The sequence below is a fragment of the Podarcis erhardii genome, assembly GCF_964252035.2.
Source record: "Podarcis erhardii genome assembly, chromosome: 15".
Lineage (NCBI taxonomy): Eukaryota > Metazoa > Chordata > Lepidosauria > Squamata > Lacertidae > Podarcis > Podarcis erhardii.
Window position 1 is genome coordinate 28,254,626 of NC_138505.1, and position 252,624 is coordinate 28,507,249.

General features: G+C 45.3%; 2 protein-coding genes, 1 long non-coding RNA gene and 2 gene segments (V, D, J or C); all 5 read left to right on the forward strand.

The window, feature by feature from the left end:
• The first annotated feature begins 36,568 nt into the window (after positions 1-36,568).
• On the forward strand, positions 36,569-146,629 carry LOC309330922 (immunoglobulin lambda-1 light chain-like). 3 transcript variants are annotated; one of them, XM_081842874.1, is made up of 4 exons: positions 36,569-36,707; positions 36,855-37,161; positions 141,115-141,149; positions 146,070-146,629. In XM_081842874.1, exons 1-4 carry the CDS (start codon positions 36,662-36,664, stop codon positions 146,387-146,389), a joined length of 708 nt encoding a protein of 235 aa, XP_081699000.1. In that variant the 5' UTR covers positions 36,569-36,661; the 3' UTR covers positions 146,390-146,629. The 3 variants fall into 3 exon arrangements, with proteins under 3 accessions (XP_081699000.1, XP_081699002.1, XP_081699001.1); XM_081842876.1 differs by lacking the exons at positions 36,569-36,707; positions 36,855-37,161; positions 141,115-141,149 and adding exons at positions 88,735-88,823; positions 89,029-89,337; positions 141,599-141,622; XM_081842875.1 differs by lacking the exons at positions 36,569-36,707; positions 36,855-37,161 and adding exons at positions 88,735-88,823; positions 89,029-89,326 and having other exon boundaries at positions 141,112-141,149.
• Positions 40,276-42,745, forward strand: LOC309330938. The gene is made up of 3 exons (XR_014151650.1): positions 40,276-40,408; positions 40,577-41,540; positions 42,447-42,745. It is a non-coding gene; the product is annotated as an uncharacterized lncRNA (long non-coding RNA).
• On the forward strand, positions 48,760-166,034 carry LOC309330920 (immunoglobulin lambda-1 light chain-like). 3 transcript variants are annotated; one of them, XM_081842871.1, is made up of 4 exons: positions 48,760-48,890; positions 49,022-49,328; positions 162,104-162,141; positions 165,475-166,034. In XM_081842871.1, the coding sequence occupies exons 1-4, from the start codon at positions 48,845-48,847 to the stop codon at positions 165,792-165,794; spliced, it is 711 nt and encodes a 236-aa protein (XP_081698997.1). In that variant the 5' UTR covers positions 48,760-48,844; the 3' UTR covers positions 165,795-166,034. The 3 variants fall into 3 exon arrangements, with proteins under 3 accessions (XP_081698997.1, XP_081698999.1, XP_081698998.1); XM_081842873.1 differs by lacking the exons at positions 48,760-48,890; positions 49,022-49,328 and adding exons at positions 69,202-69,317; positions 69,844-70,144; XM_081842872.1 differs by lacking the exons at positions 48,760-48,890; positions 49,022-49,328 and adding exons at positions 104,701-104,774; positions 105,020-105,317.
• LOC309330912 (immunoglobulin lambda-1 light chain-like) lies at positions 102,233-137,060 on the forward strand. The segment is given in 4 exons: positions 102,233-102,309; positions 102,409-102,700; positions 131,889-131,926; positions 136,501-137,060.
• Positions 152,873-158,038, forward strand: LOC309329734 (Ig lambda chain C region-like; the record flags this gene model as incomplete). The annotated part of the segment is given in 2 exons: positions 152,873-152,948; positions 157,479-158,038.
• Positions 166,035-252,624: the final 86,590 nt, after the last annotated feature.

The following is a 252,624-nucleotide window of genomic DNA, read 5'->3' on the forward strand; positions in this document are numbered from 1 at the left end:
TGGATATCTAAAGGATGTGAAAAGGAGTACTTTAAATTGTAAAACAAAATTTAATAAATTAGTTAGAAAGAAAGAAAAAGAAAAGAAGCAGCGAGCAGAACGAAACAGAAATGCCTCCCAAAAGGCATGGCTGGCTCACACTCTGAAGAGACGCCCTCTATGCTGCAAAGCATGTTCTCCTTCATGGAGAGCACGTGTTGCGGTGGGGGCCGACAGGACACTCCAAAGTTGTGGGGTGGGCTAATTGATTGTTGGCCACTGATGTGATTGGGATTCCCTTGTTGTTGGGAAGAAGTTCATGTTGCCATTTGTTGATTGACAGCCAGAAATGCTAAAACTCCTTGCACGAGGCTAGAGCTTCCTCTTTTCGCCCATGCATCAGATTGCCCGTCACCCCTCCCTATATTTAGGGTTGTTCGCTTTGACCTTCCTATGCCTGTCATGGGGCCGTCTGCTCTTGGGGCAGGGGCCCAGTAGGAATTTTGTCCATCTGGCTGATTGGCTGGGGCCATTTGGTTTTTGCCTACTGCGTAACAAATCGTCACAATTTGTAAGGTTGCGGTTAGGTGTTTGTTTATGGCTTGGTTGGTTGAGGGCCATGGATTGGCTGTGCCTGCCCCTCTAATGCTGCTGCTGCTGCAAGGGATTCCGTTAAAGGAATCAAGGGCTCACTATTGCTTTTGTCCACCCTAGCAAGGGGCTTGGGCCATGCAAAAGCCCCTGGTTCCATTTGGGGAGGGCTGAGGGCAGGTTCCCTGCTCCGTCGCTACCCCCAATTATATTCCCCTTTTCTCACTTTCACAGTCGTGTGGAATGTCAGTATATCCCCCATGGGGGGGGGGCAGATAGTTGCAACCAATGCCTAAGCAACCACTCACATTTTTGTATTTTAATAAAGTTGTGGCCAAAATTATGTCAAAAACCTTAAACAAAAATTCCTGTGTAATGTGTGAGTTATTGGGGTGGCCCTGGGGACCTCGAGACGCAATGTTTGGTTGCAGGAGACACTTATATGTAGATGCGGAGACCTTCTGCAAGTTCACTCTAGCTTCTAGCCAATGAGGAAGAGCCAGCAGATTTGCATGAGAGACTCATTCTGGGTACTTGAGAGGGAGCGAGTGTTGGAGAATAGACCTCAGGACCCTGGACAGCACAGACAGGATGGCGTGGCCCTTGCTCCTTTTCACCTTCTTTACTTGCTACTCAGGTGCAGAAAATCTTTCCTTCCTGCTCTTGTCCTCTACAGAGGAAGGTGGAACATTGGTCTATTGAGCTTAGGGTTGCCTGCACTGACTGGCAGGGTTTCTGTTCTGTGCCGTGCCTGGCGCTGTCAGTATACAGAAAGCAGATGCTAGACCTCTGAACTGTGCCCCTTCCACATTATTCTGGTCTGATTCATTGGTTTACTAGCATTACAGCAAACAAACACTTATTGCTTTCTTCACAAATGTCCATTTCTCCCCTCTGCAGGGTCCTTCGCCCAGTTCACCCTGACGCAGTCGGCTACTCAGTCTGCATCCCTGGAAGGTACAGTTCAAATCTCTTGCACAATCAGCAGTGGCTACAGCTTTGGAGGTTTCGATTGGTATCAACACAAAGCAGGAAGGAGCCCGAGTTTTATCCTGTCGCGGAGCATAAACAGGAACAAGACAGATTTTGGACTGGAGTTCTCCAGCCGCTTCTCTCCTTCCAATGATGCCCCAAAGAAAGTGGCCTATTTAACCATCACCAATGTGAAGTCAGAGGATGAGGCTGACTATTACTGTCTTTCTGGAGCTGGAGGCAAGTCACACAGTGATAAAACCAGAAGGGGAACCTGACTCAAAAGTGCTTCCCTTTTCTCTGTGTTGATGGTCTCACATCGCCAAAGTCATTTTTCCCAGACTCCCTTTTCCTTTCTCCCCGTTTCCACCCTCCTTTTCATTTAAAAAAAATATATATTTTTGCCAAGCATAAAGCTGAATGTGTGTGAGCTAAATATGTGTGTTTCTTGTGGGATGCTTACTTACAAATTGTTCAATCTGGGTCTTCAATCTGAGCAATCTGTAGGGCGAAATGAAGCAGGAAAATGTTTTTTAGGGAAAATAGGTTATTTCCTCCAGGGCTTCCTAATCACTCATGCTTTGAAAGCATGCTGTTATTTGCATGCAACATAGTGCGTAACAATGTTTTTAAAATATGCTGGTAGTTCTTGATAGCTAAAGCCTTCCTACATTTTTAATTCACTTAATTCTGCTGCTTCATTAATCCCTGAGCACACATCATTTGCCTTCTCACCCCTTGGTGAGTCAATGCTGAGCATGGGAACGAACTCCATTTTAAAAAGGCCTTTGGGAATTAACATGAAAGTTGCCTTTTGTTTGCTGTAGCTAATTGTTTGCCCATAACTAGGGGTGAACAGTTCAGTTCTCCAAATTTTCTGCATCAATTAGATTTTTTCTTAAGTCCCCGTGGACACTCACTGCATTTTTGTGTGTATTTCTCCTAAAACAGGCATTGTTATTTGCAATTTTGTCTTCTATGCACATTTTTGCAGGCAGCTTCTCCCTAAGTATAATTCATTGCTGTGTCCTATTTTCACAACTGCATCAGTCCCCCTACCCCCCAAAACACACACACACACACACACACATCTTGACAGTCTAGTTAATATTGTGCCTGCCAGTTGTTTAGCAATAATAATGTACAGTCGTACCTTGGAAGCCCATTCAACTTCCAAAACGTTCGGAAACCAAGGCGCGGCTTCTGATTGGCTGCAGGAGCTTCCTGCACTCAATCGGATGCTGTGCAAGCCACGGCAGATGTTCGGGTTCCAAAAGAACGTTTGAAAACTAGAACACTCACTTCCGGATTTGCGGCATTCGGGAGCCAAAATGTTCAAGTTCCAAGGCGTTCAGCTTCCAAGGTACGACTGTACTGTGCTAGAAACTCTCAAGCAAGCCTGTGTGCAAGGTGAATATGCTTAACTCTTAGAATCAAAGACTGCGGGAAATAAGTAACTATACAGACTTTAGAAGACCTCTGAAGGCATTCTTGTACAGGGAAGTTTTTAAATGTTTTATTCTGTTTTTATATATGTTTTATTATTATTTAATAATAATAATAATAATAATAATATTGAAGCTGAGTCAGAAAACAAAATATTAGTTAAATAACAATATTAAAGATGAGTATTACAAATTGCAATATAAATAAGAATATAGTAAACATAAAAAAATGATGAACGCCAGTGGAAGGAAGTCACGTAGGAGTAACATTTATGTTTGCATTCTTGTATTGTTGGTATTTGAATGGTTGTAGTTGTAATGTTGTGTGTGCATTGTATATTATTATTATTATTATTATTATTATTAATATCGAATAGGACAACTCATTCCAGTCCTTTATCCAGGTCAAAAATCACTCATCCAACAAGTGAACATAGATCAATGCACATTGCAGGTTTCAAATTTTTACTCCAAGTTCATTCAAGGTATCTGCTGAGCAAACTCCTCCATCAACATCATCCATTGCTGAAAATTTCTGCATTTGGCACAGATGCCAGAAGTGCTGCATGTTTAAGATACCGGGGGGAAAACACTCTGTGAAACTTGTGGCAGTCTAAACTCAGAATTTATGCTTCGTTTTACCACCCTAAAGATATCACTAGCCAGACACAGTAACATAACACTAAAATATCTGCAATTATATATATCTCCACATTCCTCACTGTTCTAAGATGTTCCACACAGAGAAAAAAAACACATTTTCACTAGGTTGAAATGTGTCATTGGAAGGTAAAGGTAAAGGTACCCCTGACCGTTAAGTCCAGTCGTGGACGACTCTGGGGATTCAGCGCTCAGCTCATCTCGCTTTATTGGCTGAGGGAGCCGGAGTACAGCTTCCAGGTCATGTGGACAGCATGACTAAGCCGCTTCTGGCAAACCAGGGCAGTGCACGGAAATGCCGTTTACCTTCCCGCCAGAGCGGTACCTATTTATCTACTTGCACTTTGACGTGCTTTCGAACTGCTAGGTTGGCAGGAGCAGGGACCGAAAACCGGGAGGGGATTTGAACTGCTGACCTTCTGATCGGCAAGCCCTAGGCTCAGTGGTTTACACCACAGTGCCACCGGGGTCCCTCCATTGGAAGGTAAGCTCTTGGTTAATGGAATGAAGGGCCGTTGGGGAGTGTGTTGGAACCATGGAATCTTGCATGGATGGAATGTACCCTACTGTGCAAAGATCAGGGACGAAGGAAGGCGTCGTGACACCCGGGGCAGGCGTCGCTACGTAGGGCCAGGATCCCTCCATCGCCACCGCACCCACGAATGGAGGATCCTCTGTTCACAGCTGCAGCCGCGAGCAGAGGATCCCGGCACCGTCCATACAGTGCTGGAGTGGCGCCGGCAGCAAACCACTGTACAGCGCATGTTTGGCGTCTCTATGTACAGTGCATGCATGTGACGCTGCACATGCGCTGTACTTAGCAGGTTGCCGCTGGCTCCGGGATCCTCCGCTTGTGGCTGCAGCTGCAAACAGAGAATCCTCCACATGCAGCTGTGGTCGAGCGATGGCTGCTTGCGCCACTGCGAGCCCCTGCGGGGTGATTTCTTCTCACCCCCTCAGACAAGGAACCCAGGGCATACTGCCCCCCCTATTGTGACACCACTGGCAAAGATAAGGGTCAGACTACTTTTCTTTCCAGAAACACACCCCTCCCCGCATGCAGCCCCTGGTGGAATGTTGCTGTAGGATTTTCCCCCTGATCCTGAGCTAGATGGCAGACTCAGGTGCTGGGATGGTATCCTGTGTACAGGAGAGGGAAGCTTTCAATGGAGACTTCTATGGTGACTTTAAATAAGTTTGATGGTGATGGAGAAAAGGCCTGAGAAGAGGAGCTGGCTGGAGGGATCCTCAGGGACAGGACTGTTGACATGTTCCCTTCCTCTCCCATCGTTCTCAGGGACAGATTTATCTGTCCTTGAATTACTGTTTTTAGAGAGGAATGGGTTATTTCCAAAGACTGGAAATGTTTATTGAATATATGGGGGGGGGGGTTTGTGTACACTTGAAAACGCTGACAGCATTAAGATAAATTCAACAGTGTAAATAAGTTTTGATGGATCTAATAATGTAATATTGAATGGTTTAGTTTATGTAAAATATGCAAGGTTTTATGTTATGCAAAACAAGCCATGGAAAGAGAAGAAGTCATTGATATTTTAAGGTTGTTTAAATGAATACAGTGGTACCTCGGGTTACATACGCATCAGGTTACATACGCTTCAGGTTACAGACTCCACTAACCCAGAAATAGTACCTCGGGTTAAGAACTTTGCTTCAGGATAAGAACAGAAATCGTGCTCCGGCAGTGCAGCGGGAGGCCCTATTAGCTAAAGTGGTGCTTCAGGTTAAGAACAGTTTCAGGTTAAGAATGGACCTCTGGAACTAATTAAGTACTTAACTCGAGGTACCACTGTATTCTAAAATGTAAAACAGAAAATTTAATAAAAATTATTAAAAGATATTTCCCAAGTTTCCATCTCACACCCACCTTGGCCTGATTTGTTTTCTCGAGATTCTTATTCCAGTGATCAATGCTTCACAAATTTCAGATTTCCTTCATCCCAGTACAAAGCTGAGAACCTTCCCTCTTCTTTATATAAAACTCTTCCTCATGCAAATATCTTCTTTGTTCATTGGCTGAGATAGATTGTCCCACCTCCTCAGAGGAGGAGTAGTGTTTTAGCAAAGCCAATGGGCACCAATAGCTTTATATGACAGGACCTTTGTCTCCATTCCTGGGGAGATTTAGGACAGAAGCAGGAAGGCTCATCCAGGTACCCTTTGTTTTTAGAAAGTCAAGCCATGCTCACCAAAGCCTGGACTCTGTCCTTCCTTGCACTTTTCAGCTACTTCTCAGGTAAGGAAGTGGAGGACTCACGCTCCTCAGGACTCTGGGAGAACAGCAAACAGATGCTATGCATTTATCATAATGCTTCCTTCATATCTGGAAGCAGAAGCAAGATTAAATGTTTTCTTTTCATTTTTCCATCTTCCAAAGGTGTCATTTCACAGGATACGATGACCCAACCTCCCTCTCAGTCTGTGTCACCAGGAGAAACCACTAAACTCTCCTGCACCGCCAGCAGCAATCGTGGCTATATTTACTGGTATCAGCAGAGAGCTGGACAAGCCCCTCGCTATGTGCAGTGTAATGGTTGCAGCAGAGGAACAGGGATCCCTGATCGATTCACTGCTTCCCTCTCTGGGAATATGGGCTATTTAACCATCACCAACACCCAGGCTGACGATGAGGCTGTTTATTACTGTGGGGATTGGTTCAGCAATGTGTTACACGGTGATCAAGTCTGATGAGGAAATGAAACAAAAACATTCATGTTTCCTCCTTCAGAGCAAGGCGTTTAGATTCACCACAGAGCTTTCTTCATTCTGAGACTGAAGCCTTTTCAATAGCAGGATTGGACAGAACTAAAATGACATCTGATTCCAGCCCCTGTTCCATGTCAATATAACCCAGCAAGCAATTGCTTTTAAAATGCTTTGTTTCATCAATTGTTGTTGCCCTGGGGTCCTTAGAGCAGGAAAGGTGGAATAAGTTCAATAAATAAATAAATACCTGAAATACTTAAAAATTAAAGAGTAAGCCATTATCAGGCAAAAACGTTTGGAAATCCAAGTCTTACTCAAAACCCTGAAGGAGTACCACTGGGCCACTGACAAAGAACATCTGATTTCCTATTAGGTACCATTAGTGTTCATGTTGCTGTAATTAGCTGATATGATGCCTGCTATTCCAGCTTTAGACATTAGGGGGGTGTCGGTCAAATCAAAATATTTATTCGGCTTTACGCCCATCATGAAACACAACACAACAAAACAAATCAAATAAAACTGCGGACTCGTACAAACCACAAATAGTATAACACAATTCACAACTCACAAGGACAGATATTAGCCATTCATAAGAAAAGTTTAAGATTAAGATTAAAATTTTTAGGCACTACACTAAAATCAATATCTGATGTCGTTATAGAAAATTCTTATAACTATCAATAATCAGCTAACATTCCATTCCGTCTCTTGAACGAGAGGACGGCTGTTAGGAATTTAGCAACCTGTAGGGTAATATAAGGATCCACATCTTGAAGAACCCAGGCAAGCTGTAGGTCTACTGGTTTGTCAGCCATAGGCTGGATTATGGAGTTTAGTAGACTAGCACAGGCTGAACTGTACAAAGGGCAGATAAACATAACATGATGTAGAGATTCAGATGTTTTCATTTCACAAGCACACATTGAAGGGACTTGGGGGGTGTCGGTCCACTTTCCCCCCACATTCGGCAGATATGGGGATGTCAGAGGATATCTGCACCCCCTACACCTGTGACGTGAAGTGAAGTTCACTACGTGTGGCTACATGTCTGGTGCTTCCAGTTCAGCCATGCTCTGAGTTAGCGTCATATGAAGAAATGTGGTGACTTTTTAACATAAAGTTATAAAAGGTGAAGGACCCCTGGACGGTTAAGTCCAGTCAAAGGCGACTATGGTGTTGTGGTGCTCATCCCACTTTCAGGCCGAGGGAGCTGGCGTTTATCCACAGACAGTTTTCCAGGTCATGTGCCCAGCAGGACTAAAACGCTTCTGGCGCAACAGAGCACCGTGACAGAAGCCAGAGCACATGGAAACGCCGTTTACCTTCCCTCCACAGCAGTACCTATTTATCTACTTGCATTGGTGTGCTTTCGAACTGCTAGTGAAATATACTCGGAGTCGAGTGTGGATTTCATGCTCTTTATTCAGCTCATAGTAGTGAGGAGGAATGGAAGTTCCCCCGAAATGTCTGCTTTATATACATTATTACACAATGGGCCCCACGTGATTGGCTAATTCCGAGATTCTCCTGTAGGCCAATCAGGTTGCGGATTCACTTCCACCTGGAGTTGGATTGAGTGGCTCCTGCGGACCAATCAGACTGCTGCATTCTGGATCCTATTGTTCTAGGACCAATCAGACTGCTGCATTCTGAATCCTATTCAACTCAGTATACCTGAATTGTATGTAACCTGAAGCATATATAACATGAGGTACCACTGTATAGTAGTCAAAGCACATTGGTTGCAATGGTGGGTGGGATTGCCAAAGTCGTTTTTCCCAGATCCCCTTTTCCCTTATCCCTATTTCCACCCTCTTTTTCTGTTTTTTTTTTTAAATCTTTTTGACAAGTATATAAATCTGGTTGTGAGTGAGCTAAATGTGTGTTTGTTGCGGGCTTGCTTACTTACAAATTGTGCAAATGGGGTCTTGCTAATTTTTGGTAAACCTCTCTGTTGCCTGTTAGCCCAGCTTTCGCCTGTAGGGGGAGATGTCAGCCCTTTCTCCCCCAATTTTTGAAGAAATCTATTATATCAGACACCACCTGTACACCCTGCTACTCTGCTGTGAAGTGAAGCAGAAGCACGTTTGGCAGACATGAGCAACTCTCTCAGAGGCTTGCATGGGACTGGGACTTTGTACTGGCCCTGCCTCCTGTACATCCTGCCTCAATGGATGGTCTTGCCTTTCAGCTCTTACGATCCACATGGATTGAGGCCATGTTTTAGAAAAGTACCACAATCCTTGTGGATTCTGAAAACTTCAAGATGAAGAATTAAGGTTCTAGGTCCCAAATAAAGACAAATGACAACTGAAACTGATGGAATATGTGCAGCTTGCAGACTTAGCATATAGAATAAGAGAACAAGAAGAACATACATTTAGAGAAGATTGGAAAACATTTACTGTATATATATATATATGGGACATAACTGTGTACAGCTGAAAACACTGGCAGCATTAAAATAAATTCAACAGTGTAAATACATTTTGATGGTTGGAATACGGGATTACTGAATGGTATGCTTTTCATAAAATATACAGGGATTTATGGCACGTAAAATGAACCATGGAAGGAGAAGATGGGAAGTCGGGGATATCTAAAGGATGTGAAACTGAGTACTTTAAATTGTAAAACAGAAAATTTAATAAATTCATTTAAAAGAAAGAAAAAGAAAAGAAGCAGCGAGCAGAACGAAACAGAAATGCCTCTAAAAAGGCGTGGCTGGCTCGCACTCTGAAGAGAAGCCCTCTATGCTGCAAAGCATGTTCTCCTTCATGGTGGGAGCCGACAGGACACTCCAAAGTTGTGGGGCGGGCTAATTGATCTTTGGCCACTGGTGCGATTGGGCTTCCCTTGTCCTTGGGGAAAAGTTAATGTTGCCATTTGTTGATTGACAGCCAGAAATGCTAAAACTCCTTGCACGAGGCTAGACCTTCCTCTTTTCGCCCGTGCATCAGATTGCCCATCACCCCTCCCTATATTTAGGGTTGTTCGCTTTGACCTTCCTATACCTGTCATGGGGTCGTCTGCTCTTGGGGCAGGGGCCCGGTAGGAATTTTGTCTATCTGGCTGATTGGCTGGGGCCATTTGGTTTTTGCCTACTGCGTAGCAAATCGTCACAACTTGTAAGGTTGCGGTTAGGCATTGGATTATGGTTTGGTTGGTTGGTTGAGGGGCATGGATTGGCTGTGCCTGCCCCTCTAATGCTGCTGCTGCTGAAAGGGATTCCCTTAAAGGAATCAGGGGCTCACTATTGCTTTTGTCCACCCTAGCAAGGGGCTTGGGCCATGCAAAAGCCCCTGGTTCCATTTGGGGAGGGCTGAGGGCAGGTTCCCTGCTCCGTCGCTACCCCCAATTATATTCCCCTTTTCTCACTTTCACAGTCGTGCGGAATGTAAGTATATCCCCCATTGGGGGGTTGCAGATAGTTGCAACCAATGCCTAAGCAACCACTCACATTTTTGTATTTTAATAAAGTTGTGGCCAAAATTATGTCAAAAACCTTAAACAAAAATTCCTGGGTAATGTGTGAGTTATTGGGGTGGCCCTGGGGACCTCGAGACACAATGTTTGGTTGCAGGAGACACTTATATATAGATACGGAGACCTTCTGCAAGTTCACTCTAGCTTCTAGCCAATGAGGAAGAGCCAGCAGATTTGCATGAGAGACCCATTCTGGGTATTTGAGAGGGAGGGAGCGTTGGAGAATAGACCTCAGGACCCTGGACAGCACAGACAGGATGGAGTGGCCCTTCCTCCTTTTCACCTTCTTTACTTGCTACTCAGGTGAAGAAAATCTTTCCTTCCTGCTCTTGTCCTCTATAGAGGAAGGTGGAACATTGGTCTATTGAGCTTAGGGTTGCCTGCGCTGACTGGCAGAGTTTCTGTTCTGTGCCGTGCCTGGCGCTGTCAGGATACAGAAAGCAGATGCTAGACCACTGAACTGTGCCCCTTCCACATTATTCTGGTCTGATTCACTGGTTTACTAGCATTACAGCAAACAAACACTTATTGCTTCCTTCACAAATGTCCATTTCTCACCTCTGCAGGGTCCTTCGCCCAGTTCACCCTGACACAGTCGGCTACTCAGTCTGCATCCCTGGAAGGTACAGTTCAAATATCTTGCACAATCAGCAGTGGCTACAGCTTTGGAGGTTTCGACTGGTATCAACAAAAAGCAGGAAGGAGCCCGAGTTTTATCCTGTCGCGGGACATAGACGAAGACCAGACAGATTTTGGGCCAGAGTTCTCCAGCCGCTTCTCTCCTTCCAATGATGCCCCGAAGGAAGTGGCCTATTTAATCATCACCAATGTGAAGTCAGAGGATGAGGCTGACTATTACTGTCTTGCTGGAACTGGAGACAAGTCACACAGTGATAAAACCAGAAGGGGAACCTGACTCAAAAGTGCTTCCCTGTTCTCTGTGTTGATGGTCTCACATTGCCAAAGTCATTTTTCCCAGACTCCCTTTTCCCTTCTCCCTGTTTCCACCCTCCTTTTCATTTTTAAAAAAATCTTTTTGCCAAGCATAAAGCTGAATGTGTGTGAGCTAAATATGTGTGTTTCTTGCAGGATGCTTACTTACAAATTGTGCAGCTGGGGTCTTGCTAATTTTTGGTCATTTTGTAGTTAATAGGTGAACAAAGAGATAAATGGCAACAGTGTGCTCCTCTTTTTGCCCAGAACGCTCAAAGTCTTAATGTGATTTGAAAAGGGGAGGAAGACAAGGAGTTATCAGTTTATTTACTTGCAGTGTCTTTTATCTGTCTGCACTGCCCAGGAGGTTTGCAGAAGGATTGTAAGCAAGAAGTGATAAGTTGAATGCAGTTATAGGTTCAGGCACCAGAGGGGGCTCCCTTCCTTACTACAGTACTGTATGAAGTATGACAAGGGTGAGGTTCTGCCTCGCATGATTGTCAACTGTCTATGTCTGGCAGACTGTGAAATCGTGACACCTGCATCCTTCTGATGTAAATCACGGGGGTTTGGCTTTTGCTGCCCAACTCCCCACAGGACTCTGTGTCCCCTAAGTCCATGATCGGTCAGAGAAGAATGGGTGGAGGTGGGATCCAGTGGAAGGGAAGACAGGTATTTATTTTCCTGTTTATTTTTCCAAGGAGGGAGAGACCCTGAACAAATGTGTGCAGGAACCTTTAAAGAGTTTGACATTGCCCAACCCCCTTAGCCAAAGACCACCCCAAAATCATCATACATACATCGTAGGAGGCGGGTCTACAGCCGAAATCCTGTCTGCCAGGATATCTGAGAATCATGTGAGAGTTTTTTCTGTGTGCGTGTTTTATAAACAAGAATGTTATACAAATAAGTATACCAAGTTTTCTCATGTATAACACAAAAAAGCATAATAAATGTGGGGGAAATATCTACAACGTATGTTTCACACAATCTCCCCATCGCACGCGGGAGAGCAATCCTGAGACCATTTTGACTCTCCCAATAACCTCAAATATTCTTCTACAGCAAGGAAGGCAATTGGGGAAACGCTTCCTGTTGTATTTTTGCTTGCAAATCCTGTCTTAAAGGGCGTATTTGTGTATGAATAGAGTGAGCCTGTGAGCTGGATTCAGGAACTAAAGCATTAACTATCACACGATTCTATTATTCTGCTTAGCGTGCAAAGATCACCAGTGTTGAAGCAATGATTCTTCAACATCAACTTTGTTGGACTGGTCATGTTGTGTGGATGCCTGATGATCATCTTCCAAAGCAACTACTCTATTCTGAAATTAAAAATGGAAAGTGTAATGCTGGTGGTCAACAAAAGAGGTCTAAAGCCTGTCTCAAGGCAAATCTTTAAAAATGTAGTATAAACCCTGAGAACTGGGAAACACTGGCCTGCGGGCACTCCAGTTGAAGAACAGCCTTTACCAAATGTGTCGTGGGCTTTGAAGACACTCGAACTCAGGATGCAAGGGAGAAACATGCTAAGAGGAAGGCACGCTTGGAAAATCCACACCGTGATCAACCCCCGCCCAGAAACCAATGTCCCCACTGTGGAAGGACGTGTGGATCCAGAATTGGCCTCCACAGTCACTTACGGACTCATTGTTAAAACTGTGTTTATGGAAGACAATCTTAGTCAGCTACGAGTGATTGCCGAAGAAGAATGTATGAACAAGGCTCTCCTGTTGAGTGTTGTGTCTGAAGTGAAGTAAGTTGATTCGGTGTTGGAGCTTGCTGAATTTATCAGGTGATGATCACACACGTTTCAGTTTACCTTTTGATGCAAAAACAGGTGTTGTAAGGGTAGATAAGGAGAGTCTCACTGAACCAGACCAAAGGCCCTTCTTGTCCAGCATTGTGTTCTCACAGTGGCCAAGAGGATGCCCCAAGCAGGACTGTGTACAAGTGAAATAGGCTTCACTCCTGTAGTCAAAGACTGTTGGTCCCTCCCTAGCCAAATTGGGGAGGTGAATTTGCATCCAGGCTCTGGCAAGGGCTTTAAGATCAAAGGAGGGAAATAGGGCCAACTGATACCTGTTTTTCTGGAAGAAAAGCACATTGCTTTGGATTTACTGCCACGATGGTCCCAATTCTGCTCCTACTCCTCATTTGCTGCTCAGGTGAAGACAAAATGCTTCTGTCTGTCCTTCCCCGACCGATGGTCTCTCCACTTGTTCTTTGTCCCTCTGTCTACCTTGCAGTAAATGAAACGCTAAATTTCGATCAATTTTTATTTTCCCTTCCTGTCTCTTGCAGGAGCTCTCTCTCAGTTCACTCTGACTCAACCAGTTTCGGCATCAGCTTCCCTGGCAGGTACAGTCAAACTCTCCTGCACAATTACGAATACCTTCTTTAATTATTTTTACTGGTATCAGCACAAAGGAGGAGAGAGCCCCAAATTCCTTTTGAGGCGGATCATAAATGATGACAAGACGGATTTTGGTCCAGAGTTCTCCAGCCGCTTCTCTCCATCCAATGATGCCCTGAAGAAAGTGGCCTTTGTAACCATCACCAACGTGCAGGCAGGGGACGAGGCAGTTTATTACTGTGCTGCGTACAGCAGCACAATCAACGCGTTTCACAGTGATGCAGCTAGCGGAGGAACTGAAACAAAAACTCTTCAGCCTCAACCCCCCAGGCTCCATTGCAGGCTGTGCCATGCTCGTTTGAGCCTCTGACTTTCACTCACCCCAAACTGCACAGCCGTTTGTGACTGCAAATTTCTCCAGTTGTTCTGAGCCTCCGCATTTCTTGGGCCACAGCTAAGCTGCCTGCGGTTGATGGAAGTGTCATGGAATCCTACTCAGTATTGATCCAGAGTAGATTCCAGTGTGTAGTTAGCAGAGTAACAACGTAAACACATTGCAGGATTCCCAAAAAATAGACCAGAGGCAATTGTATTTCATCCAGCAGAGCTTTACTGCTATGGAAGGCAAATGAGCATAATAGTCACAAATCCAATACATTCAGAACTAGCACTGTCCATAAGATATCCAGTTGCAGCAGACTTAAACTTACAGTAACTTATAATAAGACTAAAACCATAACACTAAGCAGAAAGAGGGGAAAGGAAGTCATAAATGTTAAAATGATTATAAAATTATTGAAATGTATAAAATCAAAAATCAGAAATAAAATTAATAGGTGAATAAAGGAATAAAAGGGCAACAGTGTGCTCCTCTTTTTGCCAAGGATGCTCAAAGTCTTAATGTGATTTGAAAAGGGGAGGGGGACAAGGAGTTATCAGTTTATTTACTTGCAGTGTCTTTTATCTGTCTGCACTGCCCAGGAGGTTTGCAGAAGGATTGCAAGCAAGAAGGGATAAGTTGAATGCAGTTATAGGTTCAGGCACCAGAGGGAGCTCCCTTCCTTACTTCTGCACTGCACCAAGTATGACAAGGGTGACGTTCTGCCTCGCATGATTGTCAACTGTCTATGTCTGGCAGACTGTGAAATCGTGTCACCTGCATCCTTCTGATGTAAATCATGGGGGTTTGGCTTTTGCTCCTCAACTCCCCATGGGACTCTGAGTCCCCCAAGTTCATGATCGGTCAGGGAAGAATGGATGGAGGCTGGATCCAGTGGAAGGGAAGGCAGATATTTATTTTCCTGTTTATTTTTCCAAGGAGGGAGAGACCCTGAACAAAAGTGTGCAGTAACCTTTAAAGACTGTTGACATTGCCCAACCCCCTTAGCCAAAGGCCACCAAATAGTCATCATACATACATCGTAGGAGGCGGGTCAACAGCAGAAATCCTGTCTGCCAGGATGCCTGAGAATTGTGTGATAATTTGTTTTTTTGTTTGTTTTTATTGGGTTTTATAAACAAGAATGTTATACAAATAAGTATACCAAGTTTTCTCATGTATATCACAAAAAGCATAATAAATGTGAGGAAAATATCAACAATGTATGTGTCACAAACTCCCCCCCCCCCCACTAAGTCAAATAATAGAATCATGTGATAGTTAATACTTTAATTCCTGAACCCAGGTCACAGGCTCACTCTATTCATACAAAAATATGCCCTTAAGACAGGGTTTGGAAGCAAAACTACAACAGGAAGCCTTTCCCCATTTGCCTCCCTTGCTGCAGAAGAATATTTGAGGTCATAGGGAGAGTTAAAATGGTTTCAGGATTGCTCTCCCGCATCCTGCTGGATGAGACTAAAGACTTATCTAGTCCATCATCCTGTTCTCACAGGGGCCAAAAGATGCCTCAATGGGAAGCTTTAATTCTTCTAACCAAAGACTGTGGATGAATGTCGGTCCCTCCCTGACCAATGAGGAGGAAGTATATATCACTGGTTTTTTCATCATGTTATCATTCAGAGATTAATCCAGGGGTGGGAAATGTCAGGTCTGGGGTCTGAATATGGCCCCCCAGGAATCTCAATCTGGCCCTCAGAACTCTCCCCAGCTGACACTTCTCACTGTCCCTTCCTTCATACACAGAGTGCCTTTTCCTGAACGAAATGCACCCTTGAGCTCTGACAATGTCCCTTCCTACTCTGAAGATCCAGAGGAGTTTGCGGGTCCTTCAGGCAGAAATGTGGCAACCCAAAATCAGGATTGAAAAAATGAGGAACAGAGAGGAACCGAAACTGACTGAGAGGCTGCAATGAGCAGAATCAGCCCTCGCCAGGCTTTAACTCTGTAGACAGTGTTGGTGTGGGGAGGAGGAGGGGGCGTTTCTTTTGGAAGGAAAGGATTTGAATGTGGGGCTGGGTCACAGGTTCTCTGCGAGGCTTAAGAGAGGAGCAGAGGGTCTGAGCTGGTAAACCCCCTGTGCCTTCCTGCCTTGGGAAGGTTTTCTGATCTAGATTCCCATCATGCTCTGGGCCTCCCTTCTCATCACCCTGCTCACTTACTGCTCAGGTACTCAGGAAGCCTGCATTTGCCTGTGTGTGTATTTGAATAATCAGAGACTCCCTTTCTGATGAGATGCTTCCTTCTCTTCGCAGGTTCCTTAGTAAGGCAGCCTCCATCCGTCTCCGTGTATCGGGGGCAAGATGCTCAAATCACCTGTTCAAGGGATAAATTGGACACTCACCATCAACAGTGGTACCGGCAGAAACCTGGCCAGACCCCTGAGCTGATCATCTACAGTGGGAGCAACAGGCCCAGCGGGATCTCGGACCGATTCTCTGGCTCCGTGTCTGGCAAGACAGCCACGTTAACCATTGCCAGAGCTGAGGTGCAGGATGAGGCAGAGTATCACTGTTTGCTCTGGTGGGACGGCACACAGCACTGGCCACAATGACACAGTCAGAGGGGGAAGTGAGACAAAAACCTTCAGCTGTGAAAGAGGAATTGCTAGCGCATTGTCTGTTGATGCTGGAGGGACCTTTCTCTGGTGGGGAACATGCGTGGAAGGAGGGCTGATTCCTCTTGCCTTGCAAATCTTTTTCCATTCTTTGTAGGGTGAGTTCTCTCTAGTTATATCATATATGGACCCAACGTTTATGGCAGAGATTGGGAATGTCAAGCCCTGGGGCCCCAATACAGCCCTGTGCAGTCCTTGGGACTCATCCCTAAGTCACACCCCTCACCAGCCCTGTTTTTCTCCCTCCTTAAATGTGTTATCCTGGCTGGACTGTGTCCTTCACCTTGGATCATTGATTTTGCCAACCTAGATGGAAAGCTAATAAAGGCTATGTGAATTTGTACAGAGGTAGCCTAGCCTTAAAATGTGAAAATTCATTCCTCCACCCACTTCTTGCTCCTCCCAGCTTTCGAATGTGGCCCCTGAAAGATTGCTCAGAAGGTATGTGGCCCTTGAAATGAAAATATGCCCCCACCCCTGTTTTAAGGGGGAAGGGCCCTTTTCCTTTAAGCAGGCTTTTGGGACTAAAACTCTTGCTTTCTCTGGATAGATGATAAAGTGAGTGTTTAGAAACCAGCCCACAGTGCAAGACTAAAAAAATTACATTGTTTGCAATACCCACTTTTGCCTGTAGCTGCAGCTGCCACTGGCATGTGGCTGACAGAAAGAAGGTTGCCTAGAAAGGAATGTGGTGCCTGGGAATAAAAATGGTTCCCTGACCCAGTACTGATGGATTACCTCCAAACCATCCTAAATATCTTTGCAGAAGCTTACGAAAAGCTTGGCCTGTCACTCAACATTCAAAAAACCAAAGTGCTGCACCAACAAGTTCAAAATAACCCCTCTGCAATGCCACAAATACAACTCAATGGTGTAACATTGGAAAATGGCAATCACTTCTCCTATCTAGGCAATTATCTTTTCACAAGGGCCAACATTCATGCTGAAATCCAGCATCGCCTTAGCTCTGTGAGTGCGGCTTTCTCCCGATTGAAGTGCAGAGTGTTTGAGGACTGGGACATTTGCAGGGAAACCAATATGCTTGTTTACAAAGCTATTGTACTACCAACCTTACTGTATGCTTGTGAAACATGGACCACTTATAAACGCTATCTCCAACTTCTTGAAAGATTCCATCAACGGTGTCTTTGAAAAATCTTACGCATCACTTGGGAAGACAGGCAAACTAATATCAGTGTACTGGAAGAAGCAAAGATCACCAGTGCTGAAGCAATGATTCTTCAACATCAACTTTGTTGGACTGGTCATGTTGTGTGGATGCCTGATGATCATCTTCCAAAGCAACTACTCTATTCTGAAATTAAAAATGGAAAGTGTAATGCTGGTGGTCTAAAGCCTGTCTCAAGGCAAATTCTTAAAAATGTAGTATAAACCCTGACAACTAGGAAACACTGGCCTGCGGGCACTCCAGTTGGAGAACAGCCTTTACCAAAGGTGTCGTGGGCTTTGAAGACACTGAAACTCAGGATGCAAGGGAGAAGCATGCTAGGAAGAAGGCACGCCTGGCAAATCCACACCGTGATCAAGTCCTGCCCAGAAACCAATGTCCCCACTGTGGAAGGATGTGTGGATCCAGAATTGACTTCCACTGTCACTTACAGACTCATCGTTCAAACCGTGTTTCTGGAAGACAATCTTACTCAGCTACAAGTGATCGCCAAAGAAGAAGAAGAAGGTATGAACGAGGCTGTCCTGTCGAGTGTTGTGTCTGAAGTGAAGTAAGTTGATTCGGTGTTGGAACGTGCTGAATTTATCAGGTGATGATCACACATGTTTCAGTTGACTCTTTGATGCATAATGCAAAAACAGGTGTTGTAAGGGTAGATAAGGAGAGTCCCGCTGGACCAGACCAAAGACCCATCGATTCCAGCATCGTGTTCTCACAGTGGCCAAGAAGATGCCCCAAGCAGGACTGTGTACAAGTGAAATAGGCTTATCTCCTGTAGTCAAAGACTGCTGGTCCCTCCCTAGCCAAATTGGGGAGGTGAATTTGCATCCAGGCTCTGGCAAGGGCTTTAAGATCAAAGGAGGAGAATAGGACCAACTGATACCTGTTTTTCCGGAGGAAAAGCGCATTGCTTTGGATTTACTGCCATGATGGTCCCAGTTCTACTCCTACTCCTCATTTGCTGCTCAGGTGAAGACAAAATGCTGCTGTCTATCCTCCTTCCCTGACCGATGGTCTCTCCACTTGTTCTTTGTCCCTCTTTATCTACCTTGCAGTAAATGAAACTCCACATTTCGATCAATTTTTATTTTCCTTTCCTGTCTCTTGCAAGAGCTCTCTCTCAGTTCACTCTGACTCAACCAGCTTCAGTGTCAGCATCTCTGGCCGGTACCGTTCAACTCAACTGCACGGTCAGTTCCCGGTTTGGGTTTTTTTACTGGTATCAGCAAAAAGGAGGAGAGAGCCCCAAATTCCTTTTGAAGCGGAACATAAACGATGACAAGACGGATTTTGGTCCAGAGTTCTCCAGCCGCTTCTCTCCTTCCAATGATGCCCCGAAGAAAGTGGCCTTTGTAACCATCACCAGCATGCAGGCAGGGGACGAGGCAGTTTATTACTGTGCTGAGTATGATGGCACAAAATGAGGGTTTGGCTTTTGCTGCCCAACTCCCCATGGGACTCTGAGACATTGCCCAGCCCCCTTAGCCCAAGACCACTCCAAAATCATCATACATAAATCATAGGAGGCTCGTCTTCAGCAGAAATCCTGTCTGCCTGGATACCTGAGAATCATGTGATAGTTCGTTCGTTTTTTATTGGATTTTAGAAACAAGAATGTTATACAAATAAGTATACCAAGTTTTCTCATGTATAACAATAAAAAGTATAATAGATGTGGGGGAAAATATCTAGAACTTATGTTTCACAAACTCCCCCCCCCCCCATACTGAGTAGAATAATAGCATCATGTGATAGTTAATACTTTATTTCCTGAATCCAGATCACAGCCTCACCCTATTCATACACAAATGTGCCCTTAAGACAGGATTTGCAAGCAAAAATACTACAGGAAGCCTTTCCCCAATTGCCTCCCTTGCTGCAGAAGAATATTTGAGGTTATTGGGAGAGTCAAAATGGCTTCTGGATTGCTCTCCCATACTATTTCAGACACATGATTTATATATTTAGATATATGTGCATTTATGAATATTTATTCTATATTTGAGACCTTTAAATTCTTCTAACACTTCCACTGGATGGAAAGAGGCCTAAGAAAATATAATACTAAGAAATGTGGATCGGAGAAACGACTTGAAATAATCTCTCCTGCACAGAATATTGACCTGGCAACTCCATTTTAACAAAATCCCGTGGAAGTTGGGAAAATGAGCCTGAAACCTCTTTGTACGGGAATATTTTCACCTCAGCTTTTTTGTTGTTGCTTTGAATGAAGTCAACATGCAGGTTGTAATTCCAGCAGAAACTAAGATTGTGTCCCCTCTCTTACAACTATCCTTTGTCTTCAGGTATAAAAACCAGCTGCCTCGCAGCATGACATGAGAGGCCAGGCTCTGCCTCTATGGTCCCTGGTGCTGTGTGATCTGAGCCAGGGTTGGGGGGTCCTGCCCACCAGCCTTGGGATCAGCAGACCCAGGGTCATCAGGGTCAGACTGAGAAACCAGCTCAGTCTGGCCATAGTTCAGTGGTAGAGCATCTGCCTTGCATGCAGACGGCCTCAGGTTGAATCCTCAGCATCTCCAGTCCGTGCTGCTAGCAGTCAGTGCAGACATTATTAGGCTAGATGGAACAATGAGATAGACAGCTAAGTTCCTGTGTATATAGATAGACCTGTCCAAATCAATGAAAGCTTCCACCCCACTGGCTCTCTGGTCCTTTTGTTTGCTGTTTTGTTTTGTTTCTCAGAAAAAAAGGGTTTGTATTTAACTTTTTGGTTGCTGTTTTTTACATAATTTTTCTATTTTACAATTTAGAATATTCATTTAAACAACCTTAAAATATCAGTCACTTCCCTTCTTCTCTTTCCGTGGTTCATTTTGCATAACATAAATCCCTGCATATTTTATATAAACTAGACCATTCAGTATTCCATTATTACATCCATCAAAACTTATTTGCATGGCCAGGCAGAAACCACCACCACCCCTGACCCCAGGTGACACCCAGGTAGAATAATGACTCATGACGTGTTATGGGATTAAAATTGGCCAGAACTTTATTAAACTTTCAGATGTAGGAAGGCCCTGGCTTAGGCATGGGGCGTTTTTCCCTCCCAGTCCCCAGCCAGGGATCTGGGGAACTTCAGGGTTATCCAAACTTTCTGGGGATTGGGCTGGCTCTGGAAGACGTATGTCGAAGCAGAGAGTCCACCCCCCATTTTGCCACAACACCAGCAGAGAGCACTGACAATCTATCAGCGTATGGCCAGTGACTCCCCTCAACACAACCCCTTTAACAGGGAACCCTGGGATCGCCACCGCGGCAGGGGGAAAGACAGACTAAAGGATTCCACCCAAGGCCTGAAACCGCCAAAGTTGTGATGTTTTGCTACCGGGAAGGCAAAACCTGCCAATGCAGGGAAATTCCTTCTCGGTCCTTCAACAGCAACCATCAATGACCGTAGCAGCGCCCGCATACCTGTAAGGAAGAGGTTAACCTGCAAAAGGAAGGCATAAACTGAGGGAGGGCAGGGCGGGAGAAGCTCTGGAGCCGACTGAGGACTCCCAGGTAAGTTCCACCCTCTATTGTGTGTTCAGGGCGGTCCCCACCCTACCTGGTCAACTCCCCTGGCAACGCCTCCCTGGCCAAGATTGGTTAATTGTCTGAGGTTAGGCGGGAACCTCCAGGTATCCAGCTACGGGAGGCAAAGCCAGGCTGTATTTCCAGGAATCGCGTAGGCTCAGGGGGAGGGGGGCTGCGCGCAACCACTCAAAAAGTGCCCCCCATTTGATATGGGGAGCGGCCATTACAATGTTGAATTTATCTTAATGCTGCTTTTTTCTGTTTTGTTTTGTTTCTCATGGGGAAAAAAGGGTTTGTATTTTAACTTTTGGGGGAACCTGAATTATAATAACTTTTTGGAGAGTCAGGGGGTGGATCTACACTCATGGTTTTTAACGTTAAGGAAGTGTTAAGGTTTTGAATTCTGGTGCTGGAGGAGACTCTTGAGAGTCCCATGGAGTGCAAGAAGATCAAACCTCTCCATTCTGAAGGAAATCAGCCCTGAGTGCTCACTGGAAGGACAGATCCTGAAGCTGAGGCTCCAAAACTTTGGCCACCTCATGAGAAGAGAAGACTCCCTGGAAAAGACCCTGATGCTGGGAAAGATGGAGGGCACAAGGAGAAGAGGACAACAGAGGATGAGATGGTTGGACAGTGTTCTCGAAGCTACAAACATGAGTTTGACTAAACTGCGGGAGGCAGTGGAAGAAAGGAGTGCCTGGCATGCTCTGGTCCATGGGGTCACGAAGAGTCGGATACGACTAAACGACTAAACAACAACAAAGTGTTAAGGAGTGGTTTTGATATGGACACATGACATCCTCCTTTTAACATTCATAATGTGTCATTAAAATGTGACACCAGAAGGAGCTGCAGAGCAACCATCAGCAGGGAGACAGTGTTTTGGTGAAAGAAACTAAAAAGCAAGTATGCCCTGTGACGTTTTAGAATAACATTAAGCGTTCTAATAACGTTAACAGGTCAGTGTAGATCCAACCGGGGAGACCTTGAGATGCCTTATGAATGGCATGATCCAACTTGGAGACATGAGAGTCTGGCCAGAATCACCCCATTCCACCCCATTATGGGGGTGCATCCAGAACGATAGACACATCAATTTGAAGCTCCATGTGAGATGGATTGTGTTTGCTCCCTTTTGGGTGAAACTGACGTCCAGCTGGACATGGGGCTTATAGGCTGAGTAACTTTTCAGACTATATATGTGTGTGCAGCAATGGAGGTTCAGCAGATTAGCATAAGGGGCTGGGCATGGAAGTTGCCTACTTAAGGAAGTGGGTTGGAGTAGAAAGCAGGCAGGGCATGTTCTGAGCAACAGAGTCTGCATTTCCCAGACGTCAGAGAGCTTTTTATCATGTTTGGGGCATCTCTCATTGTCCTCTTGGCGACATGGTGCACAGGTGAGCAGAGTAGGAAGGGCTACTTTTCATCCAGTACCTTAAACACAGAATGGTTTCAGAAAAACTAACAGTCTTCTTCTTTCCCCAGTCTCCAGTGCCCAGACTGTCGTGACTCAGGGGCCTTCTAAGTCAGCTGCTCCTGGACAGACGGTTAAACTCTCCTGTTCCATGAGCAGTGCAACTGTGACATACTATTGGCAGTCTTGGTACCAGCAAAAGCCTGGCAGCCGTCCCAGATTCCTGTATTATTACTATAGCAGCGCAGGCGCAGGTTCTGGGGACCTCAGTCGGTTCTCCGCTTCCAAGGAGGCATCCCAAAATACCTGGTATTTAACCATCAGCAACATCCAAGAAGCAGATGAGGCTGATTATTACTGTGCTGTGTGGTATGGCAGCGAGAGCAGGCTCCACAGTGATGCAGTCCTATGAGGAACTGAGACAAAAACCTCTGACTGCCGATCAAAGGCACTTTCTGTCCAAACACCAGGCTTACAATGAGACTCTCTGCAGAATCAGAAGCTGTGTGTGTGTGTGTGTGTGTGTGTGTGTGTGTGTGTGTAGACACAGGTGGCACTGTGGTCTAAACCAGTGTTTCCCAACCTTGGACCTCCAGCTGTTTTTGAACTACAATTCCCATCATCCCTGACCACTGGTCTTGCTAGCTAGGGATGATGGGACTTGTAGTCCAAAAACAGCTGGAGGCCCAAGGTTGGGAAACACTGGTCTAAACCACCAAGCCTCTTGGGCAGGGGTCAGCAAACTTTTTCAGCAGGGGGCCAGTCCACTGTCCCTCCGACCTTGTTCGGGGCTGGACTATATTTTGGAAAAAAAATATGAACGAATTCCCACGCCCACAAAAAACCCAGAGATGCATTTTAAATAAAAGGACACATTCTACTCATGTAAAAACACGCTGACTCCTGGACCATCTGGGGGCTGGATTGAGAAGGCGATTGGGCCGGATCCGGCCCTGGGGCCTTAGTTTGCCTACCCCTGCTCTTGGGCTTACCTATCGGAAGGTCGGCAGTTCAAATCTGTGCAACGGTGGTGAGCTCCCATTGCTCTGTCCCAGCTCCTGCCAACCTAGCAGTTCTAAAGGATAGCAGCTTGAGTAGATAAAGAGGTACTACTGTGGCAGGAAGGTAAACGGTGTTTCCGTGTGCTCTGGCTTTCATCACGGTGTTCCGTTGCGCCAGAAGTGGTTTAGTCATGCTGGCCACATGATCCAGAAAGTAAGATGAGCGCCACAACCCAAAGTCAAATTGGACTGGACTTAACTTTCCAGGGGTCCTTTAGCTATACGTGTGTGTGTGTGTGTGTGTGTGTGTGTGTGTATGCACGCACGCACGCACACACGCGTCACAACATCTCTACCACTCATTTAGTACCAATGACTCTCTGCTCAAGACCAAATGACCTAAAACAGGCAGCCCTGTTCAGGGAAGTTTTTAATCTGTGATATTTTAGTGTATTTCTGGTTTTTATGGAAGCCCCCCAGAGTGGCTGGGGAAACCCAGCCAGATGGGCAGGGTACAAATAATAAATTATTATTATTATTATTATTATTATTATTATTATTATTATTATTATTGGTCTGATTGACATTTGCTTCATAGCCTTCTGCTTCTCTTCATATAACAGTTGGAGGTGGAGGATCCACCAATTAGAAACAGGTAGAATCCACCAATTAGAAACAGGTAGATTTCCATAAGGGGCGGGGCATGGAAGTTGTCTACTTAAGTGGGACAGAATCAAAAGCAGGCAGTGCAGGGCATCTTCTAAGCAACAGTCTGCATTTCCCAGACATCTAGGAGCATTTTATCATGATTGGCGCATCTCTCCTTGTCTTCCTGGCGACATGGTGCACAGGTGAGAAGAGTAGGATGGGCTACTTTTCAGACAGTACCTTAAACACAGAATGGTTTCAGAGAAACTAACGGTCTTCTTCTTTCCCCAGTCTCCAGTGCCCAGACTGTGGTGACTCAGGAGCCTTCTAAGTCAGCCTCTCCTGGACAGACAGTTACACTCTCTTGTTCCATGAGCAGTGCAACAGTGACAAGCTACTACCAGTCTTGGTACCAACAAACACCTGGCAGCCGTCCCAGATTCCTGTATTATTACTATGGCAGTGCAGGCGCAGGTTCTGGGGACCTCAGTCGGTTCTCCGCTTCCAAGGAGGCATCCCAAAATACTTGGTATTTAACCATCAGCAACATCCAAGAAGCAGATGAGGCTGATTATTACTGTGCTGTGTGGTATGGCAGCGAGAGCAGGCTCCACAGTGATGCAGTCCTATGAGGAACTGAGACAAAAACCTCTGACTGCAGATCAAAGACACTTTTGTCCAAACACCAGACTTACAATGAGACTCTGCAGAATCAGAAGCTGTGTCCTTATTTTCTCTGTGTGTGTATTTGTGTGTGTGTGAATGTGTGTATAGACTCAGGTGGCCCCATGGTCTAAACCACCAAGTCTCTTGAGCTTGCCGATTGTAAAGTTGGCCGTTCAAATCCCCATGGTGCAGTGAGCTCCTGTTGCTCTGTCCCAGCTTCTGCCAACCTAGCAGTTCGAAAGCACACCAGTGCAAGTAGATAAATAGGTACCGGTGTGGTAGGAAAGTAAATGATGTTTCTGTGCGCTCTGATTTCTGTCAAGGTGTCCCGTTGCACCAGAAGCTGTTTAGTCCTGCTGGCCACATGACCCAGAAAGTTGGCTGTGGACAAATGCTGGCTCTCTCGACCTGAAAGTGAGATAAGTGCCACACCTCAAAGTCGAATTCGGTTGGATTTAATTGTCCAGGGGTCCTTTACCTTTGTGTGGGGGGGGGGGGGGCACGCGCATGCACGCACACACGTGTGTCACAACATCCCTAACACTCCTTTAGTACCAATGACTCTCTGCCCCAAACCAAGTGCTCTAAAACTATGTCTTCATGCTCTTGGTCTGATTGACATTTGCTTCATAACCTTCTGCTTCTCTTCATATAATAGTCGGAGGTGGGGAATGCTAATCCTGGGGATTGAATGTGCTCCTCTGGACCTTTCAATCTGACCCTCAGGTCTCCCCCATGGCCACATCCTTCAGCTACACTTCAAAGAGTATGGGAGGTTTCTGACTTGCTGTTTCTTCTTCATGCGAAATTGGGGGAATGCACCTTTTCTCCATCCCTACCTGCTTGAAAATTTCTCCTGCTGTGCTGTAGCACCCTAAGGTGCACCAATTCATAGTCAGCCTCACATCTCAACCCTTTTGTTGTGGTATATCAGAGGTGCTGGAATGTTTTTCTGGAGAGTGGGAAAAGGCAAAGGCGTCATTTTCCCTTCCTTTCATCCCGAAACCTCCCTGGGTGACATGAAGAGGGAAAGCTTTGAATTGCAGGAAATATAGTCATCCCTAGTATAAAATCTTAGTGACACTAGCAAGCCATTTCCCTCAGCCATCCTCAAATTCCCCAGCAACACAAACAAAAAACAAACAAACACAAATCATTTGGACTCCAGAGCTCTTTGATTCGATGAGCTTGGGTTATTTTCCAGACTACTTTGTGAGGTTCTTGTTGTCAGTGTTTTGTTTTTAAGTTTAATTTCCAAATTAGTTTGGTAATTCTGGCGTGAGGGGGCACCAGTCAGGAGAAATCATTGTCTTGATTTTGGATGACCACAGTTCACTTCCAAAGTGGCAGACATGTGGGCCATTCAAATACCACGTGAGAACAATTAATATGCCGTTTCACTTTGGACCGTGAATGAGATGGATTGAGTCTGCTCCCGTTTCACTGCAGTTGACACCCAGCTGGATGATAAGCTACCCCAATTTATTACAATGAGTAGCATGAACATGTGGACCAATTAGAAACCGGTAGATTTCCATAAGGGGCGGGGCATGGAAGTTGTCTACTTAAGTGGGACAGAATCAAAATCAGGCAGTGCAGGGCATCTTCTAAGCAACTGTCTGCATTTCCCAGACATCTAGGTGCGTTTTATCATGTTTGGGCCATCATTCGTTGTCCTCCTGGCGACATGGTGCACAGGTGAGAAGAGTAGAAAGGGCTACCTTTCAGACAGTACCTTAAACACAGAATGGTCTCAGAGAAACTAACAGTCTTCTTCTTTCCCTAGTCTCCAGTGCCCAGACTGTGGTGACTCAGGAGCCTTCTAAGTCAGCCGCTCCTGGACAGACGGTTAAACTCTCCTGTTCCATGAGCAGTGCAACAGTGACAAGCTATGACCAATCCTGGTACCAGCAAAAGACTGGCAGCCCTCCCAGGTTCCTCTACTATTACTATAGCAGTGCAGCTGCCGGCTCTGGGGACCTCAGTCGGTTCTCCGCTTCCAAGGAGGCATCCCAAAATACCTGGTATTTAACCATCAGCAACATCCAAGAAGCAGATGAGGCTGATTATTACTGTGCTGTGTGGTATGGCAGCGAGAGCAGGCTCCACAGTGATGCAGTCCTATGAGGAACTGAGACAAAAACCTCTGACTGCCGATCAAAGGCACTTTCTGTCCAAACACCAGGCTTACAATGAGACACTCTGTAGAATGGGAGCCAGGTATGCTGAGCCTTGCCTCCAAACTTCAGTTTGGGTGCCATTATCATCTGCCTCCACCATGCCCTCCAACATTTCTATGATAAAAATAGGGACCTCCTATTCCATAATACCTTGCTCATCTGACTAAGTTGCCCCAGTCACTCTGGGCAGTTTCCAACATATGCAACAGTGCAACAGTGACCAGCTATAGACAAGCCTGGTACCAACAAACACCTGGCAGCCCTTCTGGGTTCCTGTATTATTACTATACCTGTGCTGTTGCAGGCTCTGGGGACCTCAGTTCTCTGCTTCCATCCCCAAATATTTAATATTTAACCATCTGCAACATCCAGGCAGCAGATGAGGCTGATTATTACTGCAATGTGTGGCATCCCCAAGTGGAATGTGACGCAGTCCTAAGAGGAACAGAGACAAAAATCTTCTGGTACGCTCTCTCTCTCTCTAAGTAGTATTAGAGGCCACCACAATCTCCGCTGAGTGGATGCACGAGATTCCAGAGTTTCCAGGCCCTTACCTGGGTATAGTGGATCCCACCTCTAGCCACAAAAAAATATGTAGCAGATCCCAACAGTTATCACCAATGAGTAATGCGGCAGACTGACCCTGCTACCTGCCCCCTATTAAATATAGTGCACACACCTCACTGTACACCGATTGATATGAAGTGGGGAGCTTGTATGAAGGAAAACTTAATGAGTTAAAATCTCAGGCGGAGGTTGAACAAACAAGAGAAGAATTATTAAGCAAAAAAGGACTTTGGGGAACAAAGCAGGTCAGGAAATGTGTTCTTTCATGTAGAAGTTAACTTATTTACCTACTTCAGTTATGGTCAAATAGATTGGCGCCCTCACATTGCAGAATGCGACCGGGCCCCTAGAGGGCTGCCTTGCTCTAAAAATACCGGAACGAATGAAATGTGTGCAGGAAACTGGGGAAGGATGTTGGGGTATAAGATCTTGCATTGCATTTGTCAACCAGATTCATGATGACACATTAATACGTTGCAAGCTACATCTCTTCTTTTTTAAAAAAATAATATTTATTAAAATTTTCAAGGGTTACAAAAAGCAAAAGTAAAAACAATAACACCAAACAAAAACAAAACAACACATCACAACAAGAGAAAGAAAAAAAAGGGACAAAAAACAAAAAACACAACTAATCTTCCCAACTTATTTTTCATTCGCTTATTTCCTTGACCTCCTCACACCTCCCTTTTTTGTATTCTAATTCGATTATCTATTTCAGCAAATCCTTTCCATCTTTTCCAATTTTTGTTCTGTAATTTATCTCAATATAATGTAACTTTACTTTCCCTCCTTTCACCAATTTTTTTCCCTTTTTTTTAAAACCTTATTTTAACATTAAAACTAAAATGCTTATATTATGTTATGCCTTATAACATTTCCGCTAAATCCATAAAATATCAATGCATCATTTTTCTATCACTCATTAATTTTGCGATATTTCTATATATGAACTTTAAGTTTTCCAAGCTTCTTCCATCAACTCCTCTCCCTGGTTTCGGATTCTGCCAGTCCTTTCCGTCAATTCCATATAGTCCATCAACCTGGGCCAGATACATCTCTCCTGCACACCACCCTGGCATTCAGAGTGCCGTTTCCCTTACGTTCTCTTGAACGTACCCCAAGGATAGGATGATGGAGAAGCCACAAAGAGAGCTTGCAAGTACGGCTGGAGAAAGACACTGTGCCACTCCAATGCATAGGGGCAGTCTTGGTGGCCAATCAGCAGGGAGTGAATTTGCATAAAGGGAGCATTCAGTGGCTTTGATGGGCTTTAAGAGGAAGCTGCCTGGGTTCATCCTTAGGAAGGAGAGTTCATCACCCATGTCCACCATGGCCTTGTCTCCTTGTCATCTTCTCATCCTGGTCTTCGCTTATTACTCAGGTACTGAGATGGGTACCTGCCCAATTTTAGATCCCTTTTCCTATTCTACAAAATGGGCATTGTCATTCCATCGGGTACATCTTGATCTTGGTTTGGGGGGCCAGGTCATTTGAGCGGAGGGGCTGATGGACCCATGACTTTGCCTTGAGCAGGGATATGTGTAGAGAAGATGCTCATTTGGGTCTATAGTGTCCCAGACGACCATTTCTGCATGCATCCCCACTCAAGCCAAGGTCATTGCATCCACCAACCCCTTGGTCTTCCAATTATTTATCTCTGCATATATTTTTTCCCATTCCAGGTTCTGTGGCCCAATATGTTCTTAATCAGCCACCGTCAGTCTCTGTATCTCTAGGACAAACTGCAGAATTCTCATGTTCAGGAGAAAGGGTTAATAAGGACTATGTTTGGTGGTACCAGCAAAAACCTGGTGGCATCCCCAAGGCAGTTATATATAAGGACAAGGAAAGACCTGCTGGGATTCCAGAACGATTTTCTGGTCGCAGCAGTGGAAAAACAGTCACCTTAATCATCGCTGGTGTTCAACAGCAAGATGAAGCTGATTATTACTGCGAAGGATGGGATAATGTCACTGCCTCTCGGCACAGTGGTTTGTTCAGAAGGGGAAGTAAGACACAAACCTTTGGTCCTCAAAGGGAGCAGCAGCTGCCACATCTTACCAGGTCTCAGGTGGCTGAAGATGCTTCCTGTTTGCTTCCTGGAGACTTTCTCCACTCGTTGAGGTGCAGCTGGGTATTTCTGCTCCATTGGCTGTGATGTTGTTACCATCACCCTCTGACCTTGAGATGAGACAAGCAAGACACTCACAGGTGGCTGGAGCATATTGAGGCTGGTGAAGCAGAAGGCAGGGAGACCAATGATGTTTAAAATACAGTGGTACCTCTGGTTGCGAATGGGATCCATTCCGGAGGCCTATTCGCAACATGAAAAGAACACAACCCACGTCTGCGCGTCTGCACACGTGCGGGTTGCGATTCGCCGCTTCTGCACATGCGCATGATGTCATTTTGTGTGTCTGCACATGCACGAGCTGCGAAACCCAGAAGTAACCCTTTCCAGTATTTCCAGGTCACCGCAGGACGTATCCTGAAAGAATGTACAATGGTACCTTGGGCTACATACGCTTCAGGTTACAGACGCTTCAGGTTACAGACTCGGCTAACCCAGAAATAGTGCTTCAGGTTAAGAACTTTGCTTCAGGATGAGAACAGAAATCGGGCTCCGGCAGCGCGATAGCAGCAGCAGGAGGCCCCATTAGCTAAAGTGGTGCTTCAGGTTAAGAACAGTTTCAGGTTAAGAACGGACCTCCGAAACGAATTAAGTACTTAACCTGAGGTACCACTGTAACATGAAGCAGACATAGCATGACGTATGACTGTAATGTTTGTGAAAATACCAGAAGCTTTTCTTTTGGGAATTATAGGGACACAACTACCTAAACTTATTCATGTATGCTACTACAGAGGCAGCAACGCTACTCACCCAAAAATGGAAAGAAGCAGAAGTCCCAGCAAAGGAAGAATGGATATAAAAACTTACGGAATATGCAGAAATGGCGAAACTTACTGGAAGAATAAGAAATCAAGATAACAAACTTTTTATAAAAGAATGGAAATAATTTAATAATAATTTATTATTTATACCCCGCCCATCTGGTTGGGTTTCCCCAGGCACTCTGGCCAGCTCCCAATAATTTTTTTTAAGTGACAAAACATCACGCATTAAAAACTTCCTGAAACAGGGCTGCCTTCAGATGTCTTCTGAAATATAGTTGTTTATTTCTCTTGACATCTGAAATACAGAAAGAATGACCGCTCCCCGCTTAAAACGGGGGGCGCCCTTTGCGTGGACGCATGCAGCCCCTAGATCTGGAGCGGCTCCAACAGCATAGGCTTGGCTTTGCCTTCCCCCAGATGGGATACCTGAAGGTCTCCGCCTACCTCAGTCAGTTGTCCAATCCCACCTGGGGGAAGCGTTGCCAAGGAGATCAGGCCAGGTAGGGGAGGGATTACCTGCCACACAATAGAGGGAGGATCTTACCTGGGAATCCTCACTTGACTCCAGAGCTTCTCCCGCCCTACCCACCCTCAGTTAATGCCTTATTTTGCAGGTTAACTTTTCTTCACAGGTTTTGCAGGTTAATTTTTCTTCATAGGTATGCGGGCGCTGCTACGTTAAGGTCGCTGTTAAAGGGCCGGAAAGGAATTTCCCTGCATTGGCAGGTTTCGTCTTTCCCGTAGCAAAACGTTACAACTTTGGCGGTATCAGGCCTTGGGCGGAATCCTTTAGTCCATCTTCCTCTTTGCGGTGGCGATACCAGGGTTCCCCGTTAAAGGGATTTTCTGAAGGGAGGCTTTGACCGTACGCCGAAAGGTCGTCATTGCTCTCTCCTGCGGCGGCGGCGTAACGGGGGCGGCTATCTCTGCTTGAACATATGTTCTCCAGAGCTGGCCCATCCCCCCCCCCCACACACTGGATAACCCTGATGCTCCCTAGGTCCCCGGCTGGGGACTGGGGAGGGAGAATGCCCAATGCCTGAGACAAGGTCTACCCACATTTGAAATTTAATAAAGTTGTGGCCAATTTAATCCCATAGCACGTTGTCTTGAGTCGTTATTCCACATGACGGGGGGGGGGTGCTCGGGATCTGGGGACTCCGCCTGTCCATGCAATAAGAAATCAAGATAACAAGCTTTGAATAAAAGAATGGAAATGGTTTATTGAATATTTATAGATAAATTGTAAACAGGTAAGAACATTGGCAGGATTATTGTAAAACCTGCCGTTTCATAAGAGTATATATTTCAAGAAGATGAATCAATGAGCAAACTAAGTTAATTTGGATACGCAGAAGATATTAAAAATAAATTTAAGGAACCGCAGAAAGGGGGGGGGAAGGAAGTCAAGTTTTGAAATGTCGAAATGATTGTAAAATCAGCGAAATGTATGAACCTGAAAAGTATAAATAAAAAAATTGGAAAAAAAGAATGACATGCCACCTTCCGTTCATGTTTCCCTACTGACCAATCAGAACAGAGCTGATTAACATGGAGGTGGAGCATCTCTACAAACAGGAGTGATTTAAAGACTCGTTTCCATATTCACCCACACTGTCCTGGGTTCCTTTTCTTTCCTCATTGCAGATTCAAATTTCAGCATGGTTTGGGTTTGCCTTGTTAGCCTGCTGGCGATTTGGTGCGCAGGTGAGAGGAAGTTATGTATACATGAACACCGTCGCTGCGATAAGCGTTCCTAATGCTCCCAGCGTGAATATTCTTTCAATATTCTTTTCTTCCAGGGTCAAGTTCTCAGCCTCTGCTATCTCAGCCGGTGTCAGTTTTAGTGCCACCAGGAAACACAACCACACTTTCCTGTTCCTTAAACAATGGATTCAGCATTGATAGTTTTGCTGTGTCCTGGTTTCGGCAGAAGCCTGGGGGTTCGCCAGAGTACCTCTTATTCTATCATACAGATTCTATCAAGCACCAACACTCTGGAATCCCCTCTCGTTTCTCCGGTTCCAAAGACGTCGCCAGGAACAGTGGCTATTTAACTATCTCTGGAGCCCTGGCAGAAGACGAAACTGATTACTATTGTGCCACATTTCAAGGCAGCACATGGCACGGCGACGTAGTTCAAGGGGGAACTGAGACAAAAACCTACACATCTGTTCTCCTTGAGGAAATCAGTTATATACATCAATGCAGAGATTTCACCAGAACTAAGAGAACAATTGCAATTGTCTCAGCTCTTTCCCATTTAGAAGGTGGCTTTGCTTCCGAAATTTTGCCAGACCTGACATTTGCCCCGGCCTTGCTGGGTATGACTTTTGCACCTATTCGGTGTGAATGAGATGGCAATGCTCCTGGACTAAAATTCAAAAACTTCACTCTTGTGGCTTATCACCCTGACAGCTACTCACTTGGGGTTTTAGTAAAGCAAACAGTCTAATTTGGCAGCAAGTAAATCAGGCATAGGCAAACTCCGGCCCTCCAGATGTTGGGGACTACAATTCCCATCATCCTTGACAACTGGACCTGTTAGCTAGGGATGATGGGAATTGTAGTCCCAAACATCTGGAGGGCCGGAGATGGCCTATGCCTGACCTAAATGATAACGAGCTGAAATTTGCAGACCCTAACACTTGTAATTCAATTGTGAATTTGGGATATAATGGAGATATAAAAGATTTGGATCATTATAAAAGATGCAGGAGGAAATGACTAACAATAGGACCCACATGGGAAGGAAAGAAGTCCAGGAGATTCTGTGGAATCGTGTTTCTACGCTGAGGTCCAGCGCCGAGGGCCTTCTGGCGCTTCCCTCATTGCGAGAAGCAAAGCTACAGGGAACCAGGCAGAGGGCCTTCTCGGTAGTGGCGCCCTCCCTGTGGAATGTCCTTCCAGCAGATGTCAAAGTGATAAACAACTACCTGACATTCAGAAGACATCTTAAGGCAGCCCTGTTCAGGGAAGTTTTTAATGTGTGATATTTTACTGTATTTTTGGTTTCTATGGAAGCCGCCCAGAGTGGCTGGGGAGGCCCAGCCAAATGGGCGGGGTATAAATAATAAATTATTATTATTATATTATTATTTCTATATTGTATGTTGGATATGTGAGTGTAAAATGTTGATTTGAAAAACCAAATAAATAAATTTTAAAGAGAGAGAGAGATTTGCAGGCCAGATGCAGTGGCCTTGTGCTCCTGACCGTAAACCATCCAAATGGCCTCGGCCCAGTATACCTGAAGGAGCATCTCCTCCCCCATCGTGCAGCCCAGACACTGAGGTCCAGCGCTGAGGGCCTTGTGGAGGTTCCCTCACTGCGAGAAGCCAAGTTACAGGGAACCAGGCAGAGGGCCTTCTTGGTAGTGGCACCCGCCCTGTGGAACACCTTCCCACCAGATGTCAAAGGAAAAAACAACTACCAGACTTTTAGGAGACATCTGAAGGCAGCCCTGTTTAGGGAAGCTTTTAATATCTGAAGGACTATTGTATTTTAATATTGTGTTGGAAATCCGCCCAGAGTGTCTGGGGAAACCCAGCCAGTTGGGCGGTGTATAAATAAATGAATTATTGCGTGGACAGGCGGAGTCCCCAGGTCCCGAGCACCCCCCCTCCGTCATGTGGAATAACGACTCAAGACAATGTGCTATGGGATTAAATTGGCCACAACTTTATTAAATTTCAAATGTGGGTAGACCTTGGCTCAGGCATTGGGCGTTCTCCCTCCCCAGTCCCCAGCCGGGGACCTAGGGAGCATCAGGGTTATCCAGTGTGTGTGTGGGGGGGGGGAATGGGCCGGCTCTGGAGAACATATGTTCAAGCAGAGATAGCCGTCCCCGTTACGCCGCCGCCGCAGGGGAGGGCAACGAGGACCTTTCAGCGTACGGTCAAAGCCTCCCTTCAGAAACCCCTTTAATGGGGAACCCTGGTATCGCCGCTGCAAAGAGGAAGATGGACAAAAGGATCTGATACCGCCAATGTTGTGACGTTTTGCTACAGGAAAGGCGAAACCTGCCAATGCAGGGAAATTCCTTTCCGGCCCTTTAACAGCGACCTTAACGTAGCAGCGCCCGCATACCTGTGGAGAAAGGTTAACCTGCAAAACCTATGAAGAAAAGTTAACCTGCAAAATAAGGCATTAACTGAGGGTGGGTAGGGTGGGAGAAGCTCTGGGGCCAAGTGAGGATTCCCAGGTAAGATCCTCCCTCTATTGTGTGGCAGGTAATCCCTCCCCCACCTGGCCTGATCTCCTTGGCAACGCTTCCCCCCAGGTGGGATTGGACAACTGACTGGGGTAGGCGGAGACCTCCAGGTATCCCACCTGAGGGAAGGCAAAGCCAAGCCTATGCTGACAGAGCCGCTCCAGATCTAGGGGCTGCACACGTCCACACAAAGGTCACCCCCCGTTTTATGTGGGGAGCGGTCATTCCCAGACATTTTCATGAATACTGGAAATTTCCACTGGATGAAATTTCCTGAGGCAAAATCCTGGACATATGGCAGCCCTGTTCTTGTTTTTGTATTCAGAAAATTCACTACATATTCCAATGCTTCTTCTTTAAAAAAATGTGTTTGGCAATAATGTCAAATAATGTCAAATTTTCCCCATCAAATGTTTCCTCCTTGAGTCAGGCTACCTCTTCTACACAGGGCTGCAGTTAGGCTGCAGGTGTCAAGCTTCAGATCTCTGGTCCTTTTAAAAAAATATTTTTTAAATTAAATTTTTCAATAAAATAACAAAAAACAAACACAAAAAAGCACAATGTCAAATACAATAACCCCCACAAACAAAGAAAAATATACACAAAAACGATATCAAATCCCAAAAAATGGGATTCTCTGAACCCCTTGACTTCCCTCAGCTGCATATCATATCTACTCCGAATTTTTTTTACCTCAGATTTCTGGAACTATTTCTAAAATGACAAGTGTTTTGAACATCCTGCCGATGTATTAACCTGTTTCCAATACTTTTGCAAATACATACCGTATTTTTTGCTCTATAAGACTCACTTTTTCCCTCCTAAAAAGTAAGGGGAAATGTGTGTGCGTCTTATGGAGCTAATGCAGGCTGCGCAGCTATCCCAGAAGCCAGAACAGCAAGAGGGATTGCTGCTTTCACTGCACAGCGATCCCTCTTGCTGTTCTGGCTTCTAAGATTCAGAATATTTTTTTTTCTTGTTTTCCTCCTCCAAAAACTAGGTGCGTCTTGTGGTCTGGTGCGTCTTATAGAGCAAAAAATACGGTAATAAACATTTCCCATTCATTTTTGAATCTCTTGTCGTCTTGATTTCTGAGCTTTCCAGTTAATTTCACCATTTCAGCATAGTCCATTAACTTGGTTTGCCAGTCTTCTTTGGTCGGGACTGCTTCCTCCTTTCATCTTTCGGCTAATAGTATCCGGGCCGCCATCATAGCATATATAAACTCCCCCCCCCCCCCCGATCTTTTGGAATCCTACAATGTTGGGTTCTACAATACCTAGTAAAAAGGCTTCTGGTTTTTTTAAACAAAGGTTACTCTAAACATTTTTTTCATTTCATTATAAATCACTTCCCTTAAATTTTTAACCTTCCTACATTCCCACCACATATGATAGAATGTACCCTCTGCTTCTTTACATTTCCAACACTTATTAGGAGATCTGGGGTCCTAAACTCAGCCCCCCCCCCCTTATCTCTGTAGCGGATGTTTCACACTCTCCCCAGTTCATTCCCTCACTCCACTGCTTTGCAGTCTCCTGGAGTGTTTTTCGTCTACTATAGTCTGTCCTTGAACCCTGATAGCACCTCTTGGTGACGTGAATAGAGGAAAGAGAGAAGTGTGAGAGTGCAGAATCTTGCCTGTGATACAAAGGTAAAATTTACTTGTGTTACTCTGCCCACTTTTGCCTTGCCTAGATAGGAACGCAGCCACCAGTCTGAACAAGCTTCTCCATCCCTAATTAAGGTCGTTTTCGGCTGTGGACTTAATGCCCTATCTTGAGAAGGAGGCTCTCTATATGGAAATACGTGTTGCTTCAATTCAATGTGTGTTGAGCCAGTACTGCTACATTTTAAAGACCCTTGTTCTGTGGAGTTGGCCCACGACATCTGCTTGCCTCCCCAAGTCCTGCCCTGATTGCACCATTGCCACTTCCCTTTTATCCCGGCCAAAGTGAGGACCGCCTACAAGAGTTTCATGCAAAATTATCTAATTAGCATTGGCTGTGCACTCCCCCAAGCAAGCCAATAAAGACATTCTTGTGGATCTAAGGACCAGAGAATAAATTTTCACGAAGGACCTGCTTGGCATTTCTTGGGCAATTTGGAGAAGAGGAAGAGCCCAACTAGGTCTCCTTCGGTAGTGAAGTCACACTCTTTTAGAGCACTCACCATGGCCTGGCCCCTGGTTTTCCTAGCCCTTCTCAGCTACTGTGCAGGTAAGACTATGAAGGACTTGCTCCACACAGGAGAACATCTCACCCACTTTCATTATGTATTTAGCACAGGAACATCATGCTTCTGTGAGATTTGAAACATGGAAACTGAACCGACGTCCTGTTTCTCTTTCCCCCCTTTTCGTAAAGGTGTGACTTCACAACCAAGTTTGACTCAGCCTGCTTCTGAGTCTATGTCTCCAGGTGAAACTGTGAAACTCTCCTGCACCAGAAATGATGGGAGCAGGTGGGATGCGTTTCATTGGTATCAACAGAAACCTGGGCAGGCTCCTCGCTTTCTGCTCTATGGCACCAGCACCAGGGGAGACGGAATTCCAGATCGGTTCACTCCTTCTTCCTCTGGGAACACTGGCTATTTAAGTATCACTAACATCCAGACTGAAGATGAGGCCGTTTATTATTGTTCTGACTGGGAGTACAATATCTTGAAGGGGTATCACAGTGGTACAATCTAATGGGGAACTGAGACAAAAACCTTCTCTCTTCTTCTTAGAGAAGGGAAAACTGATTCACGCATGGGCATAACTCTGTGTCATTGAGGTTTGCCTGCTCAAAACCTAGAAATGAGGGCACCTTTCCCCCAATGCGCGCACTCTCTCTCTCTCTCTCTCTCTCTCTCTCTCTCATTTTTGACTTTTTCATTTGTACAAACATCAAATAGAAACACAATACAGTGGTTCCTCGGGTTTCATATGCTTCAGGTTACAGAATCAGCTAACCCAGAAATATTATCTTGGGTTAAGAACTTTGCTTCAGGATGAGAACAGAAATTGTGCAGTGGTGGTGCAGCGGCAGCAGGAGGCCCTATTAGCTAAAGTGGTGCTTCAGGTTAAGAACAGTTTCAGGTTAAGAACAGACCTCCAGAACGAATTAAGTACTTAAACCAAGGTACCACTGTACGCTACAAATATCCCCTTTGACTTACCTCCCCCTCTATTGTGGTTTCATACTGCAGCACCTTTCTAATCCCAATTATTTATAAACCCCAGGTAATCCTTAATGCAAATTTTATCTACAAGTTTCAAGTTAATTATGCTAATGAATTTAATGGTTTACAGTGATTTTTCAAATGCATTATTTACCTTCCCCATTCTTTATTTAAAGTTGGTTTCTGATTCTTCCAGCAAGTTTTGCCATTTCAGCTTAGCCACTCTTCCTTGGTTGGAATGGCATCTTCCTTCTGGGAATTCTGCACCTTCCCTCTTTCTTTACTGACCTCTGCAATAGAAGGAGCCCCCCTTTCTCCTTGCCTGCTCTGACCTGTTTCCTCTGCAACTGGGACAAGCAGCCTTCCAAAGTTTCCTCCTTCTTCCCACATTCCTCCGAATGCCTCATTGCCAGGTCTGCACCTCCCTCGCAGTGTGTCCCTTTTGCCAGGTGGGAAAGATTCTGCTCTCCATGCAGGGCCAAATTTAGGTTTGATGAGGCCCTAAGCTACTGAAGGTAATGGGGCGCTTGATATGTCCAGCTGTCCTTTGTCATCAACAATTTGTCACTGTTTTTTGTGTTGAATATATACTATATGGTAATTTATGGACCTAATAGGTATCTAAAGCCATTTGCACATGCAGAATGCAGGCACCCTATATATAGAAATGAGCAAACCAGTGATATTTTAGGGAGCAGGCTAGCAGCCGGGGCCCATTACTTACATCATAGGAGCCTACACAACACAAAACACTGTTGCCGTTTGTAGGGTTTATTTTATTTGTTTTTTATCTTATATTTTGGAAATGTACACCCAGTTTTATTCCTTTAAATTTTTGGAGGCCCCCCAAGAGAGTGGGACCCTAAGCTATTGGGTGTTTAGCTTATACATAAATCCGGCAGTGTCTCTATGTTTTCACTGTGTTTACTTCTGATCCAGCCCCCAACAGAGATGGGACCACTGCTGCCTCCTCCCAGCTTCCCTTATGAAAATCAGTTCTGTTGCCTTTCTTTTTGTTATGGCTTTATGTATTCACAGTGCAGATTGAAGTCAGTCGTGGTTTTCGTTGTTTCCCCCACCCTCTGGTAAAAACCATTACACCCCATCTACCAGCAGGTGGTGCTGTGGTCTAAACCACTGATCCCCTTGGGCTTGCCACTCAGAAGGTCGGCAGTTTGAATCCCCGCAATGGAATGAGCTCCTGTTGCTCTGTCCCAGCAAGTGCCAACCTAGCAGATCCTAGGCATGCCAGTGGAAGTAGATAGATAGCTACCACTGCGGCAGGAAGGTAAACGGCATTTCCGTGCACTCTGTTTTCCATCACAGTGTCCTGTTGCCCCAGAAGCGGTTTAGTCCTGCTGGCCACATGACCCGGAAAGCTCTCTGCAGACAAACGCCAGTTCCCTTGGCCTGAAAGTGAGATGAGCACCACAACCTTATAGTTGCCTTTGACTGGACTTAACCATCCAGGGGTCCTTTACCTTTTACATGCAGAAACACAGCACAAAATCAGGTCCAGGAAGAGAACTGGTGACAGTGTTCTAGCCAGGATACTGAAAACGTATCCATTCATAATTTCCTCCGATTCCCAAGGAGTGCTTGGCAATGGCGTTTGAAATAGGCATTCAAGGATACCTTTTCATGCACATCCCAGAGTGAAAGGGGAGGTAACTGCAGAGCAAAGAGTCCAGCCTGATATTTGACTGAAAACTGCTTCCTTTATGATAAGTTTGCTTAAAAAGAAATTTTCAGTTCTACTCTGGTAAATCTGGTGTGGTTTTTTTAAAGGTATTTTATTCTGAAACATGATATACATCCTTGGTGATAATCTGAGCTTTAGACACAAGGGGAGACATTGGTTCAGTTTATCTGCCTTTGACATAATTCATTTCTGGAGTCCCCAGATGTCCTTGCACCTGCAGTATGAAGACAGAGTTCAGTAACAGATGAGCAGTTTATTTGGCTGTTACTCATGTATGGAACTCAAGAGGGCTGGATTTAGGTTTGATGGGGCCCTAAGCTACTGAAGGTAATGGGGCCCTTTATATGTCCAGCTGTCCTTCGTCAACAACAAATTGTCACTGTTTTTTGTGTTGAATATATGCTATATGGTAATTTTTGAACCTAATAGGTATCTAAAGCCATTTGCACATGCAGAATTTCCTTTAAAAAAAATTGGGGGCCCCAAGGGAGTGGGGAAAGTGTGGGAGAACATTTCTTTGACACAATGCCATCTAACCTCCCTGCAACTAAATCAGAACAAAAATCAATCCATTTCCCAGGATTCTTATTCTGATGCCAGCATCTTGAAAGGAGCATTTCCCCATCACTTACTACCTGATTCCTTTTTAAATTGGAGGTGCCAGGGACTGTATCATGCACTTTTTGTGTCCTTTAGCACTAAGCTGTGAGCCCATCTCTTTCTCTCTTCCCATGAGTGACAGTCCCAATCTGCCTTGATCATGGCAAATCATCCTACTTTTACTTTAGGTCATCTCTCTCTCTCTCTCTCTCTCTCTCCCCAAATCACTCCTATTGCATCTGGTTGAGCTCCTTAATCATGCATTCCAAATAGAGACATGCAGTTCTAGCAGAGCCAATGAGCACAGTTTGGATTTGCATGAAGTGGCCATTCATCAGCTCCAGGCCATTTAAGAAGCGAAAGGCTGAGGTTCCAGCCAGTTGCCTGTTTGGATAAGAGAATTCACCATGGCCTGGACTCTGTTTTTTCTGGCCCTTCTCAGTTACTGCTCAGGTAAGGATGGGAAGGAATAACATCTCTTTTGCCGTGGAGCCAACAGCACAATAAACTATAGTATATATTCATTTATTATGTTTATTTATCATGGAAACTTAAAGCTCCAGTGATATTTGAGAAGACAGAGGATGGAGAGTCATGCTTTTCTTTTTTCTTTTTCAAAAGGTGCCAATTCACAGCCAACAGTGACTCAGACAGGCTCCCAGTCTGTGTCCCCGGGCCAAACTGTGAAACTCTCCTGCTCTAGAAGTAGTGGTAGCTGGTACAGCTTTCACTGGTATCAACAGAAACCTGGCCAGGCTCCTCGCTTTGTGTGGTTTGGCTCCAGCACCAGGGGAGAAGGGATCCCAGATCGGTTCACTGGCTCTCAATCCGGGAACACTGGCTCTTTAACCATCTCCAACATCCAGGCTGAAGATGAAGCAGTTTATTTCTGTGGTGCCTGGGAGGGCACCGGTGGTGACAAGTTCCACAGTGATACAATCTGATGGGAAACTGAGACAAAAACCTTTTCTCTTCTGCCCTGCCACAATGAAACCTGAGTTCCTCAAGAGCAGAGTTGGGCCTGAATGAGCTCAGACTGTTTTTGACAGGAATGTAGAGTGATATCAGATTATTTAGACACAGGAATGCATTTAGAGAAATGGCGTCACTGTAAATATCTGGCACAGCTCAGCAATAAATTGCAGCCCTCGGTTCTTAACTCTCTCTTCCCCCATTTCCAGTGAAGGCATTCCCAATTAGCCTATGGCAACAAAGAGGGGAATTTGAGACTGCATGACAAAGTGAGAAGCTTAAGGGTTTTGATGATGGTCTTGGAATTTGGGGACTATGCCTCACACATATTCCCCATGAATGGTTGGCTCTTTCAGGGTATTTTTTTAACAGCTCCTTAATGCAAATCAGTTCTTTTGTTTTGGACTTTATTATTGCACATTTGCATTCCCAGTAGCAAAGCCAATGAAGGCACAAGAATGGATTTGCATGAATCCTCAGCTCTAGGGGATTTAAGCAAGGGGAGGACAAAGTCCCAGCCAGTTCCCTGTTTGACTCAGAAAACCTCCATCCTTTGGAGAGTCCACCATGGCCCCAGCTCTGCTTTTCCTAGCTCTTCTCTGTTACTGTTCAGGTAAGGAGGCAAAGAGATAATCTTAGGTAAGTGCAAGAGACAAGAAGAAGAGGAAGAAGAATCTAAGATGGTTATCAAAGAAACATATTGCTCCTGCGATATTGGGGAGCACAGAGGATCAAAGTATTTGATTTCCCCGTTTCCCTTTTTTGCAAAGGTGTCACTTCACAGCCAGCCTTCACTCAGCCAGTCTCCCAGTCTGTGTCCCCGGGTGAAACTGTGAAACTCTCCTGCTCTCAAAATAGTGGTGGTAGCTGGAGCAGGTTTCACTGGAATCAACAGATAGCTGGGCAGGTTCCTCGCTTTGTGTTTGCTGGTACCAGCACCTGGGGAGATGGGATCCTGGACCGGTTCACTGGTTCTTCCTCTGGGACCACTGGTTATTTAACCATCTCCAACATCCAGGCTGCAGATGAGGTAGTTTGTTACTGTGGTGCCTGGGAGTATGACAGCAACATGTTTCACGGTGGTCCAATCTGATGGGGAACTGGGACAAAAACCTTTGATCTTCCACTCTGGAGTGAAGAATGAAGAGCTCATTTTCCGTGCCTTAAGATCTTTCAAAGTCTCGAGCCAAAGGACTTTGCACTCACTTCTCTGTGGATGCCATCTTACGCTGACAATTAAGAAAATATCCTTCTCTAATAGTTAGCTGATCTCTGATATTAAATGTTTATGTTTTTACTGTATGATTTACATCTGATTGCCGCAGACTGCTGTGATATGTTTTTTCCTGAATAGTGGGGTATGAAGATTTTTAAACAAATAAATAATATGGTAGGACTTACACACCCAACCAACTAACCAACCAACCAGCCATGAGTCCACACAGTCTGTTGTGATGCCGGAGGGGACAAATGATAAAGAGGAAAGTTTCTCTGTCTTTTTCTGTCTGTTTCTGTAAAGGTGTCCATTCACAGCCAGCGGTCATTCAGCCAGACTCCCAGTCTGTGTCTCTGGGCCAGACGACTAAACTCCCCTGCTCCAAAAGTAGTGGGAGCTTGGACAGTTTTTACTGGTATCAACAGAAACCCAGAGACGCTCCTCGTTTTGTGCTCTATGGTGCCGACAAGAGGGGAGAAGGGATCCCGGACCGGTTCACGGGCTCTTCCTCTGGGAACATTGGCTATTTAACCATCTCCAACATCCAGGCTGAAGATGAGGCTGTTTATTTCTGTGTTGACTGGGAGCACACCGGTAGTATCATGTTTCACAGTGATACAACCTAATGGGGAACTGAGACAAAAACCTGTTCTCTTTCTCCCCAGAGTGCAGAACAGACTAGATCCGTGGAGCATCATTTCATCTGTGCCAGAATATCTTTTGCTATCTAGATTTGTAAGGCTCAGTGAGGCCATCTGGGCTCAGACACTTCTCAATGGCAGGACCACCCACCCACCAACTGCACCAGCAATCTGTACCCCCATTAGAAAAGGAATTTCCCCAAAAATCTTGATGGATCTTTTCTTATTCCCATTTTGCTCCTTCATTTCATTGATTACTCACTTGTCATCTGAAGATCTCCAAGAGACAGCAAACAGATACACAGCACACAACACCTTGGGGTGGGGGAAAGTAGGGGGAATCATATGATACATTAATGCTGATAAGGAAAATATTTGGAGGGTGTGAATTTACTCCACTGCCCAGTTCATCGGGGTGCCACTCCTCATGGGTCTCTCTGGTCAGCAAAAGAAGGATTCTCCAGTCAAGTTAAAGAAGCAAACAGTGGTCAGTAGACCTGATCTTTATTTCTTGCAAGAAGGTTCAGACACACACAGAGTAGGAACCCTGAGCATGGGGTTGCGTGAACTTTTAAGACACCTCCCCATTTCCCATAATACATTTTCCAACAGCATCATCGACACATCACAAATATGTCACAAAGTAGGAGTGTTTGGCGTGTAGAAACATGAGCCCATCACACACACACACCCCGTCAATAGCTCCCATTCCCAACACCTTTTATGTACCCTCTTCCCCAAAGAACAATAAAAGTATTGACACATCTCCCTGGCTGCAAGGCTTTCCTAAGCTTCTCATTTGAAAGTATCAGGATTCAATCCTCCATCTGGATGGATTTCTGCCTGGGGTATGTGCTGCCCTTGATCACCTCCTGTTGTGAGGCTAAGTTCACACCTTATGGAGGGGCAAGGAGTATGTGACCTTATGCTTAAGGGATTCTGGAGGCAGGGGGAGTCCTAGATCCCCCTCTTCCAGAGGAATCATTAGCCCTTGAAACCAAGGAAATTGGTCAAACCGTTGAATTTTGGTGATTATTTGTTAAGTTTCTACTGTTTTCTATATCGGATTGTCAGAGGAAACAGTGCAATACATGGTCTCAACTTATTGCTACAATTTTATAGACTACTTTAATGAGCCTCCTTGCTGTTGTCTATGTATGGCGCTTGTATCAACAGTCAGTGCCCTGGCCTTAGTTTGGGGCTGTGGTGGGGACTTGGTATTTAGGGGGGAGTCGTTAAACAGCCTCCCCATTCCTTCTTTTAACAATGCATTGATATTTCATATAACATAACATCGATTAAAAAACATGCTCAAATTATAAACAAAGCAATCATCAGACCCATTAACGAATAGACAAAAATGAACAAAACCTCAACTTTCACTCGTCCAATAAAACATTCACATCAAACCAACAATTCCCCCCCCCCCTTTAATATTTCCACTCCACCCAGAGGTCAGGTGCGGAGGGCAGCTGTTGCAAATTGGGCGGGGGGGGGGGAGTCTCAGCAGGGGTTGAGCACCTGCTCCCCCTTCTGTTTTAAAAAGGAGCAATTCTCACATATCACATACATGATTATTAGACAATTTACAGCATGTATCTACAGGGGCGTAATGATGATGATGATAATGAGGATGAGGATGATTTTATTATTAATGTCCCACCCATCTGGCTGGATTTCCCCAGCCACTATGGGCAGCTTACAGCACACAAAATAATTCTAAAATGTACATAGCCACTTGGGGGGGGGGGGAGAGACATACAGCATGTGAATGAGCCCAGAGCGCAGGGCTGTTGCATCCTTCACAAGGCATCTTTCCGTGGTGGGAAATGTTCACTGTGTACAAGACAAGACCCATTCTCATTTTTTAAAAAACCATTTATGCAAATCTGGGTGCATTTGCATGAAGGGGGCATTCCTCAGCCCTAGAGGACTTAAGAAAGCAAAGGGTGAGGTCCCAGCCAGTTGCTTTTGTGTTTTGAAAAGCCTCTCACAATGGCCTGGACTCTGTTTTTCCTGGCCCTTCTCAATTACTGTTCAGGTAAGGATGCAAACAGATAACCTCATGTAGACCTGAGAGATAAAACCAAAATTACTTGTAGTGTTTATTTATTATGGAAACTTAAAGCTCCAGTGATATTTGAGAACACAGAGGATGGAGAGTCATGCTTTTCTTTTTCTTTTTCAAAAGGTGCCAATTCACAGCCAACAGTGACTCAGACGGGCTCCCAGTCTGTGTCCCTGGGCCAAACTGTGAAACTCGCCTGCTCTGCAAGTAGTGGTGGAAACTGGGGCTACTTTCACTGGTATCAACAGAAACCTGGACAGGCTCCTCGTGTGGTATGGCTCCAGCGACAGGGGAGAAGGGATCCCAGATCGGTTCACTGGCTCTGAATCTGGGAATACTGGCTCTTTAACCATCTCCAACACCCAGGCTGAAGATGAGGCCGTTTATTACTGTGGTGCCAGGGAGAGCACTGGTAGCTGGAAGTATCACAGTGGTACAATCTAATGGGGAACTGAGACAAAAACCTTTTCTCTTCTGCCCTGCCACAATGAAACCTGAGTTCCTTGAGAGCAGAGTTGGGCCTGAATGAGCTCAGACTGTTTTTGACAAGAATGTGGTGTGATAGCAGATTACTTTAGACACGGGAATACATTTAGAGAAATGGCCTCGCCGTAAACATCTGACACAGCTCAGCAATAAACTGCAGCCCTCAGTTCTTAATTCTCCTTGATGGCTAGGTCAAAGCTCAACAACTTTGCCAAAAAAACGATCATCAACTTTTGTGTCCGGATTTTCACATTTTGAAAAATGGCAACCCTGTTAATAAATAAATAAATAGCTGGGTTGTCGTTTTTTAATTTCCTTGCAAACAAGTCACAATGAATGTTCAAAAAGCAGTAACCCAGTCCAATATTCTATATTCTTCTTCTCACTCCAGAATCTCAAGATCTTTCCCACCATCTGTGGCTTGATCTATTTATCTCTGGTGCAAGGAACGGGACCTTCCACATGCAAGTCACATTCTTTGCCATTAAACTTCCATACCCCTTTATCCCTCTTCCCTTGAGATATCCCCATCAGCCTTGATAAGAAAGAATTATTCTGCTTCATCCTTAAGGTCATCTTCTACCAGACAAGCACCATCACTAATACTATTTTTAAATCTCCTTTCTGCTAAAGTATTATATTGCATCTCATTTTGATATTGCATTTTGTATTCTCAGAAGAGAGACAAAGTTCTAACAGAGCCAACGAACATGGGATGTCCATTAAAGGACCATTCATCAGCTCTGGGGAGATATAAGAAAGGAAAGTGTCAGGTCCCACCCAGCTTCCTGTTAGAGTCAACATGCTCTTTAAATGTATTCTAATTGTTTCTGTTATTTCTTAGGAAATTCACATTGTAATGCGATAAAAGGCAATATGTAAGAAATGAAACAAGCAATGAAAATACAATTAAACGTGCAGCACCTAACACAGCACATTACAATTACTATAATAGGCAGAAGAATTATTAAGCACCCATCCTTAAGACCCTAGGCAATTTGATATGCACAACTCGCAGACTTAACATATAGAATAAGAGAACAAGAAGAACATATATTAAAGAAGATTGGACAACGTTTATTGAATATATGGGGAATAATTGTGTACAGCTGAAACCCTGGCAGCATTTAGATAAATTCAGCAGTGTAAACAAGTTTTGATGGATGCAATAATGGAATACTGAATGGTATAGTTTTTGTAAAATATGCAGGGATTTATGATATGTAAAGTGAACCATGGAAAGAAAAGAAGGGAAGTCATTCGTATCTTGAGGATGTAAAATGAGTATTTAAAATTGTAAAACAACCCACTTGGAAATTGGCCAGGGTCTTATATATATAAATTTCCAAGTGGGTTGTGTTTGGAAATCTTTCATCTCACCTCCAGGCCCTGAGAAACTTTGCCATGGAAATCTCAGTGTGTCTGGCTGTTGATAGAGCTGCAAACTCTGCAGTCCTGTCTTTAATCTGTAGGGGGTCAATGTTGGTCCACTTATACCAGATTTAGCAAAAATTATGCCACCACATAAACTTCCTGCAACTGCGGTGTGAAGTGAAAAGGAAGGATGCTCTTTATTCGTGAGTAAATCTCCTGTGCCTTCCAACTCATTCAGGTGCTAATGTTCAGCGTCTCTAATCTAGAATATGAGACACGGGGCTGACCAAAGGGGGAACACTTGGGGCTCCAGGTGTTACTGAACTGCGAGTCCCATCAGCCCCCTCCCAGACAGCATGGCCAGGGGCCAGCGTTACTGGATACTGTAGATAGGACCAAAGGTTCCCAAATCCTGGTGCATATTGTGGGGGGGGGGGCGGATAAGAAGAAGAAGTCTTATTTTTGCTCCCATTCCTTGTCAACATTTAATGCAATCAGGTGCCAAAATCAGGTGCAATCAGGTGCCAATCAGGTGTATCTGAAGAAGTGTGCATGCACACGAAAGCTCATACAAGTAACTAATTTAGTTGGTCTCTAAGGTGCTACTGGAAGGAATTTTTTTATTTTGTTTCGACTACGGCAGACCATTACGGCTACCTACCTGTAACTAGGTGCCAAAATGTTTTACATATTTTACATAAACTAAACCCTTCAATATTCCATTGTTACATCCATCAAAACTTATTTACACTGTTGAATTTATCTTCATGCTGCCAACGTTTTCAAGTGTACACAATTCCCCCCCCCCCGCCCGTGTATTCAAGCAATATTTTCCAATCCTCTTTAAACATATGTTCCTTCTGCTCTCTTATTCTATATGTTCGCATATTCCATCAGTTTAAATAGCCATTCTTCTTTAGTTGGGATCTCTCTTGTTTTCCATTTTGGGGGGCTAACAAAACATGGGCCGCAGTAGTGGCATTCATAAATAACCTTTTCCCCTTTTTTCTTTTTGCACCTGGGAATTATATTCTTCTGAGCTCTTGTCCCCCTTCACCCCTACTCTCCTCAGCTTTGATCCCAGCATTTGGCAGAGGGTCCAGGCAGCAGATGCAGAGGGTGGCAAGGAGTGCTGGCCAAATATTGGAGGGTGGAGCTGTGTGTGCCTCATGGTCTGGCCAGCCTCCCCTGCTGCTCTCTGGGGTGGAGAAGGAAGCTCTTCATGTCAACACTGTTGAGCAGAGATGCTGCCACTGCTGGCCCAGTTCACTTCTGAATATGGAACGGAAAGGGAAACAAAATGCCTTAGGCTGGGCCTGCCTGGACTTCACCAACCATTATTGAGAGGGGTTATCTCGCCACGTCCTCAGTTTCATCCTGAATAAAACAAGGCAATATCTATTTTTAAAAACAACAATGCTCTTTTTGTCAGGCTTCAGAGAATCTGATCCCTCGCCAGGTAGAAGCCAAAAAGCAGATAGACAAGAAGAGTTAACTTATTCAGTATTTACAGAGAGAGACAAAGGAATACAGTCTCTATCAAATAATGGCGTTGCTCCGAGTAAATTCCAACCCTCCCACCCCCGTCTCTCCTATTCCATGTCATCCCTGCGCTGGCTGATCTGTGCTTTCTGCCTCTGAGCTTTCTGTTCTCCTACTCTCAATGCCCACCTAGTCCTGAGAAGGAGGGGGGTCTGGAATGCTTCCCAAAGACACTGAGTCTGTTTGCTCTCTTTCCCCTAGTTATTCTTCTTCCTGCTGTTCCTCTCCCAGTATTTCCCAGCTTCTCCCATCAGCAGCCTCTGAACTATGCCCTTCTGCAAACCGCTGTTCTACATCTATACTGTCCTCCTGCTCTCGGTAAGCTCCAGGAGAAGGTGGTTGGGGGGCAGCCCCTACAATTCTTCCTCAGTCCAGCCCCTGACTGACACTTTTATGCAAATTAGTTTTATTGGATTTGTGTTTTTTTGGTACGGCACTGTATATTCTCAGCTGTGGCATGCGGTTCTAGCTGAGTGAATGAGTGCAGGGTGGATTTGCATGATTTGCATTTGTTCATCAGTTCCAGAGAGATTAAGGAAGGAAAACGTGAGGTCCCAGCTAGAAGGAGACACTGCTTTGGAGAGCTCACCATGGCCTGGACTCTGCTTCTCCTGGTCCTCCTCAATTACTGTTCAGGTAAGGAAGTGGAGACAGCACAGCACAATTTTCTGTATTATATAGTCATCATATGAATGTGGTGTTTTTCTGATATTGCAGAGAGTAATATATCAAGGGTCTTTCCCCTTTCCCTTTATTTTTTTGTAAAGGTGTCGCTTCACAGGCAACGTTGACTCAGCCAGCCTCCCAGTCTGTGTCCCTGGGCCAAACTGTGAAACTCGCCTGCAGACAAAGTGGTGGTCTTGATTCCTCATACGCATTTGCCTGGTATCAACAGAGACCTGCGCAGGCTCCTCGCTTTGTGTTTGCTGGTACCAGCACCCGGGGAGAAGGGATCCCAGATCGGTTCACTGGCTCTCAATCCGGGAACACTGGCTATTTAACCATCTCCGACACCCTGGCTGAAGATGAAGCTAATTATTACTGTGCTACTGATGAGTTATCTGGTGGTTACAAGTATCACAGTGGTACAATCTAATGGGGAACTGAGACAAAAACCTTTTCTCTTCTGCCCTGCCACAACGAAACCTGAGTTCCTCAAGAGCAGAGTTGGGCGTGGGGAACTGAGACAAAAACCTTCACCCTCCCTCCCTACAGCAAAAAAAACCAGAATTACTTGAGTGCAGAGTCAAGAACGAATGGGTTCTCTCTCTCTCTCTTTAACAAGAACGTGCAATGATATCAGGTAATATGGACACAGAGATGCTTTTAGACGAATAGTCTCAACTTAAATACTGTACAGTGGTACCTCGGGTTAAGTACTTAATTCGTTCCGGAGGTCCGTTCTTAACCTGAAACTGTTCTTAACCTGAAGCACCACTTTAGCTAATGGGGCCTCCCGCTGCTGCTGCACCAGCAGAGCACAATTTCTGTTTTCATCCTGAAGGAAAGTTCTTAGCCTGAAGCATTATTTCTGGGTTAGCAGAGTCTGTAACCTGAAGCGTACGTAACCTGAGGTACGACTGTATGTGGTCTCACCAATAAATGGCAGCCCACAGTTTTTGTCTGACGCTGATCAGGGGCGTCTTACCCATAGAGGCTAGTGGCGTGGGGCACCAGGGTGCCAAGTTTTGGAGGGCGCCAGGGAAAAGGCAGAGGCTGGATGTGGCACCTACTGGCACCAGCTCACCATCCTCACCCGCCTCCGCCACACCCGGAGCCTCTGCCTGCCGTGGCACAAAGCAGCCAACTAAGCCAGGAAGCGCTGTGATCAGCTCCGTCTCTTCCCCACCGGAGGAGCCGCCCTCCAGAATCCCCTTTATTCAAATGTGTCCTTTGATCATTGGTGTTGCACCAATGCCAACAAGCAAACAAAGATGTTTTTGCAGAGCCAATGAGCATAGAACCAATTTGCATGAAGAGCCCATTTGCTATTTCTGGGGGAATTCAGAAAGAAGTAAGAAGAGGCCATCTAGCTCTCTGAAGGAAAGTCACTCCTCTAGAGAGCTCACCATGGCCTGGATTCTGATTTACCTGGCACTTCTCAGCTACTGCTCAGGTAAGCGTATGAATGACACATTTCACATAGGCCTACATCAGATCTGTTTTAATTGTGAACCTATCACAGGAACAAGGGATGCGGGTGGCGCTGTGGGTTAAACCACAGGGCCTAGGACTTGCCGATCAGAAGGTCGGAGGTTCGAATCCCCACGACGGGGTGAGGTCCCATTGCTCAGTCCCTGCTCCTGCCAACCTAGCAGTTCAAAAGCATGTCAAAGTGCAAGTAGATAATTAGGTACCGCTCTGGTGGGAAGATAAACGGCATTTTTCGTGTGCTGCTCTGGTTCACCAGAAGCGGTTTAGTCATGCTGGCCACATGACCCAGAAGCTGTACGCCAGTTCCCTCGGCCAGTAAAGCGAGATGAGCGCCGCAACCCCAGAGTCGGTCACGACTGGACCGAATGGACAGGGGTCCCTTTACCTTTACCTTTATGTGGGTTATTGTTCACCATAAACGCCAAACAATTCATTTTTATTTTAAATTGGAATATGTAGTTAATCATCTGAATTTAAGAAGAGAAGCATTTTCAATGGGCTGCGTTCTCGCCACTCTCTGTCTGATCTTCAAATAAGAAGTACACACATCAATACAAACCTGTGCAAAGTCCCTTTACCTTTATCTATCACAGGAACATCATGCTTCTGTGATATTTCAGCACATGGAAAATATACCCAAGCCCTGGTTTCTTTTCCTTTTCTTTTTGTAAAGGTGTCTGTTCACAACCAAGTTTGATTCAGCCTGCTTCTGAGTCTATCTCTCCAAGCCAAACCGTTAAAATCTCCTCTTCTGGAAATGGTGGTCGTAGCTGGCAAGCATTTCACTGGTATCAACAGAAACCTGGACAGGCTCCTCGCTTTGTGTTTGCTGGTTCTGGCACCCGGGGATAAGGGATTCCGGATCGGTTCACTGGTTCTTACTCCAGGAACACTGGCTACTTAACTATCACCAACATCCAGCCTGAAGATGAGGCGGTTTATTACTGTTGTGGCTTCGAGCATGGCAGTAGCACGTTCCACGCTGGTGCAATCTAAGGGGGAACTGAGACAAAAACCTTCTCTCTCCTTTCCAAGAGTGGGGAAGCCTGAATCACTCAAGAGCATAATTGCGCATGAATGAGCTTTATCTGTTTTTGACAATAACATGCATTTACATCAAGTTATTTACACTCGTGGATGTTATTAAGGGAGGAGAGGCAGAATAATTCAATAGCTTATTGAAAACCTGAATGTTTTGTCCGATTCTGACAGGAGTGAGTGGTGATATCATGTTATTTAGGGACTACAATGAAGTTAATTGAATCCCCTTAAATATTTGCTTGCCAACCCCAACCACCACCTGTCAAGTCTGTTGTCAGATACAGTTACTGGCTCACGCTTGCTTGAAAAAAGGGTTAACTTGAGCCCTGAGCTCAGGTTGCCAGTGTGTGTGTGGCTTAGCAGGCTCTCAGTTGCCTCTGCTTCCCCCTTCCTCTCAGCTTCTCTTTGTGCTTCCTGGAACAAGCAAGAAACAAGTAGGAGCCATGAGACGCTGGCTCCCAACTCAGCAGAACCTGCATGTGGGCAAAAAGTCTCTCTGAAGGATTTCAGAACCTGCATCTCTGATAACCCAAAGAGCTTGATTTCATCTGTGTCGAAATATCTTTTGATCTCTAGCCAGAAGGCCACCTGGTCTCGGTCGATGGAAGTACCACCAACCCACTAGCTGCAACAGCAATCTGCACAGTGGTAGATATGAAATTTCCCTTAAAATCTCAGTGTCTGTCAGGCTCTGTGTGATTTCTTTTCTTTTTTTCCTAATCCTATTTAGCTCCTTAGAGCACCTGTCCCAGTTCTGTTAAATTGTGCACAGTTCCAGCATATTATGTGCATCATCACATGTATGACATTGTACACATGTACCCTCAATGACCTCAAAGTAACCTGTACATAAACAGGTTGATGCTGCAATGTGTGTAACTGTATAAAAACAATACGACCCATTATAAACAGATCCATACAATAACACAAATGAGTTTCTAACAATGCATGTCTCCCATGCCACAGAGTCATTACAAGCTTTACGAAGAATACAGAGCAGGAGATGGGAAGCTCCTTGAGTGTAAATGGTAGTTTTGCATACAAAAGGCTTTGTTTATGAATTGTGATCTGGGGAAACTTGAACTTTTGGGTGCCTCTGCCCTCGGCCATAGCTTAGTGGTAGAACACCTGTTTGCTTGCAGAAGGTTCCAGGTTCAGTTTCTGAGATCTTTCAGGGATGTGTGCGAAAGACCCCTATCTAAAACCCTAGTGAGTAATGTAGAGCAAGGCCCTGTCTCAACAACTCCTATAGTCCTGAAGGTGCTATGTATCCCTTTAGGAAGCAAATTCCTATTCTGCTTGGCTTCATCTGTCTCCCTCCGAAAGGACGTAAAATGTTGGTCCTCGCAGCTTCTGTGCGAGCTGCTCTTCTACATTTAGCCTGTAGGGGGAGAAGTTGCACCAGTTTTCACATATTTGATGAAATTCTGCTTTCATAGAGAGACTGTGCACCCTCACACAATGTATGTTCAGTACAGTGGACCCTTGGGTTATGTTACCTTTGGGTAATGTAACACTTTCGGGTTGCGAACGTGGCAAACCCGGAAGTCTATAATTTCGGGTTTAGCTGTGTGTGTGCATGCGCAGAAGCACTCTGCACACCACATACATGTGCAGAGACACTCTATCGCACCGTGTGCATGTGCAGAAGTGGCACCTCTTCTTATGAATTTTTTGGGGTGTACACAGACCCCCCAGGACGAATAGATAGATAGATAGATAGATAGATAGATTCTTTATTGTCATTACACAAGTGCAACATTGCACAAGTGCAACGAAATTGGATGCCATCCCTTAAAAACAACAAAAGCAAAACAACAACAACAACCAAACAAACCACATTCCAGCCACACCCACACCCACACCCATCAAACTCCCAGGTCACACTATCGAGTTACTGCATTTAAGAAGGCCACAGCTCTTGGATAGAAACTATTTTTCAGTCTATTTGTCCTTGACTTGATGTTTCTGTATCTCCTGCCAGAAGGCAGTAATACAAACAGACTGTGTCCCGGGTGAGATGCATCCTGCAGGATATTGTTTGCTTTCCTAAGACAACGGGAACCGTACAGTTCTTCCAAAGATGGGAGGGGATGACCAATAATCCTTTGGGCTGTGGTTATGACCTTCTGGAGCACCTTCCTCTTCCTAGCTGTACAGCTGGAGAACCAGGCACAAATACAGTATGTGAGAATGCTCTCTATGGAGCCTCGGTAGAAGGACACCAGCAGTCTCTCACTCAGATTGTTCTTCTTTAAAAGTCTGAGGAAATAAATTCTCTGCTGGGCCTTCTTCACCAGAGCAGTGGTATTTGCGCTCCAAGTCATGCCCTGATCGATAGTCACTCCCAAAAACCTGAATTCCGCCACCCTCTCCACCCGTTCCCCGTTGATATACAAGGGCTGAATGTCCGCCTTTTAAATAAAATCCGTATCCAGAGTGTCCACTGTACAGTGGTACTTCGGGTTAAGTACTTAATTCGTTCTGGAGGTCCGTTCTTAACCTGAAACCGTTCTTAACCTGAAGCACCACTTTAGCTAATGGGGCCTCCTGCTGCCGCTGCACCTCCGCTGAGCGATTTCTGTTCTCATCCTGAAGCAAATTTCTTAACCTGAGGTACTATTTCCGGGTTAGCAGAGTCTGTAACCTGAAGCATATGTAACCTGAAGCATATGTAACCCGAGGTACCACTGTCATAGATGTCAACTTACAGATTTGAAAATAAGGGATCAGCAACCAAAATAAGGGATTTTCAGAGCACAGGTATGTTCGACTTCTGAGCCCCTCTGAGCCAAAGGCAGAAAGCCCAGCCAGCAGCCAGACAAAGCCTCAAGTGGTGGTTCCCACAGAGCAGCAACCCGGCAAAGGGGATGCAGCAAGGAAAACCACCGTCACCTCTCCGCTGGGAAGCGCTGAGCAAAGGCGAGTCCCCAGGCAACGCGGCCAATTTGATTGGCACAAGGCATGCAAGTTCCACCCTCCAGTCGTTCTTAGATTCCTGATTGGGTGAGCAATGCAGCCAAGCACCACAGTTGGAGCCTCCCTCCTCCCTGGCCGGCAGGCAGAGAGGGAGAGGAGCTGGGTTTCCGCAGCCACTCTGTCCAGCTCCCAACAAAATTAAAAGCACAATAAAACATCAAACATTAAAAACCTCCCTAAACAGGGCTGCCTTCAGATGTCTTCTAAAAGTCAGATAGTTATTTATCTCCTTGCCATCTGATGGGAAGACGTTCCACAGAAAGACTCATTCTTGCTAGTATAATCTTAATAGATTATAAAAGAATGGAAATAAAAGAATGGAAATGGTTTATTGAATGTTTACAGATAAATTGTAGACAAAAACACTGGCAGGATTATTGTAATAACCTGCAGTTTCATAAGACTATCTATTTAAAGAAGATGAGTAAATGAGCAAATTAAGTTAATGAGGATATGCAGAAGATATTAGCAATAAATTTAAGTTTCGAAACATCAAAATGATTGTAAAATCAGTGAAATGTATAAACCTGAAAAGTTTGTTTAAATAAATAAATAAATAAATAAATAAATAAATAAATAAATAAATAAATATCTATGTTGAGTTTATCTGCAGAGATGGTTTCCCAATGGCCATTTCACTCTTTTCATCTCAACATGAAATGACCCCCCCCCCCAATTTTGCTAAAATACATTATATACTTTATTATATGCATAACATTATACAAAATGTATATTCCAGGTTTGCAAAAGTTATTAGCATCTAAACAGATACATGCGACCCTGTGCATAACTGTATAAAAATGAGTATGAACTATCTATAAGAATAAACAGACTCACACATTTAATATACGTGTCCATTATACGTGTGTGTGTGTTCACTACCAACCAACTATGATCCTTCCACAACAATACAAAGCAGGACCTCCAGTGAATGTTGTTTTCAAGTACTGCTTCCCACAACCAACGTTGAACGCACCCTTCCTCCCTGGTGGGGAAAACAAGGAGAATGTGAGTGCATAAGAATGACTAGATTGTGATTTCAGTACAGTGGTACCTCTGGATTGCGTATCCTTCAGGATGCGAACGCGGAGTATTTTTCCGGGTTTCGCACCATGCACATGCGCAGAAGTGGCACCTCCAGTTGTGAATTCCTCAGAATCTGACCGGAGCTCCGGGACGGATCCTGTTCGCAACCGGAGGTACCACTGCATTTTGCTTTGAAATGTGATGCAGGTGTTTTGTGGTGTCTGCTGTTCTGGCTTTAACCTCCAGGGGACAATGTTGGGCCACCTATCCGTTTTTAAAAAATAATAATAGTGAATTATATTACAAAACGGAAAATTGTTACAAAAACTGAACTGTTGGGGCAAAGCGTCAGAATGTTTTTTCTTATGCCTGTCTACTTGCTCGAGGAGGAGCTGGCTTCCTGCACAACACCTTGAAATCAACCTGAATTGTGCAACCTCAATTTGCTGGTACGTGACTGAACCTCACCTGAAAATAATGGCAAGCTGGAATTGCCTTAAATGGAGAAATAGTTGGAGCTGCTATAAGGCAGATTCCCATAAATAAAAAGGTTTCAACACCAAGGCAGACACAACTGGCTGTCTTAGTCTCAACAGAATAAAAAAAATTATATGGCACAGCCGCAGCCAGATTATTGCTTGCTAAAAACTTCCCGCAAAGGAAGACTGGATAAGTAAATTATGTGAATTTATAGAATTAGCTAAACTAACAGCAGCCATAAGAAATCAGTCTAATCAAAGGAAGGAATGGCAATGTTTTGAGGAATATATTAAATAAGCACTGTTCTAAAGAAAACATATTGATATGCATAGAATAAGTATGCGAAGAGGAACTAATTCAAGGTAAAATTACTAATAGATATAAAATGAACAATATAAGGACACAATGTAAATAAGAGTATGCAGTAAAGGATGTCGAGTTGTGGTGGATGGAAGCCAGACAGGTGCAAATTATAGTTCTTTATTAGTCTAGATGAGTTTGGGTTTGGTAAAATATGGTTTATGAATTGTAACTATGTTTTTCATTTTCTTTCTGTTTGTGAATAATAAAATTAATGATGATGATGATAACTTGCAAGCCTATTTAAACACTGCTTGTTGAAAGAAGCCAACCCACCACCCTCCTTTGTCATCATGTGCTGCTTGATTTTTTAAAAATTAATTTGAGATGCAGGGACGACATCTTCAGCATCCACACATCACCCCTCATCCCTTGAACTACAGCCCCAATCCTGCTTCCTTGAGGTAAATTGACCTAGTTCACAAGACAAGAAACTCCTCATTTTAAAAAGCAAACATCACCTTTATCCAAATCAGTTCCATTGTATTTTGCTTACTGCATCATTTATTCCAGACAAAGGCTTTCTAACAGAGCCAATGAGCACTGCGTGGATTTGCATCAAGAGAGCCTTCACCAGCTCTGGGAAGTTTTAACAAAGGAAAGACTCAGGACCACCAGCAGTTGCCTGTTAACCTTCAGAAAGTCACCTTGCTTTAGAGAGCTCACCATGGCCTCGACTCTGTTTTTCCTGGCTCTTCTCAGTTACTGTTTAGGTAAAGGTAAAGGGACCCCTGACCATTAGGTCCAGTCGTGACCAACTCTGGGGTTGCGGCGCTCATCTCGCTTTGTTGGCCGAGGGAGCCGGTGTACAGCTTCTGGGTCATGTGGCCAGCATGACTAAGCTGCTTCTGGCAAACCAGAGCAGCGCACGGAAACACCATTTACCTTCCCGCCGGAGTGGTACCTATTTATCTACTTGCACTTTGAGGTGCTTTCGAACTGCTAGGTTGGCAGGAGCAGGGACCGAGCAGCGGGAGCTCACCCCGTCGCAGGGATTTGAACCACCAACCTTTTGATCGACAAGTCCTAGGCTCTGTGGTTTAACCCACAGTGCCACCCGCGTCCCTAGTTACTGTTTAGGTAAAGATAAAAAGAAGTAGACTTAAGTTAGCCTGAATGGGGGGGAAAGCATATCTGTAATGTTTATTTATCATAGTGCCTTAAAGTTCAGGTGATATGTGAGAACACAGAGGACTGAGAATCATACATTTCTTTTTCTCTCTTTTATTTTTTACAAAGGTGTTATTTCACAGCCAGCATTGACTCAGCCAGGATCCCAGTCTGTGTCCCTGGGTCAGACTGTGACCCTCTCCTGCTGTAAGAATAAGGGGAGCTGGCAGACCTTTGGCTGGTGTCAACAGAAACCTGGGCAGCCTCCTCGTTTTCTATGGTATGGTCCCAGCACCAGGGGAGACGGGGTCCCAGATAGGTTCACCGCTTCTCCCTCTGAGGATACTGGCTATTTAACTATCTCCAATGTCCAGGCTGAAGACGAGGCAGTTTATCACTGTTTTGCATGGGAAGGCACCGGTACTCCGAAGTTCCACTATGGTACCATCTGATGGGGAACTGAGACAAAAACCTTCTCTCTCCCTCCCCATAAAGCAAAGAAACCAGAATTAGGCAAGAGCTGAGTTTGATCCAAATGAACTTTATTTCTTTTTGGCAAGAATATCAAGTTATTTAAACAGATGGATTCTTTTATAGAAATGACCTCACCACTTCTTCTTCTTCTTCTTCTTCTTCTTCTTCTTCTTCTTCTTCTTCTTCTTCTTCTTCTTCTCTTCTTTGGCAAACACTCGTAGCTGAGTAAGATTGTCTTCCATAAACACGGTTTTAACAATGAGTCTGTAAGTGACCGTGGAGGCCAATTCTGGATCCACACATCCTTCCACAGTGGAGACATTGGTTTCTGTGCGGGAGTTGATCACACATTTCTCCCTTGCGTCCTGAGTTCAAGTGTCTTCAAAGCCCAGGACACCATTGGTAAAGGCTGTTCTCCAACTGGAGCATTTGCAGGCCAGTTTTCCCCAGTTGTCAGTGTTTATACTACATTTTTTAAGATTTGCCTTGAGACAGTGACATATCCCACCATTACGCAGAGGTCCATAATTTTGGCATGACCTTGTCAAAACTGTAGTTACAAGGCCCATGGCCTGTCAAACCAGTTCTTACATTGGATCCCAGTACGTTTCCAAGCACAATTCAAAGTTTTGGTGCTGACCTTTAAAGCCCTAAACGGCCTCAGTCCAGTATACCTGAAGGAGCGTCTCCACCCCATCGTTCTTCCCAGACACTGAGGTCCAACGCCGAGGGCCTTCTGGTGGTGCCCTCGCTGCGAGAAGCCAAGTTACAGGGAACCTTCAGAGGGCCTTCTTGGTAGTGGCACCTGCCCTGTGGAACACGTTCCCACCAGATGTCAAAGAAAAAAACAACTATCTGACTTTTAGAAGACATCTGAGGGCAGCCCTGTCTAGGGAAGCTTTTAATGTTTAATAGACTACTGTATTTTAATATTCTGTTGGAAGCCACCCAGAGGCAGGGTATAATAATAAATTATTATTATTATTATTATTATTATTATTATTATTATTATTATTATTATTGTTATTATTATTATTATACATGTGATTTATTCAGTCATCGCGGTAAGGACAAAGAATTCCGGACATTCCTCCATAATGGAGTTGTTCGCACCGAGCTCCTCCGCCTCTCCCCTCCAGCAACAACACCTGTTCCTACGGCATCTGTCCGTGGACAATTGTCTCTGTGCTCTTTGTTCTTGCACCCTTAATGAAGGCCGCAGTTTAGGAGAAGGGGGGGTCGGTTATGCTGTCCAGTGACATGTCAGCTAGCTGCTCTCTCTCCCCTTCCCCTTCTCCTAACTCTGCTGTCTGCCTATCTCTGAGCTGTTATCTTCCTCCAAGCCCTGCTGTAAATCAGTACTGCCTTTCTTCTGTCTGGAAGCTACATGTCCCTTCAGTCCAGTCCCTGACACCACCGTTTAAATGAGGTTTTGCAGTTCATGCAAAACAAACCCTTACAAGCTATCAGATACAAAATGGTTGACCTGAAAACATCTCAAGGAGAGTGCTGCTGCAGCAACTGGGCTCCTGAAAATTCTTTGCTCAACTTCACTTGTGGCAATGTGAATTCACATTTGCACCTGATGTAGACCATGGCAGAACTTACACGTCTGAATTCAGCTCTGGTTAATGGGTGGTGCTTTTTCCTCCCCACCACCCCACACACATTTTCTCAAATCTTGTACAGTGGTACCTCAGGTTACATACGCTTCAGGTTACAGACTCCGCTAACCCAGAAATAGTACCTCGGGTTAAGAACTTTGCTTCAGGATGAGAACAGAAATTGTGCTCCAGCAGCGCGACAGCAGCAGGAGGCCCCATTAGCTAATGTGGTGCTTCAGGTTAAGAACAGTTTCAGGTTAAGAACAGACCTCCGGAACGCATTCTGAGGTACCACTGTATGCAGAATGTTGGCTGTCTACTTTTGACCTGTAAGATGGACCAACTTCCCCATATCTCATAGAATTTACCAGTCACAGAAAGCCCGTGCGCCACCTGCACCTGTGAAGCAAATGAAGCAGGACATATCTGCTCAAGTTTCCACTGCCAACTGCTCTGTCTTTCCTACTCATTCAGGCACAGAAATCAAACGATAACTTCTAAGTGTGCACACAACAAAAGCCAATGCAACTTCGCTCTCATCCAGTTAACCCACGATTCAAGCTGTGGAAAGCTTTGTAAATTTCCTCAACTGGGGGGAAAGTCCAGGCCTCCCCCCCCCCCCTTTATTTTTTCTTTGTATATAATTTTTATTAAATTTTCTGTTTTCCAATTTAAAATACTCATTTTTACATCCTTAAAATAGCAATGACTTCCCTTCTTCTCTTTCCATGGTTCATTTTACATATCATAAATCCCTGCATATTTTACAAAAAAACTACTGTATTTTTCACCCTATAGGACGGATTTTTTCCCCTCCAAAAATGAAGGGGACATGTGTGTGCGCCCTATGGGGCGAATGCAGGCTTTTGCTGAAGCCTGGAGAGCAAGGGGGGTCGGTGCGCACCGACCCCTCTCACTCTCCAGGCTTCAGGAAGCTATAAGCACGCCCCAGGTTTCAGGCTTCGTGCAGCTCTCCGCTAGCCGTGGGAGACCTGCGCGAAGTCGCGCAGCTCTCCCACGGCTTGCGGATAGCAGCCTGTTCTGGGGTCGGGGGAAGCTCGGGTGTTACTGAACCGCGCGTCCCATCAGCCCCCTCCCAGACAGCATGGCCAGGGGCCAGCATTGGTGGGTACTGTAGACAGGGCCAAAGGTTCCCCACACCTGGTGCACATTGGGGGAGGGGATAAGAAGAACAAAATCTTATTTTTGTTCCCATTCCCTGTCAACATTTAATGCAATCAGGTGCCCAAATCAGGTGCCAATCAGGTGTATCTGAAGAAGTGTGCATGCACACGAAAGCTCATACCAGTAACTAATTTAGTTGGTCTCTAAGGTGCTACTGGAAGGAATTTTTTTATTTTGTTTCGACTACGGCAGACCAACATGGCTACCTACCTGTAACTAGGTGCCAAAATGTTTTGCATATTTTACATAAACTAAACCCTTCAGTATTCCATTGTTACATCCATCAATACTTATTTACACTGTTGAATTTATCTTCATGCTGCCAATGTTTTCGAGTGTACACAATTTCCCCCCCGCCCGTGTATTCAAGCAATATTTTCCAATCTTCTTTAAACATATGTTCCTTCTGCTCTCTTATTCTGTATGTTCGCATACTCCATCAGTTTTAAGTAGCCATTCTTCTTTAGTTGGGATCTCTCTTGTTTTCCATTTTGGGGGGCTAACAAAACATGGGCCGCAGTAGTGGCATTCATAAATAACCTTTTTCTTTTTTCTTTTTGCACCCGGGAATTATATTCTTCTGAGCTCTTGTCCCCCTTCACCCCTACTCTCCTCAGCTTTGATCCCAGCATTTGGCAGAGGGTCCAGGCAGCAGATGCAGAGGGTGGCAAGGAGTGCTGGCCAAATATTGGAGGGTGGAGCTGTGTGTGCCTCGTGGTCTGGCCAGCCTTCCCTGAGCTCCCCTGCTGCTCTCTGGGGTGGAGAAGGAAGCTCTTCATGTCAACACTGTTGAGCAGAGATGCTGCCACTGCTGGCCCAGTTCACTTCTGAATATGGAATGGAAAGGGAAACAAAATGCCTTAGGCTGGGCCTGCCTGGACTTCACCAACCATTATTGAGAGGGGTTATCTCGCCAATATTTCCCAGCTTCCCCCATCTGCAGCCTCTGAACTATGCTCTTCTGCAAACCGCTGTTCTAAATCTATACTGTCCGCCTGCTCTCGGGAAGGTCCAGGAGAAGGTGGTTGGGGGGCAGCCCCTACAATTCTTCCTCAGTCCAGCCCCTGACTGACACTTTTATGCAAATTAGTTTTATTGGATTTGTGTTTTTTTGGTACGGCACTGTATATTCTCTGCTGTGGCATGCGGTTCTAGCTGAGTGAATGAGTGCAGGGTGGATTTGCATGATTTGCATTTGTTCATCAGTTCCAGAGAGATTAAGAAAGGAAAACGTGAGGTCCCAGCTAGAAGGAGACACTGCTTTGGAGAGCTCACCATGGCCTGGACTCTGCTTCTCCTGGTCCTCCTCAATTACTGTTCAGGTAAGGAAGTGGAGACAGCACAGCACAATTTTCTGTATTATATAGTCATCATATGAATGTGGTGTTTTTCTGATATTGCAGAGAGTAATATATCAAGGGTCTTTCCCCTTTCCCTTTATTTTTTGTAAAGGTGTCGCTTCACAGGCAATGTTGACTCAGCCAGCCTCCCAGTCTGTGTCCCTGGGCCAAACTGTGAAACTCGCCTGCAGACAAAGTGGTGGTCTTGATTCCTCATACACATTTGCCTGGTATCAACAGAAACCTGCGCAGGCTCCTAGCTTTGTGTGGTATGGCTCCAGCAGGGGAGAAGGGATCCCAGATCGGTTCACTGGCTCTCAATCCGGGAACACTGGCTATTTAACCATCTCCGACACCCTGGCTGAAGACTCAGCTATGTATTACTGTGGCACTTATGAACTCAGTGGTGGTAGCAAGTATCACAGTGGTACAATCTAATGGGGAACTGAGACAAAAAACCTTTTCTCTTCTGCCCTGCCACAATGAAACCTGAGTTCCTCAAGAGCAGAGTTGGGCGTGGGGAACTGAGACAAGAACCTTCACCCTCCCTCCCTACAGCAAAAAAAACAGAATTACTCAAGTGCAGAGTCAAGACCGAATGGGTTCTCTCTCTCTCTTTAACAAGAATGTGCAATGATATCATGTAATATGGACACACAGATGCTTTTAGAGGAATAGTCTCAACTTAAATACTGTACAGTGGTACCTTGGGTTAAGTACTTAATTCGTTCCGGAGGTCTGCTCTTAACCTGAAACTGTTCTTAACCTGAAGCACCACTTTAGCTAATGGGGCCTCCTGCTGCTGCTGCACCGGCAGAGCACGATTTCTGTTTTCATCCTGAAGGAAAATTCTTAGCCTGAAGCATTATTTCTGGGTTAGCAGAGTCTGTAACCTGAAGCGTACGTAACCTGAGGTACGACTGTATGTGGTCTCAACAATAAATGGCAGCCCACAGTTTTTGTCTGACGCTGATCAGGGGCGTCTTACCCATAGAGGCTAGTGGCGTGGGGCACCAGGGTGCCAAGTTTTGGAGGGCGCCAGGGAAAAGGCAGAGGCTGGATGCGGCACCTCCTGGCACCAGCTCACCATCCTCACCCGCCTCTGCCACACCCGGAGCCTCTGCCTGCCGTGGCCACCGTGGCACAAAGCAGCCAGCTGAGCCAGGAAGCGCTGTGATCAGCTCCGTCTCTTCCCCGTCTCTTCCCCACCGGAGGAGCCACCCTCCAGAATCCCCTTTATTCAAATGTGTCCTTTGATCATTGGTGTTGCACCAACGCCAACAAGCAAACAAAGATGTTTTTGCAGAGCCAATGAGCATAGAACCAATTTGCATGAAGAGCCCATTTGCTATTTCTGGGGGAATTCAGAAAGAAGTAAGAAGAGGCCATCTAGCTCTCTGAAGGAAAGTCACTCCTCTAGAGAGCTCACCATGGCCTGGATTCTGATTTACCTGGCACTTCTCAGCTACTGCTCAGGTAAGAGTATGAATGACACATTTCACATAGGCCTACATCGAATCTGTTTTAATTGTGAACCTATCACAGGAACAAGGGACGCGGGTGGCGCTGTGGGTTAAACCACAGAGCCTAGGACTTGCCGATCAGAAGGTTGGTGGTTCGAATCCCCGCGACGTGGTGAGATCCTGTTGCTCAGTCCCTACTCCTGCCCACCAAGCAGTTCAAAAGCACCTCAAAGTGCAAGTAGATAAATAGGTACCACTCTGGTGGGAAGATAAACGGCATTTCCGTGCGCTGCTTTGGTTCGCCAGAAGCGGCTTAGTCATGCTGGCCACATGACCCAGAAGCTGTACGCCAGTTCCCTCGGCCAATAAAGCGAGATGAGCGCCGCAACCCCAGAGTCGGTCACGACTGGACCTAATGGTCAGGGGTCCCTTTACCTTTACCTTTATGTGGGTTATTGTTCACCATAAACGCCAAACAATTCATTTTTATTTTAAATTGGAATATGTAGTTAATCATCTGAATTTAAGAAGAGAAGCATTTTCAATGGGCTGCGTTCTCGCCACTCTCTGTCTGATCTTCAAATAAGAAGTGCACACATCAATACAAACCTGTGCAAAGTCCCTTTACCTTTATCTATCACAGGAACATCATGCTTCTGTGATATTTCAGCACATGGAAAATATACCCAAGCCCTGGTTTCTTTTCCTTTTCTTTTTGTAAAGGTGTCTGTTCACAACCAAGTTTGATTCAGCCTGCTTCTGAGTCTATCTCTCCAAGCCAAACCGTTAAAATCTCCTCTTCTGGAAATGGTGGTCGTAGCTGGCAAGCATTTCACTGGTATCAACAGAAACCTGGACAGGCTCCTCGCTTTGTGTTTGCTGGTTCTGGCACCCGGGGATAAGGGATTCCGGATCGGTTCACTGGTTCTTACTCCAGGAACACTGGCTACTTAACTATCACCAACATCCAGCCTGAAGATGAGGCAGTTTATTACTGTTGTGGCTTCGAGCATGGCAGTAGCACGTTCCACGCTGGTGCAATCTAAGGGGGAACTGAGACAAAAACCTTCTCTCTCCTTTCCAAGAGTGGGGAAGCCTGAATCACTCAAGAGCATAATTGCGCATGAATGAGCTTTATCTGTTTTTGACAATAACATGCATTTACATCAAGTTATTTACACTCGTGGATGTTATTAAGGGAGGAGAGGCAGAATAATTCAATAGCTTATTGAAAACCTGAATGTTTTGTCTGATTCTGACAGGAGTGAGTGGTGATATCATGTTATTTAGGGACTACAATGAAGTTAATTGAATCCCCTTAAATATTTGCTTGCCAACCCCAACCACCACCTGTCAAGTCTGTTGTCAGATACAGTTACTGGCTCACGCTTGCTTGAAAAAAGGGTTAACTTGAGCCCTGAGCTCAGGTTGCCAGTGTGTGTGTGGCTTAGCAGGCTCTCAGTTGCCTCTGCTTCCCCCTTCCTCTCAGCTTCTCTTTGTGCTTCCTGGAACAAGCAAGAAACAAGTAGGAGCCATGAGACGCTGGCTCCCAACTCAGCAGAACCTGCATGTGGGCAAAAAGTCTCTCTGAAGGATTTCAGAACCTGCATCTCTGATAACCCAAAGAGCTTGATTTCATCTGTGTCGAAATATCTTTTGATCTCTAGCCAGAAGGCCACCTGGTCTCAGTCGATGGAAGTACCACCAACCCACTAGCTGCAACAGCAATCTGCACAGTGGTAGATATGAAATTTCCCTTAAAATCTCAGTGTCAGGCTCTGTGTGATTTCTTTTCTTTTTTTCCTAATCCTATTTAGCTCCTTAGAGCACCTGTCCCAGTTCTGTTAAATTGTGCACAGTTCCAGCATATTATGTGCATCATCACATGTATGACATTGTACACATGTACCCTCAATGACCTCAAAGTAACCTGTACATAAACAGGTTGATGCTGCAATGTGTGTAACTGTATAAAAACAATACGACCCATTATAAACAGATCCATACAATAACACAAATGAGTTTCTAACAATGCATGTCTCCCATGCCACAGAGTCATTACAAGCTTTACGAAGAATACAGAGCAGGAGATGGGAAGCTCCTTGAGTGTAAATGGTAGTTTTGCATACAAAAGGCTTTGTTTATGAATTGTGATCTGGGGAAACTTGAACTTTTGGGTGCCTCTGCCCTCGGCCATAGCTTTCAGGGATGTGTGCGAAAGACCCCTATCTAAAACCCTAGTGAGTAATGTAGAGCAAGGCCCTGTCTCAACAACTCCTATAGTCCTGAAGGTGCTATGTATCCCTTTAGGAAGCAAATTCCTATTCTGCTTGGCTTCATCTGTCTCCCTCCGAAAGGACGTAAAATGTTGGTCCTCGCAGCTTCTGTGCGAGCTGCTCTTCTACATTTAGCCTGTAGGGGGAGAAGTTGCACCAGTTTTCACATATTTGATGAAATTCTGCTTTCATAGAGAGACTGTGCACCCTCACACAATGTATGTTCAGTACAGTGGACCCTTGGGTTATGTTACCTTTGGGTAATGTAACACTTTCGGGTTGCGAACGTGGCAAACCCGGAAGTCTATAATTTCGGGTTTAGCTGTGTGTGTGCATGCGCAGAAGCACTCTGCACACCACATACATGTGCAGAGACACTCTATCGCACCGTGTGCGTGTGCAGAAGTGGCGCCTCTTCTTATGAATTTTTTGGGGTGTACACAGACCCCCCAGGACGAATAAAATCCGTATCCAGAGTGTCCACTGTACAGTGGTACTTCGGGTTAAGTACTTAATTCGTTCTGGAGGTCCGTTCTTAACCTGAAACCGTTCTTAACCTGAAGCACCACTTTAGCTAATGGGGCCTCCTGCTGCCGCTGCGCCTCCGCTGAGCGATTTCTGTTCTCATCCTGAAGCAAATTTCTTAACCTGAGGTACTATTTCCGGGTTAGCAGAGTCTGTAACCTGAAGCATATGTAACCTGAAGCATATGTAACCCGAGGTACCACTGTCATAGATGTCAACTTACAGATTTGAAAATAAGGGATCAGCAACCAAAATAAGGGATTTTCAGAGCACAGGTATGTTCGACTTCTGAGCCCCTCTGAGCCAAAGGCAGAAAGCCCAGCCAGCAGCCAAACAAAGCCTCAAGCGGTGGTTCCCACAGAGCAGCAACCCGGCAAAGGGGATGCAGCAAGGAAAACCACCGTCACCTCTCCGCTGGGAAGCGCTGAGCAAAGGCGAGTCCCCAGGCAACGCGGCCAATTTGATTGGCACAAGGCATGCAAGTTCCACCCTCCAGTCGTTCTTAGATTCCTGATTGGGTGAGCAATGCAGCCAAGCAACACAGCTGGAGCCTCCCTCCTCCCTGGCCGGCAGGCAGAGAGGGAGAGGAGCTGGGTTTCCGCAGCCACTCTGTCCAGCTCCCAACAAAATTAAAAGCACAATAAAACATCAAACATTAAAAACCTCCCTAAACAGGGCTGCCTTCAGATGTCTTCTAAAAGTCAGATAGTTATTTATCTCCTTGCCATCTGATGGGAAGACGTTCCACAGAAAGACTCATTCTTGCTAGTATAATCTTAATAGATTATAAAAGAATGGAAATAAAAGAATGGAAATGGTTTATTGAATGTTTACAGATAAATTGTAGACAAAAACACTGGCAGGATTATTGTAATAACCTGCAGTTTCATAAGACTATCTATTTAAAGAAGATGAGTAAATGAGCAAATTAAGTTAATGAGGATATGCAGAAGATATTAGCAATAAATTTAAGTTTCGAAACATCAAAATGATTGTAAAATCAGTGAAATGTATAAACCTGAAAAGTTTGTTTAAATAAATAAATAAATAAATAAATATCTATGTTGAGTTTATCTGCAGAGATGGTTTTCCAATGGCCATTTCACTCTTTTCATCTCAACATGAAATGACCCCCCCCCCCAATTTTGCTAAAATACATTATATACTTTATTATATGCATAACATTATACAAAATGTATATTCCAGGTTTGCAAAAGTTATTAGCATCTAAACAGATACATGCGACCCTGTGCATAACTGTATAAAAATGAGTATGAACTATCTATAAGAATAAACAGACTCACACATTTAATATACGTGTCCATTATACGTGTGTGTGTGTTCACTACCAACCAACTATGATCCTTCCACAACAATACAAAGCAGGACCTCCAGCGAATGTTGTTTTCAAGTACTGCTTCCCACAACCAACGTTGAACGCACCCTTCCTCCCTGGTGGGGAAAACAAGGAGAATGTGAGTGCATAAGAATGACTAGATTGTGATTTCAGTACAGTGGTACCTCTGGATTGCGTATCCTTCAGGATGCGAACGCGGAGTATTTTTCCGGGTTTCGCACCATGCACATGCGCAGAAGTGGCACCTCCAGTTGTGAATTCCTCAGAATCTGACCGGAGCTCCGGGACGGATCCTGTTCGCAACCGGAGGTACCACTGCATTTTGCTTTGAAATGTGATGCAGGTGTTTTCTGGTGTCTGCTGTTCTGGCTTTAACCTCCAGGGGACAATGTTGGGCCACCTATCCGTTTTTTAAAAATAATAATAGTGAATTATATTACAAAACGGAAAATTGTTACAAAAACTGAACTGTTGGGGCAAAGCGTCAGAATGTTTTTTCTTATGCCTGTCTACTTGCTCGAGGAGGAGCTGGCTTCCTGCACAACACCTTGAAATCAACCTGAATTGTGCAACCTCGATTTGCTGGTACGTGACTGAACCTCACCTGAAAATAATGGCAAGCTGGAATTGCCTTAAATGGAGAAATAGTTGGAGCTGCTATAAGGCAGATTCCCATAAATAAAAAGGTTTCAACACCAAGGCAGACACAACTGGCTGTCTTAGTCTCAACAGAATAAAAAAAATTATATGGCACAGCCGCAGCCACATTATTGCTTGCTAAAAACTTCCCGCAAAGGAAGACTGGATAAGTAAATTATGTGAATTTATAGAATTAGCTAAACTAACAGCAGCCATAAGAAATCAGTCTAATCAAAGGAAGGAATGGCAATGTTTTGAGGAATATATTAAATAAGCACTGTTCTAAAGAAAACATATTGATATGCATAGAATAAGTATGCGAAGAGGAACTAATTCAAGGTAAAATTACTAATAGATATAAAATGAACAATATAAGGACACAATGTAAATAAGAGTATGCAGTAAAGGATGTCGAGTTGTGGTGGATGGAAGCCAGACAGGTGCAAATTATAGTTCTTTATTAGTCTAGATGAGTTTGGGTTTGGTAAAATATGGTTTATGAATTGTAACTATGTTTTTCATTTTCTTTCTGTTTGTGAATAATAAAATTAATGATGATGATGATAACTTGCAAGCCTATTTAAACACTGCTTGTTGAAAGAAGCCAACCCACCACCCTCCTTTGTCATCATGTGCTGCTTGATTTTTTAAAAATTAATTTGAGATGCAGGGACGACATCTTCAGCATCCACACATCACCCCTCATCCCTTGAACTACAGCCCCAATCCTGCTTCCTTGAGGTAAATTGACCTAGTTCACAAGACAAGAAACTCCTCATTTTAAAAAGCAAACATCACCTTTATCCAAATCAGTTCCATTGTATTTTGCTTACTGCATCATTTATTCCAGACAAAGGCTTTCTAACAGAGCCAATGAGCACTGCGTGGATTTGCATCAAGAGAGCCTTCACCAGCTCTGGGAAGTTTTAACAAAGGAAAGACTCAGGACCACCAACAGTTGCCTGTTAACCTTCAGAAAGTCGCCTTGCGTTAGAGAGCTCACCATGGCCTTGACTCTGTTTTTCCTGGCTCTTCTCAGTTACTGTTTAGGTAAAGGTAAAGGGACCCCTGACCATTAGGTCCAGTCGTGACCAACTCTGGGGTTGCAGCGCTCATCTCGCTTTGTTGGCCGAGGGAGCCAGTGTACAGCTTCTGGGTCATGTGGCCAGCATGACTAAGCTGCTTCTGGCAAACCAGAGCAGCGCACGGAAACACCATTTGCCTTCCCGCCGGAGTGGTACCTATTTATCTACTTGCACTTTGAGGTGCTTTCGAGCTGCTAGGTTGGCAGGAGCAGGGACCGAGCAGTGGGAGCTCACCCCGTCGCAGGGATTTGAACCACCAACCTTTTGATCAACAAGTCCTAGGCTCTGTGGTTTAACCCACAGTGCCACCCGCGTCCCTAGTTACTGTTTAGGTAAAGATAAAAAGAAGTAGACTTAAGTTAGCCTGAATGGGGGGGAAAGCATATCTGTAATGTTTATTTATCATAGTGCCTTAAAGTTCAGGTGATATGTGAGAACACAGAGGATTGAGAATCATACATTTCTTTTTCTCTCTTTTATTTTTTACAAAGGTGTTATTTCACAGCCAGTATTGACTCAGCCAGGATCCCAGTCTGTGTCCCTGGGTCAGACTGTGACCCTCTCCTGCTCTCAGAATAAGGGGAGCTGGCAGACCTTTGGCTGGTGTCAACAGAAACCTGGGCAGCCTCCTCGTTTTCTATGGTATGGTCCCAGCACCAGGGGAGACGGGGTCCCAGATAGGTTCACCGCTTCTCCCTCTGAGGATACCGGCTATTTAACCATCTCCAATGTCCAGGCTGAAGACGAGGCAGTTTATCACTGTTTTGCATGGGAAGGCACCGGTACTCCGAAGTTCCACTATGGTACCATCTGATGGGGAACTGAGACAAAAACCTTCTCTCTCCCTCCCCATAAAGCAAAGAAACCAGAATTAGGCAAGAGCTGAGTTTGATCCAAATGAACTTTATTTCTTGTTGTCAAGAATATCAAGTTATGTAAACAGATGGATTCTTTTAGAGAAATGACCTCACCACCACCACTACTACTTCTTCTTCTTCTTCTTCTTCTTCTTCTTCTTCTTCTTCTTCTTCTTCTTCTTCTTCTTCTTCTTCTGCCGCTTTGCCGTGCGTTTGTGGGGAGGGCTCTTTCCCCTGCAGGCCCATTTTCCATCTTGGGCCTGGGGACGGGCCCCAGACTCCACCCCAGCATAAAAGACTCCAAGGAGGCCCGGAACACTGCTGCTGCCGCTTTGCCGGTGAGTCTTGGAGAGGACCGCTCCCCCTGCAGGCCCATTCTCCACCTTGGGCCTGGGGGCGGGCCCCAGACTCCACCTCAGCATATAAGGCCCCAAGGAGGCCTTGGAACATCGCTGCTGCCGCTTTGCCGTGCGTTTGTGGGGAGGGCTCTTTCCCCTGCAGGCCCATTTTCCATCTTGGGCCTGGGGACGGGCCCCAGACTCCACCCCAGCATAAAAGACTCCAAGGAGGCCCGGAACACTGCTGCTGCCGCTTTGCCGGTGAGTCTTGGGGAGGACCGCTCCCCCTGCAAGCCCATTCTCCACCTTGGGCCTGGGGGCGGGCCCCAGACTCCATCTCAGCATTGGAGCCCTTGGAATCATTGCTGCTGCCGCTTTGCCGTGCATCTGTGGGGAGGGCTCTTCCCCCTGCAGGCCCACTTTCCATCAGGCCAGGGGGCGGGGCCCACGCTTACCACTGCCGCAGCTTTGGGGGACACTAGTGCTGCTGCAGTGGTTGTTTGAAGTGTTTTTATATGTTTTAAACGGTTTTTATTTTTTGCTTAGTTGTACCACCATAAGCGGTGGTTTTTATCTATGTATTTTTATTTTGTTTTGGTTTATTTTGGGTCAGGGTTTTTTTGTTTTGGTTTATTTTGGGTCAGGGTTGGGTGGTTGTGGAGTGGGGTGGGGATTGGTTTTGTTTTCATGTAATTGTTTTTATTTGTTTGTTTTTATATTCTGTAAATGGAGGCGAATATTAGGCTTGGGATTCCTACTGTGCAGGGGCGAGGGAGGTATGGCGGTGGGGGCAGATGTCATAGGCGAAGGGGATCGAGATACGGATATGCTCGTACCCCTTCCAATCTGCGCCCCATCCCGAGAGACGAGGGTAGGGTGAGCAAGGATTACTCACCTCCGTCACTGGTGTTGTGCAATGCCAGGTCTATAGGCAACAAAACCGCCACCCTGCGAGATTTCTTCACCTCGCAGGGGGTTGACCTGGCATGTGTGACTGAGACCTGGGTGCGTGAAGGGGATACTGTTCCCTTACGAGAGATGGCGCCCCCGGGTTTCTCCGTCCTTCACCAGTCGCGGACTGTGGGCCGGGGGGGAGGGGTGGCGTTATTAATCCGGGAAGATTGTTCTTTCAGGGCTCTACCTTCGCCATCGATCCCCGGCATTGAATGTGTTGGCCTAGTGTGGGGCTCCGAGGTGAGCTTGGCTGTCTGGCTGGTGTACCGGCCACCTAGCACACCAGCAGCGGTGGCTGGCTGGGCCTTGGAGTTCCCTAACCTATTGGTATTGGGGGACTTCAACATCCATGCTGATGCCACTCCCTCCTCACAGGCTCTGGACCTGGTGTCTTCCATGGCGACACTAGGGCTCTCCCAGTTTGTTTCGGGCCCCACACATCAAGCAGGCCACACGCTGGATTTGATCTTTGGCATCGGTATAGATGTGATCATGTTTCCTTCAATGAAGGTGCCATGGTCTGATCACTATGCTCTGAAAGCCAGGATTGACGTTCCACCCCCACCCTGCTTGGGTGGCGAGCCAATTTGGGCTCGCCCGCAGAGGCTGATGGACCCTGATAGATTCCGTCAAGCCTTGCGGGACCTTTCTCCCCCTGGCGACTCATTGACTGAGCTTGTTGAGGCCTGGAATACCCAGCTCCTGGCAGCCATCGATGAGATCGCACCTAAGCGCCCTCTGCGACCCCGCAGAAACCGGGCTCCCTGGTTTACCGAGGAGCTCCGGAAAATGAAGCGGGACCTCAGACGGCTAGAGCGAGTATGGCGGGGTGCCCGTGACGGAGCTTCAAGAACATCTTATAGGGTTTTTATGAAAACCTATGAGATGGCAGTGAAGGCCGCTAAGAAGTCCTACTTCTCGGCCTCCATTGCATCCGCTAGCTCTCGCCCGGCGCAATTATTTAGTATAATTCGGTCTTTAACGTCCCTTGAAGGACAGCCAAATTTAAATAACAATTCGACACACAGCTGTGAGGCATTCGCGAGCTTTTTTGCGGAGAAGGTCTTGTTGCTCCGCCATGACCTCCCTGCCAATTTGGATACAATAAAGGAACTGGAGGCCCCTCGACTGTCCTCGGGTTCAGTATTAGACCACTTTGACTGGATATCCCCAGCTGATGTGGACAGACTCCTCCGAGCTGGAAAGCCCACCACCTGTCCTCTCGACCCGTGCCCGTCCTGGCTGATTAGAGCGTGTCCAGACGAGGTGCGGGGCCCCCTGGGGGATATCATCAATCTGTCTCTTGGCGCTGGGACATTCCCAGGGGAACTGAAGGAGGCAGTGGTGCGCCCGCTCTTAAAGAAAACATCATTAGATCCTTTAGATCTATCCAATTACCGCCCGGTTTCGAATCTTCCATTCCTGGGTAAGGTGATTGAGAGAGCGGTTGCTGAACAGCTTGGTAGGTTTCTGGATGAAACATCAGCTCTGGATCCATTCCAGTCCGGCTTCCGCGCTGGTCATGGGACCGAGACGGCTCTGGTCGCCCTAACAGATGATCTCCGCAGGCAGCTGGATCGAGGCGGGTCGGGGCTGCTGATTCTTCTAGACCTGTCAGCAGCCTTCGACATGGTCGATCACGAACTCCTAGACCACCGCCTTGCCGACGTGGGGATCCAGGGCACAGTCCTTCAATGGCTGCGCTCGTTTCTCTCTGGTCGGGGACAGAGGGTGGCGCTTGGGGGGGAATTGTCATCCCGCCACTCCTTGGTGTGTGGTGTGCCCCAGGGTGCAATACTCTCCCCGATGCTTTTTAACATCTTTATGCGCCCCCTCGCCCAGCTTGTCCGGAGTTTTGGGCTGGGCTGCCATCAGTATGCTGATGACACCCAACTCTATCTGTTGATGGACGGCCACCCGGACTCGGCCCCAGACACACTGATCAGATGCTTGGAGGCTGTGGCTGGATGGTTTCGTGGGAGCCGGTTGAAGTTAAATCCTTCGAAGACAGAGGTCCTCTGGCTGGGACGGGACGACTTGGGACTGAGGGGGCAACTCCCATCTCTTGCGGGGGTGCAATTAGTGCCAGCACCATCCGTTAAGAGTTTGGGTGTAATCTTCGATACCTCCCTCTCTATGGAGGCGCAGATTGCAGCTATAACAAAGGCGGCATTTTTTCATCTCCGCCAAGCTAAGCAGTTGGCTCCTTACCTCTCTCGCCCTGACCTAGCCACTGTGATCCACGCGACGGTCACCTCCAGACTGGATTATTGTAACTCGCTCTACGTGGGGCTGCCCTTGAGACTGACCCAGAAACTCCAACGGGTGCAGAATGCCGCAGCGAGACTCCTTACGGGGTCTTCGCTTAGAGATCACATTCATCCGGTGCTATACAAGCTGCACTGGCTCCCGGTGGAGTACAGGATCAGGTTTAAGGTGCTGGTTTTAACCTTCAAAGCCCTATACGGCCTAGGGCCCTCGTACCTACGGGACCGCCTCTCCTGGTATGCCCCACAGAGGAACTTACGGTCTTCAAATAAAAACACCTTGAAGGTCCCAAGCCACAGAGAGGTTAGGCTGGCCTCAACCAGAGCCAGGGCTTTTTCGGCTGCGGCTCCAACCTGGTGGAACGCTCTGTCACAAGAGACAAGGGCCCTGCAGGACTTGACATCTTTCCGCAGGGCCTGCAAGACAGAGCTGTTCCACCTGGCCTTTTGCTAGGGCGCAGCCTGACTCCCTCCTTTGGCAATCTTTTCAAGACTTTAGCTTATGGTTGCCATTAATTTTGTTTTTTAATTCATTTTTATAATGTTTTATAATGTTGTATTGTTTTAGTGTTGTTAGCCGCCCTGAGCCCGGCTTCGGCTGGGGAGGGCGGGATATAAATAAAATTTATTATTATTATTATTATTATTATTATTATTATTATTCTTCTCTTCTTTGGTGATCACTCGTAGCTGAGTAATATTGTCTTCCATAAGCATGGTGTTAACAATGAGGCCAATTCTGGATCCACACGTCCTTCCACAGTGGGGACATTAGTTTCTGGGTGGGAGTTGATCACGGTGTGGATTTGCCAAGCGTGCCTTCCTCTTATCACATTTCTCCCTTGCGTCCTGAGTTCGAGTGTCTTCAAAGCCCATGACACCTTTGGTAAAGGCTGTTCTCCAACTGGAGCGCTCGCAGGCCAGTGTTTCCCAGTTGTCAGTGTTTATACTACTTTTTTTTTTAGATTTGCCTTGAGACAGTGACACATCCCACCATTACACAGAGGTCCACAAATTTGGCATGACCTTGTCAAAACAGGCCACTGGCCTGTCAAACCAGTTCTTATATTGGATCCCAGTACGTTTCCGAGCACAATTCAAAGTGTTGGTGCTGACCTTTAAAGCCCTAAACGCCCTTGGTCCAGTATACCTGAAGGAGCGTCTCCACCCCCATTGTTCTGCCCGGACACTGAGGTCCAAATCCGAGGGCCTTCTGGCGGTTCCCTCACTGCGAGAAGTGAAGTTACAGGGAACCAGGCAGAGGACCTTCTCGATAGTGGCACCTGCCCTGTGGAACACCCTCCCACCAGATGTCAAAGAAAAAAACAACTATCTGACTTTTAGAAGACATCTGAGGGCAGCCCTGTCTAGGGAAGCTTTTAATGTTTAATAGACTACTGTATTTTAATATTCTGTTGGAAGCCACCCAGAGGCAGGGTATAATAAATTATTATTATTATTATTATTATTATTATTATTATTATTATTATACATGTGATTTATTCAGTCATCGCGGTAAGGACAAAGAATTCCGGACATTCCTCCATAATGGAGTTGTTCGCACCGAGCTCCTCCGCCTCTCCCCTCCAGCAACAACACCTGTTCCTACGGCATCTGTCCGTGGACAATTGTCTCTGTGCTCTTTGTTCTTGCACCCTTAATGAAGGCCGCATTTTAGGAGAAGGGGGGTCGGTTATGCTGTCCAGTGACATGTCAGCTAGCTGCTCTCTCTCCCCTTCCCCTTCTCCCAACTCTGCTGTCTGCCTATCTCTGAGCTGTTATCTTCCTCCAAGCCCTGCTTTAAATCAGTACTGCCTTTCTTCTGTCTGGAAGCTACACGTCCCTTCAGTCCAGTCCCTGACACCACCGTTTAAATGAGGTTTTGCAGTTCATGCAAAACAAACCCTTACAAGCTATCAGATACAAAATGGTTGACCTGAAAACATCTCAAGGAGACTGCTGCTGCAGCAACTGGGCTCCTGAAAATTCTTTGCTCAACTTCACTTGTGGCAATGTGAATTCACATTTGCACCTGATGTAGACCATGGCAGAACTTACACGTCTGAATTCAGCTCTGGTTAATGGGTGGTGCTTTTTCCTCCCCACCACCCCACACACATTTTCTCAAATCTTGTACAGTGGTACCTCAGGTTACATACGCTTCAGGTTACAGACTCCGCTAACCCAGAAATAGTACCTCGGGTTAAGAACTTTGCTTCAGGATGAGAACAGAAATCGTGCTCTCCAGGCTTCAGGAAGCTATCAGCACGCCCCAGGCTTCAGGCTTCGCGCAGCTCTCCCACGGCTAGCGGATAGCAGCCTGTTCTGGGGTCGGGGGAAGCTCGGGCTTCCCCCACCCCAGCCCCGCACCTGGGGGGGAACAAAATTTTTTTTCCTTTATTTCCCCCCCAAAAAAAAACTAGGTGCGCCCTATGGGCCGGTATGCCATATGGGGTGAAAAATACAGTATACTATTTAATATTCCATTATTGCCTCCATCAACACTTGAATTTATCTTAATGCTGCCAATGTCTTCAGCTGTAGACAATTATTTCCCATATATTCAATAAATGTTTTCCAATCTTCTCTGAACATATGTTCTTCTTGTTCTCTTTTTCTATATGTTAAGTCTGCAAGTTGTGCATATTCTGTCAACTTAAGTTGCCAGTCCTCTTTGGTTGGGACTTCGCTTGTTTCCCGTTTTGGGGCTACCAAAACACAGGCCGCAGTAGTGGCATACATAAATCACCTTTTTTGACACCTGGGAATTTCAGTCTGAATTATCCCCAACAGAGAGGACTTGGGGGCGGGGTTGGGGGGGAGGAGTACTTTGAAACATTTTTTTCAATTCATTATGGATCATTTCCCAATACTCTCCTTCCCTTTTACAAATCCACCACATAGGAAGGAACTTTCCCTCCACCTCTTTGCATCTCCATGTCCAGGCCTTTCTAGATGACCCTTCAAGATAGCCACAGATCATGCCCATCTTAAGATATATCCCTCCCTCCAGGCCACATCACTCACCCCCTCTGCTATGTGGTCTCCTTGCATGTTTCTGGCCATCTGGATTGTGTCCTTGAATTCTAACAAAACTTCTTGCTTGTCTGAATTGACAAGAGAGGGGAGTGAGAGCTAGAAACCAGCCTATGCTACAAAGGTAACATCACTAGATGTTGCTCCACCCACTTTCACGTCAGTGCCCCCCCCCCCCCCATTATCCAGAACATGATCCAGAATGGGCTGGTAGTCCTCTCTGAACTATGTCCCAACCCAGAATTCTGGGGAGGGGGGAATATCAGCTGTGGAGTTAATGGACTAAATGGGATGGGAGGGTCTTTATATGGCTGTAGGTTTTGCTCTACTTCATAACTGGTGCATTTAGGGAACCTCCTACTCATTCTACTGTGTTGAACCCTGGGCATCATCTGCCCTTAAGTCATGTACAGTTGTACCTCGGAAGTCAAACAGAATCCATTCTGGAAGTCTGTTTGACTCCCAAAACGTTTGACTTCCGAAGCGTGGCTTCTGATTGCGTGGCGAGTTCCCGCCTCCCATAAGAAATATTTCCCAGAAGAAATAAAGACACGAGACACAATAATTAAGGTTAATGGGCAAAAATTGGTGAGCGGTATTGGCTTAGGCATTGGACCCTGGCCTCCATAGGCTTCAGACAGGGCCACGCCCCCAGAGTCCTTTACCGGACTACCCTTTGCTTGGGGAGGGTGATGGCGATTCCTTCCCCCCACTTCATTTGCATAACAATACCCCTGCCAATGCCTAACCGCCAATACCAGGAAAGTTGTGACGTTTGCTATGAGGTAGGCGAAAAAACCAAATGGCCAGTGCCAATTTGCCAAGTGGAAAAATTGCTACCAGGCCCCTTAACAGCAACCAACCAAGGTCCATAGCAAGGTCAAAGGAGAAACCTTAAAGGGAGGGAGGGTGGGAAATTCCCAAGCTGAATGGCGGCAAAGAAGAAGCTCCTCTGCCGCGCTTGCCTTAAATACAGGAAGCCACGCCCCCTGAGCCAGCTGATAGGCCGACGAGGGGATGACGTGGCAGAGGACTCCCCCTGTACGCGTGGGTGATGGGGCGGGAAGCCCGCAACACCACCTCCTCCCTAGTGTCGGAAGTGGCTTTGGCTGCAGGAAGCTCCTGCAGCCAATTGGAAGCCCCATCAAACATTTGGCTTCCTAAAGAACGTTCGAAAACAGGAACACTCACTTCTGATTTTCAGTCCTTCGGGAACCAGAACATTCGATTCCCAAGATGTTTGGGAGCTGGGGTATGACTGTACTTGGTAATAATAATAATAATAATAATTTATTATTTATACTCCGCCCATCTGGCTGGGCCTCCCCAGCCACTCTGGGTGGCTTCCATAAAAACCAAAAATACAGTAAAATATCACACGTTAAAAACTTCCCTAAATAGGGCTGCCTTAAGATGTCTTCTGAATGTCAGGTAGTTGTTTATCGCTTTGACATCTGCTGGAAGGGCGTTCCACAGGGCAGGCGCCACTACCGAGAAGGCCCTCTGCCTGGTTCCCTGTAGCTTTGCTTCTCGCAATGAGGGAACCGCCAGAAGGCCCTCGGCGCTGGACCTCAGCGTCCGGGCAGAATGATGGGGGTGGAGACGCTCCTTCAGGTATACACTATGACCCCCTTAATTTTTATCTTGGCCAGAGTGAGGCCTGCCCTCAACATCATCATGCAAATTTCTCCTTTGATCATTGGCTTTTCACGGAGAGAAGCAAGTAGATAAAGACACTCTTGCAGAACCAATGAGCATACAACCAATCTGTGTGAAGGAGACATTTGGTATTTCCCGGGGGATTTCAGAGAGGGGGAAGAAGATCTTATCTAGATCTTTAGTCAGACTCTAAAGGAGTCTTACCATGGCCTGGTACCTGCTTTTACTGTCACTTCTCAGCTACTGTTCAGGTAAGAGCGTGGAAGACTCACATCATGTAGGGCAACATCAAAACTTGATCTGCCAGAGGGAGATAAAGCTTCTGTGGCATTTGAATGCATAGGAAATGTACCAAAGTCATGGTTCCTTTCTCTTTTTTTATGAAAGGTGTCACTTCACAACCCAGTTTGACTCAGCCTGCCTCCCAGTCGGTGTCTCTGGGCCAAACTGCTACACTCTCCTGCTCTAGAAATGGTGGTACTCTCTGGGATGATATTCACTGGTATCAACAGAAACCTGGACAGCCTCCCCGTTTTCTGTGGTATGGATCCAGCACCCGGGGAGAAGGGGTCCCAGCTCGCTTCACCGGTTCTGACTCTGGCTCATTAACTATCTCTAACATCGAGGCTGCAGATGAAGCAGTTTATTTTTGTTGTGACTTCGAGCTTGACAGTGACACGTTCCACAGTGGTATAATCTGATGGGGAACTGAGACAAAAACCTTCTCTCTTCTTTCTTATGAGTGTAGAATCCTGAATCATTCAAGAGCATAGATGCACATGAATGAGTTTTGTCAGTTTTCGACAAGAACAAGCATTAAAAGTTATCAAGTTATTTAGACTAAGGAATCCTATTGGAGATATGACCTTGCAATAAATATCTGACACATGTCCCAATAAACAATGCTCTTCATGTTTTCACTGGCTTTGTTGGCAATAAAGCCACTTCCAACTTAGAAAGGAATTGGGGTTGCGGGCTTCACCCTCCCACCTTGCGCGCGGGGGCTGGCTCTCAGCCTCCGTGCGATTGAGGAAATCCCTGACCGCGTCATCCCCTGGCCAGCCAATCGGCTGGCCTGGGGGGCGTGGCCTGCTCCATTTAATGCAGGTGCGGCCAGGGATCTCCCTCTTTCCCGCTTCCAGCTGCTCCGGTTTCCCACCCTCCCGCCCTTTAAGGTTTTCGTCCTTGACCTTGCTATGGACCTTGGTTGGTCACCGTTAAGGGGCCTGGTAGGAATTTTTCCCACTTGGCAAATTGGCACCAGCCACTTGGGTTTTTCTACTAAAGGTAAAGGTAAAGGTTAAAGGGACCCCTGACTGCAGGCGGAAATGTTGCACAACATTCCCCATATTTGATATATGTACATTCCACAGAGACATTGTGTACCACTGCACAAACATGTACATCACCTTATATTAAGTCAATGTAGACTTGCTCCCATCTCGTGAACCATCTGGAGAGGTTTGTGAATTCCCAAATAAAACACAAGTTGTGTTTGGGGTCAGACTTACGATACATTGGACAGAATACAGCCTAATGAAAATCATTCTCTTGCTCTATTTCAAAAAGTCACTATGGATTCCCAACTTCTGGTGGTGGAAAACTTAAAGACCAAGGACAAATACTGTCCACTTTGTTGTTGTTGTTGTTTAGTCGTTTAGTCGTGTCCGACTCTTCGTGACCCCATGGACCAGAGAACGCCAGGCACCTCTGTCCTCTACTGCCTCCCGCAGTTTGGTCAAACTCATGCTGGTAACCTCGAAAACACTATCCAACCATCTCGTCCTCTGCCGTCCCCTTCTCCTTGTGCCCTCCATCTTTCCCAACATCAGGGTCTTCTCCAGGGAGTCTTCTCTTCTCATGAGGTGGCCAAAGTACTGGAGCCTCAGCTTCACAATCTGTCCTTCCAGTGAGCACTCAGGGTTGATTTCCTTCAGTATGGAGAGGTTTGATCTTCTTGCAGTCCATGGGACTCTCAAGAGTCTCCTCCAGCACCATAATTCAAAAGCATCAATTCTTCGGCGATCAGCCTTCTTTATGGTCCAGCTCTCACTTCCATACATCACTACTGGGAAAACCATAGCTTTAACTATACGAACCTTTGTTGGCAAGGTGATGTCTCTACTTCTCAAGATGTTGTCTAGGCCTGTCATTGCCCTTCTCCCAAGAAGCAGGCGTCTTTTAATTTCGTGGCTGCTGTCACCATCTGCAGTGATCATTGAGCCCAAGAAAGTAAAATCTCTCACTACCTCCATATCTTCCCCTTCTATTTGCCAGGAGGTGATGGGACCAGTGGCCATGATCTTCGTTTTTTTGATGTTGAGCTTCAGACCATATTTTGCGCTCTCCTCTTTCACCCTCATTAAAAGGTTCTTTAATTCCTCCTCACTTTCTGCCATCAAGGTTGTGTCATCTGCATATCTGAGGTTGTTGATATTTCTTCCGGCAATCTTAATTCCGGCTAGGGATTCATCCAGCCCAGCCTTCGCATGATGAATTCTGCATATAATTTAAATAAGCAGGGAGACAAAATACAGCCTTGTCGTACTCCTTTCCCAATTTTGAACCAATCAGTTGTTCCATATCCAGTTCTAACTGTAGCTTCTTGTCCCACATAGAGATTTCTCAGGAGACAGATGAGGTGATCTGGCACTCCCATTTCTTTAAGAACTTGCCATAGTTTGCCGTGGTCGACACAGTCAAAGGCTTTTGCATAGTCAATGAAGCAGAAGTAGATGTCTTTCTGGAACTCTCTAGCTTTCTCCATAATCCAGCGCATGTTTGCAATTTGGTCTCTGGTTCCTCTGCCTCTTCTAAATCCAGCTTGCACTTCTGGGAGTTCTCGGTCCACATACTGCTTGAGCCTTCCTTGTAGAATTTTAAGCATAACCTTGCTAGCGTGTGAAATGAGTGCAATTGTGCGGTAGTTGGAGCATTCTTTGGCACTGCCCTTCTTTGGGATTGGGATGTAGACTGATCTTCTCCAATCTTCTGGCCACTGCTGAGTTTTCCAAACTTGCTGGCATATTGAGTGTAGCACCTTAACTGTCCACTAGTCCTCTACAGTTGGTCCTTCAGATTCCCCCCAGGACTACCTTGGGGGACTCTATGTGGCAATGTGTTTTATGTCAATTCACAATGTTAAAGCCAATCCTGTTGTATTTGAGAGTCCTTCCCGCTTATTCTGCTGAGTTAGGTTATGCACATGTGTCCCAAACTCCTGATGCCCCCATGGATTATTCCTTCCTTCCTTCCTTCCTTCCTTCTTTCTTTCTTTCTTTCTTTCTTTCTTTCTTTCTTTCTATATGATTTTTTATTAAATTTTCTGTTTTACAATTTCAAATACACATTTTACATCCTTAAGATATCAATGACTTCCCTTCTTCTCTTTCCATGGTTCATTTTACATCTCTTAAATCCCTGCATATTTTACAAAAAACTATACCAGTCGGTTTTTCATTATTAAATCCATCAAAACTTATTTACATTGTTGAATTTATCTTCATGCTGCTAGCATTTTCAGCGATACACAATTATTTCCCATATATTCAATAAACGTTTTCCAAATATTCTTTAAACATATGTTCTTCTTGTTCTCTTATTCTATATGTTAAGTCTGCAAGTTGTGCATATTCTGTCAACTTAAGTTGCCAATCTTCTTTGGTTGGGACCTCACTCATTTTCCATTTGGGGGCTGACAAAACATGAGCTGCAGTAGTAGCATACATAAACAATATTTTTCTGACACCTGGGAATTTCAGGCTGGATTATCCCCAACAGAAAGGATTCTTGGTTTTTTTTGGGGGGGGGGGGGAGGAAGTAATTTTAAACATTTTTTTTGATCCATTATAAATCATTTCCCAATACTCTTTTACCATTTTACATGTCCACCAAATATGAAAGAACGTTCCCTCCGTCTCTTCACACTTCCAGCACTTATCTGAATCTCTCCTGGCCAAAGTGAGAACCACCCACAGCACCATTGTGAAAATAATATGTCCTTTTTTCATTGGTTTCACACAAACACAAGCAGTGAAACAAAGAGGTTTTTGCAGAACCAATCAGCACAGAACTCATTTGTATGAAGGAGCCGTTTGGTATTTCTGGGGGAATTCAGAAAGGAGGGATAAAATCCCACCGCAATCTCTTGTAGAAGGGAAGGTTCTTTCCGTTGCACAGGCCACCATGGCCTGGACTCTGCTTTCCTTGGCACTTCTAAGCTGTTGGTCAGGTAACAGTGTGGTGTACACACTGCAAATAGGACAACATCAAAGCTATTTCCATTATGTGTCTATTTATTATATGAGCCTAATGCTGCTTTGATATTTGAAAGCATGAAGAAATGTACCCAAATCATGGTTTCCCTTTTTCTTTTTGTGAAGGTGCCACTTCACAACCAACTTTGACTCAGCCTGCCTTTGAGTCTGTCGTCTCTGGGCCAAACTGTGAAAGTCCAGATGAAAAATAAATACAGAAAGCTGAAATATATGTCAGGAACATTGTAAAGTACAATACACAGTAATAAAGGCGGCCTGGGCAGGCCATTCAGGTTGTGCCTCACTGCTTCATTTTGTGCCCCACTTGCTAGTCCTGAGTCGCCCTGCCCTTGCATGAAGTCTTGGGTTTACAAATTTGGGAGAGGGGAGACTGCAGCACTGGGGAGTGGGCTGGTTGGTGAGGCCCCCTAGATGTAGAGGCCCTAGGTTTCAGCCTACTTAAATCCAGCACTGGATCAAGAGATTGCTTTTTCAAAATTGCCTGGGGGGTGCATTTGAAACCAGCCGCAAGTGGCCTTCAGGCCAGACTTTGGACATGCCTGCTCCAGTGTAAATTGAGGTTCCAGCACTCTTCTTTATCCAACCCATCCATGCTGGCATTCCCAGCATGTGGAATAGTGGTTGGATTAGGACCTGTGAAACCATTCCTGTTATAAATCTTCAAGTGACACTGGCACTAACTCTAGAGGGCCCTGGATGCCAGGGTGCCCACAGTTTTTGTGGGTGCTCAGCACCCATATTGCGGGGCTCTGACACGGCTTCTGGTTTCTATCGGATGTTGCATCGGAACCCCAACGCATCCTCCAAGGCCCCGTCCGAGGCCCTGCAATGCCTCTGAAGCGACTTCTGGTGGAAACAGGAAGTCATGTTGGAGGCCCTGCTGAGCTTTGGAACACAACTTCCTACTTCTGCCTCTTTTGTGAAACATTTGCTTCAAAGACAAACCAGTTCAGATCTAATTAGTGCCTTAATTTCTTTATTTATAAGGTGAATATTTTATGGAGAACCATTCTACATATGATTTGGGTTTTTGACACAAGGAGAAGCTGTTGGTTCCTCTTATCTTCATTTGAGAGACAATGACTTAAAGAGTCACCTGCATTGTGAAATATGAGTTCATCAACAGATGGTTTTTTTCGTTTGAGTCTTACTCATGCATGGAATTCAAGTGCCTGTACACAACTTTCTCTGCTTTATTATATGTTCTGGGTTGTTGAATCATCCAGCCATCCATCCTTTTTGAGATCTGGTTCAAGCTCTCTCTTCTCCACCCACATTTATATTATGATCCCCACACTTTGGAAACTTCAGTAATTTTGGATTACATGCGACAGAGATGGGCAACTTTGAGCCCAGCAAGCAAGAAGCATCATCAACATTCAGGGATATGTTCAAGTCAGGCAAAATCATTGGGAGCCACAGCACCATGTCAGTATGGCCTGAAGTGGGCTTGTTCTGAGCAGGTCCTGTGAAGGAAATACCTGAAGGAGCATCTCCACTCCCATTGCTCAGCATGGACCCTGAGGTCTTCTTCTGAGGGTCTTCTGGCAGTTCCCTCACTGCAAGAAGTGAACTCACAGGGAACCAGGCAGAAGACCTTGACAGTCGCTCCCTCGCTGTGGAACACCCTCCCATCAGATGTCAAAGAAATAAAGAACTGCACCACTTTTAGAAGACATCTGAAGGCAACCCTGTATTGGGAAGTATTTAATCTTTGACATTTTACTATTTTTTGTGTGCGCACTGTAAGCCGCCTAGAGTGGCTGGGGAAACCCAGTCAGATGGGCAGGATACAACAACAGCAACAACGACAATTCTGGGAGGCCATATTCTGCCCCTGGGTCTACAGTTCCCCAATCATGTCCTAAATAATACAAAGAAGCTTTCATGCAAAATCTGTTCTGTGGTCATCTTCTGGTTGTTCCCTGTATTTCCTCATATTCTTTCTAGCAAAGCCAATGGGTTTCGAGGTATTTGCATAATTGCTCGTGCCTCATTTCCCAGGTGATTTAAGAGGGTGGTAGGGAGGTGGCGCCAGACTAGAGATCTGTTTGTGGGATCTGCCCTCCTTTTGACATTCACCATGGCCTGGATCCTTGTTCTCGTCACATGTCTCAGTTACTGTTCAGGTATGTTTGTGGAGACCTAATGTATTATTTGACTTGACTTCTGTTACTTTTCACAAGAAGATAAAAATCTTCCAAAAACTGAGGGCACAGAAAATGATGCATGCACCAGCAAGAAAGCTATAGTCTTACCTAATATTTGAGAACACTGGAAATGATTCATGTGCTTTTATTTGATTTTTCTTTTTGCAAAGGTGTCACATCGCAGGCGACATTGATCCAGCCTGCTTCCGAGTCTGTGCTCCCGGGTAACACTGTGAAACTCTCCTGCTCTAGAAGTAGTGGCAGCTTGTATGCTTATAGCTGGTATCAACAAAAAAGTGGACAGGCTCCTCGTTTTGTGTTCTATGCTACCAGCACCCGGGGAGACGGGATCCCGGATCGGTTCACTGCCTCCACCTCTGGGAACACTTATTATTTAACCATCTCCAATGTCCAGCTAGATGATGAGGCGGATTATTACTGTGCTGACTGGGTGACAGGCAGTAATGTGTTCCACGGTGGTACCATCTGATGCGGAACTGATACAAAAACCTCTTTCACACACTTCCCCTAGAGTTTGCAAACAAGGATCGCTCAGGAGCTGACTTACACCAGAGAAGAATGGCAGATCAAGTTGATGGATTATGCTGAAATCGTTAAAATGACCATAAGAATCAGAAATCAAGAAGGCCAAGAACAGTGGGAAAGGGACCACAAACCGCCTCACTCATCCCACCTCTGAGAACACTGTTTATTTGCAATTTCCAAACTCCTGGCTATATTGTATTCTCCTCAGAGGTGTCAACCTGAATAAAATATTCAGCTGTTCACAATTATTTCCCACGTATTCAACAAACTTTTTCCATTCTTCTCTAAATGTATGTTCTTCTTGTTGTCCTACTCTAAGTCTGCAAGTTGTGCATACAGTGGTACCTCAGGTTACATACGCTTCAGGTTACATATGCTTCAGGTTACAGACTCCAGACCCAGAAATAGTGCTTCAGGTCAGTGGCGTAGCATGGGGGGTGCAGGGGGGGCTGGCTGCACCGGGCGCAACATCTGGGGGTTAGGGTTAGGAGGTGCAAATCCATGGGTTAGGGGGCGCAAATTACTTGCCTTGCCCCGGGTGCTCACAACCCACACTACGCTACTGCTTCAGGTTAAGATCTTTGCTTCAGGATGAGAACAGAAATCGTGCTCCGGCGGCGTGGCGGCAGCAGCGGGAGGCCCCATTAGCTAAAGTGGTCTCCAGGTTAAGAACAGTTTCAAGTTAAGAACAGACCTCCGGAACGAATTAAGTACTTAATCCGAGGTACCAGTGTATTCTGTCAGCTTAAGTTGCCATTTTCTTTGGTTAGGATCTGAATTGTATTCCATTTTGGGGCTAACAGAACACGGGCGACAGTAGTAGCATACATAAATAAACTTTTTTGGCACCTGGGAATTTCAGTCTGAATTATCCCCAACAAAAAGGACTCTGGTTTGGGGGTGGGATGGAGGAAAGTACTTTTAAACATTTCCCCCCATTCATTATGGATATTTTCCCAATACTATTTTTCCCTTTAACAAGTCCACCACATGTGAAAGAACGTTCCCTCCGCAAATACATGTCTGAGTTTAGGTGTATTACTATATACACTGTTATATGTGTAACGTTATACAAAATATATATTCCAGGTTTCCAAAAGGAATTAGCATCTAAACTGATACGTGCGACACCGCATAGCTGTATCAAAAATGAGTATGAACTATGTAGAAGAATAAACAGATTCACACATTTACAATATACATGTGTGTGTTCACCGCCAATAAACTATGATCCTTCCACAACAATACAAAGCAGGACCTCCCGTGAATGTTTTTTTCAAGCACAACTTCACACAACCAAAGTTGAACACACCCTTTCTTCCTGGTGGGGAAAGCAAGGTGAATGTGAATGCATAAGACTGACTAAACAAAATAAAAAAAAAATTCCTTTCAGTAGCACCTTAGAGACCAACTGAGTTTGTTATTGGTATGAGCTTTCGTGAGCATCCACACTTCTTCAGATTCTTCATGCACACAAAAGCTCATACCAATAACAAACTCAGTTGGTCTCTAAGGTGCTACTGGAAGGAATTTTTTTCTTTTGTTTTAACTACGACAGACCAACACGGCTCCCTACCTGTAACTAAGACGGACTAGATTGTGATTTCAGTATTTTGCTTTGAAATGTGATGCAGGCATTTTGTGGTGTCTGCTGTTCTGCCTTTAACCTCCAGGGGACAATGTTGGGCCACCTACCTGTTTTATAAAATAATAGTTAATTATATTACGAAACGGAAAATTGTTACAAAAACTGAACTGTTGGGGTGAAGCGAAGCGTCAGAATGTTTTTTCTTATGCCCGACTACTTGCTTAGGAGACATTTGCATGAGGAGCAGTGCTGATGAGCCACTCCCCCCCCCCCCCCCCGTAATCACAGTTTGCAATGGAGAGAAGTTTCCATTGCAACATGCACAAAACTTCAGAGTTCGGGAGCTGATTTTATTTCTTAATTCCCACCTTTGTTGTGAGTCCCAGAATCTGAGAAAGGAGGGTGGTGGGTTGGCTTCTTTCAACAAGGAGTGCTTAAATACGTTTGCATATTATTATTATTTAAAGGTAAAGGGACCCCTGACCATTAGGTCCAGCCGTGGCCGACTCTGGGGTTGTGGCGCTCATCTTGCTTTATTGGCCGAGGGAGCCAGCGTACAGCTTCCGGGTCATGTGGCCAGCATGACTAAGCCGCTTCTGGCGAACCAGAGCAGCGCACAGAAACGCCGTTTACCTTCCCGCCGGAAGCACTTTGATGTGCTTTCGAACTGCTAGGTTGGCAGGAGCAGGGACCGAGCAACGGGAGCTCACCCTGTCATGGGGATTTGAATCACCAAGTCCTAGGCTCTGTGGTTTAACCCACAGAGCCACCTGCCTCCCTATTATTATTATTATTATAATTAAGCATCATAAACATTCAGGGATATGTTCAAGCCAGGCAAAATCATTGGGGGCCACAGCACCATGAAAGTGAGGCATGTGACATGAAGAGGACATGTTCTGAGCACGTCCTGAGAGCCACAAAAGGAAATATCTGAAGGAGCTTCTCCAACTTCCATTGCTCAGCCCGGACACTGAGGTCTTCCTCCGAGGGTCTTCTGCTGGTTCCCTCACTGCGAGAAGTGAGGTTACAGGGAACCAGGCAGAGGGCCTTCTTGACAGTGGCACCCTGCCTTGGGAATGCCCTCCCATCAGTTGTCAAAGAGATAAAGAACTACATAACTCTCAGAAGACATCTGAAGGCAGCCCTGCAATGGAAAATTTATGTTTGACGTTTTTCTATTTACTATGTCTTTATGTAAACTGTTAGCTGCCCAGAGTGGCTGGGGCAGCCCAGCCAGATGGATGGGTTGTTGTTGTTGTTGTTGTTGTTGTTGTTGTTGTTGTTGTTGTTGTTTTGGGAGGCCATATTCAGCCCCTGGTTCTACAGCTCCCCAATCATGACCTAAAAAATACATAGAAGCTTCAATCTTCTGTGAAAACACCCCCTTCATGCAAAATCTGTTCTGTGGTTGTCCTCTGGTTGTTCCCTGTATTTCCTCATATTCAGTGGCGTAGCGTGGGTTGTCAGCACCCGGGGCAAGGCAAGTAATTTGCGCCCCCTAACCCTGGATTTGCGCCCCCTAACCCTATCCCTAACCCTAACCCCCAGATGTTGCTCCCGGTGCGGCCGGTCCCCACTGCACCCACCACGCTACGCCACTGCTCATATTCTTTCTAGCAAGGCCAACGGGTGTCGAGGTATTTGCATAATTACTTGTGCCTCATTTCCCAGGTGATTTAAGAGGGTGGTAGGGAGGTGGCACCAGACTAGAGATCTGTTTGTGGGATCCACCCTCCTTTTGACATTCACCATGGCCTGGATCCTTGTTCTCATCTCATGTTTCATTTACTGTTCAGGTATGTTTGTGGAGACCTAATATATTATTTGACTTGACTTCTGTTACTTTTCACAAGAAGATAATAATTTTCTGAAATCTGAGGGCACAGAAAATGATCCATGTACCAGCAAGAAAGCTATCTGTCTTCTACAATAGTCTTTCCTAATATTTGAGAACACTGGAAATGATTCATGTGCTTTTATTTGATTTTTCTTTTTGCAAAGGTGTCACATCGCAGACAACATTGATCCAGCCTGCCTCCGAGTCTGTGCTCCCGGGTCAAACTGTCAAACTCTCCTGCTCTAGAAGTAGTGGCAGCTTGTATGCTTATAGCTGGCATCAACAGAAAAGTGGACAGGCTCCTCATTTTGTGTTCTATGCTACCAGCACCCGGGGAGACGGGATCCCGGATCGGTTCACTCCCTCTGTCTCTGGGAACACTTACTATTTAACCATCTCCAATGTCCAGCTAGATGATGAGGCAGTTTATTACTGTGCTGACTGGGTGACAGGCAGTAATGTGTTCCACGGTGGTACAATCTGATGGGGAAATGATACAAAAACCTCTCTCACACACTTCCCCTAGAGTTTTCAAACAATGATCACTCATGAGCTTACTTATACCAGAGAAGAATGACAGATCAAGTTGATGGATTATGCCGAAATGGCTAAAACGACCGGAAGAATCAGAAATCAGGAAGACTAAAATTTTAATAAGGGATGGAGAAAATTTATGATTTATCTTAAAAACCACTGCAGACATTTAAAATCATCAGTGGGATTGGAATAACACATGTATTTGGAGGGTGAATTTTGGACACAATGGAGAAATAAAAGATTTGGATTATAATAAAAGATGCAGGAGGAAATTATTAACAATAGGACCCTCAAAAGGGAGGAGGGGAGGCCAGGAGATGCTTTGGAATCTTGTTTCTATGTTGTACTGTGGTACCTTAGGTTACATACGCTTCAGGTTACAGACTCCGCTAACCCAGAAATAGTGCTTCAGGTTAAGAACTTTGCTTCAGGATGAGAACAGAAATCGGGCTCCGGTGGCGCAATGGCAGCAGGAGGCCCCATTAGCTAAAGTGGTGCTTCAGGTTAAGAACAGTTTCAGGTTAAGAACGGACCTCCAGAATGAATTAAGTACTTAACCTGAGGTACCACTGTATGTTGAATTTGTGACTGTAAAATGTTAATCTGAAAAACCAAATGAATGAATGAATGAATGAATGAATGAATGAATAATGTCAGCTCCTCTCCCTAGACAGGGCCGAGCATAAAGTGGTTTGGGCAAGAGCATAGATTTTGTGGGTAGTCTGAAAGACAGGGATGGGGCAACTGCAGAGGTTGAGTACCTCCATCTTCTGCAATGATGCTTGACATATGGAATTTCTTTCAATACTGTTACAAGCGAGCTGGACCGAATCATCACTATATATTCTATATAATGTCAAGAGCAGGGGAGAGGGACCACAAACTGCTTCACTCATTCCACCTCTGGAAACACTGTTTCTTTGCAATTTCCAACCTCCTGGCTATATTGTATTCCCCTCAGGGGTACCAACTTGAATAAAATATGGGGGGGGGGGGCAGGTAAGCCCTGCCTAACTGATCAAAAGATGCGGCACACACACCTCATTTGAATGGCAATGCCCATCAGTGGGGGGGGGGGCGTCAAACATTTTATTGGAGGGAGGGCAAAGGGACTTCAGCCCCTAGGAGTTGGCTCCTATGATTCCCCTTGTGGGTTTTTAATGCTATTTACTGGTGTTCTGCTGTAATCTGGGTTTTGGCTGCTTTCAGTTAGCCTTTTGATAGTTTTCAGTACCATTGCATTCAGTACCATCCATGGATGCTTTTGAATTCTGGTGCTGGAGGAGACTCTTGAGAGTCCCATGGACTGCAAGAAGATCAAACCTCTCCATTCTTAAGGAAATCAGCCCTGAGTGCTCACTGGAAGGACAGATCGTGAAGCTAAGGCTCCAATATTTGGCCACCTCATGAGAAGACTCCCTGGAAAAGACCCTGATGTTGGGATAGATGGAGGGCACAAGGAGAAGGGGACGACAGAGGGCAAGATGGTTGGACAGTGTTCTCGAAGCTACCAGCATGAGTTTGACCAAACTGTGGGAGGCAGTGGAAGACAGGAGTGCCTGGCGTGCTCTCTTCCAGGGGGTCACGAAGACTAAACACGACTAAACACCTAAACAACAACAGAGGCATCTTGTACCTGTGTTCAGTGTCATGTGTGAACAAGCCTATAGTCTCTCCTGAGTGTTGGTACAGTCATATTGGCAAGGAATGGAACTTGCATACCCAACAGGTGAGACCTGCAAGCAACAAAAGGTTGCAGCATGCAGTTCAGAAATGGCAGAAAAAGATTGCCCAGATTTTCACTGTGATCCTAACCCTTTGAGATAAATTTCATTTTTGGATTGCCTTGGGAATTTCCAGCCGGGGCAGCAAGGGTCATTCTCACCATTCAATTACTGTATATATTCTAGTCAGGTCTGGAAGATTCCCGAGGGCCAGGCAGAGAGGCTGGAGGGCCGCATTAAGCCTCTGGATCTAAGATCCCACTCCCGTCCTAAACAAAATGTCATTCTTCTTTTAAACTGCCTAACACATGCAAAATTATTTCGTTAGAAGTTCATCACATTTCCTGCCCCTAGCAAAGCCAATGAGTGTTGATATATTTGCATGAGAAGTCTTTCTTCATTTCATGTGGGATTTAAGAGAGGGGGAAGAAGGTGCAGCTAGATTAGAGAACCTTTATTCCTCTCAGCCTCAGCCTCAAATTGATTTCCACCATGGCAAAGCTGTGTGTTTTATTCGTGTTTCTCAGTTACTGCTCAGGTCTGGTTGTGGAGGGAATATGGGGCTGGTGACCATGTTATTTGTCTTCTTTATTTATCACTAAAACAGAATTAATATTTTTTCTGAAATTTGGGGAAATGATGCATAGTTGTTGGTTTTTTCCCCCTTTTCTTTACAAAGGTGTCAGTTCACAGCACACACTGACTCAGTCAGCCTCCGAATCTGGGACTCTGGGCCAGACCCTGATTCTCTCCTGCTCTAAAAGTAGCAGCAGCAAGAGTGCATTCCGCTGGTATCAACAGAAACCTGGAGAAGCTCCTCGCTTTATGCTCTACGGCACCAGCGACAGGGGAGAAGGGATCCCAGATCGGTTCACTGGCTCCGTCTCTGGGAACACTGGCTATTTAACTATCTCCAACCTCCAGGCTGAAGACGAGGCCATTTATTACTGTTGCGTTTGGGAGGACACCAGTGGCTTCAAGTTCCACAGTGGTGCAATCTGATGGGGAACGGAGACAAAAAGCTTCACTCTTCCTCTCTGCAGCAGGAAACCTGAACCACACAATCACTTGTTTGAGCCTCAAAGGAACAGCTTGGCCAGGGACAAGCTTGAAGTGGTTAGGGCAGGAGGGCAAGGGATTTGCTGGAAAAGGATGGCAGACTATTGAGATGCTGGAAGAACTTAGAGGGCGCTTCTCTGACAAACTGGTAGAAGAAGCAGCACTTGTGGAAAAAAATTAATAACCAATTAAAATGGGCATAAGGCTTGAGCTACAAGTACAGTGGTGCCCCGCAAGATGAATGCCTCGCAAGACGGAAAACTCGCTAGACGAAAGAGTTTTCCGTTTTGGAGGTGCTTCGCAAAACGAATTTCCTATGGGCTTGCTTCGCAAGACGAAAATGTCTTGCGAGTTCCTGCGGGGGGGTTTTCTCCCCCCCCCTTTTCTAAGCTGCTAAGCCGCTTGTCCGCTTATCCACTAAGCCGCTAAAAGCCGCTAAAAGCCGCTAATAGCGCTAATCCGCTAAGCCGTCAATGGGCTTGCTTCGCAAGACGAAAAAACCGCTAGACGAAGAGACTCGCGGAACGGATTCTTTTCGTCTTGCAAGGCACCACTGTACTCTTTTCTAACTGAATGGCACTGTTTTATTATGTACATAGAGGAAAACCAAAATAGTAACAACAACAACAACAATTTATTATTTATACCCTGCCCATCTGGCTGGGTTTCCCCAGCCACTCTGGGCTGCTCCCAACAGAATATTAAAAACACGACAAAACATCAAACATCAAAAACTTCCCTAAACAGGGCTTCCTTCAGATGCTTTCTAAAAGTCAGATAGTTGTTTGTTTCCTTGATATCTGATGGGAGGGCGTTTAACAGGGAGGGCGCCACTACTGAGAAGGCCCTCTGCCTGGTTCCCTGTAGTTTCTCTCAGTGTACGGTCAAAGCCTCCCCTCAAAATCCCCTTTAATGGGGAATCCTGGTATTGCCACTGCAAAGAGGAAGATGGACAAAAGGATTCCGCCCAAGGCCTGATACCGCCAAAGTTGTGACGTTTTGCTATGGGAAAGGTGAAACCTGCCAATGCAGGGAAATTCCTTTCCGGCCCTTTGACAGCAACCTTAACATAGCAGCGCCCACATACCTGTGAAGAAAAGTTAACCTGTAAAACCTGTGAAGGAAAGTTAACCTGCAAAATAAGGCATTAACTGAGGGTGGGTAGGGCGGGAGAAGCTCTGGAGCCAAGTGAAGATTCCCAGGTAAGATCTTCCCTCTATTGTGTGGCAGGTAATCCCTCCCCCACCCGGCCTGATCTCCTTGGCAACGCTTCCCCCCAGGTGGGATTGGACAACTGACTGGGGTAGGCGGAGACCTCCAGGTATCCCACCTGAGGGAAGGAGAAGCCAAGCCTATGCTGATGGAGCCGCTCCAGATCCAGGGGCTGCGCGCGTCCACGCAAAGGGCGCCCCCTGTTTTATGTGGGGAGCGGTCATTAGTAACATAAGTAATACCTGCCTGTCTTTTATGTTTAATCTATCAAGTGCAAGTACACCGAGCAAAAGTCATTTGTTATTTCAACTTTACAAGAGAGAGTGTCTTGGGAAGTTTTTGTAAGAGGGAAAAGGGAAGTAACTAAAGGGGCAATATACCCTGTGTAAACAAGTTTGGATGGATGGAATAATGGAATATTGAATGGTCTAGTTTATGTAAAATATTCAGAGATTTATGTTATTCAAAATGAACCATGGACAAAGAAGAAGGGAAATTGCTGATATTTTAAGTTTTCTAAAATGAATATTCTAAATTGTAAAACAGAAAATTTAATTAAAATTATACATCAGGACTAAGCTATGCAGATGAAATTGAAACCTGTTGTATTTTTAAGTGCAATATACAATGTGACACCAGATTGTGATGGTGAGCCTTATGGAAGATTCAATTTATTTTATTTTAAAAAAACAGCATTTTCAGAACATTTGTTATATTTGAATAGATTCCCCCTTAGATACAAACCTATGTAATACATATTAGTAACATAAGTAATACCTGCCTGTCTTTTATGTTTAATCTATCAAGTGCAAGTACGCCGGGCAAAAGTCATTTGTTATTTCAACTTTAAAAGACAGTGTCTTGGGAAGTTTTTATAAGAGGGAAAAGGGAAGCAACTAAAGGGGCAAAATACCCGGTCTCTCTTCCACATAACTCTGTAAATGGGAAGCAAAGTTTAATTCCCACAAGACACTCCTCCACAAAAAATGTTCACCCTTCATTTTCTACGGTGCCATGGCATGAATTTTATCCCGAGGGTGGAGAGGAGGGTGTGCTGCGTTTTCAAGGGAAATGATTTGAATGTAGGGCTGGGTCACAAGATCGAAAAGATTTAAGAGAGCAGAGAGACAGGTCTGAAGCAGACACCTTTCTGCTTACAGAAGGAGAGCTCCTCTGCGTTCCCATCATGCTCTGGGCCTGCCTCTTCCTCACCTATTTCTCAGGTATGAGAAAGAAAAGTGTGGTTTTTCTTTCTTTTCTCTGAGCAGAAGACCAGAGAGGAATCTAATGTATCATGAGATTTCCCCCCCCCCCTTTTTCTCTTTCAGGATCTTTGGCCCAGTATGTGTTGACGCAGCCCCCATCAGTGTCCGTGTCTCCCGGACGAGATGCCCAAATCACTTGTTCTGGGAGCAAATATGTGCACTGGTACCAGCAGAAACCCAGCCAGGCCCCTGTACTGATAATATACGAAGAGAGTAAGAGACCCACTGGGATCTCGGACTGAGTCTCTGGCACCAACTCTGGCAACACAGCCAGAATGAGCATTGCCTGAGCCCAAACAGAGGATGAGGCCAATTATTACTGCCAGGTGTGGGAGAGCAACACAGCCCACAGTGACACAGATTGATGGGGAAGAGCACCAAAAACATCTTGCTAAGAAAGGCAGTTGCTATCATACTGTGTCTTCAGAAGAGGGACGTTCCAGTGGAATTGAATTTCCTTGAAAAGATGCTTATTCTCACCCCCAAACCTCCACGTCTCCCAGAGTTACAGTTGTGGTTTCTCTACCTCTCTCCCTCGTTTAATGAGGGGAGGCAAATGAAGGGGGTTCACTGAGGTAGAGAATTTAGCATAGACTACAACAGTGCATTGGACATAGACAGCAGGTCCTTGCTGGGACACAGAGAGGCTTATTTTGTCATTATTGAGAGCATTCTCACCCTTCTCTTTGGTCAAAGAGGATCCCAGAGTGGCTTACATACAAGAAATTGAAACCAGACACTTTGGAAAATGAGCGAGGTCCCAACCAAAGAAGAATGGCAACTTAAGCTGATGGAATATGCTCAGTTTGTGGACTTAACATATAGAATAAGAGAACAAGAAGAACATACTTTTAGAGGAGACTGGAAAGTGTTTATTGAATATATGGAGGAAAATTGTATACATTTGAGAATGTTGTCAGCATTGAGATAAATTCAACATTGTAAATAAGCTTTGATAGATGTAATATTGGAATACTGAATGGTTTTATTTAACTAAAATATGGAGGGATTTATGATATGCAAAATGAACCATGGAAAGAGAAGAAGGGAAGTCATTGATATTTTAAGAATATTTAAATGAGTATTCTAAATTGTAAAACAGAATATATATGTGTGTGTGTGTTTAAAAGTGGAGTATATATGTTATAAATGTATTCATTGGGAGATAAATTCAAGAGTGCAAATAAGCTTTGATGGGTGTAATATTGGAATACTGAATGGTTTTGTTTACCTAAAATTTACAGGGATTTCTGGTATGCAAAATGAGCCATGAAAAGAGAAGAAAAGAGAAGAAGGGATGTCAGTGATATTTAAAGGATGTTTAAATGAGTGTTCCAAATTGTAAAACAGTGTCCACAGGGTTATAAGCTTGGAAAAAAGCATGACACACAAAGCAAAAGGAACAGGGAGGGAAGAGGAAAATATAAATCCAATTCAGGCACCGATGTCTAAACAGTTGCGCCTATAATAACCAGCTGGCCCAAAGCTGATGAAACAATCCCTGTTTGTCTCTCTGAGGCAAGTCTGATGGGATGGCTGCCCCCAGATGTGGGGAGAGGAGGCCTGATGGAGCTGGCCTGTTATCTTGAACTGCTGTTCTCTGGCTACACTGGGTACCACTTATCCTCCATGTCTGACCCCCCTTAACTCCATCTTGGGCTCATAAACGCCACACTTTAACTCTGTGTTGTGTGATAGAGAAGCCCCATTTGTCTGTGCTGATCTCCAAGCCACATGGACTTCAGATCTATTACGTATTGGGAAAGGTGGTGAAAGAAAACATCCTAAATCATCACGGCGTTTCAATAAACACCTCTAGAGGGCGCTGGCAAGCTTGACAAGATCCGCTCTTTGCAAGCAGGCAGAGGGGGCTTAATCCACATGGTGCTGCAGAGCACTAACTACGCCCTCCTCTTTCTCTCACTACAAGCCTCCACCACATCATATCCCTTGGGGCAGATAATGCATTGGGGAACTGCTTTTCCCGAAGCTCTGTTCCTTCGAGAAAACAGGAGTTTAAAATTGGAACTTGAGAAGCTGCCTTGGTCAGATCATTGGTTCCTCGGGTTCAGTGATGCCTCCACTGACGGGCAATAGACACAAGATAATATCCCCAAGGCAACTATCTGTAAACAAACAACAAATGTATTTTTTAATTTTGATTTCCCTTCTTCTACTTGTTAATTCAGGGCAATTCTGTTGCAGCTCGATGACTAAGCTCTTTAGCAACAAAACGTCGGAATACCGGAACGACGTACGAGCACTGAACCACCAGTATAACACAAGGGGACTCTTTATTTACTTTGTTTGCAGTTGTTTGAGATAAAATCTATTTTGGAAAGAGAAAAGATGAGCACTGAAGCACGGACGTATTACAAGTCAACCCTTTATTTACTGTGTTTGCTATTGTTTAAGATAAAACTGATTTGGGAACTGTTTAGATTCCCCCTTAGACACAAATATATGTATACATATTAGTAACATTAGTAATACCTGCCTGCCTTTTATGCTTAATCTAGCAAGTGCAAGTACACCGTGTAAAAGTTATTGCGTGGTCAGGCAGAGACCCCCCCAACCCCAGGTGACACCTGGGTGGAATAATGATCCATAACAACGTCTTATGGGATTAAAATTGGCCACAACTTTATTAAACTTTCAGGTGTAGGGAGACCTTGGCTTAGGCATGGTGCATTTATCCCTCCCAGTCCCCGGGCGGGGATCTGGGGAACATCAGGGTTATCCAAACTGTGTGGGGATTGAGCTGGCTCTGGAAAATGTATCTTTAAGCAAAGAGCCTGCCCCCCATTTTTCCGCAATGCAGGGGAGAGCAGTGATAACCTAACAGCATATGGCCAGTGACTCCCCCCATCACAATCCCTTTAATGGGGAAGCCTGGGATTGCCGCCGCAGGGGGGTTGTGGGTCACCGCTTCACACCCACACCCACATATAGGGAAGATAGACTAAAGGATTCCGCCCAAGGCCTAAAACCACCAAAGTTGTGGCATTTTCCTATGGGAAAGGCAAAACCTGCCAATGTAGGGAAATTCCTTTCCGGTCCCTCAACAGCCACCATCAATGAATGTATCAGCTCCTGCATACCTGTAGGGAAGATGTTAACCTGCAAAAGGAAGGCATAAACTGAGGGAGGGCAAGGTGGGAGAAGCTCTGGAGCCGACTGAGGACTCCCAGGTAAGTTCCACCCTCTATTGTGTGTGCAGGGTACACAACTCCCCTGGCAACACATCCACTTGGGGAGGCGAAGCCACTCTGACTAGCCGGGGATCGTGTAGGGCCAGGGGGCTGCACGCAACCATGCAAAAAGCGCTCCCCCTACCGTATTTTTCGCTCTATAAGACGCACCAGACCACAAGACGCACCTAGTTTTGGGGGGAGGAACACAAGAAAAAACATATTCTGAATCTCAGAAGCCAGAACAGCAAGAGGGATCGCTGCACAGTGAAAGCAGCAATCCCTCTTGCTGTTCTGGCTTCTGGGATAGCTGCGAGCAGCCTGCATCCGCTCCATAAGACGCACAAACATTTCCCCTTACTTTTTAGGAGGGGAAAGTGTCTTATAGAGCAAAAAATACGGTAACCAAAGGGTCCAACAACCTGGGCTCTCTTCCACAGAACTCTGTAAATGGGAACTAGAGTTTAATTCTCACAAGATGCCCCTCCCCCCCCCAAATAAGTGTTCACCCTTCATTTTCTACAGTGCCATAGCATGCATTTTATCCCCAGGGGTGGAGAGGAGGGTGTGCTGCGTTTTCAAGGGAAATGATTTGAATGTAGGGCTGGGTCAGGAGATTGAATAGATTTAAGAGAGCAGAGAGACGGGTCTGAAGCAGACACCTTTGTGCTTAAGGAAGGAGAGCTCCTCTGCGTTTCCATCATGCTCTGGGCCTGCCTCTTCCTCACTTATTTCTCAGGTAGGAGAGAGAAAAGTCTTTCTTTCTTTCTTTCTCTCTTCTGAACAGAAGACCAAAGAGGAGTCTAACACGTCATGAGATATTTTGTCACTTTCTCTTTCAGGATCTTTGGCCCAGTATGTGTTGACACAGCCCCCATCAGTGTCCGTGTCTCTGGAACAAGATGCCCAAATCACTTGTTCCGGGAGCAACATTGGGAGCAAATATGTGCAGTGGTACCAGCAGAAACCCAGCCAGGCCCCTGTACTGCTAATGTATTACAATGATCGCAGGCCCACTGGGATCTCAGACCGAGTCTCTGGCACCAACTCTGGCAACACAGCCACCCTCAGCGTTGCCAGAGCCCAAGTAGAGGATGAGGCCGATTATTACTGCCAGGTGTGGGACAGCAACACAGTTCACAGTGACACAGGCAAATGGGGAAGTGCGACAAAAACCTCTTGCTGAAAAAGGCAGCTGCTATCATACTCTGTCTTCAGAGGAGGGACTTTTCACTGGAATTGAGTTTTCATTTTTTAAAAAGCTGATTCCTACTGCCTTGCAATGGCCACCCTGTGACCCCCACTTTTCCATGAGTTACATTTATTTTATTGCTACCTTCACTGCCTTGATTCATGAGGGAATGTGAGTTAAGGGGATTCACTGAGGAACATAACTTAGCCTAGGCTGCGGGAGCACAGCTGGAGTACCTAACATATATATGCCTGGTCACAGAGTTGTATCCTGAACTACTGGTCTCTGGCAGCCTTATCTTCCATTTCAAAGAATCGTAGAACTGGAATGAGCCCCCCTTCAAAGTCATCTAATTAAGTAGTTGTCATTAAGCAGTCAGAAAATCCAAGCATTAACTCTGCTCTGTAGAAAAAAGAAAAAGAAAAAAACAGCCCTCCGTTTTCTCTGTCCTGATCTCCAAAAAAGGCAGACTTCAGATCTATGATGTACCAGTGTGAGGTATAATGGCATCTCTGAAGTCCAGGATCCATAGAAGCTTATAAAAGTGTTCCATTATCTTCTAGTGGTCTGGAAGGTTTCTAAGGTTCCAAGGTTTTCAAGGGAACAGACCTGCAGCTCGAATGAGTTCATTGTGTTATTTATCTTTCAAGGTCCAACTGTTTCTGGGCTGCCAGAAATGCAGTCTGACAGGGTCTCCGGTTATTCTTACTTTCTCTACTGTTCTTTCAATCTCTCGTTCTGGATTCATTTTCACTTGCCTAGAGTACTCAGTACACGCAAGCTTTATTTTACCACTATATTTTGCTGCAACTGGATAATGAAGAGATTGCCTTTCCAGGGACAATTGTGTTGAACTGTCAAGCTTGTTTTTGCCTTAGCAAACGCTTACTAATGAATCTATTGATTCCTGAGTCCTTCCTGTTACCTCACACCTTCTTGGAGCTGCTATTCTGCTAACAACTGCACATGCATGACCCTAGAGTCTTTGGGGCATGAATCCTGACAACTGGAACAGGTGGCATTTTAGTAAACAACTCTAGAGGCCTCTGGTGATCTATAAAGCACCCGAGTTGGTGAGATCAGCTCGATTCAGCCAGGCAGAGGGGGCTTAGCCACACATTGCTCTATTATAGCACTACCCAGCCCTGTTGGAAATTCCTGGATTTTAATGGGGAAGGCGGATGAAGGGTGTTCAACCAGGTAGACAACTTAGCTTAGGAGCAGCTATGCGGAGGGAGCAGCCCAGAATTCCTCACACATCAAAATTCACATGTAGATTTGAGGGAACAAAGCCTTGGTTACCTATTTCCAAAGGTGAGGAGAAGTGCCATGGGCTAAACCTAGCAGGTGATGTAAAAATTGGGGTTTGGCTTTTGCTGCCCAGCTCCCAGTCATTGTATCAGCACCCAGTTCATTGCTTTATTGTTAAACTGGCTGGCAGCAGCTCCCAGGGATTTCAGACAGAAGCACTTCTCTCTTCCCACTCTTCTCTCCACCAAACAGGGATGGTCTACATTCGGCTCCATTTTCCATTGTAAATGGAGGCATCACCAAGACATTGGCCACCATCGCTCTTGGCTGTGCTGATCAGAGCGCTGTGGCGGGGCTGCCATGTGAAGTCAATGAACTCTACCTATCCCCAGTGGTCGGCAACACACAAACCATTTCTCACACCTGTCTAGGACTGGGCAGAGGAGGAATGGTGGAGACAGCCTCCCCAGCTTGACCCTTCCAGGGAGGAGGAAGAGAAAGACAGTTCAGATTTACAAGAGGGGTTTGAGGGAGATCATAGCTCAGGGGCAGATAAGGGGAAATATACAATATACAATGTGACACTAGATGGCAATGGTGAGCCTTATAGAAAATTCAATGTTGTCAGGGGCTCAGGAGCAGAAGCACAGGGAAGAGAGGAAATGGAGAGCGAAGGGGAAGAATCTGAGGGCAGCGTAGGAGAAGATGACAGTGGCCCGAGAGATTCCATGAGCCTCTCCAGCGAATCGGAGGATTCACAGAAGGGGGCGCCGGTGGCCAGGGCAAGGGGGGTCCCAAGGGGGACACTCCAGAAGCAAGGGGCCAGCGGGGACTCCCAGAGCAGCAGTTGGAGATCAGGACCAGCTTCCCCACCAGAGCATAGTGGGGGGGAAGAGTCCCAGGTTTCGGGGCCAGCGTATCCCCCAGCAGGGAGAGAAGATGAGTCAGGGGTGACCACGCCTCCATCGGAGAGTCAGGCAACGGAGGGGAGGTCAGGTCCAGCCAGCATTCCGGAAGAGGGAAGCAGTGATAGAAGCAGTGTAACGGTCAGGAGGAAGGTCACTGGGTTGGCGCGAGAGCCAAGTTCAAATGTACAGGCGCGCGGGACAGCAGAGAATGAGGATTGGGAACCAGGTCCTAAAGCCCGCCGGAGGCAGGGGGAGGAGTCAGGGGACTCAGCGTCAGAAGAGTCCAGAAAGGGGAATGCCTCAGCGGACAGGAGGACCCAGAGGAGGAGAGAGCAGAGGAAGAGGTGGAGCAGGGCTAGAGTCTTAAACTGGTGTCAGGGGGGAGGAGATTCAGACGGAACTTCGGCGGTCTAGGGTCTAAGACGTAGAGCTGCGCGCTACGGCTTTGAAATGGAAACTGAACTTCAATAAAGACTTTTGTATATAACAACGACCTGGCGTTGGTCCTCTGTGAGCTGGGACCTTGGGGCAGCTCTGACAAATGTATTTTTAAAAACTTTTTAAAAAAGAATTCTCAGAACATTTGTTATATGTGTTTTGAATCCACCTTAGATACAAACCTAGGTAATACATATTAGTAACATAACAAATACCTGCCTGTCTTTTATGTTTAATCTAGCAAGGGCAAGTACACCGAGCAAAAGTTATTTATTATTTAAACTTTAAAAGAGAGTGTCTTGCATAGGTTTTATAAAAGTGAAAAGGGAATTGACTAAAGAGTCAAACAACTGGGCTCTCTTCTTCATAACACTGCAAATGGGAACTAGAGTTTAATTCTCACAAGATGCCCCTCCCCCCCCCCAAATAAGTGTTCACCCTTCATTTTCTACAGTGTCATAGCATGCATTTTATCCCCAGGGGTGGAGAGGAGGGTGTGCTGCGTTTTCAAGGGAAATGATTTGAATGTAGGGCTGGGTCAGGAGATTGAATAGATTTAAGAGAGCAGAGAGACGGGTCTGAAGCAGACACCTTTCTGCTTAAGGAAGGAGAGCTCCTCTGCGTTCCCATCATGCTCTGGGCCTGCCTCTTCCTCACTTATTTCTCAGGTGGGAGAGAAAAAAGTGTATTTTTCTTTCTTTCTCCTGAGCGACAGACCAAAGAGGAGTCTAACATATCCTGAGATGTTTTTTCTCTTCCTCTTTCAGGATCTTTTGCCCAGTATGTGTTGACGCAGCCCCCATCAGTGTCCGTGTCTCTGGGACGAGATACCCAGATCCCTTGTTCCGGGAGCAACATTGGTGGGAAGAATGTGCAGTGGTACCAACAAAAACCCAGCCAGGCCCCTGTACTGTTAATATACAGAGACAGTAGGAGGCCCAATGGGATCTCGGACCGATTCTCTGGCACCAACTCTGGCAACACAGCCACACTCAGCGTTGCCAGAGCCCAAGTAGGGGATGAGGCCGATTATTACTGCCAGGTGTGGGACAGCAACACAGCTCACAGTGACACAGGCAGATGGGGAAGAGTGACAAAAACCTCTTGCTGAAAAAGGCAGCTGCTATCATACTCTGTCTTAAGAGGAGGGACCTTCCTGTGGAATTGAATTTTCACGAAAAGAGGCTTATTCGGACTGCCTTGCCATTCTAACCCCAAAATCCCCACTTTTCCTAGAGTTCCACTTGTTTTTTTACCTTACTCCCTTATTTAATGAGGGGAGGCAAATGAAGGGGGTTCACTGAGGTAGAGAATTTAGCATAGACTTCAAGTGTGCATCAGAAATAGACAGCAGGTCTATGCCGGGCCACAGAGAGGCTTATTTTGTCGTTATTTAGAGCATTTGTACCCTGCTCTTTGGTCAAAGAGGCTCCCAGAGTAGCTTACATAGAAGCAATTGAAACAAGACACTCTTTGCCCACAGGGTTATAAGCTAAAGAAAACCACGACACACAAGGCGAAAGGAACAGGGAGGGCAGAGCAAAATATAAATCCATCTCAGGCACCAGTGTCTAAACAGTTGTGCCTATAATGACCAGTTGGCCCAGTTTTGGAGCAGGATGGACCTGATGGAGTTGGGCCTTCAGCAAAGGTGATGAAATGAGCCCGGTTGCTACTTAGTCTGATAGTCTTAGTCTAATAGGTTGGCTGACACACACAAACACACCTGGTTGAGGGGAGAGGAGGCCTGATGGAGCTGGCCTGTCATTTCAAAATGCTGTTCTCTGGCTATGCTGGACACAACTTATCCTCCGTGTCTGATCCCCCTTAACTACATCTTGTGCCCATAAACATCACTTTAACTCTGTGTTGTGTGATAAGGAACCTCCTTTGTCTGTGTGTCACACACACACACACACACACACACACACACACTATATTCCAACATACAACATGAAAACAAGATTCCAATGAATCTCCTGGACTTCCCTCCTCCCCTTTGTGGGTCCTATTGTTAATCATTTCCTCCAGCATCTTCTATAATAATCCTAATCTTTTACCTCTCCATTGTGTCCAAAATTCATCATTGAACTACAAGTGATATTCTGATCGTACTAAGAATTTTAACTGTTTACAATGGACTTTAAGATAAGTTATAAATTTCCCCCCTCATTAAAATTTAGATCTTCCTGATTTCTGATTCTTCTAGTTACTTTAGCCATCTCAGCATAATCCATCAACTTGATCTGCCACTCTTCTCTGGTTGGGGCCTACCATCCTTTTGTCTGTCATGCTCTCCAGTCCACATGAACTTCAGATCTAGGACGTATTGGGAAAGGTGGCGAAATTAAGCCCTAAACCATCATGGTGTTTCAATAAACATCTCTAGAGGGTGCTGGCAGACTTGATAAGATCCACTCTGTGCAACCAGGAATAGGGGGCTTAAACAGCATGATGCTTACAGGGCACTAACCAAGTCCTCCTCTTTCTCACATGATCCGCTGCCACCACATATCCCTTGGGACAGATTATGCATTGAAGAACTGCTTTGGTCAATGCTTTGTTGCTTCGAGAAAACAAGAGTTCAAAACAGGAACATGGGAAGCTGCCTTATACAGTGGTACCTCGGGTTACAGATGCTTCAGGTTACGTGTTTTCGGGTTTCCTGGACAACTAGCTGGGAGCCACTGACACCCCCGGGCTGTGCACTCAAATTCCTTCAGCCAAATTGCCATCTTCATTATAGAACACAGGGAAGTGTTTCAAACTGAGTCAGACCATTGGTCTACCCAGCTCAACATTGCCTAAACTAAGTGGCAGCATCTCCTTGGGTTTTCAGACATGAAGTCTCTCCCAGCCTGATAATGCCAGGAATTGAACCCGGGAGCTTCTGCACGCAAAGCAGAGGCTCTGCCACCAAGCTCTAGCCCTTCCTCATGTGCATTGGAGCAGGATCAGCACCCAATCAACAAGAAGCAGATTTGCATGCAGAGAACCCCAGGCAACTTTGGTAGGGTTTAAGAATGGGGAGAAAAGCTACCCCGATGCGCCATTTGTCACAGCAAAGATCACTCCTCTGCAATGAACATCATGGCCTGGTTTCCCTTCCTTCTGGCCCTCACTTATTGCTCAGGTGATGAGAGACCCTTTCCTCATTTCTGTTGGATGCTAGACTTTCATTTCTCCTATCAACTTATCTGCAGGAAGATTTGTCATTGCATTGTCTTAGACTGGAGTTTGAGCCTTATTAGTTGATATGATGTGCAGTCTAATCAGTCAGTGTTCCTCTCTTAGGAAGAGTTGCATGTATGTGTTTACCAGATTATTTCCACATCTGTGTAACACCATGATTTTTTAAAATTTTTCTTCTTCTTTCAGGTTCTGTTGCCGAGTATGTACTTACACAACCCCCATCTGCCTCTGTGTCTTTGGGGCAAACTGTGGAACTCACTTGCTCAGGGGATAAGTTTGATAGGTACTATGTGCACTGGTACCAGCAGAGGCATGGCAGTGCCCCTCAACTGGTTATATATAAGGACAGCATAAGACCTGCCAATATTTCAGACCGCTTTTCTGGAGAGAGCTCTGGCGGCACGGCCACCTTAACCATCACTGATGTCCAACAGCAAGATGAGGCTGACTATTACTGCCAAGTCTGGGACGAAGATGCTAGCCAGCAAGCACAGTGGCCCCATCAAAGGAGGAAGTGAAGCAAAAACCTCCTGCTGTCAAAGAGAAATGTCTATGTTTGTTAGCTGAGTGCAACAGAAATACTGTCTCCACTCGCAGCTCCCGGTGACTTGCACTGAGTGGTATATTGCCTCTGATAACGGAGGTAGAATTTAGCTGTCATTTTTGTAGCCATTAAGAGCCTTATCGTCCCTAAGTCCTTCCACAGAGGGACTACATTTTTAAATATATCCTATTTCTTAAAATAAAAAAAGGAAACTCTGCTGAAAGTATAACAGCAGAAGGAGTAGGCCAGGTTAAAACTCTTTCCCGTAATATTTTAGCTTTCTTTTTTAAAGCACTATTTAAAAAATAATTATGGAGCAGCATTCAAAAATGGCACAGATACCTAACTGCAATCAAATGTGAAGGTAAAAATAAAGGTAAAGGACCCCCTGGATGGTTAAGTCCAGTCAAAGGCAACTATGGAGTGTGGTGCTCATCACGCTTTTCAGGCCACCATGACAGTTTGAAGTTTGGCGGTTTGAATCCATGTGATGGAGTGAGCTCCCATTTCACTGTCCCAGCTCCTGACAACCTAGCACTTAGAAAGCATACCAGTGCAAGTAGATAAGTAGGTATCACTGTGGCAGGAAGGTAAATGGCATTTCTGTGCCCTCTGGTTTCCGTCATGGTGTCCTGTTGCGCCAGAAGCAGTTTGTCCTGCTGGGCACATGACCCAGAAAGCTGTCTGTGGACAAAGGCTGGCTCCCTCAGCCTGAAAGCAAGAGTGAGTGCCACACCCCTAGTCGCCTTTGACTGGACTTATCTGTCCTGGGGTCCTTTACCTTTTTTAAAAAAATAACAATCTCTGGAGCCCTGGCCAATGGCAAGGGTGATTATTACTGTGCAACAACACATATGGCGACGCAGCCTGATGGGGAACTGAGACAGAAACCTGTATTTCTTTTCCCTAAGGCAAGAATAAATTTAGAATTGTGTTCACTTATGCAAACAAACCGTCAAAGTACAGGCACCTCCGCATTTGCACACGATCGGCCCATGCATGACTGCTGATGCACATGCTATTTTTGGCACTGCAAAGGGGCAGAACAGGGTGGAACAGGTGTTTGGCATGGCATGGCATGGCATGGGCATGGTGCCACACTTGTAGAATTCAGTGGGGAAATGTGCTGGTATTGCATACTCTTGAGTAAAGGTAAAGGTAAAGGTAAAGGTAAAGGTAAAGGTAAAGGTAAAGGTAAAGGTAAAGGTGTCGGGATATCAGGCCTTATCAGGAGAAACTGGCAACTCTCCCAGGCACCTGGCATGATTCCCTGTTGACCTCCCTGGCTGCATTCCCCAGCAGGCGCAGGCAAGGTCTCAATCGGCGATTCTTCTCAAACGTGAGAAGAACACACCCCTCTTTCCTGCCCCCCCCCCCCGGGCAGGGGAAAGAGATAGACAGAAACGTATTTACATGCCTTTATTTCTGTCTTTGCAGCATTACAAAAAACATGACTGCTCTCTTCAAACTCCAGCAGTGTAGAGACTAACACTTCCTGGATAGGAACAAACGGAAGAGCTCATTTTACACTCTGAGCTAATTCCGGTGCTTTGCACTGTGAGATTACTGTCCCTCTGTTTCCCACGGGCAGTCCCATCATGTTTACTTTTCAAGCTAGCACTTTGCAGCTGCATTGCATCCATATCGTAACCATTAGGTCCAGTCGTGACCGATTGTGGGGTTGCGGCGCTCATCTCGCTTTATTGGCCGAGGGAGCCGGCGTACAGCTTCTGGGTCATGTGGCCAGCATGACTAAGCCACTTCTGGCGAACCAGAGCAGCGCACGGAAACGCCGTTTACCTTCCTACTGGAGCGGTACCTATTTATCTACTTGCGCTTTGACGTGCAGGAGCAGGGACCGAGCAATGGGAGCTCACCCCGTCGCGGGGATTCGAACCGCCAACCTTCTGATCGGCAAGTCCTAGGCTCTGTGGTTTAACCCACAGCACCACCCGCGTCCCATTGACTCTTGAATACCTCCAAGGGAAAAAATACTGCCTGTACTAAGCGTTTGGTGGAGTCAAGAGCTTAAGAAGACACCTGTTGGATCAGGCCCAAGGCTCATCCTAGTACTGCATCCTGTTCGCACAACCGCCAACCAAATGTCTAGAGGAAGACCACAAGCAGTGATCAATATAACCTAAAGTGTCATGGAATTCTACGCAATATTGATCCAGAGCAGATTCCAATGTATAGTTAGCAGAGTAACAACTTAAACACATTGCAGGATTCCCCAAAAATAGACCAGAGGCAATTGTATTTCATCCAGCAGAGCTTTACTGCTACTGAAGGCAAATGAGCATCATTGTCACAAATCCAAATACATTCAGGACTGGTACTGTCCATAAGAAATCCAGTTGCAGCAGACTTAACTTGAACTTACAATAACTGTTACAGATAGGTAGCCGTGTTGGTCTGCCATAGTCAAAACAAAACAAATTCCTTCCAGTAGCACCTTAAAGACCAACTAAGTCAGTTCTTGGTATGAGCTTTCGTGTGCATGCACACATGAAAGCTCATATCTGAAGAAGTGTATCTGAAGAAGTGTGCATGCACATGAAAGCTCATACCAAGAACTGACTTAGTTGGTCTTTAAGGTGCTACTGGAAGGAATTTGTTTTGTTTTTACAATAACTGATAACACATTTTTGTCTACTTGAAGAAGCCATGGTCCGATCTGAAAAATACAAATATTTAGGATACAAAACTGTAAAAATAAAGAAAAATTAAGTTTGCAAAACAATAATTACCATGTAGTTAGGGTAGATCAACGTGTCAGTGTCCACTTATCCCCAGTGTAAATATGACATATCAGCAAAGGTCGGAAATTGAAAGGTAGCCATAGCATGTACACGAAAATCGATTTCAGATTTGAAATCAGCATTGAAAGAACATATAAGAACAGTTGAAAAATCTCATGCAAAAGAAAATGGAAAAAAAAATTGTTCCCCAGTACACTGTGTATCCCAAGGGAATACATTTTTTTGCATACCTCCAACTGTACATAGATATACATGTCATTTTCAATGCTATACATGTCACATTCAATGCTATATGTCACTTACACTAATACTCATATTGTACTACTTTGGCTATGTGTTTAATAAAATATTGAATTCTTGCATTGTGAAAAACATGAATTGCAAAAAAAAACTAGAGCTTACAGAACAAAACCAACTTCAGATATGAAATCAGCACGTTGACTTTAGGTTAGAACAACTGCAGGTGTCAATGCAACAAAAATTTTGATCCCCAGTGTAATAAGTCTAAACTTTAACACCAAGCATACTATGTACAGAACACCATACCAGAAGGAAAAAGAGATAGAAAGACAAAGTGAAACCCAGGCTCCTTCTGGCTTTATTTTTATAGTCAGCATAACCTTGACAGAAGAGATAACAGGACCAGTTTAAGCCAGCTGTACTCAGCTTCTCTGAAGGAATAAGCCAAACACGACGGACCTTCTGCTTGTTTCTTTCACACAGAGAAGCCTCCAGAACCCTCTTGAATTCATTAGTATGGGAAAGATCTCTACACATCAGATCAATACTTTATGCACTAAGAAATGCAAACTGGTGGTGGGAGCGTACATCAGAGTCTGTCTCAGAATCAAGTTCAGAGACTTTGTTGCAGCTTTAATACCTGTGTAGAAGAGCTTAACATGCAATAGCTTCATGTTGCTGCAAGTGACAGGCCCTGCTGCAAATGCATCTGACCTCTGCTAGTGGTGATATTGCTTCCTTTCTCTATCCCTGCTTTTATTTGGAGGCGGATGCCTGGAAAGGCTTTTCAGATGTTTGCATCTCTTTGGTTGTGCTGCCATCTTCAGGCTTCTTGGAAGCAGGAAGGAGTATCCGGTAGCAAACTACTGGTGAGCTGAAAATCTAAGTGCATCCTGCAATTTCGCTCTGATACACAAGATGGAGGTGTGAACTAAGAGATAAATTAATTTGGGTCAGCTTCTCTGCTTCACTTAAGAATTCTGGAGAGTTTCATTGAAGCTACATAAGCACTATACATTTAAAGCAGAACTACACTTCACAGCTATCATGGCTTCCCCCATACACGTAATCCTGGGAAATGTAGCATGTTCAGGGTTAAAGAGTTGTTAGGAGACCTGTATCCCCCTCACAAAACTACAGTTCCCAGTGTTAAAACATTCCGGGAATTGTAGTGGAGACCCCTGATTTGCACTTCTCACTGTATACAAATAAGAACATGCTTAATCCTTCTGGTTTTCCACTTCTCTGAACTTTGTGATACAATTATTGACTCAAAAATGTACCGAGAAGTTTGTGTGTGTGATAAAAGGAGTGCATACATGTGTTATTTTGTGGGAGATGTGTTTTAAAATAAGAGCAATAGGAAGAAGCTTTGCTCCCTCATTCATAACACTCAGGGTCAGTCATTCTCTCAAAATACAGTAGTATCTCCGGTTGCGAAAGGGATCCGTTCTGGAGGTCCAGCCGCATCCCAAGGAATTCCCAGCTGGAGAACCACTTCTGTGCATGCACATGGTATAAAAAGGTAAAGGGACCCTTGACCATTAGGTCCAGTCGTGGCCGACTCTGGGGTTGCGGCGCTCATCTCGCTTTATTGGCCAAAGGAGCCAGCGTACAGGTCATGTGGCCAGCATGACTAAGCCGCTTCTCGCAAACCAGAGCAGCGCACAGAAACGCTGTTTACCTTCCCGCCGGAGCAGTACCTATTTATCTACTTGCACAGGCGTGCTTTCGAACTGCTAGGTTGGCAGGAGCAGGGACCGAGCAACGGGAGCTCACCCCATCACGGGGATTCGAACCGCCGACCTTCTGATCGGCAAGTCCTAGGCTCTGTGGTTTAACCCACAGCGCCACCCGCGTCCCACTGCGCATGGTATAGTTTTTGTCAAAGATGCAGGGATTTCTGATATGTAAAATGAACCAGGAAAAGAGAAGAAGGGAAGTCATTGATATTTTAAGGGTGTAAAAATGAGTATTTTAAATTGTAAAATAGAAATTTAATAAAAAATGATATACAAAGGAGAGAGAGAGAGAGAGAGAGAGAGAGTGTTTCATGCTCTGCCAATGGAACTTTCCCAGTTTCCCAACAGCTCTGCTGTTGCAGAACAACTGGTAGTCACAGCTGATTATTCTTTCTGGCAGACATTACTAGGGATCCAAGCCCCTGTAGCTGCTCATTCTCTGGCTGATGGATGGAGTCAAGCTGGTCTTCTCCTGATTGTAATATTCTTCCTGGAAAGCCTTGGGCTTCTGGCTGGTGGATGGGGCCGGTGTGTGCCTCCCTGCAGTCTTGCAATCCCAGAAGTACTGGGTTTCAGGCAAGGGGTCTCTCCCTGCCCCACCTGGAGATGGTGGGGGTTGGACATGGGATCTTTTCTTACAGCCTCTGGGAACAAAGGGGGAAAAAGAGCAAAAGAGCAGAAGTAGTGATGCCGTGGAAGACGTGATCGAGAGCAGGAAGAATGAAGAAACAAACGGATAAAATAAACATCCCTCACAGGATATTTATAGGATACAGAACTCCTTTTGCAGAAACAAGATTTATTAAATGTGTTAATACGAATGGAAGTCAAAAACTCTGTAGCTGTTGATAGGGGATTAAGAACAAGCTTGAATTAATTAAGACTTCAGAAGCAGGATGAAATAAAAACATTCCACTTTGAAATCCAGCACACGGGAGGCCATACAAAATGTATAATTGGCTTTATAATTGGTATACAGTAGTACCTCGGGTTACAGATGCTTCAGGTTACAGACTCCACTAACCCAGAAATAGTACCTCGGGTTAAGAACTTTGCTTCAGGTTGTGAACAGAAATCGTGCTCCGACGGCACGGTTGCAGCGGGAGGCCCCATTAGCTAAAGTGGTACCTCAGGTTAAGAACAGTTTCAGGTTAAGAACGGACCTCCGGAGTGAATTAAGTTCTTAACCCGAGGTATCACTGTATATTTGAATGTGAATTGTAATTTGAGACTGACACAATGTGGCTTTTATTGGATATTAGTAATTGAAAATTTATTTATTAAAAGAACTTGCGATCTTCTCCATGCAAAGCCGATGTTCTACCACTGAACTGTAGGACCCACATTGAACAGAAAGGGTTATTGACTTCCAATTATTTAGTAGGGATGGGTGGGTGGGTGTACACATCAATGGCGTAGCGTGGGGGTGCAGGGGAGGCTGACCGCACCGGGCACTACATCTGGGGGTTAGGGGCGCAAATCCATGGGTTGGGGGTGCAAATTACTTGCCTTGCCCCGGGTGCTGACAACCCACGCTACGCCACTGGTACACATATATACATTTCCCCTCAAATATGCATTTCCCCACACATTTTCACCTACAATATGCATTTTCACATGCCTTCTTGTGCTTAATTTTTCGCACAGGGACTACGTCACAAAATTCAGAGAAGTATGAAAATCTAAAGGATAACTGCGTTCTTCTGTGCATATTAGTCCAGGAAGTGTGAATCGGGCTGGGTCACTTTAAAAATGCAGACTGAGTCAGTGGCGTTGCGTGGGTTATCAGCACCCGGGGCAAGGCAAGTAATTTGCGCCCCCTAACCCGTGGATTTGCGCCCCCAAACCCATGGATTTGCGCCCCCTAACCCTAACCCCCAGATGTTGCACCTGGTGCGGCCGGGCCCCCCTGCACGCCTCACGCTACGCCACTGGACTGAGTTAAAACCTCGAAGGTACTTAGTAGAACTCTGTGAACATCTGCTGCAGGTGTCCAGGCCCCAGCAGCTTCGTCTAATAGCTACCCACAATCACCTCTCAACCCTTTCTAACCACCAACTGAACGCATTGACAGATGTTTCAGTGTTTCTGTGAATGGGCCAGGGGCCGGCCAATGGCTTTCAGTTCATTTGCACAGAGGATGCAAAGTCAGACCCTAGGAACCCTCCTGTACCAGGAACATGTGCTCTGCTATTTTCAGAAAATGCCAGTTGAGTACAAGCCACGGGCCGCTGCTGAAGCATTACCGATCTCCTCCTCTGGAAGGAAGTGCTTATCAGATGTACTGCTCCTGACAATGGGTGCTGTGTGCTTATGTAGACTTGTGCATGTTGAGGATACGTACCTTTCCTGGAGTCTTTTGAGGTTTTGGGTTGTTGTTTTTTTAGATTTCTGGACCTTCTGGATGGGCAGAAAATAGAGTTAATTTGGCCACATATTGAAATCCAGTTTGATCAACGGGTTGTCTTGTGAGTATTTAAAGGGTGGCGTTAAAGGCCACAGGATATCCACAGAGATTAACCTGCAGATTTCTCAAACCATGCTTTTCAGTTAAGCCACATGCGATGTTCTGGAAATATAAGCAGATGTGGAAAGTGGAACCTGGAAAAAAAATGTTGCAGTTTGGAGTACTTCTGTTCAAGATACACTATTTGCCTATTACCCAGTTTCCAAAGTGTAGGGGAACCGATTTTCCATTTTCCAGTATTTATTGGCTACTGAGCGCTACAATTTCACTGGGCTATTTTGGAAGTTATTTGGTCTTTTGGTCCTTTTTCACCTCGTTTCATTTATTCATTTTTACCTCGAAAAACCTTGGAGTTCTCCTAAGCTTCTCCGTTGTGGATGGAGCCATTCTGGCTATAAAAGGGAAATCACTCAACGAATTAAGGTTCCTGATATTAACCGGATTACACAGAAGTAATGCTCTGCTCTGGAAACAGCGATCTTCAACCTCATAAGAGGTTTGCATTTCATCGGCTGCTCAGCATTTCGGAATCTTTCTGCAATTGCCTGCTTTGTATTGCACATGCAAGAATGGATTTCATGGAGAAATTGGTGATTTCTACAGATTCCTCTCGTTCTTCCTTAATTGCGGGATGCTACAACCACATCAGTTCTCGTTTGGAAGTGAACTCTTCAGAATTATCGGCAGGGAGTGGGGAGAAAAGATTTTTTCCTGAAAGCACCCTAAATCTCCTGACTTAAATCTCAGAGGCAGAGGAGGTACACACTGGAACTGTGATTCAGGTAAGCATGACTGTAGAGTCCTCATACGCTTATAGCTTCTCCTCGATTATTGTCCCACAGATGAGGAAAAAACCTACAGAATTAGTCAACGATTATTGCTTAAATCCTTGAGGAAGGGCAGTAGCTCAGCGAAAAAGCATTTGCCTTGGCATGCAGAAAGTCCCAGGTTCTGTATATATAAATTTCATTAAATTTTCTGTTTTACAATTTAAAGTACTTAAAGTACTTTTACATCCTTAAGTAATCAATGACTTCCCTTCTTCTCTTTCCATGGTTCATTTTACATATCATAAATCCCTGCATCTTTGACAAAAACTATACCATTCAGTATTCCATTATTACATCCATCATAACTTATTTGATTTTATCTTAATGCTGCCATTTTCAAGTGTATACAGTTTCACCCCATATATTCAATAAACATTTCCCAATCTTCTCTAAACATATGTTCTCCTTGTTCTCTTATTCCATATGTTAAGTCTGCGAGCTGCGCATATTCTGTCAACTTAAGTTGCCATTCTTCTTTGGTTGGGACCTCGCTCGTTTTCCATTTTGGGGCTAACAAAACACCATAGTAGCATGCATAAATAACCTTTTCTGACACCTGGGAATTTCAGTCAGAACAGATTCAGATTCAGTCCCCAGCATCTCTACATGGGGTTGACATTATCACACTAGACGGACCGTGGTCTGACTCAGAATTAGTAATCTTGCTGTGTTCCTAATGACAAGTCAACAGTTTTTAAGGAATTGAAGGAGATGTGAGAGCATCTCTCTCCTATGGAATCTGATGGCACAGATTTGCACTTTGGAGTGTGTTCCTTGTGTTTGGTGAAGTTGGGTTATTTTGGGGGGTAAACTTCAAGCCAGATATAACAACACATCTGTATTGCGTGGACAGGCGGAGTCCCCAGATCCCGAGTGGTCCCCCCCCCCCCCGTCATGTGGAATAACGACTCTAGACAACGTGCTATGGGATTAAATTGGCCACAACTTTATTAAATTTCAAATGTGGGTAGACCTTGGCTCAGGCATTGGGCGTTCTCCCTCCCCAGTCCCCAGCCGGAGACCTAGGGAGCATCAGGGTTATCCAGTGTGGGGGGGGGGATGGGCCGGCTCTGGAGAACATATGTTCAAGCAGAGATAGCCGTCCCCGTTACGCCGCCACAGGGGAGAGCAATGACGACTTTGCGGCGTACGGTCAAAGCCTCCCTTCAGAAACCCCTTTAATGGGGAACCCTGGTATCGCCGCCGCAAAGAGGAAGATGGACTAAAGGATTCCGCCCAAGGCCTGATACCGCCAAAGTTGTGACGTTTTGCTACGGGAAAGGCGAAACCTGCCAATGCAGGGAAATTCCTTTCCAGCCCTTTAACAGCGACCTTATCGTAGCAGCGCCCGCATACCTGTGGAGAAAGGTTAACCTGCAAAACCTATGAAGAAAAGTTAACCTACAAAAGAAGACATTAACTGAGGGTGGGTAGGGTGGGAGAAGCTCTGGAGCCAAGTGAGGATTCCCAGGTAAGATCCACCCTCTATTGTGTGGGCAGGTAATCCCTCCCCCTACCTGGCCTGGTTTCCCTGGCAACACTTCCCCCAGGTGGGATTGGACAACTCACTGGGGTAGGCGGGGACCTCCAGGTATCCCACCTGAGGGAAGGCAAAGCCTATGCTGATGGGGCCACTCCAGATCCAGGGCTGCACGCGTCCACGCAAAGGGCGCCCCCCGTTTTAAGCGGGGAGCGGTCATTGCACTGTTGCAGGTCACATATAAATTCAGACCAGATGGGAGAGATGGTGCTGTCTACAGAATGGGTGCATGTGTTGTGTAGAATTCTCCAGGGACCCAGGAATCACTTGAGAAGGGGTTCACGGCTTTATTAAAACAACTTTAGTAGAAATTAGTCTATAGAGGGGAAGTCTACACTAATCTGTCATGGATGCCTATAGGAATCCAGCTTGTAGAAAAAGACGGATTAAAATTCATAATTTACTTAGGAGACCATTGTAAACAAATAAAAACATTAGCTGGACTTTAAAAACAACTTGTAAAGAAACGAAAGATGGATAATCTAAAGAGATGAAAACTGTGGGGAATGTAACGATATGCAGTTTTAGAAAAACTATTTTATGGACCCATGTAGGGGATGGGGGGGAGTCACAAGATTCAGAGAATCTCATGTATGGATATTTTAAAAGTTTTTTCTTTTCATTATTTTAAATTTGTGCTTGTAAAAACCAACAAAAAATATTTCAAAAGAAAAAGACGAATTAATAGGTCTCTATGAAAATGAGAGGCAGAAGTGTTCTAGATTCTGGGTGGTATAGGGTAGACTTCTGAATATGACAGAATATATTGCCCCAAAATAAATGTACAGTCTTCAGTTAACTCTCTGCATACACAGACACACACACACACCTGTGAGCACTGTAGTACGCTGAGCCTTGAAATCAATCTGAGCAGAAAGGGGAAGAAACTCAGTGGTAGAATGAGATAGAGAAGAACTGATTATTTTAAGTGGGTAATTTTGCTTGCACTGTGTCATGGGCTCAGTTTTGACAAAGGCCCAATTAGATATATTTTTTAATCACCAAAAAATGTGGGCGAAGGAAGTGAATTAATATTTTACTGCCGGCGAGTACAGTGGTACCTCGGGTTACAGACACTTCAGGTTACATACGCTTCAGGTTACAGATTCCGCTAACCCAGAAATAGTACCTCAGGTTAAGAACTTTGCCTCAGGACTGCACTTCAGGCGGCGCATCTCCCTAAGCATCCACTCAGTGCAAATGTGCACCTTTATGTCCACAAGTAAGTTGCCTTGGACATATGTAGAGCTATCCAGTCCTGATGGATCTGCACAGGAGGGGAATCTCAGGATCTGCCCTCTTGTAACTTGCAGCTACACTTGGATCCTTTGCAAGGAGGTTATGGAGGAAGACATTAATTCCTCGTACTCGTGTGAACTATCTCATTCGCTGTTCCCAGAACAATATGGGAAGACAATTTCAGCTTTCCGTCAAAATCAACCCTTCTGTGAATTTTGCAATGCAGCACTGAAACCAACAATGTGCAGGAAAAAATTGCGTTTGCTAAGGCGAACTATGCATAAAAGTGCATGTGCGAATGAAAATAGCACACGGAAAAGCACTGTTTTGAGGGAGACTGCTTGCAAAAAGAATCTGTATACTGAGAGAAATCACCACTACAATGCTGATGGATTTTCTTGAGGACTTCCTTTAAAAATAAAAATACCAAAATGTGGCAAACTGAATTTTTGATTAGAGGACTTCCTTTAAAAATAAAAATACCAAAATGTGGCAAACTGAATTTTTGATTAGAATAATGAAAAACTGGGAGAAACTGAAATTGACAGATTCATCCATCGCTATTTGCACGGCAGTCTGCATGGGACAGCTGTTCACACCCTTTTCAGCAGGGCTCCCGACCACATTGCAGAATATATATTTTTTCCAGATCTAGGGCTCAGCGCTCTCTCTTTTTCAAATGGATTATTTTGCATCAGAATCCATCCAACATTTTTGCACTGAAAACTCACCTATGCCCCATCTTTCAAAGCCCTTTGCTGCATGCTGTTTGCATCAAATTCATCACTGACCAGGTACGCTATCCAGAAAAGAGGAAGCAAAGTTTTTTCTGGTGACAAAAAAACATTTTTGTAAGGCCATTAGTCACTGTGTGTATATCTTCGGCGGTGGAACCCAATTGAATATCCTAGGTAAGTCGCTTTAAAATGCCTATACAATTGTTTTCTGATCAGCTTTGTATTTAATTTCTGTCATTTTTCCTTCCAAACTTTGTCTTGGCTTAGCCAGGGCATCTCTTGCCCAGTACTTCAAATCAGCTTAGGAGAGGGTCAGGATTTGTCCTCTCTTGGGTCAACTAGATCAGATGAATTTGTAGAATGTTTCTCTGCTTATATGTGCCGATTAAAGTTGTAATCTAAGGCAACTTGGAGTAAGCCCATTTGACAAAGTGAGACTTCTGAATAAGTAAATGCTTTGCTGTCATGAAACCGTTGCTATCTGCCATTTTTAATAACATTACAACTTTCGATGAGAGTTTTTTGGGTCGTCAATTAATAGGTTCAACTTTTCCCATTGTGGGAAAAGAATACGCAGGTAAGGTTATGGCAAAGTTAAAAAGCAAATTTTCTCATTTGTCACACTGTTTTGTTTTGTTTTAAAAATATCAGGAAGACCACGGTGACAAAGCAAAATTGCCTTTTCAATTTAAGACTGCTCTACCTTTTTTAGAATAATATCCGTAGCAACAAGTAATATTTAAAACTAATTCAAGATGAGGTTGTATTAGAAATGATATTATTTTTCCCCTTTGTAGTCATTGCTGAATTTAAAAAATATTAGGTGTCAGAGATTGAAATAATAGGATAAGTAATAATGCAATTACTTACCTGGGAGTAATAGTGGTTGAACTTGGTGAGTTTACATCTGAATCAGCTTGCCCTGGACATTAAATCTTTTCATGGTGCAGGGGTAGAAAGATGATTTGCAGGTACGTCTTCATGCAGAAACAGGTTTTACAAAAAGCATGATGCATTTGGTTGAATTGAAAAAGTTAGGTAAAATATTATTTTGTAAGTTGCTAGAATTTTCCACTCTGCTTGCCAATGTATTCATCTCTATTCTGAATGCAAGAAGCTAACTTCGAACCCAATTCCCTCAGAAACAAGTCTAACAAAAAGAAAGCAGAATATACCAGTGGCGTAGCGTGGGGGGTGCAGGGGGGGCCGGCCGCACCGGGCGCAACTTCTGGGGTTACGGCAAATCCACGGGTTAGGGGGCGCAAATCCACGGGTTAGGGGGCGCAAATCACTTGCCTTGCCCCGGGTGCTGACAACCCACGCTACGCCACTGGAATATACTCTGTATCCTAAATACATTTTCTTGAAAATATGTCCCAGTGAAGTCAATGGATCTCTTTTCCAAAGTAACAGAGTTGCAGTTTGTGTTGGGTCCATGGCTTGCCACTTCCGAAAAGATTTTAGACAGCTGCGTTGGTCCATTAGGACAGGAAAAAAACACCAAACCATTTGTAGTATAATAACCTTATTGGGGACTAACTAAAAAGTCACAATAGCTGGCCAACCGTTCAGGTTCATCAACCTTCCTCTGTCAAGCTAGAGGGTGTTTAGCAAAAAGAGAGTGGAAAAGAATTAAAAATGGGTGGTGCAGAAAAGAAAAGGATATTGCAAAAACCTCACTGGGTAACAGTCAGCTAAGTTTTACTTAGCATAGACCCACAGAAACTAATAGACCTATTTAATCTCAATGCATCTGCACTGAGTAAGTATCTTCAACTAAAGATATTCAACTTTAGTTGAATATCATCCAGTGGGTAGTATTCAACTAAGTTCTACTAAAGAGTAGACTCATTGAAATTAATGGACTTAAGTTACCCATGGGCACTAATTTTGATGGGTCTATGACTAACATAAGCTATAACCCTGACTTCTTAAGGCAAGTAGGATCTGTAACAAAACGTTGCACTCTGTTGCCTTGTTCAGGATACTCCATTCCCTCCCTCTCTTGACAGTTTTCTGTTTGTTTTCCCCTCTCAGAGAGTCAATCTGCGGTCCATGAATGCACAGCATGCTCACTCTTCATTGAGCTGTTTGGGTTGTTGTCTCCAAGATTTTTCAATACTTTAGCAAAACACGGCAAGGTTCAGGGTTCCTCTAATTCTGTTGATACTTCCCTTTTCCGCAAGGACTAGTGCAATTTAGGCTATGTAAGAACCCATTCATGGGAAATGCTATTAGTACATAATATTTAGTGCTATGGATGAATTCAGAGATGCTTTTTCATTGCTTTTGGTCCTAGTTGGTCCTAGTAAAGATATTGCACTTCCATCAATTTCCAGTCTTTCAGAGGGCATCACTGATGAGAAGGAGGCAGCCCTGCCATGAGGGAATGGATTGGGGTGGAGTGATGGTTAGGCAGTATAAATCCCACCAAAATCCCATTAGTTCTAAGGGGAAAGTATGCTAGTTAACTTCAAATAAGATACATGTTGATCGCTTTGTGTGTGTACTGGGGGGAAAGGGTGATACGGATTGGCCAACAAAATGTTTTAACGTGAAGCTAGATTTCACGTAGTCTTAAAAAAATGAATTGATCACCAAAGTGTGTGTGTTTGTTTATCTAGATCATGGGTAGGCAAACTAAGGCCCAGGGGCCAGATCTGGCCCAATCGCCTTCTAAATCTGGCCCACGGATGGTCCGGGAATCAGCATGTTTTTACATGAGTAGAATGTGTCCTTTTATTTAAAATGCATCTCTGGGTTATTTGTGGGGAATAGGAATTTGTTCATTTTTTCCCTTCAAAATATAGTCCGGCCCCCCACAAGGTCTGAGGGACAGTGCTGAAAAAGTTTGCTGATCCCTAATCTAGATGGAGGGGACGCAGGTGGCGCTGTGGGTTAAAGCCTCAGTGCCTAGGACTTGCCGATCGAAAGGTCGGCGGTTCGAATCCCTGCGGCGAGGTGCGCTCCCGCTGCTCGGTCCCAGCGCCTGCCAACCTAGCAGTTCGAAAGCACCTCCGGGTGCAAGTAGATAAATAGGGACCGCTTACCAGCGGGAAGGTAAACAGCGTTTCCGTGTGCGGCTCTGGCTCGCCAGAGCAGCGATGTCACGCTGGCCACGTGACCCGGAAGTGTCTCCGGACAGCGCTGGCCCCTGGCCTCTTAAGTGAGATGGGCGCACAACCCCAGAGTCTGTCAAGACTGGCCCGTACGGGCAGGGGTACCTTTACCTTTACCTTTAATCTAGATGGATGGATTAATAGATAGATGGGTGGGTGGATAGAAAGATACAGACAGGCAATCTCCTTCCATTGCTAATGTTCAAGTAAAATTCAACTACCCATCCAGTTGTCCTCTCTATGGGGAATGGGCTGTACCATCTTGTTCTTTGCCTCGGGCAGCAAAATACTTTCGGCCAACCTGGCTAGAGCTACCCAGGACCTGTGTTAGTCTTTAGGGCACCACAAGATGCTTTGTACTCTTTGCTATGACAGATGAACAGGCCTTTCCCTCTGGAAGATATTAATGTAGTTACATGGTTATCATGCATTGTTAAAAGGTAAAGGTAAAGGTACCCCTGCCCGTACGGGCCAGTCTTGACAGACTCTGGGGTTGTGCGCCCATCTCACTTAAGAGGCCAGGGGCCAGCGCTGTCCAGAGACACTTCCGGGTCACGTGGCCAGCGTGACAAAGCTGCATCTGGCGAGCCAGAGCCGCACATGGAAACGCCGTTTACCTTCCCGCTGGTAAGCAGTCCCTATTTATCTACTTGCACCCGGAGGTGCTTTCGAACTGCTAGGTTGGCAGGCGCTGGGACCGAGCAGCGGGAGCGCACCCCGCCGCAGGGATTCGAACCGCCGACCTTTTGATCGGGAAGTCCTAGGCGCTGAGGCTTTAACCCACAGCGCCACCTGCGTCCCAAGGATCATGCATTGTTAGTCCTACTCAAAGTTAACTCACTGAAATTAATGGGCATGAATAATTTCAAACTATTAATTCCAATGTGTTTATTATGAGTAAACATTAGGCAGATACAGCCTTTTCCCTTTTTTTCCTTTTGGGGTCTATTAGCTACAATACAGTGGTACCTCAGGTTAAGAATTTAATTCGTTCTGGAGGTCTGTTCTTAACCTGAAACAACACTTTAGCTAAGGGGGCCTCCTGCTGCCGCCATGCTGCCAGAGCACGATTTCTGTTCTCACCCTGAAGCAAAGTTCTTAACCTGAGGTAATATTTCTGGGTTAGCAGAGTCTGTAACCTGAAACATATGTAAACTAAAGCATATGTAACCCGAGGTACCACTGTAAATTGATTGGAATACAGTGGTACCTCGGGTTACATACACTTCAGGTTACAGACATTGCTAACCCAGAAATATTACCTCGGGTTAAGAACTGTGCATCAGGATGAGAACAGAAATCGTGCAGTGGCAGCGGGAGGCCCCATTAGCTAAAGTGGTGCCTCAGGTTAAGAACAGTTTCCGGTTAAGAACGGACCTCCAGAACGAATTAAGTTCTTAACCCGAGGTACCACTGTATTCCTCCTTGGTTCCCCCCTCCCCTTCTTCTTTTTAAGAAAATCCATGTACAAAGAAATCTAGCATTGCAGGGGGGAATATTTTGAACATACTTTTCTCCTTGACATGCCGGTCCATTCTGTCATGCTAGCCTCCTGCCAGCAGCCCCAAAGGCAACCTCCGTGAGGACTGGGTCAGTGCATTGCCCCAAGTTCAAAACCTGGTTATGTGCTGGTGGAGTATCACAGAACCATAGAAATGTAGGATGCAAGGGACCCTGTGTGTTATCTAGTCCAACCCTCTGCAATGCAGGAATCATAGTGAAGCAGGGAAGGGGGAACATTTGCGGAGAGGAGGTGTCAGAGGTTGCTGATCTATGAGGCTGCCACCCACAACCCAACCCATCCTCCTCCCATCGGCTACATGGGCAGCTTTGCTGTGAGCTGTTAGGAGACTCCCCTCCATTCTTATTGGTATATGTCCAAGTCCACGAAGCTTAGTAGGAACGCCATTGTGAGCCTTTTCCTAATTTCAAAAGCCTTCTGTGGGTGATAAGGCGAAACCTCTGGCAAGAAGGATCTGGCCCTCTTCTGGTGGAGGGGGAGGGGGAAGGAGGGAGAGAAGAGAGAGGTGTTGTGGAAAGTGTGAGAGAAAATGGATGATCCCCCCCCCACTTTGAACTTAAAAAAGAAATTACTGTTTTTATTTATTTTCATGGTACAGAAGATTTTGAGAAAGCAATTGTTACTTTGGACTTTGTTCCAATCCACTATCAGCATATGGCCACAAGAGAATACCCTCGAAGGGCATATGGCCTCAAGATTTATTATTATTATTATTATTATTATTATTATTATTATTATTATTAGTGCTTTTTTTCTAAAACAAATGTTTAGGGGTACTCTCATTTTGACTGAAGAAAACCACCATTTTATAGTTCAAATTGGGAAAGATGAATACAGTAAATGGACAAAAGTTCAAAAATTCACAAAATATTTAGGGGTATGCATACCCCTGCACCCCCCCCCCCGAAAAAAGCATTGATTATGATTTATTATACTGTTTGTTTGTTTGTTTTTTGTTTGTTTGTTTGTTTATTCATACCACACCTTTTTTCCTGATAGGATTCAGGGTGGCTTGATTAATAATAATAATAATAATAGCAACAACAACAAGAAGAACAATAATATTAAAAAGAAAGTGTGATAGACAAAGGCTTTCATTCAGGATTGCAGAATCTGTGGGCTTCTCGGTGTTATTGGACTCCAACTAATGGGAGCTGGAGTCTAAGAATATCTAGCAAATGCAGAGGCAGTAAAGCGTTCCACTTCTTTTCAGGTGCCCATAACTATTTATCTGACTTAACCATCGCACTTGCTTCCTTCCACCCCCATTCCACTTTGGTCACTAGGCTCAACACTATAAACGCTCTAAGCAAAAATGGATCAGAGGTGTGGGCAAGGTTTTGTCTCTCTGTGAGTGGCATCTACCTCTGAGAAGATCAGAAACCTTAGGTGACATATCTGCTGTACATTTAAAAAGTCAGGCATTCTGGGAATATATAATAAATAATGACAATTAAACTGGGGGAAACGTTTTCTAGAAGTTGGCAGGGGGAATAAAACGTTTGGGACTAGAAGGCAGGCTACCAAAATGAAAAGGCATGGCTTCCAGAAAGCCACCAGATCCTTTCAAAAATTCCAGCACACAGAACTGCGGACTAGCAGTGGCGTAGCATGGGTTGTCAGCACCCGGGGCAAGGCAAGTAATTTGCGCCCCCTAACCCGTGGATTTTAGCAGGGGGCAGAGAGCTGCGAGTGCGAGCGCGCCCCCCCCAGATGTTGCACCCAGTGCTGCCGGCCCCCTCTGCACCCCCCACGCTACGCCACTGTGGGCTAGAATCATAAGGAATCATAAGGGGTCTTGTAGGCCACCTAGTTGAGCTTACAGCAAAATATCCACTTTCTAAAAATAGATGGGTCCAGAAGCCACCATTTAAATTTGCTTACAGTGACTCAGAGTAATGCTACATCAGGAGAATTATGGGAAATTTAAATAGCAGCTCCCAGTTTCTGACACCCCCACCACATGGAGAACAATAAATCCGGAAACATCTATATGATATATTTAATGGTAGTGCATTCTGAGAAGATATAATGCATAATAGTAGTTAAGTTGAGGAGAAGGCTTCACAAGCAACAGTATTACAAAGGGTCTTGAGGCTGGGGGAGAAGAAAAGCTTTTGGAGGAGATTGACATCAACAAGTCATGCCTTCCAGATAGTCAAATGTCCTTACAAAACATTTCAGAACACAACTTTGGGGAATAGAGATTAGTGCTTCCTTTATGAAATCAAGTAAATTATTATATGTGCCAAATATTTAATATTCCGCTGAGACACAACACTTAACCAGCTTTCCCCTTGACTTCCAGGTCAGCCAACAGTACCTCCAAGAGTGAACGCCTACCCACCATCCCCAGAAGAATTGAGGAGCTCAGACAATGCCACCGCGGTGTGTCTCATGGATGGCTTTTACCCAGGCACTATCCAAGTTACCTGGGAGGCTGATGGCACCCCCATCTCCTCTGGGGTGGAGACAACCACGCCCACCAAGCTGAATGACAAGTACGTGGCCAGCAGCTACCTCAACATGATAAAGTCCGACTGGGAGAGATATGAGACAGTCACCTGCAAAGTGACACATGAAGGGAAGACCGTTGAGAAGGTGGTGAGGAGATAGGGTTGTGCCTAAAGGCTGGATGGGTCTGATGAGTTCCTCGTGCCTCCAGCTGCTGAGAAGAAAGAGTCCTTTCATGTTCAAGGGGGCCAAGTTTATTCTCTGATTTCCTCTAATGCTACGTTGATCCACCCAGCCTGGTTTCCTTCCTATGTCATTCCCCTCCCCACACCTCCTCCCTTCCTCTTCTCCCTGGAATCTCCTTTGCTTATAATATTAGCAAATTAATAAAATATCATGCATTTCACCGGTGTGATTTCTTGACCCACTTCTTCATTCCATCTCCTTCAAGCAGGTTGTTTTCATGGTTTCCTGTCCTATTACAGAAGAGTGTTGTTACTCAGCCAAAATGCAGTGGTAAAAGCAGTGCGATTTCATGGGAAGGTAGGAAGCGGCCTTCTCCCAAGTCAGACCAAGTGGTCTATCTAGGTGGGCATTTTCTACACCAGTGGGATGTGGATTTCCTGAAGATCAGGCAGGGTTCTCTCTTAGTCCTACCTACCAATTTAGGTCCTGAGAAATGGAAAAGGTCAATTTCAGTTCAGGATGCATCCCAGATTCATTTCTGGTGGGTATTTCAAACATTCCCAAACATCACGTACAATCCGACATGTTCTTCCTTCCACTCAGTGGATCACTCATTGCATTCAGGATGTTTAATGAAGAGGTACTAGGCTCCCAATCCTACATGGAGATATCTGGGATTGAAACAAGGACACCCTGATGCAATACAGATGGACTACCATTGGGCTGTAGCCCTTTCCATCAGGCAATGCTGCATCTAAACAAATTCCAGTGCTGCAGGAGCAGTGCTACTTAAGGGCTCTATAGTATGATTAGATGCGATGAATTGACTCAAGTTGCTATTCACTTTAATGAACTAGCTGAACATGCCTCCATATAAATCCTTTGCCCAACGAAAATTCACTACTCCTCTCTTCCCATTGAGCTCCAGAGAAACAAAAGGGGGGGATTTAGGATTCATTTCAGGTGTTATTTCAAACATTCCCAAATATCACCTCTGGTCTTCCATGTGCTCCATGTCCCTTGTGGAGGGTGGTCTATTAGGGTTAATGCAGCACTGCTCCTAAACAACCTCCATGTGCCCTCAGGCAGAACCACCCAACCTTTCTCCCTTCCCACAAGCAGTCTGCCAATAGCTTTGCCCGTCGCTGACCCTCCCTACTTTTGGTCTCCCTGTCCCACCAGTTCCAAAGGGCACCAGCTGCAGCGAACAACACTAACTATAAGGAGACATGAGAATGTGTAGCTTCGTCTAAACCCATTCCCTCCCATTTTAGGACTATAACTCCCATCATATCTGAATGTTGGCCTTGCTAGCTTGGGCTGATGGGAGTTGTAGTCCAAGTCATGTGGAGGCCACCACATTGGGCAAAACTGCACTATTACAACTCCTCCCTGAAAGATCTCCTGGCACTCAGGGTGCACTAGGCTCCAGTGAATTAAAACCATGGGTTTGTTGAGAGAATAAGAGAAAACAATATAAAATGAACATTCTATATTTATTGGGAAGACTCTGTAGCTTGTGACTAACTGGTTTCCCCTGAGATGGTTTTGGACATTCCCTGGTCTTTGACCATGCTGGCTGGAGGTGATGAAATATGGAGTCCAACAGTATATGGAGGGCCTATAGGTCAACACCCTGATCTAAAATGACAAATATGGGGCTTGAATTCGTTCAACTACTCTATTAAATGCTTCTATCCAAATTGGAATGCCATACAATAACTGAGAAAGGACGTTGGCATTAAAATATATTTATTGCAGCAGAGACCATCTGGTTGCCTCTGAGGAAGAAAAAATGAAGAATCACAGATGTGGTACATTTTAGTTGGATTGTTATTCAACGCCCGTGTTTTTGTCAAGTTTAAATTTGGCTGGTAGAATATCCCTAGGTGTTCAAAAGATTTTACCTGGTCAATGGGGTGATTATCTAGTCCCCATTTAACAATTTGACAACTTTGAGAAATTATCATAATTTTAGATTTTTCATAATTAATTCCCAAGGAGTTGATCTGGCAGAAGGAAGAAAAAAACGAGTACAGAAGTCTTCTAAGGCTGATCTGAGTATGAGAAAGAATTGTAATATCATCTGTGTATAAAAGCAATCTTATTTTATGTTGGCCTAATGCCGGTGGATGTCCATTTACATCCTCAAAGTGATGAGCCAAATCATTTAAGAATAGGTTGAATAAGTGGGGTACATATGGAGGGCCTACAGGTCAGACCCCCTGATCTAAAATGACAAGTATGGGGCTGGATATTAGTAAAGTCCCAGTTTCTTCCTCCAGATTGTGGTCACCCTACATATACCATGAGTCAGTCCCACCCAATTTTCTACACAGTACTATCATGAGCTGGTCAGGAAATGAAACACCATAGCCCATCTTCTTCCCAGCCTATTTTAACTTGTGTGAGAGGCTATTTGGAAAGAGAGAGAACTGTCAAAGGTCTAAAAAGATGTCTATGGCTGCTTCAGAGGAGGATGAGTCTCAAAGCACTGTCTTCTCTTAACCATTTGGTATTCTATAAGAAACCTGCTTATTGACTCATGTTAATTCTCACCACCACTTTGGGTCCATCTCACCCTTTAATTTCAGAATGTCAGATGACTCCTGACCAGAGTTGTCAAGACTTGGAAGTGAAAAATTGGGGGGAAACCAGAAATATATTTACTGCTTATTCTACTGATTTTTTAAAAAAATAATGAAAAGAACGCTATAAAAATGGGAGGGAAACCTTTTTTTCATGGGTTTTTCCATAGCTCCACATCTATAGTGTTCTCCTGATGGATCAAACCGAATGCCCACCTAGTCTAGTCTCCTGTTTCCCACATTGGACAAGCAGATATGCTTCAGAGACAACAGTGGCAAATTCTGCTTTCATTGTTGGCAGACTTACACCTAAATTCAACTCATAAGAAAACAATATTGCCTCCCTATGAGGAATCATCCACATTTTACAGGATGGTTCCTTCAGAATCATCCATTCATTCTAGAATTTGTTCTTGGGGGAATGTCTTGCCATGCAACTTCAGATCAGAATTGATCTGAATTGGGTTGATGTCGATGTCAAAATCAATCCTCATTCCATCAGTTCTGTTCTGCATATTACCAGGGCTGGCACAGTCAGATAAATGCTGGGGGGCTGCACTGCTGGTGATAGCATCTTACAATCTCCAGAACAACATATGATCAGCGCCATATTTTACAGATTAATCCTCCTTCCCCAGGCACCAGCTGTTAGTTAGCTCTGAACATAAAGAGGCAAGGCTCAGACCAGAACCTAAATGGGAAAACACCAGTGAACCTTGTAAGATGCTACTTGGACTAATGCCAATCTTCCTACCCTGATGGACATTGCCACAAAAACTTCCTGAAAACTAGAAAGGAGTCTCTCCTTGTTGGTCAGGTGTTTTTGACTGTGCTCAGAACATCTCCCCTATGAAGGTGGGGCCATCACAATGAATGGAGCATGGTCTCACCAACTCTAGCCTGTTCTTAGCCAGCCCCCACCTGCCTGCCAGTTTAAAATGTGGCCTTGGCTGTCATTTCTCCCCCTTAGTCTCATTATTTTCCTTGTAGGACTTGCGGGGGGGGGGGTGAGGAAATCAGAACCGGTTGTCTCTTCCTCTGTCTGCTGTTGTCTCCAACTCCACCTGCTGATGGTGTCCCTGCCTTCTGCCTGATCAGCTCCAAGGGAGCGCCACAAAGGGCACATTTGGGACTTCTTAAATCATGAGCCAGAATTCTCTTGGCCAAAGCTGACTTCATTTCAAGTCGCAGTTTCTCTGGGGATTCCCTTCATCACATCACGGGGATTAGACTAGATGATGCTTCCAACTCTACAGTTGAGAACCCACTTGCAGGGACCAGGGAGCAAATGCCCAGTGCGTCTATGTTGCATCAGCCTAGGTTTCTGCCTGCGATGGACTGCAAGCCCATATATTTGTTGTTGTTTAGTCGTTTAGTCATGTCCGACTCTTCGTGACCCCATGGACCAGAGCACGCCAGGCACTCCTGTCTTCCACTGCCTCCTGCAGTTTAGTCAAACTCATGCTGGTAGCTTTGAGAACACTATCCAACCATCTCGTCCTCTGTTGTCCCCTTCTCCTTGTGCCCTCCATCTTTCCCAACATCAGGGTCTTTTCCAGGGAGTCTTCTCTTCTCATGAGGTGGCCAAAGTATTGGAGTCTCAGCTTCAGGATCTGTCCTTCCAGTGAGCACTCAGGGCTGATTTCCTTCAGAATGGAGAGGTTTGATCTTCGTGCAGTCCATGGGACTCTCAAGAGTCTCCTCCAGCACCATAATTCAAAAGCATCAATTCTTTGGCGATCAGCCTTCTCTATGGTCCAGCTCTCACTTTCATACATCACTACTGGGAAAACCATAGCTTTAACTATACGGACCTTTGTTGGCAAGGTGATGTCTCTGCTTTCTAAGATGCTGTCTAGGTTTGTCATTACTTTTCTCCCAAGAAGCAGGCGTCTTTGCTGTCAAAATGCACACCTACAATGCTTTAGACAGGCCCTTTTGCAGTATTATTTATTCATTCATTTATTTGCTTGTTTGTTGTTTGTTTTTATCGGATTTGTACTCTGGCCTTCCTCCCAAAGAAGCCCAGAATGGCAATGGCCATCAGGCCATGTACACCAGCTGTTTACTAGGTCTCAGTGCCAGCAAACGTGGTCCAGGCTAAGGAAGAGAAGTACGGTACTTGAGCATGGTTTCAACTTTGGAAAAGCAGCATACAAAGAAATTGAGGATGAGAACACGGACTGCTGAACCCCATGGATGCTGCCCCATGTATTTTGAATCTCTCTACCCTGGAAGCAGTGGCCACTCAAAAGAGTGGGATAAATCAGAAAGCAATGGGTTTGTGATAGCCGTCTTCTGAGAAGTCTTTTCAAAAGTCTACTCCTATTGGTTTCTATCTATGAAATCCATGGGGCTGACTACAAAATCCATGGTGCAGTGCCGTTCTGATCAAAACGCACTTGCATAAAACATTGTTATTGTTATCTATTAGATTTATATACCACTCTGTGATCCTGTCCTCTGGGGCGGCTAACACCCCAGAGGACAGGATCACACTTCAAAACGACCTTGACAGATTAGAGAACTGGGCCAAAACAAACAAGATGAATTTTAACAATGAGAAACGTAAAGTATTGCACTTGGGCACAAAAAAATGAGAGGCACAAATACAAGATGGGTGACACCTGGCTTGAGAGCAGTACATGTGAAAAGGATCTAGGAGTCTTGGTTGACCACAAACTTGACATGAGCCAACAGTGTGACGCGGCAGCTAAAAAAGCCAATGCAATTCTGGGCTGCATCAATAGGAGTATAGCATCTAGATCAAGGGAAGTAATAGTGCCACTGTATTCTGCTCTGGTCAGACCTCACCTGGAGTACTGTGTCCAGTTCTGGGCACCACAGTTCAAGAAAGACACTGAGAAACTGGAACGTGTCCAGAGGAGGGCAACCAAAATGGTCAAAGGCCTGGAAACGATGCCTTATGAGGAACGGCTAAGGGAGCTGGGCATGTTTAGCCTGGAGAAGAGGAGGTTAAGGGGTGATATGATAGCCATGATCAAATATATAAAAGGATGTCACATAGAGGAGGGAGAAAGGTTGTTTTCTGCTGCTCCAGAGAAGCGGACACGGAGCAATGGATCCAAACTACAAGAAAGAAGATTCCACCTAAACATTAGGAAGAACTTCCTGACAGTAAGAGCTGTTTGACAGTGGAATTTGCTGCCAAGGAGTGTGGTGGAGTCTCCTTCTTTGGAGGTCTTTAAGCAGAGGCTTGACAACCATATGTCAAGAGTGCTCTGATGGTGTTTCCTGCTTGGCAGGGGGTTGGACTCGATGGCCCTTGTGGTCTCTTCCAACTCTATGATTCTATGATTCTATGATTCACTCTTCATCACAAGAACCACAGAATAAATAATGCTAGCAGGCCAAAAAATGGACAGTGTGCAAGGGAGAGAAGTCAGAACCCACAGATCAATCCATCATTCCTTATTGTTGTCAAAGACCAGGCAGAGACCCATAGAAGCAATGGAGTTTTCTTCTATCTGCAAATTTGAAGTGCAGGATTGTGCATTAATGGAAGCATATGTATTTCACCCTGAATAAATGAAATTCAGCAGCAGCTTTCAGAACTCAATGTACAAGTTCATTTTTTTAAACCTGTGATAAGTGTTTTCTCTGAGACATACTAGAAGCTAATTAAGGAAGTTCATACTTGAACTCCAAAGAACGGTCTAGTGCATTGAGTTTAATTTATAAAAAAAAACTATTGTGGCACAAAGAAAGCTTCACTGCCTCCAGACTGATTCAGTTGCGAGGCCTCTTGTCAGAAACAGAGCCAACATCTTCTGGACTAAATGAGACAGTGGTACCAATTCTTGGATTCTCCTCCAGAGACCAAACTGAAGTGGCAAAGTCCTGGTAACCTTCTAAGTGTTTGGACTACAACTCCCATAATCCACAATTAGGGTGGCCTATGGTCAGGGATGAAGGGGGTTGCAGTCACATGGAGGGCACTGCCTTGGCTACTGGTGGACCAAAGGAACTCATCCATCGCACTCCCAACATCAAGAGAAAAATAATGGGCAACAGAACTCCTTGGAAGACCTGAGAGTCTTCTGGCTGCCAGACAGAATTCAGGAATGCTGCTCCCACGGGTGAACCAGGTCATTATGTCATCTTTCTTCCAAAACACCGTTAACTATATTTTTAATTGTACAGTGATACCTTGGTTCTCAAACGCCTTGGTTCTCAAACGCCGAAAGTAAGTGTTCTGGTTTTTGAACGTTTTTGGGAAACCGAACGTCAAATGTGGCTGTTGGTTATTGTTTCTGGGGTGCCTGCACCAATCAGAAGCTGTGCCTTGGTTTTCGAACAGACTTCTGGAACAGATTAAGTTTGGCACTTTTGTTTTTGTATTTATTTTCCATTTTTGTTTTTGAGGCTTTTCCAGTTCATTTGTTTTTGTGACTGCGTGGAACCTAGTTCAGCTACTGATTGATTGTTTGATTGATTGATTGACTGATGGTGTGACTGCGGAAATGGATAACAGTCCCCCATCCAAACAATGACTATCATCAGTGCAGGTAAGAAAATAATAATAATTTAATTTTTTATCATCTACAATGCTGTCTTATTTATTTTATAGTACAGTACATTGGTTATTGCTTTCATTTTATGGATCAATGGTCTTGTTACATAGTACAATTCATGTTAAATTGCTGTTTTAGGGGTTGTTTTTAAAAGTCTGGAACAGATTAATCCGTTTTGCATTGCTCTCTATGGGAAAGCACGCCTTGGTTTTGGAATGCTTTGGTTTTGGAACAGACTTCCAGAATGGATTAAGTTTGAGAACCAAGATACCACTGTATGTTCCATTGACTCTATTTAAAAGATGGCTCCTTTGTACTGCTTTTTTGTTTTGTTTTGTTTTCGTCCACCACTTTATGAAACATTCAATCTCTTGGAAAAGTGGCTTATAATTTTTTTAAAACTTCTTAAGAAATAGGGGGGAAATATGTCACTGTAAGGAAAACAGAAGTTGTCCTGTTGTCCATTCTATTCCCAAATGGGATAGGTGTCGATGGCTTGTCTCTCCTTGTGAAGAGACAGCAGGTTTTTGTATAGCTGTGTGTCACTGTGGTGGATCTTCGGAGGAGGGACCCAGCTGACTGTCACAGGTAAGTCACTGAATTTATCACAACCTTTTCCATACCTGTGACAATATTCTAACTTTTCCATCGTTTTTGCCCTTTTTTCCTTCTCTGACTGTAAACCTGACCTTAGGGCATTTGTTGTTTATTTTACAATGAGCCTTTCATAGAAAATGTACTTGTAATCCTAGCCAGAACGGGATATTGCAAAACCATGTTACCTGCCTCTTCTTTCCTCAAGAACATTGGACAGTTATTTCAGGCTGGGTGGGAAATTCTTTTCCTTAGTCTAGGTCAATGTGACTGTCTTTGGAAATCATTTTTTGCAAATCTCCGTGCTGGCTAAACTCAGACATAATTTTACTGGTGGATGCTAAAGATAGCAGAGAAGTGAATCTATTCCAGGTAGCCAATATGAATTAAGGGCAGTTTGGATAATCCCCGAATTGTGCTCCAAAGCTCACATTAAAGCAATACACCAACCAAAATGTCACAAAATAGCGTGAAGCATTTCGGGTTTCCAGAAATCTCCATTCTGGAGGGCCTAAACACTTGCACCTTACATTGTGACATTTTGGCCCACTTTATAAAATGGTTGGATCTGGGCTGTGTGTTTTTTTCTAATGTAGCTCCCTTTACTTTTTCTAATTTTGTATTTTCATTTTGGGACTTCATAAGCAGAGGAATAGAATAGATTCTGCTTCTAGATAGCTCTGCAGTTCAGAGCAACATGTTCCCAATCTAAGAGAACCAGGACTCTCTGCATTCTACAACACAAAATGAAATCATCTGAAATGGGAACCAGGGTCAACTCTGTGCATAAAATTTCAGCAGAACTGAATGGGGTTTGGGAACAAACAGAAGTGACCACTTTGCAATTCACAGTGCATCAGAAGGTTGAAAGCAACCTAACCCATGAGATTGATAATCAGATCTCCTGACTTTTTCATTTGCTGTTAAATCAACTGCACAGGCTTAATTTATTAATTGAAGTAGAGGCACAGCAGTAAAGATTATTAATGTAATTCCCTAGTCTCAGTTGCTGCATCCCAGACTTACTGTTGGTCCCACTGGAAAAATATATATGCTTCTTTCTTTCTTTCTTTCTTTCTTTCTTTCTTTCTTTCAGAATATCTTCTTGGTAAATATAACAAAAAAAGAAAGAAGGAAGGAAGGAAAAAACATGGGCTGCACCCATGCTAATCCTTGCTCAGAGTAGACCTGCTGAAATGAACAAATTTAACTCCATTCATTTCAGTTGGTCTGCATGGACTAATACTGAGTTGGGTGCAACCCAGATGACATTAACAATAAGAATATTCCATTAATCCATTAATATAGGCATGTCCACATGTCCAAATAGGTACCTAAATGAGACTGATGGTTATAAGCCATGCACTAAAAGGGAGAAAGCACCAGGGCTGGTGGTCTTCAGATTACGACAAGATCTTCAGACCAAGAGGGGTTCAGCAATCAATCTGTCTCCCGTGGGAACTCTGAAAATTATAGCTGCGTGAGGAGAATAGGGGGATCCTAAAATCTCTCAGTAACCTTTCCAAACCACAGTTCCCAGGGCTCTAATGGGGGAAGCCATGACTGTTTAGAGTGCTTTGAGCCTGCTTTAAATGTATAGGTAGATGGTAGATGGTAGATGGTAGATGGTAGATGGTAGATAGATAGGTAGATGATAGATAGATAGATGATAGATGGTCAAATCTTTATTTGAATCAGCCACTAGCCGTAGCAATAAAATAAAATAAAATGTACTGAAGATAGAGGTAAAAACTTAACTATAGAAAAGACATTTTGGGGTTTTACATCATTAATCAAATGATAGATTTTATTCTAATTATCCCCGATAAAAACCTTGCACTTTTTGTACGGTGCAAATGAAGCTGTACAAAGAAAGGTAAAACTGATTGTAAATATATGTGCTATGTGTTGGGAGAAAAACTGGTGAACATTTTGTGAGGACCAAAAAAGAAACCTTAAATTGATTTGAAAACATGGGGAATTGAACTTAAGCGCAATAAAATGAGAAACTATAATAGAGAGGATTAACGCTTCCCCATTACCTGACGACAACACATGCCAGTAAGATGACTTGTTCAGAGTTGCTTGTTCGTCTTTTTCTTGTAACATGGTTGAAATCATTTTATTATGATGATTGCTTTTTTTAAAAAAAAATATGGATAAAAACCAATGCTCCCCTTCTGCTTTCAGTGGAGACATCTGTTGACATTTGAGAAGGGGGCAGATTTTTCTCTAATTTTCCCTATCCAAGTGTGGTCCTCCAACCTTTGAGATCCAGTCCAGGGGGTTGTGGGACCTTCTGAACAGTGTGAGGCAGCTGGCAACGAGGGGAAACCAGAGAAAATCCTCTCCCCCTTTCTATGTTCATAGATAGTGTCTTCACAAAACTGGAATGGATTTCACCTCAGGGATCTTTATCCTCTGAATTTGGAGCTAAGGCTTGTTCACAAAAGTGAAGCACTGCCTCATCCCCCCCAAATGACCCTCTCAGCGGGCAAAAATGGCCGTTGCTTGGACTCCCAATTGGGGAGGGGGCTTCTGCCCTCTGTTCCTGCTTGCGAGCGTCCCATAGACATCAGGCTGACCACTGTGAGAGCAGAACAGAGGACTAGATAGGCCTTTGCAGTCCTCATCCAGCTGAACTCTTCTACTGTTTTAATGCTATGTTCTCTATCCATTCTTGGAGGCTGTCTCTCAACAGCAGTTGCTAGGAATCAAAAGTGCATGGAGCAGTGTAGCTCTCAGATTGTCAAATGACATGGGCTCTGTTGTCAAAGTCTGGGAATCGGACTTCCAAAATGGCATCCGGGCATATTTTTGCTGCGGTGTATGGCAACTAGGGCAATTCTTTTATTTTATTTTTTAGAATAATGCTTTAAAAAATGAAAAAGAAGTCCAAAATGGAGAGCCAGTGTGGTGTAGTGGTTAAGAGCACTAGACTCGTAATCTGATGAACTGGGTTCACTTCCCCGCTCCTCCACCTGCAGCTGCTGGGTGACCTTGGGCCAGTCACACTTCTCTGAAGTCTCTCAGCCCCACTCACCTCAACAAGTGTTAGTTGTGGGGGAAGAAGGGAAAGGAGAATGTTAGCTGCTTTGAGACTCCTTTGGGTAGTGATAAAGCGGGATATCAAATCCAAACTCTTCTTCTTCGTTCCCCCAAAAGCTCAAAAACTTTGAAAAACAAAAAGGCAACCCTACTGTTGGAATATGCCAACCCTACTTTTGACCACATCTAGAAAGGCTCATTGTATATTCTTTAAAATACTTATGCGCATTGAACATAGGTGCTGACGCCCTGGGGCCCTTGGTGCCTGAGCACCCACAAATTTCCCCATGAACAGACCAGGCACCCACGAATTTCTGTTCCAGGGCCATGGACGCTGCATGGCACCCATGGCCCGGGGCACCCACAGTTGTGGGGCCAAGTTGGCACTCCTGACAATGATAGTTCGCCACGTGTACAACAACAAATAAGGTGCTTTGTAGATCTCTCCTTTGCTATGGCTGTCAGTATAAATATGTGAGTTTAAAAGTGCATATCAGGCAGGGAATGTATATCCCAGTTGCTAAGCAGCTCTCCAGTTTCTAAATTAGTCTTAACTTTGTTTTATCTTTGTGTTAATTGGTTTTAACTCATCAATATTTTATAGAGCGGAGATGAAAGGACAGAAGTTCAGGAAGTTTTTCAAAGCCCTAGAAATGTCAGACTATGACCCCAAGACCTTTTGCATGGAAACCATGTTCTGTAGCCTCTCCCATTAGCATAGACGTATGATCTACAACTCCCTCCCATGTGCATTATTGTATTCTAGTTGCAGATATTCCCAACCAGACTCATGCACTGTAATGAGAAGGAGAAATCTCTGAATAAACTCTTCCTCTTACAGATCACCGCAGCTCAAGGGTGCCAAGAATGGCTGTGTTGCTTCATAGACCAAAAGATACAGGTTAAATTATGTGTATATTGCACAACAATATTTTCTGTGCTATGAAGCATTAAGGTTCAGTTCCCCTTGGCAATTTTCGGAGAATCATGAAGAGATCAAAGGGGCCTTCAACCACACCTAGTCCAACTTACAGCTCAATGATTCCTCTTTCTAAAAATAGATGGTTCCAGGAGCCACCATTTAAATTTGCTCACAGTGCCTCAGAGTAATGCAGGAGCATTATGGGAAATTTAAATGGCAGCTCCCAGTTTCTGACATCACTATCATATGGAGCACAATAAATCTTTTAGGATACATCCATATGATATATTAAATGGTGGGGCACTCTGAGAATATATAATGCATAATAGCAGTTAAACAGTGAAGAAGGCTTCACAAGCAACAGTATTACAAAGTTTCTTGAGGCTGGGGGAGAAGAAAAGCTTTTGGAGGAGATTGACATCAACAAGTCATGGTTTCCAGATAGTCAAATGTCCTTACAAAACATTTCAGGACACAACTTTGGGGAATAGAGTCAGATAGTACTTCCTTTATGACATCAAATAAATTATTACATGTGTCAAATATTTAATACCCCCCTGAGACACGACACTTAACCAGATTTCCCCTTGACTTCCAGGTCAGCCAACAGTACCTCCAACAGTGAACGTCTTCCCACCATCCCCAGAAGAACTGAAGAGCTCAGACAAAGCCACCGCGGTGTGTCTCATGGATGGCTTTTACCCAGGCGTTGTCCAAGTTACCTGGCAGGCTGATGGCGCCACCATCTCCTCTGGGGTGGAGACAACCACGCCCACCAAGCTGAATGACAAGTACGCGGCCAGCAGCTACCTCAGCATGAAAAAGTCCGACTGGGAGAGCTATGAGACAGTCACCTGCAAAGTGACGCATGATGGGAAGACCGTTGAGAAGGTGGTGAGGAGATTGGACTGTGCCTAAAGGCTGGATGGGTCTGATGAGTTCCTCGTGCCTCCAGAAGCCGAGAAGAAAGAGTCCTTTCATGTTCAAGGGGGCCAAGTTTATTCTCTGATTTCCTCTAATGCTACGTTGATCCATTCAGCCTGGTTTCCTTCCTATGTCGTTCCCCTCCCCACACCTCCTCCCTTCCTCTTCTCCCTGGAATCTCCTTTGTATGTTGGCTTATAATGTTAGCAAATTAATAAAATGTCATACATTTCACCAGTGTTTTTTCTTGACCAACTTATTTATTCCATCTCCTTCAAGCAGGTTGTAGTCATGCTTTCCTGTCATATTACAGAAGGAAGTCTGCTGTTACTCTGCCAAAATGCACTCAGCTCAGGTCGACAGCTGGTAGCAGCAGTGGTAAAAGCAGTGTGATTTCGTGGAAACATAGGAATTGGCCTTCTCCCAAGTCAGCCCAGTGGGCCATCTAGGTGGGCATTTTCTACACTGGTGGGATGTGGCTTTCCTGGAGATCAGGCAGGGTTCTCTCTTAGTCCTACCTACCAATTTAGGTCCTGAGAAATGGAAAAGGTCAATTTCGGTTCGGGATGCACCCCAGATTCATTTCGGGGGGGGGGGTATTTCAAACATTCCCAAACATCACTTACAATCTGACATGTTCTTCCTTCCAGTCAGTGAATCACTCATTGCATTCACGATGTTTAATAAAGAGGTTCTAGGCTCTAGTGAATTAAAATCACGGGTTTCTCCTGAGTATAAGATAAGATAAAATATAATAAAATAAAATTCCATAATCACTGGGAAGCTTTTAGCCGATACCTTATCAATATACCCACTAAATCAGCAGACATGGAGTAAAGGTAGAAATCTTTCTACCTTGTGACTCACCTGTGGCCCTTGCGTTGTTATAATTCCCATCATCCCTGACCATTGGCCATGTTGGCTGAGTGGGATGCAAGCTGGAGTCCCACAGCATCTGCAGGGTCCAACCCTGGCATAAAGCAACAGCTATGGGAGAGGATTTTGGTAAGCTTCCTGTTTCCTCCATCAGATTGCAGTCACCCTGCCTACACCATAAAAATGCATTTCCCAGTTTTATGCACATTACTGTCACAAGGTATGTCGCCCATGAAGAAAATGCCACAGCACACCTTGTTCCCAGCTTTCTGCGCACTCCTATTTGAATTAGGCTATCCGGCGGGGTGTCAGGGACTGGGCAGAGGAGGAATGGTGGAGACCCCCTCCCCTTCCTGACCCCTCCAGGGAGGAAGAAGAGGAAGACAGTACAGTGGTACCTCGGGTTAAGTACTTAATTCATTCCGGAGGTCCGTTCTTAACCTGAAACTGTTCTTAACCTGAAGCACCACTTTAGCTAATGGGGCCTCCCGCTGCTGCCGCACCGCCGGAGCACGGTTTCTGTTCTCATCCTGAAGCAAAGTTCTTAACCTGAAACACTATTTCTGGGTTAGCGGAGTCTGTAACCTGAAGCATCTGTGACCTGAAGCGTATGTAACCTGAGGTACCACTGTATAGATCTAGAACAGGGGTTTGAGGGAGGTCACAGCTCAAAGGCAAAGGAGGGTGGAAGTTGGGAAATAATGGGAGAGAAGGGGACAGGACCAGAATGGCAGCTAGCTGACACGGTGTCTTTAGAAAGCATCCCAGACCCTCCATCTCCCAGAACCCGCAAGCCTTAAAAGTAGGAGATCAAAGAGCTCAAAGACAGAGGGCACGTTGCATCACCTATAGAAGTGATGATGAAAGAGGAAGTGGGAGAGATGGAGGGTGGAGATTCACTCAGGAGAACACCATTATCCAAGAGGGTGGGTTCTATAGCTTCTCTCTGTAATATTAAAATAAAAAAGGACTCTAAGAAACCTTTCCTTGTTTTTATACTTTCCTGGGCAACCAGCCAGGAGCTGCTGACAGCAACCTGACAGGGGGAAAGGGAGAGAGAGGAAAATACCCATGTCCTTGCAAGATGTTTATGGCTGCTTCTGAGCCATATGTACACAATGGGTACCAGGAATGCCAACTTGACTCCGCAAATGTGGCTGTCTGGCACCGTAGGTGCAATGAAGTGATCATGGCCCTGGCACAGAAATTTGTGGGTGCCCGGCCCCTTCATGGGGAATTTTGTGGGTACTCAGGGCACCAGGGAGTGAACCTATGATGGGTATCAAATGTCAGGGAGCATCAAATGGTGAGGATTTACACCAGCTCAGCAAGCAGGTCTCTCCTTAGCCAGCTCCCACTTTTTTATTTCCAACTCGTCCATGGAGGGTCAGCTTCCTCCCCTTCACTCTCAAAGTTCTCCAGCTGCTGCATCTCACCTCTCCTCAGCATCCAACTGGACCCTACTTAAGCCAGAGTTCTCTTGACCAAAGTTGTCTTCCATTCCATGCCTCATGCTCACAGATTCACCCCCATAACAATGAGCAGCAGCCCCCACTGCATCTCCCCCAGTTTCTGCCTACGATGGACTACTACAAACACACACAACAGGGCAATTATGATCGAAATGCACATCTACAATTTTTCAAAGAGGTCTTCCACAGCATCATTTGTTTATTATAGTCTGTCTATGCCGTCCTTCCTTCCAAAGGAGCCCAATTTGCCACAGGCAGCGTTTCATGTGTACCTGCTGTTATTTAGGCCTGAACATATGTAAGCAGACGTGGTCCAAGGTACCTTGCTGACCAGGTGACCATGGCTGAACCTCATGGATGGTTCAGCAGGTAAACACTCTACCTTGGAACTAATTGCCACTCAAATGAGATACATAAATAAGAATAATAAAAACAATCAGTTTGTGAGTATCGGCTTTGCAGAAGTCTGCTCCTGTTGGCTTTTATCTATGAAATCCATGCTGACCACAAATCCATGGTGCAGTGCAATTCTGATCGAAATACATTTGAAGGGAAACTTCCCAGGCCTGCGTTATTTTACACAGGAAGTTGGACAGTGTGCAAATGAGAGAAGTCAGAAGCCATAGAAGCAATCGAGAGTTTTCTTCTACCCACAAATCCTAAGTGCCAGATTATGCATCAGTGGAAACATCTCTGTTTCACCCTGAATAAATGAAATTCATTGGCACCTCTCAAAACTCAATAACAAGCTCATTTTTAAAAATCAGTGATAACTGGTTTCTCTGAAACATACCTGTAGCTGATTAGGGAAGTTCATATTTAAGCTCCAGTGCATTGAGTTTACGGTAATTTATAAGAAGACAAAGCTTCACTGCTTACAGATTAATTCACTTGTGAGGCCTCTTGTAAAAAACAGGGCCAACATCTGCTGCACAAAATAAGGCAGTGGTATCAATGGTTTGGTTCTCCTATAGAGATCTAGTTAGGATGACTAAAGCAGAGGTAGGCAACATGGTGGCTTCCAGATCTTTTGAACTACAATGCCGATCATCCACAGTTAGGATGGTCAATGCTTAGGAACGATAGGAGTTGTAGTCCACAGGAACTGAAGGGCACCACAGTGGCTTCCCATGGACCAGAGAAATCCATCTATAATACTCCTTACATTTAGAAATGAATAACTTGGAACAGAACTACTTGGAAGGCCAGAGATTCTTCCAGATACTCAGCACAGACTGTATCCGCCTTGCCCAGAGATGAGCCAGGTAAGTATGACATTTTTCTTCCCAAACATACTGCTATGTACAATATTTCATTGCATGTGCCATTGACTCTAAGCATTCTCTAAAACTGTATTTGAACTCCTTGTTTTGACTGGTGTTTGTATACCGCTTTATGAAACATTGGATTTCTGGGGAAAGCAGCTTATAAATCTATTAAAAATAAACTTCTTCAGAATTGGGGGGAAATGTGCCACCGTGGCGCTGTGGGTTAAACCACAGAGTCTAGGACTTGCCGATCAGAAGGTCGGCGGTTCGAATCCCCGTGATGGGGTGAGCTCCCGTTGCTCCGTCCCTGCTCCTGCCAACCTAACAGTTTGAAAGCACATCAAAGTGCAAGTAGATAAATAGGTACCACTCCGGCGGGAAGGTAAACGGTGTTTCCGTGCGCTGCTCTGGTTCACCAGAAGCGGCTTAGTCATGCTGGCCACATGACCTGGAAGCTGTACGCCGGCTCCCTCGGCCAGTAAAGCGAGATGAGCGCCACAAACCCAGAGTTGGTCACGACTGGACCTAATGGTCAGGGGTCTCTTTACCTTTACCTATGTATACCGTAAGGACAATAGCAGTTCTCCTACTGCCCATTCTATTCCCAAATGGGATAGTTGTCGCATTGTGAAGGAACAGCAGGTTTTTGTCAAGCTGTGTGTCACTGTGGTTCGTCTTCGGAGGAGGGACTCACTTGACTGTCCTTGGTAAGTCCCTGAATTTATCAGTCCTTTCCACACCTGTGGCAATATTTTAACTTTTCCATCACTTTTGCCCTCTTTTCCTTCTCCGGCTGTCATTTACTTTGCAATGAGAATTTACTATAAACGGTATTTGAAATCCTAGCCAGAGCTGAATTGTGCAAACCCATTTTGCAGGTTTCTTCTCTCCTCAATAACACTGGAAAGTTAGGGGTGGACGGGGATTTCTTTTCCTTAGTCTAGGTCCTTGTGACATATATCAAAATAGCCTTGGTGGCTGAACCATTGGATGCTAAAGATGGTAAAAAAATAAAACTGAGCTGTAATGTCACTGTAAGTAAAACAGAAGTTGTCCTATTACCCACACTAATCCCATATGGGATAGTTGTCAATGGCCTTGTGAAGGAACAGCAGGTTTTTGTACAGCTTTGTGTCACTGTGGTATGTCTTCGGAGGAGGGACCCACCTGACTGTCACAGGTAAGTCACTGAATTTATCACAACCCTTTCCATACCTGTGACTATATTCTAACTTTTCCATCATTTTTGCCCTCTTTTCCTTCTCTGACTGTAAAGCTGACTTTAGGGTTTCTGTTGTTTAGTTTACAACGAGCCTTTAATAGAAACTGTATTTGTAATCCTAGCCAGAGCAGGATGTCGCAAATCTGTTTTACGTGCCTCTTCTCTCCTCAATAACACTGGGAAATTATTGGTCGGTCATTGTGACAATCTTTGAAAATGTTTCTATCAAATTCCCCTTCCTGGCTAACCTTGACATAATCTTACTGTTGGGTGGAAAAGATGGTAGAAAAGTAAATTTGAGTTGTAGTGTTCCTTCCAGGTACCCAATATGATTTATGAGGAAGGTTGAATCAGTTTCTAATGGTGCTCCAAAATCCATAGAGACCAACCAAAATGTAATAAAATAGTGTGGAGAATCTCAGCTTTCCAGATCATTCTGGAGAACTGATAAACTTGAAGACTGCCCTGTGACATTTGGGCTGGGTTTATAAATGTATAGTCCTACTGTAGATTTCTGAATTTTTCTTAGGAACTAATGTGGCTCTCTTTACTTTTTCTATTTTGGGTCTCCCTATCTAGAATCATAGAACAGATTCTGTTCAAAAGAACTGTTTTTTGTTTTGTCAAACTCAGTATTCCACAGGCGCAGGCTCCCAAATGACTTTTAAAATAAAAATCTGAAGATGTTCAACATTTTGTTGATAGTTAAATGTAGCCACGTAAAATGTAAACCACAGTCTACATATTTCAGCAAAACTGAATGGGTTTTTAGGAAAAAGTTGAAGTGAGGGTTTTGCAAGAAGGCTAAGAGAGATCTAAACTGATATATCTAGAAAAATCACCTGAGATTTAAGGGGCATGATGGAATCAAATGCAACAAGTTTCATTTTTTAACTGAAATAGAGGCACAGCAGGAGAGAGAATTAACCAATTTCCCTATTTCTTTAGTCTCAATTCTCACACCCTAAACTTAATGTTGGTCTCACTGGGGGAAAAATATGTGGGTACTTTTATTTTTATTTGCAAGTATAAAAGGAAGGAGCAAAGCCAAAGACACTAGGTTGTATCTAATACTAGTCCTGTTTGGAGTAAAGCAAGCTGGCACTGGCAATAAGAATATTCCATTAATCCTAATGTAAATATAAATATAGGCAGATTTACAAATAGGTATATAAATGATACTGATCATTATAAGCCAAGCATTAAAAGGGAGAAAGCCCAGGGAGCTCTTCAGACCGTTGTGACATCTTCAGACCCAGAGGGGTTTAACAATCAATTTGTCTCCCGTGGGAATTCTGTGAATTGTAGCTCTGTGACGGGAATAGAGGGATCTTAAAATCCCTCCTCAACCTTTCCAAAGTACCGTTCCCAGAGTTCTTTGGGGGAAGCCATGACTATTTAGAGTGCTTTGATCCTGTTTTAAATGGGTTGTGCAAATGGATCTATACAAAGAGGGGTAAATCAGCTTGGAAATGTGTGCATGTTGGGGAAAAAGATGGTGAATATAAACTGATTTGAAAACATGGGAAACGGAACTTAAGCCCAGGAAAATAAGAAACTAAAATTGACCCATTAACGTATCCCTGTTACCTGACTACAACACTTGCCAATAGGATACCTTATTCAGAGGTGCTTGTTCTTTTTCTGTGACAATGGTTGAAATCATATTATTATTATTATTATTATTATTATTATTATTATTATTATTATTATTATATTGATAAAAACCCATGCTCCTATTCTGCTTTCAGTGAAGCCATCCACTAACATATGAGAAGGGGACAGAGTTTTCTCTGATTTACCCCACCCAACTCAGGTCTCCCCTGGCTTAAAATTCATTCCAGATGGTTGTGGGACCTTCTGAACAGTGTGAGGCAGTTGGCAGCGAGGGGAAGGGGGAACCAGAGAAAAACATCTCCCCCTTTTTATGTTAAAAAAATAATAATAACTGGAAGAGATTTCACCTCAGTGATTTTTACTCTCCAGATTCAGAGTTAAGACTTGTTTACAGAAGTGAAATGCTGTCTTTCCCCTCTATATGGCTGCGCCAGTGAGCAAAAATGGTTGTTGCTTGGACTCCCAAATGGGCAGAGTGCTGCAGCACTCTGTTCATGCTTGTGAGCTTCCCATGGACACCCAGTTGATCACTGTGAGAGCAGAATGGAGGACTAGATGGGCCATTGCAACCCTGATCCAGCAGACCTCTTATTTTCTGATGCTCTTAGAGGCCATTTTGCAATACCCGTTGCCATGGATCAAAAGCACAGAGAGGGCTGTTGCTCTCAAAATCTTTTTGCAAGCTTCCAATAGATACAAGGTTGACTGCTATGAGCACAGTGTCCCAAGCCAGTTGGGCTTCTCACCTGATCCAGAAGGGCTCATCTTATTGACTTTAAAATATTTATGTGCAATGAAAGTTCACCCCCTCTGAGAGCAAACAGGGTGCTTTATTGATCTCTCCTTCGCTATGGCAGCCAGTATAAATATGTGGGTCATTTCCCCAGAAGAACTTGTAATTTTGAACAATCCTTTGTACAGTGGTACCTCTGGTTACGTACTTAATTTGTTCTGGAGGGCTGTACTTAACCTGAAACTGTTCTTAACCTGAAGCACCACTTTAGCTAATGGGGCCTCCTGCTGCTGCCACGCCGCCGGAGCACAATTTCTGTTCTCATCCTGAAGCAAAGTACTTACCCCGAGGTAATATTTCTGGGTTAGAAGAGTCTGTAACCTGAAGCGTATGAAACCTGAGGCGTATGTAACCTGAGGCACCACTGTACTTAAGAACAAGTGACCAGTCCAAATTGTGCATTGATCTTGTCCACTCCTGACCATGTCAGGGATGGGGTAACATAGTAACCCTCTACCTTTGCCCGGATGCTGTGACTCCAGAAATCACATCAGCCCTGGCCATGCTTAATGGGGCTGTCACCGATTGGAGAGACACAGATTCTACATCCCTGCTTTACGCTGACTGGCAGCACTTGCACAGTTATGGGATAGGGAGATCTGAACAGCTTCCTTCTTCTTTCTTTGGCTGAGTAAGTTTGTCTTCCATAAACACAGTTTTAAAAGTGAGTCTGTAAGTGACTGTGGAGGCCAATTCTGGATCCACAAGTCCTTCCACAGTGGAGACATGGGTTTCCGGGCGGGCGTTGGTCATGGTGAGGGTTTGCCGAGCGTGCCCTCCTCTTAGCGTGTTTCTCCCTTTCGTTCTGAGTTTGAGCATCTACAAAGTCCACAACACCTTTGGTAAAAGCTGTTCTCCAACTGGAGTGCTCGCAGGCCAATGCTTCCCAGTTGTCGGTTATTATACAGTGGTACCTCGGGTTACATACACTTTAGGTTACATACACTTCAGGTTACAGACTCCGCTAACCCAGAAATAGTACCTCGGGTTAAGAACTTTGCTTCACGATAAGAACAGAAATCGTGCAGCAGCGGTGCAGCGGCAGCAGGAGGCCCCATTAGCTAAAGTGGTGCTTCAGGTTAAGAACAGTTTCAGGTTAAGAACAAACCTCCAGAACTAATTAAGTTCTTAACCCAAGGTACAACTGTACTACATGTTTTTATATTTGCCTTGAGAGTCTTTAAATCTCTTTTGTTGACCACCAGCATTGCACTTCCCATTTTTAAGTTCAGAATAGCGTACAGTGGTACCTCCAGTTGCAAACAGTTGGATCCCAAGGAATTCGCAACTGGAGGTGCAGCTACTGCGCATGTGCGTGGCACCGTTTAGCGCTTTTGCGCATGCACGCACAGCAAAATCCAGAAAAATACTTCTGGGTTTGCCGCGTACGTATCCCGAAGGATACGTAACCCGAGATCAATGTAAGTAGAGGTACCACTGTATTTGCTTTGGAAGACTATAATCAGGCATCTGCACAAGATGATCAGTCCAACTTTGCTTCTTCCAGTACACTGGCCTGTCTTCCCAAATGATGTGTAAAATTTGACAGCAGCTCTTTAGCGTCTATGGCGTTCTAGATGTAGATATTCCTAACTGGACTGATGTAGTCTAAACTCTTCCTTTCACAGATCACCACAGATCAAACATGCCAAGAATGCCTATGTTGCTTCATAGACCATAATATATATTGCATGGGCTGAAACATGTGTTTGTTGCACGACAACATTTTTGGTTGCTATAAAGGAATACGACCTGGTCCTCCTGGGCCTTTTTCATAGAATCATAAAGAGCTGTAAGACATCTTGTAGGACACTTTCAGCTCAAGGTATAGTTTTCAGATAGTCAAATGTCCTTACAAAACATTTCAGGACACAACTTTGGGGAATAGAGTCAGATAGTACTTCCTTTATGAAATCAAATAAATTATTATATGTGTCAAATATTTAATACCCCCCTGAGACACGACACTTAACCAGATTTCCCCTTGACTTCCAGGTCAGCCAACAGTACCTCCAACAGTGAACGTCTTCCCACCATCCCCAGAAGAACTGAAGAGCTCAGACAAAGCCACCGCGGTGTGTCTCATGGATGGCTTTTACCCAGGCGTTGTCCAAGTTACCTGGCAGGCTGATGGCGCCACCATCTCCTCTGGGGTGGAGACAACCACGCCCACCAAGCTGAATGACAAGTACGCGGCCAGCAGCTACCTCAGCATGAAAAAGTCCGACTGGGAGAGCTATGAGACAGTCACCTGCAAAGTGACGCATGATGGGAAGACCGTTGAGAAGGTGGTGAGGAGATTGGACTGTGCCTAAAGGCTGGATGGGTCTGATGAGTTCCTCGTGCCTCCAGCAGCCGAGAAGAAAGAGTCCTTTCATGTTCAAAGGGACCAAGTTTATTCTCTGATTTCCTCTAATGCTACGTTGATCCATCAAGTCTGGTTTCCTTCCTATGTCGTTCCCCTCCCCACACCTCCTCCCTTCCTCTTCTCCCTGGAATCTCCTTTGTATGTTGGCTTATAATGTTAGCAAATTAATAAAATGTCATACATTTCACCAGTGTTTTTTCTTGACCAACTTATTTATTCCATCTCCTTCAAGCAGGTTGTAGTCATGCTTTCCTGTCATATTACAGAAGGAAGTCTGCTGTTACTCTGCCAAATTGACTCAGCTCAGCTCGACAGCTGGTAGCAGCAGTGGTAAAAGCAGTGTGATTTCGTGGAAACATAGGAATTGGCCTTCTCCCAAGTCAGCCCAGTGGTCCATCTAGGTGGGCATTTTCTACACTGGTGGGATGTGGCTTTCCTGGAGATCAGGCAGGGTTCTCTCTTAGTCCTACCTACCAATTTAGGTCCTGAGAAATGGAAAAGGTCAATTTCGGTTCGGGATGCACCCCAGATTCATTTCGGGGGGGGGTATTTCAAACATTCCCAAACATCACTTACAATCTTACATGTTCTTCCTTCCAGTCAGTGAATCACTCATTGCATTCACGATGTTTAATAAAGAGGTTCTAGGCTCTAGTGAATTAAAATCACGGGTTTCTCCTGAGTATAAGAGAAGATAAAATATAATAAAATAAAATTCCATAATCACTGGGAAGCGTTTAGCCGATACCTTATCAATATGCCCACTAAATCAGCAGACATGGAGTAAAGGTAGAAATCTTTCTACCTTGTGACTCACCTGTGGCCCTTGAGTTGTTATAATTCCCATCATCCCTGACCATTGGCCATGCTGGCTGAGTGGGATGCAAGCTGGAGTCCCACAGCATCTGCAGGGTCCAACCCTGGCATAAAGCAACAGCTATGGGACAGGATTTTGGTAAGCTTCCTGTTTCCTCCATCAGATTGCAGTCACCCTGCCTACACCATAAAAATGCATCTCCCGGTTTTATGCACATTACTGTCACGAGGTATGTAGCCCATGAAGAAAATGCCACAGCACACCTTGTTCCCAGCTTTCTGCGCACTCCTATTTGAATTAGGCTATCCGGCGGGGTGTCAGGGACTGGGCAGAGGAGGAATGGTGGAGACCGCCTCCCCTTCCTGACCCCTCCAGGGAGGAAGAAGAGGAAGACAGTACAGTGGTAACTCGAGTTAAGTACTTAATTCGTTCCGGAGGTCCGTTCTTAACCTGAAACTGTTCTTAATCTGAAGCACCACTTTAGCTAATGGGGCCTCCCACTGCTGCCGCACCGCCGGAGCACGGTTTCTGTTCTCATCCTGAAGCAAAGTTCTTAACCTGAAGCACTATTTCTGGGTTAGCGGAGTCTGTAACCTGAAGCATCTGTAACCTGAAGCGTATGTAACCCAAGGTACCACTGTATAGATCTAGAACAGGGGTTTGAGGGAGGTCACAGCTCAAAGGCAGAGGAGGGTGGAAGTTGGGAAATAATGAGAGAGAAGGGGACAGGACTGGAATGGCAGCTAGCTGACACGGTGTCTTTAAAAAGTATCCCAGACCCTCCATCTCCCAGAACCTGCGAGCCTTAAAAGTAGGAGATCAAAGAGCTCAAAGACAGAGGGCATGTTGCATCACCTATAGAAGTGATGATGAATGAGGAAGTGGGAGAGATGGGGGTGGAGATTCACTCAGGAGAACACCATTATCCAAGAGGGTGGGTTCTAATAATAATAATAATAATAATAATAAAAAATTTTATTTATATCCCGCCCTCCCCAGCCGAAGCCGGGCTCACGGCGGCTAACAACAATCAACAATCAAACTATCAGATATTCACACATTCTAAAAATATTTCATTATAAAAATCAATTAAAATCGAATTAATGGCAACTAATTAAGCAAGATTCTGTGCAGGTTGCCAGAGGAGGGAGTCAGGCTGCGCCCTGACCAAAGGCCTGGTGGAACAACTCTGTCTTGCAGGCCCTGCGGAAGGATGTCAGGTCCCACAGGGCCCTAGTCTCTTGTTACAGAGCGTTCCACCGGATTGGAGCCGCAGCCGAGAAGGCCCTGGCTCTAGTTGAGGCCAGCCTAACCTCTCTGAGGCCTGGGACCTTGAGGATGTTATTATTTGCAGACCGTAGGTTTCTCTGTGGGGCATACCAGGAGAGGCGGTCCCGTAGGTACGAGGGTCCTAGGCCGTATAGGGCTTTAAAGGTTAAAACCAGCACCTTAAATCTGATCTTGTACTCCACCGGGAGCCAGTGCAGCTGGTATAGCACCGGATGAATGTGATCTTGCAGCGAAGACCCCATAAGGAGTCTCGCCGCGGCATTCTGCACCCGCTGGAGTTTCTGGGTCAGTCTCAAGGGCAGCCCCACGTAGAGCGAGTTACAATAATCCAGTCTGGAGGTGACCGTCGCATGGATCACAGTGGCTAGGTCAGGGCGAGAGAGATAAGGAGCCAACTGCTTAGCTTGGCGGAGATGAAAAAATGCCGCCTTTGTTATAGCTGTAATCTGCGCCTCCATAGATAGGGAGGTATCGAAGATTACACCCAAACTCTTAACGGACGGTGCTGGCACTAATTGCACCCCCGCAAGAGATGGGAGTTGCCCCCTCAATCCCATATCGTCCCGCCCCAGCCAGAGGACCTCTATAGCTTCTCTCTGTAATATTAAAATAAAAAAGGACTCTAAGAAACCTTTCCTACACCATAAAAATGCATCTCCCGGTTTTATGCACATTACTGTCACAAGGTATGTAGCCCATGAAGAAAATGCCACAGCACACCTTGTTCCCAGCTTTCTGCGCACTCCTATTTGAATTAGGCTATCCGGCGGGGTGTCAGGGACTGGGCAGAGGAGGAATGGTGGAGACCCCCTCCCCTTCCTGACCCCTCCAGGGAGGAAGAAGAGGAAGACAGTACAGTGGTACCTCGGGTTAAGTACTTAATTCATTCCGGAGGTCCGTTCTTAACCTGAAACTGTTCTTAACCTGAAGCACCACTTTAGCTAATGGGGCCTCCCGCTGCTGCCGCACCGCCGGAGCACGGTTTCTGTTCTCATCCTGAAGCAAAGTTCTTAACCTGAAACACTATTTCTGGGTTAGCGGAGTCTGTAACCTGAAGCATCTGTGACCTGAAGCGTATGTAACCTGAGGTACCACTGTATAGATCTAGAACAGGGGTTTGAGGGAGGTCACAGCTCAAAGGCAGAGGAGGGTGGAAGTTGGGAAATAATGGGAGAGAAGGGGACAGGACCGGAATGGCAGCTAGCTGACACGGTGTCTTTAGAAAGCATCCCAGACCCTCCATCTCCCAGAACCCTCAAGCCTTAAAAGTAGGAGATCAAAGAGCTCAAAGACAGAGGGCACGTTGCATCACCTATAGAAGTGATGATGAATGAGGAAGTGGGAGAGATGGAGGGTGGAGATTCACTCAGGAGAACACCATTATCCAAGAGGGTGGGTTCTATAGCTTCTCTCTGTAATATTAAAATAAAAAAGGACTCTAAGAAACCTTTCCTTGTTTTTATACTTTCCTGGGCAACCAGCCAGGAGCTGCTGACAGCAACCTGACAGGGGGAAAGGGAGAGAGAGGAAAATACCCATGTCCTTGCAAGATGTTTATGGCTGCTTCTGAGCCATATGTACACAATGGGTACCAGGAATGCCAACTTGACTCCGCAAATGTGGCTGTCTGGCACCGTAGGTGCAATGAAGTGATCATGGCCCTGGCACAGAAATTTGTGGGTGCCCGGCCCCTTCATGGGGAATTTTGTGGGTACTCAGGGCACCAGGGAGTGAACCTATGATGGGTATCAAATGTCAGGGAGCATCAAATGGTGAGGATTTACACCAGCTCAGCAAGCAGGTCTCTCCTTAGCCAGCTCCCACTTTTTTATTTCCAACTCGTCCATGGAGGGTCAGCTTCCTCCCCTTCACTCTCAAAGTTCTCCAGCTGCTGCATCTCACCTCTCCTCAGCATCCAACTGGACCCTACTTAAGCCAGAGGTCTCTTGACCAAAGTTGTCTTCCATTCCATGCCTCATGCTCACAGATTCACCCCCATAACAATGAGCAGCAGCCCCCACTGCATCTCCCCCAGTTTCTGCCTACGATGGACTACTACAAACACACACAACAGGGCAATTATGATCGAAATGCACATCTACAATGTTTCAAAGAGGTCTTCCACAGCATCATTTGTTTATTATAGTCTGTCTATGCCGTCCTTCCTTCCAAAGGAGCCCAATTTGCCACAGGCAGCGTTTCATGTGTACCTGCTGTTATTTAGGCCTGAACATATGTAAGCAGACATGGTCCAAGGTACCTTGCTGACCAGGTGACCATGGCTGAACCTCATGGATGGTTCAACAGGTAAACACTCTACCTTGGAACTAATTGCCACTCAAATGAGATACATAAATCAGAATAATAAAAGCCATCAGTTTGTGATTATCGGCTTTGCAGAAGTCTGCTGAAAAGCCTGTTCCTGTTGGCTTCTATCTATGAAATCCTTGGTGCTGACCACAAAATCCATGGTGCAGTGCAATTCGGATCAAAATACACTTGCAGGGAAACTTCCCAGGCCTGCGTTATTTTACACAGGAAGTTGGACAGTGTGCAAATGAGAGAAGTCAGAAGCCATAGAAGCAATCGAGAGTTTCTTCTACCCACAAATCCTAAGTGCCAGATTATGCATCAGTGGAAGCATCTCTGTTTCACCCTGAATAAATGAAATTCATTGGCACCTCTCAAAACTCAATAACAAGTTCATTTTTTAAAAATCAGTGATAACTGTTTTCTCTGAAGCATACCTGTAGCTGATTAGGGAAGTTCATATTTAAGCTCCAGTGCATTGAGTTGAAATTATAAGAAGACAAAGCTTCACTGCTTACAGATTAATTCACTTGTGAGGCCTCTTGTAAGAAACAGGGCCATCATCTGCTGCACAAAATCAATGGTTTGGTTCTCCTGTAGAGATCTAGATAGGATGACTAAAGCAAAGGTAGACAACATGGTGGCTTCCAGATGTTTTGGACTACAATGCCCATCATCCACAGTTAGGATGGCCAATGCTTAGGGACGATAGGAGTTGTAGTCCACAGGAACTGAAGGGCACCACAGTGGCTTCCCATGGACCAGAGAAATCCATCTACAATACTCCTAACATTTAGAAATGAATAACTTGGAACAGAACTACTTGGAAGTCAAGAGATTCTTCCAGATACTCAGCACAGACTGTATCCGCCTTGCCCAGAGATGAGCCAGGTAAGTATGACATTTTTCTTCCCAAACATACTGCTATGTACAATATTTCATTGCATGTGCCATTGACTCTAAGCATTCTCTAAAACTGTATTTGAACTCCTTGTTTTGACTGGTGTTTGTATACCGCTTTATGAAACATTGGATTTCTGGGGAAAGCAGCTTATAAATCTATTAAAAATAAACTTCTTCAGAATTGGGGGGAAATATGTCACCGTGGCGCTGTCAGTTAAACCAAAGAGTGTACGACTTGCCAATCTGAGCGTCGGCGGTTCGAATCCCTGCAACGGGGTGAGCTCCCGTTGCTCGGTCCCTGCTCCTGCCAACCTAGCAGTTCGAAAGCACATCAAAATGCAAGTAGATAAATAGGTACCACTCCGGCAGGAAGGTAAACGGCATTTCTGTGCGCTGCTATGGTTCGCCAGAAGCGGCTTAGTCATGCTGGCCACATGACCCGGAAGCTATACGCCGGCTCCCTCAGCCACTAAAGCGAGATGAGCGCCACAAACCCAGAATTGGTCACGACTAGACCTAATGGTCAGGGGTCTCTTTACCTTTACCTATGTATACCGTAAGGACAATAGCAGTTCTCCTACTGCCCATTCTATTTCCAAATGGGATAGTTGTCGCATTGTGAAGGAACAGCAGGTTTTTGTCAAGCTGTGTGTCACTGTGGTTCGTCTTCGGAGGAGGGACTCACTTGACTGTCCTTGGTAAGTCACTGAATTTATCAGTCCTTTCCAAACCTGTGGCAATATTTTAACTTTTCCATCACTTTTGCCCTCTTTTCCTTCTCCGGCTGTCATTTACTTTGCAATGAGAATTTACTATAAACGGTATTTGAAATCCTAGCCAGAGCTGAATTGTGCAAACCCATTTTGCAGGTTTCTTCTCTCCTCAATAGCACTGGAAAGTTAGGGGTGGACGGGGATTTCTTTTCCTTAGTCTAGGTCCTTGTGACAGTATTTGGGGGGAAATATATCAAAATAGCCTTGGTGGCTGAACCATTGGATGCTAAAGATGGCAAAAAAATAAAACTGAGCTGTAATGTCACTGTAAGTAAAACAGAAGTTGTCCTATTACCCATACTAATCCCATATGGGATAGTTGTCAATGGCCTTGTGAAGGAACAGCAGGTTTTTGTACAGCTTTGTGTCACTGTGGTATGTCTTCGGAGGAGGGACCCACCTGACTGTCACAGGTAAGTCACTGAATTTATCACAACCCTTTCCATACCTGTGACTATATTCTAACTTTTCCATCATTTTTGCCCTCTTTTCCTTCTCTGACTGTAAAGCTGACTTTAGGGTTTCTGTTGTTTAGTTTACAATGAGCCTTTAATAGAAACTGTATTTGTAATCCTAGCCAGAGCAGGATGTCGCAAATCTGTTTTACATGCCTCTTCTCTCCTCAATAACACTGGGAAATTATTGGTGGGTCATTGTGCCAATCTTTGAAAATGTTTCTATCAAATTCCCCTTCCTGGCTAACCTTGACATAATCTTACTGTTGGGTGGAAAAGATGGCAGAGAAGTAAATTTGAGTTGTAGTGTTCCTTCCAGGTACCCAATATGATTTATGAGGAAGGTTGAATCAGTTTCTAATGGTGCTCCAAAATCCATATTAGTGCAAGAGACCAACCAAAATGTAATAAAATAGTGTGGAGAATCTCAGCTTTCCAGACCATTCTGGAGAACTGATAAACCTGAAGACTGCCCTGTGACATTTGGGCTGGGTTTATAAATGTATAGTCCTACTGTAGATTTCTGGATTTTTCTTAGGAACTAATGTGGCTCTCTTTACTTTTTCTATTGTGGGTCTTCGTATCTAGAATCATAGAACAGATTCTGTTCAAAAGAACTGTTTCTTGTTTTGTCAAACTCAGTATTCCACAGGCGCAGGCTCCCAAACGACTTTTAAAATAAAAATCTGAAGATGTTCAACATTTTGTTGATAGTTAAATGTAGCCACGTAAAATGTAAACCACAGTCTACATATTTCAGCAAAACTGAATGGGTTTTTAGGAAAAACTTGAAGTGAGGGTTTTGCAAGAAGGCTAAGAGAGATCTAAACTGATATATCTAGAAAATTCACCTGAGATTTAAGGGGCATGATGGAATCAAATGCAACAAGTTTCATTTTTTAACTGAAATAGAGGCACAGCAGGAGAGAGAATTAACCAATTTCCCTATTTCTTTAGTCTCAATTCTCACACCCTAAACTTAATATTGGTCTCACTGGGGGAAAAATATGTGGGTCCTTTTATTTTTATTTGCAAGTATAAAAGGAAGGAGCAAAGCCAAAGACACTAGGTTATATCTAATACTAGTCCTGTTTGGATTAAACCAATTGCAGGCATAAAAAACTTACGTTCACTCATTTCAGTGGGTCTTTTTGGATTAAAACCGAGTTGCAATCTACCCAGCTGGCACTGGCAATAAGAATATTCCATTAATCCTAATGTAAATATAAATATAGGCAGATTTACAAATAGGTATATAAATGATACTGATCATTATAAGCCAAGCATTAAAAGGGAGAAAGCCCAGGGAGCTCTTCAGACCGCTGTGGCACCTTCAGACCCAGAGGGGCTTAACAATCAATTTGTCTCCCATGGGAATTCTGGGAATTGTAGCTCTGTGAGGGGAATAGAGGGATCTTAAAATCTCTCCGCAACCTTTCCAAACTACTGTTCCCAGAGTTCTTTGGAGGAAGCCATGACTATTTAGAGTGCTTTGATCCTATTTTAAATGGATTGTGCAAATGGGTCTATACAAAGAGGGGTAGATCTGCTTGGAAATGTGTGCATGTTGGGGGGAAAGATGGTGAATGTGAACTGATTTGAAAACATGGGAAACGGAACTTAAGCCCAGGAAAATAAGAAACTAAAATTGACCCATTAACGTATCCCTGTTACCTGACTACAACACTTGCCAATAGGATGCCTTATTCAGAGGTGCTTGTTCTTTTTCTCTAACCATAGTTTAAATCATATTATTATTATTATTATTATTATTATTATTATTATTATTATTATTATTTGGATAAAAACCCATGCTCCTATTCTGCTTTCAGTGAAGCCATCTGCTAACATATGAGAAGGGGACAGAGTTTTCTCTGATTTACCCCACCCAACTGAGGTCTACCCTGGCTTAAAATTCATTCCAGATGGTTGTGGGACCTTCTGAACAGTGTGAGGTTGTTGGCAGCAAGGGGAAGGGGGAACAAGAGAAAAACATCTCCCCCTTTTTATGTTAAAAAAATAATAATAACTGGAAGGGATTTCACCTCAGTGATTTTTACTCTCCAGATTCAGAGTTAAGACTTGTTTACAGAAGTGAAATGCTGTCTTTCCCCTCTATATGGCTGCGCCAGCGAGCAAAAATGGTTGTTGCTTGGACTCCCAAATGGGCAGAGTGCTGTTGCACTCTGTTCATGCTTGTGAGCTTCCCATGGACACCCAGTTGATCACTGTGAGAGCAGAATGGAGGACTAGATGGGCCATTGCAACCCTGATCCAGCAGACCTCTTATTTTCTGATGCTCTTCGAGGCCATTTTGCAATACCCGTTGCCATGGATCAAAAGCACAGAGAGGGCTGTTGCTCTCAAAATCTTTTTGCAAGCTTCCAATAGATACAAGGTTGACTGCTATGAGCACAGTGTCCCAAGCCAGCTGGGCTTCTCACCTGATCCAGAAGGGCTCATCTTATTGACTTTAAAATATTTATGTGCAATGAAAGTTCACCCCCTCTGAGAGCAAACAGGGTGCTTTATTGATCTCTCCTTCACTATGGCAGCCAGTATAAATATGTGGGTCATTTCCCCAGAAGAACTTGTAATTTTGAACAATCCTTTGTACAGTGGTACCTCTGGTTACGTACTTAATTTGTTCTGGAGGGCTGTACTTAACCTGAAACTGTTCTTAACCTGAAGCACCACTTTAGCTAATGGGGCCTCCTGCTGCTGCCGCGCCGCCGGAGCACAATTTCTGTTCTCATCCTGAAGCAAAGTACTTAACCCGAGGTAATATTTCTGGGTTAGCAGAGTCTGTAACCTGAAGCGTATGAAACCTGAGGCGTATGTAACCTGAGGCACCACTGTACTTAAGAACAAGTGACCAGTCCAAACTGTGCATTGATCTTGTCCACTCCTGACCATGTCAGGGATGGGGTAACATAGTAACCCTCTACCTGTGCCCGGATGCTGTGACTCCAGAAATCACATCAGCCCTGGCCATGCTTAATGGGGCTGTCACCGATTGGAGAGACACAGATTCTACATCCCTGCTTTATGCTGACTGGCAGCACTTGCACGGTTATGGGATAGGGAGATCTGAACAGCTTTCTTCTTTCTTTGGCTGAGTAAAATTGTCTTCCATAAACACAGTTTTAAAAGTGAGTCTGTAAGTGACTGTGGAGGCCAATTCTGGATCCACAAGTCCTTCCACAGTGGAGACATGGGTTTCTGGGTGGGCGTTGGTCATGGTGAGGGTTTGCCGAGCGTGCCCTCCTCTTAGCGTGTTTCTCCCTTTCGTTCTGAGTTCGAGCATCTACAAAGTCCACAACACCTTTGGTAAAAGCTGTTCTCCAACTGGAGTGCTCGCAGGCCAATGCTTCCCAGTTGTCGGTTATTATACAGTGGTACCTCGGGTTACATACACTTTAGGTTACATACACTTCAGGTTACAGACTCTGCTAACCCAGAAATAGTACCTCGGGTTAAGAACTTTGCTTCAGAATAAGAACAGAAATCGTGCAGCAGCGGTGCAGAGGCAGCAGGAGGCCCCATTAGCTAAAGTGGTGCTTCAGGTTAAGAACAGTTTCAGGTTAAGAACAGACCTCCAGAACGAATTAAGTTCTTAACCCAAGGTACAACTGTACTGTACTTAATTTTTTTAAATTTGCCTTAAGAGTCTTTAAATCTCTTTTGTTGACCACCAGCATTGCACTTCCCATTTTTAAGTTCAGAATAGAGTACAGTGGTACCTCCAGTTGCAAATGGTTGGATCCCAAAGAATTCGCAACTGGAGGTGCAGCTACTGTGCATGTGCGTGGCACTGTTTAGCCCTTCTGCGCATGCGTGCACAGTGAAACCTGGAAAAATACTTCTGGGTTTGCCGCGTACATATCCCGAAGGATACGTAACCAGAGATCAACGTAAGTAGAGGTACCACTGTAGTTGCTTTGGAAGACTATAATCAGGCATCTGCACAAGATGATCAGTCCAACTTTGCTTCTTCCAGTACACTGGCCTGTCTTCCCAAATGATGTGTAAAATTTGACAGCAGCTCTTTAGTGTCTATGGCGTTCTAGATGTAGATATTCCTAACTGGACTGATGTAGTCTAAACTCTTCCTTTCACAGATCACCACAGATCAAACATGCCAAGAATGCCTATGTTGCTTCATAGACCATAATATATATTGCATGGGCTGAAACATGTGTTTGTTGCACGACAACATTTTTGGTTGCTATAAAGGAATACGACCTGGTCCTCCTGGGCCTTTTTCATAGAATCATAAAGAGCTGTAAGACATCTTGTAGGACACTTTCAGCTCAAGGTATAGTTTCCAGATAGTCAAATGTCCTTACAAAACATTTCAGGACACAACTTTGGGGAATAGAGTCAGATAGTACTTCCTTTATGAAATCAAATAAATTATTATATGTGTCAAATATTTAATACCCCCCTGAGACACGACACTTAACCAGATTTCCCCTTGACTTCCAGGTCAGCCAACAGTACCTCCAACAGTGAACGTCTTCCCACCATCCCCAGAAGAACTGAAGAGCTCAGACAAAGCCACCGCGGTGTGTCTCATGGATGGCTTTTATCCAGGCACTGTCCAAGTTACCTGGCAGGCTGATGGCGCCACCATCTCCTCTGGGGTGGAGACAACCACGCCCACCAAGCTGAATGACAAGTACGCGGCCAGCAGCTACCTCAGCATGAAAAAGTCCGACTGGGAGAGCTATGAGACAGTCACCTGCAAAGTGACGCATGATGGGAAGACCGTTGAGAAGGTGGTGAGGAGATTGGACTGTGCCTAAAGGCTGGATGGGTCTGATGAGTTCCTCGTGCCTCCAGAAGCCGAGAAGAAAGAGTCCTTTCATGTTCAAGGGGGCCAAGTTTATTCTCTGATTTCCTCTAATGCTACATTGATCCATCAAGTCTGTTTTCTTTCCTATGTCGTTCCCCTCCCCACACCTCCTCCCTTCCTCTTCTCCCTGGAATCTCCTTTGTATGTTGGCTTATAATGTTAGCAAATTAATAAAATGTCATACATTTCACCAGTGTTTTTTCTTGACCAACTTATTTATTCCATCTCCTTCAAGCAGGTTGTAGTCATGGTTTCCTGTCATATTACAGAAGGAAGTGTGCTGTTACTCTGCCAAATTGACTCAGCTCAGGTCGACAGCTGGTAGCAGCAGTGGTAAAAGCAGTGTGATTTCATGGAAACATAGGAATTGGCCTTCTCCCAAGTCAGCCCAGTGGGCCATCTAGGTGGGCATTTTCTACACTGGTGGGATGTGGCTTTCCTGGAGATCAGGCAGGGTTCTCTATATGCAGCGATTTTTTCTGTGGGGATGCAGGGGGACGCATACCCCTAACCATTTTGTGAATCTAATGGGAGAAGAAAAAAATTAGTTTCTTCTCTAGCACATTGAATCGTCTGTTCCATTGCTACCCCCATTGGCGGCCTTTTGTCCATTTACTGTGTTTATTTTTCTCAAATTGAACTATAAAATGGTGATTTTCTTGAGTCAAAATGAGAATAACTCTAAACATTTTTTTAAAAAAATAAAAAAGCACTGTCTATATGTGACCTGTGATCCTTTCCAATGAGCAGTGCTTTATCTAAACAGGTTCCAGTGCTAGAGGAGCAGAGCTACATAATGGCTCAGCAACCTTTTTAGTATTATTATTGCGATCAACTGATCCTTTCAATTGCGTTTTTTTAAAAAAATGAATTGGCTTCCTTTGCCCAGTGGAAGTTGACTGGTTGTCGTTCCACTCCATGATTCATTTCAGGTGGTCTTTCAAACATTCCCAAACATTGCCACTGGTCTGCCATCTTCTTCAAGCCACAATATGGAGAGTGGTCCATTTGGGTCCATAGGTACAAATGTTGCCCTGGTCCACCAACCCTGGTCCACCAACCCCAGTGTCCTCAGGAAGACCCAACTTGCCTGCCTTCTGTACAACAGATGGCTCTGCCTCTACTTGGCTCTAGCCCTACTTTCCACCCAGTCAGTTTCATTGCTCTGATTGCTTTGGGAAGGCAATATGAAGAGCCGATAGCCTCCAGTGAATGAAAGTCATAGGTTTCCCTGAAGAATAGGATAAATTCTTTTAAAACGTCTTTAAGCATGTCTAACTGCTTCTGAAGACCATGTGGAATGATTGGTATAAGAACAGTATACCTGAAGGAGCGTCTCCACCCCCATCGTTCAGCCCAGACACTGAGGTCCAGCTCCAAGTGCCTTCTGGTGGTTCCCTGCCTGCAAGAAATGAGGTTACAGGGAACCCATCAGAGGCCTTCTCAATAGTGGCACCCGTCCTGTGGAACACCCTCCCATCAGATGTCAAGGAAATAAACAACTATCTGACTTTTAGAAGACATCTGAAGGCAGCCCTGTTTAGGGAAGTTTTTAATGTCTGATGTTTCATCGCTTTTATTTTTAATAATAATATTCTGTTGGGAGCCGCCCAGCCAGATGGGCGGTGTATAAATATATTATTATTATTATTATTATTATTATTATTATTATTATTATTACAATGACATACTGAAAAAAGTGACCTGCTTACTGTGCTAGCATAAATCCTGGTTAATAATAATAATAATAATAATAATAATAATTCCCATACACCACTTTGGTACTTCCTCTTTCCCCATTTTTAGAATGAAAGGTAACTCCTGAACAGAGATATGAAAACCTACAAGAAGAAAAGTGGAAAAATTGAGGAAACTCATTTCCCCAGAAATATTTCCAAGTTGTTCTTTCCCCCTATTTATTGCCCCCAAAATTGAAAGGATAACCACAAAAATTGGTAGGGGGACAATTTTTTCCATATTTTCCCCCAGGTCTTCACATCTCTAGTGCTTCTGATGTAAATGTCCACCTCATCTGTTATCCTGTTTCCCACAGCTGGTAGTCGGGTGGCCTTCAGGGACAGCCAGGTATGCTTCCAGGAAGCCCACAAGAAGGCAACTCTGAGGAACCCCACATTAGTTGCTAGCAGTGGGCACTTCTACATGTAAATGAGAAGACAAATATTTTCTCCCTCATCAGCCTTCTCCCTCCCCTGTTTTTCTCACATCCACCCTGCTCCATGACAAAACCCTTCCACCCCAAAAGAGATAACCATCCACTTCATTTTGATACCTCAAAATAAGAGAGGGTCTCCAACTTTAATTTCTGAGTGTCGGCTTAAAATATCAGCCTACTGTTGACATCCACGGGAGACTACAGAACCCATGATACAGTGCAACTGTGATCAAAATACACCTCCACAGAAACATCCCAGGCCTGTGTAAGGCAGGGAATGGAAGCAAGAACCACCACAGCAGAGGCAAATAGCAAAGCATAGGTTCCAGCGTTTCTCTAATCAAAACAGGGACATCCTATTCCACAAGAGTAATTTTACTATTAATATCCTTCCCATCTGAGTGGGTTGCCCCAGCTACTCAAGGCAGCTTCCAACATATATAAAACCACAATAAAACATTTTTTAAAAGAAAACCTTCCCTATACAAGGCTGCCATAAGATGGAACCGCGGGTTGGATAACTCAATTCCCTTCAACATTTCTCTGATGAAAACAGGGATGTCCTAAGGAAAAGGGGCCTCTTTATGGATCACTGCCTTGTCATGGCAAAGGGGCTTGAATAACTCAGTGTAGCTATGAGTTATGGTGTGCAAGGCCACCCAAGACGGACAGGTCTTAGCCGAGAATTTAGACTAAATATGATCCACCTGGAGAAGGAACTGGCAATCCACTCCAGTATTTTGCCAAGAAAACTCCATGGACATAAAAAAGGAGTAGCTTTGAGAAGAAAGTGAGAGTTTCCAAGGCATGCCCTGGTTCATGGGATCATGGAGTGTCAAACACAATTAAGATGACTAAACAACAACAACAAAAGGAAAAAGGGAGACATTCTGGGATCAAAGCAGAAACTGGGGTGGCTTCTGTAAATCCAGGGCTGGTCCCTGGAGAGACTGACAGCGTTATTTTTAAGGTATTTTAAATGGTTTCTCAAAGGGTTAAGATGTCATACTAGCTGCTCATTACAGGTAAGTTCCTATGTATTGTCAAAGAAACGGTTCAATGCCTTGAGTTAATTTATAAGAAACTTTTGCAGCATAGATAAAACTTCACTGTCTGTGTGATCTCTTCTAAGAAACAATTTCTTCATTAACTGGATGTGTTACTGTTTCCCAGAAAGGTAAGGTTGCCTGACTAATTCATTCTTTGGGAATTCTGATGCAAACTGATATGATCTTGGCCCCATGGGCTAAGGTGCAAATTAGTCATCTTTGGATTTTGTGTTTCTCCAAATTTTGCGATACAGTTCTTAGCTTAAAAAAATCAAGGATCTGCATCTTAGCATCAAATCTGTTTTCAGAAATGCATGATTTGAGAGAAATATGTATATTGGGAAAAATATGTTCAAAATTAACCATGTTTGTGGCAAATTAAATAACAATAGCAATTGTAGATTAATGTGGGAAGGGGACCAAAGGGACTTACAAGTGGAAATGGATTTATGAATGAATATGGATCTATGAATGGACATGGACTGGAAATAAACTGACCCATTCATCTCTACCACTGGAAAATTTGTTGGATAAAGGACTTCATCTAACATACTCCCTGCATCCAAGAACAGACTGTCTGGGCAATGGAAGATCTACAACCAGGAAGATTTACAAAGAGTCACGTACCGGTATTTTAAAAATAACTGTCATGGTTTGATAACAAGACCTTATCATTGTCACCCCAGAGAAAGGTTTGTTTTATTTTTTTCAAAAAAAGAAATGCACCATTGCCTACAACTTCTTTGGAAACAGTACAATATTCTTTTAGAAAATGCATACCATTGTTTATTGCCCCCTGTCATGTCCTGTGGCGAGAATGGGGAAACAGTTTGGCCCTCTGGACATGACTGGAATCCCAGCTCCTGCCAATACAAGTCAGCATGGTCAATGGTCAATGATGATGGAAGTCATAGTCAAGCAAGATTTGGGGGGGGGGTCCCAGGTCTGCCTACGCCTCCCAGATGGACTGAGGTTCTGTACCATTTCACACCTGAGAGGGAGGCAGGTTTTTGTACAGCCGTGTGTCACTGTGGTGGGTCTTCGGAGGAGGAACCCACTTGACTGTCACAGGTAAGTCACCAAATTTATCCTGAATCTTTCTGTACCCGATGCAATATTCTAATATTTCCATCATTTTTTGCCTTCTTTTCATTCTCTGGTTCTTGATTGACTTTTGGGCTTTTCGTATTATATCTACGCTGATTCTTTCATAGGGACTGTTGAATTGTTAAAAAACCAGGCAGTGGGTTATAAAAAATCCTATTCACTGCATGTAGAAACAAAGATGGATCGGTTTAATCCTACTTCTCGGGTGGTGGGGTGCGTCAATGAAATGTCTCTATAAACTCTGTCAGTCTTTCCCACTGGGCGGAAATTATGTTCGAAAACTGAGTTTGAGTTGTGGCATCTCCTATACAACTGGATTACATCTGATGGGATTCACTGATTCTGCTATTAAGAATCCTGACTGTGAATGAACAAAAATAGAGTAAAATAGATAGTTTATAAACTTGCAACAAGCTCTTTTTAAATATTCACTGAGAGTTTCCATCTAGATTTTACTTTAATGATAGAAACTATGCAATTGTTTTTCCAAAGTTGAACTGAGTTTTGTGAATGCCACTTCATCAAAATGAAATGGTAGATCTTATTCTCCTTTTGGGGGGGGGGGTTATTCTGAGAAATGCAATCCAAAATCCATAACAATAGCACTGTTGATGTCTATGCAACTGCACTGGCAGAAGTAGACTATGAATTTTAGCCTTACGCAGTGACTTTAGCGAGATTGTAGGAAAAGAACCACTTTATTGAGTGCATACAAGTGCATGCAAAACCAAGATATTAGACCCTGGGATGCCATAAAATTTAAAGACACCCAATTGTTCAAATTGTCATGTCACCCTCTAAGACATCTAGATGAAATCAGTCTTGAAGATGGAAATCAGGAGCCTATTATAACTATAAGAGAATACAGGTGCCTGATGGCCACCATCAAAGCCGATTTCACAGATGTATCAGTTTTTTCACATGTTGACTTGAATCCGCATGAGCTAAGTATTTGATCTCAGAGCTAATTCCTCTGGGGCATGCTATTTTAAAGATCTGATATTCTAAAGTAGGCTGGGTATAGAAGGCATTGGAGTCCAAGCATCCTTTCTGAGAAAGGTTTGCTGGAACTATTTTTGAGCTTCCACAATGTCACCACATTGAATTATTTTCAAAGAGGTTTCTCCAAGAGAAACTCTTCTTAGATTGCACCCAGAATTGTCCATCAGTTCATTGCAAGGATGGGACAACCTGTGACTCCTCCAGATTTTTCTGGGCTGCAGCTCGCAATAAACCTGGCCATTAGCCGTGCTGGTCAAAACTATGGAGAATTGAGTCCAGCTACTCAAAACAGGTTCCCCCTGTTTTGATAGACTCAGTTTTTTTAGGGAGAATGTCTTCTTCCAGAATATATTAGTGATTCCATGGCAGGAGTAAGTGGCAGAATCCAACCATTCCAATGCATTTACTGGAATCGAGTCAACATATATATATATATTTTAAAATACATCTGTTTGGGAAAACCCTGCTATAACGTATAGTATTCTCTTACAATTCTGTGTGATACCAAAGCTAATTCCTCTAGGACATCCTATTTTAAAGATCTGATCTTCTAAGAAGGGCTGAGAATGTGGTCAGTGGCGATGAGATTATGATAACAGATTACTAATTCACAAAAGCTCAGTCCATCATCCCCAATTGTCCCTAGTTACCAGTGATAGGTATGGTTTTCTGATGTCTGTTCCTGGTCAATGTTTCCTGCATTTGTCCACATAATAACTTTGGGAGATGCCTTATTGAGCAGTTAGATGTGAAACCCATGGCCCTCCAAACATTGTTGAGCTCCAGTTCCTATCAACTGCAAATGCTTAGAGATTATGGGAGTCATAGCCCAACCACATCTGAATAACCAGAGCTTTCACATCCCAGTATGAGAGTATTCAGTGTTCAATGATTCTGCTTCCTCCGCTGTAGAAGTTAGATTTATGGATGGATGTATCTTGTGCCCATATAAGTACATTGGTCTTGGTTTATAGAAGTACAAAAAAGTTGGCCAGGGGGGTGGTAAAAGTGAGAAAAATATGAGGAAAAACTTGAAGAAACTGTGTCTGTTTAGCTGGGACAAGAAAAAGCTGAGCTGGGGTATAAAGAACAATATCTGAAAGGCTATCACCCAGAAGAGGACAACAGCCTGTTCTCTGGTGCCCCAAAGGGCAGATCCAATTAAGTTTGCAGAAAGATAAGCTTCCAGTTGGTGAGAGAAGTTTAGCAACACCAACCAGTTATGTAGAGGGTTTCTGATTTGTTGACCATCATAAAGGGAATGATGATGTAATTACCTATAAAGATGGTGGGTCTTCAACTGTAGGCTGGACAGAGTTCTGCTGAGATCACTCTAGCTCTGGATCCCCTGCAGCAAGCAGGATGTTGGACTAGGTAACCTGCAGGAGCCCTTTCATAATTCCTCATTCTCTATGGCTCTCCAACTCTATGATTCTATAGACTTACACTCCATGCAGTGCTCAGATTGCCGCATTAACCCATTAAGCAACTATGGAAGCATATATTGAATCACCCACTGACTAGGCAGTGGAAGCTGGTCCATTTGGGTCAATAGGGTGCTACCCCATCAACCTCAATGTGCCCTCAGCCAGCGCTCACATGACTGCTTTCTTACTTGCAACCACTACGGGGCTGGCCCTGGCTGTCAGCTTTTCCTCCTTAGTCTCAGTGTTACTCTTCTAGTACTCAGCAGGGAAGAGGATGGGGAAAAAATTAGAATGAGTTGGCTTCGCCTGTCACTGGTTCCAGCTCTGCCTAACATTGATCTCCCTTGCTTTCTGCTGCACCAATCCCAATAAGCATCACTGTAATGAAGGCAGGTTCTCAGCATATATCTAAGCAGAAGAGTATATTTAAGCAAGCCTTCTACAAATTAAATTAATCCAGCAGGCAGATTGTCCAGCAATGTGCAATGGTGAGGAACAAGGGAAATGGCTTGGCCAGCAATAGGGTGTTCCAATGAGTGTCTGCCAATTCTTATTTCTGAGCTGCTGAGGGTAAGTTAGACTCAGTATCATATATCAGTCCAAAAGGAAGAACAGGGTGCTTCTGAAACACACTCAGAGTGTCCTGCTCTGATTACAGCACAACCAGGACCTACACTCTGAGGACTGGGAGACAGCCTTCCCAAACTAGAAGACATGACTTCCAGAGGCGTTTGTTTTTTAAACAAGGAAATAGGATCCGATTTCAATTCCTTTATGAAATCAAATAAATTACGCAATCCTATATGACTCTATTATATAATATTCCCCTGAGACACGACACTTAACCCGATTTCCCCTTGACTTCCAGGTCAGCCAACAGTACCTCCAACAGTGAACGTCTTCCCACCATCCCCAGAAGAATTGAAGAGCTCAGACAAAGCCACCGCGGTGTGTCTCATGGATGGCTTTTACCCAGGCACTGTCCAAGTTACCTGGCAGGCTGATGGCGCCACCATCTCCTCTGGGGTGGAGACAACCACGCCCACCAAGCTGAATGACAAGTATGCGGCCAGCAGCTACCTCAGCATGAAAAAGTCCGACTGGGAGAGCTATGAGACAGTCACCTGCAAAGTGACGCATGATGGGAAGACCGTTGAGAAGGTGGTGAGGAGATTGGACTGTGCCTAAAGGCTGGATGGGTCTGATGAGTTCCTCATGCCTCCAGAAGCCGAGAAGAAAGAGTCCTTTCATGTTCAAGGGGGCCAAGTTTATTCTCTGATTTCCTCTAATGCTACGTTGATCCATCAAGTCTGGTTTCCTTCCTATGTCGTTCCCCTCCCCACACCTCCTCCCTTCCTCTTCTTCCTGGAATCTCCTTTGTATGTTGGCTTATAATGTTAGCAAATTAATAAAATGTCATACATTTCACCGGTGTGATTTCTTGACCCACTCATTTATTCCATCTCCTTCAAACAGGTTGTGTTCATGGTTTCCTGTCATATTACACTCTGTGCTACACAGAAGGAAGTGTGCTGTCACTCAGCCAAAATGCACTCAGCTCAGGTCGACGGCTGGTAGCAGCAGTGATAAAAGCAGTGTGATTTCATGGGAATGTAGGAAGCAGCCTTCTCCCAAATCTGCCCATTGGTCTATCTAGGTGGGCATTTTCTACACTGGTGGGCTGTGGCTTTCCTGGAGATCAGGCAGGGTTTTCTCTTAGTCCCACCTACCAATTCAGCTCCTGGGAAATGGAAAAGGTGGATTTGGGATCAGGATGCATCCCAGAATCATTTCGGGGGGGTATTTCAAACATTCCCAAAAATCCCTTCCAATCTGACATGTTCTTTCTTCAACTCAGTGGAGCTCTTGTTGCATTCAGGATGTCCCCTAAAGGCTGAATAAGTCCATTGTGGGCCTCATGCCTCTATCAGAAAGAAAGAGTCCTTTCTTCTTCCAGGGGACCAAGTCTGTCCTCTCATTTCTGCTAATGCTACTTTTATCCATTAAGTTTGGTTTCCTTCCTATGTCGTTCCCCTCCCCACACCTCCTCCCTTCCAATTCTCCCTTGAGCCCCCTTTGTCTGTTGGCTTCGAATGTCAGCACATTAATAAAATTTCGTACATTTCACTGACATCATTTCTTTACTAAGTGACTTTTCCACGTAAGCAAGTTGATTTACAGCAATAACAACCACACATTCCTACTTTGTGGGAAGAAACATTCCCTTACTCAGCCAAAATATTCCCTGTCTACTCCTTAGTATATTTGGAAGCTCAATTCCTACAGCATTGCTTTAGAAACAGGGAAAGAAATTGTACCAAGCCCTACTGCAGCTAAAGGATGGTCCAATGGAAGAGGAGCAAAGCCGTAGCTGATTAGCAGAGCACCTCCTTTGCATGCAGAAGGTCTCTGTTTCAATCTCCCAGGAGAGCTGGGAATGTCCACAGTCTGAAACACTGACAATCAGTATGGACAATACTGAAAGAGATACAGCAATGGTTTGACTTGGTTGAAGGCAGCATCCTGTTTAAAAGGAGATTGGTTGGGTCCAGGTTTCATTCCAAGGAATCCCCTGACACTTGATTTCACACACACACACACAACCAGGTGTGACCTGGAGGGGAGATGCAACACAGGTATGGCAGGGCTGTGGTGCCAAGCAGTTAGCCCCACCCCCTTGAGGTCATGTGACTCTCCCAGCCCCTGCCAAGAAGAGGTTGAACTCTTTGCAGCAAGGGGCCTTTTGTACCCATACATGGAGGATACTGAGCAGTTGAGAACCCTGGTTGCTCATGGTTCTCCATGGTGCAAGTAGCCTCTGTGGGTACCTGAGGCTCACCACTACAAGAAGTTGATGTCTTCATGAGAGGGAGCTGGAGATCCATAAGACCTCGGTGGATGGGGGGCCAAAGTCAAAAGTGGGTGGAGCAATAAATATAAAGTGGGTGGACCAATAAATATACAGAAGACGAGTTTCTGCACATGGTCATGCATCCCTCTCTATCAAGCAAGAGTCGTTATCAGACTACAAGGTCCAGTCAGGCTAAAACGCTCCAGAATAGTGTGAAGCAAGGGTGATGTGGAGTGTGGCTTAGGGTGTGGTTGGAGAGGGGTAGTGGTATGGAAAAATCCCAAGGGCCAGATGGGAAAGCCTGGAGAGATGTATTTGGTCCCTGGGCCTGAGATTCCCTACCCCGTAACACAGAGACATGAAAAGAACCCTGCTGAATCATGTCCATCTAATAGATAGCCAGATACATCTTGGAAGTCCACAATGAAAGCAGCATATGGGGACTCTACATTCGTCATAGACAGTGCATGGTCCTATATCACCCACAGGAAATATCAGTTCCCTGGCCATGTGAAATCAACCTTCTTCCTATCCTCACATCCAGCCTAAATCTTCTGATGCAGATCATTGGTCCCTCACAGGAGAGAGGTGGGAAAGGGGGAACACAGACTGGTGCAAAGCAAACATTGATGCACCCCATATCAACTCCTGTGGGGGAATAGGTGTGGTTGCAGAACTTCAGGTTTGCTCTGAAGGGGGGATGCATATCTCAGAGTGAATCTTCCTTCCTCCTGTCCACTGGTTCCTAATATGGATTCAAACGCTGCAGTGATGAATGGGGTATTAGAGCAAGGCCCATACTCACCGGAGCAATGGAATATTTCTGAAAAGTGCTGCTCCATAGGATGAACATCACTTTCTTTAGGCAAGGGGTGGGTAACTTGCAGCCCTCCATATCTTATTAAACTCCCATCATAATCTACAACTGGCTATGCTGGCTGGGGGCTGATGGGGGCTGGAGTCCAGCAACAACACGCATAATGCAGCACAAGTATGATCAAAATGCACATCTATATTGTTTAGAGAGGAAGGGTGGTGGTTCCGTTGGAAAGACAGAATCCACTGAAACAAGGTGGGATGTTAATTTCTCTCTCCCAATTTATTCCTTAATTCTAGTGCAATTTCCAGGTACATTCTGTTTTAGTTGAAATTTAGTGGTGTAACCCTCCAGAACCAATTAATAAGGCATTTTTTTATACTGATTTCTCAACACCCCCACTGCAAGTTAAGGAAGTTAAAGGAACGGTCCAGTGCATTGGGTTAAATTTATAAGAAACTGAGCATAGACAAAGCTTCACTGCCTACAAGTTCATATTTGGGACCTCTTATCTTGTAAAAAATGTATTCTACATCCACTAGCCAAGGTGAGTCTTTGGTACCAGTTCTATGGTTCTCCTGCTGACAACAAGCTAAAGATCACATCTATCGTTCTACTTCCCCTAAGGCAACGATTCTGGGTATCAGAAGAAATACCTGAAAGACCTCAGTGTGGTAGGATACCTCTGCAGTGCCACAAATCCAACTCAGTGGTGTAACGTTGGAAAATGTCAATCACTTCTCCTACCTGAGCAGTTATGTTTCCACAAGGGCCGACATTGATGCAGAAATCCAGCATCGCCTGAGCTCTGTGAGTGCAGCTTTCTCCTGATTGAAGTGCAGAGTGTTTGAGGACCAGGACATTCACAGGGAAACCAAAAGGCTTGTTTACAAAGCTATTGTACTACCAACCTTACTGTATACTTGTGAAATGTGGACCACTTATAAAGGCCATCTCCAACTGCTTGAAAATTTCCATCAATGGTGTTTCTGGAAATTTTTACACATCTCTTGGGAAGACAGGTAAACTAATGCCAGTGTACTGGAAAAAGCAAAGATCACCAGTGTCAAAGCAATGATTCTTCAACATCAGCTTCATTGGACTGGTCATGTTGCGTGGATGCCCGATTATCATCTTCCAAAGCAACGACTCTATTCCGAACTTGAAAATGGAAAGCGTAATGTTGGTGGTTGACAAAAGAGGTTCAAAGACTCTCTAGGCAAATCTTAAAAAATGTAGTATAAACACTGACAACTGGGAAACACTGGCCTGCGAGCACTCCAATTGGAGAACAGCCTTTACCAAAGGTGTCATGGACTTTGAAGACACTCTAACTCAGGACAAAAGGGAGAAACGTGCTAAGAGGAAGACACGCTTGGCAAACCCTCACTGTGATCAACTCCCCCCCCCCCCTGGAAACCCAAGTCCCCACTGTGGAAGGATGTGTGGATCCAGAATTGGCCTCCACAGTCACTTACGGACTCACTGTTAGAACCGTGTTTATGAAAGACAATCTTACTCGGCTACAAGGGATCGCAGAAAAAGAAGGAGGAGGAGGAGGAGGAGGAGGTAGGATACACTATGAATGTTTGACATTATTATGGATGACTAAAGCATCCTTCCTTTTCTGCTTCCAGTCAGGTAAGCATGATACACATTCAATATGTCATTAACTACAGCTTCTTTGGAAACTGAAGGTATTCCACTTTGGAAAAGCAAAAGTTGTTGTGCCATTGTCTGTTCTTCTGTCATGTGATATAGGTGCTGAAGATGTTCTATTCCAGGAAATAAGGTCAGGTTTTTGTACAGCAGTGTGTCACTGTGCTCATCTTTGGGATGAGGGACCCATCTGATCATCACTGGTAAGTCACTGAATTTTTCATGTTCCTTTCCTTCTCATGGATAATTTTTTAACATTTCCATCTTATTTTGTCCTTTTCCACATATTAAACTAAGCTCTGCTTAGAGCAGACCCATTGAAATGAATGAACCTAGCACCATTGATTTCAATGGGTCCGCACTAAATATGTATTGCATTGGATATAACAACCTATCATTCAATCCAGACAAAGGATGGGAACAAAATTCAATTTTGTTTGCATTTTAATGAGAAACTACCCATTCCACACTTCTCAAATCAACATGAGAATCGAGGCACAATTATCCTTTCAAAATTTTCAAATTTTCAGACGCAGTCCTCCAACAAAATAATGTGTGCAAAAATATGTGTATTATGGGAAAGGTCCCCAAAAGACATATTTTCATGATATTAACATTAATAGATGCATCATATTAGGGAAAATAAGTTTCAAAAAAAATTATGTTATTCAAACCTGCATACAAAAATGTGTGTATTGGGATAAATTCATGCTAAAATGCTGGTGAATTCTCAAGAGGAGTTTTTTAAAACCAAAAAGCAAAAAAACAACAGCCTCAAATTGCTGTGGAAATGTGGAGAACTTAACTGTAGGTTGAAAACAATAAGAAACCCAAACTCACAAATTCTCCCATCCCTAATCCAGACTGAATCTTTGACATAACAATATAAATTTAACTGAAGCCAGACCAGAATGTTCAAATCCCATCTTGCCATTTACACCTCTCCCCCACTCCCAAAGTTGAGGAATTTACTGGCAAAAGAATTGGGGTATCCCACCTCCTTTTCTTTGGGTGGGCCAATGAGATAAACGTCTGCAGCTCTCTTCTGTGGCTACTCTCAAACTCTTGACATACCCTTTCCGTTGGATGGAATATGCATCAGAAAAGCGAATTTGAGTGATATCATTCTACCAAAGCAACATTAGGAAATGCAAATCCTGGATCATCCGGTCTAGATTATTTCTGCTGAGAAAGTCGGAATTTTTTTATTCCATTCGTAGCCCTTAGCATTTTAAAAATAGGGTAAAATCAAGGGATACCCTCCTTTATTTATTTTATTTATTAGATTTATCTACCGCCCTTCATTTAAAAAAACTATATCTCAGGGCAATTCACAAACTTGAGAGGAGACAATCCTATGGAAAGATTCACTGGGATGAGCAGTTTAGGATGTGGTGGATCCTGACGCAGCTGGGCTCAGACATCCTTAAGTCCCCAAACCTGGCTCAGCATAACATCCTCATTCCAGCTCAACCAGAGCTAGGCTGGCTGAGCTGAGGCTGGTGAAAGTCCTCAAAATGGGACTTTCTGGGGGCAGGAACAGAGGGAAGAGGACTTAGGCACTATCCTAAGCCAGGAAGGAAGAATACACTTGTGTAAGGGGGTGAGTGTATTCTATGGTTTCTTTCTAATGCTCTTTGGACCCATAAAGTAATTCAGAGTGGCACGGTTGTGAGACATTCACCTGAAAAGTGATGTATGAAAGGCAGAGCACTGAGAAATATGTAACGAGATGGGCATGTTCTTAGATGTTGGAGGTCTTTATGGATCAAGCTAGCATTAAGAGGAGATCAGAGGATATGCTCAGCTCCCTGAAGGTACAACTTTTTCTTCCTGATTAATCAGGAAGTTGTACCTTCAGGGAGCTGAGCATATCCTCTGTTACATACTTCTCAGTGCTCTGCCTTTCATACATCGCTTTTCAGGTGAATGTCTGGCTTGTGCTCTAGGCAATTCCACTCTCCACACGGCCTCCCTTCTCTTTGGAATTATTATTATTATTATTATTATTATTATTATTATTATTATTATTTATACCCCACCCATCTGGCTGGGTTTCCCCAGCCACTCTGGGCAGCTCCCAACAGAATATTAAAGCAACAATGAAACATCAAACATTAAAAACCTCATTAAACAGGGCTGCCTTCAGATGTCAGATAGTTGTTTATCTCCTTGACATCTGATGGGAGGGCGTTCCACGGGGAATCCCTTTTGTATGTTATCTTCTAATGGTAGCACATCCATAACATTTAATACATGTCACTGATGGCATTTCTTTAGCAAGAAAGCTCTCCCAGTTCCTGCAAGTTGTTTTCATTTCAAAAGAAAAAGACTTTGGCGCGTGGGACAATATGGGGAGACATGTGTCCACAGGTGCATCGATGCTTTAATTTCCTTTAACAGAAGTGTGAACTTGAAAGGGAAAGTACAGTAAGACATGTGGCAAGAACGTCTATACTCTGATGTTTGCTGAAGGTGTTATACTTTATTGATGCAACAGAAAATAGTAACAAAAATCTAGAAAGAAAGAAAGAAAGAAAGAAAGAAAGAAAGAAAGAAAGAAAGAAAGAAGGCATGTTCCCACCCAACATTTATTTGCTCTAGATCATATTGACAGTCAACCATATGGGATTTGGCCCATACCTTTTTGTAGGACTGCAACTAGGAACCTGGCTAGATCGAATATAATCTGATAATTCTGAGCTGTCAGTCACAAGGAACAATATATCCTTTTCTCTCCAATCCCTGGTGCCCCCCCCAACCATTTCATGATTAATTTCTGCCCACATTCACACCATGCATTTAAAGCACCATGATACCACTTTCAATAGTTGAAGAATCCTGGGAGCAGTTAAGGGAGCTTAGAGTCGACAGCTTTCTCTGTCGTCAAAGTGCAAGTAGATAAATAGGTACCGCTCCGGCGGGAAGGTAAACGGCCTTATCGTATGCTGCTCTGGTTCGCCAGAAGCGGCTTAGTCATGCTGGCCACATGACCCGGAAGCTGTACGCCGGCTCCCTTGGCCAATAAAGCGAGATGAGCGCTGCAACCCCAGAGTCGTCCGCGACTGGACCTAATGGTCAGGGGTCCCTTTACCTTTATACTCTTTCATAGAATGTATTTCAGCTCAAGCCAAGAATTCCCCCTGGCATACGCCTCTTCCTTTCATCGTCTGAGGAGGTGGGAAACCAAGAGAAGGTCACCTTGCTGACTCACATGGATGGTATTTATCCTGGCACGGTCTCTGTCATCTGGAAAGCCAATGACCAGAGCCAGCCTAACCATTAAGAAAGGTGAGGTTGCTACCTCGGGCAGCAGAAACCCTCCATGCGGCACTTCTTCAGGCACTCCACCATGTCTTGAATAGCTTTCCCTGTCTCGGGCAAGCAGAAGCCATGGCATGCACAGCAGCCCAAGTCCAAGCCGCCCGAGCCCTGGCTGCCCGAGCTGCCTGAGCACAAGCCTGAGCCCACCCACCCCAAAACCTGGACATTTCCTTTAAAATGGAAAAATCCACCCAGATGGGCATGTTGGCCCTCCAAAAAGAGGACATGTCTGGGTTTTCCCAGACATATGGCAGCTCTACCCATCTGCCTCACCACTTCTGCCAGCAGTGGAGAAGCAGAGCTGCCATCTGAGCAGACTACAGATAGCGTTGATTTGAGAAGAGGTCTCACCCGAAATCACGCGAGATCTTGCAGAGTGTACAAGATCTCACATGATGTTTGGTGAGGTCTCTCCTCAAATTGGCACGGTCTTGCCTGAAATCTGTGGCTCCTGGCATGGGTCGTGTCAGCAGCGGAGTGGGCAGCAATGGCAGTAGTGGTGAGAGCAGCAGGTGTGGTGGTAGCAGGAGCGGCAGCAGAAAGCCAGATTGCCGTTTGATTCAATGGTAAACTGTGAGTGCAACAGAGCGATCTAAGCACTAGTGGAAACTAGTTGCCCATTTTTTGGCAAAATCTATCGCACAACGTATTTGACCATCTGTTGTGTACCAAACTTACCAGCAACCGGCTTCTTCATTCTCTTGCGCAGCAACATTCTGCCTGCATAAAACATTTCCCCAGCAGAAGACATATACAGTGGTACCTTGGTTCCCAAACGGCTTGGTAGTGGAACAAATCAGCTCCCGAACACCGCAAACCTGGAATTGAGTGCTCCGGTTTGCGAATGTTTTCTGGAAGTCGAATGTCCAACGCAGCTTCCACTTGAGCGCAGGAAGCTCCTGCAGCCAATCGGAAGCCGCGCCTTGGTTTTCAAACAGTTTCAGGAGTTGAAAGGACTCCCAGAACGGATTAAGTTCAAGAACCAAGATAAAGTGGTACCTTGGGTTACAGACACTTCAGGTTACAGACGCTTCAGGTTACAGACGCTTCAGGTTGCAGACTCCGCTAACCCAGAAATAATACCTCAGGTTAAGAACTTTGCTTCAGGATGAGAACAGAAATTGTGCGGTGGCAACACGGTGGCAGCAGTGGAAGGCCGCATTAGCTAAAGTGGTACCTCAGGTTAAGAACATTTTTAGGTTAAGAACGGACCTCCAGAACGAAATAAGTTCTTAACCCAAGGTACCACTGTATTCAAACGCAGTTCGGAAGTCAAACAGCTTCCAAGGCGTGTTTCTCGGTTTTCCCCATTGAACTTGCTGACAGTCCTTTGATCCTTGGTTTTCGAACATTTCAGAAGTACCCATTCCTCACTTTTTGAGCCCTTTAAATCCTTATGTCATTCCTATTCTCTTCCGTAAAATATAAGCATCTATCATTCAGGATGCAAGCCTGGGCAGTGTGAATGGAGGTCCTGGCCTACTTGAAGGACAAGATCCCACTCTCAACCTCGTTTGTTGTGGCCCAAAGGAAAGCAGAGCAATACATTGTCACCAGCTTGGCTGCAGGAGTTGCCGGAAGGAGGTGTACAAGACTCCATCCAACCATTTTAGGGACTCCACTCTGGATTTGTGTAGGGTTTATTCCTTAGCCTTTTCTTCTCCCAAAGATATCCCACAAGGCAGCCGAGGTTTAGGATCAGAGTTTTGCTTCTCCTAGATAGACTGCCTTCCCAGGTTGATGAGCCCCGTTTGCCCCTTGTTTCCCTCTGCAGAACATGCAGAAACCACCTTCTTGACCATTGGACCTGCTGTTGGTCTCGCCTGCTCAATCCACTGCAGCCTGTCAATCAATCAACGATTTAACTTCTACATCGCTTAATATATTAAGATATCTGCAAGCGGTGTACAAAAAATTAAAGCGACAACTGACAACTGAAACAGAATATTACAAAAATAGTTACATAAAGAAATGTTACTTTAACACAAAGTTGCTAATACCATATTGGCCTGAATATAAGCCACACTTTTTTTTTCCAAATTCCAACTGTGAAAAGTAAAAATGCAGCTTATATTAGCGACTTTACACCGCCAGCAAAGTGGCGAGGCTCCCCCCTCCCCATGAAGCAGCCTGGGTATTGTCTTTCTCCCCCCCCCCCTTGACTTTTAAAGGTGTTGCTTATATTCGGGTGCGGCTTATATGCGGGCCGATAAGGTACATATAAATAAATTTCGATTCATTTTCCTTCTGACACATCCTTCCTCCCAGCCTCTTGGTTCTCACTCAGGGTCCGACAAATGCTCAGCTCACATACAAAAGACTCACAACAAGAATAGTTCCTGGAAACAGCAGACATCACCCTAGTCTCTCACTCTAGACTTGCTTTTTATGGGCAGGCCCAAGCAGTGGCGTAGCGTGGGGGTGCAGGGGGGGCCGGCCGCAACATCGGGGGGGGGCGCTCGCCGCCTCCGGAGTCGCCGAAGAGCTTCGGGCGCAGGCTGTAGCAGAGCCCCATGTCTCACGGAACCGACGAGCTGTGCGCGCGTCTGGGCTGAAGGCGTCCGGCAGGCAGCGGCTCTCAGCACTCGCCGTGGTCCCCGCGCGTCAGGGCCGCGGAGGGCGCGCCAGGCAGCCCCTCCTCACAGCCCCGCCGCCACCGCCACTACTGCTGCTGCAGCTGCTGGGCCATGTTGCATTTTCCTTGCCTCTCTGCCCTCCTCCTCCTCCGGGCAAGCGGCGTCATTTGGGCGGCAGCAGCGGCAACTCGCCTCGGATCACCTGACACGGACCCGCCACTGCTGCCGTGGCTACCTTACTGTAAATACCCCAGCCCAGGCAGCAGCAAGAAGAAGCTGGCAGCGGCGGCAGGTTAGGGGTTAGGGGCGCAAATTACTTGCCTTGCCCCGGGTTAGGGGGCGCAAATTACTTGCCTTGCCCTGGGTTAGGGGGTGCAAATTATTTGCCTTGCCCTGGGTGCTGACAACCCACGCTACGCCGCTGGGCCCAAGGTGGCTAGTACTTCCTCAAGCTCCCCACAAACCAGGGTCCATTTAGCTAGACTCTCCACACCCCGTTCAAGGTTTGCTGAGTTTCCCAGAGGGTCCAAAGGATTAAAAGACAAGGCCTCTCCACTCACAGCTCTTTCTGTCCTCTCCTTCTCCCCCAGCTGAGCTTCTGCCCCATTGAAGGGGATAGTTGTGCTTTCTTCTCCCTTTGTGTTGGTGAAACATCCAAAGCCACTCAGTGGGGTCACAGAGGATGGCAAGGGGATGGAAGTCAGTGCACATCACCAGAACCAGAGGGGCCCCTGTCCCTACAAACACGGTGGCCTCTCTGGCCTCACATGTAGAGGAAGTCCCTAACTCACAGAGGGTTTGAGACCCATCGGCTACCCACACCTGGTTGAGGTGGCCAGTCGAAACCATTCCTCCAGCATGGCCACACTCACACCCTGACAGATTCTAGGAACCACAGGTGAGAGTTGAGTGCAAGGCGGGGACCAAAGGTGGGCAAACTACCCCAGAAGGAGCATGATGTGTGTCCCACCAGAGATACGACCCCATGCTGTGTGCCTGCGTATGGTATTCCATTTGAATTCTGGCATAAATATCTTTCAGGGAAATATCGATACACTTACAATACTCAGCGACTGGTCTGTACTTATGGAGATCAACATTTCCCCAGACTGGCCATCAAACAGTGGTCTGCAACGTCCCCGTCCCCCAGTCACCTGCCAATTGCAAACAGAAGTTTGATAAGGGGGAGTAAATTCACGGAAGTGCAGTGCACTTTGCTGGGCCATCGATTCCAGTTGAAGAGGTAAGTGATGGACATTTAAATATGTTAAATTTTGGCTGGATCACTGGTGCTACTGTCACCAGCTAGACTGGTGACTGGGAGTGGCCACTGAGACCATATAAGACCAGTCCTGAAAGACCTACGTTGGCTCCAAGCATGTTTCCGAGCACAATTCAAAGTGTTGGTGCTGACTTTTAAAGCCCTAATCAGCCTTGGCCCAATATACCTGAAGGAGCGTCTCCACCCCCATCGCTCAGCCCGGACACTGTGGTCCAGCTCCGAGGACCTTCTGGCGGTTCCCTCCCTGCGAGAAGTGAGGTTACAAGGAACCCATCAGAGGGCCTTCTTGGTAGTGGTGCCCGCCCTGTGGAACGCCCTCCCATCAGATGTCAAGGAGATAAACAACTATCTGACTTTTAGAAGACATCTGAAGGCAGCCCTGTTTAGGGAAGTTTTTAATGTTTGATATTTTATTGTGTTTTTAATATTCTGTTGGGAGCTGCCCAGAGTGGCTGGGGAAACATCATCATCATTATTATTATTATTATTATTATTATTATTATTATTATTACTACTACTACTACTACACTACTACTACTTGGCATTGTAGGTCACAATAATCAGGTGCACATGAAACAAGAATACTTTTTGGTTTGACCTAACCAAAGCTAAGAAGCACAGGAAGAGTCCTTTTGGATCAGGTTGGCGGTTCGAATTCCTGCGACGGGGTGAGCTCCCATTGCTCAGTCCCTGCTCCTGCCAACCTAGCAGTTCGAAAGCACGTCAAAGTGCAAGTAGATAACTAGATACCACTCCAGCGGGAAGGTAAACAGCATTTCCGTGCGCTGCTCTGGTTCACCAGAAGCGGCTTAGTCATGCTGGCCACATGTACACCGGCTCCCTCAGCCAATAAAGCGAGATGAGCACCACAACCCCAGACTCATCTGCGACTGGACCTAATGGTCAGGGGTGCCTTTACCTTTTTAAAGGCCTATCTAGCCCAGAACTTACAGTGACCAACCAGATGCCTTCTGGAAGCCTGCAAGCAATGCTTGAGTGAAACAGCAGCTCTCCCCACCTACAACTTTTACCAACTCTCATTCAAAGTCATACTGCCTCTGACTAGAGATAGAGCACAGCCATTGTGGCTTGAGGTCTATAACTGCAGGGTTGAAAGTGAACATCTGAGATGATATGTCACCCCTTTCTTGAGCTCCAGTTTTGATTACGGTGGTTCACATTCTTACCGGGACAACATGCACAGAGAGAGTTGATGGATTATGCCGAAATGGCCAAAATGAACAGAAGAATTAGAAATCATGAAGACCAAAATTTTAATAAGGAATGAAGGAAAAATATAATTTGTCTTAAAAACCATTGTAAGCAGCTAAAATCATTAGTAGGATTGGAATAACACTTGTAGTTTAATGGTGAATTTGGGACATAATGGAGATGTAAAAGATTTGGATTATTATAAAAGATGCAGGAGGAAATGACTAACAATAGGAACCACAAACGGGAGGAGGGAAGTCCAGGAAATTCTTTGGAATCTTGTTTTTATGCTGTATGTTGGATAGGTGATTGTAAAACTTTAATCTGAAAAACCAAATAAATAAATTTATATTTTTTTTAAAAAAAACCATGCAGAGTGAGACAAAAGTGGCAGTAAGAAGAGTTCATTTTTTAAAAAAATCTAGCTCATTAAAGTTGATGTGGGAGATTCAAAGTTATACTCGGAGAAGAGTTTTTGAAATTAGTTAAGTGGGTTTACCCTGAATGTGGCTTAGCTGAATATTGCCTGTTTAGCTATGACTGATTTTAATGGGAGAGATTGCGCACACATTCGGATCTCTTCCACTGACAACAATGGAGCTCTGAAATGCTCAGGTTTGGCTGGGTCGTGCCCCACATGTTTATTTTACAAAAGAGCCTACATGGGAAAGTAAACACCAAAAATAATGAGCTTTCAACAGAAGGAAAGGCATCTCTTTGCTTTACTCTTCTAGACTTGATACTGTTTGAGCCATCTATGAAATTTGAGGGTCGCTTGCATTCATCTTGGGGACATTTCCCGCCCCTGCCCACAGACATCTTTATTGAAAGTTCAAAAAGTACATAGTACTTTGTGCATTAAACATGATGAGACGTACATAAAAGAGAGAAAAAGGGAAAGAGAAACAGCACCTGTGTAGAAGGGAAAATAAAGGGGGGAGGGGGAACCCAAAACTGTATACTTTACAGAGTTGTTATTGTACTTCAAAAGATCTTAACCTATTACAGTATTTGTAAGAATATCATTGAATTTGTCCATGGCAAGTCTGCATTTATATGCAGGTTGTTCATATGTTGCAAGTTTGTATAAGTCTTCAATCCAATCATAGAAGGGAGCCATATTTTTATTTTTCCAATTCATCAGTATCAGTCTTTTTGATGTGGTAAGGGCACAGAGCATCTTAAAAAAGCATCTTAAAAAGCAGAGACATCACCTTGCCAACAAAGGTCCGTATAGTAAAAGCTATGGTTTTCCCAGTAGTGGTGTATGGAAGTGAGAGCTGGACCATAAAGAAGGCTGATCGCTGAAGAATTTATGCTTTTGAATTACGGTGCTGGAGGAGACTCTTGAGAGTCCCATGGACTGCAAGAAGATCAAACCTCTCCATTCTGAAGGAAATCAGCCCTGAGTGCTCACTGGAAGGACAGATCCTGAAGCTGAGGATCCAATACTCATAAGAAGAGAAGACTCCCTGTAAAAGACCCTGATGTTGGGAAAGATGGAGGGCACAAGGAGAAGGGGATGACAGAGGATGAGATGGTTGGACAGTGTTCTCGAAGCTACCAGCATGAGTTTGACCAAGCTGCGGGAGGCAGTGGAAGACAGGAGTGCCTGGCGTGCTCTGGTCCATGGCGTCACGAAGAGTCGGACACGACTAAATGACTAAACAACAACAACAACAAACGGCACAGAGAGTCCACTCGTATTGTCCTTTTGTAAGTTTCTATGTGCTGGGTATATAATTCAAGAGGACATTTTGCTCCGTAAATGTAAGGTTGTTCCGTACAGTTCTGTTGATAGTTTCAGTTACCTTCTGCCAAAACCTTTCAATATAGGACAATGAAAAAACATTATACAGTGGTACCTCGGGTTACATACGCTTCAGGTTACATACGCTTCAGGTTACAGACTCCGTTAACCCAGAAATATTACCTCAGGTTAAGAAGTTTGCTTCAGGATGAGAACAGAAATTGTGCTCTGGCAGCAGGGCAGCAGCAGGAGGCCCCATTAGTTAAAGTGGTGCTTCAGGTTAAGAACAGTTTCAGGTTAAGAACGGACCTCCGGAACGAATTAACCTGAGGTACCACTGTACCTATTACATCTCCAACAGTTAGATACCTTAAATAGCCCTTTTTTAAAACAAACGTAATGCGGTCCAGTATATTCTAAAACTTGGGGACATTAAAAATATGTGTGTGTATCAGGACTGGGTACGACCAAACCAGCCACGTAGACAAGAGACTACCAGCCCGTGGCTGCTGACGTGTCCTCACCTTCTGCTCCATCAGAAACCAGTTAATGACAGTTAACCGAAAAGGGGTTTCCGATTGCTCTGCAGAGGCAGCTGTGAGATGAACAAGCAGCTCTGAGCCCAGAAGAAAGACGTGGACAACAGGGACTGCAACTGAAAAATAATAATGGTCTTTCAGTTCCTAGAATAGCACCACCCATTTTGCAACCAAGAGATGAGACAAGTTAGCAGGAGGAAATGCGAGAGGGGCCTGGGCAACCAGCTGTAGCTTGATCAGGGAGGAAGAGACAGAGAGCAGTGGGGGTGCGGAAGATTTAGGCCCAGGTCATTGTTGCCTTCCCACAGGTGCCAGGCTGAGCTACTATGGGTGACGGCAGAGGGTGAGGGCGACGACAAGGTCCATTGCTTTTGTTCCGCTCAGCCAAGCTTGTGTTATTGAAGCTCGCTGCTTGAATTCCATTAACAGAGCAGAACAGCACAGATGCCAACGTTTTGTAGGCAGAAATAGCAATGTGCTTGCAATGTGTTGCTCCCCCAATGAACACACACCTTTTTCATACTGGTTAGTGGCCTACATGGTCTTCTGTATCAACATACCCTCTAACTTGACTCTGATGGAAATAGGGATGTCCTATTCAACAACAACTTCTTCTTCTATTCCTCCTCCTCCTCCTTTGGTGATCACTTGTAGCTGAGTAAGATTGCCTTCCATAAACATAGTTTTAAAAGTGGGTCTGTAAGTGACTGTGGAGGCCAATTCTGGATCCACACGTCCTTCCACAGTGGGGACATAGTTTCCGGGCAGGAGTTGATCACGGTGAGGATTTGCCAAGCATGCCTTCCTCTTAGCACATTTCTCCCTTTCGTCCAGAGTTCAAGTGTCTTCAAAGCCCATGACACCTTTGGTAAAGGCTGTTCTCCAACTGGAGCGCTCGCAGGCCAGTGTTTCCCAATTGCTGGTGTTTATACTACATTTTTTAAAATTTGCCTTGAGAGAGTCTTTGAACCACTTTTGTTGACCACCAGCATTACGCTTCCCATTTTTAAGTTCAGAATAGAGTAGTTGCTTTGAAAGACGATAATCAGGCACCCAAATGACATGACCAGTCCAACGAAGCTGATGTTGAAGAATCATTGCTTCATCACTGGAGATCTTTGCCTTTTCAAGTACACTGGCAGTAGTTCACCTGTCTTCCCAGGTTATGTGTAAAAATTTTCATAAACACCATTGATGGAATCTTTCGAGGAGTTGGAGATGGCATTTATAAGTGGTCCATGTTTCACAAGCATACAGTAAAGGGGGAAGCAGTGGGGTGAGGCCCTCATGTCCTGCTTGTGAGTTTTTCAGAGGCATCCTGTTGGTCACTGTCAGTGGGCTTTTAGTACAATGCAGCAGGACCTTTCTTCTGCTCCCAGTTACTGGGGAAGAGGGAATTATTAGTAGTAGTAGTAGTAGTAGTAGTAGTAGTAGTAGTAGTAGTAGTATTAATATTATTATTATTAATACCCCGATCATCATCTGGCTGGGTTTCCCCAGCCACTCTGGGCGGCTCCCAACAGAATATTAAAAACACAATAAACATGTGGCGTTCCACAGGGCAGGCGCCACTACCGAACAGGCCCTCTGCCTGGCTCCCTGTAACCTCACTTCTCGTAAGGAGGGAACAGCCAGAAGGTGTCCAGGCAGAACGATGGGGGTAGAGACGCTCCTTCAGAATCTGAGTGAAACAACAGTGGTCTCCTCACCTTTGATTCCCAGGGTCTGGTATTCAGATACACAAAACATACGCACCTCCAAAAGCAGATGCTCCAAAAGCTGGCTATTATTATTATTATTATTATTATTATTATTATTATTATTATTATTATTTGTATACCCGCAGGTCCCAGGGTGGTTCTCAACACAAAATCATTTTTTTATATAATATTTATTAAGAATTTTTTAATTACAACACTAAAACAAACATACAAAAAATATCACATTTTATAACATATTTTCTTGTCCTCTTTGGACTTCCTCACATCTCCCGCTCCTACGTTCCAAAATTATAAAAAGTTGGTCCAGCAATTTACCACCTTGTCCCCACCTTACAATCTAGTTTTCCAATGTTATATCTTAAATTTTAGATATATTCATTTCACTCTTTAAGACATTTGGGTTGGCCTAATCAATATCTAAAAATTGATTTTTTCATGAATTTAACTTATCTTCGTAATTCACTTCATCTGATTCAATGGTGCCAAATTGTTTATGATCAAGCATCCTCCTTAACATTCATACAGTTTACAATATTTTTGTAAGTAGTCCTTAAATTTCTTCCAGTCTTCTTCCACCGTCTCCTCTCCCAGGTCGGTTCTCAACACAAAATCACAATATAAAAACACAAAATACATAATAAAAACAAAAACAAGGGTAGCCCAATGATCCCACCTTCCCCAACACATTTTAAAAGGGCATTGGATGTCAATCAACATTTTTTGCCTGGCGTCTAAAAGTGTATAATGAAGGTGCTAGGAGGGCCTCCCTGGGGAGAGCATTCCACAAATTGGGAGCCACTGCAGAAAAGGCCCATTCCTGTGTTGCCACCCTCTGGACCTCTCGTGGAGGAAACACATGAAGAAGGGCCTCCGAACATGAACTCAGGTGAATAGGGAGAGAGGCAGTCCTTGAGGTATTGTGGCCCTGAGCAATTATTTATTAATAATAATAATAGATAGCCCTCAATGAATTTGTCTAATCCCATTTGAAAGAGATAGGTAAGATCCCCATAACATGGCCAAAGTAAGTTGCATGACAGAACATCTGCTGGAAGATTCAGCACATGTTGGAGGGGACGGAGTTATGCGACCCCCAAGACAAGGAGATAAGTAACTATGCAACCTTTAGAACACACCTGAAGGCAGCCCTGTATAGAGAAGTTTTTTTAAAATGTTTTATTACATTTTGATATACAGTGGTACTTCGGGTTAAGAACTTAATTTGTTCCAGAGGTCTGTTCTTAACCTGAAACTGTTCTTAACCTGAAGCACCACTTTAGCTAATGGGGCCTCCTGCTGCAAAGTTCTTAACCCGAGGTACTATTTCTGGGTTAGTGGAGTCTGTAACCTGAAGCGTATGTAACCTGAAGTGTATGTAACCCGAGGTACCACTGTATGTTGGAAGCTGCCCAGATTGCCTGGAACAACCCAGTCAGATGGACAGGGTACCACTACTGCTATCTCCAACTCCCCAAAAGATGCCATCAACAGTGTCTCAGAAAATTTTACACATCACCTGGGAAGACCAAGCCAGGTAAACTTTACTCTTGCTAGTTATTGGAAGGAGGCTCCAACCCATCAGCCAGCCTGTACTGTGAGCAGGTGAACCTAGGACAATCCTTCATGAAACTCACAAAGTGGACTCTAGGCCACAGAAGCTTAGGTCACACTAAATTTAGCTCTGAGGTGCCGCAGGGCTTGTGGTTGTTTGCGATTATGCTTGGTTAATCGATACCTTGCTTATATTATTGCATTTCGCTTGAAGTTTGGATTGCAAGTCCACCAAGGGAGATGGCCCTGCTCATCACTTTAACCTGCCTCGAATGTGAGCTTTTGTGAAAGCATCTGCCTGGGCACCATCGCAAACAGCGTACAAGATGGCCCCGGAAGTTGCAAGATGACTCTTGCAAGACTGTATAAGCTGAATGCTGAAGTTGCAAGACTGTACAAGGTGAATTTTGTAGTTACAAGGCCATGCTAGATACATCTTACTGTACAACATGAAAAAGATTTTTAGTACCTATAATGACAAGGTCCCCTGGCCAGAACCCCTCTGACATGATTTTATATCTCCTCGCAGACACAGATAAGTATGTGACCTGGCGTGTAGCACTTTTTGCAACTGCTGCTAGGAAAATTAGAGCAAATTATATAGCCAAGGTAGCCATTAACTGTAAAGGAGATGAATTTATTTGATCCTATCTATCTACCTCAGGCTATGCTCTATCTTTGTCACCAAACTCTGAGTATAGATTGCACACTGTATTAATTGACATTGCTTTTAACATTAGTGCCATGTGATGATTTTAGCTTATAGATTTTATTGTTTAATGTCTTGATTTGTACATTGGGGTACTTTTATAGCTCTGTTTAGAGTACGTAATGTTTCGATAATATAAATGTTTTAAGCCTTTTTTATCAATTCAGTATATTTTCTTTTAATTGTCAAATAATTCTGTGTACATTGCGGCAGCCTTTGGCTATGTGCAATAAAACTGACTGAGACGGAGAATCTTGTGCTTGCAAGATTCCTGCATGGAGCCGTGGGCCAGTTAGCAGGACAGCCAAGGCCCCACTCTAAAATTCTGCAATTTTATTATAGATTTTTATCTGCGATTTGTGAAACCATGGCTCTGATCTAGCAGATCTGTTCTTACATTCTTCTTGTTCTGGCTTGGATGACAAAGCACGTCGAAAGACCAAGTCAACCAACCTAAGGATTAAAGTGTCTTTTATTTACTTCTGTGAATTTCTCGAGGCAGACCCACTCTTGGGCTTATTGACATTATGTTTCCTTTAGAACGGCTATTCAACGAAAGAAAACAAACTAATTGATTGCTGTTGTACAAGATGTGGAATCAGTAGGGTTGGGCCTTGGGGGAACGGCGACGTGTACTTCAGTTCTGCCGGGCAACACACCGAACATGTTTTTCTTTCTCCTTTCTGTCTTTCATGAGTCACTGGGTCTCTTCACACAGTTTCACTTCCTTTTCTGGAGGTGTTTGGCTCACCCGTTCTAGTTTCTGATTCGCCACTCTTGAGAGGAGAGGATAATTTTAGAACTGGGGAGTTTCCTGTAGCCAGCGCAGCTGCACTGAAACCCAGGTGGGGTGGGCACAGGGGGCCAATTCATCCTTTTGTGCTGTTCAATGCTGACAACTCCCCAACCCCTGTTTCCTGACTTTATGGGATGCATTGTGGATTCAATCCCACTTTAGGACCCCCTTGCTATATCATTTTAAACACCTGCTAAAATCTATTTTTGTTTGTCAGCCTACCCAGACATAAAACATCATTAGCTATATTTGTTTTAAAAGTTTTTCCGAACTTAGTTGCATTTTAGTGATGGGGACTCTATCACCTATCATCCATCCATCTATCTATCTATCTATCTATCTATCTATCATCTATCTATCATCTTTCTATCATCTACCTACCAACCTACCTATCTATATCATCTTTCTTTCTTTCTTTCTTTCTTTCTTTCTTTCTTTCTTTCTTTCTTTCTCATCTATCTATCATCTATCAATCATTTTTAATTGTATTACAGATTTAGCTCAGTTTTACTGTATTTACAACTACACTTCTTAGAGAGCTATTTGATTAGGCAGTTTATAATTCTTCCAAACAGATACTGTAAATGCTTGCAACAACCTTTATTGGTTTAGCACATTTGTAACATAAAGGTTACATTTAACACCAGTCATTTAAAACACCATGACGCCACTTTAAACAGTTATTGCCAGGCCTATGCAGAGCTTGTCTGAAGCCCGGGGGGGGGGGGTCTTGTCCTTGGCATGACAGCAGAAGTTTGGCAGGCCCCTGGCACCCCCTGCCCAGCCTGCTTAGGCCTCCGAGGCTTAGGGCAAGGGTACAGGGCTGCCTCCCTTCTGCAAGAGCCTGGCCATTGCTTCTTGCAAAGAATCCTGTGATGTGTAATTTGCTAAGGGTGCTTAGAGTTGTTAGGAGGTCCCTATTCCCTTCCCAGAGCTACAATTGCAACAGTTCCCTCGGAAGTGAGGTTGATTGTTAAATCATTCTAGAAATTATCAGTTCAGGAGAGAAATAGGGCTCTCCAAACAACTCTTAGCACCCTTAACAAACTACAGCTCCCAAAATTATTTAGGGGAAGCTATTACCATTTAAAGCAGTCATACTGCTGACAATGTATGGTGTGGATGTGGCCAAAGACCACAGAAGCTGTATGCAAGATAAAATCAAGATAAAACTCAAAGGCACAAGTTCCGAACATAATGAAATTATTTCAGCAACATTTCAACGAACCTAAAAACCAGCAAACCATCTTTACAACTTCTAAAAGTGTAGTAGATATAGAGCTGTTCTTCTGTAAAGGGCTGGGTCACCTAAACATCATGGCATTAGGCGACTGTCCAGTTTGGGCTGATAACCCATTCCAGAGTGCTGGAGCTGCAACACTTAAAGCCCAGTTTCCACAGCAATCTATGCACACCTCAGGGCCACATGAGACATTCAGCAGTGTGCCATCTGAGAAGTATAGCTGCATGGGGTGAGACAATCAGTGACAGATGCAGAACCAGAAAATAAATAGCAGCCATAGAAGGGAGAAGACACATTGATTGCGGACCCACATGTTACTGTTTTGAAAGATAATGTTTCGCCCTAAATGTGTTTTCTGCAAAGCAAGTCCTACTGATTTAGTTGGAGTTATCTTTCAAGGAAGTATGCTTACGATTGCAGCCTCAGTTTAATTGCCAGTGTATGAGGAAAGTGTCTTTCCTTCACATTATACCTGGGATCCAATAGAAATGCTTGAGGAATTTGATCTTTGTGAATCAAGGTATGGATCCCTGTCCTCTTGTGGGTTGGAGCACAGATATCCTTTGGATCACACATTTTTCCTAATTTTGTGATGCAGTTCTAAAAAAAAGCCACAAACTATCAAAAATACATTGTGAATGGGCTTCCTCCCCCTGTGGCCATAGATAAGAAGATCAAACGAAAGGAACATTTTACCCGTTATAAACTTTAATAATCCCAGCAAGAGAACAAAGAACACATCTCCTAGAAATGGTGATGCTCCCAGTTCAGGTTCACTCCCCACTTCTGTCCCTATTAATCTACATCACTCCTACATCTTATAATCTGAGCTTTCTATTTTGACATTTTCTGAGTTCTCTGTGACTTTGGAGACAGGGGTGAATGCTGTCCTGAGACTGTGAATCTGTTAACTCTCTCTCTTCTAGTGTTTCTTCTCCTAGCTGTTCCCCATCGGATTTCCCAGCTTCTGCCTTCTGAACTATGCCCCTCTGCAAACCACTGTTCCAAATCTATACTGTTCTCCTGCTCCTGGGAAGATTCAGGGTCAGGATCATGGAGAGGGGCTGGCTCCCACCATTCTTCTTCAGCGCAGCCCTCCTTAACCTCAGTCTCTGACAGGAGGCAGACCATAGCCATTGTGACTAGGTGCCATTGATGGCCTTCTGCTCCATGACTTTGCCCAATCCTCTTTTAAAGCCACCTCATTTGGCAGCCATCACTGTCTCCAGTGGGAGAGAGTTCCATAGTTCACCCATGGACTACATGAAGAAATTGTCACTGTGGTCCCTTTCAGGTGTTGTTGGATTCCAGCTCTCATTAGCCTCAGCCAGAATGAGATGGGCCGGGATGGTGGGAGTTAGAGTACAGCAAAATATGGAGGGCACCTCTTTGGCTACCCCACTGATAACACTAATACAGAAAGATGATGCAGTGCCGGGGTAGAAATTATTCATTTTTGGAAGTATGGCATGAGTTTATTGCTTTTACAGGCATGGAGGAATTGGGCCGGTCTCCATCTTTGCCTGGGAGTTTTATGAACAGGGAAATAATAATAAAAATAGAGTTGAATGTAAGATGGCCTTAGCAGTCGACAATGGTTACTCTGCAATATTTTCCAAGATTATTTATTCTTTATCATTTTTATTTGCTCCAATTTTTAATCATTATTTGTATTAGTATTATTGGGCATCTGGATTATTTCTATATGGCTGAGGTGTAATCTGAGATGTATATGTTTTCCCACAGGTATGAGATTCAATCAAACGTATTTTTTACATATGAAAAAATTACAAGATGACAGGATAGGAAGTTGACATGCATTCCGAGCATCAAGAACGTCAGAAAAGAGTGCTCTTCCAGTGAAAAAATATCTTTGCATATCTGTGTCAAAATTAGAAACAGCGAGCTTAGCACCTGAAGAGCTGAAAGCTGCAGCTGGCTGAAACCAAGAAAGAAAGAAAGAAAGAAAGAAAGAAAGAAAGAAAGAAAGAAAGAAAGAAAATGCTTTTGATTAAACTGGTGGGATATTTTACTTTTCACTTAGAAATGAAATGGTCTGGCACTTTAGCCAGAAGTGTTTTATTTATTAAAATCTCTTCTCTTGAAAGTAAGACCCAGTTCTTCCCCATTTGTGTACAACTCCATGGGTTGCATCCTACTCTTAGGCAGAGTAGGAGTAGAGTAGACCCACTGAAGATAATAGACATGGCTAACTTAGGTTCATTCATTTCAATGGGTCTGTTCTGAGGAAAATCTAGTTGCTCTGCATCAGGGTTGGATAACCTTTGACCCTCCAGATGTTGTTGGACTCCCATCAATCAACATGACCAATGGTCAGGGATGATGAGAGTGTAGTCCAACATCTGCAAGGCTGAAGTTTCAGCACCCCTGCTAAGGAAGGCCTTCATGCCTGTTAAGAAGTAGGGTAAATATGTGCATACATGAAACTGATTTCACTATTATCTCAAGTTGCCAGTGGAGGTGTTATGATCCCTCCATCCTCCTTCCTCCCTCCAAAATAGTCCTATTCCCAAGATTTCTTACAAAAAGTGTGCTCCCCAGGGTTCTTTGTTCTTTGATATAAGCAAGGGACTTCCTTGTCTGACTAGCTAGCAAGGTGCCTGTTGCCATTATCCAACATGGAAAGCCTATGAGCATCTCTCATAATCCTCACCAAACTTTCCTTCACCACCTCCAGTCCCTGAGCCACATGGCTCAGCATAATGTAGTAGTGTCAGTGTCAGACGAAGACCTAGGAGGCCAGGGTTCAGTCCCCACTCGGTCATGAAGTGGGCTTGGTGATGCTAGGCCAGTCGCTATCTCTCAACCTAACCTTGTGAGGAGGGGGAGAGCCAAGGGAAAGCTCCTTGGAGGAGAAATATGATAGATGGTAGATTAGATAGATAGATAGATAGATGAGAGAGAGAGAGAGAGAGAGAGAGAGAGAGATGATAGATGATAGATAGATAGATATAGATAGATAGATAGATAGATAGATAGATAGATAGATGATAGATAGATAGATAGATAGATAGATAGATAGATAGATAGATAGATAGATGATAGATAAGAGAGAGAGAGAGAGAGAGAGAGAGAGAGAGAGATGATGATAGATGATAGATAGATAGATAGATAGATAGATAGATAGATAGATAGATAGATAAGAGAGAGAGAGAGAGAGAGGGAGGGAGAGAGAGAGAGAGAGAGAGAGAGAGAGAGAGATGATGATAGATGATAGATGATAGATAGATAGATAGATAGATAGATAGAAGATAGATAGATAGATAGATAGATAGATAGATAGATAGATGATAGATAGATAGATAGATAGATAGATAGATAGATAGATGATAGATGATAGATAGATAGATAGATAGATAGATAGATAGATAGATGATAGATAGATAGATAGATAGATAGATAGATAGATAGATAGATGATAGATAGATAGATAGATAGATAGATAGATAGATAGATAGATGATAGATGATAGATAGATAGATAGATAGATAGATAGATAGATAGATAGATAGATAGATGATAGATAGATAGATGATAGATAGATAGATTTGGGACCTTGGAAAAAAGGAAAGCTGGATGGTGCTGGATGATCATGCAGCACATAATTAAACTATAAACACACTCTCCCATAAGGAGGTGGTGACCACCAATTTGGGTGGTTTTGAAAGAGGATTTATGAAGAATTGGGCTATCAATGACTACTAGCCATGATGGCTTTCTCTGCCTCAATGATCGGAAGCAATAATGATTCTAAATATTGGTTTCTGGAACCCAGAAGCTGTCAGGATGCTGTTAGCGGCTCCTGGCTGGTTGCCCAGGAAAGTACTGAGTCAAGGAAAAGTTTCTTATCATCCTTTTTTATTCAATATTACAGAGAGAGGCTATAGAACCCAGCCTCTTGGATAATGGCGTTGCCCTGAGTGAATCTCCACCCCCATCTCTCCCACTTCCTCATTCGTCATTCTCATTGTTTCCTCTATGGATGCCGCTAAGTGTCCTCCATCTTTGAGCTCTTTGCTCTCCTATTTTTAAGGCTCGCCGGGTTCTGGGAGATGGAGGGTCTGGGATACTTTCTAAAGACACCATGTCAGCCAGCTGCTGCTCCGCTTCTGCCTCCTCCTCTTCCATTATTTCCCAACTTTCCCCCTCATCTGCCTCGGAGCTGTGACCTCCCTCAAACCACTGTTGTAAACCTATACTGCCTTCCTCTGAAGCAGCGGCGTAGCATGGGTTGTCAGCACCCGGGGCAAGGCAAGTAATTTGCACCCCCTAACCCATGGATTTGCGCCCCCTAACCCGTGGATTTGCGCCCCCTAACCCTAACCCCCAGATGTTGCGCCCGGTGCGGCCGGCCCCCCCTGCACCCCCCATGCTACGCCACTGCTCTGAAGGGTCAGGATGGAGAGGTGGTCTCCACCATTCCTCCTCTGCCCAGTCCCTGACACAAGAAGGGAGAGTGCTGTGGCACTTGGATCCTGCTTGCAGGTTTCTCACAGCATCTTGTTGGCCATTATGAGAGTATTACAGGATGCTGGACTAGATGGGCCATTGGCCTGATGCAGCAGACTATTATTATGTGCTTATATTCTTATTAGAGTACTACTGGAGGAAAGATGGACATTCTGTTCCATGTAATGGCCATAGTGTGGGATGTGTGTTGCATAATCATAGAGTTGGAAGGTCCCTCAAAGTTCATCTCGTTCAGTGTCCTTCAACCTTGTGTTCCCAGGTGCTTTTGGACTACAATACCCATCATTCCCAACCAATTATGCTTTTTTTTTCATATCACATCCATTTTTCCATGGAGGATAAGGCAAACAATGGATGTGAGCCACAATGGCTGCCCATTAACTTCATTGAAAACCAGCTGCAGGGAATCGCAATGAGGAAAACTGATGTGGCACTCAGGTCCTGTTTGTGGGCTTCCCACAGGCATCTGACTGGCCACTATGAGAACAGGATACTGGACTAGTTGGGCCTTTGGCCTGATCCAGGAAGGCTTGCCTTCTGTTCTTACACAAGCTGGAAACACTGGTAAATAAAAAGATCTGTGGTTGGTGCATGGTAAAACCTTGGGGTTGGCACCATGCCATATGGAAGCAGCAGTTGGCCACTGTGAGCCGAGAGTGCTGGCCTAAATGGGCTTTTGTCCAGATCTGGCAGCGCCCTTATCATATTATTATGCTTAGCTTTGGTTGGGTCAAACCAAAAACATTATTGCTTCCCATATTTACATGGTTTTCCCAGTAGTGATGTATGGAAGTGAGAGCTGGACCATAAAGAAGGCTGATCGCCAAAGAATTGATGCTTTTGAATTATGGTGCTGGATGAGACTCTTGAGAGTCCCATGGAATGCAAGAAAATCAAACCTATCCATTCTGAAGGAAATCAGCCCTGAGAGCTCCCTGGAAGGACAGATCCTGAAGCTGAGACTCCAATACTTTAGCCACCTCATGAGAAGAGAAGACTCCCTGGAAACACCCTGATGTTGGGAAAGATTGAGGGCACAAGGAGAAGGGGACGGCAGAGGATGAGATGGTTGGACAGTGTTCTTGAAGCTACCAGCATGAGTTTGACCAAATTGCAGGAGGCAGTGGAAGACAGGAGTGCCTGGTGTGCTCTGGCCCATGGGGTCACGAAGAGTCGGACACGACTAAACGACTAAACAACAACAACAACAACAACAACAACAACAACAACAACATATACCTGAATAACATGGCCAGGACTATTTTTCAGCCAGAACTCACCAGTTCTGGCATCTCTCAGGTGGGCGCCATTGCCATTATAAGAGACCAAAAGCAGTGTTCATGGTGAGTTCTGGCAGCTCTTTTTCTAGAAAAATAGCATCGATCATGATCAAAAGTGGCTCTCAAGTAGTATTAGTGATCCTACTAAAAGGAAGTCCATATAAAAGCAAGTAACTAAATCCTATGCTTGCCTCTTCCGTTGGAAGCAATAGCAGTGAAAAGGACTGGATTGCCCTTCGATAAATTTACCCCCTCCCCTTATCAAACCTCTAAGAATTGTTTTCGGTTAGTAAACAATTTGGGGAAGTTGCAGGCTGCCGTTCCACTTCTCTGTTGGCCGACCAAGTGAAGTATGGCGTGTTTTTCTTTGATTCTATGTTTAGGATCAAGCTATACATCGTGTTCATCACATGTTTACCCTCCTGAGGTTTTCTTTTGTTTATCCAAAACAGCTGCTCAGGCTACGATCTGTGGCAGGAGCAAAAACCAGTGAACATCTCCAGATGTTGTTGGACTACAGCTCCCATCATCCCTGATTGCTAGTCATCCTGGCTGGCGCTGATGGGCGTGGGGAGTCCTGCAACATCTGGGGGGCCAAAGGTCCTCCCACTCCAATCCATGGGTCATTTCCAATGGTAGTCATACTCAGAGTAGAAATTAGTGGACACAATTTCAATTGGTGGGCATTAATTCCAATGGGTCTACTCTGAATCAAACTTTGTTGGCTGCAACACAGTTAGGGGAGACTGGAAAGTGGAGAGATCTCTTAAACCTTTGCTCTCCTTTGGTTTTGACTCACGTTTCATTATGATGTTACTGCACTTGTGTTATTGCTGCTTGACATTCTGCGTAAGAACCCAAAATGTGTCTGAATCGTGGCATAGAACTGAAGGAGGAGTAAAAATGTGTAGAAATGCTACATCTGACCCTTTATTTACCATGGTAACTAGTTTCCTTTAACTGAATCCGATTGACTTGTATATATTAGCCCTTTTCATCCTTCTAATATGATTTCCACCTCCCCCTAAAACAAAGCATAGAATCATAGGGTTGTATCCAATGCTATGTCCTACTCAAAGTAGACCCACTAAGTAGACCCATATTTTGTTGTGGATTCCTCTTTTAAGTAGCTGAGGGGTTAAATCTGAGTGCACGAACCTCCCTACCATATCGCCTACACAACCCTTTTCTTCACAGTCAAAATCTGCTTTCAAAAAAAGAAAGCTGATTGTCAAGAATTCATGCACCCGTTTTGAGAATCTACCCTGCTGCCAGATTCAGTTTAAAAAATTCAGCAAGCATGGAACACCATTTCCCACCCACCCCATTATTTCAACCATTGGATTCTAGCTGTAATAAATGCCAAAGGTTGGAATGCAGGGAATAAATTATCTGGCACATCAACAGTCCATTTTGCTTTCAGCATCCTCTGAAGGCAAAGAAACATGATCAATATTTAGTCCGTTGCAATGCAAAAGCGAATGCTGCAGAATTCTCTCCCAAGTGAGACCCACCTGGCGCCATCTTTGACATCTTTCTGGTGCATTTGCTAAATTACGACAGGTTATCATAGCTGATGAGTTGATGATGTTTTGCTCTTGCTGTTGTGGATGTGATTCTCCAGGTTCTTGTTTATTTAGCTTGTTCTTGTGATTTTCTGGGTTCTTGTTTATTTATCTCATGTTTCTCTTCTCTATTTCTGTATCAGGCCACTAATAAAACAAAGAAATACTATTAATAACAGTGAGGAGCATCTGACCCGTCACTGTAGATAACAGGAAGTTGGGCTACTGAGTCTAATCCTTCCGGCCTCTTATTATTATTTGTTTTAAACGACTGGACAAATTTATGAAGGTTTCTCGTGAGACACTCATGATAGTAAACCTGCCTGCTCAGGAGCCGAATAGCACCAAATACAAATTTCAGGGGAGCATCAACAGAGAGAGAGGGGCTAAACATTCCCCTCCAAGAAGATACAGTACAAACGTTTTACAGGTCCTCACATTGCAACATTTAGGCTGTGTACACATTTAAAGCACATTTAATGCACATCCTCTCAAGAACCCTGAGAACTATAGGCTGTTAAGTGTGCTGCGATCCACAAAAGACAGCGCTTGCTATCTCATCTTGATCTCTGGAGGCCTCAGGTATCACAACAATCCTATGGAACCTTTGCCAAATAGCTAAAGGATCTACTACTCCCTTCCCATCGAAGAGCTTTTATGCTTGCTTTCCCCTCTGCAGTGACCAAAGGCAGATTCTCACACATTCCATTTCAAGCCCGTTTGTGTGCCTGCGGTCAAGAAGTACCTGATTCAATGGACCACACTCTCTTAGATTGCCCTTTACACTGCAGACCTCGCCAACTGATGCTGAGCAAAATGTCAGACATCCGGCCCACAACTCCAAGAAGAAGCCAAATAAGGTTTCTTCTGGCAGATCGGGACAAAGATCTTATTGCTTCCCTTTTAGCCACAATTTTCCCCAAAAGAACTATCCTTTCAGGAAACAGACAGGGCGTGGCAGAATACCTTGTACCTACAGGACCGCCTCTCCTGGTACAGTGGTGCCTCGCAAGACAAAATTAATTCGTTCCGCGAGTTGCTTCGTCTTGCGATTTTTTCGTCTTGCGGAGCGCGGATTCCCTGGGTATTAACGGCTTTAAAAAAAAGGAAGCAAACCCGCAAGACGTTTTCGTCTTGCAAAGCAAGCCCATAAGGAAAATCGTCTTGCGAAGCAACTCAAGAAACGAAAAACCCTTTCGTCTTGCGCGTTTTTCGTCTAGCGAGGCATTCGTCTTGCGAGGTACCACTGTATGTCCCACGGAGGACCTTACGGTCTTCAAACAAAAACATATTGGAGGTCCTGGGCCACAAGGAGGTTAGGCTGGCCTCAACCAGAGCCAGGGCTTTTTCGGCTGTGGCTCCGATCTGGTGGAACCCTCTGTCACAAGAGACTAGGGCCCTAAGGGACTCGACATCTTTCCGCAGGGCCTGCAAGACAGAGCTGTCCCCCAGGCCTTTGCCCAAGGCACAGCCTGACCCCCCCCCTCCTTTGGTAATCCTCACAGAAATCTAGCCCAATGGTTGCCATTAATTTGATTTGAACTGATTTTATAATGAATTGATTTTAGAATGTTGTATTATTTTATTGTTGTTATCCGCTCTGAGCCCGTCTTCAGCTGGGGAGGGCGGGATATGAATAAAATTTTATTTATTATTTATTTATATATCCAAATGCACACAACCATAGCATGACCTTATAATCCTTGATAGCTTTACCCTTGTCTTCTTAATTATTACAGCTACTTGAAATGTTTTATACTGTGATGCCAATAAAGGTATTTGATTGACTGAAGTGTCTGGGAATTATAGCTGTGAGGGGTAAGAATGTAAGACAAGCCTGCTGGATCAGCTCAATGGCCCATCTGCTCCACCATCCTGTCCTCATTGTATAACCCTGAAGCAGCACCTGAGCACAAGAGCCCCTCTCATCTTCTGTGGTTCCCAGCAAGTGGTATTCAGAAGCATTGCCACCTCTGGCCTTGCGGGCAGAGCATAGCCATCATTCCAAGTAGCCATGGATAGCCTTATATTTCATGAATGCGTCCAGTTCTCTTTGAAAGCCAACCAAGTTGGTGGACCTCACTGTCTCCTGCAGGATTCAGTATACCTGAAGGAGCGTCTCCACCCCCATCGTTCCACCTGGACACTGAGGTCCAGCTCCAAGGGCCTTCTGGCAGTTCCTTCACTGCAAGAAGCGAGGTTACAGGGAACCAGGCAGAGGGCCTTCTTGGTAGTGGCACCCGCCCTGTGGAACGCCCTCCCATCAGATGTCAAGGAAATAAACAACTATCTGGGGAAACTCAGCCAGATGGACGGGGTATAAATAAGTTGTTGTTGTTGTTGTTGCTGTTGTTGTTTCATAGTTTAACAATGTGCCACATAAATAAGTAAATTACAGTTCCCGGGATTCTTTGTAGGGGAGGAATGATGTATACACAGCTTGAGTGTTGTCCTGCAAAACTAGTCATCATCCTCTTGTTCATGGCTTATATTATTATTATTATTATTATTATTATTATTATTATTATTATAATTTATATACCACCCTATACCCGGAGGTCTCAGGGCGGTTCACAGAAAAGATCACAATATATAAAATAAAAATAAAAACATCAACCCAATAACAGCCCCCGCAAAAGAGAGCCACATTTTAAAAGGGTATAGGATGTCGATCAGGTCAACCCAAGGCCTGGTTAAAAAGGAACATTTTTGCCTGGCGCCTAAAGGTGTATAATGAAGGCACCAGGCAAACTTCCCTGAGGAGAGTATTCCACATTAGGGAGATAGAACCATTACACCGAAGTGCTGTGCAAATCGATAATGCGCTAGCAACCGTGCAAAATAAAATGGCCTTTCTTTCATCCTTAATCATGATCTACAGAAGCTGCGATCGGAATTTCGCCCAAACACCCAAGGCTTGTTTTTGCACCTCTTAGCGTTGCTAAAATTATGACCAGGCAGGAAACCAGAGAAACTAGCTGTGTCGGCCACCAGATGGCTCCTAAAAATAGGACAGCGAGAACCGTTTCCCTCCACCCCACACACACATATGCCGAGTTCATCAAAATGTTGCGCATTTGATTCAAATTGAGGACTTGTTTACTCCATCAAGAACCAGACCTTGTTGCTGCTGTGTATCTTTTAATTACTCTTTATCATAGAAATTCGTTTTTCACATTTCAGACTGTGCAATCCTTAAGGTGTTTACCCCAATGTCAATCAATGGGACTCCTAGGTAAGCATGTGCAAGATTACAAACTAATTAGTACAGTCCATTTTATGTGGAATAATAATAATTATTTTATTTATACCCCGCCCTACCCAGCCTAGACCGGGCTCAGGGCAGCTAACACCAAGTATTAAAAACTTGATTAAAATACAACTTAAAAACAAGATTAAAATACAACATTAAAATGCAGCCTCATTTCAGTAGAACTCAAATCAAAAAACTTTTTAGGGATGAAAACGTCGAATCTTCACCACGGCCAACTATCCATGTGAGTTAGAATACCAGAGTGTATAAATTAAGCAGATAGGCATCCAGGAAAGATATCCAAATAATCAGGAATAATAAGAAGGTAAAATCACAATCATAATAGCAATAATAGTTTGCTCGGGTGCATGCATGAAATATTTCATGAACAAATACATCAGTCAATGATTTAGTCCATCTAAGGTCAAGTTTTCCCAAACTTGAGTCTCTCTAGCTGTTTTTGGACTACAACTCCCATCATCCCAAGCTAGCAGGAACAGTTGTTAGGGATGATGGGAATTGTAATCCAAAAACAGCTAGAGACCCAATTTTGGGAAACCCAGATCTAGGTCATAGCACAAGACTAGGGAACCTGGAGCCCTCAAGATGTAAAACTCCCATCATTCCTTGGCCATTGGCCATGCTGTCAGGAACTGATGAGAACTACAGTACAGCAATTTACAGTTTTAACAGTTTTCAAACAATTCTCAAACAATCAACATAAAAGGAGAATTCTGAAGAATCTCCTGAACTTTCCTCCTCCCCTTTGTGGGCCCTTTTCCTCCTGCCTCTTATCTATTAGTCCAAATCTTTTCAATCTTCACTATACGCAAAGTTCAACATTAAACTACAAGTATTATTCCAATCCTACTAATACTTTTCATTGCTTACAATGGTTTTTTAAGGTAAATTATATGTTTTCCCCATTCCTTATTGAAATTTTGGTCTTCCTGGTTTCTGATTCTTCTGGTCATTTTTGCCATTTCAGCATAGTCCATCAACTTCATCTGCCATTCTTTTCTGGTAGGGACTCTATCTTCTTTCCATCTCTGAGCTAATAACATCTGAGCAGCAGTGGTCGCATACATAACCAGCCTTTTCTGGTCCTTTTCTTTTTTTTTATAAATATTTATTAAAGTTTTTAAATATCAATGCACAAATAATAAACAGTCTTACTTCTGTCACAAACATAATTTCATCACTTCTTTGGACTCCCTCACATCTCCCGCTCCCATTTACATCGTTAAAAGTTTTTTCCAGACAAATTATCAACTTGTTTACAATCTCATGTCCACTCATTCAAATATAATCTAGCACTTCTTCCAAAAAAATTTATATTTTCTTTAATCTCACTTATCATCAAATTTAAATCTAATTTAGTGGTGGCCAATTTTTTATAATCTAGCATCCTTCTTAACATTCAGCCAAATTACAATGTTTTTGTAGATACATCTTGAATTTCTTCCAGTCTTCCTCCATCTTCTCTTCTCCCAGATCACGGATTCTGCCAGTCATCTCGGCCAGTTGCATATAGTCCATCTGGTCCTTTTCTGCACTGTTAGATGTCCCCTGTGTTACAGAGGCCCCTCTCCTAAAATTCAGGCATTTTGTGCCACCCGTTCCAGCAAAGATTCGGCTTTTGACTTTCCAGTGTCACTTGAAGACTTAATTAAAAATGCCAACAGGCTCATGAGCTGTGTAAAGACTTTTTTTATTAGCCGGGCATTTATTAATGGTAATTTTGTACTGTTTCTTAACAGTTTTGTTGTTTACATATCATTGTATGCTGAAGTTTTATGAGCTGGTGGTACATGAACATCTTTATAAATAAAGAATAAATAATCATCTGGGAGGGCAGAGGTTCCCTGGCTGCATGACATTATGCACATTGAAGAAGAAGAAGAAGAAGAAGAAGAAGAAGAAGAAGAAGAAGAAGAAGAAGAAGAAGTTATTATTTATACCCCGCCCATCTGACTGGGTTTCCCCAGCCTCACCAAAATCCAGCAAAATATTAAAATACAATAATTCATCAAATATTAAAAGCTTCCCTAAACAGGGCTGCCTTCAGATGTCTTCTAAATGTTCAGATAGTTGTTTATTTCCTTGACATCTGATGGGAGGGCGTTCCACAGGGCGGGCGCCACTACAGAGAAGGCCCTCTGCCTGATTCCCTGTAACTTGTGAAGGAACTGCTAGAAGGCCCTCATTGCTGGACCTCAGTGTCTGGGCAGAACTATGGGGGTGGAGATGCTCCTTCAGGTATACTGAAATGAACAGGACACATTTCCACGAAACACTAAATAAAATGGTTTTGATTCCTTTGAGATGCCCCCAACTGGAATGTACATAGCCTTCCTCATTTTTCCAGCACTTTACAAGAAAACTTTCAAGCCTCTTGGAAACACGTTAAGGCAACAAACCTAGAACCACTTCTCTAATAGTGCATTTACCCGCGCTAGACATTTAAAGCAGTATCATATCACTTTAATCAGCCATGTCTTCTCCCCAATAATCCTGGAAACTGTAGTTTGTTAAGGGTGCTGAGAACCCCTTGCAGAGATACAATTTGCAGTGTTTTCACAGTCAATCCCTCTTCCCAGGGAACTCTGGGAATTCCAGCCCTGTGAAGGGAATGGGGGTCTCCTAACAACTTTCAGAGCCTGCAAGAAACTACAGTTCCCTGAATTATTTGTGGGAAACCATGACAGTTTAAGTGTTTAGTGCAGAGGGGGCCTGCAAGCTCCACTGCAATCAATGAGACTTGCTTCTGACTGGAAATGCATAGTGTTACACTATTAGACTTATTTCTCAGCAGATCACTCATGATCTGTTCAAGGGGGTTTGGGGGAATCTCATCTAGGAGCCTGTAGTGAGGCATTACAAGGGGTTTATACAGAGACGGCAGCCATTCCCCAAACACAGTCCCAAAGTGGCTTAACAATCAATCCTGCTTTCTAAGGAACTCTGGGAATTGTACCTCTGGGAAGGAAAGAGGGTCATCCTAGAAATTCGCCACCCTTAACAAACTATACTTTCCAGAATCCTTTGGGGGAGCTATGACTGTTTAAACTGGTATCATAGTGTATTAAATGTATGGTGAGCATGTGGCCAATAACCAGGGCCAGATTTAGGTTTCAGGAGGCCCTAAGCTACTGAAGGTAATGGGGCCCTTTATATGTCCAGCTGTCCTTTGTCAACAACAAATTGTCACTTTTTTGTGTGTTGAATATATGCTACATGGTAATTTATGGACCTGCAAGAAGATCAAACCTATCCATTCTAAAGGAAATCAGCCCTGAGTGCTCACTGGAAGGACAGATCCTGAAGCAGAGGCTCCAATACTTTGGCCACCTCATGAGAAGAGAAGACTCCTTGGAAAAGATCCTGGTGTTGGGAAAGACTGAGGGCACAAGGAGAAGGGGACAACAGAGGATGAGATGGTTGGACAGTGTTCTCAAAGCTACTAACATGAATTTGACCAAACTGTGGGAAGGCAGTGGAAGACAGGCTTGCCTGGCGTGCTCTGGTCCGGGGGGTCACGAAGAGTCGGACACGACTAAACAACTAAACAACAACAAAATAGCTATCTAAAACCATTTGCACATAACAAAATATGTATTTTATTAAAGCATTTGTTGAACTGAAATACAATTAGGAAGAAGCATATTGGGGGGAGCGGGGCAAGAGAGTCGGGCCCTAAAGCGATTGCTTGTTTAACTTATACGTAAATCTGGCACTGCCAATAACCAATCCACTCCTGTTAAGGGCATCATGAAAGACACCTCAAATGTCATATTGCTAGCATCAAAAATGGAGACAACAGATTGCAGCAGTCCTGGGTAATAGATCAAGGTGTTGTTGTTTTTAAAGCCTAGCGTGCATACTGATTTATTTAACAACAACAACAATTTTTAAAATAAGGCTGCAATCTTTCGCACAGTACTATTGACGTTAACGCCACACATTTAGGCTCCTGCAGTAAGTGGAGCCAGTGTAATTTTGATGCAAGGAAATACAGTCAGCAGTCAGTCGGAGATGGGGTCTAAAATGAAACCTAGGTTTTATGGCCGCCTAGTGGTCGAGGCAGGGAACCCTTTCAGCTCAGATGAACTTCTACACACGTAAGCACTTCAAGTAAGATCGAAAGACTCTCGGCTGAGAATCTGGAACAAAATGCATCGCTCGGCTCGCATGGAACAAACAAAGAGATGAAGAACCTTTTGGACAATCTTTTCGGAGCGTTCAGCAGTAGGTTTTAATCAGGCATGGGGAATCAGATGAGGCTGAATTACAACTCCCATCATGCTTGCTGTGGCCAATGGGAGTTGTAGTTCAGCAACATCTAAAGGTCAACAGTTTCCCACACCTGATGTAATGATTACAGAGGGAATAAAACAAGTAAACTGGCTATAGTGAGGGCAGCTTAAAATGCAAGAAAGAGAAACATGAAGGAAGAAGACTGAACTTCAAACTTTAAAGCACTATTGTTGTTGTTGTTTAGTCATTTAGTCGTGTTCGACTCTTTGTGACCCCATGGACCAGAGCACGCCAGGCACTCCTGTCTTCCACTGCCTCCCACAGTTTGGTCAAACTCATGCTGGTAGCTTCGAGAACACTGTCCAACCATCTCGTCCTCTGTCATCCCCTTCTAGGCCACTCCATTTCTTTTATGGGATTCTTGCCCACAGTAGTAGATATGATGGTCATCCGAACTGAATTCGCCCATTCCCATCCATTTTAGTTCACTGATGCCCAGGATGTCAATATTTATTCTTGCCATCTCATTTTTGACCACATCCAAGTTACCCAGGTTCATGGTTCTTACATTCCAGGTTCCTATGCAATACTTTTCTTTACAGCATTGGACTTTCCTTTCGCTTCCAGGCATATCCACAACTGAGAGACCTTTCGGCTTTGGCCCAGCCGCTTCATCAGCTCTGAATCTACTTGTACTTGTCCTCCGCTTTTCCCCAGTAGCATGTTGGACGCCTTCCGACCTGAGGGGCTCATCTTCCAGCGTCATAACTTTTATATGCCTGTTGGCTTTGTCCATGGAGTTTTCTTGGCAGGGATACTGGAGTGGCTTGCGGGTTCCTGCTCCAGGTGGATCGCGTTTGGTCAAAACTCTCCACTATGACCTGTCCATCTTGGGTGCCCTGCACGGCATAGTTCATAGCTTCTCTGAGTTATTCAAGCCCCTTCACCACGGCAAGGCAGTGATCCATGAAGGGAAAAGCACTATTAAACGGTCCCAAAGAATTCTGGGAACTGTCAACTGTGCTGAGAGTTGTTAGAAGACCCCTAGTTCCCTCACAGAGCTAAAATTCCCAGATTTCCTGGTTGTTAAACTACTTTGGGAACTGTAGCTCTGTGAAGGGAATAAAGGTCTCCTAACAACTCTCAGCACCCTCTACAAACTACAGCTCCCAGAAATCTTTTGGGGGAAGCCGTGATTGCTTGCCTTAAAGTGTCATCACAGTACTTTATTAAAAACCATTGTAAACAGTTAAAATCGTTAGTGGGATTGGAATAACACTTGCAGTGTAACGATGAATTTTGGACATAATGGAGATATAAAAATTTGGATTATTATAAAAGATGCAGAAGGAAAGGATTAACAATAAGACCCACAAAGGGGAGGAGGGAAGTCCAGTTGCTTTCATATATTATGTTGTAAATTAAAATCTGAAAAATCAAATTAAAGCATTATATTTAAAAACTAACAATAAAGTGTCATCACAGTACTTGAAATGGGTGGTGTAAATGGGGTCTACATTTCATTCGGAAAAGACCCACTGAAATAAATGAACCTACATTAGACTGTATACACACTATACCTTTAAGGCCCATTCAAAGCCCCTTCTTTTCCTCAAAGAATTCTGGGCGCTGTAGTTTGTTAAGGGTGGCTGGGCATTGTAACTATGTGAGGGGTAAACTACAGTGCCCAGAATTCTTGGAGAGAAAGGATGTGCTTCAAATGTGCCTTAAAGGTACACAGTCTCACTCGGTGAAGTCCATTAATTTCAAAGAATCTGTTCTGCGTATGGCTAATGTTGGATGCAACCAACAATTGCCATCTCAGGGCTACTTTGGGAGGAATGGTGGGATATAAATTTAATTAAATAAATATTTGAATAAATGAATAAATGCACTTTGGTGGAATGTGTAAAGGTAAAGGTATTAGGTCCAGTTGTGACCAACTCTGGGGTTGCGGCGCTCATCTCGCTTTATTGGCCGAGGGAACTGGCCTACAGCTTCTGGGTCATGTGGCCAGCATGACTAAGCCGCTTCTGGCGAACCAGAGCAGCGCATGGAAACACCGTTTACCTTCCCACCAGAGCGGTACCTATTTATCTACTTACACTTTGACGTGCTTTTGAACTGCTAGGTTGGCAGGAGCAGGGACCGAGCAACAGGAGCTCACCCCGTCACGGGGATTCGAACCGCCGACCTTCTGATCGGCAAGTCCTAGGCTCTGTGGTTTAACCCACAGCGTACAGGCACAATATTGGAATTTGCTTGTAACCCACATTGGGAGCCAATCCAGGTTGCAGTAACTATAAATATAATAGCATTGATTGTTGTTCTTTAAGTTCAATATATTTATTGAGACGTGGGATGTGTAACTGTAATAAAAACCAGCACAATAAAAATAGGATATGCATGCCATAAATAAGAAGATGAAGCTGCCAGAAATTTATGGATGAACAGGGACTGTATTGATTTCAGAATGTGTATCTTCAGCTATTAACAACACAATCCTACACATGTCTACTCAGAAAAAAGCCACATAGATTTCAATGGGAGCTATAGTCTGGCCACAGCTAGAGGCCCACAGAGTAGACCCATTGGAATTAATGGATAAGACTAAATCAGATCTATTCGTTACAATGGGTCTACTCTGACCCTTGCATTGTGCGAATGAAAGGAGAAATGGTTATAAGGATTTAGTTACACATCACACCTTAAAAATTCATTTCAGATTACTGGCATTGCAGACTTTATACTGGTAATGTACATCGGATGCAGGGATGCTTTAGCATTTGTGCAGAATGTGTCCATTTTGATACTAGAAAAAGGGTTCCTTTCCCTTTGAGAACAGAAGAGCAGTTACTTGGCTGGCCTCTAGAAACCAATACTACCCCCCCCCCATTAGCTGTTGCTGCAAACTTTTTGAATATATGCTCAGCCACAATGCAGTCTTACATTTGGCTGGGAATAAGCCCCATTGAACACATTGTGGGCTACTTTTGAGTAAATATGCCTAAGCCACAATTCATACTGAATATATATATACACAGGCACATAGTATGGTGTGTTAGGGGAGGGGGTAGGTAAAGGTAAAGGTAAAGGACCCTGGTTTGTTGTTGTTTAGCCGTTTAGTCGTGTCCGACTCTTTGTGACCCCCTGGACAAGAGCACGCCAGGCACTTCTGTCTTCCACTGCCTCCCGCAGTTTGGTCAAACTCATGCTGGTAGCTTCGAGAACACTGTCCAACCATCTCATTCTCTGTCATCCCCTTCTCCTTGTGCCCTCCATCTTTCCCAACATCAAGGTCTTTTCCAAGGAGTCTCCTCATAAGGTAGCCAAAGTATTGGAGCCTCAGCTTCAGGATCTGCCCTTCCAGTGAGTACTCAGGGCTGATTTCCTTCAGAATGGAGAGGTTGGATCTTCTTGCAGTCCATGGGACTCTCAAGAGTCTCCTCCAGCACCATAATTCAAAAGCATAAATTCTTTGGCGATCAGCCTTCTTTGTGGTCCAGCTCTCACTTCCATACATCACTACTGGGAAAACCATAGCTTTAACTATATGGACCTTTGTCGGCAAGGTGATGTCTCTGGATGGTTAAGTGCAGTCAAAGGCGACCATGAGGTTGCTTTCAGGCCGAGGGAGCCGGCATTTGACCACAGATGGCTTTCTAAACCGCTTCTGGTGCAACGGAACACCGTGACAGAAACAAGAGCGCACAGAAAAGCTGTTTACCTTCCCGCTGCAGCTGTACCTATTTATCTACATGCACTGGCGTGCTTTCGAACTGCTAGGTTGGCAGGAGCTGGGACTGAGCAACGGGAGCTCACTCCATCTTGGGGATTCAAACCACTGACCTTCTGATCGGCAAGCCCAAGAGATCAGTGGTTTAGACCACAGCGCCACCCGCGTCCCGGAGGGGTAGCACCTCTGGTGGGCAACACATTGTGTTTCTTTTGGGGTAGTTTGTCCACCTTTGCCCCACCCTTCACCCAGTATTCACCTGTGTGGCTCCTAGAAGCTGCCAGCATGCGACAGCGGCCACACCTTGAGAAATGGCTTCAACTGTCCAGCTAAACCAGCTGAGGACAGCCGATGGGTCTCAAACCCTCCATGAGTTTGGGACTTTCCCTGCATGCAAAGACAGGCTTCAGCAAATTGAGTGGGCGAGACCAATAGTGGGTCCAACAGTCAAGAAAGCAGTTTTTACATGAGCGGCAGAGAAAAGTGAAGGGCAAATGCAGCTCATCTACCTGAGAAAGTACCCCATCTAGGAGAAGAGATATCTTTGCAGGATATCTTCAGGAGAAGAGCAGGCTCAGGAGTAAAGCCTACACAAATCCAAAGTAGGGTCCCTAAGATGGTTGGATGGCTCCTAGTCTGCCTCCTTCCAGCAACTCCTGCAGCCAAGCTGGTGCCAAACATCTTGCTCTTCTTCCCTTTGGACCACACTGGCAAGGCCAAGAGGGGAAGTCTTGTGGTCTGGGCAACCCATGACCTCCATGCACACTGCCTAGGAGGTCACTTTGGTGCTGCTAAAATCCGGTTACCAGATTTTTTTCAAAGAATCCGGGGACACTTTTTTTTTTTTTTTTTTAAGGGGGGGGAGTTATTTTAAAAATGGTGGGGTTTTTTGTTTTGTTTTTTAAAGCAATATCTTCTCTTCTGTGGTCTCCTCTGTCCTGAAACCTTCCTCTGGGCCCTGGCCTGCTCTCTTGGCGTGCTAGCTGCCTGGAGTAGGCTCGGGTCGGGCCTGGGCTCAATCTTGTGTCCTTGCCCTCCCAGTGCTCTACCTCTCCTCTTTAGCAGCAGTGGTAGCAGCAAGTTTGGAGCTCCCCTCTTTTTTCTCCTCCCTCTTTCTCTCTCTTCCTTCTCCTTCTCTTCTCCTCCTTCTCCCTGCGTCAGCTCTGGGGTTTGCCTGGCCCTGGAGCACCGCTGGGTAGTCGGCCGGGTTCTCGGGTGCTCTCACTCCACGCTCAATTTGGGTCGCAGGGGTGTGTGTGTCGGGGGTTCCCCCAGTTGATGTGCTGGGTGACCCTGGTTCCCCCTCAGCAGTGGCAGCAGCAGCGGCAGTCTCAGCAGCCCGGAGCCAGCCTGGTAGCGCAGTTGGCTCTGGCTGGCTTCAGGAGCTGCTCACTGCCATGGTGCCCACCATTTTGTCTCGCCGGAAGTCCCCATATGATGTGTCTTGTGCCTTTGAACCAATCACGCAACATTCATTCCCTACTAATAAATCTACAACACTTTAAATATAAATCCGGAGACATTAAATGAAATCTGGGGACATTTCAGGGACAGATTTTGTCCGGGGACAGATTTAGAAATCTGGGGACTGTCCCTGAGAAACAGGGACGACTGGTAACCATATGCTAACACAGCAGTTTGACTTCACCCCTGGAGGTGCACTCCATTGTCTCTCAATACCAACAAGAAGAGTCCAAGCCATATAGGTTGACATATTGAGCAGGAGCTCCCCCTGGAGGTAAGATTAGTAAAATGCTTCACTACCTTTCACAGGAGAGTAAATAACGCCCAATTGAAATAACTGCTCTGAGTGATTTGACCGGATCATTTTGAAGATACAACAATGCGAAGTTGTGGGGTATTTCTTTCTTCTTGCTATGTCCTATCCTGAAAGCTTTTCAGTGTAATTATAGGTATGAGGGTTTTTCCATTGCAATTTTTAAACTTTTCATTGATCTTCACTGTATTATTTTGTAGGGACATGAGTGGCGCTGTGGTCTAAACCCCTGAGCCTCTTGGGCTTGCCAATCAGAAGGTCGGTGGTTCGAATCCCCATGACGGAGTGAGCTCCAATTGCTGTGTCCCAGCTCCTGCCAACCTAGCAGTTCGAAAGCACACCAGTGAAAGTAGATAAACAGGTACCGCTGCGGCGGGAAAGTAAACGATGTTTCCATGCGATCTTGTTTCTATCACAGTGTTCTGTTGCTCCAGAAGTGGTTTAGTTCTGCTGGCCGCATGACCCAGAAAGCTGTCTGCAGACAAACGCCAGCTTCCTTGGCCTGAAAGCGAGATGAGTGCTGGAACCCCATAGTCGCCTTTGACTGGACTTAACCATCCAGGGGTCCTTTACCTATTCATGGCAGTAAAAACAAAAAAATAAGATTGCAAGCATTTCTCCAAAGTGTGTGAATGGTCATTAAAATGGAAAAGGCAGTTCAATGTAAATAAGCAAAAAGTAATATAAATTTGAGGAAAGAAAGAAAGAAAGAAAGGAAGGAAGGAAGGAAGGAAGGAAGGAAGGAAGGAAGGAAGGAAGGAAGGAGGGAGGGAGGGAGGGAGGGAGGGAGGGAGGGAGGGAGGGAGGAAGGAAGGAAGGAAGGAAGGAAGGAAGGAAGGAAGGAAGGAAGGAAGGAAGGAAGCCTAGCTTCACATCTACAAACTAAGGACTTAAGAAGAGTCCTGCTGGATCAGACCAATGGTCATTGAGTCGAGCATCCTGCTTTTCTCAGTGATCCACCAGGTGCCACAAGCAGAACACGAGAGTGGCAGCAGTCCTTGCCCTCTCTTGTTCCCTAGTGACTTACATTCAGGAACGTGCTGCCTCCAATCCTGGCAGCTACATAGACCCAGTTCGTTGACACTGCTCAAAGCAACATGGTGAATTCAAGGGGGGCATCCCCCAAATTAGCAATGAGTCTGGTTGGTTGGTTGGTTGAGATGCTGGCAACTGCCCAAGGATGCCCAGCGGTGAGGCCAGACCTAACTGTACTTGGCAGCTTGATTGCAATTAGTCTAAAACTGTTTTTAATGTTGTATTTTAGATGGTTGTGACCCACCCTGGGACCTTCTGGGGGAGGTCATGTAATAAATATTAATATTGTTTTGTGGCCAGGGCATCTAATGCACAGGTGCCAGTGAGAGTTTTTACAATTCTAGCTGATTGCTTTTTCACTTCCTTGAGAAGGAACTTTTCCTCCCTGAATTGATCACTTGAAGTCAGTCATGCAAACCCTCTAGAAACCACAGCTGTTTCTATTGAGATTTTCACTCTCTGTGGCAGACTTTGAGTACTTCCGACCTCTGCTGGCAAGTGTCAGTCTACCCTCTGTTTGATTTGAAACGAGAATAACTTTACCATTTCTTGTCTTCTGCTGCCATCTTCAGGTATCTCCTAAGCAGAGGTGGAATTGGATGTACAGTGGTACCTCAGGTTACATAGGCTTCAGGTTACATAGGCTTCAGGTTACAGACTCTGCTAAGCCAGAAATAGTACCCCGGGTTAAGAACTTTGCTTCAGGATGAGAACAGAAATCGTGCTCCGGCAGCGCGGCAGCAGCAGGAGGCCTCATTAGCTAAAGTGGTGCTTCAGGTTAAGAACAGTTTCAGGTTAAGAACGGACCTCCGGAACGAATTAAGTACTTAACCCGAGGTACCACTGTACATGCCTTGTCTATGCTCATTTTGATTTGAAACCAGAAAGGTCGGGGCTCTTCCATGTTACTTTCAAAAATCCATATTTTCCAAATCCATTTTGTGCACTCCCCCCCACCCCCAGTTTTATAAATTTTATTTTTGCATTTTCTTATTTTACGTAAACACATGAATTAAAAACATAAACATATAATCCCTTCTGACTTCCCTCCCCACCCCATTGTGGATCTTAATATAATGATTTTCCCTTCTGCATCTCTATCATAACTCTATTTTTATAAATCTATTCTAGCTTCTTCTTCTTTTCATTTCCTTGAAAAGGAATTTTCCCACCCCAAGTAATTGATTCCTTGCTGTCTGTGATGCAAGCTATCTAGAAACCGCAACTTTTTCGATTGAGGCTTTCACTCTGCTGAGAGCGGTGTGATTACTCTGTAAACTTCCTTTATTTCACGACAGGTGTTGCTAACTGTGTGTACATGTGACCTCTGCTGGAAAGCATAGGTTTGACTTCACAACCAGAATATTTTGTTTTTCCATTTCTTAGGTTCTGCTGCCATCTTCAGGGCCTTCCTAAACGGAGAAGAAATCAGGTGCAAATATTGGGTTTAAATATGGTCAGCAAGAAAACCCACAAATATAGACATGTGTTGCATAACCAGCTCAAGAAATCTCAGTCAGTACAGCATGAGACTCTTAATTTCAGGGTTGTGGGTTTGAGCTTCATATTAGGCAAAATATTCCTGCACTGCAGAGGGTAGGACTAGATTGTCCTCATAAAGGTAAAGGTAAAGGGACCCTTGACCATTAGGTCCAGTCGTGGCCGACCCTGGGGTTGTGGCGCTCATCTCGCTTTATTGGCCGAGGGAGCCGGCGTACCTCTTCCGGGTCATGTGGCCAGTCTACCACTGCCATGTGCCCCCTAGAGCATTGCCCCAAAGGGAATGCTGGCCCTTGGGGCTGAAAAATGGTCCCCACTACTGTCCTTGGGTTATGGAGCTACTGTTGAATCTCGTGACCATTTGTCATGCTAGCATGAACTGATGGGAGCTGCTGCATCTTTAAGAAGAGGCACCACATTATTCTCCTCTTCTATGAAGATGATAGATAGATAGATAGATAGATAGATAGATAGATAGATGATAGAAGATGAGAAGGAGAGAGAGAGAGAGAGAGAGAGAGAGAGAGAGAGAGAGAGAGAGAAATGATAGGTGATAGATGATAGATAGATAGATAGATAGATAGATAGATAGATAGATAGATTAGATAGATAGATAGATAGATAGATAGATAGATAGATGATAGATAGATGATAGATAGATGATAGATAGATAGATGATAGATAGATAGATAGATGATAGATTAGATAGATAGATAGATAGATAGATAGATAGATAGATAGATGAGAGATAGAAGATGAGCGAGAGAGAGAAAAGACGATAGACAAATAGATAGATGATAGATAGATGATAGATGATAGATATATAGATAGATGATAGATGATAGATGATAGATGATGATGATAAATAGATATAGATAGATAGATGATAGATGATAGATAGATAGATAGATAGATAGATAGATAGATAGATAGATGGATAGATAGATATAGATAGATGATAGATAGATAGATAGATAGATAGATAGATAGATAGATAGATAGATAGAGATAGATAGATACCAAGTAAAGTATTTACTTACTTTAAGTAAAGTAGACCTCATTAATTTAGGTACATTCAGTTGATCTCCTCTAAGTAGAACTCAGTCTGGTGGAGGCTGAGCCATTAAGGGTAAGGTCCCACCAGTTGCCATCTGCCCATCTGCTTGCCTTATCATGTCATATCAAAGAGTTGGAAGGGACCCTAAGGATCATCTAGTCCAGCAATGCAAGAATATACAGCTATCCCACATGGAGATCGAACCTGCAACCTTGGCATTATCAGCACCACGCTCTAACCAACTGAGCTATCCAAGCCATATACGCATATGGAGATCTTTTTAATTATAGCAAAATGTGCCCGTGTCCTGCGGGTTCGGTTCTTCCTAGTTTTAGTGGAAATCTCGCTAATTATTGATCAGAGAGCTTGCGAAAGCTGGAGGCATTCATTTCAAGGGGAATCTCAGATGAATAATACATTAATGGATTGCAGGGTGACTTGCACAGAGCTACCATTTCCAGCCTCTGCAGTGCTGCAGTAAGCTTGGTTTTGATGCAAGAAAGAACTAAAAACCTGAATTCAACCAAATTAAAGGTGGGGCATTGCTTCTTAGTTCTCCAAGTCAGCAGAGAAACCATCAGTGATATGAAGTACAGATGTTCAGAGAGCTGGTGCTAGTACTACTAGTTACATCTCAGTGCCTCTCTTGTATCCCCAGAGCTCAGATTCATATTATACACTATCCTCCTTTTTCATTTATCCTCACAACAACCCTGTGCAAGGTAGTTTAAACTAAGCGATAGCAACTGGCCAAGATTCTCCACCACCACCAGTTGATGACAAGCTCTGGTCTGAGGCCAGATCTCACAGAGAAATCAGGTCAGGAGTTTCTTTTCTTTCTTTCTTCTAAAAAAATATATATATATTTATACTTTTCAAGTTTATACATTTCACTGATTTTATGCATTTCACTAATTTTACAATCATTATGACATTTCAAAACTTGACTTCCTTCCCCCTCTTTCTGCAGTTCCTTAAATTTATTTTTAATATCTTCTGCATATCCAAATTAACTTAATTTGCTCATTTATTCATCTTCTTTAAATATATACTCTTGTGAAACTTCAGGTTATTACAATAATCCTGCCAGTGTTTTTATCTGCTTACAATTTATCTGTAAATTTTCAATAGACCATTTCCATTCTTTTATTTAAAAAATTGTTATCTTGATTTCTTTTTCCGGTAAGTTTTGCCATTTCTGCACATTCCATAAGTTTTTGTATCCATTCTTCCTTTGCTGGGACTTCTGCTTCTTTCCATTTTGGGGCAAGTAACATCAGGTCAGGGACGCAGGTGGCGCTGTGGGTTAAACCAGAAGGTCGGCGGTTCAAATCCCTGCGACGTGGTGAGCTCCCGTTGCTCGTTCCCTGCTCCTGCCAACCTAGCAGTTCGAAAGCACATCAAAGTGCAAGTAAATAAATAGGTGCTGCTCCTGCGGGGAGGTAAACGGCGTTTCCGTGCACTGCTCTGGTTTGCCAGAAGCGACTTAGTCATGCTGGCCACATGACCCGGAAGCTGTACGCCGGCTCCCTCGGCCAATAAAGCGAGATGAGCGCTGCAACCTCAGAGTCAGCCATGACTGGACCTAATGGTCAGGGGTCCCTTTACATCAGGTCAGGAGTTTCAGGACCATGGACAGCTCTGAGTGAGCAACTTGTTCCAGCAAAGGTTGAGAGCAGACTGAGGTCCTTTCAGTTTCTGCCTCCAGACTACCTCTTCCAGGTTCTACCCCTTTGTGGAGAACCTCAGAGCCTTAATGGATCAGACCTCTGGCCTGAAGATGGGTACTCCATTTCATAACCTGCTTGGTAAGTGCCCAGTGCCAGAAGACCAGTGAGATCCTGTGGGAGGCATTACAGCCTTCGTCTCTGTATCAGGATGCTACTGGATTCATGGCTCATGGCAAGTGATCTACATGGATGACTCTTGCACCAGAATGCTCTCTGCCGCACCACATTATTATTATTATTATTATTATTATTATTATTATTATTATTATTATTAATTTATACCCCACCCATCTGGCTGAGTTTCCCCAGCCACTCTGGGCAGCTCCCAATTGAGTGTTAAAAACAATACAGCATTAAATATTAAAAACTTCCCTAACTTCAGTTGTCTTTTAAAAATAGGATAGCTGCTTATCTCCTTGAATCTGATGGGAGGGCGTTCCACAGGGTGGGCACCACTACCGAGAAGGCCCTCTGTCTGGTTCCCTGCAACCTCACTTCTCGCACTGAGGGAACCGCCAGAAGGCCCTCGGTACTGGACCTCAATGTCCAGGCAAAATGATGGGGGTGGAGATGCTCCTTCAGGTATACAGGACCAAGGCCGTTTAGGGCTTTAAAGGTTAGCACCAACACTTTGAATTGTGCTTGGAAACGTACAGGGAAACACATGGCCTCGGCAGGCTCTCCTCCTATTTTCGAGGTACCTGAAGAATAAAAAGAAAGTTTAATTCAAACCCCAAAGTTCTGGTTTTGCTTCAGGGGGAGGAAACCTCACTAATTATTGATTAAAGGGTTTGCTCAACCGCAGTTTGTAAGTAAGAATTTTACGAATGACTAATCAATGAATAATACATGGATGTAACATCTACTCCAAAGCGCTCTGTTTCCTTTTGATAGGCAGACTTAATTGAAGAGAGGGAATCAATGGGAATATCTGATTTTGCTAGCTATGGGGCTCTTAAAGCAAAATTGGGGATCCGTCGGTGGGAAATGGCTGGCTTATATATATTCATGTGCTTGCCTGATTTAATGAAGGGAAGGAATAGCCTAGCCATGGTTGGGAATACAAACCAGCTGCTCTTAGCACATGGAGAAGGGAACTGTGGTCTTCTAAAAATATTGTTGGCCTCCAACTCCCATCAGCCCCAGCCAGTATGGCCAATGGACAAGGATGAAGGAAGCTGCTCTCTGTAATATCTGCAGGGCACCAAGTTGCGGAAGGCAGTTTTAATGTAACTTTTGCAGCCTATACATTTATGGGTCCGAATCAGATAAGAGCTGGAAATGTAATGAGGTTGAGGGTACGTCTTAATCATATGTGGTGGACTTGTAAAAGGGTAAAAAAAAGTATTGAGAAATAATTTACAATGAATTAGGGGGTGTTTAAAAGTACCTCTCCAAAAAAACCAGAGTCCTTTTTGTTGAGGATAGTTCAGATGGAAATTCCCAGGTGTCAAAAAAGGTTATTCATGTATGCCACTACTGCGGCCCATGTTTCATTAGCCCAAAAATTGAAAACAGGTGAGGTTCCAACTAAAGAAGAATGGCAACTTAAACTGATGGAATATGTGCAGCTTGCTGACTTAACGTTTAGAGAAGATTGGACAATGTCAAATATTGAATATATGGGTTAAAAGTGTGTACATGTGAAAACACTGGTAGCATTAAGATAAATTCAACAGTGTAAATAAGTTAGATGGATGCAAGATTGGAATACTGAGTGGTTTGGATTATGTAAAATATGCAGGGATGTGTGGTACGCAAGCCGAAACATGAAAGGAGAAGGAGGGAAGTCATCAGTTTAAGGTTGTTTAAATGAACATTTTAAAATGTAAATTAGAAAATCAATAATAATTATTATTAAAATAATTAATGTAATTTTTGCAGCAGGGAGACTTTTCTACTTGTGGAAGCTTCCTGAATGATAAAGAACGCTGATCTTCCATATCTCATTGACCCAGGCTTGCTCACCCTGGTTTTAACAATAGGATTGTCTTTTAGATTTTTCTTTTTACTGTATGTGTTTGTTTACTTATCCTTGGTGGTTGCTTTGAATTGCCTTGGTTAAAAAAAAAAAAAGCAGCCAATAAATAATACAGTGGTACCTCGAGTTACGAATGCCTCAGTTTACAAATGCTTCAGGTTACAAAGTCCGCTAACTGGAAGAGTTACCTTGAGTTGAGAACTTTGCCCCAGGATGAGATCGGAAATCATGTGCCGGTGGCACTGTGGGTTAAACCACAGAGCCTAGGACTTGCCGATCAGAAGGTCGGCGGTTCGAATCCCCGCGACGGGGTGAGCTCCCATTGCTCAGTCCCTGCTCCTGCCAACCTAGCAATTCGAAAGTACGTCAAAGTGCGAGTAGATAAATAGGTACTGCTCCAGCGGGAAGGTAAACGGCGTTTCCATGCGCTGCTCTGGTTTGCCAGAAACGGCTTAGTCATGCTGGCCACATGACCCCGAAGCTGTACGCCGGCTCCCTCGGCCAATAAAGCGAGATGAGCGCCGCAACCCCAGAGTTGGTCACCACTGGACCTAATGGTCAGGGGTCCCTTTACCTTTACCTTTACCTTCCTAGGACCTTCTGACTGATTATCTCAACTGTTTGACTGACTCCTCTTAACAAATTCTCTCACTCTCTCACATCAGACTAGCCCAACCCACAGACTTATCAACTCTGTCTCTTCTAACACCAGACTGTCTTCTTAACCACCCTAACTCTAACTCTCTTCTCTTGGGTTCCCATTGGTTAGTCATTTTACAATTAGTTAACCCTTTCCTTATGAACCCAGTATGATGTCACACACCTAGGAGGGCAAACGCCACAGAGACCTTTCACGGGCACCATTTGAGGTACTGATGGGCACATTGGCACATTGGCACCCCAGTAAGACAGAGGGAGGTAAAGGGTTCCCCGAATGAAATTGGCAACACCTCGCTTATTCAAAAGAGGCAACAGCTAACTCAAGATTGTGTAGTTGCTGCACAACAGAAGACAGAGGAGCTGTCCCATGATCCCTCGGGGGTTCATTAGCAACATTTCAGCTGCCGTATTAGATTCTGCCCCCAGAGACGCTGTTCATTAATAAACTGTTATAATAGCGCTGCGTATTTATGTAGTGACATTTAAGTAGAGTTCCGCCAGCTGTCGAGGCATCGTGATCAATCTGAAGCGTTGCCCACCCCCAACCATCTCAAATCTGCAAATCAAGCGGGTTGTAAACATCAATCTGAAACAAACAAACAAAAAATACTAAAAGCAAAACAGAGGTGTGAACATATGGGGTAAAATTTTTTAGAGCTAAATAGGAGCTTCAATTAAATCCCAATCGATTGCTTGTATTCTAGGCATCCCATCATCCCTAGCTAACAGGACCAGTGGTCAGGTATGATGGAAACTGTAGTTCCAAAATATCTGGAGGACCAAGTTTGGCCATGCCTGGTCTAATCTGAATTGAGTTGCATCTCAGGTCTTGAAAATTCACAACCATTCACCTCAGCTCTTGTGAGCTTAGCTTGTTCATCATAAGTGCTTCCTTCTCTGTTAGTACAGGGGGAAATGCACAGAGGTATGCTGCGTTAGAGATTGTCACTTGTCTGCAGAACTTAAAACGTGTAAAAGAAATGTGATCCTGATCTATGTCTCCCCACTTTATCCCTAGATCAGAGAGCAGGTATAGAATGGCAGGATTTCAGATCTGGTCCAACCTTAGTCTTGCACCACCATCCCCGTTTTTTAAGGTTGCTCAAGGTGTGTCACCAATAGTCTTAAATACCTTTGTGACTTTCATCTGATATAACGTCATATTGATTTTAAAGAGTGAAGACAAGGAGAAAAGTCCAAACTTGAGTGAGCCACCAGATGGCAGTGTTTTCCTCACTATATATCTATCATTACACCTGCTCATTGTGGATGAAGAAATCATAATGTAAATGTAATAATAATAATAATAATAATAATAATAATAATAATAATAATAGAATCTATAATACTGCAGCACAAGTTGTTACTATTAATATTATTAATTAGAATTATTTGTTTAGAATGTTTTAATTATTCAGAATTATTTGGAATATTTGAACGATGGTTTGGAATTATTTGGAAGTCTTATATCCCAAAGCCACTCATGAAAGATTTGCACAGAGCAATCACACGCAAGCATCGTATCAAGAACAGAAGATATTTATTTATTTTTATTTTATTTATTGAATTTATATATCGCACTATACCCGGAAGTTTCAGGGCGGTTCACAGAACAAAAACAAAATCAAAATACAAAACCACAATACAATCGTACCTCGGTTGACGAACGCATTGCAACTCAAACGTTTTGGCTCCCAAACGCCGCAAACCCGGAAGTGAGTGTTATGGTTTGCGAATGTTCTTTGGAACCCAAACGTCTGACAGGGCTTCCGCAGCTTCCGACTGAGTGCAGGAAGCTCCTGCAGCCAATCGGAAGCCGCGCCTTGGTTTTCAAACATTTTCAGAAGCCAAACGAACTTCCGGAACAGATTCTGTTTGTCAACCAAGGTACGACTGTATATATAATCAAAATAAAGACAGTAACCTACTAACACCTCCCCCTCCATTTAATAAATTGTTTTTATTATAATTATAGGTGCGCTTCCAAGCAACACAAAGTGGGATACATGGCTTTTTCCCGCCCCGTTATATCTCACCAACAAACCTGTGAAGAAGATTAGGCTGAGAGATTGTGGCTGCAGCCCAACGTCACCCAGTGATCTTCATAGCTGAGTGGGGATTTGAACCCTGACCTCTTGGATCTTAATCCAGCACTCTAACCACTAATCTACACTGTCTGGCACCTGGTTTCTTTAGGCATCACCAGGCAGAGGTTCTCACTGAGGTCCTCTGAGGTCCTCACCTAGCCCAAGATGGTGGCAAGTCTTACATTGCTGGCTGCTGATAGCTATATCCTCATTTGCCTTTATATTACGGCTTCTTGGTGCTGTGGTCTAAACCACTGAGCCTCTTGGGCTTGCTGATCAGAAGGTCGGTGGTTCGAATCCCTGTGACAGAGTGAGCTCCTGTTGCTTTGTCCCAGCTTCTGCCAATCTAGAAGTTTGAAAGCCCACCAGTGCAAGTAGATAAATAGGTAGTGCTGCGGTGGGAAGGTAAACGGTGTTTTCATGCACTCTGGCTTCCGTCACGGTGTCCCGTTGTGCCAGGAACAGTTTAGTCATGCTGGCCACATGACCCGGAAAGCTGTCTGTGGACAAACACTGGCTCCCTCGGCCTGAAAGTGAGATGAGCACTGCAACCCCATGGTTGCCTTTGACTGGACTTAACTGTCCAGGGGTCCTTTATCCTTACCTTTTACTAACCACCACACTTTTTCACCTAAAGTTCTCACCATGATTAACAGCACACCAGGCCAACATTTTTTTTTTTAGTATCTCACTTGTCAGGTTTATAAATTGAGTCTCCAGAGGTCCATGGAGACTTCATTAGCTTCCAGTTATCTTCCAAACCAACTGGAGCAGCCCGTTGTGGTCCTTTACAAGCTCATAGCTCAGGCCCAAGCGAAATGTGAAAAGGGCAAAGATCATCTCCCTGGAACAATTCAACTCTGCAATAAAGGTTGACTTCCCCTTCCTGGTCTCCTGCAAAAAGGCAGGGATGGGAAATTCCTCAGCAGGCCAGGAGAAACTGAATTGGTTTGACTCTGTGAGTGGAGAGCAAAAAGCTTGGCAGGAACAGAAGATAGCCTAGATCAGAACTTTCCAAACTTTTCACACTTTTTAGACATCATTTCGCAACACAGTAATTCAGTTTTACTAGTGTTATGGGAAATCTAAGGTCTTAAATATAGAATACATGTTAATAACTGCACAAGGTAAACACACATACATAAGTATATAAGCCACGTGTCTAAAATAGTACAGGAGAGAAATCCTAAAGCCATCTTAGCTCTCCTAAAGACTAAATATTTCCTCTGCCTCCTTAGTCCTCCTTGCCTGAGAACAGGTAGGCAGATAGCAATCAGGGGAATTTCTTGAAAGGATTTCTCTCCTATATCTATGAACCACCTTTGTATTAATTGTCATTGTTTGCCCAGATGCTCTGCATTGAGGGATGTCTGTCCGGCATCCTGATTGTCTTATCAGATGCTATTTTTTTGTGTGAACTGTGTCTGGAACTGTGTGAAACTTGCCAAATCCTCAGGAACATCACACCTTGGCCTGCCTGAGCCACAGCAACCCCACCTTATGTGTGGCATAATTTCTGACTCTTTGTAGAGGCTTCTTCTCCATGCCAAAATGCAAACCCTTAAAGAGATATTTCTTCTTGGTTTGGGGTCTCTCTTGTCTCCTTGCTAGGAGGGGAGGGAACTCTGTTGCAAGAGAAAAATAAAGATCTGCCTTGCATTCACTGCCTCCTGCCTCCATCCATTCATCTCTGACCTATTATTATTATTATTATTATTATTATTATTAAGTTTATATACTGCCCTATACCCAGAGGTCTCAGAGCGGTTCACATAAAAAAAACACAGTATATAAAATAAAAATAAAAGGAATTACCCAATGGACTTAGGGGACTCAGTCCCTTGGGGAATTGGGCAGCAAAAGCCAACCACCCCTCTTTTTTCTATATCACTAGCAAACCAGATGGTAAGCTAGCCCCTTTTCAACTCCGGGAGAAGCATGGGGAGCATTTGCACGACACACCTACACATTGCAGCCAACACACTAATGTGTCGCGACACACTGTTTGGAAAGCTCTGGCCAAGATGATTAAAAAATACATTCTCTGGGATCTCTCTGCATTAGGGGTTAGCAATTTGTGGCCCTCCAGATGTCAGGAACAAGGAACCTTTATGGTTTTGTGGGCCAGAGCTTCTTTCATTGGCCATTTTTATTTCATTCCATTTCATTTCCATCCCACCTTTTCCCCAAAACCACAAGGGAGCACACAATGGCCTCCCCTCCCTATTTAATCCCCATAAAAACCCCCAAGAGGCAGCAATCGTGGCCCAAGGTCACCCAGTGAGCTTCATGGCCTAGTGGGGTTTTGAACCCTGGTCTCCAGAACCGAATCCGACACTCTAATCGCTACGCCACCAGACTCTCCAAATGTCCTTATTTTCTGGGACAGTCTTGGATTTACAGAAGCTGCCTTGGTTTCTGATATGATCCTGGAATGTCTCACTTTTCCTTAGGGGGAAAATGTCATTTTGTTGGAGAAATTTTGTTGGAGGGGGTATGGTGGGACATCCCTATTTTTATTGAAAAACTGTTGGAGGGTATGGAGTTAGGCAACCCCTGCGCTAAGGAGATAAGTAACTAGTAACTGTACAACTTTTAGAAGACATCTGAAGCTAGCCCTGTATAGGGAAGTTTTTTAAAAAATGTTTAATGGTTTGTTATGATTTTATATATGTTAGAAGCTGCCCAGAGTGGCTGTGGAAACCCCATCATATGGGCAGGGTATAAATAAAAAAAATATTATGCAATACAGTCGTACCTTGGAAGTCGAACAGAATCTGTTCTGGAAATCCATTAGACTTCCAAAATGTTCAAAAACCAAAGCACGGCTTCTGATCGGCTGCAGGAAGCTCCTGCAGCTGATTGGAAGCTGTGGAAGCCCCGTCAGATGTTCAGCTTCCAAAAATAGTTCACAAACCGGAACAGTCACTTCCGGGTTTGCGACGTTCAGGAGCCAACACGTTTGAGAACCAAGCTGTTCGAAAACCAAGGTATGACTTTAGGACGTCCCTATTTTCATTGGAGAAATGTTGGATAGTGTGACATCTTCCTACTAACCACCTGATGTCCCGAGACATACTGCCAATATATTATTATTATTATTATTATTATTATTATTATTATTATTGAATAGGATGTCCTAGTTTCATCAGAGAAATACTGTAGGGTATGTGCCACAATGGCATCCCACTTGTCAATCAAACATCATCACCAGCTGATGGGTGGTTCCAGCATAAGAACAATTGAGATTCACTACCAGGAAAAGCATATAAACACCACATCCGAACACAACCCAAGTCAGAACATTTGACAGGCAATTACTTCCAAGGTGAACCATCTGCATGCCACCACTCCAAAAGGAAAAGGGGGGGAAATGCCCTTGGGGCTTTTGTCATTCCTCTTCTCTCCTTTAGCCCGCACCTCAATTAACTCAGCTAATACATCTTAGCTATTTTCTGTTTTTAATTGCTCCACATCTTGCAGGCACTCTCTGGCCCCTTGGCTACTTGGCCTTACCTTCACCTCCACGTTTTCTCATTAATTTGCTCTCCAGCCTTCCCTTTCCACCTCTCCCGCTCTTATTCTCTCTATTTTTCGAAGGACTGTTTGCTATTTTCCTGCTTTCCGCCTCCACAGCAGGAGGTGGCTGGGAGCAGCTGAAGGCACTGGACTCCTGCAAAGTCACCAGCCACATCTGGCAAACAGCTTTGGCAGCAGCAGCATGGTCTAACACTGGAGAGGCACCTACGATTTCGATATTTCATCTCCTGCTGAAAAAGTCTCAATTTCAGCAGGTGTTTTTACAGAACGTATTTGATTCAGTGATTGGATAGCTACAGAAAGTGGTTACTGTTGCTTTGTAGTGGAGCTCTATATAAGCAGGCTGGCTGAACCCTTCAGTTCAGTTCTGTTCTAGCCTGTGAATAAACAAGAGCTGTTTGAAGAATCGCTGTGTCGTCTGATATGTTCACCCGCAATTTAACAAAAACACTCCAAAGATACACAAAACCCACAGTCAGCTTACAAAGAGATCAAAACACATGTCAGCATTCTACATATCTCGGCGGGCTTGCCTAAAGAAAAATGTTGGACGTGGGTGGTGCTGTGGGTTAAACCACTGAGCCTAGGACTTGCTGATCAGAAGGTTGGCGGTTTGAATCCCCATGACGGGGTGAGCTCCTGTTGCTTGGTCCCTACTCCTGCCAACCTAGCAGTTCGAAAGCACCTCAAAGTGCAAGTAGATAAATAGGTACTGCTCCGGAGGGAAGGTAAACGGCGTTTCCATGCGCTGCTCTGGTTCGCCAGAAGTGGCTTAGTCATGCTGGCCACATGACCCGGAAGCTGTACGCCGGCTCCCTCGGCCAATAAAGCGAGATGAGCGCTGCAACCTCAGAGTCAGCCACGACTGGACCTAATGGTCAGGGGTCCCTTTACCCTTAAAAGAGGACAGTGAAGGTGCCTGTCTGATGTCAAAGTGTGGGTGCTCCCACTCTAAAAGATTAATTTCTTACAAATGTGGAACAAATATTATCTGGAACCTGTAGCAACGGTATGCCCCCCGAAGGCAACTGGTTGGGTGCCTGCCAGTGGACGTGGTGCGCCAGCCAGGTGAGTGGTAGGCAGGGGGCTAACGCCCCCTGCTTGAGGCGGAGATCGGCTCCCGCCCACAACCACTCCCCTCTTTTGCAGTAGGAGAGTCTCTGTTGTGCTCAGGTTATGCTTGCAGGATTCCCATGCAAGCATCTGGTTGGATACATTGAGAATAGATCCAGTGGGGTTGATCCAACAGGGTTGTCATCATCATCATCATCAGCCACCCATCTGATTGGGCTGCCGCAGCCAGTCTTGCCGGCTCTCAACAAAATACAGTGGTACCTCAGGTTAAGTACTTAATTTGTTCCAGAGGTCTGTACTTAACCTGAAACTGTTCTTAACCTAAAGCACCACTTTAGCTAATGGGGCCTCCTGCTGCTGCTGCGCCGCCAGAGCACAATTTCTGTTCTCAACCTGAAGCAAAGTTCTTAACCTGAAGCACTATTTCTGGGTTAGCGAAGTCTGTAACCTGAAGCGTATGTAACCTAAAGCATATGTAACCCGAGGTACCACTGTATTAGGAACACAGGAAAACATCAACCATTACAAACTTCCCTGAACAGGAAACTATGGATAACTCAGATGGATAACAAAAACATGGATAACAGATTGATATGCGGTTGTAAATGCTGATATTAGGACCCATGGAAAGGATGGGGGCTGAGATTCAGAGCAATCTCTTTTACGGATTTGCAGTTGAATTTGTTGTACATTTATTTCTTTTTTAAATCATATAAAAAGTATTTAAAATAAAATAAAAAAACTTCCCTGAACCTTCTGATGTCTTCTAAAAGTCAAATACTGTTTATCTGTTTGACATCTGATGGGAGGGTGCCACTACCAAGAAGGCCCTGTGCCTGGTTCCCTGTAAGTTGGCTTCTCGCAGTGAGGGAACCGCCAGAAGGCCCTCGGAGCTGGACCTCAGTGTCTGGGCTGAATGATTCAGTTACAGATAGGTAGCCGTGTTGGTCTGCCATAGTCAAAACAAAAAATTCCTTCCAGTAGCACCTTAAAGACCAACTAAGTTAGTTCTAGGTATGAGCTTTCGTGTGCATGCACACTTCTTCAGATACACTGAAACAGAAGTCACCAGACCCTTCTATATAGTGAGAAGGTGGGGAGGGGTATTACTCAGAAGGGTGGTGGGAATGGGTGATTGGCAGATAGCTGTGATGAGCCTGTTGACGACTCTTAACGACTGCAATAGGTCTTACAGGAAAAAGCAAGGGGTGAGAAGGTGAAAAATGGCTTTGTCATGTATAATGAGATAAGAATCCAATGTCTTTGTTCAGACCAGGTCTCTCCATGGTTTTAAGTTTGGTAATAAGTTGCAATTCAGCAGCTTCTCTTTCTGAATGATGTCATTCAGAATGACATCTTTCTGAATGATGCCATTCGGGCTGAATGATGTCGGTGGAGACGCTCCTTCGGGTATACAGGGCTGAGGCCTGTAATTACACAACTCAAATTGGATCGACTAGACCCAAAGTTTTTAAGCAACATGGACTAAAGTCGCTTCTGGTACCCCTCTAGGATTAGGGGCCCTAAAGCGTAAGCTTCATAAGTTTCATAATTGATCTGACCCTGTTTATGGGCTTCCCACAGGAATCTGGTTGGCACCTGTGAAAACAGGATTCTGGACTAGAGGAACCATTGGCCTGATCCAGCAGGCCTACGTTCTTATGTTCTTACATTATGTTCTTGCCCCACAAGGCCCTTTGTGTAATGAGGTCGTATCCAACCCAAACAATTAGGCTGAATGGAATGTTGGAAGGACCACTACTTGCCCTAATGAAATAATTAAGGAAAGGTCAGGCATGAAAATGTCCTTCATCCCTCATTCATTTCCAAGAACAGCAGTCGCTTGACCTTCATGGTAATTCTGGACTTGGGTAATTACTAACATGGACCCTGGTGGAAAGTTCATTGCCCAGGGCTTGGAGGAGGAGGGGGAGAGAGAGAGAGAGAAGTCCAGGAGATTCTGTGGAATCTTGTTTCTATATTGTATGTTGGATTAAAAAAAGGTAAAGGACCCTTGACAGTTAAGTCCAGTCGCGGACGACTCTGGCGTTGCGGCGCTCATCTCGTTTTACAGCCTGAGGGAGCCAGCGTTTGTCCGCAGACAGTTTTTCTGGGTCATGTGGCCAGCATGACTAAGCCACTTCTGGTAAAACCAGAGCAGCGCATGGAAATGCCATTTACCTCATGGTGGTGGTACCTTGGGTAAAGAACTTAATTTGCTCTGGAGGTCCTTTCTTAATCAGAAACTGTTCTTAACCTAAGGTACCACTGTAGCTTAATGGGGCCTCCAGGCTGCTGCCACCACGCGATTTCTGTTCTCATCCTGAAGCAAAGTTCTTAACCAGAGGTACTATTTCTGGGTTAGCGGAGTCTATAACCTGAAGCATCCGTAAGCCGAGGTACCACTCTACTTGCACTTTGATGTGCTTTCAAACTGCTAGGTTGGCAGGAGCTGGGACCGAACAATGGGAGCTCACCCCGTCGTGGGGATTCGAACTGCCAACCTTCCGATAGGCAAGCCCAAGAGGCTCAGTGGTTTACACCAAAGCGCCACCATATGTTGGATATGTGAGTGTAAAACATTGATTTGAAAAACCACATAAATAAATTTTTAAAAAATAAAAGCAACACCTCTCTATTTACTCCTTTTCGTATGATGTGCTGCTTTTGTTCGGTTTACCCAGTAAAGTGCTATCTGGATTTCTTTTCTCTCTTGACTCCATATTTAAGTAGCGCTGATAACACATAGAAGCATCTCATGAGAAACAGGGTGGTTGGCTGGATCAGCTTTTGAAATGATGCAGCAAAACTCTTCTTTGTGTGGTTCATTGGCTCCTGCATTTGTTAGTTGCCTTTGACCAGGGTAACCAGGGTGACTTTTTCTTCTTAGGAAAAACCTCAAGAGATCGCTGCAGGTGTTTAAGCGCCTTACTTATTGCCTGCAGGGAATAAATGTCAGGAGGATAAAGGGAGGAGTGGACTGTTAATTTAGAGGAGAGCAGAGAGCTTTCAAATACATACTACCATTTCCCAGCAGACGGGAGCAAGAATTTCCTAGACTAGGTCTGTCCAAACTAGCTGCAGCCAGTCAGCCCAGTCTTTCCCATTCACCTTTCAGTAGAGGTTATGCAATGGAGTAAACCGGAAGCGGGCAGTTTTCCTAAACAACTTTTCCATACAGGGGAAAGTAAAGTTTGTTACTGCATTACAAAGCGCCCTTGGTTTATTTGTGGGGGGAGAGTGAATGCTCAGCTCTGATCTTCAAGAACAAAGCAGAAAATCCCATCCTTAAAATAAAATAAAAAGTCAAATTAATTGGCTGTCGTAGATCTGCATTCAATAATAGATCAATTCTAAAGTTGGCCCTTAGGACCATGCATCTACCCTTAATGGCTGCAGAATATTGGAAGAAAGAATAGGGGGAATAGCTTTCCCCAAATTAATGAGCTCTTTACTGGCAATTACGAAAGTGGGGGAGAATAGATTTAGGCGGCTTGCACCTCAGATGTCAGATATTTGTGGAGGCGGAGAGCCAAGCTGGGAAGCTGAAACACAGGGCTTATTGAAAGTACACTATAGGGAAGGGGGTAGAGATGGAAAAGGAGGTGTTTGTCATTATTAGTATGCATTTATGCATCGTTCAATGAGACACATATATTTTGATGTTTGGACAGTCAGCCAATGCATAAATATGGAGAAAGAAAAACCAGCATAATTAGCACACATTCCCTGGAGACTAATCTGGATTGCAGGTTGCCTTCGTTTTTCTCACTCGGTCTCCTAGCCACCATCTCGCTAAGAGGTCAGACAATCTATGGATTTGTGATGAAGGTGAATATCTTACTGACGTCTTCTTCTTTTTCTTCTTCTTCACTTCAGCTGTTTAGGTATGTATGAATGTCATAGCTGTCAACTTACAGATTTGAAAATAAGGGACCAGCAGCCTCGAAAATAAGGGATCAGCAGCCAAAATAAGGGATTTTCGAAGCACAGGTATGTTCAACTTCTGAGCCCCTCCGAGCCAAAGGCAGAAAGCCCAGCCAGCAGCCAATCAAAGCCTCAAGTGGTGGTTCCCACAGTGCAGCAACCCGGCAAAGGGGATGCAGCAAGGAAAACCACCATCACCTCTCCGCTGGGAAGTGCTGAGCAAAGGCGAGTCCCCAGGCAACGCGGCCAATTTGATCGGCACAAGGCATGCAAGCTCCACCCCCCCAGTCGTTCTTAGACTCCTTATTGGGTGAGCAACGCAGCCAAGCAACACAGCTGGAGCCTCCCTCCTCCCTGGCCAGCAGGCAGGGAGGGAGAGGAGCTGCTCCTTTGAAACCCTGGAAATTTAGGGGGGGCACCAGGTGGCGCATTGGAAGATGGCCGACAATAACATCTCTCTGACCCATACGAGGTAATTAAGAGGCTGCTATGGGAAGTATGCAGTCTTCCTACCCCCCCCCCCAGGAGATGGGGGGCTGCCTTGCCAGCGGTGTCCACAACGCACCCCCGGATTCAAGAGAAGGGGGTGCTGGACACTTGGCACGAGCCCTCTATGAGGTCGGCTCTTCCTGACGCCGGTTCCAATCAGCGCGTGCTGGTTTGCTTTAGCTTGGAATTATAATTGGAAACATATGATTGGAATGAAGCTGAAGCACATACATCAAGCAACGTTCGGGAGATAAGACTGCTGATTAATGGATCTCTGTGACCGGAGTGACAGATGGATAAGTAAATCAACTGATGAACCACCATTAAGAGACTGTATGTTTGGAATGAAGGGGGGGGTAGAGGAAAAAACTTTTCTTTTCTTTGCATTATGTGATATTAATAACCCTCCACCCCAGAAAGAAATAAGATCGTTGCGTTTTACTAACCACAAGCAGGAATTTAAGAACTGTGTGGAGTGGATTATAGTTAAAGAGATGATCGGTAAACAACGAGAACGGAGGAAAATTTTATGACGCAGCTTAAAATGGCGCCTCGCTAAGACAGGCTTGCCTGAGAAAGAAAGACAGGGGGAGGAGAATCAGGACCATTGGAATGAGAAGGTTGGTTGGAATGTGATCTTAACCTGACAGAGCCCTCCTGATATACCTGGAAAGCCTGAGAAAATTAAAGAACAGACAGAAGATTAATTTTTTATGGAAGCGTGGAATGGCGGCTGTCCCTGAATGATATGATCTTTGGAGAGTACTAAACCCACACAGAGGATGCCTGTCTCTAATCTGCTTGTGAAGATTATCAGAGATCGCAAAGAAAGGAATATATGATAACAACAAGAAGATGAAGAAAGTAAAAATAGGACTATCTGGATTGAACTGGATAGAACTGTTTAATTAAAGCAGCAATACAAGTGATGTTTAGACTCGTTCGGAGCTTGATGTATGGGTACCCCCAAAAAAATATAATTTGGAACTAATGTGATTTGGATAATGTGATGTGATTGGCCTGTTAATAAAAATTATTTAAAAAAGAAAAAAGAAACCCTGGAAATTTAAGGGACATCATCAATAAGGGACAGCAGTGGGACACAGCACTGGGATAAGGGAGTTTCCCTCCAAATAAGGGACGGTTGACAGCTATGATGAATGTTGCTCTGATTGGTTCTGTTATGTATTGAAGTTCTCACCCTGGCCACCAGGAGTATCATGTATATGACCGTCCGCCGAGTCCACTCACGGCGGTTCCTTCGGCAACAGCGGAGTCAGGGAACTCGGACTCAATGCCACATTTGGTTGCACCACAGTCACAGCCGAAATCGGAAGGCCACCCAGACTCTGGTACTGGCCCTCCAGCAGGGTTTCCAAGCGCCCAGCGTATTTTAAATCCTATGTTCCCTGGACAAACTGCACATGTAAAGCTGCATGGTGAATATAGTCAATTAGTATGCTTATGTGCCTTACTGAAACCAATAAGGGTATTGCTGTATGTAATGGAACCACTGTGATTGTAACTACAGTGGTACCTCGGGTTACAGACGCTTCAGGTTACAGACGCTTCAGGTTACAGACTCTGCTAACCCAGAAATAGTACCTCGGGTGAAGAACTTTGCTTCAGGATGAGAACAGAAATCGTGCAGCGGCGCGGCGGCAGCTGGAGGCCCCATTAGCTAAAGTGGTGCTTCAGGTTAAGAACAGTTTCAGGTTAAGAACGGACCTCCGGAACGAATTAAGTACGTAACCACAGGTACCACTATAATGCCTTATCTCGGTGGGGAGGGGTGTTATGTATTGAAGTTCTCACCCTGGCCACCAGGAGTATCGTGTATGTAGTTTTCACTCAGGTCCACGTCAGTTACTTTAGACGGGAAACCCTAGGTTGTTGTTGCTACAATGTTGACAGCCGGCTGCCTATAAAAGCAGGACAGCTGAGCTGTTTGCAGTTCAGTTCTGTTCCAGCTTACAAATAAAGAGCTGCTTTGGAGAAATTGCTGCGTTGTCTGCTATGTCTACCCACTATTTAACAGGTTCCTCACAAGACTTGCCACTGTGGCCGTGAGAATAGGCGTGGTGTAGTGGTTAGCGCTTGAGACTAGGACCTGGCAGATCCGGGTTCAAATCCCCACTCAGTCATGAAGTTCACTGGGTGACCTTGGGCCCGTCACTCACTCTCAGCCTAACCTACTTCACAGGGTTGTTGTGAAGATAAAATGGGGAAGAACTATGCATACCAAATTCAGCTCCTTGAAGGAATGTTGCAGTAAAAATGTTGTTGTTGTTGTTGTCGTTAAAATTTGTATACTGCCCTATACAGTACCTCCTGGTCTCAGGGTGGATCACAAGATGAGATCACAATATAAAGACACAAAGTACATAATAAAAATAAAAAGTAGAACAGCCCAATTATCCCCCCTTCCCCAACACATTTTAAAAGGGCGATGGATGTCCATCAGCCAAAGTCCTGGTTAAAGAGAAATGTGTTTGCCTGGCGCCTAAAGGTGTACAATGAAGGCGCCAGGCGAGCCTCTCTGGGGGGAGCATTCCACAAATGGGGAGCCACTGCCAAGTTTCACAAGCATACAGTAAGGTTGGTAGTGCAATAGCTTTGTAAACAAGCATTTTCGTTTCCCTGCAAATCATAGAATCATAGAATCATAGAGTTGGAAGAGACCACAAGGGCCATCGAGTCCAACCCCCTGCCAAGCAGGAAACACCATCAGAGCACTCCTGACATGGTTGTCAAGCCTCTGCTTAAAGACCTCCAAAGAAGGAGACTCCACCACACTCCTTGGCAGCAAATTCCACTGTCGAACAGCTCTTACTGTCAGGAAGTTCTTCCTAATGTTTAGGTGGAATCTTCTTTCTTGTAGTTTGGAACCATTGCTCCGTGTCTGCTTCTCTGGAGCAGCAGAAAACAACCTTTCTCCCTCCTCTATGTGACATCCTTTTATATATTTGAACATGGCTGTCAGGGGTTCAGGGAGAGAGGCGCAGATGAGGGAGGAGACAGAGAGTGAGGGGGAAGGATTCCAGAGTGACGAGGAAGAGGATGACAATGACCCAAGATTGTCCATGAGTCCGTCCAGTGAATCGGAGGACTCCCAAAAGGGAGCCCCTCTGGTCAAGCCAAGGGGAGCTAGAGAGGGAAGCAGTCAGGAGCAGGGAAACGAAGGGGGAACCCCCAGTGGGAGTTGGAGAGCGAGACCGGCTGCTCCGCTGGAACGGAGTGAGGGGGGAGGAGTGACCAGTGTGTCAGAAGGAGCAGAACAGGAAGCAGAGAGGGGAAGGAGATCAGGGCAAAACGTCCTGCCGGAAGGGGAGGAAAGTAGTATCGAGGGCAGTGTAACTGTCAAAGGGAAGGTCAGGGGCAACGTACGCGCGCCAAGTTCAAAATGGGAGGCGCGCGGAAATGAAGAGAGTCCTGGGGAGGAGCCTGGTCCCAAAGCCCGAAGGAGGGGGGAGGAGGCGGCAGAGGATTCAGCCTCTGGAGAGTCCCGAAGGGAGAGAACACAGGGGGGCAGAAAGACCCTGCGGAAAAGGAAAGAGAGAAAGAGGTGGACCAGTACAAGCCTCTTAAACTGGTGTAGAGGGGGGACCGACTCAGAGGGGACTTCAGCGGTCTAAGGGTAACAGACGTAGAGTCACGGAGCTCGGATGTGAAGCTAACAGTGTTCTTCAATAAAAGCTTTTGTACATAAGCTGGAGTGGACTTTGGTCTCTTGTGAGCTGGGACCACGGGTGACTCTGACAGTAAGTCCCCTCTCACAGAACGCAAAATTTTTTTTTGCAAAGCTCACGAACAGTAGCGGCCATGAGTGCGGAGGAGCAACTAGCAACGCTGCGCAACGCAGTTACAGAACTCACCGCTGCAGTCATTGCATCTCAGAAGAAGAGTGATGAAGCGGAGAAGCGCTGCCAGGACCTGCAAATAAGGTGGGAGCGTGCAAGCAAGGAAGGGTTCCCAGGGTCCAGATCAGAGGGAATTGGACTTGGAAGGCGGGGGGGCAGTCTAGTCACCCACTTCGATGGGAACCTAAAGCACTACCCAAGTTTCAGAGCAGACGTCTTATATGCACTGCATTTGCTTCGTAATGACTTTAAAGATGAAGAGGAGAAAGTGGGGTTTATTGTGTCTCATTTGCATGGGGAGGCAAGATGTGATGGCCTGGGATTCCGATTCAGAGGATGAACCAGAGGAATCCCAGCCTGCACAGGAGTCCCCGCCTCCAGGGCCGGCTGAACTGGGGCAAGGCCTAGATGCTGAAGAGCCTGCACCTGTGACAGAGCATCAGGAGCTGGCCCCAGGTGAAGCCCTTCTGGCCCCAGAGGGGCTTGACGACTCAGTGGCCACAGGTGAGCCTCCTCCAGGGCCCAGTAACCCTTCGGCCTCTCCTGATCTGCAGAGGCTTAGGGCAGAGAGGCGAAGGGAACTGGTTGCCCCCAGGAGGAGTGCTCGCCTTAAGGCCAGAGGAGGCGGGGCTCCTGGGGGCCGGGACCGCCCCCGGCCTTAGAAGAGGATAAAAGCCCAGTCAGCCTGGCCCCAGGTTGCGGGAGCAACGTCGTTGTTGGCTTTGGACCTTCCTGTGTTCCTGATCCCTGCTTGGCCTCCTGTTCCTGACTATCCGGTGTTCCAGTTCCCAGCTCGGCCTCCTGTTCCAGCGTACCTGTTCCCCGCCCGGCTCCCCGTCTTGGACCTCGCCCCTCTTCGTGTGGACTCTGCTTACACCCACGGTACCTTCCCCCGGGACCAGCACAGTTTGCTCCCGCCACACCCGCACTCCCCCTTCGTTGGGGTGCGTTCGGGAAGAGCCAGAGGCCATGGCTGACCAGGCGGCTGCGCTGGTGGCATTGGCCCAGGAAAACCAGGCCTTGACCCACACCGTTCAGCAGCTAAGCGATGTGGTTGCGGCGCTTCAGCAGCGGTTGGAAGCCTTTCCAGATCCTGGGGCCGACGCCCTAGCTCCAGGCAAGTACCCAGTGGCCTTGCCAGAGAAATTTGATGGGACCCAGGCCAGTTTTCCCATGTTCCTCGCCCAGGCCAAGTTGTACATTCAGGGGCGAGCCCGGAACTTCCCTGACGACCGCACCAAGGTGCATTTTTTAATCAGTTTGTTAAAGGACCAAGCGGCCAAGTGGGCTTTGCCACTGCTCCGGCAAGACTCTCCTTTGCTAACGGACTATGTGGGGTTTTGTAACCACTTAGAGACTGCGTTTGGTAACCCACTGAAGGAGAGCCAAGCCAATCGGGCGATTCGTCGGTTGAGACAGGACAAGTCCACAGCCGCCGCCTACGCCACAGAATTTCGGCTGTTGGCACAAGACTTGTCTTGGAATGACTCTGCACTACGGGACCAGTATCTTGAGGGACTGTCGGACGAGATACTGGACCAGTTGGCCATGATGGATCGTCCCACCACACTGGATACCCTCATTCAGCGGAGCCTGCAGATAGACGATCGGTTGGAGGACCGTCGCCAGAGCCGGGACCGCCAGCACTCCCGACTCCTGGCGCCAGTCCTTCCCAGCAGGTCCACGCCCACAGCCGAGTTGCCAGTCGAGCCAACGGCGCTCGGGGCTGCGCGACCTCGGCTCTCCCCCTCGGAGAAGTCGCGGCGTCGGGAGGGGAACCTGTGCCTTTACTGCGGTGGGGGTGGACATTACGCCCGTTCCTGTCCCGAGAAGCTACCAGTCGCAGGGAAACCGCCAACCTCGGTAGCCGAAGGCCCTAGCAACGTGGGGTCCCAAACCATGCAAGAAGGGCCCTCACCAGTAGAATTGCGACATCTCATGGTACCGGTGCGTCTCTACCCTCCAGGTGGGCCCTGGATTCTTACCCACGCTTTGGTAGATTCGGGGGCAACCCGCTCCTATATGGACGCTGCCTTTGCCGCTCATCATCAGGTGCCACTTCAGAACAAGCCAGAACCGGTACAGGTGGAGGCAATTGACGGACGGCTCCTGCGTTCGGGTGCCGTCACTCGGGAGACCCAGCCCTTGGTCCTGTGTCTCCAGCAGCACCGGGAGGTGCGAACCTTGGACATTGCCTCCATGCCCCGGTTCCCCCTGGTGCTTGGAATGGACTGGCTAGAGGCTCACAACGTTCAGATTGACTGGGTCAAACGGACCGTACACTTCCCAGATCCATGTTCCCATGCTCAGTCGCAGATGCTAGCGGCCGCACCCACGGAGGAGGCAGCACCCACGCTCCCAGCCGTGTACCGGGACTACCAAGACGTGTTCGAGGAACGGGGGGCAGACCAGCTGCCGCCGCATCGGTCTTTTGACTGCGGCATAGACCTCCAGCCCGGAGCGCCCCTACCGGTGAGTCGCTTATACTCTCTAACAGAGCCAGAGCGCGAGGCTTTGCAGGACTTCTTGCGCAAGAACCTGGAGCGTGGGTTCATTAGGCCTTCCACCTCGCCTACTGCGGCACCAGTGCTCTTTGTTAAGAAGAAATGTGGGGAACTCCGTCCTTGCCATGATTACCGAGCCCTGAACAAAATCACCATCCCAGACCGGTACCCCTTGCCCCTTATTTCGGAGTTGCTGGAGCGGGTGCAAGGGGCACAGGTGTTCACCAAGCTGGACCTCCGGGGGGCCTACAACTTGATTCGGATCCGAGCCGGGGATGAGTGGAAGACAGCGTTTGGGACCCGGTACGGGCAGTTCGAATACTTGGTTATGCCTTTTGGTTTATGCAACGCGCCTGCTGTGTTCCAACGCTACATCAACCACGTGTTCCAGGATTTGTTAGACAAGTACGTGGTGGTGTACTTGGATGACATACTGGTTTACTCCCGTGACCCGGCTCGCCATGAGGGACATGTCCGGACCGTGCTGCAGCGCTTGCGTGAGCACCGTTTGTACGCAAAGCTCAGCAAGTGCGAGTTCCATCAGCGGACTGTGGACTTCCTTGGTCACCGGCTCTCTCCAGATGGGGTGCAGATGGACCCTGGGAAGGTGGCAGCGGTTCGAGAATGGGCGGCACCCCGGAACCGCAAGGACCTACAGCGTTTCCTGGGGTTCGCCAACTACTACCGGACCTTCATCGCAGATTATGCTCATCGCACCACCCCGTTGACCCGGCTACTGCGCCCAAAGACGCTGTTTTCCTGGGACGAGGAGGCAGAGGAGGCGTTCCAGGGGTTGAAGGCCTGTTTCCAGAGGGCGCCGATCTTACAACATCCTGACCCCTCTCGACCCTTTGTGGTGGAGACCGACGCCTCCAGTACGGCTCTCGGTGCCGTCTTGTCTCAACAGAATGGACCTGAAGCGCCACTCTTGCCCTGTGCCTTCTATTCCCGCCAGCTCCTACCAGCGGAGCGTAACTATACTGTGTGGGAGCGGGAACTACTGGCCATCAAGGTGGCCTTTGAGGTCTGGCGCCACCATCTTGAGGGGGCACGACATCCGGTGGAGGTGAGAACCGACCACCGGAATCTGGAGTACCTCCAGACCACGCGCAAGCTGAACCAAAGACAGATCCGGTGGGCGTTGTTCTTTTCCCGGTTCCAGTTCCGGATCCGCTATATCCCTAGCTCTCAGAACCAGAAGGCAGATGCCCTGTCCCAGAAACCTGAAGACAACGCAGACACGGTACAGCAAGCAGAACCCACCACGATCCTACCTCCAGCTGCGTTCCTGGCCACCCAGGAGGCGGAACCACTGCAGGCTCGGGTGCGGGAACAGCAGCGGGTCGACGCTTGGGCCCAGGAACGACTCCGGGAGCTGGCTGAAGGGTCCAGCCCACAGTATCCGGGGCTGGTCCTGCATCAGGGCCTTCTGCTGCACCACGGCCGTCTGTACATCCCGCCAGGGCCACTGCGGCTGGAGGTTCTCCGGATGGCCCATGATGCCCCAGCAGCGGGGCACTTTGGACGGTATCGGACCACCCATCTGGTCAGTCGTGAGTTTTGGTGGCCCCGCCTGAAGGCCGACGTGGCTCGATACGTTGCTGGTTGTGATGTCTGCCGGCGCGCCAAGGGTCCTACCGGGCGACCCCCCGGCCTACTTCAGCCATTGCCAGTTCCACCGCGCCCTTGGCACACGGTTTCGTTGGACTTTGTAGTGGACTTACCCCCGTCTCGTGGCTGTACCTGCCTTCTAGTGTTCTCCGACCATTTCACCAAGATGGTGCACTGCACCCCCTGCCCATCTGTACCCACAGCCAAGGAAACCGCTCAGCTGTACCTTCAGCATGTCTTCCGCCTGCATGGCCTACCAGAGCGCGTGGTGTCCGACCGGGGCGTTCAGTTCACATCCCGGTTCTGGCGAGCATTACACCAGACCCTCGGGACAGAGGTCTGCCTCTCGTCAGCCTACCACCCACAGACCGATGGCCAGACGGAACGGGCGAACGCGGTGCTGGAGCAGTACCTCCGGTGTTACTGCAGCTACCAGCAGGATGACTGGGTCGACCACCTGGCATTGGCGGAGTTCGCCTACAACAACGCGGTGAATGCGTCCACCCAGCAGACCCCGTTCCAGGCCAGTTACGGTTATCATCCACGGCTGTTTCCAGATGTGCTGCCGGCATCCGCGGTCCCAGCGGTGACGGAGTGGCTTCAAGAGCTCCAGTCCCAGCAACAGCTTTTGGTGGAGCAACTGCACCAGGCCAAGGAAGCGTACAAAGCCCAGGCCGACCGCCACCGCCAGGTGGGGCCGGAACTTCGCGTCGGTGACCTGGTTTGGCTCTCCACTCGCCACCTCCACCCCTCTCGACCTTCGCGGAAGTTGGACGCCCGCTTCACCGGCCCGTTCCCTATCGTGGACCAAGTCTCTCCTGTAGCATTCCGTCTCCGGTTACCCGCAACCCTGAAGGTTCACCCGGTCTTCCACAGGTCCCTGCTGAGTCCGGTGGCCCCACCCGACGAGTTCCACCCGAACCGTCCCCGTCCGCAGCCAGTGTTGGTTCAGGGAGAGCCTGAGTATGAGGTGGAACGCATCCTGGACTCCCGATACCGCAGGGGAAAGCTGCAGTATCTCATTGACTGGAAGGGGTATGGACCGGAGGACCGTTCCTGGGAACCAGCGGCCAACGTCTACGCACCTGCCTGCCTCCGAGAGTTCCATGCGACGTACCCCGGCAAGCCGGGTCCGGACCCTCGGTTGAGGGGGGGGCCTGGGAGGGGGGATGGTGTGATGGCCTGGGATTCCGATTCAGAGGATGAACCAGAGGAATCCCAGCCTGCACAGGAGTCCCCGCCTCCAGGGCCGGCTGAACTGGGGCAAGGCCTAGATGCTGAAGAGCCTGCACCTGTGACAGAGCATCAGGAGCTGGCCCCAGGTGAAGCCCTTCTGGCCCCAGAGGGGCTTGACGACTCAGTGGCCACAGGTGAGCCTCCTCCAGGGCCCAGTAACCCTTCGGCCTCTCCTGATCTGCAGAGGCTTAGGGCAGAGAGGCGAAGGGAACTGGTTGCCCCCAGGAGGAGTGCTCGCCTTAAGGCCAGAGGAGGCGGGGCTCCTGGGGGCCGGGACCGCCCCCGGCCTTAGAAGAGGATAAAAGCCCAGTCAGCCTGGCCCCAGGTTGCGGGAGCAACGTCGTTGTTGGCTTTGGACCTTCCTGTGTTCCTGATCCCTGCTTGGCCTCCTGTTCCTGACTATCCGGTGTTCCAGTTCCCAGCTCGGCCTCCTGTTCCAGCGTACCTGTTCCCCGCCCGGCTCCCCGGCTTGGACCTCGCCCCTCTTCGTGTGGACTCTGCTTACACCCACGGTACCTTCCCCCGGGACCAGCACACAAGAGCTTGGTTGCGCAATTTGTGGCGCGAAGACGGCCCTGCCCGCCGCGATTCTGATGAATTTATTAAAGCGATGGACGCTTGTTTCCAGTCAACCGTGGATCTTGATCTTGCACGCAGGGAAATGCACGGGTTGCGGCAAGGCAGAGCCACTGTGCGTCAGTATCATTCGCGATTTTTCGCCTTACTGACTGTCTTAGGCTGGGAGAAGGACTGCAAACCAGTGAGAGATTTGTTCTGGGAGGGTCTCAGCGGCCCCATAAAAGATGAACTTGCCAGGGGAGACAGACCTCAGACCCTGGAGGACGTCGTGCAGAGGGCTCTTGCAATAGGGGTACGGCACGAAGAACGTCCTTGGCACAATGAGGAGGGACGCCAGGCGCGTGCACCGGCAAGGACGCCTCCTTTTCTACCCAGAGACTTCAGCCAGGCACATCCCTCGCCTCTGGTGCGGCAGGGGGAGGAACCGATGGAAATTGGTGGTGCTAAGGCTCAAGCAACAGCCAGAGTCCCAGCATCCGGTGCAGTAAAGGCGAAGCCTCCTAGAGGGAACAGGAAATGTTACATCTGTGACAGTGCACAGCACATGGCGAAAGAGTGCCCCCAGAGGCCCCAGAAGCACACTGCAGCCTTAGCAACAGTGGCAGCAGAAGTGATGCAAGAAGAGCAACCTCAGGGAAACGACAGTGCCTGGCTGGAAGCAGAGCTGCTGGGGCTCAGCCAGGCGAATCTGTAGAGCAGTCCCCAGTGCCTTTGCAACGTACAGACCCTTTACCACCCAAGCCAACGGTGCAGCTCACTGCAACACTCCAGTTGCCGAACGGAACCACCCTGGAAGTCCCCATCACGATCGATTCTGGGAGCAACGCGGACTTTGTGGGGGTGCATTTCGTCAAGCAGCATCGCATAGCGCTTCTGCCCGCGACAACGCCTCTAAACGTAGTCACGGTTGATGGCAGGAAATTGCTGGGAGGACAAGTTGTGCAACAGACGCCTCCCATGGAGATGCGGATTGGACATCATAGAGAAGTCATCAGCTTCAATGTCACCCGCCTGTCGGACACGCCTATAGTACTAGGCATGAGTTGGCTGGAGAGACACAGTCCTGCGATAGCGTGGTACCAACGGAAGATCACCTTTTGCTCATCGTACTGTGCTCAACATTGTATCCAGTCCAGCCAGGAGGAGGGGGCGGAGCAGCAGCTGCAACTTGGCATGGCGCAGGCAGTTCCTCGCAAGTACGAGAGTTTCCTGGAGGTTTTCTGCGAGAAGGAAGCTGACCAGCTGCCGCCCCACAGACCTTACGATTGCGCGATCGACCTGTTGCCGGGGGCGCAGCTGCCGACTGCGAAGCTGTATTCCATGTCTGAGGACGAGATGCAAGAACTTAGGGAGTTCATAGAGCATAATTTGAAGCGTGGATTCATCCGGGAGTCCAAAGCAGTGGGGGGCAGTCCTGTGTTTTTTGTAAAGAAGAAGGACACGCCCCAGAAAAGACTCATTGTGGATTACAGGGCCGTAAATTCCATGACCAAGCCCAAGGCCTTCCCCATGCCCAAGATTGATGACCTCCTAGCGACCGTGCGGAAGGGGAAGATCTTCACCAAGTTGGATCTGCGTGGAGCGTATAACCTCATCCGTATCCGGGAGGGCGATGAGTGGAAGACGGCCATGTTCACGCCTCTGGGCACGTATGAATACAGAGTTATGCCGTTTGGTCTCCAAAATGGATCTCACGTCTTCCAAGCCTTTATGCATGACGTGCTGGCGGGGCTCCTCTACAAGAAGTGTGTGTGTTTCCTCGACGACATCCTGATCTTTTCGGAATCGCAGGAGGCTCATGAAAGAGACGTGAAGGAGGTCCTGCAGAGACTGCAAGAACACAGGCTCTACGCCAAGTTGGAGAAATGCCAGTTTGATGTGACGGAGGTGGATTTCCTCGGCTACAAGCTGTCTGACAAGGGGCTGGCCATGGACAGCGTCAAGGTCCGCGCCGTGTTAGACTGGAAGAGCCCACGCAATCGGAAGGAGGTCCAGAGATTTGTCGGGTTCGCCAATTTCTACCGCAAATTCATCAGGGGTTTTGCAAAGGAGACGGCAGCAATCACGGACACCCTCAGTTCCAAGAAGAAGAAGTTCGCTTGGACGGAACAGGCGGAGCGCTCTTTTAGGAAGCTTAAAAGCCTCTTCGCTTCCGAGGAGCAGCTGATGCACGTGAATCCGGGCAAACCCATGCGAGTAGAGACCGACGCCTCAGACAGAGCGGTGGGAGCCGTGCTCCTGCAAGAAGATTCCCAAGGAAATTGGAGACCCTGTGCCTTTTACTCCCGAAAGCTCAGCAAAGCGGAGCAAAACTACACCATATGGGACAGAGAGCTGTTGGCCATCCACGCTGCCTTCAAAGCGTGGCGACACTTCCTCATAGGTGCCAAGCACACAGTGCAGGTCCGCACAGATCACAAGAACTTAGAGTATTGGCGCACGGCGAAGCTCCAGAGCCAACGACACATGCGCTGGGCTGAATTCTTCGCGGATTTCGAATTCAGGATAGAATACATCCCGGGAGATTCCAACGTTATAGCCGACGCGCTCTCCAGGAAGCCGCAATATCTCGAGGAAGCAGCGCCAGTGGCAGCCAAGCACATTTTCGCACCGCAGGCGTGGACGTGCACTACCATCGCAGTCGACCTGGACGCGGTGCGACGTGCGTTGCAAGTAGATCGATTTGCACAATCCAAGTTGGAGGCGCTGCGCAGGGGTTCGCAGAGAGACGATGAGTTCCAATTACGCGACGGGCTGTTAACTCACAAAGGTGCCCTCTACGTACCGGGTGAAGAGCTCCGCGCGAGGGTTCTGCAGCAGTTGCACGACGCCCCCAGTGCGGGCCACTTCGGCAAGGAGAAGACAATAGAACTGGTGGCCAGGGACTTTTGGTGGCCCCAGATGCGGGGAGAGATAGCGGATTACGTCGCCAGGTGTGACACTTGTCAGAGGTCCAAGCCAGTGCACCAGAAGCCAGCGGGGTTACTGGAACCGCTGGAGACGCCACAGCAACCGTGGGAGAGGGTGGCGCTGGACTTCGTCACTGACCTGCCCAGCTCCAGAGGCAAGACGGCGGTGCTGGTGCTGGTGGACCTGTTCACCAAGATGGCGCACTTCATTCCTTGCGCGAAGGTGGCGACGGCGGAACAGACCGCCAAACTCTTCATCGATCACGTATTCAAGGTGCATGGGCTGCCACAATCCATCCTGTCCGACAGGGGGCGCCAATTTGTTTCTACTTTTTGGCGGAAGCTTCTAGGTATCCTGCATGTCAAGATCAACCTAACGTCGGCAAGGCATCCGCAGACCAACGGCCAAGCAGAGAGAGTCAACGCGATCATGCAGCAGTACCTGAGATGTTACGCCAATCAGCGCCCGGCGGCGTGGGTGGACTACCTGCCGATGGCGGAGTTTGCCTACAACAACACGAAGCACGCGTCGACGGGGGTGACGCCGTTCTTCACGAACAATGGTCGTCATCCCAGAACCTTCCCGGGGTTCGTAACACCGGGAGAGGGGGTGACGCAAGAAGCCGACCAGTTCGCAGCAGAACTGCAAGAGGTGCACGAGGAGCTGCGGAGACATTTGGAGCTAGCCAAACAAGCATATAAGGTGCAGGCAGACAAAAACAGGAGAGTGGGAGAGGACATCCAGGTGGGGGACTGGGTATGGTTAGCGGCCCAAGCGATGCCAGCCAGGTCGTTGGCTAAGAAGAAGCTGGGACACAGGCAGCTAGGGCCATACCAGGTGGAGGCTAGGATCAACCCTGTAGCTTTTTGACTGGCCCTCCCCGAAGGTTCCAGAGTGCACCCGGTCTTTCATAGGTCGGTGCTCACTCCCTACAAGACCCCGCACAGGTTTCAGGAGTCTGAAACAGTACCGCACGCACGCACTCAGTCACCCGAGAGGGAGGGGACGCCCAGGGCCGAACCGCTCAACGAGGTCACTGAGATCCTGGACTCGAGATGGGGGGTAGAGGGAGTAGAATACCTTCTAGCCAGAGAGGGTACCCCGGCCAGTGCCAATATTTGGGTGCCGGACTACGCTTTAGACGAACCTCTTCTGAAAGACGAGTTCCATGCACTTTTCCCGCATAGACCCATGCCAGCCGAGTATTTTGATGACTGGCTCTTTACGCCCACACTTTCAGACAGTACTTTCAGGGGCTTTTCTTCTGCCGAGGAGAGAACGCCAGACTCAAGCCCGCCCAGGGGATCGTGTTCGGGGGTAGACACAGAACCCTCTTACTGGTGGGACGAGCAACCAGAGGACGACTGGCGCAAGAAATGGCTGACGGGGCCTTGGCAGGCAGCACCAGACGAAGTAGCAATGGAAGAGGGAGCCGAGAACACCTTGGGTGAAGAACCCGCATTCGAACACACATACACCGAGCTGCTAGCAGAGGACATTGAAGCAAACGAACTGTATCCTGCATCTACCTCCGAGGAGCTGCGGCTCCCACGACCTGCCTCCGAGGGCCGGGAGGGGGGAAGGGGGGGCTTCGAGGGGGGGATGGATGTCAGGGGTTCAGGGAGAGAGGCGCAGATGAGGGAGGAGACAGAGAGTGAGGGGGAAGGATTCCAGAGTGACGAGGAAGAGGATGACAATGACCCAAGATTGTCCATGAGTCCGTCCAGTGAATCGGAGGACTCCCAAAAGGGAGCCCCTCTGGTCAAGCCAAGGGGAGCTAGAGAGGGAAGCAGTCAGGAGCAGGGAAACAAAGGGGGAACCCCCAGTGGGAGTTGGAGAGTGAGACCGGCTGCTCCGCTGGAACGGAGTGAGGGGGGAGGAGTGACCAGTGTGTCAGAAGGAGCAGAACAGGAAGCAGAGAGGGGAAGGAGATCAGGGCAAAACGTCCTGCCGGAAGGGGAGGAAAGTAGTATCGAGGGCAGTGTAACTGTCAAAGGGAAGGTCAGGGGCAACGTACGCGCGCCAAGTTCAAAATGGGAGGCGCGCGGAAATGAAGAGAGTCCTGGGGAGGAGCCTGGTCCCAAAGCCCGAAGGAGGGGGGAGGAGGCGGCAGAGGATTCAGCCTCTGGAGAGTCCCGAAGGGAGAGAACACAGGGGGGCAGAAAGACCCTGCGGAAAAGGAAAGAGAGAAAGAGGTGGACCAGTACAAGCCTCTTAAACTGGTGTAGAGGGGGGACCGACTCAGAGGGGACTTCAGCGGTCTAAGGGTAACAGACGTAGAGTCACGGAGCTCGGATGTGAAGCTAACAGTGTTCTTCAATAAAAGCTTTTGTACATAAGCTGGAGTGGACTTTGGTCTCTTGTGAGCTGGGACCACGGGTGACTCTGACAATGGCTATCATATCACCCCTTAACCTCCTCTTCTCCAGGCTAAACATGCCCAGCTCCCTTAGCCGTTCCTCATAAGGCATCGTTTCCAGGTCTTTGACCATTTTGGTTGCCCTCCTCTGGACACGTTCCAGTTTGTCAGTGTCCTTCTTGAACTGTGGTGCCCAGAACTGGACACAGTAGTCCAGGTGAGGTCTGACCAGAGCAGAATACAGTGGCACTATTACTTCCCTTGATCTAGATGCTATACTACTATTGATGCAGCCCAGAATTGCATTGGCTTTTTTAGCTGCCGTGTCACACTGTTGGCTTATGTCAAGTTTGTGGTCAACCAAGACTCCTAGATCCTTTTCACATGTACTGCTCTCAAGCCAGGTGTCACCCATCTTGTATTTGTGCCTCTCATTTTTTTTGCCCAAGTGCAATACTTTACATTTCTCCCTGTTAAAATTCATCTTGTTTGTTTTGGCCCAGTTCTCTAATCTGTCAAGGTCGTTTTGAAGTGTGATCCTGTCCTCTGGGGTGTTAGCCACCCCTCCCAGTTTGGTGTCATCTGCAAATTTGATCAGGATGCCCTTGAGTCCATCATCCAAGTCGTTGATAAAGATGTTGAATAAGACCGGGCCCAAGACAGAACCCTGTGGCACCCCACTAGTCACTCTTCTCCAGGCTGAAGAGGAACCATTGATGAGCACCCTTTGGGTTCGGTCAGTCAGCCAGTTACAAATCCACTGAGTGGTAGCATAGTCAAGACCGCATTTTACCAGCTTCTTTACAAGAATATCATGGGGCACCTCAAACACTCTGTACTTCAATCGGGAGAAAGCCACACTCACAAAGCTCAGGTCAATATTCAGTGCTCTGCCCACCACTGACATGTGGCTAGTGGAAGTTGTCCAGAAGGAAATGTGGTCCTCAGGCAAAACAAAACAACCCCTCACACAAACCTTATGTTCACTGACCAGAAGCCATTCTCCAGAGTTTCTCTCCTAGGTCAACCCAGAGATGTCAGCATTTGAACCTTTTGCATACAAAATGTGCACCGTCACACTGAGCAGCCGTGCAAGCCATTGCCATCCAGCTCCTAATTGTGCTGCAAAGCAAACCCTTTGTCAGAAATATTGTGACTAGAAAAGCCAGAGGAGGATGCAATGCAAAATTGCTATATGGATGCTGGTAGCACGATACGTGATTGCATACAATATGGCTTTATTAATGCCCTGGTGCCTCTGCTGGAAGGACTGCCTTGCCAAGTAATTGAGTGCCTGCAGGCTTTTGACTTATCTCTCCACAAATCAAAGGGATGGAAGCTTGCTTCATAACAGAGGGAGGGAGGGAGGGAGAGAATACTGAATGCCCGGCCACTACTATGAGAAACAAACAGGCTATGATAACTAAGCACTCCTCTGACAGATGGACCCCCAGAGACAGAGAGTGTTCCTGCATTTTGCCATCAATCTGCTCCTCATTCCTCCAGTTCTCTTATTCGCTTTGAGTTCAAAGTGTACACACCAACTTCCTTTCTCAGGCTGCATATACATCATACATTCAAAGCACATGACTTTGCCCCCCACCTGCCCCAAGAATCCTGGTAAATGTAGTTTACCCCTTTACAGCCCCTCCAAGTGTCCCTATTTTCCAGGGACGTCCCTGATTTAGAGAAACCGCCCAGTTTTCTTTCTTTTTTTCATTTTTTTAATTAATTTTCCAAAAAATTTAAAACACACAAACACACATACATACATCCTGTTTGAATCTTGGTAACATTATTAAGTGACTTCCTCAAATCCCCTTGGTTGAATTTCATTATATATCATTATAACAGTTTTCCAAAATCAATTTTCTCAAAAATTAACTTAATCACTTAACATCCTTCATTCTTTCTAATTTAGCTTTAAACATCTTAAATCCTATCCTTATATACTTAAATCCTAAGCCTATCTAGTATTTGCAAGCTTTCCCAATTAAGTTATCTTGACATATTTAGCTAAATAGTCTTTAAATTTCTTCCATTCTTCCTGGTACTCCTCCTCCTTCTGGTTGCGGACTCTTCCAGTCAGGTCGGCCAGCTCCGAAAAATCCATCATCTTAATTTACCAATCTTCCACTGTTGGTACTTCTTGTGTTTTCCAATTCTTCGCTAACAAAATTCTTGCTGCGGTTGTGGCATACAAAAATAGTTTAATATTTTTCTTGGGCAATTGCAAACCTGTTATTTCAAGAAGAAGAAGCTGCCCCATTTTCTGATTTGATCCTGGAATGTCCCACTTTTCCTTAGGATGTCCCTATTGTCATTGGAGAAATGTTGGAGGGTATGGAGTTATCTGTCCCCCGAGCCGTCTGAAGGCAATCCTGTATAGGGAAAAACTAGGTTGTGGGATATTGAACGCCAAGAACTAACAGTAGCAGCAGAGAAAACATGTTCCCCTCTTTATTTTCAACTTTCTTGGGCACATGAAACTAACCACAATTACCTTGAATTTCTGCTTAACCCTCAAGAAAGAAGGGCATTTTTGCTGGCCAGGTTTAATTCAAATCCATCCAACCTCCTTTGGGGAAGGTTCTAAGGCAGGGTGGAAGGAGAAAGAACTTGCCCATGTGAAGACCACCTGGTGGAAACCCTTACACATACGATTCTTAATTATAAACTATATGCTGATCTCCATCAGCAATTTCTAGATCAACTCTGTATCCCCAAATGGAAACCAGAGTTGGAGGTCATACATTTTCTATTACTGGGGAGCGATCAGGAGCTCACCAAGTTAGTGGCTAAATATCTCTATTTGGTTTTTTGTCGTCAAAATACACTGCAGACGCCTGATCTCCCTGGAGACCTAGAGATGTGACGATAGACTGCTCTGCCTCCTTCCTTTTAGCAAATGTTTTGTGCCGCTGGGGAAGTGGTAATTCTGTATTGATTTGTTTTGGATGTTTGTATGTGATGCCAATAAAATGTTTGATGATGGTGAGGTTATTATATATGCTGGAAACTGCCCAGAGTGGCTGGGGCAACCCAGTAAGATGTGTGGGGTATAAATAGTAAAATTATCATTATGGAATGGGACGTCCTTATTTTCATCAGAGAAATGTTGGAGGGTAAGCCCTCACAGAGCTACAATTCCCAGCACTTGTAACACTTCACAGGGTTCTTGAGGGGAGGAGAGACATGTGCTTTAAATGTGCTGTGTGAATGCAGCCTCAGAAGCTTTCTCTGGTGGGCAAAGTTTCCCATTCATGAAACTTCTCCTAACTGTTGGTTCCTACTGAGGAAATTTCATGCAATCATCTTGTGCCCCTTCCAAATTGGCGATCTTTTTTTCAATCTTATTCTGAAGCATCTCGTCGATGCCATAATAGCCCATTAGTGGTAGGTTTGTACTGAACTGTCCACACATCATTCCTCTGAATTCATAGTTCGATTATGCTTCCTGAATGTTACTTCCATCTGAAGGGGCACTCTGGAGCTATATAGCAATGAAAGCAGGGGTGGGGGAAAATAATAATAAACCAGGATATTGGTGGTATGAAAAGTGGCAGGATTTCAGCAGGAAGCTAGCAGGTTGGTTACTGATTGGAAAAAACTTCTGTATTTTTATGATTAACCCACACTTCAGCCTAACATACAAGCCTGGGCTGAGACAACTAAGGCCCAATGTTAATGTTAAAGGTAAAGGTAAAGGGACCCCTGCCCATTAGGTCCAATTGTGGCCGACTCTGGGGTTGTGGCGTTCATCTCTTTTTACTGGCCGTGGGAGCCGGCATACAGCTTCCGGGTCATGTGGCCAGCATGACTAAGCCGCTTCTGGCGAACCAGAGCAGCGCACGGAAACGCCATTTACCTTCCCACCGGAGTGGTACCTATTTATCTACTTGCACATTGATGTGTTTTCAAACTGCTAGGTTGGCAGGAGCAGGGACTGAGCAATGGGAGCTCACCCCGTCGCGGGGATTAGAGCCACCGACCTTCTGATCGTAAAGTCCTAGGCTCTGTGGTTTAACCCACAGCACCACCCGCATCCCTCTGGCCTGATGTTAAGAACAATTTAAAACATCTTACCATCACAGAAATAAGGTGAGCCCTCAAAATATTCATCTCAGGTGTCAAAAGACAGGGCAATGTGTTCGGCATTTGCCAAAAGCAGTAAAACGAAGATGCCTCGGGGTGAGTGGCTTGCAATAAACCAAAATCATCATCATCTTAAATTAATTTCAATTGTTTATACTAAAATATATCTTATTTTCGGGTATGTTAAAAATCAACAAAAAACATTTTAATAATAATGTAGCATGTTTCTTAGGAATGTAGATGGAAAGATTCATCAAAAAGTAGGTGTTTATCATCATCTGGAACACAAATGATAAGATACTGTCCTCCTATCTGTCTCCATCTTTGCTTCTTGGTGTTATGATTTTTTTTTAAGTGTGCATTCTTTTTTCTTCAACAAAAATGATTGTTATGCCTGGAAATATTTTTGTCCGCTGCCTTGAGATAAGACCAGAATTGATTGTTTTCTACAGGCTCAGAGTGCTGTTTACTACTTATTAAGGTGAGCTTATTTCATTAGGGAGAAATGTTTTAATTACAGCTGGCTGGGATGGGAGTGGGGTGAGGGGAGGGGAGCCCACCTTAATTAACACACCAGGGAAACTGTATTACCGGCATTGAAGTTGCAAAGAAAGCCCAACGAGGGAATGACTCAACAGAAACACAGTTTGGCCTCTCTTTGCTGTGTTGTTAGGGGAGGGGAGGGGCCCTTGTGCCTTCTAAAGACAAGAGTCTCCATCATCCGCATCACACAGCCTGCAGTGATTTCTACCTACCTGCCCGCAGTCTGTCTCACCAGAGTGGTGCATGCTCTAGTTATCTCCTGCTTGGACTACTGCCATGCACTCTACATTGGGCTACCTTTGAAGGTGACCCGGAAACTACAACAAATCCAGAATGCGGCAGCTAGACTGGTGACTGGGAGTGGCCGCTGGGACCACATAACACCGGTTCTGAGAGATCTGCATTGGCTCCCAATACGTTTCCGAGCACAATTCAAAGTGTTGGTGCTGACTTTAAAGCCTTAAACTGCCTCGGTCCTGTATACCTGAAGGAGCGTCTCCACCCCCAGCGTTCAGCCCCATCGTTCACTGAGGTCTAGCAATGAGGGCGTTCTGGCGCTTCCCTCACGGTGAGATGTGAGGTTACAGGGAACCAGGCAAAGGACCTTCTCGGTAGTAGCACCTGCCCCGTGGAACGCCCTCCCATCAGATGTCAAGGAAATAAACAACGATCTGACTTTTAGAAGACATCTGAAGGCAGCCCTGTTTAGGGAAGTTTTTTATGTTTGATGTTTTATTGTGTTTTTAATATTCCCCAGAGTGACTGGGGAGGCCTGACCAGATGGTCGGGGTAGAAATAATAAATTCTTCAGGGTCCTAATGACAGTGTTTACAACTGCCTATCAGTCCATTATCCATATTTTTTTATCCTTCTAGATCGTCCATAGTTTTTGTTACTTTACAAGTGAGGTTAAAGTCCAGCAAAAGTTTTGATTTGCTTTCAATGGTCTCCTAAGTAGATTATGAATTTTCCCCATTCTTTCCCCATTTTTAAAGTTCTTGTCCTCTTGGTTCCTGAGTCTCCCAGTTAGTTTTGTCATTTCAGCATAATCTAGCAGCTTGGCTTGCCATTCCTCCCTGGTCGGGATTATTTGTTCCTTCCATCTTTGGGCTAATAACATCCATGCAGCTGTTGTCGCGTACATAAAAAGTCTCCTCTGATCTTTTGGAATACCTATACCTATAATTCCTAATTTAAAAAGGCACTTTACAGGCCCACCGCATATGATAAAAAGGGTGTGGGGGACATTTTTCAACCCAGGAGCCATAATACAGTGGTACCTCGGGTTACATACACTTCAGGTTACAGACTCCGCTAACCCAGAAATATTACCTCGGGTTAAGAACTTTGCTTCAGGATGAGAACAGAAATCGTGCTCCAGCGGCACGGCAGCAGTGGGAGGCCCCATTAGCTAAAGTGATGCTTCAGGTTAAGAACAGTTTCAGGTTAAGAACGGACCTCTGGAACAAATTAAGTACTTAACCCAAGGTACCACTGTATTCCCTTCGAGGCAACTTTCCAGAGGGCACAGATCAGTGGCGGGTATGACACACCCATTCCTGAATACCTCAGAGGATGAAATTCTTACAAACGGATCATTGTGTTTGTCCTGCGAGTGTTCCATGTGAAAAACGGCTTTTAACCCTTCCACCTGTGGCCTGTGGAGATCGAGCGAGGAAAAAGACATACCGAAGAAATGAAAGAAGGAGACTTTCATCTGTTGAAGCGCTTCTTGCCAATTTATATTTAAAATGGAACCCTTGGGAGCTCTCTCATTGCTGTATCATCCTATCCGTTTGAACTCCGGCTCAGAACACAACACAAAGGGTACGAAAAGCTGCTTGCTTATAATTGCACTGCAAACAAGCGAGGCTCCTGAGGCGAAAGAGCCTGAAGATAATATCAGGGAATTATAAAGATCTGCAGCCAGTGCCAGATCTACAAATTTTGTAATGGGGGCAAGCAGTGTCGAAGTTATGTTTAAGCTAAACAAGCTATAGCTTGGGCCCCACTCTTTTGGGGGCTCCAAAAATATTTAAAGGGGGGACTGGAAGTACATTTCCAAAATAAAATAAAACCTACATACAGCAACAGTGTTTTGTGTTGTGTTGGTCAACAAATTAAAAGTAAAGGGACCCCTGACCATTAGGTCCAGTCGTGGCCGACTCTAGGGTTGCGGCGCTCATCTCGCTTTACTGGCCAAGGGAGCCGGCGTACAGCTTGCGGCCAGCATGACTAAGCCGCTTCTGGTGAACCAGAGCAGCGAACGGAAATGCCGTTTACCTTCCTGCTGGAGTGGTACCTATTTATCAACTTGCACTTTGACGTGCTTTCGAACTGCTAGGTTGGCAGGAGCTGGGATCGAGCAATGGGAGCTCACCCCGTAGCAGGGATTTGAACCGCCGATCTTCTGATCGGCAAGTCCTAGGCTCTGTGGTTTAACCCACAGCGCCACCTGCGTCCCGGTCAATAAATTACCATATTGCATATATTCAACAGAAATAACAGCAACAATTTGTTGTTGACAAAGTACAGCTGGACATATAAAGGGCCCCATTACCTTCTTTAGCTTAGGGCCTCATCAAACCTAAATCCGGCCCTGGGGGCAAGAGTGTACAGTGCTGCCCTCTTCTCCTGCAGGCAAACCAGAGAACAATTGTGGCAGCAATCTATCCCATCAGTAGATAGGTGTGTTCTCTTTCTGTCTGTCTCTCCCTCTTTCCTGTCACTCCCCCTCCTTCCCGCCTATCCAGAGGGCTTTCCCTGCAGCAGCATTAGCAGGCAGGTGGCGCAAGATCAGTCGTGTCAAAGGTGCCGCTGACCCCGCTGTCGCAAAGCAGCTCAATACAATACACTTAGGCGGCTTCAGAGGTGGGCGGTGGGTGCCCCCAGAGTTCAGCACCCAGGTGCCCCGCACCCCTTGCACCCCCGGGTAAAAACGGCCTTGAGCCTGACCCTTCTGGAGAAGGAGAGGAAGACAGTTCAGAATTACAGCAGGGGTTTGAGGGAGGTCACAGCTCAGAGGAAGATGAGGGGGAAAGGTGGGAAATAATGGAAGAGGAGGAGGAAGAGGAAGCACCAGGGGAGAGACAGCTGATGGAGTCAGTGTCTTTAGAAAGCATTCCATATCCTACCCCCTCTTCCAGAATCTGGTGAGCCTTGAAAGTAGGAGAGCAAAGGACTCAGAAGCAAAGGGCCCTCAGCGCCACCTGTAGGGGGGATGATGATGAATGAGGAAGTGGGAGAAAAAGAGTGTAGAGAGTCACCAGGGGCAATGGCATTATTCCAAGCCTCTCTCTGTAAATATTGAATAAAAAGCAGATGGTAAGGGCTTTCCCTTGTCTTATCCGTTCCTGGCAACCTGCCCTGGAGGTTGTTTCCTCTGCTGCCCTGACAGTCATGAGTTCATGCAAGATCATGGCAACCAAAGTGCCCACAGTGCTCTCACAATAAAAACCGGGAAGTTGGTGTCCGGAAAGATGGCATCCTGGATTTTGGATTCAAAGTTGTTGGAGGGTATGCCATAGGCATCTGGTTGGCCAATGTGGGAGCGCGATGGACCACTGGAATGATCAAGTAGAGTCTTCTTATGGAATCGCTAACCAGACCCGCTGAGTAAGGTGACAGCATCATGCACCCTCGAGACTGAACTTGTGATCACAAGGTATTTAGAGGGGAGGGGGAATCAGTCCATTTTACTTGGCATGTTTTCTCCCAATTTCACCACTGTTGCAAATCCCAGGGCCTCTGGTTACAGGAATCTGAGATATAGCAAGGCAGAAACCTGAGCTGTTGCACACCTCTCCCCATTATATTATCACAGCATAAAGCTGTTGTTCCTGCAGGCGTCTCGAGCCCAGATACGTCCCTCCAAGGTCACTGCCCGCCGCAGCTCCCGTGCCAAAAGACACCTACGGGTTTCAGCCGTCTTGTGTGCATTTTGAGTGGCCATGCCAATGAGGAGGCCCAGGGGAAAGGGAGGGTGCGCTGAGGGATCCATAATGAACCCACACAGCAAGGACAAAAGAATGAAAACAGCACCTCAGCTCCCAATTAACTTACCAGGGTGCAGATGCAAACAATACATGGAAGAGCATAGAGATTTCTGTGGAGCTGAGAGGTCAGGCTCCTGCTGTAGCCATGCGACTGGGAGGAGCACCCCTCAAGACCCCTTTCAACACAGAGACTAGGAGTGCTCAGGCTTGTTGTTGAATTAATAATAATGATAATACTTTTAAGGTTTATACATTTCACTAATTTTACAATCATTTTGACATTTCCAAACTTGACTTTCCTTCCCATCTCTTTCTGTGGTTCCTTAAATTTGTTTTTCATCTCTTCTGCATATCCAAATTAACTTCATTTGCTCATTTATTCATCTTCTTTAAGTAGACACTCTTATAAAACAGCAAATTGTTACAATAATCCAATGTTTTTATCTGTTTATAATTGATCTGTAAATATTCAATAAACCATTTCGATTCTTTTATAAAAGATTTGTTATCTTGATTCCTTGTTCTTCCGGTAAGTTTCGCCATTTCTGCATATTTCACAAGTTTTTGTATCCATTCTTCCTTTGCTGGGACTTCTTTCCATTTTGGGGCAAGTAACATTCTTGCCGCTGTAGTATCATACATGAATATGTTTCTATACAATTCCTATACAAACTGCGGGAGGCAGTGGAAGACAGGAGTGCCTGGCGTGCTCTGGTCCATGGGGTCACGAAGAGTCGGACACGACTAAACGACTAAACAACAACAACAACTTAGCAAGATGGACCAATGACCTCACTTGATGTAAAACAACTTCCCATGTTCCTCTCTCCCCTGTCCCAGTGGTGTCACTGTGCCTTTCCACTTAAGTTGGAATCCAAGCCTGATTTGGGGGCAATTGCCCACTCCAACAGCCCCGCCATGTCCCATCCCTCATTGTTCTAGGGGATTTCTTGACCTTCTGGAGAGACTTTTTGGAGGGTGTTGCCGCAGAGAGGCAGAGAGGACAGGAAACTTTCTTTCTGTGATCTTCTTGAAGTTATCTTAGCTTAGGATCAAAGCCTATCAAGGCACTTTGCATGCGACTCATGGATGGGCCGACTGAGCAATTATATTTCATGTTATTATCTTGAAAGGCTATATCTTAAAGGGAGAGGGCAGATTGAAGCAGACAAGCAAAGGACACAGAGAACGCCAAAGCGATTGTAGCCACTTCCTTTCATTTGGCCCATGATTTGTCTCCCTAAAAGGCATGAAATGAACACTCTTCACAGTAAAGGATGCAAAGTCCATCTCAAAGAAGAAGAAGAAGAAGAAGAAGAAGAAGAAGAAGAAGAAGAGGAGGAGTTTGGATTTGATATCCCGCCTTTCACTCCCCTTCAGGAGTCTCCAAGCGGCTAACATTCTCCTTTCCCTTCCTCCCCCACAACAAACACTCTGTGAGGTGAGCGGGGCTGAGAGACTTCAGAGAAGTGTGACTGGCCCAAGGTCACCCAGCAGCTGCATGTGGAGGAGCAGAGATGCGAACCCGGTTCCCCAGATTACGAGACTACCGCTCTTAACCACTACACCACACTGGCTCTGTATATATTAATTTTCATATAATTTTCTCTTAAACCGTAACACTGGCGAATGTCCCACTTTTCCTTAGGACGTCCCGATTTTCATCCGAGAAATGTTGGAGGGGATGGAGTTATGTGACACCCCCCCCCCCGAGCCAAGGATACCAGTAACGATACAACCTTCAGAAGACATCTGAAGGCAGCACTGTATAGGGAAGCTGGGACGGCTTCTGTAAATTTGGGACTGTCTCTGGAAAATAGGGACACTTGGAAGGTCTGCTATCCTCTTTTTAATTAGAGATCCACGGCAGAGCGGCGAGGATAAAAATCCCATAGAATGTGGTAGAAATCATTTTGTCCTCTTCTCAAAAATGAGCCTTTTTTGCCGGGTTGCTAGACTATCCTCGACATCGTACGCTGCAGCATCTCTGGAGAATTCACTGCAGCTACAAACTTTGGAAGGCCAAGGTGTCTCGGTAACTATAGCAATAGCTTTAGGCCACGCCCCCCTCCAGGTCCCTCTGCACCTTCCCTCTGGGATTCTCCAGCACTCATCTGTTGATCTGTTAGGTAAGATTCAAGCACTCGGCTTCCAGTGTGCAGGCAGAAACAGCCACTGTTGTCTGCTGCTACATAATTTTGTAGGTGCAAGATGACCTCGGAGGGCCCCAAGGCCTGGAATCATGTCCGCCTCGTTCACGCAGCGACAGGGGAGCTGCGGAAGGACGGAGAGTCTTCCACAGGCCACAAGAAGGAGAAGAAAGAGGGGAAGAAAAAGAAGGAGATGGCATCCTCTGGATCTCAAGAAACAGGAGGAGAGCAAAGCAATGGAGAGAAGGTGTCCGTTGAATCTCCAGAAACAGGGAAGGAGCAAAATGATGCAGACAAGAAGACCTCTGCATCTCTAGAAGGAGGAGGAGAAGGAGAACAAGATGATGGAGGTGAGAAATCCTCTGCATCTCTAGAAAGAGAAGAGCAAAATGGTGGAGGCAAGGAGTCCTCTGCATCTCTAGAAAGAGGAGAAGAGCAAGATGGTGGAGGCAAGAAGTCCTTTGCATCTCTAGAAAGAGGGGGAGAGCAAGATGATGGAAGCAAGAAGTCTACTCCATCTCTAGAAAGAGGAGGAGAGCAAGATGGTGGAGGCAAAGGCCAAGAGGAAAGTTTTTGCCCTGAACTTCCCAAGTCCAAGAGCAAGAGTGTAGATCTAAAGCGTATGGCTGAGCTGCGGAGTCATCTCCAAGCCCAGTTTTCCATCCAGGAACAGCAAGAAGATCAAAACCTGAACAGTCAGCTGGCAG

What these genes read in the sequence shown, in the direction of transcription:
- LOC309330920 (XM_081842871.1), top strand. Translation starts at nt 48,845, where the DNA reads ATGGCCTGGACTCTGCTTCTCCTGGTCCTCCTCAATTACTGTTCAG. An exon ending in GAGTTATCTGGTGGTTACAA is followed by an intron (nt 49,329 to 162,103) that starts GTATCACAGTGG and finishes TGTGTCACTGTG; the next exon opens with GTGGGTCTTCGGAGGAGGAA. An exon ending in AACCCACTTGACTGTCACAG is followed by an intron (nt 162,142 to 165,474) that starts GTAAGTCACCAA and finishes CTTGACTTCCAG; the next exon opens with GTCAGCCAACAGTACCTCCA.
- LOC309330922 (XM_081842874.1), top strand. Translation starts at nt 36,662, where the DNA reads ATGGCCTGGCCCCTGGTTTTCCTAGCCCTTCTCAGCTACTGTGCAG. An exon ending in CCTTCTCAGCTACTGTGCAG is followed by an intron (nt 36,708 to 36,854) that starts GTAAGACTATGA and finishes CTTTTCGTAAAG; the next exon opens with GTGTGACTTCACAACCAAGT. An exon ending in TACAATATCTTGAAGGGGTA is followed by an intron (nt 37,162 to 141,114) that starts TCACAGTGGTAC and finishes GTCACTGTGGTT; the next exon opens with CGTCTTCGGAGGAGGGACTC.